This window comes from Eupeodes corollae, chromosome 3, assembly GCF_945859685.1.
Source record: "Eupeodes corollae chromosome 3, idEupCoro1.1, whole genome shotgun sequence".
Taxonomy (NCBI): domain Eukaryota; kingdom Metazoa; phylum Arthropoda; class Insecta; order Diptera; family Syrphidae; genus Eupeodes; species Eupeodes corollae.
The window spans coordinates 45009006-45294786 of record NC_079149.1 but is presented as its reverse complement, the minus strand read 5'-3'; the positions used below and the strand labels follow the sequence as shown (position 1 = coordinate 45294786).

The following is a 285781-nucleotide window of genomic DNA, read 5'->3' as shown; positions in this document are numbered from 1 at the left end:
CACCAGAAACGTCGTTTTTTCGATGATTGCGCTCTTGAAGTGCAATAACACAAACAAAATAATTTCCAGTGATGAGGCAATATTTTACTTTGGAAGCTACGTTAATAAGCTCAATTTTGGTATTGGGGCTTTAAATTAAAAAAAACAAGTTAAGTTACCTCCCCATTTCTGAACGTGTCTATATTTAGTGTGATTTTTGGGATTGCACTGTGATAATAAATTAAGCGGCGCATCCGTAAAGAACTAGGTGCACTTTTCATGACAAGAAGTAATCTTGGTGAATTTGTCAATTCCTCGCTAGAGACAGCACCTGTGAAAAAAATTCGGTTTTTACATCAGGCAAGGATTGAACCCAAGATTTCTGGCATGACCGTTTCACGCACTAACCACCACCTTGGCCATTGTACCTTACTTACGTACTTACTTACTTAAGGTGTCACTACAATCCTGTGTGTTCTAGGGCCTCACCCAACAATCTTCTTCGTCTAACTTAGCGTTAACTAGTTGTTTGAGGCCACTTTCCCCTTGTGCGTGCCACTTGATCCACGATCTGCTTCTACTGCGCTGTTCTGTTTGTGTGGATTCAAAGAGTTTCCGGGCCGGATTATTGGTTTCCATGCCCTATACGCGACCCAGCCATCTCCATCGTCGTTGGACTTTTATCCTTCTGGCTAAGTCTATGTCACTGTACCAGTCCGTTCCATTTTCTCCTCTAATCACCTTCTATGCATACGGGACCGTAGATCAAGCGAAAAACTTTTCTCTCGAACCGACCCAATGTGCTTTCATCGGCTCCCGCTAAGGTCCTATCTTAATTAACCGCTAAAACCACTTCTGCCGCCTCTGCATCAATACTCACAAAAGCCCCATTGATATCACGCTGAGTTCTTCTTAGCTTATGTGATTGTCATCAGCATATGCTAGTAATTTGACAGACTTTCAAAAGATAGTGCATCTAGTGTTGACTGCACTATTTTTTCAAGTACGATGTTAAAAAAATCACATGACAGCGCATCACCTTGTCTAAAACCTTTTTTGACATCGAAACTTTCTGTTAAGTTATTTGCAACCTTTATGGAGCAGCATGGATTCTCCATGGTCATACTTCATAAACAAAGGGATGCCAAAACTAGACATGGCCCTATACAGCTCGTCCCTGGAGATGCTGTCATATGTAGCCTTGAAAACGATGAAAAGATTTTGGGTGTCGATTTGGGGTTCATGGGTTTTTTCCAGGATCTGCCGTAATGTGAATATTTGATCGAATGTGGACTTTACTGGTCTAAAACCACATTGATAAGGATATATCAGGTTGTTGACGATAGGCTTTAGACGTTCACATAGTACGGCAGAGAAGATTTTATAGGCTATGTTAAGTAGACTGATTCCTATATAATTGGTGCAGTTTAGAGGGTCACCTTTTTTCAGAATCGGGCAAACAATACTGAGGTTCGATTCATCGGGCATGCTTTCTTCCGACCAAGTCTTACAGATAAGTTGGTGCATGCTCCTAACCAACTCATCTCCAGCTGCTTCAAAGAGCTCGATATTGAAGCCATCTGCTCCAGCGGCTTTGTTAGACTTCAGCTTAGATATGACAATTTTAACTTCGTCTTAGTCGGGAGGACGGGATTGTTCGCTTTCGTCATCTATGTTAAATATATCATCTTGCCTGATAGCGGAATTCGGTTCGTCGTCGCCTTTATACAGTCTGCAGAAGTGGTCCTTCCATATCCTCACACTGTGATGTTTCCACTTTCGTCTTTGCAGCCTTTGGTTCTAAGTGGATGTACCTGTGAATGTCATTTCACCTGTTCATAAAACTTTTGAACTTCATTCCTGCTTTTAAGCCTCTTAACATCTTCGACCGCACACTTCTCACGTCCTCTCTTTTTCTTCCCGAAAAGTCGGTGTTCCACTCGCCTCTTCTGCTCATAGAGCTCATGAGCAGCTCTCGTCCTTTGCGTGCCTGTTGTTTGGCTGCTTTTGTCTGCAATATGGTCAATCTGATTGACGGTTGATTGATCTGAAGAACTCCAAGTTCCTTTGTGGATATTGAGGTGTGGAAAAAGCATACTGGCTACCATGACTTTTTGCCCCGCAGCAAAATCTATGAGCCCGAAACCGTTATCGGAAGTTTTGTCGTGCAGGCTGTTTTTCTCGATTATTCCACCAAAGATGTCTTTCCTTCCTAGCTTGGCATTAAAATCGCCCAGGACAATTTTAATATCGTAACTACGACACTGCTCATATGTTTTGTCTTAGAGTTTGAAGAACATATCTTTGGTGTTGTCGTCTTAATCTCCTGTGAGGGCGTGCGCGCATCTCAGGCTAATGTTGCCGAACTTAGCCTTGATGCGTATGGTCATGAGAAGCTCATTGATGCACCTATAGCTCAAGGCTTCTTGCCTAAGTCTGGCTCCAATGACAAAGTCACCTCCAAATAAGCAATGTTTGCCCGGCCCTTCCCATCGTAATTCCTGGATGGCGGTGATGTCTGCTTTATAGTCTAAGGCCTCCGCTAATTCTTCGGCCGCACGTGGTCTGTTAAGGGACCTACTATTCCTCGTGCATATCCGAAGTTCATTGTCCTTACTTCGTTTGCGTAGGTTATCAACAGTAAATCCGTCCGTATCCGAGGCTTGTTGGTGCTTCGCAACTAGGAGGTTTTTACGTGGCCAGGAAGTCACCCCGACGGCACAACCCCCAACCTGGAGGGCCAGATCCTTAGTATAACTCCAAGGAAGGGGAGCCGGATAAACCGCTGCTTACGGGCCTGGGCTCCGAATATATCGAAGAAGCCCTATAAGGTCTTCACTAAGTAGTTCAACCTTCCATCTCAAGAATTCATCCACTGCCGTCTAGATAAGGAGAGGTGCCTTAGTGGAAACACCTCGCCTCCCTCTCTCGTTTGCTGCCCCCAACAACTTTCCACTGGGGTTGGAACCCAATCTCCAGTTGAGGTACAAGGCAACCGATGTTCACCATGGGGAAGTGAGAGTAGGAGTTGATAAACTGAGGTGGGTTTTAAGTGTCCTTTTGAATGCACTTGTCTACCATTTGAACATCTGTTAACCGTGACGAATATATGTATATCGTATTTTTTGTTATGAAATTAGTAAATGAAAAGTTTTGGTTTTGTGAGCTATTATAATATTTTATTTTCCAATTCTTGTTTCCGATTTTTCAGGTAGTAGATATGCAAAGCCTGAAACTTAGTCTTGGACTTTTAGACATGTTTCACTTTTTCTCATGACATTCATAGTTTCCGTCGACTTCAGTTAAAATACAGGATGTCCCACTCTGCTGGCCACAGAAAGAAAAAGGTAATTTTCTAGCTGTTTTTTATAATGAAAGCCCAATCACAGCAATATAAGATTCTGTTGAAATTTGGTTAAGTTGGTTAAAGATTATAAAACTTTAAATATAGTTTTATGTAGAAAAGAAAAAAAAACATGAAACTTTATTGTTTGTATTTCGATTAAAAATGACATCAAAAATCCATGGTCATTTATTGTGGCGAGTATTGTGTGACTTTTTTTAAAAGCAAATTTGTAAAATAACCTTTAATATTTAAGAAAAAATCCAAAACGCTGGCTGCTGTAACTTATATCAAAAGCTACATTAAAATCGTCCTTTATTTCAAACAATGCTCTTGTTTTAAATTTCAATGGACACATTTTTCCAGATAGATCAATTTTTAGGGCATGCAACTAATACTTACCCCAAGTAGAGACATAGTTAAAAAGATTACCAAAATTGAGATCAACGTTTTAGATTCATAGCTCTCTGATGTGTGAATATGATACAAAACCTGTAGTTATTGCGTGCGTCATTTGGTACAGAAAACCGGGACGAAATGACTCTCTGACTAATAGAGGCTAAACGGTGTTGTATAGATTTGCATTCTTCACATAAACCATTTTCGCAGCTCATTAGCAAAACTCGTGTATTAAAATTTTTCAAAAAAAAATTTAAACATTTCACGCATATCTTTTACACCATCACCACCATGGCCATTACCAGGAGAGAACACGACTTGGAATCAGAAGAGGTCTTTGGGAACACTCAAATCTCATTATCCCTCGCTATTATTATATCTATATAGCTACTGGTATTCCCCGTAATTGTGTCGAGGCAATTTGTACCCTTTGTTGTCTTCGTGATGCATAATCCGCGGATATGCATCCTACGAGCACCTTTTATACAGTAAAATGTTGAAGTATGACAAAAAGAAAAGTGTTGCACTGACATAACGCAACAATCGTTTATAAACTCTCTGCTGTTGTTGTTAGGACATATTTACGTGTCCAAAACTTAGCCTAAAATATCACATGCGCTTAATCATGGCGCTGCTTAAAAATGACCACCATACCATCAATTGTATAACTCTGAATGCTGGCTGCATCAATTCTTCTCTGTGATGCTGATGCTGCATCAGAGTCCGAGAGGTTGAATCCACGGAGCCTAAAAAATGCCTCATAACGTTAATTCCAAGCTATAGATCTCATTGCTACCAGTTAAGTATAACCTAGAGAGTCGAGCGTGGCTCGTTGAAATGGCCTCAATTACACGAGGAGTTCCTTTTGCTTTTGGGGCCTTTTTTTAGTGGATATATTGTTTTGTTGTTGCAGTTTATTTTTGTATTGTTGTAGTTGTTGGTGTTTGAACCCCTCGGGGGAGGACCTTTCTACCATTAACCACCATCACCATGCAACTTAGTATGACCCATGTGATACGAGATGTGATTCGAATGGACACAGGTACACAATACAATATACATGCGTTGCATTCGTGCTGTGTGGGACACACCTGTACAACGACTACGACGACGATGACGGTGCACGGCATAGGTTATAATTACTGCATCCATGTCTTTGCTACTTCATAAATTAGCATGCTACAGCTTTGTGAACATGAGAGTATAGTTGGTGGCTATAGCTAGTTTGGAACGCACAAAGCACAATATTGAAGGAGCCACGACACGATGCTAAAACTGATGCTGATGTTGCAGCATCGCACGAGGAGTGGCAAGCAAAATACATCTCTTCCAACGATGGATGCTGCAGCCACAGAAACTCCAAAACACCATCCAACAGTAGTATTTCTGAGTTATTCATTGCAGATTAACAGGCCGCTTCCTTGGAACTCGCTCGAATGTAGGATGGAAGTGGATCCATAATATTGAGAAGCAAAAAAAAAGTGCCCCTTAATGCCAGAGGCAAGTTTGTTCTGTTTCTTGTTCTGCACAAACAACTTTTGATCTTGCTGGGATGCTCTAGCTCATACCTACCTAGCCTATATGTATATGTTTATATGATGTCAGCCCCTCCTCGCGAAAAGAATCTTTCTTAAGGTAGCCGAAGCAAAATAGTCGCCTCAACGACGACGACGCATCTAAGTCGTCGCTCGGTCGGTCGGCTGCGTTGAAATGTGAATACCCCTTGTGGGGGATTGGAGATACATATGCAAAAGCGTGTTGCAACCCCCTTTTTTTGCAAACCAAAGTGATGGCTGCAGGGGTAACGTTGTTGTGGTCCGACTTTCTGGCACTGCACGCAAAGTAGGAATATAAATACCTTCCTTCATAAGCAGCGGCGGCCGGACTCGGCGGTGGTTGCGGTCGGTGGCAGCAACAGAGCATATCGGCGGCATTATGGTGATATTTATTTTATTATGAATTGTTGTGAGTTTTCTAGAAATCCATCTTTTTGTATTGTTCAAACGAAGTAATGTAGCTGAAACTGGATCTTTAGTTTTTAAATTAACATTGAAGAAGGAATTTTTCGATTCATAATTTGTTTATTAATTAAAATTATCAATATTGTTTATTTTTAAATTTGCATTTGAATCTCGGAGTATTTTCACGACTGTCACGTATTTTCCTGCGGTAATTTCTGTTAGAGTTAATGGATTAATGATTTTTCCATTAATATAATTGTTTAACTAATGAAAGCTTTTCCAATAAGAAGTTTCATTTAAAATAGTCCGATATTATTAAAATTCATAGTAAAATGGTGATCATTTTGGTGATATTAAGTTCAAAAATCGTTGTTTTTAAATATAATTTCATTGAATACCTTATGACAATTAGTATCTACAGAGATATTGTGAAACGAAAAGCTTCTACTTTTTCTATGGCGTTATGGAAGATAATGCTGAAAAATCGATTTAAAGTTTAAAGATCGAATTCGTCAATAAATATTAAAATTTATTTAATAAAATTATTTTTTTTTAAAGGTTAAGTGCTGAATTCGTTTTTCTTTGTAAAAAGCATTTCTTCCATTTTATAATGAAATAAAAACCCACTGATTTCGTTTAAATATCAACATTTAGTTGAAGGCATTAAAACACAAAATTAGGTATGTTTCAGTTGCTCAGAAAGAGTGACCTGTCTATTGAGCTCAAAATCACGTAAAATTTGTTTTTAGTGTGAAAGTATTTCTATTGGATAATCATTTATGCCTTGAGAAATGTTTAAATATTGCTTATAAAATCGGAGATAAGGAAGGTGGCAAAGTTCTCCTTTTCAGTTATTTTATAAAATAAAATAAAATCCAATACGTTAAAATATAGGTTCCCAAAAATAGCGTTAGCAATTTTGCTAATTTTTGGAAAGGACCCTATCTTTACTTAAGAAGACTTAAGAGTTTTCGACATTTTTTCTTTAAAATTCCTGAAATTGTTTCCATTCACAGAAACAAGTAATTGGTAAGAAATAATGGTTTTGAAAAAGAAGGGCCTACATTTTAGACGTTTTTAAGCAGATATGATAATATAATTGAATTGTTTGGCTTTTGAAACTGACACATAAGAGGCTCAAACAATTTTAACGTCATTGTCAAAAAACGATTGCCATGTTACTCGATTTTATTTACAGACATTTAAGTAATGAATTTGGTTCATGTTCTATGGTCCGATCTTTTGCTCATCAAATTCCCAAATCGTGTTATCAGCTGTTTTCATGTAGGTACACTGAACTGAATCAGTGGGTAATATTAATGAAAAAAGTCGTCAACAAGATGCAAAAATCATTAATTATAGTATAGTTAACCTTTTCAAATATAAGATGAGCAACAGTTTGTCACTACATTGATATTCCTATCTGATAAGTATCTGAATAAAATGTACCCAATAATTTGTCATCAAATTTGCAAACAAAATTTCCTCAAAATTGATAAATGAATTCATCAATATAATGGAGAATTTTAAATTTTATGAAATATTCATCAACATGATGAACATAATGTCTTCAATAATATGATTAACTTATTAATAGTAATACGATAAGTGCATTTGTCAATTCGATATTTTAACTTTTTTATTGGTTAAGCGAAATTTACAAAGCTGACAAAATTTTTAAGTCATTACATAGCACAGAAATATGCTATGCAATTGTATCTTACTACTGAAAAATAAGGATGGGGTTTTAAACAGCATGTACGTACGTATTAATACTAGAAGACCCGGCAGACTTCGTCCTGTCGTAAAGATTGGTAAAGTAGTAGTTTTGTTTCTATAAATTTTATAGTCGTGGCTTAACATTCTCCTGAACAGAACCGTCGCGGTCGCCCTGGTGACAGGGAGTTGTGAATAAAAAATAATTGAATGAAAGTTTTTAAAAGTAAGTAATCACTTTAATGTAAAACATGTGAATCATAATAATGATTAACAGAAATCAGTTTTATTATCAATGTAGTGCTTGTGATATACGATGTTTTTTGTTTGATTACTTGGCGCATAGACAAACAAATCTGATGGTTTTCCAACACGGTAACAGGCAATATACAATTGACCATGTGAGAAAAATTGTTTTTTTAGATTATTACCACAAACACTTAATGGTTGTCCCTGGGACTTGTTTATTGTCATATCAAAAGCAAGGCGCACTGGAAACTGTACTAGAACATCTTCCCCTTTATACTTTCTTTTGAGAATAGTTGCTTCTATCACGTTGAATGGTAATTTTTTTTATCGCTTACGGTGTACCGTTGCAAAGACGCGGTTGGTTGATATTTCGCAACACTATAACTATTCCAACCATTAATTGAAGATTGTGAGGTGGCAATCTTGGCAAATTCAGCGAGTTTAAAGATTCCGGTGGATAGTTGACTACATCATCTTGGTTAGTAGCCGATTCAACTGATTTATATATCCTCGGTTCGCCTGTTATTTGTTCTTGAATTTTGAAATTCAATTCATTTTCATCAATGTTTTTTTGCATCCAATATAGCTCGTTCGCTCAACCAATCATGGTTTCTGTAATTTCTGGAAATACGTTCTGAATAAGTTCGTCTTTTGATTGCGTTAACTGACAAAAACTTTGAGGAAAGTTAATGCAGCCAATCAACATGTCTATAGTAAACTTGCCGTTACCAATTACCAATGAGTTGCTTAGAGAATTTGTTTCCAGATTGTTCATTTTGCAACTCGACACGCATATTCTTGCTTAAATGAAGTACTTTGAAATGTTTCACGAATTGGAGGACTTTAGACATTCATTGATTTCATCAGCTGGCGTTGATCGTAAAATCACTGGAAAAGTTTGAAGAAAATCTCCTGCTAATAAAATCATTGCACCACCAAATCTGTTATTATTGCTTTGAAGATCTTTTAAGGTTCTGTCTAAAGACTTTTTTTATTGTACCATCGTACATTTATCCCAAAACATCAGTTCACATTGCTGCAAAACCTTTACCATTGTAGAGTTCTTCGAAATGTTAAAGGTTTGAGTTTCAGTGCTTTGCATATTCAATGGCAATTTTAGTGCTGAATGGGCTGTTCGACCACCTTCAAGCAAAGTTGATGCAATTCCCGATGAAGTGAGTGCAAGTGCAATTTTGTATTGTGACCGAATAGTTGCTAATAAAAAGTTTTTTTCTGAAACCAATGAGTACAATGGCTTTGGTGTTGGATCCAATGGTGTCAATTTGACTTTACCATTTGGGCAACACAATCCAAAAGCTTCGTTTTTGTATTTCAATGCCTTACAGTGTGAGCACACCGAGTTCATAGAACCAATAACAACACATCGGTAGTTACTGTAGTCAATTGACACATCGTAACTGAAAGCAGCTCGATTCAAATTTAAGCGATTATTAGTTGAATGTCGTGCTCACGCTTCATGTTCTTGTGCAGTATGATTAGATCGGTTATTAGCTTGTTTTGTAGCAGTTAGGGTTCTTTTACCTAAATTGCTTCTTCTTATAGGAGGCACAGCAAATATAAATTATTTTGTCACTAAACACTAAAAAAACAAACACTTACACTTTGCATAAAACACGATATACGGATTTGTTTCAGTCGTTTATCAGTTGATAAAAGCGAGCTCAGTAGATAAAGTAACAGAACTATTATTTTTTTTTATTTTGATATGACTTGAAGTCAAATTCTTTAAGCCGACTACGTTTAAGATAGAAAACATTTGTACGGGAAAAAGAAAAAGGCTGTTTTTATGTTCCTTTTTTCGGCAATTATTGGAATTTTTCTCGCCGTAAAAATCATCCTTGAACTTCAACCAACATTAAAAAAAAAAAGAAATGGCCAAATTGATAAAGGCGTTGTTGAGCTATGCGCTTACCAACACATTTTGCGAATCATTTTTATGCATAAGATATGTACCTATGAATTCAATTCAATACGTAAGTTAAGCCATAAATATGATGATTGATTTCATATCTATAACACATTTTATAAATTTGACGAAATAATACATCAATATGATGATTGTAATCGTCATTGTGATGAAAAACCACCAGAAACTTAGGTTCATTATATAGATGAAAAGTTTTGATGAACTTATTAAATTTAAAAAGTTGATGAAGGGAATTTTTTCTAAATCAGTTTTCTACATCAATAAAATGATTATTTTTATTTAATGAACGACATTTATCAATATGATGACGGTTATTTTGTTCGGTGTGAACTGTTAACTTCGAAGGTGTGATTTGGTAGATTTAATTTTTTTTCAGAATTCGTGAGAAACATTTCGGAACTCGTAAGAAAAATTTCGGAAACGTTTCAAGCACTTAAATGTCGAACTCATTCAAGCAAGCCCTGTGGTACAGCTCAAAACCATGAACAAGGTGGAATATTGAAGTCAGAAGATGCGAAACTTCATGTTCAATCGTTTAAAGCCTACCAATACTTTTTAATTAAAGTTTTTCATTTCCTCTTCGATTATATATGTTAGAATTAATTAAATAATTATACTAGGGTCCGCCATCTAGCGTTATTTTTTCAACTAGTGCTTATTTCGTGAATAGTTACACTTAGCTCATGTCGAATTTGACACATAATTAGTTGTATACTTCCGCTAAAGAATATGGTTGTGTATACGCTTGAACAACGCTGGGAACAACGCTTAGAGAAAATGCCAATTTTGCCAAAAAATCATCTTTTCAGATGAAGATCATTTTGATCTTGTCGGAAAAACCGCACGAATACATTGAAAAGCCGATATACCCAAAGTCACGAGTCACTGTTTGGTGCGGATTTTGGTAATGAGCAAGGAGTGGCCGTTACAATCAATGGCGATCGTTATCATTTGTTCAGAAAAATTGAAGAGGAGGATATTGGCAACATTTTGGTTTCAACAGAACGTCACTACGTGCCACAAGCCGAAGCTAAACTTAATGCTTTTATAGCATTTAAAAAAAAAAGTTATTTGGCGGACCCTATATTTAAACGTAGCTTCCCAGACCCTTAAGCCTCCCCACATGTGAACCCATAGATTTTTGTTTACTAAAATGGCCACGCGTTTTCCAAAATCAACCGTTTTTATGAAAAAAATCAAAGATTTATTTTTAAAACTTCTTTTAAGTTAATTTATTTTTGAATTTTTAAATGATAGGCTAGTGTTTCAAAATATGCCCAAATTATCAGTTTTACATGAATCCAAATGCTAATTCATGTATTTATATAATTTTGCATTTGCGTTATTCAAAAGTTTGTGATTTTAGAATCTAGAAAATAAGCCAATTTATAGTTTTCTTTGACTGCTTATATGAATGAACGTGATTGCAACGTCATTGTAAATAAATCCTACATTAAAGAGCGTCTTGTAATTTGCACGGGTTAATTGATTTTACTGATTTGATTAATACTTCCTTTAATGAAATCAATTTTCCAGGAGTCAACAATGCTTCCATATGTTTTTTAAGGAATTCAAGAGCTTTAATTTTATCCAAAATATTTATAAAAATACTTCAATAAGTATGTAAATGTTCTTTCCTTTATTAAAACTGTTGTTTTTTTTTCTTTTAGAGAGAACATATATTTTTGAATCCCAAAAAGGCGAAGAGTCCTTTAATGTTTCTAATTGCTCACATTTGATACTCATCCAATTATCATAATCGAAACACATTGCATTACGACTTCCTATTTTTCCAACTCACATTTCTTTAAATTGACTCAATGTTACTCCTAAACACCCACTCAATGTCGACTTTCTGTTTTGAAAGTCAGTTAAAGAAAATAAAAGGACTATAATTTAAGAGTATCCTTACCTTTTGCCTCGAAACGAAACTCAAAAATAAACAAAACATAGATAAATATATTTGTGTGTCTCCCATTGGCCGGCGGAGGCCGGCGGTGGCGTAATGCATGAAAATATTTTCTTTACTCGTACTTTTGCACCAAATATTTCCAAAGAAAGGTCAATCTCAAAGAACAACACAATCAGGTCATTACAAATTACCACCACCACCACATATCCTTGATAAAGGAAGGATAAACATTCGAATGAGCAAAAACCCTTCCTTATTTGCAAAAAAAAAGATTACTAATTCATCCCATTTCAGTCTCAAGGATATCCCAGCGTAAGTACATTACACCTGATCCTATTATCATGTCTCTGAGGACTGGCGCCACCATCGAAGGATTAAAGTCTATCTCAAAACAAAACAGAGCATAGAGCCTTTGCCTTTGTTAGAAAAAGGATCAACACAAAAAAAAAAGAATTTGCAAAGAGAAATAATTCCACACCAAAATAGGTGCTGCAGAGAGAGGTAGGCAACTTATGCTCAAAGTCGAAGCTGTATAGAAAGGTGAATAGGACAAAAAAAAGGAAGGAACTGAAACTGAAGGATCTTGCAGGTTGACAGGTTGTCAGAGTGGTGATGGTGATGGTGAATGGTGACTATCTGCTGTACATAGATGTCTTGCAACCTGCCAAACTGTTTTTTATACTGACATTTTTCTGACATGATGATCGTCATCATCATTATCATCCGTTATATATGTAGCTCGTACGTTTACTCGTATCTGTATACCTCCAAGGATGGACGTTCTTTGTGCTCGTCCATTAAAGCGCCACGGCTAGGATATCTTTTGCTTTGGGTTAACACCTTTTGCCATCGTAGTAATTAAAACGGACCAAGTTCCATAGCTGCGGGCTTAACTGATCTACCGAACGCATACAATATACGATCACTGCTGCCGCCGCCGCCGCCGCTGTGCGTCGTCGGTCACCATCCATATTGAGTTTCGCAATAAACGGTATCATTTCAGGTGCTGCTCCTTGTATAAATCGTAGCTGGGGGCGAACATAAGACGCGACTATCGGAGTCGGAGCTCGCACAGCACGTCTGCGTCTGTCGCATCACATCAGCGATCATGCCGTATGTCCATCTATAGCACGTGTGTTGTTTATGCTTGTTTTTTTTTTTGTTTTTTTTTTAATTAATACAGAAACGGAACAAAGAATTAGATCATCATCAGCTAGATTCCGTGTGGATTGGAATTTTATCGCAAAGCAATCAAAACCATTATGAAAATAGATAGATACCTTTGTATATGGAGGGACATCCTGAAGTTCGGAATAATATGTAAGAGTATCAAGGAGAGCGAAGATTTTTCTGCAGGGCGGACACTCTTCTTTAGCGGCAACCCTTTTTGTGTAGATATAGACATGGGCGGTTTGAGTAATTCGCCTCGAAGGATAATAAGTCCATGAGTTTCTATGGAAATCTACTTGATTCGGAGAATTTTTCATATAACCTCGATGCCGAAAAGGACTGTACTAAAGGGCATCTATGACGACTTAAGTCAGCGGTACTTCTTAGATCGGCTATAATAACATATTTAGGTTTATATAAAACTTTTTTCGATAGAGTGTATAGAAAAATAGGTGATTTATTTTACATTTTGAATACGGCTTTTTTAAAAAGATTCTGCCACACACGACTTATGTAACGGATTTTAATCATGTAAAGAAACATTGTTCAGAACAGCTCCAAAGTAAAGTTCACCACTTATGTTCATTTTGATTTTGGGGAGTACTCTACCTGAAATAAATTAGGAAATAAATCGATTTTTGGAATTGTTACTGATTTTTTCAAAAAGCTTTAAATACTTATTTTGTAGAAGGTACCCGTGGCATGATGGTTAGTGCGTTGGACTGTCATGCCAGAGGTCTTGGGTTTGAGCCCTGCCTATGTCATCTAAAGTTTTTTCACGTGTATTGCCTCTTGCGAGGAATTGACAAATTTTCCAAGAGTAATTCTTGTCATGAAAAGTGCTTTCTCAAATTTGCCGTTCGGATTCGGCTTAAAGCTGTAGGTCCCCTCCATCCCTGACAACAGTACTCGCACACAGGAATGGTTGAGAGTTGTAAGTCACTAGGCTACTCATTAAAAAAGGTTGGTTCCAAAAGTAATAAAGTAGAACAAAATTAATTAAGCTGAATGAACAAGCTATTTGGTCTTAAAGATGGCTTCAATGGAATTTCAAATCCGGTGAATTCAAGGGAAAATCTAAAAAAGTATACACAAATATTTGTTAAAGTTCTGTGGAAGCTTTGGAATAGCTTATGATATACCAACGATACAACTATTTCATAAAGGAGGTCAAAAATGTCGATGACTTTTTTAACATTTGTGGATCATTTGACATTGTCAATAATACTACTAATGTTTTCCTTCAAGTTCTTGAATTTTATTCTTCATGATTCGGGATTATAAGCGTATACTATAGACTTTACATATGCTCACAGAAAATAGTGTAAGTGGTGTTAAGTCGCACAGTCTTGAGGCCAATTCACGGTTGCGTAACGTTAAACTATGCGATTAACAAAACAATTACAATTGATTGGACCGTTTTTGAAGAAGTACGAACTAACTATTCCACTAATTCCTAATGGCTGAAACACAAACACGCTTCAGCTTCGGCTTTGCCTGACGTTAACGAGTTCAGCCATAGGAATTTAATATATGCTTTCACAATAAGGCTTTGACCTCACGTGCCGTTTGACAATCGTAAGGAAAAGAACGTAATGTTACGTAATGTATATCTCCAAACGTAAGCTCTAGTTAAAATTTGCTGAACATTTGCATTGTCTGATAGCTCAACAGCTGTAAAAAAATTTCAACAAACAAAAAAGTTTTGCTTTTGGAGGGATTTCCATTGTTTAAATGTCAAATTAAACTAAAAATAAATTACTTAACAACTTACAAAATGGCTGTCAGTTAATATAGTGCTGCCAACTTAAAGTTATACGTCTTTAAAAATAACGCAGTCGTTATGTAGAGATATTTAAAATGGCAAACAAAAGTCCAATTTTCTATAACTTTGGAGATAAAATTAGGCTGATTTTTACCAACGATATTGACTTTGTAGGATTTCAAAGTTCATTGGCTAGGATATGTAACTTTAGAAAAGAGCTCTATAAGATGTCTAAAATAGGTAAATACTTTATGCTACCATGTCATTAAACAATAAAATATTTTGCATAAGTTGTCAACCGCTATAGAAGAGGTAATTGTCAATTTAAAAAAAAAAGTTTCAATGATATGGCTAGAAATACCAACGTCAAATTTAGGAATTAATTCTAAACTTATTGTATATGGCATGTTATGGATTAGTTTGGACTTGAACAACTCCGTTGACTTTAATTTTGAATAATTCGCTTTTTGGGCAGTTCTAGATTTTAAAGCCGTCATATTTTGACAATTGACAAATAAAAGCTACGTCATTACTAAAAATTCAGTCCTAGTACGATAACTAAAGCACTTTTTGGCCTTGTCGTGAACAATCTTCTAGGCCGGCAATATTGAAACAGGAACACATACTCGTATTTGAGCTAAGACGATCTAGTGACATAGTGTGAGTTGCTCAAGGACAATTAAGATTATTTCTGGTCTAATCCGTAGTGTAAACTAAAACCCAGGATTACTGATTCTTTCTCGATCTTCAAACATACCACAAACGACATTTTCTTATAAAAACTTAGCCTTTGAGACTTTCAAAGTTTATTTAACACAATAATACAAACTAGCTCATCACCGTCAACGGCGAATCCTGCGGATTTTTAAAATTTAAATGGATCAAAATGATTTGAGTTTTCATCGAAAAATTATTTTCAACGATTAGGTGAATTTTCAATATGGAAACTTAGTAATAAACAGAATTCTGAGTATGTTCGTTGAAATATTTTTCAACTATGATGTGAACGAAGTCTAACCGAAACTGGCAGCGCTACGTGCTATCACAAGTTACGAAAAAATCGCCATTTCGAGAAAAAAATTTCAGCCAAAAAGGTGATAACAATAATTATGGCTCGACGTTCGTGATTTAACAACTTTAAAGTGAACTATCAAGCCACGCAAAAGATTAAGTCTATCAGTATATTGTTGATAAAGATCGTGTTGCTACTGGGGAGAATGCTTTTGTCAATGAAAGTGTTGCCAATTTTGCAGATGAAACTAAGTCTAATAAGAGTGCAGCTGGTAATGTCTAATCAAGTTAAAAATTCTTAATCTCAACGATAAAAAAAAACAGTTTTTGGGACCGTTGCTATTGTGGACGGTGAATTTACACTTCAGTCTGTACCTCGTCTACAATTTCTACATCTTTTGCGCTTGGATAGTAATGTGACAGAGAAAAATGTAATAGAATATGCCGCAACGAAGTTGAATATTGAAAAGAATGCCATGCGCTGTTTTAAGCTTATAAAAAAAGGAGTAGATTTATCTTTACTACGGTTTGTAAATTTTAAGCTAAGGATTCCCGTAAGCCACTTCGATGCTGCTTTGGACGCTTCAATCTGGCCTATAAACATGTCCAATTAAAGAAATTTGTAAATTTTCCGAAAATGGATGGCAACACAAAGATGAAATAGCTGATCTAAAGTTAAAAGCGAATTTATCTAAAATTCGAGTGTATTTTCAAAATACTGGTGGTTTAAGTACGAAAACTAACGAGCTTTTTCTATCATCATCTCTTCATGAGTTCGATAACATTATCATTGTTGAAACATGGCTGAATTCAAATTTTACATCGTGTGAGCTCTTTGATTCTTCGTACAATGTTTATAGTAAAGATCGTTCAACTAAGACAGGATGGGATCGAGAAGGTGGTGTTTTTATTGCGGTCCGAACAACTTTCAACAATACTCAACACAAATTAAAGAATGATGCAGATGATATTGAGCAGCTTTGTGTTTGTGTAAGCTCTAAAGATTCTGCTGAAATTAAAGATTTATTTTGTATTGATAGTTATATCCGCCCAACGAGCGGAGTAGATTTATATACCAAACATATTTCTAATGCTCAAGCAATAGTTAGTGAATTAACACATAACCAATTTTATTGATTACTTGGCGATTTCAACATTGGTGACCTCATGTGACCTATTTGCTCGATTCTTTCAAACTTCTTATGATTGTGATATTTTAACAAATATCAGCAGCTTGTATCCTGATATAACTCCCTTGATTGATTTTTAACCACAGAGTTTTTTAGAACAAGATGTTCTGGATAGCTTAAAAGAAATTGATGTGTCAAAAACACCTGGCTTTGATATGATTCCTCCTATTCTTTTGTCAAAGTGCTCGTATACACTTTGTGGTGCTCTAACCCTTATTTTTAATAAATCTTTTAACACTGGTGTTTTTTTTAATGAATGGAAAATATCTTATAAAGAACCCATTTATAAGAGTGGACTTAAGCATTTATTGAAGAACTATAGACCAATAACAAAACTTTATTTTGCTTTCAAGAATTTCTTGTCTCAAAAACAACATGGTTTTGTAAAGAGTACATCAACGTCGAAAACGGTGGACAAGTTGATGTCCTGTATACTGATTTTGTTAAAGCCTTTGACAGCGTGCATCATGGTCTTCTCCTATAAAAGCTTAAGATGTTAGAATTGAATTTTATATTTTTACAGTAGTTAGATTCATACCTTTCTGATAGAAAACAAGCTGTTAAAATAGATGATTATGTTTCAAATCATATAAATGTGGTGTCGGGTCTTCCACAATGCAGTCATTTGGGTCCAGTTCTTTTTATAATCTTTATAAATTATTTACCTTCTGTTTTTAAATTTTGTAACTGCTTGATGTACGCCGATGATGTGAAGGTTGTCACAGCAACATCTTCACTTGAAGATTGCTTATAAATGCAGTTGGATATAAAAAATGTTCTTAATTGGTGCAACTACAATCATCTTCAGCTGAATTACTCGAAGTGTAAAATTTTTAGTGTATCTAAGTCTTCTGAGGGTAATTGAAGCAAATGATCTTGGGGTGATTTTTGATTCAAAGATTGACTTTAGATCTTATGTTGACTTTTAGATTTCTTGAAGCGCAACTCCAATGATTTTAAGGATGCCTATACTTTGAATACCTTATTTATGTCTATGGTTTTACCTGTTTTAAAATGTTTTTGTATTGTCTGGTCTCCTTTTCATGAAAATAATATTTTGAAAATAGAAAGAGTTCAGAAAAGATTCACTCTTTATGCACTTCGAAAACTTAACTAAGTTGGGTCTTTACCAGATTATAAATCAAGGTGCGCTCTTATTGCCTTAAAAACGCTTAAATGTCAGAGACAATTCCAAAGTGTTTTGTTTATTAAGCATGTTGTTGACAGAAGAATAAATTCTTGTGATCTGCTTTCATTAATTCCATGATGAAATAAATAAATAAATAAATAATGTTTGATAATCCATTAAAGACCTTAAACGAAGAATTCCTGAAGCCATTTCAGCCTCAACTATATGCACATTAGTCATACAAATACTTCATGAAACGAATTTGGTGGTGCAACCTTAGTGGTTTCTATTTGGCTATTGTTTTCATAGAACTGAAAAACGCACAAAACCAGTGAAAGTTCCTGTTGTTGCTTTAAAAATGTAAACAAATATAACTTCTTTCTTTCAATGACATCCCAAAATTTAGCTAGAACATATTTTTATCTTACATTGTAAAGGAAAAAACTATGTTAATAATAAAGAATATCTATAACATATTTCAAGTTGACCGCTTTTGAGCTATGCAGGTCAGTAATATCTTCTTTATATGAATTCAAATAATTTGTAGCCTCTTTTTGGTCTGCATTTTAGAGTATGCTGCAGTGAGCTCCATCAGCATAGCGAAGAAATCATCCTGCCACTTCTTTTTTTTTTGTGGCATCCGCTATATACAGCTCTTTAACGAAAACGAAAGTTTAACACTTCTTCATATTCATCATATGACGACCGCGACCGGCCGACCGGACAAGGCAGAAATAATTGCGGAATCCATCTCCCAAGTGGACGCTGTTGATGCTAACGTTGTTGGACGGAGACGCAGGCTAAAACCAGTAGTTAATAACTTCTGCTTGCACTTGGTGCAATCTAATGAGAAGCTTACCTGGCTTGGCCTGGCCTGGCTTGGCATAACCTGGCCTGGCGTCACATTCGCACACTCTATATCTCTGCTGATGCCTCCTATATATATTGCAAGATGATGAACCAGGCCAGGGGGTTGCATATCTACGCAAATATCTATATAGGCATAACAGATAACGATGGCTGTGCTGTGAACAACATTGGTGTACTTTCTACACAGCAGCCAGTAACACCACATTCGCTTCCTCATTAGATGGTAACAAAAGGCAAAATAAAAAGCAAAGTAAAACAAAACAAATGTAGCTTACGAGTACCATGCTAATGCTGCCTTGGCTTTAAGATCAAGACACCGTGATATAGCTTTGCTATCTGGAAGTATCTTAAACCTACATGAGGCCATTTGGGGAAAATGTGTATAGCTACATCCCTCAGGCGACAATTTATTACAGTTTGTTGGTGATGTAGCTGCTGTTGTTGCTGTTTGCTGGTTGCTGTGTCTGTTGCTGTTTCGGTAACCGTCAGTCGCGTAGAGTAAGGCCGGTTCCGTTTCCTTTAGCGAGAGCGGGCTCCATAAAATCACCATCAAGATAAAATTTATGGAAAAATAAAATCACAAACCAGGTCTTGGCAGCTTTTCATGCAAAATTTATACAAAAAAACTCTAACAGAACAATCGAATGAAAAAAAAAAAACTAACAACAAATTTTGAACATTGCACTGCGGCGCGTGAGGTGGTAAAAGCGAGGTAAAACTTTTGCGGCATACTGAGCGGCGCAGCGACGGCGGCACGGCGGTGGCCAAAGGAGCGTTTTGTTATTGCTATTGCCGTTGGTGCAATTTTATTAATTTTCACATGCGGACGTAAGAAAAATAATGCCATCGGGATCTTGACTACGAATAGGTGCTGCTGTTGTTTGTTTTTTAAATGCATAGTTGGAATTGGATTCGCGTGATTTCAGTTTTTATTTCTTTACACGTTTTTTTGTTTTCTTTTTTGGAGCTCTCCTGAAAGAAGTGAATGCCATTTTTTTTTCCAAAAAAATATACAAATATGTATATGGAACATTTCTATATAGATTTCGGCAAAATTTTCTTCAAGGTTTTTCCCCTAATTAACTTTATTTTTTGTTTTGCATTCGTTGTTAATGACGCCAAATGGTCTTTGGTTTTTACTCCTCCTAAGGCTTCAATGTTAGTAGCTAAGTATTATGTACAAACAATGATGAATATCTATAAAATACTCTTTAACTCAAATGTTCTTTTATGGGAAATTATTTCAAAATTATGGATTTGAAATAGACTTTTAAAAAGTTTGCACATGTTGATTTGAAATAACACAATTGTAAGTTTGAAAATTGTATGCGAACAAAAAATAAAAATAACAATTTTGTTCAAATTGAATATTTTAAAACTTCTTATTCTTTAAAAATATTGAGTATTTCTAGATTTTTTCTGAAGCTATATTTTTGTTTGCCGAAACGTTTAACCATGATTACACTGATTTATATGGAGTGATGAAAATCTTCATGCGTATGTTACGAAACCGCATCACCATTTACAAAAACTGACTGTTTAGTGCGTTTTATAGGTTGGTGAAATAATTGTTCTATACCTCTATACTAAATTATGCTAGCCAGAACCTTGCAGTTAATGGTGACCGCTATAGAGCCATGATTATGCTAAAGGAGCTGTGATTTCAAGTTGGTGAATCATGTCCCACAGCTTACCAAGTTGATTTATTGACGGAGTTGTTTGGTAACTGCATACTTTTACTTTATGATCAATTAATTGGCCTTCACGATAGTGCGATTTAACTGTGCTTGACACATATAAGTGAGGATATGTGAAGCTGCAAATCCACACTGATAATCCCGATTGACCACTTCGATGACAATAAGCCGTGTTATTAACGATATTCGGCCACAAATGGAGCAGAAGGACAACATTCGACTTCCAGATTAGTGTTTACGCCAGAGCCAGTGGTGGTTTAATACCAGAAATCATTTTTAAAATATACTGCCAGAAGATTATCTTTCAAATAAAGTAAATTTCATGCCATTTAAAAAAAACGTATTTTTATTTAATATCATTTCAAGGTTTTATATCTCGAAAATAATAAATAACCTTCAGTTATGTGTGACCAATATTTGTATAAATTATCTTTTAACTTTAATTTTAATTTTATGATTTATTAATTAGTTTTTATAGACTATGTTTAACTAATAAATACTTATCAAATATCCTTCTTTTTGGTTTCAGTCGTTTTCTTTAAAGTATAAAAAGACAATTTGAAATATAATGACAAACCAAAAAAAAACAACTTTTTTTCGTTTGTATTTTTTATTAGCCTTGGAATGCAAAGTTTTCAAGTGTAGTTTCATAACAGATTTAAGTTTATGAATATTTACATTTATGTGCGTTACATATAAATAGTTCGACATTTTGTTCTGTTTTTATGTACCTACGCCTATTTATAATTTTCATCATTTTCAAGTTTGTGCATCAGCTCTTTTGTTTTAAATTTAAAATTATGAAATGTGGTTCAGTTCAATCAAACCATTTATTGATCAAAATAAATAGTGAAAACATTTTGATTAATTTTAACATGTTAGTCAAAATTATCATAAAAACAATTATTAAACACTAGTTAAAAAGTAAATTTGTTGGTCGAATTCATCTTTATTGAGTTTGTAGCATGAAATAGTTTTATATTTAATGAAATGCTGTTAATGAAGTTGTTTAATCTTTAAGTAGAAGATTTTGTTTAATCATAATAAAATTGTTCAGAGAAAATATTGTTCTTATGGTGCCTTAAAATTAAGTCAAGACTTAATTCACTTTTGAAAGTGTATTAAAGTCAATTTCCAACAGTTGGTCTTCTTAAAGAAATTGAAAAAAAAAATTTGTTTTATTTCACTTTCAACGGAAAATAATACCCTCAAACTCGCACCTATCCAGAATACAATATTGTGTGCCCAAGCAAGGGGGGGTTATATACCTCACCGTAAATATGAGTTGGTCTTATTTCTCAAATGCAATAGACCCAACTTCTGAAAATTGATCTTATATCACGCCTTTAATTCGCAGCAGAGCTTTGGGTAAGAGTGAACACGAATGATTTTAATATCGAATGAAAGTATTTAAGGGAAACTTCCAGATAGTTAAGATAACGTTACAAAATATAGTCTTTAGTTTTTTCTTCCAAATGAAATTTGAAAATTAATCGCAAATTTCAAAAACGAAATAAATTCCCAAAAAAGCATGAAAAAAGTCCAATTGAAAAAAAATCTCCAACTTCAAGAGTTGTCTTACAATTTTTTTTTCAATTCGCTTTTCAGTTTGCGAGAGGCTGAAGCTTTCAAAAATTGGCCTTATTGTACTTTAAAAAAGTCAAATAAATCTAATTTTCAAAAATTGGTCATGTAAAACTTCGATAAAGTTATTGTGATTTATAACACCAACTTATTTTTTTCGAAAGTTAAAGCACCCTTCATTACAGTGAATAAAACAATGAGGTAGATATGGTAGAGGCATGCTTCTTCCTTGCCCACCCCCCCTATATATGCCAATTAGGTTTTATTTTATTTTATAAATTTCCAAAAATGGGTAGTTACCCGTATTTCAAATTGAAAAATTACCTTTTCCCATAAAATTTGGTTCTTTCCTTAAAATGTTTTTCCTTGGCAGTTGTTTCGCAGAGCAGTTTGTTTATAATGCGTGAAAGCATATTGACATTGCATAAAATAAAAATGCCATGCAGCTAAGATAAGATTTTGAAATGTTGTATCGCTCAAAAACAAATGTAAACATTAAAATTTAATGTCATAAGGTCAAACATGGAACTGAAATAATAAGTCCCTGATCACAAAATTTTCTTTCGACGTATATATTTTTGTTGTACATTGTATACATAATGTCAGCCCTTGGGGGTTTGTTATTTGTTTACGATAGAAATGTCATATTTCCCAAGTTAAATGTCATTGGGTTTAAACTGTCATAATGCTCAAACTGTATATACACAAAAAGTCATAAAATTTCTTTAAGACACAAAGTTTCTCATTCTTATATTCTATTATATTTTCTATGGGAACTTAATCTCTATACATATATTTCCTTAAATTCCAGAACTTTCTCGATATTGCTTTTCGAAAATGATGGGGAAAATCAGTTTGTTCTTTTTTTTTGTTTGTCTGTCGAAAAGTAACTATTCAGTTGTTAACTATCTTCTTCCTCAAATTAATAAAACGCGGCTTTTATCTTATAGAAACGGGACACGATTTTACTCCACGGCATGTATTATTTTGCTATACTGGTCATTAAATTCAACATAGTTAGACAAAAAAAAAAAAACAATCTTCCAAACGGAAGTAAATGTATAAGGATATGTTAGCTACACAAGCTGTGATTATTATTGTAGCTGCATTGTGTAGTACCCTTATTCTTTAATTTCTATACCTGCCAATCAAATAGAAGTTATTATTTACCGGTTTTTATGTTCGCTCATTCAATGAACTTATAGGTATATTTTTTTCAATTAACTTCTTTACCTGTTGAATGTTCAAAGTGTGACAAGTAGCAGCTTCAAAATGACAATGTATACAAATTATTGTACATCCGTATGTTTAGAAGATTTTCAACTTCAACCTAGTATGTACATATGTATATTGTTTTTTTTTTACTTATAATTATTATTATATGTACATAGTTCTGTGATTTTTTGTAGCTTAGATTTTGACAGAAAATATATATTCCCTTTAGCCGATATTAAACTGAATATGTATTTGTTTATATTTACTTATACATAATATTTTGTTTGAATGATATTGATTTTGTTTGCACGTGAAGTTTTTTTTTTTTTGACGTCGTTGTACAGATTCGTATTCGCATGGCTCATTAAAAAGCAATTTGAGTCCTTGGTGTGGTGTCATTTGTGCGGCAGTGACCCCTTTTATACATCACATCGATTTGACACAATTCATTTGGGGTTGATTGATCACATTTTTGACAACATTTTGTTTTATTGATATTCTAGTTTATCAAAAATAAAATGTATATTGCGTGTTGTTTATTTTGTTTTATTAATGTGGTTTTTTTGTCAAGTACCCACAAAACAAGGAATCATTAAATGTAAAAATTCATAAGGCTGCTATTGTTTTGTCATCCTTAATATTTAATGTGATAGATCTTAAATTGGAAAATTTACTTAATTCTCCTTTGCAGGAAGGCTTTGTTATCGTGATATTTTGTGTGCTGTCAAATAAATTCAGATTTCGACAAGATTCAGAGATATTGCGAAGACTGGAAACTGAAAATAAATGCTCAGAGGTCGGAGACAATTCTGTTGGGACTCCGTTGGCTAGGGCCACGAGAGATACGGGCAAGAATTGGCGAAAGATGGTCATCTTTGATCTTCACGGGCAGCGATTTGCGAGGAAAAGTGTAGTGAAGTACCTCGGTATCTGGTAAGATCAATATTTATATTTCGACAGACATATAAGTGGTACTCTGACCAGGGCCAGAGGAGCCTTCGCTCTGACAAAAAGGTTGTTTTACAGCAGTCGGCTTGACCCCAGAGTGAAGGTAATTTGCTACATGGCCCTTATACGGCCGATGATCGTTTATGGTTGTTCTGTGTGGTTCAAGGTTGCCCTTCCTAAATGTAGAACTTTCGGGTGTTCGAGCGGCAGTGTTTACGACGCTGTACCGCCTTATATCGAACAGCCGAATCTACTTTCGTGCATTACTATTCCAACGAGGTCCTATACAATTCGGCTCGAACTAACACAAGTGACAATTTCGTGATAAATTGTTTGAGGTCACATTGCAAGAGCTATTTCTTCGACAAATTAATTTTCGTTCTATCCGAACGACGAGTATTTTGAGAGTGCACGCTTGAGTGGCTTCTTTCTACCAGAAGTATTCCTCTTTTTAGATAGATGCGATCTGATACAGGTAGATTGGCAGTTCCGCTAATCTACCACGTCAGAAGAAGAACCGTGGATAGGCGACTCCTGTACAATCGGGACGTCATGGCACAAGACGGAGCAGAGCTAGTTCCTTCAGTAGGGCAGTGTCCGAACGGGACCGAACTGATAGTGGCAAGCAGGAGAACCAGTTTTGGTGGCTTTAATCGGCACTTGATAGTAAGTAGTCAGGATGGGGTTTTAAGCTTTGGCCGGCTTACATCCTTGTTTTATAGTTTTAGGTTTTAGTTAAGCATTTCTAAAATTTTTACAAATTGGATGAATGAAATTAATTTGAAAGATATCAAAAACCGAACGGACTGTTGGATTTTTATAAAAAAAAACTACTGAATATCGAAAACAATATTTTCTGTGAAATAAAAATAGTTTGAAGACAATATTTTTAATTTTTAAAAAGCCATTGGAGCCGAAAGTAAATTTTTACCAAATTTTAGTATTGTTTTTTTTTTTTTTTTTTTTTTTGTAGAAAAACGTCAATTAGATTTTTCTCAAAATCAAATTGAATGTTGAAAACAATATTTTTTAAAGACAAAATTAATTTAAAACCACATCTTAAACTTTTGAACAGATATTTGAATGGAAGATCAATTTTTACCAATTTTTATTAATTTTTTTGTTAAAGTTTTTATTTGTTGTCTCCATCCCTGATAACAGTACTCGCACACAGGAATGGTTGAGAGTTGTAAGTCACTAGGCCCTGGTTCCCAAAGGACTGTTGCGCTACACAATTGTTTTTTATTTTTTGTAAGAAAACACTCAATTCGATTTTTCTTAAAATTTGTCCGAATGTTGAAAACGATATTTGTTCTAAGGAGGTATACAAATTAGTTGAAAGCCATAATCGCAAATTTCCGAAAAGATATTTGAGTCGAGATTTAATTTTTATCAACTTGGAGTAATGATTTTTTTAGGTTTGTATGTTTTATAAAAAAACTGTTAATTCGATTTTTCTCAAAATTTTACCAGATTTTAAAAACTTTATTTTTCGTTGCACAAAATTGTTTTGGAGATGAAATCATTTTTTCGAGGTGAACATTTTTTTCTTCAGTTTTTTTTTTTGATTTATAAAACCGTTAATATGATTTTTTTCCAAAAATATATTGGTTTGTATCACGCTACAATATATAAATAAATATAAAATATAAATATATAAAAATATTTGGGGCTAACCAAAATGTTAACTTTTTCAATGCTATGGTAAAAAAAAATGAACCTCTTAATTTTCTTGACAGGCCTTTTTGCAACTTTCTGCATTATTATCTGTAAAACAACATTTATTTAAAGTCAATATCTTTACGGGTTTTGAGCTATGAACGTTAAAAAAAAATCATATGGGAAGTTAAAAAAGAATATTGGAATAGCTGCTGTGTTGCAGAAGAGTTCAATTATAATCGGGAATTGCATAGAACTATGCACGATTTAAACGGCAATGATACACTTTGCGGTGGTGCTCTCTTACTTTTATCTGGTGATTTCTGCCAGTCCCTATCTGTTATACGCTCTACTTTCGCGGATGAAGTTAATGCATGTTTAAAACAATCATTCTTATCTTGAAACAATTCGATTACCCATAAACATGTGGGCAGGATTGCAAAATTATCAATCAGCACAATATTTCCCGAACTGCAACCAAATACGCAATTCTTTAAACTTACAGACAATTTCTGCACTGTTCTCTAGGAAAAACGTGAATTGATTTAGAACCTTTTTCGGATACACTGAGTAATTACTTGAATCGTAACTGGCTCAACCATCGTGCTGTTTTGGCAGCCAAAAATGATGAGATTAACTTCCAGATATAACAATTGTTACGTAGCGATCTGCTGTCTTTTAAATCAATCGATGATGTTGTTAAGGAAAATGATAGTGTACATCTTCCAATTGAGTTTTTAAATTCACAAGATATATGTACCTGGAATGACACCATATAATCTTCGAATTTGAATCCATCTCAATTATCCAACTATACACGTTTGGTCATCAAAAAGATCACCGGATATATTCCATAATGACCCATTTTAACTTTAAAGTTGAAAGGAAAAGTGTTCCTGTTACCCTAATACCGCAATGGCACCATCAGATTCTACCGTACCTTTCAAAAGGTAACAGTTTTCATTAATATAAATAAGTCTCAAGGCCAAACAATGTCTATTTGTGGTTAAGATTTGGAAAATCCATGTTACATAAAGTGTACGCAATTTTTGATCAACAATACAATTTTAAAATTTTGATTGTAACAATAAAATAATAATTCCACTGTAATAAAGTTTAAGAGTAGTCATGAAGATCGCCATGTTTTTTTTTTTAATAGCATAAATGTAAAAGGCATGTTGGTGCCCAGCCCATGTCTGGTGTTCTCCTCCTATTAACCTTTAACAGTTTACAACAATGTAATATGAAAACGTTAGCCACAGCAACGCGTGGCCGGGTCAGCTAGTTTATTTATAAATTGCGCTTGCAAAAAAACCATCAGGGTTGATTTACTAATTTAGTTTATTGATGACTTTTCACAATGGCACTATGTATTTTTGATATTGGTTTGGGAAACATTTTGTTTTGGTTTTGTTTAGTCAGGAGCTAATTTCACAATACAACTTTTCTTTCTTCCCGTAAAGAACTAAAACAATTTTATTGGCCATGATCCTTAATTAGGAGCATACCTGTTTCTTGTCGTTTGTGTTATTAATTTATTAATTCTAAAACAAATGCTAGAAATAATATTAAAAATAACTAGTAATTATTTTATAATTATTTATTTAACATTTTTATTAAAATGTACATATAGACATATAAAATTGAAAATTTCTTACTCTGTCCACGTATATAAATATTTACTAACATAAATGTATATAAATATAAACAAATTATTCAACAAACATGAAAACCAAAACAAAAAAACAGTTTAACAGCAACAATAACAACAGCCAACAAATAAATTTGCGATTTATTCATAAATCAAACCTGTCGAGGTGAACACTTTTAATTATTACCTGTCTGTCTATATGTCGCAGTTAAAAATTATAATTTATTGTCATAACAAAAATAACAAATTGTCAATCAAACAATGTAACTTAATAAAAAACAAATGCTCTCTCACACCTTTATAATAGTACATATATATGTGTAGATAATTTTAAAATTACATTTATGAACGAATGATAATATTAATTTGATTTATATTGTTAGGGAACATTTATCTATAAAAATTTTAAGGGAAATGAAGAATAGTTTATGCACATTGTAAATTTAGCTTTGTATAATTACTCTACATACGACATTCATTTCTAAAAAAATTGTTTAATGCGTTAATTTAAATGTTTCTTTTTAATTATATTTGTGTATAGACAAAGTTAAGTTGAATTTGTAATTTTAAATTGAGCGCTTTTCATAGTTTTGAAAACGTTTCATATAATTTCCTATCTGCTATATTCTTAAAATGGTGATGGGTTCAATCTCTGCCTGTGTCATCTTAAAGCTGTCTTTATGGGAATTGCCTCTTTCTTCGAGGAATTGACAAATCCTCAAAGAGTATATTCTTGACATAAAAATGCTTTCACACATAATTTTAAATTATATCTGAGAGTGTACAAATTTGGGATTTATGGTCAAAAAATTAGATTTGTACACAAAATTTGCAAATTAATGTTAATTAAAAACAGGGAAACGGTTTAAGCTGAAAATACAATCAATTAATCTTATAGAAAATAAATAAATCGAAAAACTTTAAATGAATATGTTTAAGGAAAAGTATACTCAGTGAACTTTGAAATAATTTAAATAAAACACAAAAAGGCTAAGATAAAACCCATACTGATAACTTCTTCTTAATGTCCTTACAACTTTTGCAAATGATTTTTCTGTAATCAACCAAATTGTGTTTTTAAGAACTTCGTGGAGTGGGCAACCTACAAAGTTTTTAGATAGTAATATTCGTCACATTAAATCAATTTAGTAGTACTTTTGGAAGAACTCTTTTTTTAAATATCTATGAGGTTTTCTAAAAACTCTGTGAAATCATAACATTAAATTCTTAACTGGTCTCAGTATATTTGAGTTAAAAATCACTTTTACCAGTTTTTAATATTTTGTAGAAGGTTTTCATGTTTTGAAGAAAAACCACAGCTGCTAAAATTTTAAAACATATAAAATACGTCATTATTGGCTTAAAAGATTAGAATAAAATAAATTGGGTGTCGCAACATTCCGTAGAAAACTAGGTCCTAGTGACTTACAACTCTCAACCATTCCTGTGTGCGAGTACTGTTGTCAGGGATAGAGGGGACCTACAGTTTTAAGCCGAATCCGAACGCCTGATTTAAGAAAGCACTTACCATGACAAGAATTACTCTTGGAGAATTTGTCTGTCGCTTTTGTTCGTGCGCACGGTATATAATTGTTTGTCGGCCACAACTTATAAATCAGTAAAGATGTCGAATTAAAATAATTTTGTTTTACAGATAATAACATTATAAGATACAGAAAAGAGTTTTAAAAAAATATATGAAGGTGTTTTTTACAACTTATACCAATTTAAAAAAAGGACGCTGGTCTTTCGATTTGTTCTGCTTAAAAGTTTGTAGGTTTTCGTGTTGGTTTAAAAAAGTTGGCAGTTTAATTATTTTTCATATAAATAAATAGTTTTGTTTGAAAATCTTCTTTTGTTAAATAGATTTTTAGTCGAAAACAAATGTTTGCCAATTTTAGTAGCATTTCTTAAATTTTTGCAAATTTCATGAATGAAATTAATTTGAGAGATATCAAGAACCGATATCGATAACTACTGAATATCGAAAACAATATTTTCTGTGAAATAAAAAAAGTTTGAAGACAATATTTTAAATTTTTGAAAAGCTATTTGAGTCCAAAGTAAATTTAGACCAAGTTTTAGTACCTATTGTTTTTTTTTAGGTTTTTATTTTTTGTAAGAAAGCTGTCAGTTAGATTTTTCTCAAAATTTTACTGAATGCTAAAAACAATATTTTTTAAAAGATAAAAGTATTTTAAAGCAACTATCTCAAAGTTTTGAAAGATAATTGAGCCAAAAATTAATTTTTGCCACCTTTTATAAATTTGTTTGTTTAGGTTTTTATTTTTTGTAAAAGAAACTGTCAATTCGATTTTTCTCAAAATTATCCCGAATGTTGAAAGCCATAATCTCAAAATTTTTCAAAAAATATTTGTGTCGAAGTTCAATTTTTACCAAATTTTGTTAAATTTTCTTTTAAGTTTTTATTTTTTGTAAACAGAACAGTGAATTCGATTTTTCTTAAAGTTTTACCGAATGTTGACAACAATATTTTTTAAAAGATAAAATGAGTTTAAAGCCAATATCTCAAAGTTTTGAACAAAATTACAAACTTTGAGTAATGGCTTTTTTGGTTTTTATTTTTTATAAAAAAAACTATTAAGTTGATCTTTTTCAAAATTTTACCAGGTATTGAAAACGTTATTTTCTCTGAACAAAATTGTTTTGAAGATGAAATCATTTTTTATTCGTAAAATTTTGAAAGACTTTTGTTTCAGTTCTTTGATTTATAAAAGAAAACAGTTAATTAGATATGATATTAAGGGTTAACCAAAATGTTCACCTTTTTTGTAAACTGCATGGTAAAAAAAGAACCCACGCAATTTTCTTGAGAGCCCTTTCTGCCTTTTTATCTGACAAAATGTATTTGAAGTCGACATCTCTTCTGGCTCTTGAGCTATGTACAGCAAAAAAAACGTCGCAAACGTATAGACGTACGAACGTAGGAACACACTCACGCATAGACAACTTTATAAAAATCTTTTATTTTGACTCTATAGACCTTGAAAAGTCGAGAAAGGTCAACATTTTCAATTCGAGAAATCGGACCTATTACAATAACTTTATATGGGAAGCTAAAAAAGTAAAAACGTGAAAAGTTTCTCCCAAAATACCTCTCAAACCAATACCGCTAGTGACCATAGTAAAATTGATATTATACATTGTGATATGACACCACATTTGTTCTTATTCGGAAAATAATTCAACTCGATATATATTTTATAACTAAAAAAAAAACGAACAAAAAATTATCACTTCGTATAATTTTGTTTTTCGAAGAATACCGTCTTTGAAATGTGATAATATTTTGTAGAAAAACAAAAGCCTAAAATGTAATTATAAGAGATTGTGAAAACTGATGTTTAACTCGAATATCTTCAGAATAAAAGAAAGTACTGATTTAAAAAACTATTTATTATACGCAAAATATTGTTATTCACATATAACATAATTTTATTAGAGATGGTTAGTTTATTAAATAAAAGGCTTCAAAAATGTTACTAAAACTTGGTAAAAATTGGTTTTGGGATCGTCAATAGGTAGGTACTCAGAAAATGCATAATATTTGGATTTATACTTTTAAGTATTTTTTTTTTAGAAAAATCCAACTGAACATTTTTTTAACAAAGCACGAAAACATCTAAAAACTTCAATAAAGAAAGAAAATAGTTCTCAAATTTGAATACAAGAAAATATTTATATTAATAATTTGTTAATCTTTTAGAACTGTCGACAGACGGACAGGGTTAGAAAGTTTTCATTGTTTTTTGCATCCTAGCCTCGTTTTTATTTATATTGAAATTATTGTGAAACTACACAATAGAAAAGAAATAATTTGTTTTGTGTACTTTTTATTAACATGAAAACCCCAGTCTTTTAGTTTTGTTTTGGTTTTTACTTATGCAAAATAATGAAGCTTTAAAAATAAAATGCACGACTGGGTCGCACGAACTTGCTCCTGTATGCTAAGAGTCTGTTTAAAAAGGTACTTATGTATATTTAGATTTAAAAATATACCTGTATGTAAGTTTGTCTTCAAAAATATAAATGCCATTATGTAAAATTGTACATAATGAAAACCATAGTACTCTCATGAGCCGAAACTTTTAGGGCGACCAGATGCAGAGTCGTTGGCGTGGCGTATCTAAAGTGGAGAAATTCAGCGGGAGCGAGAGAAAAATATTATTTCCATTCCCATAAGCAGCCAGCAGAATAAGGGAGATAATTAATTTTCGACCCAAAAAGTCTACACAATTTCCTTCATTCTATTTGAGTCTATCCTTGTATATATTTTCACATAAAGAGCTTCCATATGAAGGTTGATGAATTTGTTTTTGTTTTATTTATATCAATGCACTTTATATAAAAAATGGAAAAGTAAAACAAAATGGCTTAATATTGTATCTAATAAGGGGATGAAACAAACTTTTGCATTCTTACATCAGCTGTTTAGGATCTTTTACCGATATTTGTTTTTATTTACATTCATAAGTCTGCTTTTACTTCGGTACGATCTTTGTATATGAAAAATGGTTTCTATTATGTATAAAGCTACGATGCGTTCGATATAGATTCAACTTGTTCCTTCAAAGCTTTTTTCCTTAAGATAGCTTTATTGTAATTTCATATTAGAAGAACCAGGATGGAAAATAAATAAGATAAGAAAGAGGCAGACCATGATTGTTTAAATTGTAAAGCGATCGCCTATTGGTTGTGTAGTTAGGTAGCAGGTTGATGTCTAAAACAAATAAAGAATAGTTCATTGGTGTGCTTAGCTTTATGCAGATAGATAGATAAGGACATGTTTATGATGATAATGAAGGAATGTTATTGGTAGGTTGATGGTACTTACTACAATGCAATCACATTCCTTCTTTACTATAAGTTTTCAGCGCTAACATGGAGTTTTTACGTTCAGTTTATTTATTTTGTAAAAGTTTAAAAAAATAACAAGCATAGGAACAGGTACAAGAAATTGCTATTCATGTGTTGTTTAAGGTCAGGCTTTTGAGCGTTTTGGATTTTAGTTATGAAGTGACACGTAAGCAGTAGTTGTAGAAGTTGTACGTAATACCTTTATAAGTAGGTATAATGTGTATACGTTGAAAAAGTGATTCTAATAGGAAATACATATACACTTTCTGGCCCGTTTCTTAAACTTGTACTAAGTATTTATTCTTTTATATAGGCGAAGGAAAGTAAATCATGTGTGAAACAACCTTATTCGTAAATAATAATATTTTAAAATCACATATACAAAGTTACCAAGATATTACTTCTTGATAGATACTTTAAAATAGATTGTTGATTAAATATATCATATCCGATACAGTTGCGCTACATAGATGGCCATATCGATGGGTATTTACAATAATTTTAGTTATAAAAATACATAAATATGTACGAAATGCACTTATTTAGATAAAAGCTAGGAATGTAATTACAATTTTGATAAAATAATGCGCTCTTTGGGGCTCATCAGTTAAAATATTAAAAAAAAAACTATTTTAAGATTCAAAATTTCGCCCGAAAAAAAAGTTTGTCTTCAAAAATTTAAATGCCATTTTATAAATAAAAAAACATTTGATTTTTGAAATTTTTTTTTTGAAAATCGTTAGAGCGGTTTTTTTTTAAATTAATTTTTTATATATAAAATTTTTCAATTTAGTTCTTAAAATATTTTTGGTACGCAGTTGTTTAGAGATTGTTAATATACGCTAAAAGTTTGAATTTCGTAAAAAAATGTTGACCCGTTTTTGAGATATCGAATTTTGAAAAAATGAAATTCAATATTTTTTTAAAAATCCAAATAACAAAAAATTGCACTTTTGATAATCAAATATTGTTAAAGCAATATAAGAGCTTATTCAGAAAAAAAATTATTGAAATCGGTTTATAAGTTGCTGAGAAAATTAAAAAACAAAATAACGGTTCTATGAGCGGTACCTTTCCTGAGCAATACAAAAATTTGTTTTTCTTATTAAAAGCAGCCAAATCAAAAAATAAATTTTTAGAGAAAATTTAAAGAAAATCTATCGGTTTGTTTTTGAAAAAATTCAAATTTTCGTTTTTTGACCAAAAAAATTGTATGGTGGCCACTGTTAGTTTTGATCTTAAAAAAAAAATGAAAAAAACGCCTAACGCGAATCTGCTCAAAACCTTAACTTACAAGTTTGGACTCAATCGAAGCAATGGTTTAGGCTGTAGGAGCGTGGACATACAGACAAAACCGACCGGACGGAATCGCGGGACCCACTTTTTTCGACTTCTCTACCATCGTAATATCAAGTTTGATTAAAATCTCGAGTTCGAAATTTTGCACGAATGCAAAACTTGCCATATAGTTCCTATATGTCGCAAGTAAAAAGACAAAGCAAAACTATTTAAACCCTTTTTACGATTTGTTTTCATTGTTTTCAAAGCAAACCTATCCGTCAAATCGGATCGTAAATGTAAACTTTATTATTTACGATTTATTAAAAATTTAAAGCCATTTTAGTAAATAACTAAGTCAAAAAGATGGATTTCCTTAGACAATTGAAGTATTTTACTTGAGTTAAAACAAAATGGCTATACTTTAACTTTTATTTTCTTAAAATATTTAGTTTATAGGTCCGTTCCACAGATTTATGTTTGTTTGCTATTTTTTTCACCACCTATTTTTGTTTAAACTTGTTTATTTGTTTAATTTAAATAAAAACTAATTAGTATTTTATTAATCACAAAAGGAAATATTAAGTATTCTAGTAAAATGATAAGTTTAAAACAATACAAATAGAATTTTTTGTTTCGATATCTCGCAATAATTTATTCATATAGCATTGGCGGTTAGTGAGATATTTATTATTGAAATGTCCAAAATTAGTATAAAATTATCTTTTCCACATTTTCATAGTATTGTCTGTAAAACAAAATGTATTTAAAGTCTAAATCTCTTTTTATATATTGTAACGAAAAAGGTATACCAAACTTACTAAAGTATAAAAACGATACATCTCTCTTAAAATTCTCGGGAAATTTGAACGTCGAGAAAAGTGACATATCAATTCTCTTAAAATAATTTTCTATCTTAACTAAATACTCGTACTTATTACTTTAAATAATTTAAATACTTATGTTTTACAATAACAACAAATTTAAACATCGTATCTCATATAAAAGATAATACATCAGTTGCGAAATCAGCCATTACCTAACTGCATTTGGTCAAATTTTTTTAATAACAAATGTATCGAACCGATGGTAAAATTCAAGTATTTTATGCAACAATTAAAAGTTCACTCTGTTATGCTAATGAAGTGTATGGTTACGAAGTATGTAAAGACTTTGAAGTCATCCAGGGATATTTCTTCAAACGTGTATTTAAGGTCCCTTTAAACACACCTAACTATGCAATATATGTTAAGGAGATGTGATAATAGTTTTCAAAAAAAAGGTACTGATGATCGCACTTCAGCATTACACGTCGTTCAAAGATTGGCAAGAATAAAATATCATATCATAAAATCTTAATAAATAAACTAGCTTCTCTATTGGTATTCACTCTTCCCTACTAAAGTGGCTTGAATCATATTTAGCTGGTAGAATTCAAATAGTAAAAGTTGATAGTTGAATATATCTCGGTCCCATCTGGTGTTCCATAAGGAAGCCATTTGGGTCCATTATTATTCTTGTTATTTGTAAATGATATACATGATATTTTTCATAATTCAAACTGCCTTCTTTTCGCGGATGATCTCAAACTTTATCGTGAGATTTCTTGTCAAGCCGACTGTGTGCTTCTTTTGGAAGATCTGTTAAGGCTCGATAATTGGTGCAAGCTAAATCACGTACTGTTAAATGCCTCTAAATGTCAAGTCTTGTCGTGTTTCCGTAGTTCTTATTCCAGTGTTTGATTAATACTATCAACCATGTAAGTTTAGAGCGTGTAACAAGAAAGAAGAATCTAGGAGTAATCTTAGATACTAAACTTTCCTTCGTACCGCACTATGATTTTTTTTTATAATAAACACACACTCAAGGGGATATTACTACCCTTATTATGCAGATGCACAGTGTGAGCGCTAGGAAGAGGAGAGAGGGTTTAAAAGGAGATGTCGGTGCACATTGGTTTTGAATTCCTGAATATTGCAATGACTAGGAAAGACAGAGTGTGGTAAGGCATTCCACATTCACATAGTACGGCTAAGGAACGAATCTCTGTTTTTAACAGTACGACCGAAGTTGGGCTCGAGGGTATACTGATAAGCATTCCTAGAAGAGCGAGTATTACGGTTGAACTGTTTAAGGGGAGGAATGCATAACTGGCTATTTCACTAGAGCATAAGCCGTTAAAATAACGGTAAAAAAGGGTCAGACAAGAGACCTTACGACGATGTTCAAGCGAAGTAAATGAACTTATGATGATATTATCATCTATCAATTTAAATGCTCTACGTTCAATATTATCCAAGAGGCTTAAGTAAGTTGAAGGAGCACCAGCCCAGAGATGGGAGTTATACTCAAGCTGTGGACGTATGTAAGTCTAGTAGATAACAGCCAGATCAGAAGGGGTGAAATATTTCTTGCATCGCCTAAGAAAACCCAAACACCTTGCGGCATTTTTGGCGACATCGCGTATGTGATCATTCCATAAGAGGTGGTTGGTGACACACATACCGAGAATATCAAGGTGTTTAGTCTCATTGATGCAAGTGCCATCCATGGATAATGGCTATGGGGGTATATCTCGCTTTAACGATACAAGACAGCATTGTGTTTTCGAAGCATTAAATTCCACGCGGTTTTTTAATCCCCATTTAACAATGCTGTTTAGATCGGAATTTAATGAGCTTATCATATTTTGTCGTTGCAGTTCCACATCCGAAGAAGAGGGATGTGAGTCTGAAAACGAATATGAAAAACTAAGAGTACTATCGTCAGCGAAACAATGTATTGGATTAGATGTTGCAGACAGAAGATCATTAATAAAAATGAGAAAGAGTATTGGAGATAAAACAGAGCCCTGGGGCACACCAGCATTTATTTTGTGGTTTTCAGACTTGAATCCATCCAATACTACTTGTATTGAACGGTCCGAAAGGTAATTACTAATCCAATGAAGCATTGATTCATGAAAATCGAATGCACGCATTTTAGATAAGAGAGCCTGATGCCAAACCCTATCAAATGCTTTTGAAATATCAAGTGCAATAATCTTACTTTCTCCAAAACGATGTAAAGATTTGCTCCACTGTTCGGTGAGATGAACCATGAGATCACCAGTGGACCTATTGCTACGAAAGCCGTATTGCCGGTCATTAAGAAGCTTTATTTTTCAGTAATGTTTATAAGAGACATTGTAACTTTTCATATCAATTGTCCTCCTCTACGAAGACTAGTTAACTGTGTAAATGCACCCTCTACAACTACACGCTACCGGTTTCATTTGTATGAGCAGTTTCATCGTACAAATTATGGCAGGAATGAACCCATTACGCGTTGCACAAGAGAAGTGAATTTAATTTGCAATAGGATTGATTTTAATCTTGATGTTTCGAGAGAATCATTTAAAAAATATGTCTTAAATAATATTTAAACTGTAACATCCTAAAAAATGTTAAGACTTAATATTTTTTTTTTTTAAATCATTAAGTTTTATTTATTAAATGTAAATTATAAATAAAAAATCTAATATTAATTTATTTATATTAGTATATTTCCACCAACAATTATATTATATTCTGTAGGTATTAGTATTTAGTCTTTAAGATTGTAATCTGATTGATGAAATAAACTAAACTAAAGAATTGGCTGCGAAATATAATACGACACTGAATTAAATTGGTTCATGAAAGGATGAATTCTAGGACTGCATCTCAGCAATTGGCAACAAATATTTCAAAATTCTCTGAACCGTGCTAAATAATCCATGTCAAAAACGATATTTAGCAAACTGAATCACTTTTTAACGGAATCTAATTACTTTCGAAAAGAATTCACAGTTTAATATTCAAGTTCCGAACTGAAATATTAGAGATAAATTACCAACTTCATAGGGTTGATATAAATCATAATTGTAATCTTTGCAATCTTAATCAAATCGAAAACGTTTATCACTTCCTATCAAAATGTCCAATTCTCCAAGAAATTTGACGTTTATACTTTTGGAAAAGCTTTCTTGCTACAGAAGAGAGTTACTCAATTCTAAATGTTGAGTGTGGTTGGAAAGTTCTTATCCGGTTTGTTACTGAAGCTATCGCTTAAAGAAATACTTATATAAATCTCTTTTAGAATCAATCTTTTATTTTGTTTTAGCTAAATAAAATCCTTTCTTTCAGTTAATATTGAATCCCTTAATTTACCATTACTCTTTATCGATTAATTCATCAATCTTTTAAATTTAAATATACTAGTTTTTTTTTAATGCAACTTTTGCAATATATTTATATTAGTTTCTATTAGTTTTAATTAGATCTGATTAAAATAAAGTCTTAAACTCTAATGATATTTTGTTAAAATGTTAACTTGAAACATTATATGTAATGTTAAAATACTCTACACTTTTTTATTTTCAATTTCCTTGCTGAATACATTTTTTAATATAAAAGATTCACGAGCTTGGCTTAAAGCCGTCTGCCGATTTTATCTTAAATTATTACATTTACATTAACAAATTTACATACAATTTAATGTAATAATTTTAGATAGAATCGGCAGATGGCTTTAAGCCAAGCTCGTGAATCTTTAATATTTAAACATTTGTACTTTATATGCTGAAAAAATAAAGATAATAATAATAATACATACTCGTACTTATTAAACAAACATATTTAAAGCCGGCGCCGCCGCCGGGGCTAAGTTTTGTCATTGGTTCAGGAAAAACAAAAGTGGTAAATTTCAGTTTTAAACATGAACACGTAGAAATAAACCCATTTCAAAGCATATCCCAATATGTTGATCATTTTTGTATCTAAGGTAAGGCCAAAAGATACATTTAATTAAAAAAAAACCTTTGCTGAAAGGAACTTGTTATTTTCACTGCTAATGTTTTATCTATTTCCAAAATAGAAGTGACAACAAGCTAATAATAATTTACACCAAAATCAATGAATATTATTTCATCCCGTAAAATCCTATTCATCATTTTATGTGTACAAAAACTTTATAGAAATGCTTTGTTTTTATATTTGTTTTAAATTGTATATTGTTAGATAACTATTTTTATTTTGTTTATATAAAAACATTATTTGGCACACATTTGCAAGCGTTTTTCAAAAAAACAATTAAATATTTTATTATATGTTCTGCTAACTTGGTGTAAAAAGGGTGGGGATTTTAGTTGTAGGAAGATAGAAGACTCAATCACATGAATTTGCATTGAAAGGTGGATTAATTTTCACATGATTAAATTATAGGTATACAAACAATAAATAAACACTGTTTACCTATATGAACCTCCAAGCCACTAACCTACCTCTAAATAAAACTTTTATTAGCTGTCTTAACTTTTTAAAATTCAAGAAAAATAAATAAAACACCAACTAGTTACAGGTAAACTATATATGTACATGTACAGAGGTATATTTGTGTACAACTATGTGTAGTATCCTAGCTGTCACCTTCACCGATAAATAAAACTTTAATATAATCTTTAAGGGCACTGGACACGAAATGACAAAAGACACACGACAAGCTTTTCAAATTACGAGTATAATAAGAAGAAAAATAAAAACAGATATAACTAAGAAAATAATAAAAAGAAATAACGTTTAATAAAAAGGGAAAAATTCGGTTCTATAAAAAAGTCCGCTTCAGGTCCTTAAGGGTGAGTTGTTTTTGTCAATATAGTTGCTGGCATGGCAGACGCCGGAGAGTCTTTGTATTAAAGGTATACGGTTGGTACACACATCAGAGACTTTAATTCAGTTTTTTGTTTTTCTTGTTGTTGTTGTCTAAGAAACATTTTTTCAATTCAAAACACGAGAGCACCATTTGTCCATCAGAGAGTAAGTACCTTTGCATGGTATGGAGTTGCGCTTATTCTGCTGGAATATCCTACACTCTATAGTCGTACTTTGCACCAAAATAGACGCCATTTTTGTCTGCCTATGCGCTCAAAGGAGTTCCGCCGTCGTGGGTATAAAATGGGATAACTAAAAAGGCAATGAAAAATGTAATGGTATAGGAGGCAAGGTGTCTGATTGGAGAAAAACCGGTCTAAAGGGCCCAGCCAAAGGTGTTAAAGTGCGCAGCATCGTTCCAATAAGTGGGTGGTACGATGAAGATAAACGCCTTTGCTCCCCCATAATGATTGAGTGGCTAGAGACACCTGACAGTGGTGACAGAATTGTTGGTAACAGGTGCGTAAATATGATGGATGTACTAACTTTACTTAAAGGTGTAAGTAAGGGGGCTTTAATCTATAGACTTGCAAAATCAAAAGATCTTGACTTTAGTGATCCATTTGATGTTTTGATTTAATGTTGTCCAAAGAACGGATTCACCAATTAATGAAATTTACATAACTACAATAATTCTACGATAAAATTATACTAGAAAAATGCCCTAAAGGCCTAGAAACTTTTGTGAAGTATGGAATCCAAATAGTATCCGTATAACGATGTGTAAACGGTCCAGATGTCGGTAAATCTAACGACTATGCGTCATTTTAAGTTTAATGTGTAATATGCAATTCTTAATTCGTCCCACAACCCTTAAACCCAACCCAGGGTGCTGCATCACCCTGTACCATATTTGATTGATAATATTTGTGGAGGTTCTCAAATTCAAATATGTACTAAACGTGTTAAATAGAAGTTTTAATAAAAGTTTTCTGGTATTCTATTTTAATATTAATAAAAGTATATAAAATAAATGTTAAAATTATTATTAAATATTAGGTGGCGCAACAGTCCATGAAGAACCAGGGCCTAGTGATTAACAACTATCAACCATTCCTGGTGTGCGAGTAATGTTGTCAAGGATGGAAGGGACCTACAGTTTATATGCGGAATCCAAACAACTATAGTCTGTCCGATAAAAATTGGCAGTACAGGGAAGATAGGGATATCTGCATCTCGTTCGCACTCTTTTCCTACGCATAAGTACCTTTCTCAAAAAATCTCTTACAGGGTTGCCGTAATGCGCATTTTGAATTTGAAAAAGCTAAAAAAAATAACTGCAGGGTTACCATTCTTCTTTTTTACATTGAAATTTCATTTTGTTCATAATTATATATGAAAATGAAATAAAAATTATCTTTTTCCACACCACCAAGAGGTAAGATAAATGGCGCGTTTTTGAAGGGTATCCCAAGTAGGCCTAATCCCTTTTTGATAAAAAACAAAAAAAAAAAAAATGTATTCATAAATATTAAGATAACAAAAAAATAAAATAAATAAGCATAACAAAAATAAATAACAATTCATGTTTCATAATATTTACATATACATATATACATTTTAATCCGAAGAGTAGTTACTGCTGCTGCTCTCTTCATCTAAATTTATGATGAGGCTTTCCACAGCATCTATACTTCCTCAAATAAAATGGCTTTGATTTTTATAACTGCATTTTAACTGATTTCCAGAACTTTAAAAGAAATGCAAAAGTCAAAACACAACACGATAACACTCATCGTTAAGAACTTTTAAAAAAGCTCTCAAAGCAAAAGCTCCTCAACAGAAACCCATTGAAAAAGTAAGAAAAAAATACGAAATGAATTAAGAAATTGAAAAAGGCAACTCTGAATGTGTGTGATTTAATGAGGGTTGAAAAGCAGCAGAGAACGATCAGTGCATGCTCAAGTAAGTGCCAGGTAGGTCGTTGTGTGATCTACGTTGGATGCCATCGAAAATTCATGGGTGTTTTATTAAACTTTTTAAAGGAGTTTCCTTCAATTGGGTATGGTGTAGAAAATAGCGCGCCACTGATTTTTAAAAAGCTCTCCCATAAGGCCTGTACTGCCAATTTTTATCGGACAGATTATAATTTGACTAAGTACTTTTTCATGACAAGAATTAATCTTGGAGGATTTGTCAATTCCTCGCAAGAGGCAGTACCTACCCGTGAAAAATGTTAGGTGGCACAGGCAGGGATTGAACCCAAGATCTCTTGCATGACAGTCCAACGCACTAACCATCACGCTACGGGTACTTACAATTTGATAAAATACCTTGAAGTAAAAAACAGGGTGCAGTGGCACCCAGGGTAGGAAATGCCCACTCCAACTATGGGTAGGGTTCTAGGGTTAAGCTAACAGATAGTAGTCTGATGGAGTTTTAGTCACCTGGGGTGGAATCGGCAAATTGTTGATAGTCAAATTAACTATCACCGACTTTCCCGTCTGTGTAAGCTGATTCAATTCATTTCAATTCGATTGAACAATTTTAGAATTTAATTGTCACAATTCATTGTTGCTTTTTTGAAAATTAAAAATGATTTTTATAAAATATCTAAATAAAAGTAACAAATAACATTCTTTTCCTGTGTTTTTTCAAAAATACGTAAGCTTTGTTGGTCAAAAGAATGTGTTTTTGTTTCTAAAAAGGGTTAACTACTTCAACAAATTTCCATTCCGTTTTTGTAAGAGTCTGGCAGCTCTATTCAGAAACGACAAATTTGTATTAAAATGACTATCAAATTTGTCTAGTGCCAGCTCCTTAGGTATCAATTTGATTATCATCTTGCACAGATCAAATTCGGTTATTTTGACTGTCAACAATCAATACTCACCTAAGTCGATTCCACCCCTGATTCTTAGTTGATAATTTTGTTAATTTATTGTTATTGTGTCATTGTTTTTGCAATTGACAATTTCTTTATGAATTGAATAGGTACGTGTCATAAAAGGTTATAACGTACTGAAGATTGTCAAATAATTAAAGCTACCGTCCATTTTTTAAATATCTACCGAAATGTACACACATACGTGTATTGTTCCTATCGTCAGTACAACTGGCACTTAAAATTTGTTACTGCGTTTAATTGTTTCCTCTGATATATTAACTGTCTGATATTGAACCCTTTTCGTAAAATTATAATTAACATAAACCAAAAATTTAAACACTTTACTGCCTTTCCATACAACTACTAGCTAATTGAAGCCCAATGAATAAGCTAAGCGACAAAAATGCTTAAAAAACTCTTTGGATCTTAAGTTTAAATTTTGTCTGAGTTCCATTTTGTTCTCTCCACATTATTTAAAAAATCGAACCACATTTTATCAACACTACTGTACTCACTGCAATTGCATCCCAAACCACTGATTCTCTTCCAATAAATTGACCACTCCCATTTTGGTTCCTACATCTACCAATCTCTTTTTAAAACCCTCACTCAACACACTCTGTGCTATTCCCACTTCCAATAAAGCCACCCTCTCATCTATCAAAAGCATGCGCCATCGCAGCACCCCAGGCTAAACCAACCATCTCTGTCACCCGCACCAAATACACCGTATCGCCTGGAAAACCGGTTTATCTACCCATTTCCAACCACCATCACCATCCATCCACTCAAAACAAACACAACTGCTTTCAAGTAATATAAGTCTTTCTCGTTTCCTTTTTGGATCTCCTCTCGCAACAGTAAGTGGGCTGAACTTCTTTGTGTTCATACACAATCTTACCGTGGTGTGTGTAGTTGTCTAACTGGTCTTTTGACTATAACTGTGTGCAATACACAGCTTGTTTTCCAAGCCGCCAATTTTCAAATCGGCAAACGATCCCATAATCACCTCTTACCTAGTCGTTCACGCACTTTGTTCGTGGTTGGTCGCGCAGCGTTTTCGTCGTCGCCTGTTTCGCTGTCGTCGCACGTTCGAATTGAAGGAAAACAAAAAGAAAAAAACAAAACTAATCACAATTATTATCCGTCGCCTCGACACACGTTTCGTCGTCGTTGTCGTCTTTTTGCCGCAAAAATCGAACCCCAAGAATAAATCCAAAAAGGGTCTGTAATTTAAAATAATAATTCTCGAGCCCCTCTTGGTCTTCGAAATAAACAAAACAAAAATTATAATTTGATTATCTGAATATTAATTTTAATAACAATAATTTGGAGTAGCCCGTTGTCGTCGTCGTCGTTCGCCTTCGTAATTTTTTGATCAATCAAAGCCAAACCAACAATATTGTGCAACAACATTAACTGGACTGTTGTACAGGGACACATAAACACAATCAACGAACTTGGCGATGCACACGAACACAACAGTTTAAATTTAATTAGTGCCAGATGTAACTACACCGTTAATTGAATATTACCGTCGCGCGTTAAATCGTCCGTTTTGTGGGCTTTGTGAATCCGCTATACCCTTTGCGAAAAACAAACTTGACCAAAACATCATCCAATTAGTATCCTCTCTGTTGCTCCCATTTTATTTTTGTTTATTTTGGATTGCCTTCTATCTCTGTCTATCGTTGGTCTGCCATAATTTTTAAGGATTTACAGTTGTTTTATTCTGAAATTTTAATTGGTCGCACATTTTTGTGTCTCTTTTCAAATAAAAGATAAATATATTAATTTAAAGAAAAAAAACCGTAATTAAGAAAATTGTTGACAAAGGTTAAAGTGATAAAAAATACCCTCCTTCCTTTGAACGTGTTTTATAATTTAATAAATTTTAGAAAATATTTAAAGATTTTGTGATTCAAGTGTTTTATAAAATAAAAACAAGAAAATAAGCAAATTTTTTGACCCAAAGTCAAGAGTGTTAGAAAAAAAAGGATAATTAATTTTTTTGATCCTAGTTGGATTAATAAACAGCCGTCAAAATTCTTGATAAAGTGGCCTCAATAGGCGCCAACACGCTTAATTTTACGGATTTAGGGAGCCCCTACGAGGGGCCCCCTAGTACACCGCAATCGGGTATGGATGCACCCGACGCACCACATACCCCAAAATATATGGACGGGGGTACAACAACAGCCAACATACCGGGGAAATCGGCTTTTGTTGAGCTGCAACAACATGGGTGAGTTTTGTGTAATGTTATCAAAAGTGTGTTTACAATGAACCTTTAAATCGGTTTTGTTAGTAATTTTTATTATTGTCACATTGCTTTGTTAGTCCTTGAAGTTTAATAGTTCCTTATTTAAGTTATTGTGAATTATACAAAGTTTAAAGATTCACAGTCAACAAATACGAATTGATTTGTCACGAAATCGATCAAATTAGGCTCATTTCTGTTTATGAACTTATCCTTTTGAACGAAAGGCAAGTTGTTGTCAAGTTCTGGAACTGTTGACATTTTATGAGATACGAAAAATTAGTTTTTCTATCAGGCCTATTCTGCTATTTATCGGGGGGAATTTTACCTACTTGATTTTCACTTATTATTATTCTGCTATTTATTCGAAGTGAATCTGTGTATGTCGGTAACGTCGGTAATACTGCGCGGTATTCTTCTATTCACGTGAAAGCATTCATTCTATACAATTCAGATCCGGATTTTTCATTTGATGTCTGGTTTGTTAATTTTTGTAAGCAAAATGTAAGTGAAAACTAATTCATTGCTAAATTTAGAATATTCGTTTTATAAATAAAAGAATATTAACATTTTTAGGGGAAGGAAGACACTTTAACATTTCTCCGAAGCTCTCTGTTTGAGGATTCTCTTATTTCTCTGCTTACAATTGGAATAAAAAGTCCAATACTGCCCATTTCCAAAAATTACACAAATTATTCTGTTTAGGTGGATTGATTAACCTTCCGACCACAACACATTTAAAATATACATACACCACAACAGGGGTGGCATAACACCCCAGCCAGGAATAAATTTAAAAAAAACTTTAAAGGACAACATCTAATTTTTATTCAAACACAAAAATTCATTTACTTTATTTATTTACTTTATATAAATATTTTTACAAAAAAACTGTGAAAAGGAAAATGAAGCAAAATCAAAATTACAGTTCGAACAAAAATGCCTGGGGTGTTATAGCACCCCTGATGTGGTTGGAAGGTTAAACTTAATTTTTGTGTTAATCAAAACAATTTATCCAACATTCCCAAGATTTGTATATGAAAAGCTGTTTATTTGAATGTCAAATTGGTTTGGGATAATGTAGTTCAGCCGATGGATAGCAGAATGCAAAGGCAGTGTGAAAGGGAATCGAATGGGTGAATCGAATAGACGATCCCCGTGATTAGCAGAATAAGGCTGTATTTTGGTTCATGAAATCTTAAAGTATTTACGCTTGTTTTCTAAACAAGAACGATAAGTCTTGACGTCATTTTATCACATTTTACACTCTTTACTTATATTTCAAAAGAGCTTCTACAACCATTCATCTAAAATTGATTTCCTTAAGTCCTAAAATAAAACCAAATTCCGGAAATTGTGTGTTTTAAGCCTCAGTCAAAAAATGATTATAACGTCTATTTCTACATTTCTAGCCGAAGAAGCACTTTTCATTGTGAATCCGTCGTCGCCTTTGTACCGTTTTACTAATGTTTTAAATATTGGTGCTAATGTTGTTAGAAGTGATTTGTAGAGTTATTGATAGAAAACTAATGAGCGTGTTTATAAACACTGCGTAAACTTACAGTATCTCTAAAGACAAAGAAAAACGCATTATTTATCAAGCTTAGGGCATAGTTGAATAGAGATTGTTTTGGAGCCTACATATAAAGTATTTTATCGAACACAAATGCATTGTTCCTGTAACTTATTGGATTTTTTAAAGTAAAGGTTTATACAACGTTGAAAAAGGTCTTAATTAACGTTTATTCACCAGTTGAGAGGTTTTTTTTAGTGAATTCTAATAGTAGCTGGACAGAATTTAGAACAAAAATGATTTTGTAATATTAAATTTTACCATAGCTTAAATGCAGCGGAAAACACCAATTGCTTAACCGATTTTCGAATCAGCAAAAGCTCGTGTTACCTGCCAACTGAGTTTCAAAAATATTGCTCTTTTCTGAAACAGTAATATATACTTAGGAACAGTTTTAAAAATAGGTTTTGAAAATAGTTTGAAGGTTTAAAACATTTTTGAGTTATGCAATAACACTGAGCCCTATTCTGCTATTCACGTGGATCGTATGTCCGATTCACCCATTCGATTCCCTTTCACACTGCCTTTGCATCCTGCTATCCATCGGCTGAACTACATTATCCCAAACCAATTTGACATTCAAATTTTGATTCATACAAAAATTAAGTTTAATCAATCCAACTAAACAGAATAGTTTTGTGTAATTTCTTGAAATGGGCAGTATTGGACTATGTATTCCAATTGTAAGCAGAGAGAATCCTCAAACAGAGAGCTTCGGAGAAATGTTAAAAGGAGTCTTCCTTCCCCCAAAAATGTTAATATTCTTTTATTTATAATACGAATATTCTAAATTTAGCAATGAATTAGTTTTAACTTCCATTTTGCTTACAAAAATAAACAAACCGGAAATCAAATGAAAAATCCGCTGCATTTTATATGCGGATCTGAATGCATTCACGTGAATAGAAGAATACCGCGCAGTATTACCGACGTTACCGACGGCTGTGCCTTTTTAGTAAGACACGTAAATTTATATTAGAATAATAACTTTTATTTAATTTTATCTGAGACGTTTGTCTCGCAACGTGTCACAGCCAAAAAAGAAAGAAGGACAAATTATGGCGGGCAGCGATGGGTTTTGGTACACTTCGGATCAAAGAATCTTATTTGGTTTTTGTACAGTTAAAATAAATAAATCATTTCATTAATAAGTTATTGAACCGACATTAGTGGGTTTACACTCCTCCCGAACGAAAACGAATTTGCTTGTTTTCAAATCTTTTGGTACAAAAATGTATTTTTGGTTTCGGTTTCGACTTAAACACGGTCGAGTTTGTAAAATAGCTTGAGTGATTTCTCGAGCTGCCGACGAACTAGAAATTGGATTCAAAGGTTTAGGTTCGATCAGTTCAGCAGGCAAGCGTAAGTTTTATCCGTATAACAATTAAACTGGCGTTACATTAAGCCTAGTACATACTTGTGAACCATCTCGTGAACCCATACAAATTTCAGTTTTTGGTTCACCCGTGAACTTGCTCTTGAAGTTGAGTGGAGAACAAAGTGGAGAGTTTTCGTTCACGGGCAATTCACGTGCAAAATGTACGGGAACTGTTGGTGAAGCTTTGACATTTGGTTTCCGCATTTTACAACGTGTACTCACAAGTGTGTACCAGTGAGCAATGTCAAAAGTTCACTTTCTCCACTGGCGAACGTTTACTTCACGAGGAAGTATGTACTAGGCTTTAATGTCGTCAATTATCTTTGAACGAATGGAGAGAAGGGTCCAAGCAAAATTTGAATACCATTTTTGTTTATCTTCGTGAGTGCGTAGATATTCTTTGAGTTGGCGGTAAAAACCGTTCTACTAAACCATTTGCTTGGGAATGGTAAGTCGTTGTTCGTATTCGCTTTGTACCAAGCGTTTCGGAGATTTCCTTGAAGAGGCTTGACTCAAATTGGGTTCCCTGATCAGTTGTGATTGTTTGAGGGACTCCGAATCTGGAAACCCAGTTTTGTACAAAAGCGGTTACAACGCCAACGGTGGCAGCATTCATGTTTTTAAGCGGAAGGACGAAAAGCGGTCTTTGATAGTGAGCAAGTACGTGAAACCTTAAGATGAAGGTAAAAGACCAACCAAATCCATATATGAATATGTAAAAATCGGCCTTCAGGAACTGGAAAAATTCCATGTTTAGAAATTGTACGTCCGGAAATTCTAGATTTTTGACACGAGATACAAGATTTTGTTCATCTCTTTATATCACGTTTATCTTGGGTCAGAAGTATTTTTCAGTCACTATCCTACGCATTGATTTTGTACCAGGATGTGATAACTTATGATGGTTATCGAAAATTGTGCGTCGAAAAATTTCTGGGATAAATGGACGTGTTCTTCCGGAAGAAGTTTCGTACCACATTTCAGTGTCATAAATCGGAATTATCGTTTTCTTAAGCTTGAAAGATGGTTTTTGCTCTTTTAAAAGTGACTTCAACTCATCTTCATTTTCTTGTTCTTTGATAAGACTCGGAATACTAATTTTTTACAAATCTATTAATTCAATATATGATCGAGATAACGTATCGGCGACTATATCCTGAATTCCTTTCACATAACGGATGTCAGTTGTAAATTCTGGTATAAACTCTAAATGTCGCGTTTGGCGTGGTGACTTTTCCGTTTTTGAGCAAATTGCATTTGTAAGCAGTTTGTGATCGGTAGAGACGGTAAATTCTTTACCTTCCACGTAATACAGAAAATGTTTAACGTTTTTGAAAATTGCGAGCAGATCACGATCGAACGTTGAGAACTTGAAAAGCTTTTTTGCATGTTTCTTACTACAAAAAATTTGATTTTTTATTATTTTTCTTGTTTGTTTTTTCGATTTTTAGTGGTTCATAAGCGCTTTGGCTTTGTAGGCCAAGCTTGGTATGAATCGGTTGCAGAAGTTTATCATTCCGAGAAAACTCTGGAGTTTTTTAATAGAACTGGGCCTAGGGAATTCGTTTATTGCTTTTACTCGTTCTTGCGATGGAGTGATTCCGTATGCAGTCCAAGTGCACAAATAAAAATGAAAGATCACCTAAGACTTCGTTCATAAAACGTTTTAAAGTTTGCGCACCTTTGCGTACTCCGAAAGGCATTCGTACAAATTTGAAAAGCCCGAAAGGTGTTATGACCGCCGTTTTATGAACGTCCTCTTCTGCTACCGGTATTTGGTGATAACCGCGTACCAAATCGATTTTTGAAAAAAACCGATCAACCGTCAAGGTTATACACAGATTCACTTCGAATGAATAGCAGAATAAACATAACTTAGAGGAATCTATTTTTCAAACGTTGAAATGTTTTCGTCAATATATAAAAATAGTTAAAAATGTTGACTCCAAATTTTGTATATCTGAGATTTCAGAAGATCTTGTGGTAAATTATTTGAATTGAAACTTAACACTTATTTTTTCTTGCTATAAATAAAATTTATAAAATATTTTAAACTTTCCTGTAAAGTTGATTTCTGAGTTACCAAGTGTAATTTTATTCAAATCTTAAACAAGTTCTTTGCTTGCAAGTATCATACTAATATTATAAATGCGAAAGTAACTCTGATTGTCTGTCTGTTTCTCAATCACACCCAAACTGCTGAACCGATTTGCATGAAATTTGGTATGGAGATATTTTGATACCCGATAAAGGACATACGTTACTTTTTACCTCGGGAAAATGACGCATTCCCATGGAAAAATTCAGGTGGGCCGAGCGCTTTTACGTCTAAACTACTGAACAGATTTAAATGAAATTTGGTTAAGAGATAGTTTGAGCCTTAAAAAAGGACGTGAGTTACTTTTGACCTCGGAAAAACAACGCCTTCACATGTTAAAAAGTACTATCTGGGGAATCTAATCGCTTTCACTCCTAAATTACCAAAGATTTGAATGGTATTCGGATAAAATTGTTACGAAAAAGCACGCCGTTGTCAGATGCATTTAAATTCAGAGAAATCCAAATATTTTATTTGTCGTGTAAATTTATTTGTTTCTTAAAAACTTAATGATTTAGAACGTTATGGACACGGAGCAAGTAACATCATAACCCATAGAGTTTCTTAATTCTTTGGAATTATCAGGGGTACCTTCTCATAAGTTGAGATTGAAGGTTGGTGTTTCAGTCCTGTTAATGAGGAATCTTGAAGCACCATAGTTATGTAATGGTAAACGGCTACAGATTACTCACCTAGGACGAAAAACTATAAAAGCTATAATCAAGACTTGAATAGCAAAGGATATTTAAAATATTTAAATTCCTCGCATTCCGATAATTCCAACCGATTTGCCGTTTTAGTTTAAATGAGTGCAGTTTCCTCTGAAAGCCGTATTTGCAATAACAATAAATAAAGCTCAAACTGTTTTTCCCATGAACAATTATATGTAGCGTGCTCCTGAGTCTCAAACCCACAAAATCTTTACGGTATGCCCAAGGAAGGAAAAACAAAAAAACGTCGTATATAAAAATTATTGCAGTAACGTATCTTCTTCTTAAAATGTATTAACCTAACCTAGCCTATGACAATCACACTAGTTATGGCCCCATCCCATCTCGACACAGTTAAAACATTTATACACAAAAGTACAGCTCCGGGTTTTTCGCATACTACTATAGAAAAGAAACTATCTAATGCGGATGAACTCGAGGGTAAAAGCTAGTTTTTCATAATATTAAAAGAGGTCTTATTTTCAAAAGACTGAATATTGTTTGAAATTGTTAAATAAAATTGTTAAAACAAAAATGTATCCGTTCAAAAACTTTTTGTGGTCCTAAAACTCAAATTATTTTAATTCCTAAAACTGAAATATATTTAATTGAAATAAATCGTCGGTTTTAAAGGTAAAAAATCACTAAAAGCAAACAAAATTATAATGGTTTAAATAAATTGTTAAGTTTGATCAAAGATATATCGAAAAGTCTTCAAAATTCTTAGTTTAAATCTAAATCACTCAAAAATTTATTTTATCAGTGATTTTTTTTCTAAACCGACGGTTTTGTATCTTTTACATATTTTATTCTATACAAAATCTTCAAACTAATAGCGAAACACACCCAAGTGAAACACAGTTTGGGAAAAATATTGGAAAAATACGGTTTCAAAAAGTTGATAAATTTTCGGAAATTATTTTAAATCCATGTTAAATATTCTTCAAAGTACTTTGAATTATAAATTCATAAGTTTTCATTGTTAGTATCAGATTATTGAATGAAAGTATAAAAGTGTTATTTCAAAACAGTTTTGAAAAAGTTAAATCTCATGTATAATCATTTAAAAGATGTTTTTGAGTCTTGGATAAATATTTTATCTACACTAATATTATAAAAAGAAAAGATTTGTTTTTTTGTATGGAACGAATAAACTCAAAAAGTACTGGACCAATTTTAATAATTCTTTTTTTATTAGAAAGCTACATTTTCACTGACTGAGACTATAATTAATACTAGATTTATGTAGAAATCTTTAGAAATTGCTTTCAAAACCAACCGAAGGTGTGAAAAAATTAGCCATAAAATGTCTTTCATCGCATACGCTGCGAAGGGTATTAATGAAAGGACAACAAATGTTTGACAATATTATAGAATATATCAATATCTACAAAAAACTTCGCGAGACCATATGTCTAACTATTGTAGTTATGTCACTATAACTACATTTTTACATTCAACTAATTGATAGAAATGCCGATCAAAATCAGACCGTGTTATCCATACCATTTATAAAATTTTATCCAAATAAATAATTTTATATTCAAGAGTGTCTCAATACCTGATGATTACTTTTTGAATTATTGAAATCGGATATTTCATTTAAAAGATATCATGAAAGTAAAATAAAAATACATGCCGGCGGCGGCCACAAAGAAACGACTCAGTAAATGAGATAAACAAAATTATTATTGAAAAAGTACAAATAGATTTTAAATGTCACAAATCTGTTGACACCGTGTGCAACATCGAATATACAGTGCACTATCCACAGGATTTTTAAATTCCCTCAATCCTGCTGGTTCGCCACCTCAGGAACTAAAATTAAAAATAGGTACGCCTGTTATGATTTTAATAAATTTAAGCCCTCCCTCTATGTGTAATGTTACAAGACTATTGATCATTACGGGTCCCGCTGCCGGTCAGCTCTTACATGTTCCTCGGATTCCGATGATACCAACTGATTTGTCCATATCTTTTAAAAGGTTAGAGTTCCCTTTAAAGATATCCTTTTTCCCTAACAATAAATAAATCCCAAGGCCACACTTTCTCCATAGTTGCTATTGACTTAAGGAAAGAGTTCTTTCTCCACGCGCAATTGTATGTGGCACTTTCTCGAGTATTTTCTCCTGAAAATCAATATGTTTTGCTGCCACCTACAAACACTACAGCCAACATAGTGTACAGGAAGGCTTTAAGATAGGTAAGCATACAATTTGTTTCTAATCAAGTGATTCATTTTCGTTTTAATTACCATGCTTTTAACTTAAATATCTGTACCTATTTATGTCTACCCGTGCGAAGCCGGGACGGGCCGCTAGTAACTTATAATGTTAATTGATATTATCAAACGTTTCTAGACCATTTATAATTCATTTTACTTGCAAACAATAAGCAGTCTAAAATCCAAGCTGAGGTATTTATGTTTCATCTATGATTAAGAATATTGTGATTTAAAGTTGTTTACACATCGGATAAGGGCACTAAAGACTCCAATAGTAAAAACTAGAAATGTTTAACATCTATAAAACTCATAATTGAAAGGTCCCTTAACTAAAGAAATAATTTAAACCTTTCTGAAATGATTGTTTCTTGAAAATTCTGAATGGAATCAGTGGTGTAAATTTAAAATAACAATGTTGAAATTTTAAAAACTAAAAGTTGCAAAATTGAAATAGATTTGAACTGTCTATACTTTCTACTTGAATTCTAACTTTGTCCGACAGCAAAAATTTACAGAAATCTGCTAAAAAATTAACAGATTGACAACTAAAATATTTTGAATATCTTCTATAAAAGCTTACAGTTTTAACATTTTCGAAGTACAACAAAAATTAATTAACACAGGCTAGAAAAAAGGTGATTGTACTCTCTAAGGACTTTTGTGATGTCGGGTTTTTAAAAAATATTGACAAATTTCTTTTGTTCGGAAAATTGATACAACTTTGCGTGGAATATTATTTATTTATTCAGCTTAATACAAGATATACTTAACACTTGCTTAAGATTCATGGCTCTAAGGCCCACATAATAGTTTTTTAATGTACAAGAACTATTAGACTTAAAATTAAAAGCGGCGAGGAATTCGGATTCAAAAAAGGGAAAAAGTAAAGGGTATCTTTCAGATGGGATTTGGAAATGTTTGGAAAAGTCGAAGAGTAGCATAGCTGCGATGCAGTGACGAAGAGTTCTGGACATTGGTTCAAAGTGCCCATAATTAGTTCGATGATGAGGGATATAGAAGAGGGATACAGATCGCAGATTTCGAGGCTTGGTGTTAAGATAAATATCCATCAGGAGTGCTGGGGAATCTATATTGTCCATTAACAATTGGTGAGCAAATAATATATCAGCGTTTTTGCGTCTAATATATAAGGACTGCAAACCTATCTGTTTTAGTTTATCGGCATAAGGAGGCAAGTTGGATGTATCATCCCAAGGGAGGCCACGTAAGGCAAATCGAACGAAACGTCTTTGAGTGAATGGTTTTCATAACAGGGGCACCGTACTTGGCATGTATATTCAAGATGACTATAGGGAAATGCAAAGCACTTTAGTTTCCATATGGGTTGAAAAATTCTTTTGACCATCTCTTAATAAAACCGAGATATCTTTTAGCTTTATTAATAATTTGGTCAAAATGAGAATGGAAATTCAAGTGTTTGTCACTCATAATACCAAGATCGCTAATAGAATCATTAAGGAAGTAGTAAACACTATTAGATGGGATTTGTTGGCTCGAAAAGATCATTTGTTTACATTTAACTCTAGGAAATTGTGCATGCCCCAAAGAAAAAAGATATTAAGATCATTTTGTAAAAGTAAGGAATCAGATGAAGTAAACATTACGATATCTGAGTCTTTTCATTTAAGACAGACATCGTTAACAGATAAGACGAAGAGAAGGGGGCCAAAGTGACAACCTTGTGGGACTCCAGAAGTTGCTCGTATAGGACTGGAGACTGAGTTACGGAAAAAGACTCTATAAGTTCTATTCGCAAGATAGGAGCTTATCTTTCCAGTTTATAAATATAGATGGAAAGCCTAGGGCTCTTAGTTTGAGATAAATTATCTTATGGGATATTTTATCAAAGGCTTTCTGTAATCAGTGTATACAACATCAACTTATTTGCCATTCTCGGGACAAAACTTTGGATATAAATTTAATTAAGGTAGTCGTACTGGATCTACCTTTAAGAAAGCCATGTTGAGCGGGGGAGGATAAATGCTTGCAATGGAAATAAACGGAATCATAAACTCAGCTTTCAAAAAGTTTTGGAATGCAATAAAGTTTAGCAATAGGTCTATTATTGTTAATTTTGTTGTATTGCCTTGTTTTGAAACATATTATAGTACGTTCCCAATTCACACAAGTCCTCGATTTTCGTAACAGCTTCTTCAAAAAAATTGATTCCATAAGTGCAACTTATCTATGTGTTTTCCGGCAACTTCTATTGCTATTCTTCAGCCAATGGGCCAGAACTTTATAAATTTACAAAATTGCGCTTCAAAAAAAGTCTATTGGCGTTCTAAGTTAGATGTGAGGGATTAGAACTTGAATTAAAAATCAAGGCATGAAAACTTCGAAATGCAATTTGCCTTCTATCGAACACATGGAAGGAATTGCAGATTGATTCAATAAAAAAGTATTGGATTGTGTTGATGGCCTCTCATAATGATTGGGAAGATGAGCTACCTTTGAGCACAGTTCGTGCTACGACACTCAGTCGTAGAATCCATATCAACTCTCTTCCGAAAAATTTCTGTCAACGAAATCATTTACAATGAAGAAACGTTTGATTGGGTACGCGAAATCATTTACAACTATGAGGAAATCTACGAAGACAGTGAAACAGGTGAAATATCAAATGAAAGTGGGTCCGAAGTTGAGATTCCTGCTCAAAAAATAAGGGCTGAAACTGCAATACAAGCTTTCAGTACTACAATTCAATTCTAAGTTCAATTGCAATAAACCATCGGTCGACAAAAGAACAATTAACTTGAGTTGTCTTAGAATCTATAAGTGTTGATTTTCTGAATTTCAGTTTGCATCTCAAATTGAGCCTAAGAAGAAATTTACTCGGTTATTGCAACAACCTCGGTCATTGCAACCACCCTTGTTTTAATTAGTTTCGATAATCGAGAATGCACTGTATTTTTTTTCATCAGAAGTTATTCCGTTGCAACTGTTTTTCTAATAAAACCGTCCTGAAAAATTGCACAATTTTGTGTGAAAATTTGAAACATATTTTGAAATAAGATCCTACTGCATTCCTTAAAAGAATTTCATCAAAGATATTCAATTATAGATTTGCGTCATTCATGAATATTCCAGTACTTCAACTGAAGGTTGTCAAATGTCATTTAAAAATTGAACAAAATTGTTTTATAAAAAATGGTAAATTCTTGGACAAATTTTGACATGAAAACAATAATGAAACAATTAGCGGCAATGACAATCGTTGCATATTTTCCACTATTTTACATCCCTCGCAAAACTGTCAAGTTATTTTCATGCGTTTTGAATTGTTTTTAAAAGCCGCTGTCTACTTGTTTAATCACAAATTGTCATCCGCACGCATCTTAACAGTCAATTTGATTGAAACAGTTTTTTCTAAGTAATTTACTTTATTTTTAAAATTTATTATACGCCAGACGAAGATGAAGGATGAAGCTTAGAAAGGAGCATAAAAACCAAAATCGTTTCATTAATTATTCGATTATTGTTACATTGTGTCCCTGTGATGATTATAAGGTGGAATTTTTTTAATAGATTTCTTTAAGTTTTCTTTTTTATATTATTGATTTTAATTGTCAATTTGACATTTTTATGTTAACCAAGAACTGTTGGCTTACTTGTTCGTTCATCACAATTATAAGATACAAAAAAAAAGTTATACATAAAAGGCCTCCAGCTGCAAGTGTATAAAAGTCCTTGTTTTTTTATAGAACTCTCCTTATACCTGTATGTATACACCTACAAACATATATTTAACACTTTATATGCATAAGAGCCTATAAACCACAATAAAAAAGAAGACGTTAAACCTTCCTTCAAGTTTTTTTTTTTCTAAACTGCGAACGAAGGGCACCTGATGGTGTTTCCATAGGCTCTAGGATCTATAGGAGGTATATAGCCCCCTCTGGCTGAATAGTATACATAAAGAAATAACTCCTCGTATATGTCCTGTCCTATTCGACCGTATATTGCGCTGATTTCTCTTCAATCAGCCAGCCTCTCGCACCATAAATGGAAATTTAAAAGTGAAAATAATTTATTAACCCAAGGAACGAGACAAGTGAAATAAGTTATAAGCTCGATTTATAGACCTCATACGTGCTTCTTGGTATTTTATATCAGCATTTTATGTATCTATAGATATCCTAGATGTTGAATATACATACACATATGTTTCCAGGGCATAAAACATGAATAGAAAATAGAAAAAGGGTTGTTGAAAGTTGGACATTGGACATTTACAGTGCTGGATTATAAATTAAATCAAAGCAGGTGTCGTTTTTGGAACAGAAATTCCAAAGGGCGATTTTTAATAAAATACTTAAAATTTCATTTTTAATTGAAGATGAAAATGTTTACAATTTATTGTCAAGAATTTTAATTGACAATGTATAATTTTTTTTTCAACAAAGTGGAACTTAAGTGACTAAGTGCCTTACTTACAAGATATTCTGTGTGGCTTAAATAAATAAATAAAATTGGGAAAATGTCAATTTTAGAACCGTTTGGTTGCTTAGTTTATCCTTGAAAAAGCTTTTGATGAGAGCAATAGTGAAAACTCCTAGCCGTTTTATGAGGTTGATTGCTTCCTTCTTCTGTCCATCGATTTTCTTGAATAAAATTTATATAAGTAAACAAGGAGACAGAGAGAAATAAAGTTATAAAAAAAAATAAAAATCAACCAACAGCTTTTACGTGTTCTACCCTTAGTCGTGCTTCATATCTATAGAATAACCTTTGCTACATATTCCCACAATTCAAAGTGTTAAACTAGCATGTTTTCCTCCTCCTGTTCAGAAAATACTTTTTCGTTCTTCCTTTTCAATATAATGTAGATATGAACCTTAGAGTTCGACCGCGCACTAAAAGCGATAGCGATAGCGGATAGCGGATAGCGGATAGCCGACAGCGACAATGGCACGCAACCATTGACCAATATGTTTCCTTTTTTTTAGTTTTTGTTTTATCCACAATGGCCATCGCGGTATATACCTACCAATAATGTGATACAAGGATAACAAACATTTTAGTCCTAACACCAACAGAACAATTATTTAAATATATAAGTATGTGTGTACATAGGTAAGATATTATAACAGCAACAACAACACAAAAAAAGAAAGGAGCGTTTGCATTTGGTGACAAATACAAGTTTTTACAAATTTTTTCGTACCTAGGTGTGGTAGATTTTATATCTTCTTTTTTTTGTTTTAAAAAAAGGACATTTGTTTATTGCACTATGCATTAAAGCAATTTTAATTTTTTTTATTAATCGAATATGTTTTAAATTTAAGTGAAATGGAGACGTTACTTTGAAATTATATCTTATCTGAAGATCTGGAAAATATCCCTTTTGGTTCAGTTATGTCTCGAAAATTCTATTTTATTGTTAAAGTTTTCGAAACGAGTCGGACACATATTTAATTTAAAACAAAAACAACGTCCTGTTTCAAATCTTTATTTAAGTTATCACGTTCGTTGTATTTAGAAATAGCAGCATAGTACAGTGAGACATTGCCAAAAAACGATCCGCAGTAATCAAAAGTTGATACAATTAAATATTTGCCAGAATAATCTGCGGTGGAAACACCAAAAGGATTTATTAAACCTAACTTAATTATCTTCTCTATTGTTTTCTCTTGCAAAATAAGCCCAGTAAGTCCATTTTCATTAACAAAACTATATATCAACAGTAACAGATTGATTTTTTTTCCAATGGAAAACACATGATTCCAAATGCACAACTACTCATCGAACAAAGCCATCGACAAACAAATGCAATATCAATCGTACCAACATTTGAGAATGAAATCACATAAGATCCATTAGAGACTCGTATAAACGCAAACACCCATCCATAATAAGATTCTACTTTAACTTTTATCGGTAGTATTCATACTGCGGATATTGTTTTTGTTATTCGTGTAAAATCCTACTATACTATTGATAGATTTTCCAACAAAACACGGGTAGCATAAGCAGATTTAGACTCGCATCTCTTTTGGTAAGCGATCAAGTTAAAACCATCAATCTGCGATCCGCCGAATTTGTTCAAAATTAGTTAAAGGCTCGATATCAGATAAATAGAAAATTTGTTTTCAAAAATTTGCTTCCAAAAGGAAATGTTATCTTTTTTACAAATATTTTAACTAAAGAAGTTATATACTAAAGCAATTAATTTCAGCTAGCCATGGAAATTAACTAACCTTTTTGTAACTTTAGAACGAATGTTAGAACCTTTTTTAAGGCTTTTCAACTTCTTCAAATAAAGTGTCACACATTTGATTCACTTTTCATGACAAGAATTACTCTTGGAAAATTTGTCAATTCCTCGCAAGAGGTACTACTCAAATTTGTCGTTCGGATTCGGCTTAAAACTGTAGGTCCCCTCCATCCCTGACAACAGTACTCGCACACAGGAATGATTGAGAATTGTCAGTCACTAGGTCCGAGTTCTCAAACGGACTGTTGAGCCACCCAATTTATTTATTTCTTTATTTAAGGTTATTATGTTCATAGTCAGGATTTTAATAAAACAGATTTTCAAGCAAGGGGTTTGAAGACGAAGAATCAGGAGAACTAAAAATCACCAGAATTAATTAAAAGGACTAAATTGTACTTAAAATTAATCAAGCCTTTAAAGTATTTCTATCACATCAGTTTTTTTTTTAAATATGCTCGTTTAAAAATTGAAAAGTCAACTAAAAAGAGGGTTTTAAAGTTTATGTTAAAACTCAATATTAAGCTGTACGATGATTTTGCAAAGTCCAAATTTTTTTTTTCTGGAAATTCTCAGTTTTGGAATTGATTTTTAGTACTGATTTCGAACTTCAATTTTAAAAGTCTTCTCAAATTTCAAAAATACCCGTTTTTACTAATATTTTTATGTAGGGTTTTTCAATAAGAGCGGGTGAATGTTTTGTGTAGATATAGTGGAGTTTTCTGTGTGGCACGTAGTGCCGTCCTAGGTCCATATGGTCTAATTTAGGACATACGAAATTAGTTAGCGTTCGCTGTTAACGGTTTAACGTTAACGTTTTCAAAAAAGTACGGACCAAAATCTACACCAAACGGTAACTTTATAAGGATGCATTCTCACCTGGTGGACATCGCGAAGGTTGGTGTCGTCCCATATTCGGCAAGTTTGCTCTCGTCACTAAAGATGATTTTTCAGCCAAAATTAGAGTCTTCTTCCAAATGATTCGAAGCCCAGTCAGCTTACAAATGGCGTTGTCTCTGGTCATGAGCTTTGAGCTGCTGGATCGGTTGGATCTTGTACGGGTGTATTCTCAAGTCCCGACTGAAAATTCGCCAAGTTGAAGTCTGTGAAAGGCCGAGTTCTTGTGCCCGGCGAGGAATAGGCTTACTCGGAAAATAACTGGAAAATAATCAAACGATTTGACAAATGTCACCAAAAATGGACGCGATGGGCCGCCAAAACTACAAATTTAAAAACAATTTTTTTATTATGTAAATGTTACAGTACGGATTCGTTACAAAAACAGAAATTTATTTCAAACCGTTTTGCCTATTTCTGTCCAAATCCGTTGAACGTTGCTTAAAAATTTGTGTGAGACATGTTAAATCTAAAATCATATGTATATTTCTTGAAATACTACAAATATTTACACTAAATATTGAAAATAAGGAATTGTATTGAAAACAAAATACTTTATGAATTGAGAAAGACTTTGAAAAGTTATCTCCCAAAAATCTGACTTGATAGAATAATTTTCGGATTCGGATTCGAATAAAGGCCATCAAATCTCATCGGAAAAATGCAATTTAATTTTTAGGCACAAAATCTCTTTGACTAGTTATATATATTTGTAAATATGAAGATTGCTTTGATGTATTATAATTTTACCAGGCTCTAACCTAACAACCAGTTGCATCGACATTTTAGTTTTCATTTTAGTAAAATGTGCACTAAAAACTGTTTATTTTCTAAATTTTGAAATATTACACTTTTTTTAGATGTTAAAGCAATAAGTACTAAGTACTAAGTCGCATATAAAAACATTATTCTAACAAATTTATTGACAAAGATCAAGTACAAGTCTATCGTAAGTTACAATATGTAAAATATTCAATCAAAAAGCTTTAAAAGGAAATAGTATGAGTTTGCAAAGCCCATTTTAATATTGAAAACATATCTTTCCATTCTCTTTTTAAATTCGCTTTTTTAATCACGTAAGTAGGTAACTTGTTTTTGCTTCCGAGGGAATGTACCTTTTTACTTTGGTTATAATATTAAAGTTTCGGCTATAAGCGTTCGTCGGATGATTTGGATATTGGTTAAGTTCTTTTTGACTTTAAAATTTATATTAAACGAAAAAAAATGTATTTCTTAAAAGTCAAGAATTGAATAATTACAAAATGTCTTTTTTTTAATAACTAAGACCCTTTTCATTTATTAAAAAAAATAAATGTTCAAGATATATAAATGTGTAATTTAAATATTAAACAGGGCGTTAAGATATTTCGAAAATGATATTTTAAAAAAACTTACTATTGTACAAATGCAAAGAAAGACTTTTACAATTACAACAAGTTGATATAAATTTTGAAATGGAACAACTAATTGCTTGTAGTGTATTTTGATATTTTTCTATCTTGAAAACACTGGTCAATACATAACTTTTGCATATAACATAAGTGATTTAGTAAAAAATGATTCATTTTTTTGTTTGAAAATCGTTAGACCGGTTTTATTTAAATACATTTTTTTATATATACAAATTTTACATTTTTTCTTAAAAATATTTTTGTTATGCAGTTGTTTAGTGATTGAATAGAAATTAAGTCTATACGAATCATCATCATGAATATTATTTCGTTAGCATGTCTCCATTTTTCGTCTCTCACGGAATTAATTATAACAAATAAGTTGTCAAAACAAACAGAGTTTTCCGTAAACTATGCGAATTGTATTTTATTGAATATTAATTTACAATTTGTTTAAAAAACTTATTTTTTTATTATAATAAAAATATGAGATACTCGGAAAATATTATTTCAAGGGAAATGGTTTGTGTATTTGAATGAACTTATCGAATACACATCATGTTTTTGTCGGTAGGCTAGTTTCCATTTTCGTTGTATATACAAAGGCGCAATTCATCCCAAGACACAACTCATCGTAGGACAACTCATCCCGTAAAAAAACGCCTAACGCGAATCTGCTGAAAACCTTAACTTCCAAGGTTACCCAATGGTTTAGAATGTAGGAGCGTGGACAGACAGACAGAACGGACGAAAGGAATTGCGGGACCCACTTTTTTCGACTTCTCTACCATCGTAATATGATGTTTGATCAAAGTTTTGAGTTCGCAAGTAAAAAGACTATCAACAAAATTACAAAATATATTTTAAATATTCTGAAATCATTTTTAAATTTAATTTTGATTACTTTTTTTTCATTAAATTTTTGAATATATCGTCACAAAATTTATTAGACAGAGGATTAACTTACAACTGCTTATTGACTTTAAACAAACTACGCGACAAACTACAACTCTAAAGGCTCAAAATATTTGATTTAAACAAATATATTCCATTAATTTTAAACTTAAAGTGAGAAACAATTTAACAATTTTAACTCAACAACAAAATTTTACACTTAATTAATAAGTTAAAAACTAATGTAAACAAATTGTTTGTGTTTTTAGTTTTTCCAAAAAAGTTTAATGCTCTTGAAATTTTCAACAGACGGTTTGTTTAATTCTTTTCGAAGTCATTGTAACAATGACATTTATAAACTTTTTGAATTTGTTAATATAATTTAAAACAAAAAATATAATGGTCTTAATATCTCTAAAAAAAAGAGTAATGCAACTGTACGCTGGGCGTATACGCATTAAAAAAAACACTCCATCTAAACTTAAAAAGCAATCACCAATGTAATTGAATCATAATAAATTCGATTTAAATTTACATACGGTTCAACACGTTTAACGAAACATTGTATTTTAATTATAAAATTTTGCCTTCTAAAAAAAAAACAAAATATAAAAAGTGAGATATATTTTATGAGACAAGTGTTAAAATACTACATTTTCATTAGTTATGTAGTATATTCAAATTTGTTGGTATCTAATCTAGTTTTTTAAACATCACCCATTACAATGTAACACATATGAAAAATAAAATCAAATTAAAAAGTTTTAAATTATTATTTTATAAATATGTTTATTTTTTAATTACAGCTATGGTGCTATCCGAAGTGGTTATCAACACTTTGGACCCCAAGGTGGACAAGATTCCGGTTTTCCAAGTCCTCGTAGTGCTTTAGGTTATCCATTCCCGCCCATGCATCAAAATTCATATGCGTCAAGTTATCACTTAAGCAGTTATGCGCCACCCTGTTCAAGTCCGCCAAAAGATGGTAAGTTATATATACAACAAATTTAAATCTCCTACACCTACATTTTATACACTTAGAGAAAAAATATGAATATTGTTGTTGAGAAAATGAAATTGATACGAGTGTATAAATAATAATTTAAATAATAAGACAGAAAGAAAGATAGAATGGAGGGAATGGAGATTAAGTGAAAGATATTTTTAAGTATCTACTTGTACTTCGTGTGCAATCTGAAGTATTGCCACGAGCTTAATATTCTGAGTTTGATTACGTTTTTTTAGTTCGTATCAGAGTTACGAGTATTCATATAAATTTCAATTAAAATGAAATTTTAAATATATTCGCGCGTGATGAGAAAAAAAAACACTTTGTGATGTTAGGGAGTTGGTGGCAGTTTTAAAAAGTCTTAAGATAAAAATAATACCAAATGAAAATATAATCAATTATTTAACTATCTTTTTAATGAAGCCGTAAGTTAATAAGTAAAAATTGGTCGTATTTCTTATGTAATATTTTTGTATGTATTCTAACTTAAAACTATAAAATTTGCAATTTATTATTCCCTAAATAACATTAATAATTTCATTTAACTTGAGTTTTTTATTTGCCTCAAATTGAGTTCTTTTCATGTATTTTATATGAAAAATAAAAAAAAAAAATAATTGTCGACCTTAAAGCTGCCACCAGCACTCTATATGGCTTTGGTTCTGTACTACTTGTTGTGTACTTCTTGTTGAAAGATGCTCAAGTACGTACTTGCAGAAAAATCTCAACTTGTATTCATTCAAGTGTTATGTTAGTTTAATTTATGAACAACCAAAATACACAACAACTAAAAAAAAGAAAACAAAAAAAAAAAAACTTCAGACACGATCTAAACTGAGTTACAGTCTTAGGTGTATCTATAACCATTTGGATTAATCATTTATATACAAAAGTGACGGAAGTATCTTCGATGTATAGTTTCTGATGAAGTTCAAATATATGTACATCTGTCTAGTTTGTCTATCTCAAAACGTCAGTTGTTGTTTTGCTGTATTCCTTACCTTCTGTTAGAAATGAAGCTCTTTCCTGATGAACTTTGTACAGGTTGTAAATTTTTTTTTGTAATAACAATTGAGATGCTTTTAACCTTGAGGTGAAGAAAAAACTTGAACATAATATGTGAATGCTAACTTGTAACAGATATGAGCATATAAAATATGAAAAAGTTGAATGGGTAAGATATGTTTCGAAGTGTGGTGGGTAAATCTGCCTTTTAATATATGCAACATGATTCACTCGAACATTACACGTGACAGTTTAATAAACATACCAGAGATTAAAGTACACAGGCTTAGCATATCAATGATAAAACATGTTTTCCAAATCAATTGTTTTTGCAACTTAAAGGTTGTTTCCTGTTTATCTTTTCAATCAAAGTGAACCTAAAATTTCGGGTGTTTTTTTTTTCAACACAGAGCCGTTTCCAAAAACAAAATAAAAGCAATTGAACGGAATGGCTCAAATGTTTATTTCAAAAATACTATTTTCTATCTTTCTTCAAAAAACCTTTCTTTCATAATATGGGCCCTATAACTCAGTTTCAAAACCCCCAACATATCTGTCTAATTTTACACCACTTTTCCAAACTTACTAAGTCTTATTACGCAAAAAGTGCGTAGAATTTTGGCTTCAAAATCATCAATATTTGCTGAATTAAAAGCCTAGACCTGAAATTGTACATAACCTTACAAAAAATAGCGCAAAAGTGCAAAATAAGTCGAATGAAATGGCCAGGTCAGGTTGCTCCATTTTTTAGAACCATTTTAATTCCAAATGATTTGCAATGATTTGTAGCATAATAAAAAATCATAACACATTAGAATTCAGCTTTCTGTGCACTGTTGGCATCTTTTTCAAACTAAAAGAAAAATGGCTTCCTTTGTCATGTGAAGCCCTTTAAATTCTTGCTTGCAATACTTATAAATAATAAGAATCTGAAAAAGACAAATGACAAATAAGCTTTTCTTCATACTGGTTTAGCCGGAAATAAGCTTTATCACTTATACCTCACGAGTTGAGTTTTAAATTTTTCAAACGAACCTTAAATCTTAAACGATTAAACGCAAAGTTAATAGAGCTTATTAACTAAGTCTCGAAAAAAAGCAAAGCCTAGTGATTTAAAACTCTCAACCATTTCTTAATGCGAGTAATGTCAGGATATATGGGGAGATGCAAGACATTTTTTTATCGGTCTGATTTTGCTAGAATCTTCAAAACCTATATACGTCCGAAACTTGAATATAACTCTCATCTCTGGGCTAGTGCTCCAGTAACTTATTTAAACCTCTTGGACAGTATTGAAAGAAGACCTTTTAAATTGATTGGCGACATGAACATCAACAACTCAATTACGTCACTCGAACATTGTCGTAAAGTTTCTTGTCTCACTCTTTTTTACCGTTATTTTAACAGACTATACTCTTTTGAAATAGCCAGTTGCATTCCTCCCCTTAAATAATTTAATCGTAAAACCCCCGCTTCTAGGAATGCCCATCAGTTTACCCTTCAGCTCTTCCGCCCAACTTCGGCCGTACTATGAAATACAGAGACTCATTTCTTAGCCGCACTACGTGAATGCGAAATGCCTCGCCACGCTCTATCTTTCTCTGTCATTGCAATGTTCAGGAATTCAAAATCATTGTACTCGTACATCGACACCTCCTATATAACACTTCACTCTTTTCTTAATGCTCACACTGTGTCTTTGGCATATTAAAGGTATACAAAACCGTTTAAACGAGACCTACAGTTTTCTATGCAGAATCGGAACTGTTAATTTGAGTAGCACTTTTTATGACAAAAATTAGACTTGGAAGGTTTTTTAATTTCTCATAGACAATGATTGAACCCATACGCTAAGAATTAAAGTCTTTCGCACTAACCACCATGCCAGAAAACGTGGCCATTAGCAGTTAATTTCCGTCTCTGTAATATTTAACTTAAAGGACTATTCACATGAGAGTCAAAATCGAACAAAATTTAACGAATATTCGCCCATTGTGACATTTCCTTCACATGGCTTGTTTTTATTCTTCATAACAAATGCACAAAAAAGACGAGAATTACATTTTTGGATTAGAAATTTTATTCGGTGAAGTTTGGATCGTATATGGAACTTGAATTGAGTTTGACAGTTCGTAAAAATTCGCGACAAACATTTTCGTTTATCACTTTTAAGTGAATAGTCCTTAAAGCCTGCATATTGTCTTGTTTCTATCGGGAACTAATTTATGTGAAAAACTTAGAAATACTTTGATAAAACGTCTTCAAAACTTTCCTAGTTTGGAAGATTTTCCATAATGTTTATACACGTATAATGATATCGATTAAATCTAATGCTACTGGCCTGAACCAAATAGACGCTAAGTTCTTGAGACTACTGCTTCCATATGTACTGCACTATATAACCTACATATTTAAGAGCATATTGACTACTTCCAAGATTCCTTTAGAATGGAAGAAGGCAAAGATTATTCCCATACCTAAAAAGCAAATAGGTACTGCTACAGAATTTCGGTCAATTGCCATTCTTTCGTTTCTTTCGAAGGTGTTTGAAAAAACTATTTTGGGGCAGATCCAAAAATATCTTACAATCAACAACCTATGGGCTGCTCCACATCCGCCTTACTTTTTGTAACTGATGAAATAAGAATGGCAATGAGCAGTAATCATGTTACATTGCTAACACTGTAAGATCATTCAAAGGCTTTTGATACTGTGAAGCACTATATTCTTTGTAGAACGCTGTGAATTAACTTTGGGTTTTCTTTAGAGTCCTTGTTCTTTCTTATGTCAGCGGAAGGCAGCAATGCGTGGTGGCCAATAGATACTCGTCCACTTTCTCAATGTTTTGAGTGGAGTGCCACAGGGATCTGTCCTTGGACCAATCCTCTTCTCACTTTACATAAATGAGTTACCGCAAGTTGCTTAACATTGTTTAGTTCATCTTTATGCTGATGATGTGCAGCTCCTGATAAGTCTACCTTTAAGGGCTAAAAATGGTGCCGTAGCTTTAATGAACGAGAATCTGCTTCGCATTTCACAGTGGTCAAGAAAGAAAGATCTCCGCCCCAACCTTGTGAAATCAGTATTCAATCGCACTCTCACTTGGGATGACCACCTTAATAGTGCCATTAGTAAAGTCTATGGAAGTCTCCGCCTTCTTCAAATCACTCGAAATTTCATCCCGTTCAAAACTAAACTGCTATTTGCTAAGGCCCTTATACTTCCAATTGTGCTGTACGGGTGTGAACTTCACTGTATTCATATTGTATGCCTTTGGAACTCTCTGCTCATCGTTATGAGAAGAATAAGAAGCATAAGTAGATTTGAATTTTTTACTTTCCAACTATTTGGGAAATAATTGATGTTCAATTTCCTTTTCTTTATATAAATTTATGTAAATAGAAGTCTTAGGTATATAATTTGTATTCGAACTCTGAAATTATGGTAAGGGCTTGCAACACTTTATAAGACTCAATTCCTACCTTGTAAGCTATTTTTGAAATAAATGAATACAAATACAAATACATATATCATCCTTCATTTCATTTACCACTGGTATACGAGTAGTAAGAGGTACCATAGTAAATACCTGTCTTACGCGAAAGCACTCTCTACAATTCATGGTATTTCACAACAACATTCATTTTATTATATCTACTTTCATAAGTTTTACATTTCACACTTTTTCCCATTCATAACTTAAGCGCACTTCTTTAAACTCAAACAAAAATTTCATAAACCTGATGGCCTTCTGTGTGTGTGTGTGTGTACAAAAGTACAACTTCCTATAACTACTTTAAGGCAAATGCAATAACTCGCTGAAATAAAACCATCATTAAGTAAAGGTACAAATCTACAGCAAAAAGAAAACACATATCAACAATTCAAGTACAAAACCGGCAAAATAACATATGATTAGCACCTCATTTATAACAAAATTATAACAATTTAAAAATTGAATTGCTATACCTACTACTTACCTACACTCCCCCTCCCCCAACATCAATAACATTTACCTACGAGTATAGGCATAAATACAAACCCACAGGTATCCAATAGATACAATTCATTCATTCAACCATCAGGCAGGCAGGCTGGCGGCCCGCAACCGCAACACTCTCCATACCGCCCGATGATTATGCCTCGTCGTCGTCGTAATCTCTTGTCCATACCTACTCTCTACCGTTAAATAAAAAAAAAACACCACCAAGTAGTTTGTGTGAGCGCGGGTGTGATAATTAACAAAATTTATTGCATTCGATTTGTGTGTTTCAATTTGTTAGACAAGGAGCAACGGTAGGTAGGTAGGTAGATATACCGGCTTGCGCTTTGCGACTGGGCTTAGGCCTGGGTCTGTGCTTGAGCCTATGCCTCTCCCTCATCATCATCATATCGAGTTTTGTAGCTTAATTTAGCCCGAAGGTGGCATCCAATAAAGGCTGTAAAAAAAATTGCAATGGGTAGGCAAGGTATAGGTATATCGGTATGTGCTGTTTGTGGTATCGAACGGAGCAGCTGAATGCATATCAGGCATAGTCGTTGCGCATGTGCCTCAAGGTGGTCCACACAACATGTTGTTTAATACCCGCTATAAATAAAACTACGGAACTCAACTGAAGGCAGAGGGGTTAACCTTTTCACTCTTAAATAAAAAATTACCTTTAAATTCAAAAAGTTTTGTGTGGAAAAAAAAAAGGTCTACACTCCCAGGAGCTATCAGGAGATAGCAAACTTAAAACCGCCGACATCAGATCCATTCCAATCCATCGCCATCCATCCATCCAGGCTTCGAGTGTGTGTTTGTGGACGATTTCGCGCCAAAGCCTCACTCACGCACGCACACACATTGCCGACATAAAATTCATACAAAGTTTATTGCTACTGTGTAATTATTATTACGGTAATTACACTTTCGTTTGGCGTAATTAATTATTTACTAGCTTTTGATATGAAAAAATATTTTTCATTCGACACCGCTTGTCGCGTCGTCGGCTGCCTTAACGCATCCGCCATAAGAAGTAGACCTGAAGTGAGGGGGGCTTCGAAAGGGGGCTTCGAAAGGGGGTATATAAAGTGCATTGACTTTATATTTGTATAGAGTAAATACTTCTTTCTCTTTCTATCTTTGACTTATGGTATTTGTGGGTATACATATATATGCAGATTTTATATAGTTAACTTTTTCAAGTTTAATTTAAAATATATAGACGGGTTTATTTATTTAGTGCAGGTAAACCGAAACTTAAATTTAATTATTGTTTAAAGTTTTTATATTAGTTTGTATTTTTTGTGTGTTAAATGTTAGACAAAGAAGCAAATAGAATACATAATTTACATATAAATTGATTTTTTGTGTATAATTATTACTTAAAAAAGCGGTCATAGACTTTAAAAAGGTATACAATGTAATTCAAGTTTGAAGTTGTACCAAAAAATACAAAGTTGCAAAATTAAATCGACCGAATTATCCGGTATAATTTTTTTTTCGAGTAAAGCCATTTAGTAAAGCAACACGAAACAACTTGGATAATTTTAATATAAATTGGTCTTGAGATTTTATCTGTGTTTTTGAGACTTTTTAAGAACTCTGTCTAGTTATATCTCTTTATGTGGTATATGTAGAAATAATAACAATTATTAACTGTGTCAGTAATTTATGTTTCAAGTTGTGGATTCGAATTCTTTGACGAAAAAGCGGCTATATGAAGCAAATTTCTTAACTCAAAAAGTGCCAATTGATCACCACTGGGTTGTCATTTCCATTCCATTCCATTGAAAACTAGGGCCTAGTGACTTACAACTCTCAACCATTCTTTTGTTCCAGTACTGTTGTGAGGGAAAGAGGGGACCTACAGTTTAAAGCCGAATCCAAAAGACCAATTTGTGAAAGCATTTTTTCATGACAAGAATTACTCTTGGAGAATTTGTCAATTCCTCGCAATATTCAGTACCCGTGAAAAAACTTTAGTTGGCATAGGCAGGGTTTAAACCCAAGACCTCTCGCATGACAGTCTAACCTACCTACTAACATCCTAGTTAACACGTCATCTTTTTAAGGAAGAGTATCAACAAAACTGTGACGGTCGAGTCATTTTAAAAAAAAAATTAAACCAAGATAGTGCTTGGTGTTTGAATTTTGAAGATCCTTGAGTATATAAGGCAAATTTGTGGGTAGGAATATGGTTAACGGCCTTCAGTAAAGCTCGTACTATATACGGTATTAATAATCATCACCTGAATAGTGTATTTTTTTGGCTCAGCTAAGCAACTTTAATTATTACTTTAGCACTGTAGTTCTCTTCGTTATTTGTTCGCTCTACCATGTTTCAAATTGTTGTAAATTTGATAAATCCCTACTTCGTTCAATTTCTTAAGAACCGTTCAATTGAAAAATTTGTTAAATGGATTAAAGTGTACAAACTACAAATTTAATTCTGGGGCGTCTCAGGGCTCTGTTTTGCGTCCGACACTCTTTTTTATTTTTATTAGTGATCTCCTGTCTGCAACTCCCAATACAATTAATTGTGAAGATACTCTGACCTAAGATTTGTTACAAGATATTTGGATTTTCGGAAACGATTCTTCTTCAATTTACAAAACCGATATACGTAGAAAACATAAGTTTAACTGCACCTCCAGGCTGGTGCTCCAGAAACTTACTGCAGCTTCTTAGACAGTATTTGGATACTGGAGCTGAAAATAATAACATGCATTCAATTACGTCACTCGAAAATCGTGACAAGGTATTTTGTGTTAGACTTTTTTCCGTTATTTTCACGGGCAATGCTCCAGTGAATAGTCAGTAGTAGCATTTCTTCCTTTAAGTAGTTTACCCCTAATACTTGCGTTTCTTAGAATGCCAAATCAGTTTGCTTATGAGCTTCGACTAAGTTCTTTAGCTGCAAGAATGTGAAATACCTTCCCATGCTTTATCCTTCCATGTCATTGATTTTTTCAAAAATTTAAAACCAATTTACGCGGACATCTACTTCTTTAATGTGAAACTCTTTCTTTGGCATATAAATGGTATGTATAAATCTTTAAATGGTGCTTCCATTTTTAAGTTCTAAAACGAAGTAAATGTAATTTATTTTTAAAGTCTAAATCTACTGCTTTAAATGCACGCCTCGGATTCTTACGGCAGCACGGATCTGAATGGTCCAATTTTCAGTAACTCTTCAGCATAGATTGGGCAAAATTTTAATGATGGTCAATCTTATGTTCTCCTTTAGGGCATCTGTCCGATGTCGTTCATGTGCATAAGCCTGCAACTTCAAGAATACCCCACAGGATAAAGTCTAGCGGGGTCAAATCGAATGACCTTGGTGGCCAATTCACATCACCCCTGCAAGAATTAACATTACCCTTAAATCGTTAATGCAAGATGTCAATCGTGGCGTTTGCTGTGTGGCCGCCCCCCCAAACAGTAACTTTTTAAGGATGCAGTATGACCTGTTGAACCTCGCGTGGGTTGGTGTTGTCGCCTTGTCACTAAAGATGATTTTTCGGACAAAACTGGGGTCCTTTTCCAAACGATTCAAGGCCCAGTCAGCGGATACACTGTGTTGTATATGGTCATAAACTTTAAGCTCCTGGGTCAGTTGGATCTTGTACGGCCCCGTGCAAAATTTGACAAGTTGAAGTTTGCGAAAGGCCGAGTTCTTGTGCTCGGCGTGGAATAGACTGCCTCGGGTTCTGCTGTACATTTTTACGGACCGCGAAGATGTTCTCGGCTGATCTTGCATTCCTTACACGTACGGGTGCTGGCTGAATATTTATTAAACCGAACCGTGAAAATGGGCGCAATGCGCGCAATTTTTGCGTTAACGAAAACTTATTTCGACAATAAATTTGTATCATTTAAACGTGCTGTTCAATAGTTTTTTGCCATGATGATTTGGCATAAACAATTGAATAATAAACAAAAGATTCGACAGATGTTATCAAAACAAAATGTCCGCCACTGCGTACCAAATCCGCGCCAATTGAAACAAATTTCGTTTGTCAGTTTTGTTTTAAAAATTTTGAAGATTCAAAAAGAAAAATGATATTAAAAAATAAAAACCTTCAAAACATTCTACAATTCTTGTTGATTCAAATATCGTGAGAACAAAAAATTACATTCGATTTCGGGTCGATTTCCAGTTTCTTCCTTCTTTTTTCTTAGCCTACTGCAATGAATATTTTGCGTGAACACTTCCCCAAACGGCTTATCTCTCTTAGAGGCGATCTTTAGTGGCCAGCACGATCGCCAGATTTAGCCCCATATGATTTTTTCCTGTGGGGCTACCTTCAATCGTTGGAATACACTAATCGTTAAGGGACCCTTCGTCATCTTACAAATAATATTCGTGCTGCTATCGCTGACATAAGCACAGATATGCTGGAAAAAGTGGTAACCAATTCCAAATTCCTACTATCTCAGTGCATTGATGAGAACGGTGGCCTCCTTCGAGATGTCGTTTTTTAAACCAAATAAAATAAAACTTTAAATGTACTTCTATACGCAGAAAAAATAATTAAATCAATATTGCCAATACTTTTTGTGTTATGATTTTTTAAAATAAGGGAGTAACCACGCCCCACCCTTTATATGCTGGATGAAGAACATTTATTTCGGAATTACTATCAATCAAAAATAGGTTAATTTATGTCAATTTATTATTGTTTTTAATTTTATTTTGATGTGTCACATAAATAAATAAACAATTAATTTATTAATACTAATAGTGGTTTCTTTTAATTTTTCATATTTTATTGCAAATATAATTACCTACTATTTTTCTTATAGTTCAACACCATTAACTATAAAAGTCATAAAAGGTTGTAAGGTCTTAGTTTATTTCCATTGAAGAATTCCAATAAAATGAAATTAAAAAATTCCCAACAGGAAAAAAATTAACATTATATTGAAGTCATTAAAACTAAACTTATTTTTTACATTGTTATTATAATAGAATGCAGTCTGACTATTGCTTGCGATGTGTACCTTTCTATATAAAAGCTTTATGCCCCCATGTGCAGAAAAACAAAACCACAATCATTCATTTTTTATCAAACACAAAAAAGCAAAATGTTATTACTCCCTGCCCGGCCCGTATATCAAATGCTGAACAACAATAACACCAACAACAGATAAAAGTTTATAAAATAAAATTAATAAATTATTAGATAGATAGAATTTATTGTGTGACTCTGTGATGCACAAGCGTCACTTAAAACTGCTGCATCACGGACGAACATTTTTATTTATATTTTTTTAAAAGTGAATACACTGTATAAAGGTTTGTTTGCAATTAGTTTACAATGGGTAATTATAATTCAAAGGCGATTTTTGTTTATAAATATTTATTTTTTTACACATAGTTTCCTGGAAAATAATATTAAAACATTGATTTTGTTGAAGTTATTTTTTGTATGTGATTTTAAAAAAAATTTAACACAGTTTGATGAAATCAGTGATGATGACAAAGTTGATGTTGATCTAAATTTCCATTGTTAAACTATGAACAAAGTTTCATTGGGGAAAATGTTTTTCTTTTTATTTAAATTTTTTCATTTTTTATTGAATTAAGATTGACATATGAATGCCTGCGTTTTATTTTGCATCTCTTTTATATAAATACACAATGACTCGCCATCAGTTAGATAGTCACAGAATGTGTGTAATGTTAATGTGTTATGTGATTTGGATTTTAATTTTAATTTTCTCTTTATTATCATTTTAATTACAGATAAATGTGAAGATACAGGATTACGGGTGAATGGAAAAGGGAAAAAGATGCGAAAACCTAGAACAATTTATAGTTCGTTGCAATTACAACAATTAAATCGTCGGTTTCAACGGACGCAATATTTAGCACTGCCGGAACGTGCCGAATTAGCAGCTAGTTTAGGATTAACGCAAACACAAGTAAGTGTTAAATTATGATTAATAATTAATTATAATTTTATATTTAAAGAAATTTGTTTGATTAAGATTTATTGTATTTGTATTTAAATACAATGAAATTGGTTTCAAATTAGTTTGACAAATTTCATAGATGATGATGATTTATTTTCGTGTTAATGATCACTTTGAAATGTTTATATGAAACTGAAAATTAAATTATCTTGAAGAATTATAGTTTACATTTGCCTGCCTATTGGAAGTTCTCCCATTTTTAGCTGTCATCTGGATTAGCTAAAACGAAAATTGTTATAATTTCACTCCCAAAGTTTTGTAAGAGTTTTTGATATAAAATCATACATAAAATCCAACGTTCAGCTTGCCTATGTATAAGCGGATCGCTTCGCATGGCCCAGTCTGCGGCACTGGAGACCTTGCTCTACCTTACATCTCTTGACATATTTAGCAAACAAATAGCTGCAAGCTTTGCTATTCTCTTCAAAGCTTCGTCGCAGTGGACTAACAACAACAATGGTCACTCCGTAATTCTAAGATATTTAGAATCAATTCCAAAGCACGCAGACTACATCATCCCCTAACTGCAATTCGACAGAAACTTCCAGATTTCTATACTTCACAGATCTTTTTTGTAGGAGGATAGGACATTCTTGAAGGATGAGTCAATCCATTTTTACACAGATGGGTCTAAAACAAAAGAAGTTGTTGGTGGAGGTGTGTACTCTAAACGACTGAAATTAAGTCTCTTATTCCACCTTCCCAATCATTGTAGCGTGTTCCAGGCGGAAGTTTTGGCGATAAAGGAAGGCTTGTCCTGGCTCAAAGAAAACGTGATATCATCATCTAATATCCGTATTTTCCCTGATAGCCAGGCCGCTATCAAATCTCTGGACTCTGTCTCTACAAACTCTATAACAGTCCATTACTGTCGATCATCTCTAATGGAGATGGCGCAACAGTTTAATATTCACCTTTGCTGGGTGCCGGGCCATAGAGATATTCCAGGTAACTGTAAGTTAACGTTCTAAACGATCTAGACCATATCGGTATAATCAGCCTCTCACGTTTCGTAAGGGACTCAAGCTGGTTCCATTGAGCTTAGTAGGAAGCCTCAAGATTCATGTGGTATCACAATGGGCCATTAAACTGGCCTAAGTTTGTCCGTTTCCATCTTGGACAGCCACTATAACCTAACCTAACCTAAGTACATGCATATATTGACTTACTTTTTGAACTAACAAGGAAAATAAAAGTGCATAAACAACACACATATCGATTTCAGTTTGTAACCTTTTGACCTCTTTGCGGGTTATCTTCTGCTTAAATCATAATTCAACTGATATTCAATAAAATAACACTTGAAACTCTCGAGCCCCTTTATTTACCAACAAAATTCTTTCCTTTATTTGTATAATCGCATGAACTAACAAAAAATGTTGCTAGCGCACGTGTATTTACTAAAACCTACCCCTAAACACGTTTCAAGCAAACAAGAAACCAAACCCTTAAACCTCTTTGAGCAACATCAAAAACAGAGTAAAAGAGCTTTCTATCAACTTCCTTTCTGTTAATCGAATATAATAAATAAAATTGCAATGAATCATTCCGATTCATTGGATTGTTTCCCGGTTCGTTTGTTTAAACATACCACACTGCAAATTGAGGAAAAGGCTTGCTTGCGGCTTAGTTAATATACGAGTAAGTTGCAGAACACCGAATAAGGGTTGCTTAACTCTTTTTGTGAGACTCTTACCTGAAATAGAGACATTGCAACAAAGTTAAGGCGAATCGTTTTTTTTTCTTGTTTCTTCTTTAACACTTCAAAACACACTTAAACAAACAACAATAGAACTTAAAGGAATACAATAAAAGTTAAACGAAAAACAAAAAAATAAACAATTGTAAGCCTACAACACATTTTGCTATCCCGCTGTGAGTATGGCATAATTCAATTAGGAAACCCACGCCCACTATCAATAAATTTTAGAAACAAGACTCACAAACTACACTCATTCCATAAAAGAAAAAAGTATGCTGCAACGTCGTCGGTCGTTCACAACTACAACCAAACTTTTGAATATACAAACAGGGCTTGACTGTACGATCTGATGAGTGGCATGGCATTGCGCCACCATCAACGCGCGAAAAACAACCATAAGTGGTGGAAGTGGACCTGAAAATGAATGCAGCTCGTCGTCGTTGATGGTTCCATGACTATCAACAATAATTTGTTGAAGGCTTTATAAGTTCGAAACGAGACATTATTGGAAATGTTTTTAAGTACGTTGAGATTTGAGATTGAGCGGGGAATAAAAGAGAAAAAAGTGTTTTCTTTTTAAAGGAGAATGATGCAAAAAATTATAAAATTTTTTGGAAATTGATTTTTGTTTGAAATTTAGTGGCTTTTGAGACTCTGATGGACATAATAAGGCTTGATAGAGATTTGAGGACACATGAAATAAGTTAAATGTAAAATATTCAAGCTAATTTTAATTAAAATTCAGCCCAAAAGTAAAATAAAACAAAAATAAAACACAGTGGTACACTTGGGCGTATACGTAATTTTTTTTAAATTTTACTGAAATCTTGAAAAATGTTCGTATATTCTTGTTGGTGTTTTTTACTATGGCTTGCCACAGCACTAATTTTGTTTATTGATGACTTCATACAATATATAAGCTTTAGTATCGGAAGCCAGTGAATTGTTTGGATTTTTAAAACTATAATTCCGATATCGTGTTTTTATGCATTTAAATAAAACACAAGAAATTCCATGCGGAGTTACCAAAATATTTGGTTTTCGTAGCTCACTAGATCCTTAATATTTAAAAATAATTTTCGGTGTGTATCCCCTGCGACTGAACTTTTTGAGCACCATTCTTTCGAGTCTTTCGAATTTTGCATCAGTTTTTTAAGCCGTATTTCGAAAAAAGTACGCCGAATGTTGGCTTATCTATTTAAATGATCAATCGATTCTGCTTAATCGACAAAGGCAAGAAATTTGACGTATCCTACACAAAAATAGTTGACCAGTCTAAAATTACACACAAGATGTGGCTAATTCACAGCCCTATTTCTTGAGAAGTGATGGTTCCATGAGCTTTATGGAATTTTGCTGTTTTATTCAAGTTTTTTTTTTAAGAAAGACAAATCTCTCTTATCAACTTCAGTCTTGCACTCATTTTCTTTGTCAATGTCAACACAAAATAATGTAAAAATGAACGAATGAAGGAATTCGAAATTTTATAACGAATAATTCAATTGATTCGATTTGTTGATTGAATCAAATGAACAACTCGAATAACTAAAGATCTCATTCGTTAAAGATTACATTCTTTTAAAATCTTGTTTTTCTCGAAGATATTATTAAATTGTTTGCAAGTCTTTTAACTTTCTTTTTCATAACAAAACTAAGTCATTAAATTTAGTAAAAAAAATTACGATGTTTGATGCAGTACCTTATCGTTTGAAAAACAACTTTTCTACTTCAGAAATTACTTATTCCATTGCTACGGAGAATGTTCTGTTCTTTCCTTAGCTCATCTTTAAAACAAGATTTACTATAAAAACGGTTCAATGTCCCATCCAGGAACAACCTACATTCTTAACTTTATAGTAATTCGAAACTAACAATCTGTAGCCCATTCCACGGATGCATTCTTTAGTTTTCATCGTGTATCTTTCACAATATCAATTATATCATGGTATTACGATCAATTAGAGCAACTTCCTAATTGAATAATTACGGTTTCGTCAGGAAAATTATGCCATACGAACTTAAAAAAAAAGAAAAAAACAAAACAAACTCTGGAAAGATGTTGTTGAATGTGAGCATGAAGAATCCAATACAAGCTCTCAAGACACCATCACTATGACAAGGAATTTATAATCGGGTGCGAATCCGTGCGCATTCTGAAAAAGTCGAAACTGGAGCATAAAAATATAACATCAAGTGTTTATTAGTTTCTTAAAGTCAGATATACAAAAAATGGTTAGGACATGCGTTGAGTTGGTTGGTGGGGCGAGAGAGGGTGGAAGGAATGGAGGGAGCGTCTAAAGAGGATTCACACAGGCAGAATTCGTGGATTTTATCTTAAACTTCTTCTCTGCAGATGATTTTTTTTTTGGTTTTTGCCTTTTCAAGTATCTTCTTCTTCTGGGTTAAAGTTATAAGGCGGGCGGCATAGGTCAGAGAGAATATTTGTACATCTCACATCTATAGGCCTTGCTTCAAAAAGAATCTTTCGAAAAAAGTGGGCTGAAACCCAGTCGAAATTCCCTTTAAAAATGTTTGTTCTTTTTTTGTTTGGTATAAGCATCATATCTTTACTGAAGATATTGTAAGTTATTGTTGTTGTTGTTGGTTTTGGTGGTTTTGTTTACCTCCCTGGATGATTCCGATGGTCTTGATTTTTAACGGAGTTCGGCGCTCAGTTGATTTTCTTAATACTTCAGATCTCAGCATAAGTTTGACGTATGTGTAAGGTCATGGACTTGAAGAAAGTTTGTTTTGTTTTTTTGTTATAAAAGGGCACAGGCCAAAAAAGATAAATAAATAAAACTAACGAAATCCCAAAAATATAACAGAACAACCAGAAACAGATATACAAATTTAAAAAAAAAGTAGTACAAAGCAGGTACAAAACTTGAAGGTTTCAGGTGGGAATTTCGCGATAAACTTGAAGACAAAAAAGAACGAATACAAAATCCACTTCAAAAAATGATTCTTGAAGCTGATAGATACTCTCAACTTAACTTTATACCTATGCGATGATGAAATCCCCTCAAACAATTTTCTCGTTGGCATTAGCAACATATACAAGAGAAGATAAACAGACAGACAGATGGACAGACAAAAAGATACGTAATGAAACAAAACGAACGAACGAAGGAACAGTTTGAGGCGTTTACGCCAGACATTTCAGCTCAGTTATCAGTTGAAAAAGGAGGAAAATTGATATATGAAACCGAAAGGGTTTTTTTTATTTTTATTTTGCGTAATCCTTGTGAGTTAAGTTCAGAAGAAATTTAATGTTAAACTCCTTTTATTTCCTAGGAACAGAGTAAAAAAGCATTTGGCGGTGTAAGCATGGTGTGTTCTTCATCGTCTAGGATGATAGTTTGAGTTGGAATAGGAAGTCCTCCCAGAATTGAATTGATTTCTAATTAAAATGTTAACATTTGTTTTATTTTTGCTAAAAAAAATCATATTTATAAGTATAAAAGGTGTGACTAATTGTTCTTAAAATAAATGATCAAAGAAAACATAATTAGCAATTTATACTTAAAAGGCAGACCGAAATGAAAAAATCTCTATTTCGGAAGTAATTTGGTCTTCTAACTTGAGATTCGATAATCCTTTTGACCAAAGAACTGACAGTTCATGGTATTGTAAGACTATTGTTGAGAACATTGTGAAAATAAAGAATTAGGTTTGTCTCTTCATATCAAAAAACTGTGAAATGAAAAAAAAACTTTAAAATTTTGTCAACAAAAAATTGTAAATACCTTTAAAATAATTATACAACTATAAAAAACGATGTGTTTAACATTTGGCAACATTTTTAGAAAAATACAACCAAATATTGAAATTGTTATAACGTCTGGAATATCCCAAACGAAAATATCTTTTTTGATTGGATACTTTAAAAAAATGTTTGATTGACAGTCACTTACTAAAAAACTAAGTAAGTCAAGTTTTTTAGGGCTCCAATCATGGAATGTTATCAGTGTAAGTCGCATCTAGATTTCCATCAACTATATTTCCCAATTTTTTCTCATTTTCGAAAAATCAGTTACTTCGAGCAAAACGTCTTCTGCTTCCTTTTTTAATATTAAGTCGCGAATTTTATTTTTAAGCTCTTTTATAGGTAAAAGAAATATTTCTTTTAACTTCCGTTCGTATAGAAAAAGCTTTACCTTTCTGGTCTCAGTTTAGAACGCTTTCATTTCTAAAGAGCTCTGAATCTCATGGAATGGGTTGACAATGCATTTGCTTCATTAGCCATTTCCTCCATATTATCATAATATTGTGTTATGAGGACCATTTATTATTGGTAAAATGTAAGATTGAGCTTAATTATTCAACAGTAAATTTATATTTCAAAAAACTTGGAAAAATTGTCAGAATTTCAGAGTATTACGAATGACGAAAAGTCCCCTTCCATAAAACAAATGCAAACTTTAATAGTTATTAAGGTTTCATTTTTTGAAAGTGTTTGTATAATTTTATGACTTTTGCTAGACTTTGTAGATCATAAGATTAGCAGGTCAAAGAAAAAAATAACACGCTTTAAGCCAGAACAGAGGAGTACATACACTTCTTCACTTGCTCGAGCACAAAGTCGCAGAAAATCTTTCTAAAATCAAACATTGTCTAGTTATGTCATCGGACCTACAAAAAGCTTTTGATCGCGTCTCCATGATTCCCGTCCGTACACAAATATCACAATGGAGAGTCCCCTTTTGGATAGTCAAACTTATCACGTCCTTTATGACGTCAAGAACCTTCCGAGTTAATGTTGATGATTATAAGTCCACACTCTTTAAACTGAAAATGGAACTCATCAAGGATCTCCTCTCTTATAAGCAATTTACAACACCTACATATGTTGATTCCTTTTCGTTCAGGCTCAGAAGCATTAAAATCAACAAGAATCGAGGATCTTAGACTGGAAACTGGGTATCACTCTTTTCATAACTTTGGCGAAAGAAGTGCTATTAACTTAGCAAGCAAGGCTCTTGCCGATACAAAGCATCCCTTGTATAATATTACCAATGCAATTACTAATTCAGCAACAAATACACGAAAAAACTCGATACGACGATATGTTCCAAGCTCTTCACCAAGAGATGATCGTAAAGGTAAACCCTGATCACATCTTTTATAACGATAGTTTACACAAAGATGATTACTCTTCATCAAACCTCTTCGGTCTGGCAAAGACTACTACCTAACCTAGTGAAGCAGGCAGCTACATTTCTGAACTAGCAGCAATTCAAAGAGCTATTTCAATTGCGAAAACTTATTTGGGACGAATTATAATTATGACAGATAACCTTGGGATATTAAAAGGACTTAAAAATGAGATAAACCGATGCCCTACTCTGGAAGAATTAAGACGGAAAACATAGTACTAGCATGGGTACCATTGCATTCTGGTATCAAAGGCAATGAAATGGCTGATGGTGCAGCTAGAGATGCTACTAAATATCCACTTGTTATTGATTCTCCAAATTTCTATCAATTGACTCGATCAATCTATTTCAAATGATGGAACTTAAAGCTAATTGGAATAACTGCAATACTTTTCTGCGTACGCATAAGCCACATCATTATCACATTCCATATAAAAGTCAACTAACAAGGAAAAATTGCAAAAAGATACTCCGAATCAGGGTTGGAAAAACTATTTTTACGACCAAACACCTATTCAATAATGAGCTCCCAGAATTGTGTGCAGCCTGTCATGAAGTTCCATCAATTCATCACGAGTTTGAAGACTGTCCTTTATTACGGCAGATCGATCCTTCACTTGAAAGCAAACTCGTACTCAACAAATTATCTACCTTCCTTTGCCCAGCTGATAATAATACAATACAATGAATTTAAACTGCTTTAGATATTCACAATAAATTTAATGAAATCTAATGTAAACATTTCTGTTTTTAGCTATAAATTTTCACTTTAAAGTCATTACTTTCAACAATCACTTTGTTAAAGTTACTCTGTGATTACATTTTTCTAAAAGACGGAATCACTTTTGTTGCCCTGATGCCGTATTACAAAATGATTGGTAAATTTATTTGTAAATTATTTGATGAAATAAATAAATTCAAAAAAATATTTAATCTTAAAGAAAAAGAAGACACAATATGCGAAAAAATGATGTTTGAGGTTTTGCATTTTTCGGAACCACTAGAACTTCTAAACTTACTTAGTAAAAATTTTATAGTAAATCTCTTTATTTACATATTTAAGCATAAAAATGCTTGATCGCTAAACCTCAATAATAAAATTTCTTTAATGTAATAATTATTCCGAAGTAAAATGTCTTCAGGCTGCACTATTGGAAGCTATAGCGCTAGCAGATTTATTCCATCCAACCTTCTTATCCTTGAGAGCTTGTTTCTCATTCAAACAGTTTAAATGAAACTCAAAAAAATAAAAGTTCTCCGTATCAGGTTCCCATAATCCATTCAGTCATCCTTGACCCATATTTTTTTCTATTCTCATCATCAACAATCTCTTAATATCTGTTTGTATCTATTTTCATTTATAATAGCACCGTAAACGATTTGGTTGTCTGACTTTATCTTGACTCTTTGGCTTTATCTAGCGAATATCTTTTTATAAACTCTTTTCCATAAAGTATTTTTTCTTCGTATTTCTTACGTTCTTATATAGACAAGTTTATAGCGTAAGCTTACAATTATATCTGCATGAGGTTAAAGGTAATTAAATCCAATTAAATCCTCAATCTCTTCCCCTTCTGCCATTCTAACTTTTTGTATTCTTTGAATGCGTTTCTTTTCTTATATTTTACTCTGTTTTTTCTTATACACAAATATTTGCACTTAAAAACGGTTCTTATAATGTTATACTTTCGCAAGTTGCATGTGTCAATGGAATTATGGGTCAAACCAGCATAAAAATGTTTGTATACATATCTTTATAACTCTCATGAATCTATCTCAACAATCAAACTGAAATAAATCTGACAACTAGTATACTGATGATGATGGTGCACATAGTACACTCGTATCTATATACATATCTAGTATCTATAGATACTTTAAGAACAAGCGCGCACACAGGAACTCTGAATTAAGATGAATAATTTTATTCACATCATGATGCTGGTACTAGTGTGTTGGGGAACGTGGAAGATTACAACAACAACAACAACATTCAACATGATGTTGATGTACGACAAACGCAGCAGGCAGAGTGTAGGTAATACAGTTTATAGCTTATACCCGCTTCTGAACGTCTAATAAGTCAGCTGCTGTTCGAGTATAGGTATAAACGCATACAACAAACACACAAAACAGAAAACTTAATCTACGCAGATACTTTTGTGCGATGGAAACTTGTTAGTTACACTTGTTAACGTCATCTAATGAATTTATTTGACGCATATCAAAGCGTACGTGCACACTCACCGGATGCACTTTCAAATTGGTGCCGATTAATAGCCCCAATCGTATAATAAAACATACATACCTACAGACATATGTATTTACAATCAAATAAATGTATCTATTTAGATACTAGGAGTATGTGCTTTGGAATTATATAGATTTGCATCATGATGCACTAAAAAGTAGACTTCGAAACTAAAAGCTGATATGGAGAATCTGTAGAAGCTATACATTTACAAAAAAAGGAATGGCCTAAGGCCCGGCGTATATGATTGTAAACAGAATTGCCAGGTAAACATTCCATAATCCAGTCAAATTTGACACTTGATGTTATTCTTTTCGAATCCAGTGAAATATTTATTTGTCAATTAAAGAAAAGAACTATCTCAAAACCTACAACAACAAAACGAATTATACGCTAACAAACTGCTAAAAAAATTAACACAGGTACTAGATTCAAATGTCAATTTTACATTCAGTATCTGTCAGCTGTCAACTTTTGGGAGAGGATCTGTTTTGGTGCTGACAAATGGTTGTGTTCATTGATTGATGATTTTAGGTTGGTCTTACACTGAAAGTGAAATTTAAGTTGAATTTTAATATCTCTGTCAAAAAAGACTTATCCGTCAAAATGAAAACAGTCAAACTGGCAACTCTTTCTTAAAAAGTGCTGTAAAAATGGAGGTAAATGTTTGTACGTTTTTCCGTGTGAAACAAGTGCATATATAGGATCACTTCTTGAAATAAAAAAATGAAGAAATATAAAAAGATACAAAATTGTACCTGTTTGGTTGGTATCACTTCACTTAAAAATTGAACAAAAAGAAAGAAGTCTTGCAGAATCGAAACGTGATATCTAGAGAATCACAAATCAAAATTATTACGTCACTAGCATGATTGTTGCATAAAATAAGATAGATGGGAAGCAGGTTTCATTTTTTCTGTCGTTGCTTTTATTGATGTATCTAATTTTATAACACTGGAAAACTGTGTCGACTTTAAACATATCTACAACATAGATAGGTATGTACTGTACTTTGTGTGTGACCCCGACATGGGATTTATGATTTAAGTACGGTTTAGAGCGCGGTGTCTTTTATGATATTTTTTTCCCCATTTTATTTTTTAAATCGAGGAGAGGACTTTGAAAATTGTTCTGCTCTATGCATGGAAATTATACCATCAACACCATAAGTTGACATATCAGATCACACTGTTTGATAAAGCTTTAAGTTTATCTAAATGTGTATATCTTTAGCATGTTTTATATAATTTGACAATGAACTGAATTTGTTTAAACTTATGCATCAGGCACTATCTCTGTATAGACGTTTATATTATTTTATGCATGCAACACACAGATCGATCGATATTTAATTATTTTTAGCAAAAGTTAAACGTATAAAAGTGTCAAGATAATAACACTAGATAGTGTCAGGTAACTAAATATAAAACGTTATAAGCTATGAGTGTCAGTCAATCTATTTTTTTTGTATACAACAAAAACTAAAAAATAAAGTAACAACGCAAAAACTTGAATATAAATTCAAACAAGTTGTTGTGAAATAATATTTTAATTTTTCTTTTTTTTTTTAAATACCAGGGAATATACAATTATTATTTTATTACATACATAAGCTTCTTGCAATAAGAAAAATGTCAGATTAGATCAAACATAAGACAGATAAAAAATAAAAAAAAAGCTTAACAACAAGTTGAACTGCAACTGTCATAGATTTTGAAAACATGTTTACAGCGGGCATTTTGTGTTGCCAATAGGGTGGTTCTGTGATTCTAGAGCTTGTATCAGAAGTTCATAAGGCTGTTTTTAATTTTTAGTCAACTCATTGTTAAAACGTTTACTTTCCTTTTACTCATAAGATCGATGTGTAAAACTGGAAAACGTAAACAAGAAAAACATTGGAATTACGAATTTCTCAGCAACATTGATGGTATTCCAAATTGTTTTCTGGTGAAGGTATAGGTTATCAATGTCTATAAGCTCTGGATCTAAGAAAGCCTTCCCAATTAAAGCAGAAGATACAACAATTTGTCTGAAGTTGATAGATTATTTCTTAAGCCATGTCAAGACATTCAAATTTTATTGTGTATTGGTAATTCTTTTCAAACCTTATCCCACTTTCCTAATTTCTCGCAATATGTTTTAAATAATAGAGAAGTCACACTAATGGGCTTGACTATAAAATATCGAAATCTTACATAACACTTCAAAGTCTTCTTAAAAAGATCAGAACAACCCCATTTTTCCTTGTTTGGAACTTTTAAGAGGTTACATCTATCGGGCAAACATGTTAAAAATCTTTCAGTTAAAAATATCTTAATATGCACCTTTAACTTTTCGTTTTTTGTCATTTTTGTGAAATTTGGAGGTTCGTTATTTATTCATTTCATTTGTCAACCTAGAGCGAGGCCAACAAAAAAAAGGAAATGAGGTCTTATTGAACATTATGTAGTAACTGCTTAAAATATTTTTTTCGAGCCGAATACATTCAAAGGTGTAGCATAGGCTAGAGGTCTTTAATTCGATCCCTGCTTGGCCATTTAAAGTTTTTTTTCACGGGTACTGCCTTTTGAGAAGAATTGACAAATTCTCCAAGAGTAATAGGTGCCGTGAGATAAATACTAGTGACATTGAACCAAATCTTAGAATTTGGCCTTATGACATTTGTTGAAAGCCAAACTTCAACAATTGGCCTTGTATAGCTTTATAAAGTGACTTATGGTCAATTTGGTAAAAGGGTTCAGTAGCGTATCGAGACATGACGAAAATTTTCATTGCGGTTTCTCTTTTAAATAATTCCAAAACATCTTTAGCATGTGTGGGAATTTTAGGGAACGACCTGTTTCGAGTTCGCATGAGCTGCCGTCTTATTTTTTTGTAGTACCTGTGACATGATGGTTAGTGCGTTGGACTCTCATGTGAGAGGTGTTGGGTTTGATCCCTGCTTGTGCCACCTAATGTTTTATTCACGGGTACTGCCTCTTGCAAGGAATTGACGCATTCTCCAAGAGTAATTCTTGTCTTGAAAAAGTGCTTTCTCAAATTAGCCGTTCGGCTAGGTCCCCTCTATCCCTGCGATTAGTAGCACACAGGAATTGTTGAGAATTGTGAGTGAATAGGCCCTGGTTTTCTACGGACTTTTGCACCACCTAATTTATTTTTGACGTCTTACTTTTCCAATTGAACAATTTCCTCTTAATTTATATAATTGTTTAATATCAGGTATTATAACAGTTAGCCGCGTACTATTAAGCCTTCACAAAACTCATAATTATAGATCAAATCACTTCGAACATAAATTGTACGACTTTCTGGTACAAGGCAAGACCAACACAAAACTAGTAGCTTTGAACTTTCTTGGTTACATTTACTTACCATCTGCTGTTACTCTTATCATAAGATCGCTTTAGTCATTGAAAAAATATCAAAACAAATTGGTTTTTAAGTCGCAAACAAATGTGGCCTTATGACACTTTCTAAAAGCGACATAAGGCCAAACGTTGAAATTTGGTTTTATGACACTTGCCCTTATATCACGGCACTACAGTAATTCATATCATAAAAAGTACTTTCTCAAATAAGCCGTTCGGATTCGGCTTAAATTGTAGGTCCCCTTCATTTCTGACAACACTACTCGTACTTAGGAATGGTTAAGTGTCTTAAGTCACTAGGCTGAGGCTCTTTTTCTCAATGGACTGTTGTCTTTTTTTAAGTAAAAATGAGTTTATCCATTTTTTCTTATAATACTTATTAACTGCTACAAAAGAACGTAACTTATATTAAATTTTGGAAAAAAAACGCAATTCTTAAGTGAAAAAAATGCAAAATTTGCCTACAAAATTGTCACATAATTTTTAACAACAAATTAACGTAATGTTCAAAAAACTCTGATTAATTCGATACAAAATGTGTATTCAATGCAATGAAAAACGTCCAAGTTATAAGTCCGTCAAACTTGAAATAGGCATCATTGAGATAATCGCTTTTAAAATTTTGAGTAGTAGAAAAAACTAATGAGCAATTTTTCAAAACTATCAATACTTAAATGCGAAAACCGTGGGTTTTTACTGAGCATAATCTTTTAGCACAACAGTTTTGTGATCGTAGGGAATTACTTAAGATTCCATTTTCGATAAGCCTAGGGTGTCTTAGACCCTTAAATGAGTCTTTTTCTGAAAATCCAATCTGTCAGCAGTCTAAGGAAGTATTATTTCCAGAGTGGTATTTCACGCATTTTTAATATACACATAGTCCAAAAAGTCTCCGTACAACTGCTTTCTTTTTGTTGATTCTTAGATAAAACGTTAAGTATAACAATGTATTATGGCTGAATCACAAACACGCTTCAGCTTCGGCTTCGGCTTCGCCTGATGTTTACAAGTTCAGGCATAGGAATTCAAAATATGCTATCACAATGGAGCTTAGTAAAGCAATGGAAAAGAACGTAATGAAACGTAATGTGACTCCAAACAAAAGCTCTAGTTCAATTATCTGAACATTAGCTTTTTCTGACAGCCCAACAGCTGTACAAAAATGTGTACAAAAAATGTCATTCCGGAAATTTGCTCTTTGGAGGGATGAAATAATAACCTCGAAGCAGGCCCACCGTAACGCGAAGCCAAAGCTAAAGCGTGTTTGTGATTCAGCCATTAAAAACAAATATTTTGAAAATCACAATCGCACAATTTTTGAAAATTTGGTAAAAAGGTGAAGTTAGAAATGTTACCACTTTGGTTTTTTACATTAGCTCGTAGTACTTTTTTTTTCAAAAGGGGCATTAAAAATAGGCTGCTGTATGGACTTCTAAGCGTATGTAAGTCATTCCGGAACAATCCTTTAAAACGTTAAAACTCATTTCTTCTGCTGCACTTCTTCTTTTCCTTAAAACTCACTTTCTTCTGATTGGATTCGTTAACTTCTGTGGAATACTTTTTTTTATATACGGCACTATGTCGGTTCACTTTTGCACCACTTTTTTGAGCATATAATTAGACTTATTTGTCTTAGTAGTCCAAAGGTATCAAATCATTTTTAAAAAAAACTGATATTTTCATTTGGCAAGAAACAGAAATGTATGGTCATCAATTTGTAGCATTAACTTAAGATCGACTTAACGCAACATGCTTTTCTGGAAGAAAGTCTCTAATACTTCTTAGCTCATGGTTTACTATGCTATTAAACTCTTATACTCTTATTCTATATCACAAAATTGTACTTCCTTCCGATCTGAAATCTAGTTCCACATCACGTCTAACCTCATTTTATATTTTATAGTTTGTCACTATACTCATCAGATAGTTTGTTTAAATCACATTATACGTACACCGTACATGTCTCAGATTAACTATCTCTTCTTCCAGATAAATTAAATTAAAAAAAAACGCACATTTAAAATTAAAACTCCATCCAGATCCAGTTTATATAGCTTTGACCGACTTTGGACATCATCATTCTACCTAATTGTAATTCTTGTTTCTAGAATTTTTATTACTTCTTCCCGGTTTTGTATTTTCAATGCGCTGCTTACATTCTGATGGCTGATGATGAAATTTGTCTCAGCACACAGCATAGAATATAAAATATAATCTCAACCATGTCCACATCCGGTTTATATATTATTATTATTACCTTCCTTACACATATAAAGTTGCACATAGTTATAGGTATGAATAATAAAAAAAGAAGAAGAGTTCTATCCTAGCAAACAGGTCTTACAGGAAACTGTCATATTCCGAACTTATACACGCTCTATGATATGATGTGCATCGCAAGCTATAGAGCTATAAGTATCTATGGTTTGCGCAAACGTGTACGAAGGTATGAGAAAACACACAATCAGTTAAGAGACACATCAAAATCCATCGCACAGTAATATCATGATGTTGACATGATTTGATGCGTCTTCCTTGTTTCTGGCCTGGTTTAAGCTTTTTACAAACATATTGAAAGTAGATATGTACATAGGATCTACCTCCTCGATCATAATCAAAACCATCTTTCAAGATGATGATGACGGTGACGCCGATGACGCGGACCCAAACGACGCACGGACGGACGTACGAGTATATACGGATAGATTAACAACGAACAAAACCAGCGAGATATAAAACGTCGTCGACGCGTCGTGTCGGTCGTTCTTCGCCATAGCCATCGCTATTGCCATCGTTCAAATAAAAACCTATAACAACTTTATCTCTTTAACTGAGGGAAAATTGCATTTTCACTTGGAATATATATCGAAGGATGTGTTGAACACAAAAGATCAAGACCACAAGACTGATCGGTCTCCCATCCTACGCATCAATGAAGGCTTCGGAACCCCATGATGATGTTGATGATGATGCATACCTATAGAGATGATGATGCCCCATTGGGATAGCACCACTTTTTGTATTCGTGGGTATCTATAGACCCTGCCAAATGTTTACTCTCATAAAATATCTAAACTGGTAGCAGAATGTTAAGCACATTAAAATTCAACTAAAAACCACACAAAAGATGCATCAAAATAACAACCCCCCACCTGCATCCCCTTCGTCAGCCATCATCAGCATCCTAATCATCATATAGTTATCACAAGGTGGCGTTGGTAATAACAACTTTCCCGAGCACGAGGAGCACGCTCCTGCTCATGCTCCTGCACCTGATGAGAATTCTATATATCTGTTTCTGTACCTATACTCTGCATTGCTCCGTATGTGGCGGTCCTGATGCTCAGTCGTCGAGTTGACCATAAGCACAAGGCTATGCTATTAACAAACTATTTAAAGTTCATTTCTTTATCAGAGCCTCCTCATCCCCATCATAGTATGCTATTATGTGATGCCTCGAGAATCCTCGTCGTGTATATATACGGCTCACCTTATTGTCCGTCGCGTCGTCAATGGTATGGTTGCGCAGCTCCTCTGGAGTGTCGATGTCCGTGCGTCGTCAGTCGGTCGTTTGGTTTGGTAAAGAGATGTGAGATTTCTGTTACGCGATAATAACAATAATTATTATTTTATTATAAAAAACGAATATACACAGCAGCACACCCCCTCCTTCTTCTCATAAACGTATACAAACGTGAAGTCTCATCCATATTATCTCGATGTTAAAAATTTGTATACAAAGAAATTTTTTAAGCGCGGCACAGAATTTTTGTGGGCGAATCTTGAAAAGTCATATAAGCTGTTGCATGACGGTAGGTATGTTATAGATGTGACGGATGTACAGTGGAACAAAACCATACAAAAATTAAGTTAAAATTTTATGTCAAACAAAAAACTCATAATTTTCATGCACTTTGCGACTAATAACTCTCTTATTCTTATATTTTTTACGAACTATACATTCCTCGCCTCTTGAATAGGCGTTCTTTTTTGTATCCTCTATTCCTCCCAAACCAAGCAAGCTAGAGACTATTTTGTTTGTAAGTTAAACTTAATTAAATCTATCTATTCGATCGAAAGAAAGATTTAATCCTAAGGCTTTAAGTGTTAACAAAGTATTATCCACCAAAAACAAACGAGAATTTGTGCCACTTAAACAAGACGTTTTCATGAAAAACACATTTTATAGATGTCTGCTTCTTTTTATTACAAAAATAACATAAATTGTAGATAACTAGAGCCACCTTTCTGTTAGAAAACTTCAACCATCGGGATTGAAAGGGATTTATACAACCTAGCCAAATACATTTTTGAAATTGAGCTCCAAACTAACTTGATGACTTCGGTAATTTCGGGTGCACTCGAATATTGTTGTCCTGATTCATAAACTTGACGTGTCAACCATCCCCAAAACATTTTCGATGGTATTCAAATCTGAAAATAAGGCACTCAGCTTAAAAGGTCCACATTTTGGTTCTGTATATAAGTTTTACTACCAAGGTGAGCATTGGTGCATCGCCATGTTTATTAATCCACGACAGGGGTCCAAAAAGTGTACGAAAGTATGTAAGGCTTTTTCCAAAATACCTTTTTAAGACAACGCATTCGTTGTAGTTGACATAACTTGTAGTTCGCAGGTTCCATAATAAGAATTGGCCTCTCACATCATCATACCTCTATAAGAGCTATGTAGCCGGTCTAAATAATGCGTTTCTTTGCCAAGGTCATGAAAATAGTCAGGGCCTTCCAAATTACTTTTTATTCATCATAGAAGACCACTCGTTTTCACTCCGAAGTCAGGTCACATCTAACCGACAAAAACTGAAGTGTTACTCTTTTCGAACCGGGTTTAGAGGTGGTTTTAATTTATTTTTAGTCTTTTTACATGTTTAGATTTCGGAATAACACGACGCATAGTTGTAAGACTTACGTTAGCACCACATTTTTCCTTGATTTTTCCCAAAGAGTAGTGTGAAGTTGATGCCTTTCTTAAAATAAGTCGCCTTTCCGCATTATTAACCACGCTGTGTCTTCGGTATTTCATGTTTTTTTTCCATATTTACACTAATTACTTAAAATAGTGGATATAACTTGGCGGGCCCTCTCGAATTTTTTTAGCACTATTGGCAATAGATTACCCAGCGTCCTTGTAGGCTTTGATTCGTCCTCTTTTTGTCTCGGTTAACACTTTTCCGCAACCCATTTTTGGTTTTTCTCAAATCAAATAGTCGAAATTAACAAATAAGTTCGATCAACAAGGAATATGAGTCCTATTTAAGTCCAGAACTAGATATTTGTAAAAAAAGAAAGTAGAGTTGGACAAAAATATCGGGCACGATTTTCTTGTTATGACCAATTGCAAGTCAACTACACAGGCTGTCCTGTTGAAGTGGCGAAGAGTGTATACTCAAGTCTCATGCTATCATACTTCTACATTTGTACCCCTAAGAAATTACACTCTTATACTATAATACGCTCTTATAATTTCATACTCTTCTACATTCATGCTCTCAAATTATTAGTTCCAATATTCATATATTTTATTATTTCTATATTCAGGATTGTTTTGAAGTCGAAAATACCTTTGATTTCATATTTTTAAATTCTTATACTCGTAAAAACTCTTATACTATCGTCTTATACTCTCCTCAGTCAATTAGTTGATCAGAAGAAAAATGTTGCTGTGCTATAAGACACCAATAGAGGCTGAGATGCGACCTACACAACTTTCGGTCAATATTTCTAAAAAAATTACAAAATATTATTAACAACATTTTGAGTTAGATTAAAAATAGCTAAAAGTCAATATCGTTTTTTGTTCTCAAGAGCCTTGAACAGAAAATCATTTTTTTAAAGTTCATATTTGATTTGTTTCTTGCAAATAAGTTTCTAATTGAATTTTTCTAAAGAAAATCACTAATTTAACAAAATAGTCTGTTGGATTTTTCTTAAAATTGTACCAAATTTTAAAACCAATGTTTTTTTTTAAGATAAAATTAGATTAAAGTCACAGTTCTTTGATAAGTTCTGATAATATTCGAGTATTTTTCTAGGTTTTAGTCTTTGTAAAAAGAAAATCTTTTAATTACATTGTTTTCTCAAAATTTTATCAAATGTCGAAAACGTTACTTTATTAAGGATACAATTATTTTGGATATTAAACCATTTTCAGTTCACAAAATATTCGAGGTGACAAATATCTTTTGATTTAAAAAAAAACGGTTAATTGATATAAAATCTAATTAAAGTGGCTAGCATTATTATTTTGCAAGATATTTGACGAAAACTAAATTTTCCACTTCATGTTTTTGAATTGCTAAACATTTTAAAAAGTCCTTTCTGCAACTTTGCATGTAATTATTTTCAAAACAAGAATCAAGTCAATATCACTGCTGGTTTTTGAGCTATTTCCGGCGAAAAATGGTATCTCGCACGGACATCTCTCCATAAACTATTGGTTTCAATTTCTAGGACCTTAAAACGTCAAGAAATGTCAAAATTTTCAATTCGACAGACCGAAGTCTTAACAATAACTTCAAATGGAAAGTTAATAAACCCCTTTTACTATTCTTTAATTCTCATACACAGTAAAAGTGAATTTGTATTTGCATAAACAACATTTAAATGTTTTCCAAGATCTAAAAAATTGTTTTCCAATATCAAAACCCACCGCACAGAATCATGTCCCTGATGGCATTTGTTTCATTGTGTTTCGTATGCTCTCTGAATATTTGTGCGTATTTTTGTTTTGCATGGGTGTCTGTTTTTATTGCCCACGGTTCGTTTAGTTGTTGATATTCAAAAATTCGCATAACACCGACACCACCGCCGACGACCAAGAACGACGAGGATGACGATGTTGATGACGACGAAACCAATTCTTCTCTTCAAGGTACCAACCTTTTCAAGATCAAGCTGCGACCTATTGTACAATAAAGAAGTGTGCACCAGATTGCGTCGTCGTCGTCGGTTGTTGCGTTGCGAGTAAAGATTTCATGCATTTTTTAATATAAATAAAATTTTAAATAAAATAAAAAAAATATGTACATACGTGAATTCATAGGTCTCATTCTTTGCAAAAGTAGGCGTGGCAGTAAGACAGATAAAAAGGGGAAATCCGTAAGATCTTTTCAAGATCCACTAAGGCAACTCCACCGCCGCCACCGCACCACCGTGTTGAGAGTTTGGATTGTTCGGAGATGTATGGAGAATCGCTTTTTATTTATTAATACACAAAATTCAATAGGTCTCTTCCTTAAAGTTTAACAAAAAGGAACAAACAGGATTTATTTTTTTTATTTGTTCATAATTTTAACAATCAGATAACCGATTTTATGTATTAGTAGAGAGGTATTGAAAATGTTTACAAAACAAACGTGTTGAAAATGCAATGACTGGCGAGAGTATGGCTTGGATGGCGTGGCATGGTGTGGCGACCTTTTGCGAGAGTGGCGTGTATCTAAATACCCACAACTTACCTTACCTATGGCTTAACATGTTTTTTATTTTTATAATTTGTGTATTTAATGAAAATTTATTTTTTAATGTCATAGCGGCACAGCAACGCAACGCACCGAGGTGGGAAAATAAATAAAAGTTCTTAACGATCTAATTTAAATAAATGTCACAATGAATTAGTTTGATGTTTAATTGCTATTGGGGCAGGCTTATATGAATAGACACATTTATTTACAGTTTACATACTCGTATAAGGCAAAAGTGTCATATTTATGCGTTGTTAATGGCGTGTATCTAATACATATATCTTTTGTTATTTATTGAGATAGATTTATACGATTTATAACATTTTAAGTTGATGACCGACCGGTTTTAAATACGTTTTTCTTCTTAATGCAAATATATTAAGATTGACAATAATGTATAAAAAACTGTAGCGTTGATAATTTTCAGAATGTTTCTTTTTGGAACTTGACAAAACACAATCAAAGCAAGGTTCAATAACTTTTGAATGTTGACAAATCGATATACCTAGTAACCTCCTCTTCCCTCAAACTCAAACCAAACATCATTTTTACATCAGTCTTTAAAAATTGCTTATATCAATGAAAGCCATAGTCATTTTATTTATTTTTTGACTTTTTTGTACGTTCGTGCAGAAATATATAAACAACGATTAAGTAAATTGATAGTATTTAAAAATAAAAACTAAAAAATGTTATTTTATATGAAAAAAATGCAAAAATCCAAACAATTTATAACTTGAAATAAATGACCATTTGTATGAATATAAAATGTTGAAATAAAATGCACTTCATTTAATTTTGGGCTAGAAAAAAGGACAGCATAGAAATTGTGATTTTAATGACTTAATTTTTCTGTGATGCATTTCAAGGAAATTAAGGTATCAAATCTATGTATGATGGTGGCCATTAAAATATAAACGGATAAATTCAAAAATTAGTGTAGTTGTGATTTGATTTGATGAATAAAGTTAGCCTTTTATTTTTGGTCATAAATGTATATGAATGCATTTTTTGGCACAGGAAACGCGAACAGTGCATTCAATGTTAATGTGCAAATCTATTTTAGGTTAAAATTTCCTTTGACACGTTAAATAAAAGAATGCGATATAAGGCTATAGTCTTTGAAGTTTTTAGTCTTATAAACATCATTTATAATGATTTGTCAATTTTTAATTTTTTAATTTGAATTTTTAAAAACATTGGGATCATATTCGTGGCTAAAATCAAGAGTTCATAATTTCAACTTTCAATTGAAAGTTATTGTAATATGACAATGGAAATGTCTGTCTACCAGTTATTTCTCAAAAACTTGTAAAGATATCGACTTTAAATTAAATTTCTCTTAGTGATAATAACAAACACAAAATTTAGAATAGTTCAGTGGAAGATTTTTTATAATACCAATTAAAACAAAAAAAAAATAAAATTTCGGTTAACCTCAAGTATTTAGCAATAGGGAAAAAAATTAATTAATTTATTGAAAAATAAAGCTGAAAATAATTATTTTAATTTGTAAGATAGAAATATGGCATCATTTTTAAAACAATTTAATACTACATAGATTGACGTGGCCTATACCAATTCTTCCAATTATTGAAAAATGTTTAAAAGGTGATTGCCAACAGATTGTAAAGTTTTGTTAACAAATATTCATTGATTCCTAGAAGCCAGTATACGTTTTTCAGAAGGCTTAAAATACAGGAAAGTTACTTGGTGAGTTTGCGCTTTGTGTCAACGAAAGTTTAGATAAGAGACATCACGCATTAGTAATCTTCATGGGCTTCAGTAAGGCGTTTGACACATTAAATCACACACATCTTATTGAAGCTCTTAGAAGAATTGTAATTCGTAGCGCTATGGCTGATTGCCGGAAAGAATATCTGCAAAACTGAATTTGTTTTGTTAAAATTGAAGATGCTATGAGTGAAAAAAATGTGATGAGACATGGAGCTCCGCAGGGCTGTAAACTGGGTCCAATTTTGTTTGTCTTATACAATAACAAATTGCTACGACTCTTCAAACAGAGGATTTCCTTGGACTTTTGCTGATGATACTGCTATCGTTCGTCATAGTTTTCTTGATACGGTAACAAAGATAATTGAAGAAGAATTCAACGTGGCAGTTAGATGGTGTCACGACAAAAATTATGCATATCAAAAGTTTACAAGATTTATCAAGAGAATGATGAAGGCCCTTAAACGCAAAAAGAATGAATGGAATTAGTAAGCAACTACAAGTATTTGGAAGTAGTAATAGACAGTTAAGTATGGACCCAAAGAAAGGGATGTTTGCATTATCTCATCTAAAATACCACACTAACCACGATGTTTTAAAACAAGTGTATTGCTCATTGATGGAATCTAGAATATCAAATGGTATACTTGCTTGGGGTAAGGCAGCTAAAACCCACATTATCAAAATTCAAAAACTTCAAAATGCAGCTATAAACCATATAAACAACAACTATCGGCAAACTTATGACATACTTTTTAAGCCATTACAAGTTGAAGATATTTTTGAGATGATAACCATAATAAAATACTTTGATGCAACCGATTCAAAAAACCAATTCAACACCACCAAATCAACACCAGAAGTCGTGCACAAGGAATGTTACAGATACCAAGGAACTGCAACAACTACGGAAGACTTCAACAAATTGTACCAAGTATAATCAACAGACTACCAAGAGAAATTGCTATGACTCAAAGCTTTAAAAACGAAAAACAGAACTAAAAAATATTTCATTAATTGCACAAATTAAAATTTTATATATATTTTATTATAATTGATACTTATTTTTTTTGAATTTAAGTTTGAAAAAGCATTTTATATAAAATCGTAAACTTAGCTTACTTTTATTTTAATAAAATTGATAGATATTATTCTGCAGACAAGCTTCCGCTTAGAAGATGCTATTGTAAAAACCATATTCAGATACGTAAAATTTGGTGCAACTGTTAGAAAAATGCAATCCAAAGTTTATCCACAAAAATTACGCTAGAGAAAAAGAAATTATCTTCGAACTTATTTTAATTTTGTTGAAAAATCCGCACGAAACTACTCCAAAAACTTTGATATTTTTTGTCAATTTGAATATCTTGAAAAACGATAAAACGTGATTACTGATAAAATTAAAAAAAAAACAACGACTACAAAATTTTACTCGAATTCAATTAGATACCAAAAAACCAACTTTAACAGAAACGGTGTTGATAAATTTTCATCTCTTTTTTATTTAACAAAAATTAAGAAATTGAATTTCGTGTTTAAAACTTAATCCAGGGCTAACTTAACAAATTTAAATAGCTTCCGGAAACTTTTCTTTTCATATTTTACCTTGAAAGTTTTTTTTTTATCCTTCTTAACTTATCAACACACTATTCTTTATTAATAACCATTAGAACAGTGTTGCAATAAAAAAACACCGTTAAAATAGTTGCACGTTTTTTGAATAATTGTTGGACCAACAAAATTTGTCATTTGAATAGAAAGTGATCCTGCGTTTATTTCGGTATTTCTGATTTCGCAATATGTCAAAAAACCAGACAAACCTCGCAAATTTCAAGAATTTTTGTATATACAGTCAAACTTCCCTATAACAAACTTCTACATAACAAAGATCTCTTTATTACGAATTGATTTTGAGAACACATCTTTTTGGTTACTTTTTTGGTATGTTTTGATCTCCTTATAACGAATTTCCGTAAAGCGATTTTTTCCACAAATTTTGTTGCTGGAAACCCAAATCTACGTTTTTCGATTCCACATTATGTTGTTATCACCTTACATAGTCGCTCAAGGTGCTATGTTCTCTACTCTGTACATTTAAGTGCTGAGTAGTATGTAATGTAATGTTTCCACATAACGAATTTTTTCAAATAATTTTCTGTTAAAAACAACAGCAGCAAGATTTAAAATGCAAGCGAGAATATAATTAAAAATGTCTAGAAGTAGCATTTCTCGTGAGAAAAAGTTTTTGATAGTTAATAAAGTTGAAGAAGTTTTGACTTAAAAAACAGATATTGCTATTGACGTTTCTGAAGATGTAGAGTAACGTATCTCTCAATATATTAGACGATTTTGTTGAAAAATAAAATGGAAGAATTTTATCCAAAATAAAATCAGCGACTTATTTAAATACAAGTAAAAACAAAAAATGTTTGTATATCGAATTTTCTAGATAATGAAATAATTGTCTGGTCCCGTGCAAATTCGCTATATGGAAGTTTGACTGTACAATCATGCTTTACGCTTTTTGAATATTGTTTCTTTTTTTTGAATATTGTTGTTCAAAATTTAGCTAAAAAAAGCGAAAAATTAAACCTATAATTCTCAAATTGTAGTACCCGTGGCATCTTGTTAGTGCGTTGGAATGTTAAGCCAGAGTTCTTGGGTTCAATCCCTGGTTGTGCCATCTTAAGGTTCCTTCACGGGCACTGCCTCTTGCGAGGAATTGACAAATCCTATAAGAGTAATTCTTGTCATGAAAAGTGCTTTCTCAAATTATCTGTTCGGAATCGGCTTAAAATTGTAGATCCACTCCATTGCTGCCAACATTTTACTCGCAAACAAGAATGTTTGAGAGTTTGTAAGTCACTAGGCCCTAGTTCTCAGTGTCTTTTCTTTGGACGGAAAGTGTCCTTTCCTTGAATCCGGTATATTCAATATTTTTCTATGTCTTATGTCATTGGTCATATAAATTTTCCAAGTTTTCGTCATAATCCTGTAGGGCTTATTTTTCACCATAGGCATACACATTAGGATTTTAAGATAACTTTCAACTTAACTTAAGGTAAAATAAAAGCTTCTGATGTTTTAACAATTGTTGTTATATTACAAAGAGTAAAACATTGTATTCTAATGTTCAACTTTTTTCAGCTTAAATTTGATCACTTCTATAAACTTGTGCAGTGCTGTCATTTTCAATACTTAATTCGTGCTTCGGAAATACGAAACACTGTTTGTATCATAATATTTTTATTGTCACTGTTTTAAGATGTATAATAGTAGTTTTGAAATATTATATTAGTCAGGTCCTAGAACTTGTTTAGCTATTCAAAAAGGCTAATGAAGTTTGTAATTGTTCTTAAGGGTTATTTTAGTTGTACAAAATTGATAAATTGAATGCATATACTGCTAGAGGAAGACTAGGCTTCACTTTTTACTTAAGAATTTTCTCAAAAGTGTCTTCTCTCAGTATTTCGTTTTACATATTTTGTTATTGGCTTTGTACTCTTAAACAAAATTACTATAAAAAAAAAGTTCACAAAAATGGATCCAAAAGCTAATACCCGTGTTTTGTTGGGAAATCTATCCATAGTAAAGTAGGATTTTACAGGATTAACAAAAACAATATCTATAGTGAGAATAACACCGATAAAAGTTAGAGTAGAATCTCACTATGGATAGGTTTTTGACATTTATAAGAGCATCGAATGGATCTTATGTGATTTCGTTCTGAAATGTTGGTACGATTGATATTGCATTTGTATCTCGATGGCTGTGTTTGTTGAGTAGTTCTGCATTTGGAATCATGTGTGTTTTCCATTGCTGAAAAAAACGAATCTATTACTGTTGATATTATTTAGTATTGTTAGTGAAAATGGACTAAGTGGGCTTATTTTACAAGAAAAAACAATAGAATGCTTTGCTATGTTTCCAAAAAAGGTTTATCTCAGTTAAGAATAGATAAATCTGAACTTTACTATATATGAAATGCGAACAAAACGCACGTAATATCTTAAACTTTTTTTTAAATTTTAGTCCAAGTCAAAATCAGAAAAACGTATGTACTGTGCTGCCGCTCCCGCCAAAGCGTTGTTTTGCATTCACAACATAATTTACTCGTTTTTATTTTGTTCAATGCCATCAATTGCTATAAATTCGTGTAGGAGTAGCGAATAAGTATCTACATACAAGTATCTGTATGAGAATCATTTTTACGTTCGTCATGCATCCGTTCTCAGGTTCTCACGCGTAAATATAACTTTACCAAACCTCTTCACATGCGGTATTGTTTAAAAAAACAAGAAAAAAACATAATAACATGAAGTTTTAACCACTGAAGTAAAAAAAAAAAAAACAAAAACATATATAGACGTATACATAGTACCTCATATGTCTATTTCAAGCTAACACAATAAATATAATAACAATAATTTTGTTACCATTCTCATTCAACCGAAAAAAAACCAAAACTCACAACTTCGGTTATTCCATAGATATAAAACTTCAGAACAAACATATACTTTTTTTTTTAACAAGAAACAAAAAATAGATTTTCCATCAAAGTCACATCATCCTCATCGAAACAAAAGAAACACTCACAAAAAAAAAAATATTATCATGCGATGGAAAAACATGAATCGTTGTAAATTAAAATAAAACAAAATAAAAATTGTTTCCGCACTTGTCACACGAAACTGCACGCAATTGCTTCGCGCTGCGCTGTATTTTTCAATGTTAAACCTTCCCTTCTCAACATACGATTCTAAGCCAAAGAAAACAAAAAACTATCTAAAACTTCAAGGAGAACAACTTGAACATTTTTTGTTGCTTTTAAGAAATTGTCTTGTCCACCCTAGAGACACAATAGAAATAGAATAGAATACAAAACTCAACGGATGACTAAGTTCTTTTTATTTATCGTTCCGTCTAGCGATTGAAAAACATATAGGTAGCTGATGTGTATCTTTGTATCTAATAATTGTATCTGTGGTCAATTCAGAGCTTCTTCTTCTTCTTCGGGTGTTTAGGGACCCTTTTTTCTTCTTATTTTGGAGGAACCTATAGTCAATGTCAATGTGCCCCCTGTTGTTCGATACTGTGCCCTTTCCACAACAAAATATTATCCTATACCTTCAAATGAAGTGAGTTGACAAAATGTATCTAACATAATTTATAAAAATCTGTCACAGTTGCTTGAATCTGCATCAGTATCTATAAAAAGTATCTAACCGTCGTCATCTAACAAAAAAGGGGAGAATATGATTTCGGTGGTTTTAATATAAATTTTGTGTGACGATAAATATAAACAACCATCAACTATCGCAATCGTAAAGCAACAACTTGCTTTGCCCCGCCTCGCCTCACCTCGCACTAACCAAGCCACATTTAATTCCCAAACTAAATTGGGCAATTATATTAACCACGTTCTCATAATACGTTTTTAAAGATAATGATTGTAATTTTTGGTTATGCACGTTTTTATTATGTGTTTGATGGATGTTTTTTTGACTTTGTCTATTTATTTATTATTTGTAAAATAGGCAAAAGGTACTTTATAATATTTTTGGCTTAAATAGAAACAGAAACACAATAATAATAACAATAAAAGGCAAATTATTGTTTATATGACAAAAAGTCACAGCATTTCATTTCATTTGATTTGATTTCATAAAAGAGACATTCAACAGTGCGAATGAAGCTTCATTTCCATGCTTTTTACCATAAAGATAGTTTTATGGGAGATAGTTTATTTTTTAAAGGTTGTTTTTTTTTTTTTTGTTATTTTGTAATTTATGGACAGTTAAACACACTATACGGTTATGTGCACTTTCATTGTTGAAAACTTATGGTTTATATCTATGTGTATATAATTTAAGGTCTAATAGAGATGTTTAGAGATTAATGTTTTGGTTAGGCAAGTTTACCTGTTATTTAAATTTAGATACTTTTTTTATTGTACTTAGGTAAGGTATACTAATAATAAAGTGCATGTTTGAAAACATCATATTTTGGATGAAAGAATTTGTGTGTACACGAGAGTACTTAGTTATATTTATTTTTCTCGGTTGGATGCTTAACTTTAGAAAAAAATTATAACTTTTTTATAGAAAATGTTTGTTTAAAGTTTAATAAATTTGATAAAAAAAATTATAATAATTATGTATGTTTCAAAAGAAAATATTTTTTGATGACTATTCAATGGATGGATAATTTTAACTATTATTTAACATCCGTTAATGGTTTTTTTTTTGTTTTTTGATGGTGTTGTGTTCATCTTTGACAACTTGATTTTAGAGGACGTTAACAAATTAATTTGTTTAACTCAAAGAAAAAACAATGTTTGATGAAAAATTTGATAACGAACTTGCATAAAATAATATAAGTTTTTTTTTTTTTTAAACTTGCGTCAAATTTTAGACATTACATAAATGAAGATTTTTGATAACTTTGATAATGTCTTCGCTGTCATTAAAAGTTTCTTAGAGAGATTTTTTGTAATATGTCAAATTTTCATTAAGAGAATTTCGAAAACTATCCATTCAATAAATTATTGAAGTTTAATATTTTCGAGTTATTTGAGACGTGAAGTTAATTTAGTAGGTAGTATTTTTGTAAGGCTTGTATCTTTTTATAAACAAATTTACTCACTTTACTAGTTTTGTTGATGTATTTTTTTGTTAGCGAATTGCGCAAAGCTCTTCACTTTAACCAACTTTCTGCATCCTGTTTTCATATATTGACCTATTGCACTTAACAGGTGCGAACCTCTTGTTTTAAACAGCAGTTATTGCTATAGAGATTTTAAAAGCATTAATTATAAACTTCTAGAATATCACTTAAGATCGGTTGAATGGTCTCGAGTTTTCTTTATGGAGTCTGTCGACGACCAAGTTTCTTTTATTCACGTTCCCTACAAAATAAAAACTTTTATATGCAATGACCATTCTTGGTTCAACAACAAAACTAAAGTTTTAATAAACAAGCACAATCTATCTTACAAAGTCTGGAAACGTTTTAGACTCGACGAACTTCGTAAGGTCTATACTGACTTAAGACATAACGTTTCTATGCTTTTCGACTTAACCCTTCATTAGCCGGTCATAGACTTTATAAAAATTTAAAAAAAATTGGTGTTGGTAAGCACTTGAACAGTATTTCTACTATCATTGATGGTGATGAGCTGAATACAAATTTCACATCCCTATCATCATTTGAGTTCAAAGATAGCGCAAAATTTTCTGGAATTTTAGAATCCGACATTTTTTCTACAAGGGTCTTCAGCTTTTCAGCTATTGGCGATGAAGTTGTGCTTAAAAACTGTTGATCTATATATAAAACTTAAAAGCATCTGACGAAATCCATCCCGTGTTTGTGAAGGCAACTTTACCTATTACATTGAGATACTTAACACATCTTTTCAACACTAATCTCATGGCTGGAGTTTTTCCTACCGTCTGGAATCGTGTTAAAATTGTTCCTGTTCCAAAAACCCACATTGCCATATTTATTCAAAGTTTTTGAAAAAAATTATTAACACACAAATGCGGCAATATCTAAAATGTAACGACAGGGCACCCAATCAATGCGGTTTCCGTCCCAAAGTTGCACTACTGCCCTTATAAATGTGATCAAAGAAATAAGAGAAAGTTTAGATAAGAATTTCGTGTCTTTTCTCAATCTTTTGGATGTTTCCAAAGCCTTAAACATTTTCAACCAATGTTATGTAAGCATCAAATAAGGAGTGAGTTTCAATTTACGTCATCATCAGTGAGACTCATTTTGTCATATCTTAGTTCTAGATACCAAGCAGTAGTTGCTAACAACCAAACTGCAAGTTTTCTTCCGAAATACGAGGTGTTCCCCAAGGGTCTATTTTGGGACCATTACTTTTTATTATGAATGTTAATGAGCTCCTGTCTCTAAGCTTTAACTCATCCGTACATACACTGGGGTTGTTTGAAAAAAGTATTTGGCAGATAAACGAAGATCTTAATAAGATATTGCTCTGGTCTCGATAAAACGGACTTTGTTTAAATCCTACTTAGTCAATATGCTTAGTCATTTCCAAAGACCTTACTCAAAGAAAACCGTATTCATGACTGTTGACTAAGCCAAGAATCTTGGTGTAGTATTCAATAAGACACTCACTTCTACAAATTATATACAACTTATCATAGGTAGAGTGTACGGAGGCTTATGGACCACCCATAGAATCACGCATATAAAAACTAGAATGATACTTGTAAGCCGATCCTTATTCCGCTTATATTATTTGGGTGTGAACTATTTAGTGATTGCGATTCCAAGCACAGAAGGAAACTTAATGTTGTCTTTAATAGTGTGACCGGATATATTTTTGGACTACGGAAATATGCTCACATTTCCTCATATCCAAGATTAATATATGGTTTTTCTCCTAATAACTAATTCTCATTTAGGACCTTAATAATGCTCCACAATGTCATGCAAACACAAAAACCGACGTACATTTACAACAGAATCATTCATTCATTTCATGTTAACCAATTGTAAAACTGAAGCTTGTACTACCTCAAAAGATATTGTATCTTAGTATGCAAGACTAAATAATGGGTACAAATATAATTAAAAAAAAAAAAATTTTAATTTAAGTAAAATTTTGTACATGACAAAATTAGTTTTAAGTTCTATTTTACATTCGAGTTAAAAACTAATTTTTGAAAACATTAAGCAACATTTAAAGGTATTTTTTTTGTAAAAAAACGGTCAACTGAAATATTCCGAAAATCTTACCCAGTGATCAAAATCGTAGCAGTTCATAAAAATCAAAAATCCGTCAAATCAAAGTTGAAGTGAAGTCGAAAACATTGTGTTTTCGCGAGATATGTTTGGTCAGCCATAGTAAAAAAAACAAAGAAAACATTTTTTGTGAACGTAGTTGGATGTTATGATCGGAATACAAATTATTACAAGCCGATATCTTAACATATTCCAGAGATATGGCCGATGAAAATATCCCGAATGTTGGGAATAAGAGACACACGTCTTTCTAAAAACGATGGCTTCAATAACTTCTAATTGAAGGTTGAAAATACTGTAAATTCTAAATTTTAATCTATTCATATTTCAAAAGATGACTTTTTTATAAATATATCAAAGATATTTACGTTTTGTTCGATAAGGGATTCTAAATTTTGTACTATTTAATTAAAACTATTTAAATACCTATTCCAGTATGTCAAGAACTACAACTTGTTTGAATAATGTAAACAAATTGTATTTCCTGAATATGTTATAAGGAAAAGTATTGAAATTGTGAGTTTACAGATTTCAAAAGTTCAGAATAACTTATAATTGAGACGGAAATGAAGAATTCCTGAAAAATATGCCCATACTTCGTTTAAATATTTGGTTTTTATAATGATTTTTTTTAGAATATAATTTGTATTTCCAATTCACTTTAGTTCAAAACTGTATCTTAATTTTTTTTAAATTAATATAAAGTTTCTCAAATATACACTTGCTTTGGTTTTTAACTTCCCTTAGAAAGTTATTGTAATTGGTCCGACTTGTCGAATTGAAAATGTGGGTATTTCTAGACGTTTCAAGGGTCCTAGATTCTAAATAAAAGATTTGTAGTCTGTGCGTGCGTGTGTACCTACGTTCGGGAAGCTTTCTTGGTCGTCCATGTCTCAAAAACCATTACAGATATTGACTTCAAAAAAATGTTGGTATACAGACAATAATGCTAAAAGATGCAGGAAAGAAGCTCTAAAAAAATCAGAGGATGCTAAATTTTATTTTATCGTAAAATATTGTTCTTAACAAAAATCTAATCTGTATAAGAAATAAATACGTTGGTAATATTTAGTAACTCTTTTATTTTTTTTAAACCAAGAAAACAAGAACAACAATAAACTGTTAAGAAATAGTTTTTGACTCCAGTATTAGAAGACAAAAATCTAATTTGACTTCAAACTATTTATCTTATTTGATATTCTTTGAAAATATTAACTTCCCATAGGAAGTTATTGTAATGGGTCCGATTTGTCAAATTAAAAATTTTGACATTTCTCGACGTTTCAAGGTCCCTAGAGTCGAAATAAAAGATTTTTAGAAAGATGTCTGTGCGTGCGTGTGTACGTACGTTCGTACGTCCGTACGTTCGCGACGTTTTTTCGTCCTCCATAGCTCAAGAACCAGAAGAGATATCAACTTCAAATAAATTTTGTTATACAGATAATAAGGCAGAAAGATGCAGAAAGGGCTCTCAAGACAATTGCGTGGGTGGTTTTTTTACCATAGCAGTTTGAAAAAAAGGTGCAAATTTTGGTTAACCCTAAATATCTTACGAACCAAAAACGTTAGAGACTTGAATTAAATTTTATATAATATATTGTAACGTGATACCAAACAGGTATATTTTTTGAAAAAAATCAATATAACGGTTTCTTTTATATATCAATAAAACTGAAAAAAAAATTGTCACCTCCAAAATCTTACGACTGCAATATGATTTCATCTCTAAAACAATTTTGTGCAACGAAGAATAATGTTTTTGACATCTGGTAAAATTTTGAGAAAAATCTAATTAACAGTTTTTTTACAAAAAATTAAAAACCGAAAAAAAACTAACAAAAGTTGGTAAAAATTGGTTTTCGAATCAAATATCTTTTCAAAAATTTTAAATATGGGCTTCAATTTAATTTTACTTATAAGAAATATTGTTCTCAACATTCGATAAAATTTTGAAAAAAATCGAATTGACAGTTTTTTTTACAAAAAAAAAAAAACTCTAAAAAAAACAATACTAAAACTTGGTAAAAATTTACTTTCCTTTCGACTCAAATAGCTTTTCAAAAATTATAAATATTGGCTTCAAACTTATTTTATTTCACAGAAAATATTGTTTTGGATATTTAATAATTTTTATATAAAAATCCAACAGTCCGTTTGTTCATAAAAAATAAAATCTACAAAAAATAGTACGCAAATTTGGTAAAAATTGAACTTTAAAGCAAGACAAATCGACATACGGGATGGGAAGTTATCTGTGTGAGTTGCACCGCAGCCTCTTTTTTTACTTGACATTGATGTAAAAAGCCTTGAAAAAAATTGAAAACTGGCAATATTTTAAATTCAAATTTTAAATTTTTCAAAAATGTATTTTAGCTCTGAAAAAATACATTATCTTGAATGTGATGTCAGCTGTCAAATAAATGATTTTATTTTTTTCAAATTTTTGATGTTTTCCCCAAGTGATGACAGATTTCAAATCTTCATTTCCAAATGCTATTTTTTGTATTCAATCCTCTGGCTGATTTTTTTTTTTAAGAATCAACCTGTTCACATTAACTTATTATTTAATGAGTCTAGACAAATAAAGAAAAAAATACTATACTCGCCTAATTATCTGAATTCAAAACTTCCTCCCGAAAAAAAAACACAAATAGAAAAAAAATGTCTAAAACGATAGACAGATGTTGACGAATTAATTTAATGATGACAAAAATCTACAAAAACATTTCATTAATTCGATATTGTTAATTCGATGCACTGTCTTAATTAGATATTAGAAACCACGTCAAATGTGTGTATGTATTTGTTTGTAAACTAATTTCATTGTCAATGCCAAATATTGGCGTATTTACCATTTATTATCCCACTTGTATAAAAACAACACAAATTGGGAAGGGAATAAATTTCAACCCTTATTTATTGTATTTGTATCTCATGTTATCATTAAATTCTTTGAACATCGATCAAATTACGAATTTGGTTTGGTTTGGTTTTGTATTTTGCCTTTGTTTTCAAAATTTAGAGCTCTACAGGTTTTTTCTGTTGTTGTTCTACAATAGTGGAATAAATTTTAATTGGATGGAAAAGGATCAAATTTTAACCTTTGCTAAACCCACATACACACACAAACATGAATAGTAAATTTAACCCTATATCTTTGTGTGTGCATACATATGTTTAAAAACAGAATGAAAATGTGATGCCAGAGATACGACTTATGTTGCAGAGGCAGACACGCTTAACATTTACAAAATCTACTATGAAATAAGAGAGGACTTAATTTGTACACAATACATATATGAAAAAACAAGTTCTGGACTTTTATAGCTTTAATTTAAATTTTGTAAACAGGTTAAATATAGAAGTTGTTTCAAATAAGGGAAATAAACTATTGGAACACTTCCAGTAAAATAAAAGTATAGTTTATTAGAAATCAGAATTTATGTGTTTAAAAAACATGAAGTCTCATTTCTAAGCAAAATTTGTTCCTTAAAAAAAATGTAATTTGTAAACAAACAGAAAAGTGAATTTTAAATATGAGCGACATAAAAGTAAAAAGAAGCCGACTGAAGATAGTCCAATGTTAAAAAGGGAAATCAGCTGACTTTTTTTCAAATGATTGCCAATCCCACCATATCCTTTTCTTAACCAATTCGTTGAAGCTGACATACAGCTTCAACGATAACTTCATAAAGAAATGACTTCGAAAAATAACCTAAAGTCAGGAATCTTTTCTATCAAAATTTCGGTTATTTTTTGTGTGGGACTCAGGTTGGAAATAAACGCGAATTTGAGCTTCATCAAATATGATTTTCGATGAATGTCCAAATCATTTTAATGTATTTTAAGGATCCAATTAGTGTAGATGCCACGTTGCTTGTGATCGACTAGCTTAAGTTCTTTTTGTAAGGGAACATGAATAGCCTTAAGACTTTAGTTTATATACGGTATATTTTAATTTCTAATGTTGATGTCAGAAATTGTCAAACCTGAGTCTACTACTAGCTACAGCAAGATATAGCAGCAATAATCAAAGTTTTTTTTTTTTAACGAAGCGCTGTTTCGATTTTGCTTCACGACAAAGACTTAAAATTTGCTCACGCTTTGCGAACTGGTGACTTCTTTATGTAATGAATTTGGATGATTTTGAACGAAAGGGCCGGACTAAGAGCTCCAAAAGCTTCGGGGCAATAAAGGCGCGGAGGCTCTCTCGTCCTAAATTATTTTCAAAATAAAGTAAACCATTTTTTTTACTAGATTTTTTCGATAAAAAATAATATATTCTGAAACCAAGTAGATTCCTTAAGTATTGAAAAAACACATAAATATAAACGGAAAAAAGAATTATCTGAAATTTTAGGGTTAACAAACAAAAGCTTCGATAGACGGTTTTCGAAGCCTTTTTTATAATTTTCATTTTTGAAAATGAGCGCTCTCCAGTTTTGATGTTACCATCAAAACCAAATACATTCTCAAAGCAATTTCCAGGTTTGGAAATGAAGCTCTGAAATTTTGATTTTCGAGAGTTTGGTAGTAAAATAGTTCCGGTGATTGATCTGTTCCATAGACCTTTTCCTTTTTTTATGAGTCAATTAAAGACACAAATGGAACCAACTCATTACCAAGACTAGGCTCCAAATCAGCCGGATACACTTTGACCAATGCAAATTAAGCATCCATCTTCTCGATTCGTGATTCAGGAATCCAAATCTCGAAAGTACAGCTTGTAATCTTTCAATAAGAGAAACGAAGAGCTGGTCAATCACTGGGAAGAAGGCGGATCAAAATCAAATGGGGTGGCGCAACAGTCCGTTGTGAACCAGGGCCTAGTGACTTACAACTCTCAACCATTCCTGTGTGCGAGTACTGTTGTCAGGAATGGAATGGAAGGGACCTACAGTTTAATGCCGAATAAATCCGAACGGCTAGTTTGAGAAAGCACTTTTTCATGACAAGAATTACTCTTGAAGGATTAGTCAATTCCTCGCAAGAGGCAGTACCCGCGAAAATTATTTTTTTTTTTAATTAAGGTGGCGCAGGCAGGGATTGAACCCAAGACCCCTTGCATGACAGTCCAACGCACTAACCATCATGCCACGGGTACTACGGAAGAAGGCGGATACTTTGTATTTTTCCTTTGGAGACAGATTTGGATTCAACCTTACATTTCTCGTTCTGGTGCTGATGCGTGATTGTACACATTCATCAGCATGGGATATTTTTCTGGCTGCTTCCTCGTATTTATCAAAATCATTTTGTTTCGATTCCACGAATGATTTCAATGATGCCAGTGCCGATTCAAGAATCATTTTCGGGTCTTGCAATGTCTTGTTTGTAGTAGAAAGGCTCTAAGATATCGTTCTAAAATGTTGCAAACAAAGTGGTTTCGAGACCAGTCATATTCTGAAAAAGTTGCGTTACTTCATTCCCTACGATGTCGTTTTGCTCTTAATTGGAAGATAAGCTGGTTAAAGCTTCTTCGATTTCCGAATAGCCGTTGACTAAAGCTTTCGTAGCTTCAGCTTCAGACAAAACCAACGAGTGTCGCTGAGCTATTTCAAGACTACAAACTCTGGCCGCTTTTCTTCGCCGATAATTTCTCAATCAGAATTCGGTTCCGCTCTAAACTGGCTTTGATCGCAATTTTGAAGTTCTGTGGAACCTATTTTGCCCAATATTCGATCATTTAATTTGTTATATTAGCGGGCCAAAGACCGATGTCATTTTTGAGACCACAAACTCCTCCGAGGTTGCAGGCAAGTACCACCTCACTCAGCCATTAAGCAATTGGGGTACTCTCTCAAGATGGGTAGTGAATTGGAAGTGCTTCTTATCAGGGCGATTTGAGATTTTGATATTTCACTGATTGCCTGATTGATCAAAGATTTCTATTATTTAAGACTAATACAATTAAAAATCATGTATGTAAAAAAGTACTGTAGGCTGTAAAGGTAAAAGAGCAAAAAAAATACATATCAAAGGAAAATATGTTTTCTATTGTTTATTAGTTGGACTTTAAAACTAAAACTTTCCGAAGTTTCTATTGGGGGGCCCCCTTTTGTGGAGGCCCTGGGGCTTACGTCCTAGTTGCCCTCCTCTCAATCCGGCCCTGTTGAACGATGCGTTGTTGAAGTGTGTATTGTTCCATTATTCAGCAATGATTAGAAATTACTTGGTTTTTACTTGTGAAATGTCAAAATATAACAGATTTAAATGCGACAGCTGCTCAAATGACCCTTTAACTTACTTTGACATTCGTGTAGAAAAAAAACTACCCAGATAGCAATGTTTCATCAATACATTTCTCTCATAAAAGAAGCAGTTCTAGAAATAAGAACATTTTTGAATTTTTAGAAGTACAATTAATATTCACCTTAAAGAAATTTAAATTTTTCAAATGTTATTGATTTATATATTTTGGATGACTTCCTACTATTTTTATGCACATTTCTTCTTTAAAATCTGTCCAAAGCACATTCATACCTAAAATCGTATTATTTTGCAGTCCATTAATTTTGAACTTGAAGTATTTCGCAGCAAATAATAAAAATAAGTCTTAACTTTTCATTTTGAAATAAAATCTTTCCTCTTTTTCCCTCATAACTTACAACTCACAAAACTATCTCAACTATTCCACCTATGCTTGCAATATATACACGATCTACTTGAAATGCAAATATCTAGTAAATTTAGGTTTAAAAAAAAAACGAATAATAAATTGCATAAGGCAATGACAGCAGCGGCAGAGGCAGTGGCAGTGGCAGCAGCTACAGTAGCAACCTCTCTCTGGCTCATTACCAATCGTCGTATTATAACGAGAAACGCATTAAATTGTTCTATGGTAATTCGGTTTGCTTGCATAATAATAAAATTTTATTCAACGGGCAAACAAACTGACAGCGTGGCAGCTTCATACCGAAAACGAAAAAAGATACACAAACTAAATATCTATATGGGTTGTGCTCTCCGAACTGAAGTATGGTACTGAAAACTTAACAAAATTTTATGCAAAAACGAAGATTTATTACCTTGGCCCAGACCGCAAGGTACACGTACGACTATTCATTCACTTGTGGGCTTTTCTCTACCATACATACATATATATGAATTAATGAATGAAAATGTGTGCTAAGTCATATATAACGTTATACATCTATGAGAAGTACCATCTAGTTGTAAAATAGAGAATGGAAGGAGTCTTAAAAACAACCAACTTGTGAATACCTTTCGCATCAAGAACTATACAATTAACGGAAATAGCTTCTACTCTTCCGCGACTTCACGAAATTGACGTTTTTCTATTTTTTGGTATCTCTCTAAATAAGACACAAAAACCTATGGAAATTTTGACGAACCATAAACTATCCTAAAATTAATGGAAACAGAATTGGTATACTCAGATTTATGACTATTCTTTGCAAAGATGTAAGTTCAAGAAAAGTCAGTCGAGAAAATATATATGTAGATCATAAATCTGTTTAACAATCAACATAAACTCTGACAGCTGATGATTATTGAACTTGGGTCTATCCTGTTCAAAAAGGATTTAAAATATTATGATTGAAGTTATATAAGTGGCGCCCAACGCGAGATCCTTGTTGTTTGGTTGTGTCTTCTTCAGGAGGTGTTAACAACAAATTTGCAGCTTGTTTTGATGTCTTTCTTTGAGTAACCTATTATTGAGTTAACCAAGTTTTATGATTCACCATAAAGTTATCTCATGGGTTAAAGTTAAGATAGGAGAAACAAAAAATAAATAACAGCTCTGTGGTGGAACGTTGGCAATTACGATGGCCTTTTTGCAAGCCATCCTGTCCCATTCAATGTAAATTAATGGAAAATCTTTTTTTGTTGTTGTTGTTTTACTGTCTTGTCACTTATGTGGTTATAGTAATATTTTGTTGGCTTCAGCAACATTCAGCACCTTTAGCCGTTAGACATTAGGAGCAGCAGGTGCTTTTAATGTGTAAGTTGTTTTTGTTGAAAATCTCATGTCCGAGCTATGGGCAATAAATTGTAAATGTAAAATTAAAAGGCGGACAAAAAGATTTAAATTTATTTAAAAATACAAAAAAATACACACAAAAACAATATTTCTGCGTCTGATGGCATAAATCAAGTTCGCAATCATTTAGCCAAACAACTTTGTATCTATTCATGTGCGATTTGGTCGTTTAGGCTTATAGCAAAATGCGACACATGCGATTGGACTTTATTGGGATAAAACATTTTAAACAAATGGTTATTATTATTAATATAAAATAGATTATAGATTTATTTAAATGCGACAGTACTATTATTTGTGCAATAATAATTCACACAATTGTTTTGTTGCTAATAAATTTATATTAAGACAGTTATGATTATTGTGTGGCTTATAACAGGTGTTTAAAAATAAATATACTTAATAATAATTGGCAGGTTAAATATATGAATACAGCATTTACTTTGACTCGTTTATAGAGGTTCGGGTGTTAAGATTATGGTAATTTTTTGGTAACGACAGTCTTGACATGCATTATATTAAACGACACTAGAGGCGTTCATTTCGGATTAAAATGATTTGTGAGCCTTTTAAAAATTTTGTATTCATTCGAATATATTAATAAAATTGAAAACATTGAAATTTAGTTATTTGGTCTAATATGAAGTCTGAAAGGTGAGAGCACTGTTAAGGACTGATTTCTAAGAAATATTAATGCAAGTTATCAAGGAAAAAATAAAATATAAGAAGGTCTAGAAATTGACAAATTTTCCAAGAGTAAATCTTGTCATGAAAAGTACTTAATCAAATTAGCCGTTCGGATTCGGCTTACTGTAGGTCCCCTCCATCCCTGACAACAGTACTCGCACACAGGAATGGTTGAGAGTTGTTAGACACTAGGTCCTAGTTCTCAATGGACTGTTGCGCCACCCAATTGAATTTTTTTAGCACTGAATGCGTGGCTTTTCTAAGCATTCCGTAAAACTGATAGCAGTCTTCAGTAACAGAAGTTTCTTTTTTAATTTGAAAAAAGAGGCTGGAATGCGACCCAATCTGATAACTTTCCATCCCGTCTGCCGATTTGTCTTCCTAAAAAGTTTGTATTTTTTCGTTTTGGGTTAAAAAAGTTGTTAGTTGAATTATTCTTACAAACTTTAAAATTGTTTACAATATTTTTCATATAAAGAAATAGTTAAGTTTGAAAATCTAACTTAGTTAAATAGATTTTTAGTCAAAAATAAATTTTTACCAATTTTAGTCACATTTTTTATTTTTGTACAAATGAATAAAATGATTTTGAGAGATATCAAGAACCGCACATCAATTTTTACCAAATTTACGTTCTTTTTCTTGTAGATTCAATTTTATGAAAAAACGGACTGTTAGATTTTTATACAAAAAAGTACTGAATATCGAAAACAACATTTTCTGTGAAATAAAAAAAGTTTGAATACAATATTTATAATTTCTAAAAAGCTGTTTTAGTCGAAAGAAAATTTAGTATTTGTTTTTTTTTTTAGGTTTTTACTTTTTGTAAAAACAACTGTCAATTCGGTTTTTCTCAAATTTTTCCGAATGTTGACATTAATATTTTTTAAAAAATAACATTAGTTTAAAGCCAATATCTCAAATTTTTGAAAAGATATTTGTGTTGAAGATCAATTTTTACCAACTTTGAGTTTTAGTTTTGGTTTTCAATTTGAGTTTTTTTTTTAATTTTACCAGATGTTATTTTTCGTTGCTCAAATTTGGTTTGGAGATGAAATCAATTTTTATTCGTAAAATTTTCAAAGTGAACTTTTTTTCAGTATTTTTATTTATAAAAAAAACGTTAAGTAGATTTTTTCCAAAAATATACTGGTTTCTAATTACTTAACAATATATAATATATAATTTAATTCAAGTCTCTATCGTCATTGGTTCGTAAGATATTAAGGGTTTACCTAGATGTTCACCTTTTTTTAAACTGCTTTGGTAAAAAAACCACCCACACAATTTTCTTGAGAGCCATTTCTGCCTTATTATTTGTATAACCAAATTTATTTTAAGTCGATATCTCTTTTGGTTCTTGAATTATGGACGTCAAAAAAAAAAACGCTGCGAACGTGTTGATGCACGAACGTACGTCCACTCAAGCACAGACATCTTTCTAAAAATCATTTATTTCGACTCTAGAGACCTTGAAACGTGGAAAATTGTCAATATGTTCAATATGACAAATCGGACCCATTACAAGAAGTTCCAATGGGAAGTTAAGAAAGCTTCTTAACCTTACAAAAGCTGGATATACAACATTTAAAAAAAAACTGTATTTTTAAAAACATAATTAAAAAAAATAGCTATTCAAATAGAATTTGGAAAACCAATAGATTTATTTGGTTTAAGTGTTCTGAATGCCGATTGGTTTTCAAAACATCTTCAAATCATTTAACTGAAGTCAAGACAAACATTTTTTAAAATATAACGATGATGAAAATTGTTAGCATACTTTTTTTATCATTTTACTAGTTGACAATCGTCTTAAGTTTAGCCGTAAGTACAAACCTATTTCAAAATTGTAGTCCTATGCTCACTTATAGAACACTTAAAATATTTTTATTAAAAACGGTTTATCCGAAATGTCTGAACAATAATTCAGAATACTGAAGATTAGGTTCTAAAAAATGAATAAGCCATTTTGAAGTGTTAACTCTATTTGAATATTAAAAGTTTATTAAACTTTAGAATAGCTTGAAACGATCGTAATCATATTTTAAAATTATAGGAGCTTAAGAAAATGGCTTTGAGATTCAAATTCTACTACAATTTGGCTCTAAAAATCTTACGTTTTAAGATGAATTTTAAAACACTTAAGATTTCGATTGAAAGTGAACTGCTCAAAATTCTTTTATTGATTTTTGTTGCTGCTTTGCTAACGAATATTTTCCACAAAAGTTTGGTATGTACCAAATTTTATTATAGTTTCCTCCACAACGAATTTTGAAAATCTGTCTATAAAAAAAAATAGTAAATGAAATAAAATGCGCGTTTTTTAAAGTTAAGGGACATTTTTCGAATTATTTTTTTAGTATCACACCTCGGGGGGAAGGAGGGGTGATAAACTTCTTAAATTGAGCTGACTTAAAGGTAAATTAAACGTAAAAGTTTATCTTTATTCACGTCAAAAATGAAAATAAAACTATTTGTGCACTCAGGCGTATGCGTACTTTTTTATTTCAATGAAGTGTTGTTCCTTAATTTCTTTCAGTTTGGTCAATGTATGGCATCAACTAGATGAATGTACTAGAAGAGTTCATGTGTGTCCTTAGGCAGTAAGAAGTCAATATTTTGAAAAAATTAACATAATTATTACCTTAAAATTAATAAAACCGTTATGCGAACCAATAAAATTTAATTAAAGGATTTCCCACGGCCATTCTACCACCTCCCTTTCTCAAAGCTTCCTTCTTTCTAAGAATAATAAAGTCATTCATCATGAATATATTTAATATTATCATGTTTGCTTCTATGGACATGTGTACATACAAATTTTCATCATTCAAAAACTGTCAACCATTTAGAGTACCTCAAAGCATTCATCTTGTCTATATAGAAAAATGCTTCTAACCAAAATCAAACATTCAATCACAAATTGTCCCCGCACTATAAATCATATATGTATTCGTCTTGAGAAGAATGTCAACTATCTTTGAAGCCCATATTTTAAATGCATATCTTTGTTAACTATTAGAGTGCATTTAATTACTCACAAATAGATGAAGCGCATCGTCCGTCGTGGTCTTTAGACTTTTTATAGTCAATACATACATAACTCAGGTCGCTTCGTCGTGCGTCGTTCGACGTCATTGTGATTGTCGTCCGCGTCTGTCGCTGTTGTAGGTATGTTTGTATACCTCATCAAACCATCAATTCAAGAACACACATCTTATTATGTGTTTGTTGGGGCTGACCATCAGCATTGACATTCAGATAGATAGATCTTGAATTAGACGTTTTGTGAAGAAATCAACAAAATGTACAACAACAACAGAGAAGCCGTCCATAACCTGTCCATCATGTCGAATCACATTAAACCCGCACTTACAAAAATATAAAAAAGTACAAAATTAAATTACAAAATAATAATAAAAAAAAGAAGAAAACAGAAGTAAAGCGGTTCATGTCGTAGCTTTTCGTGCGTAGCGCGATTGCGATATACACGCAGATACACATGTAGCTTGTATCCGTTGTGTTTGTCCTCCTTCAGAAGCGGTAAAGGCAGCAGCAGCAACAGCAACAGCGTGGCATGATTTTGATTAACCTTTTTCGAATGTTTACATCAAGTTAAGTTAGTTTTGTGCTACTATAGATATTTTTGTTTTCTTTATTATTCTGCATTTTAGATAGAACTCAGATTGTACTTGTTTTTGAGGTTTGCGCTCATTTTTGTGTGTTTTTTTTTATATTTATTTGAACTGAACTGAACTGAATAAAAGGTAGGTTGGCTAAGCTTATTGCTGTGCGTCAGCGTTACACACGTCATCCATCATCATATGGGGGAAAATCATCATCATCAGGAAAACGCGAATAAATGAAAGGTATAGTAAGATGTGAAGTCTGAGTTCAGCAGGCGATTGTTGTCGTTTTGCCGGCGGCAGCAACAGCAGCGGTGGCGGTGGTGGCGGTAAATGACGGTGTCAGTGACGTTGGCATCACAAGAGTGCATTTCATTGTTGGCCATAAAAGCCGGCAACTGAACTTCAGCAATAAAATGTCTTTAATTCTTAGAATTTTTAGTTTCTGACTTGTTTTATTTGTTCCATTTCCTTTTTTATTTTGCGCTTTAATTTCAGTATTCTGTTTTAGAAGATAGATAATAAGATACACGTATATTGCATTATTTGCCACCAACCGTGAAAAGAAATAAGAACTGACCATAAATGGGGATTAATTATTCGAGATCTCTTTTATTTTACCAATTTTTAAATAAATTTAGTACTCAAATTTATGATAACCTAAATTGCCTGAGGTGTATCTGACGAATGGTAAGGCTAGGTAAGGTTAAAGTGACTGTCAAGGATGGAGTAGGACACACTTAGGCAAACATGAATCTTCAAACTATCTTCTAAGCTCTATAAAACCAGTTCGAGCCACTTACGAAAGGTGAAAGACTGATTATATTAAAATAATTGAGATCGTTCAAGTCCTCATAGAAGAATTTTCCTACGTAGGCATTGCGGTTTTGAGCTTGAACAGGGCATTCTGAAGAAACGTTTTCTCCTTGTCCTCATCCATACAGCTTCTGCAAAAGTCGTTTAAGAATTCACCGTAGCCATTTGGAGTGCTTAATTATTAGGCAGTGCCCGGTTATGACACCGATTATAGAGCTTAAAACCTAATGTAGGTCTGATGTTTGTCGAAACTTAATTGGTCAAGAAATGTATTGAGTTAGTAGCAAATAACAAAATGAAAGACAAACTATTGGACAGATAAATGTTAACTTATAGCAAATCTAAATTCACGAATCGATTATCAGGAAATGTCAATAATAAGATGTGACAATTTTCATTTCTTTCGTTCAATGTTTCTACTGCTCTTCTTACTCCATATTAACTCATCAAGCTACGCCGAGAAGATGTGATTTTAAAGGCTTAATATTAAAAATTTTATATTTACTAATAATTTGCCATTAATTAGTCTTCAATGAGTTCTGCCAATTTGAAGCCTGTCGTGAAATATTGTCTATGTTTTTTTTTAGTTGTTGACTAACTCCATGTCAACTTAGAAAACCACTCTCCAGGAAAACAAGAAGATACCTAACCCCATTTAAAGAAGATTGTTTTGCTTAGTTGATATCAAGTTAGCAAAGTAACATGGTCGATAGAACAAAACACGACCACTTAACGACTAATTAAGTGAAAATAGGTGAATGTTGATTAACTAAGTTGACGCACTTGTCTATCAAGGCACAGAACATTCAAAAACCTAATTGCTGCTAAAAAGAACAAGTTCGGCTTGTAGTTACACTGTGGACCCGGTCACTAGGTTTTGTAACCGGCACTTGAATTTTACTTTTTCTAATGTTTTTGATGGCCTTATTTAAAATCAGACATCAAAATCAATGGCCAGGTCACACGTCACAGGTTTTCGATCAATAACATTATAAAATTGGATAAATTTTAATTTCGATAGATAACTTTATAAAATTGGAAGACGCTTTATTAGGCTTTTTGAAGCAATTTACATTTATGAAGCGGTCTTTTTATTTAAGAACTCGTAATGATTTTCTAAATCAATAAATCCTTTAACATTCACCTCCAATACTTTCAGTATTTTTCATTTAGTTTTAAAAAAAATGTTTATTAGTTCTTAGCCTTAACCTATCCTATTCAAAATTTAAGAATCGCTGAAGAATTTATGCTAAGACGATTTTTAACAGACAAATATGCAAAACGGTACAAGAGACAGTATTTAATCTAATGTCGAACTCGTCTTCTGAACGAAATCATCACATCAAGTTTTTGAAAATATTATATTTTAAAAAATATAGAAATAATGTTGAAACAGGAATTTTTAAATTATATTATATTACTTAAAATCGTAACTTGAATCTGAAATCACTAAAAAGCAAAATAAATGTAAAACTTATTTTTCAAAACAATGAAACCATTCAAGATTTTGTGACAAGCTTGAAAAAACGAATGGAAAGATGCTTGAAGTAGGTCAACAAACTCGCAGATCTCTTCTTTCAGCCATGTAGAATAATACGTAAGATACACTTAAAGGTGCTAAACTAAAAAGAATAAGTCGGTTAGATAGTGGTCAGGTTTTAGTTGTTTTTCTCTGCGTTAGAAAAATGGATGAAAATTCAATTCAATTCAATTCAAGAAAGTTCATTTTCCTTCTTCACCTCTGATTTCCATTTCAAATTGTTTTTAATTCAATCATCAAAGGCTTTTGTTCGAACTCCTGCTTTAAGTCTGTGTTCCATTGAAAGCTATCAAAACGTTCATTTAATATCTCCTTCAGTCCCTTGCCTTTCAAATTATTGACGAATCCGATTTCCTTATATGATTGAAATTTTTATTTGTAAACCAATATTTCATCGAACAAACAATCATGGTTGTTAAAATGTCATAAATGTATATCTTCTACTTAATCTCTAAACGTCTTGTTTACATCGACTCTACTCTCTGACAGCACGCATCATTCAACATCAATTCCACATAATAATAATAATTATTGTGCTACTATTTGACTTTAACCAACCAAACGCCTTTATGGATCATAAGTTCACAAGCCTTATCCAATGAATCTTCATTAACACGTCAATTGATCTTTGATTAAACCCAATACCCTTCCCATCATCAACATCAACATCATAGCATTTTTATAGTCTTTGCTATTGATATTTTATAAATAATGGCCCCAAGAGAGTTCCATGTGGTCTATGGAATCCCCTTATTGAAATACCATCTCCAATCCAAAGAACAACACCACCACCGTTCGAGGCCGACAACGTAAAAGAAAAACGAGCAACACAATAAAAACAACCATCAGCTAGCAACAATTGTATTTCAGGGATTAATAGATGATCCCGTGTGTCTTCGTTGGTTCGGTCGGTCGGTCGTCGGTCGGTGGTCGGTCGGTCGTAGTCGTTAAGACTTACTCTTTTTGGTCTGGTCTTGGAGCAAAGATATTTAAACGCTGCTGCTGCAGATTGTATCTTTGCCATAGACTAGGTATTCAACTACTGACCAATCGACCGATAATTGTTGGCGATATCGGAAATTCTCAGTGTTGCAACTTGCAACTGATGGCAACACATTGTGTAGCTTACCTACGTAAAGAGTTAAGAAGTCTGCCGCATTCAAGCGGACTGTGATGGTAAATAGTTTGGCGTACGAATACGGGCGATCACGGAACGGACATGTACTTAGGCCGGCCAGTTCAACTTTACCTGGGGAGGGTCTGGAGTTTTTATTTTTCCGTGGAGCCTGTGGTGATGGTGGTGCCAACTTACAAATTGTGTACACATCATAAAAGTTGACTGGGTGCGAATGAGAAACGCATTCAGTGTTGCACGTTTGTTAAAGTGATGTAGGCTTTAAGATGGCTACAAAAGTTGGTGCGAGAGATGGAGGAAGGGATTCGTACCTGGTTTGGATAGAATCACATTGGATTGTTATGCGATGCGAGGGAAATGTTGGGATTTTCTCTAACATTTCTGTCCACTTGGATGATGGAAGTATTTTTGTTTTTGTTTTTACTTTTTGTATTTTCGTTTGTGCCTTTTTTGCTATTTATACATGTTTAGAGGCGACCATCAACATCACATCAGAAAGAGAGAAGGAGGGAGTTTTGGTGCCGCTTCATAACTTTCAAATACCTGTCAAGTGTTTTGATCAAAGCCGCACAAATCACACGTTTTGTGGGATATTGCATAGGAACTTGATGATGGTCAGACATCAGAAGATTCATAGAGATATACAGCAATAATAATTGCTTCAGGCATTTGGCACAGGTTTATATAGTTTTTTTTACTGAAGTTTCTTTACAAGATGTAACTTTCAAAAACGCAGTTATAGGTACTGTTTTGCAGGAGCTTTATAGGTTGGGAACCATCACCAACAAGTAGTGAGAAATCCTAAGGCTTTTTTCCTTTTCCTCGAGGGAGTTTCTTTTTTTTTTTTGTTTCCAGACAAATATTTTTGCGGTACATAGAGAAGTACCTATTGATTATTAGGTAATAAAATCGGTATTTAAAACTTGAGAAGCAAGTTGAAGGTGATTGTAGGAAGTGAACAATAAGATAATATGTAACTCTCGTAATCATATAGAATTTTGAATAAGGGATGTTTCTCTTAGGTGCGTGATCTAGTTAGTCGGAAATTTTTTGTCTGAGGGACATTGTTTTGCGACTTGGTACAATTCACATCCTCATATGTGGGTTATCATTGAGTTTCTGTTTACTGATTTAAATAAGTTTAAAAAAGATTAGTCGAGGGTTAAGCTAATGATAGTTTTTAAATTAGGGTTTTGACCTCGCAATATAATCTCCAGAAAAGTGGGATATTGGTAAAAAGTAAATTCTTTTTTAAAAAATGGAAAGGGATATAAAAGTTTTTCAGTCAGTTGTTAATCATAAACAACACTTGTAGAATTTTTCTAAATTAAATGTGGGATTTCTGATCTAAATTGGTGGGATATTGGGAAAAATAATTGTGTTTTATTAATTTTATCAACATTATTTTTTGTAGTACTATGTTAGTGTTTTGTTTTACCTAGAAAAAGCCCATTTGATTGAACAAATGTAAGTTTGTTAGATATTTTTAAAATAATAGCTTGATGTTCTGCCAAATATGTCCGCCAAAGTCCCACAAATTAGTTTCTGATTATTTTTTTTTATATTTAGAAGAAAACTACATACAAATTCTGTAAACGTTTATTATGTTTCTAATAAAGTCTAATTAAAGTGTTTAGCAATTCGTTTTAAATGGGATTTTTGCGAATATCCCATTTTATACAATTTTATCCCTTGTATCTATTTGCAATTAAAACTTTCTTAATTGCTAAATTTACCATATATTTATTCGATTTGTCATTTATTTTGCAAATAACCCATTTATTTTGCAAATATCCCATTTATTGTAATTTGATTTATTGTGTCGAACAATGGTTCGAATTTTAATTTACTGACCAAACTAAAACTTTTTTGCTTTTATTGAGTTAGTCCTAATACTGCGTTTTTATAATTCAGTTGAATAAATCCGATAACATACTTATTTTGCGAATATCCCACTTTTGAAGTTTAAGATAGTTTAAAATCTACTTGATCACGAAAACATCAATATGAATATCCCACTTTCCTAAGGTCAGAAAATAATATATTCATTTCACTGTTTCTGACTAATTTCAAAATCTATTTGTACTTTAAATACTCTATTAAAAAAACGAGCTCTTAAGCGGTCCCTAGACTATCAATATTATTGAACAATATATTGCATAATATTATTGACTGGTACCCCACACTAAACAATATTTCGCACAATAAATCATTTGAGAGTTCTTTATTTGTGCTTCAACATCATGCTCGATGATACGGATTATTGTTGTGTGGCAATTGCTCTTGCTATTTCATTAAAAAAAAAAGAAAATAACAAACGCAGATGGATGAAGGACTAGTACAAAAAACGAAACGTGTTTACTCATCAAAATTTATTAAATGAGCTGGCTTTGAGCGAACCCAATGATTTTAGACATTTAATTCAGGGAGATGTTTTCACTACGAAAATTCAAAACAAATGACAAAATATTGCGCAAACACATCCACAGACTATACAATAAATTTGGTTGCACAATAAATATCAAAAGGATTTTGATTTCGTACAATATATTGCACAACCCTTCAATATGAGCCCTAGACTCTCAATAATATTGTACAATATCAAAAATTGCACAATAATATTGATAGTCTAGGGACCACTTTAGTTCTTATTCAATTATCACATTATTTTAAGATTAAAGAAGTGACTAAATCCTATTTTTAGAAGTAGAACCCTGCTCAGAACTCTACTGATGTGAAGGCTCTTAGAACCGTGTTAGCATAGATAAAGCCACTAACTGTCCAAAAATCACTTTTGGCGTTTTCAAAACATTTCTGAAAAACCCGTTTTCATCGCACTGTCCTTGTGTTTGCATAACTGACTGACATTCTTAAGTTTATTTAATTCAGATTTGTTGTTCCTGTTTCTGAATCTTTCACTTGAAATTTCTGAAATGGAAATTTATTCCAAACTGAAGTTTCCCTGCATTGTTCTTCATGATCATCATCATCATTTCGTCGTAACTATAGCGTCGTCGTCGTTGCCTGTCGCTTGGTCGATTGCTTCACCTTGTGCCGGTCGGTCGGCCATTCGTCGCGCATCGCTAAATTGTCTTCTGATTTACGGTTTATATCAAAACAATCTTATTTATTTTTGTTTTGCATTTATTTGCCATATCTATAAGCTGACTCTGACTCGTGCTAGAAACTTTTATTGGATTTTCCGGAAAATCCCATCACAATACTTCCATAGAAAAAATAAAACAAACAAAAGCAATACAAATAGAGAGAAAAAACCGTTCGACCTTCAGAAAATGTGATGCACCATGAACACAAAAAAAAGCAAAACCTAAGCAACTTTAGAATTGAACCCAAAAGCGGATCTTGCCTCGTATAAAGCCAAGTATCAAAGGAGAAAACTAGAATTCACGCTTTTGGTTTCCGGTTTCTTCATTTTCGCACGCGAGTAGTCTCCAGAAGTCAGAACACACAGCAAGCATCAAAATAGCTTCTTCAATATTTTCTTTAAGCTGCAATGCAAAGATAGAGGTGTTGAAGGTGCGAAGGAAGGATGAATGATGAATAACTGCGAACCACCTCACCCATATCCGATATCCCATTGGCGATCGGTCAATTAATAGATGTAATATTTTCCTGTCTACCAGCAACCAACGGATGTCTCAATCGGTCGACATTATTTATTTTTCGTTTGGACATATTTTCTCACACTATGTACATAAGCCGGTTGGCCTACACTACGAAGAAGGTGAGAAGTGAGGTGACGTGATGTGATGTGATTGCCATTAGGTAGGTCGAACCGTCGCCATACTGATGCCTACCGGAAACCGATCCCGTTTGCGCCGAAAGAAGAAATCTGTTTCGCTGATGTTGCATGCTTTTTAATGAATGAGTGAATGGAAATAAACGACTTCAACTTAAACTACAAAATGTCCATTCCAGCAGTCAGTCTCAGTATCTATAGAGTGGATTGGGACTTGTGGCTAGCGATAGTGACTATAGGACAGCGTATTTAAAGTCAGCGATGAATTCATAGATTTCTCATTTCTGCGATAGCGATCGCATCAATTAGAAAACAATTTATGAATTTTTTAGCGAAATGTTGCAGTGATGCACATTCTGTGTCCGCTTTGATGTGACCGGCCAGATGGTGCTGCAAACCGCAGTGGCTCGTTGGTGGCAGCGGCAGAGCTCGACTCGGCTCGGCATGAAGGCACACTCACGCAATTCGTTCGATGCAACGATTACGGTGGCGCGACGACGCGGCAGCGGTGCGACAATGGCGGCAACATATAAGTACCTTAACTTCAAACTGCAATACCACAATAAATGATTCTCTGATTTTTGCCTGATTCATGGTTTCTGATTTCTGCGGAATAATTGTGCACTTATGCTGCCGCAAAGCACGAAGGAACCTTGAAATAAGTTTCAACTTAGAATCAGCAAAATGATATGATTCCTTCATATAGATACCCACAATTTAGCATTTTTAAAAGAGGTAAATTTATGTAACGTTTATAATGAAATTAATATGATTTTAAACTTATCAATAAACTACAATCACTGCTACGTTGGGTTGCAATTATAGATTATATTTGGCCATACAGACGAGTAACAGTCCCGCAGTGTATAGCCTCACATCCATATGTGTGGTTATTGGGGAAAGTATATTCTTGGTTTATGTATAACCGGGGAACCTCATGCATTAGTAATGCAATTGTCAAGGTAATGCACCTGCCGCTGTTGCAAACTATTTTATTTACTTCTCATGCGGCAATAAAAAATAATACATTTACGAATAAATTCAATGTAATGTACATTATGTAGTTGTTTTTTTTTTTTTGTATTCTCTGAATTTTTCATAAGTTTTGTGCTCTGTGGATTTTGTTTCATAACACACATATTCAGCTGGTAACACTATCGGTCAAAAAGTATGATCAACTTACCAATATTTTTTTAGACTTAAAAGGCAAAGTCTTGTTGATTTTAAAACTTTACCTTTTTACCTTTTTTAAAGGTCATATCTCAAAAATAACTCGATATGTATTTCGGTTTAAACATTATGACCTCAAACAAAATTGAAATTATAAATTAAAAAAAAACTTTACAAAAACATTTGTCAGCTCCAACAAATTATTATCAACAAATGGCACTCGCAATACTCACAGATAATTTTATGCTGATTCAACTAATTACTTAAAAAATTACTCAAAACATCAATTCAATTAGTCTTACGTTACGAATACTCTAGGAAAATACTTTTAGGAGATCAATCAGGGCGTATGAGTGATTTTTCTCTTGTATTTAAAAACGAATTCGTTTTGTAAAAATATTAGCTATCCCTATTTTGTATTTGGCAATCAAAAGAAGTTTCTTTACTTAAGTTTTCATTTGACTTATGAGAATTTTCAATACTCACCAATATTAAATTTTGTTCTAAATTAAACTAAAAAAATAATAACTTTTGGTTCATGTATTTCTACAGATCACTTTTTAAGTTTTTAAGTGTAATAAATTATGTTCCTGTTTCCATGACTGATTCTAAAATCAAACATACCTTTAAAATGTCCTGAATTTAAATTTGACCTTATAACTTTTTCAACAAGGCTTAAGTAATGTAAAGAATAAGTATCACTTCGTTTCCATAAATTCTCATTAGTTATGAGTCTTCATGCACTCAACAAAGTTTTGAACAACCTTGAATCTTATACTTACATGGTCTTGAAATAATGTGTCTAAAAGTTAATTTTTGTTGCTGATTTTGAATTTGAACAACGATTTCATCTGCACGCATATCTTAATTTAAAAAATTCAAGTTTTAAACATTATTTTTTTAATTTTTTTTTTTAATAAATTTGAAAATCTTGGTGTAATAACTTTGTTTGGAAAACTGATTCTTTTGTTTTTGAAGCACCGTTTAAGCATAATTGGTTCAGTGATTCAGTGTGGATTTTTTAAAAACTTTAGGATTTACTGAAAACATTTAAACTGAATATTGAAGAAGGAATCTTAGATTTTAAAAATCTTGATTATTTTATTTAAAGAATATTGCCTCAGGAAAACTAACTACTTGGTTCTGATAACGTAGGCCTCGAACGAGTTATGGGTAAGCATGGCTTAGGTCAACGTAACGAAAATGGTGATATGCGTGTCGACTTATGCAACGCTCGTCAACTTGTGATTTGGGGTTCTTTATTTTTGCACAAGACCTGCCACAAAATCACCTGGAAATCTCCTGATGGTCGAACCAAAAATCAAATTGATCCCTTTTTTATACAGTAGAAATGGAGGAAGTCACTGTTCGTAACAAAAGAAAGGCTGATGCAGGTAATGACCATCACTTGCTACTGGGTTTGCTTCGCTTACGAACAGCTGCTGTACAGCGTCAGTCAGAGAGTATAGCAAGGAGTCCAAGATTCAACAAAATTGATTTAAATGACCCTAATATGCGTCGTAATTTCGTCACCGCACTCGGCGACAAAGCATCGAACATTATCGGTAGATGCTTCGTGGGGCATAATTAATAGCGCTTGCATGGAAGCTGGAACAGAAACTGTACCCAGACAGACAAGAGCTAGAGATTCCTGGATATCCCAGACACCTGGGACAAAATCACATATCGAAGAACACTTAAAATAAGAATCCATTCAGAAAGTGATGCTCAGCGAAAATTGATTCTACGAAACGAGTATAGAGCATCTCATAAGACAGGGCAGAGGTGTGGGAGACGTGACAAGAAAACAAGGGTGGACAAACTTGCGGAACATGCCCCAGGAAGAGGAGACGCAAAGGTGCTGTATAAAATCACTAATTAAATTGTCATACAGCGTAGTACCACTAACACTAACCATCCCGTGTTACATTTGAACGGCAACCTTTAAGTGACGATAGAAGATCAGCTACAAAGATGGAAGGAGCTCTTTTGTGCGCTGCTTAATGATGACCGCAATGCAGAATTGAATCCAGTTCTTCTAGGGATATTGACACCCAACAAGTGCAGAAATAAGTAATGCGATACATCTTCTAAAGAAAAACAAAGCAGCTGGACATGATAGTATTCCCGCAGAATTCCTAAAAGCAGACCCTGAGGCAGCTTCCCGTATTTTGCTTAAACTCGTGCAGGCTTTCTGGGAGAGTGAAACTTACCTACGGGACTAGAAGGATGGAGTTATTGTAAAGTTACCAAGGAAAGGAAACCTTAAAAACTTTAAAAGCTATCGCAGTATCGCTCTTCTGTTTGTTTTTCCGAAGTTAATGGCAACTATTATTCTCGAGAGGATTAAGTCCAGGATCAAGTCTACCCTCAATAGGTACCAAGCGGGGTTTCGCATCGACCACATCAACACCTTGTGAATCATACTCGAACAATCATCTGAGTACCAATCACCGGTGTACCTAATGTTTGTAGATTATAAGAAGGTGTTTGATCGGGTCAATCGTGAATGCATCTGGGGATCGCTTATTGCGCGAGGAATCCCTGAGAAAATTGTCGCTGTTATCAAAGAACCGTCAACAACACAAGGTGTTTTGTGTTGAACAATGGACAGCTTTCCGACTCCTTTGATGTGCGTCAAGAAGTAAGACAAGAAGATGCCTTGTCAACAATTCTGTTTTTGCTGGCGATTGACGATGTGATGACTGCCATTATAGCTCTCGATGGCGGAACATACCTGGATGTTAACAGTAGATTAAACAAAGCCCGTAGTGTATTTGGATTCCTTTCTCAACTAGCAAAATATCGCTACGCGCCAAGTTGAAACTCTTCGAATCCAACGTAAAATCAGTGCTATTATATGCTTCTGAAACATGGAAATACTCTGCCAATATCTCGAGCAGACTACAAGCTTTCGTTAATCGTTTTCTGCGCTCTATTCATCATGCAACGGAAATGACGTTGGAAAGGCCATACACTGAGGAAACTTTACGACGATATAGCAAAACAATCTGTCCAATCTTCGGAAAAGTGTCACTTATAATTTTTTTTAAAATAAACTTAAAGTTTAAAAACACGACAAGTTTGTATAATTTTTAAATTCTGGTATATCCCAAAATTATACATAGGATCAAAAATTGAAGTTTAAAGTTATAAGACCTGCGTAAGCTTAGCGCTTTTAGCTTCTGTAATGAGTCCTCAAAAATTCTCCCTAGCCGACTGACTGTTTTTTGACACAACTGTACCTTTCATGCATTGCTTGCTACCACACATTCTGTTTTTGTACATATTTAATGAAGAACATTGTTTTTGTTGTTGGTATTGCACACATTCCACTTCACTTCAGTAAAGCAAAGCAAAAGAATATAATAAAAAACAAAAAACAAAAAAATATATTCAACATCCAAATTCATTGGAAAAAATTCATGGGAAAAACATTGAACTAATTTGTCCGATAATTTATGAAAATATCTTCGTATCTATGTATCTGCAACAAGTTCTATTGTACGCTATTACTGATGATGATGGAAATAGCACCCATTAACCGCAACACATTTTCCTCTCATTAGTTCTGCGGTTGTTAGATATATTATCGTGTAGTACTCCTCGTATAGAGTTTAAGTAATAACAATGTTCGTGAGTTGAGCTGAGCTGATGCCAATAATACTTTGGTTTGTAAAATATCTGTCCCCAGCTGCATCACATCACATCACATAACATAAAAGATGTTACAAGCAGCACGAGTCTGACACGGAATTCATAATCACCAGCGTTCGTCGTTGTCGTTGTCGTCGCTGATGTTCTCTATAGGTATTCTTGAATTGAGATATGGCTTAAGTATCTTGTCATACGAGTCCTCTAGCTTCTATCATATCAACATCAACCATCAACTCAGCTTAAAGATGTTACACTAAGCTTCTGCTAAGGCAAATATGGAATTAAAATATTTCATCCATGGCTCGATTGAGTAATCAGATCAGGATAGCGAAGATGCGATATCGGTGGTGTTCTGGAGATTGTTGTGATATGCCAATCAATCGATCATTTGTCGATTGTCACTCGCGTGGTAAGATTTATAAGACCAGAGATGCCAAAAATGAATCGTCTCATGTGGAGAACCACCATGAAAAGTGAGCACTTTATGTTCAGGTACAAGTACTCGACGTATACTTGTGCTGTGTGTGCCCTTTGAATGTTATACATATTACAAGGTTTGGTCACGTGTATCATGGAGTGGAGATGGAGAACCATAACTGGGAAGAACTTGCAACTCATCATATGAGGCACAAGTCCCCCCCAATAAGGATCATAAGGTTTCATGGCGAAATATTTCACGGTCTTCGCGGTCAACAAGTGGGAATTCTTGTATTCCAAAAAAACTAAAATTGAATTCTAAAAAATCCCAACCAGCAGGAGCAACTAAACACAACGCATTTCCGTCTCTGATGTGGTGCCTTGGAATATCCCAACTCGCAAAATAACATGCCGTCAGGGAAAGCCGAACCGAACCGCGGCCGTGACGATCGAGGATGAGTGGTCCTTGGCATATATTCCATAAATAATGAGAGGAGTTACCAAATCGATTCAAATTTAATATTGGCGCGCAATTAAAAACACATTCAATCGACAGGGAGATGGCAGTTGATGCGAGTGATTCCAATGACAGGAAGGTGCATCAGAGTCAGAGGGGCTGGTATCACAAGTATAAGAAGAAGACGACGAATTTCGCCATCAGGAGGTAGTTGATGAAATTGTTTCGCATTGAGCAGCAGAAGATACCAAAGATAGCGTTGTGCCATCAGAAGTGGAATGCCATGTGGTATGTATTCGTTTTGCTATAGAATGATGCGAAATACGTACGTATACAATTTATATGAGGCTCCAGTGAAAATGTTGACGACGACGATCGATGGCGAAGAGAAGGTCTCATATATGTACAGTATATAGACTTTGGAGGAACTCATCCCAGAGTTGACGAAGAAGCTACGACGAAATATGACAAGGATTTGGAAAATTTGCGAGAGGACATTTTTCGGCTGAAGATAAAACGCACCGAATAAAATGTTCCCTCCAGGCCGAAAGCTGAATGTTTACCCGCTAAGTCAAAAGATGGTGCTATAGATAAAAATGGCATGGGGGGTAGAAAGGTGAAGGCATATGGTGGTTCCATCAGAAGAATCACACCGATCGCAATATAACCTGTGAAACATTGATGAGTTGACGACGACGACGAGGAGGACGTCAATGGCAATGATAACAACAACAACAACAACAATGAAGATGACGACGAACGACGAACGGTGAGTGATGGTCATTCATCCGTCCAACACTGATCATTGTTTTCTGTGACGGAATAGGTTAAATTGTTTTGTTTTTGGTTTTCGGATGCGAGCGGTAAGTTCCATTGAAATGAGGAAATATTTGGATTTTCTGTTGCAAAGCTATGTAGCAAACATTCTCCACTTCCAAAGAAATAAAACAAAAGACTTGAAATTCACAAATACCTATAACAAAAGAAATTCAATATACCTACGTTATTCGAAAAAATACGAGAATACGGAGTATCAACTATAATGTTCCTTCCTTATCCTTATTTTAAGTTTTGTCAATTTATTTTTACTATAGAGCTTTAAGGTCCCTAAAGACTTTGTTTATTGCTGCATTTAAGCTTTATTGTTTTTGTGGACAGTTTATCTTTTTAAGTATCTAGGTTTTGGTACATAAATCTCCTTCTTTCGCAGTGACCTTCAAAAATTGAAGCTAATAAGTCCAGCCATTCAAACTCTTTTAAATTCTTCTACATTCCCTAAATTGAAGGTCTTAAATTAGTTGACTGGGCCCATAACTTTTTTTAATGTCATTCTTTGATATCTCAAAACATTCTTCAGCAAATCATTTCGACACTGATATGGAAATAGTCTTCCAGTAGGAAGTTACATTTTGAAAAGCCTGATATTTGAGAAAGTATCAGTTATGAAGCTGTCATCTATTGACATGTGATAACTCTAATCTAGACCAATTACTTAAAATGGAACGATACACACTTTAACAATGCATAGAAGTTGTTGATATTTGGATTAAAAGTTGGTGAAAATTTAGCAACTAAAGCTTTTTATCGGTCTGAATGATTGATTGACTAAATGTTATCTTTAGTGATTTGGAGTGTTTTTATATCGGAGTTTACATAAAAATGTAGAATTGATGCATTTAGTACTCGGCAAACTTAAGAATGATTATTGAAAACCATCCAACAACATCTCCATCCTCAACCTGTCAATATTCACGGTGGTTTTTGGGCTGGTGATGACCGTCTTTCGATTGAACCTTTTTTTATTCGAAAATGATTTTTTATGGTTGAATTGGAAAATATTGAACAAGACAAAGCAATGTCCTAAATTCGCAGTAGATACAAAATTATTAAAGAGAAAATTAGATGCCAAGGTATTGTAGCTCCAAGCTTCAAGGGGATACTACTACCCTTATTATGTAGACACAGTGTGAGCATTAGGAAAGGGAAGGGAAAGAGGGGTTGAATGGAGGTGTCGGTGCACATTGGTTTTGAATTCCTTAATATTGAAATGGCTGGGAAATAGAGAGTGTGGCAAAGCATTCCACATTCGCATAGTACGGCTAAAGAACGAACCTCTTTACTTGATACTACGACCGAAGTTGGGTCTAGAAGCACTAATATTACGATTAAACTGTTTAAGGGGAGGAATGCAACTGGCTATTTCTCTAGAGCATAAGCCATTAAAATAACCGTAAAAGATAATGATACAAGAAACATTTCGACGAAGGAAGTTATCGGTTAATGGCGAAATATCAAAATGACAATAGAATTCAACTCTTAAATAGAACAGTTTTCAAAAAGAACTTTTAAAACAAAATTTTTAAATATTTCCTTCATTAGCAGCACAAAAAAAGTCGTTATTAATTTTAGAAAATTAACCAAACCCGAAAAACATAAACTGCTCATACACTAATCCAACATAAAACTTTCAAAACTGACCCAGAATCTTGAGATATAAAATGTTACACAAAGTTCCTGCTGCTATAGAATTTCGGATTTATAATTCTTATCTGAAAAATCCAATCTTACAAAATACATCAAACTTGCACCTCAAATCAAACTCAGACAGATCTAACAAATCATTTAGCATTATTTACCGTTATTGATGTTGATGTTGTTTGATTGTTGTTGTTGTTGTCAAATATCAAAACTCATTTCAATGCACACTCAACAAAAGAAGGGATTTCAGTAGTAAATTATATGAACATAAATAACCGAAACAGGTGCGTGCACCTTCGGCAGCGCCACTGATTCAAAACACACAAGCGGTGCGGCGACGGCGCATAGTTAGCCAAAACTGTCAAAACTGTCATTTCATGTCATCGTCATTTAGACGTCATATAAGTTACCCTTCACCATTCATCCCACTGACACTCAACTCAGCAATAATATACGAGTATAGTCGTTCCTATAAATCGGACAAGACAACACAACACAAGACAAAATCACACAATGAATCTGACAAGTAAAACACAGCATCATAAATCAAATAAAAATGTATTTTTATTTTATTTTATTTTATTTGTTGTTATTGTTGTTCTTTTTTTTCCTGGTTTCTTATGGTGTACCAAGATATCTTGTATCTTTCATGTTATTTTGTTTTTGTTTCATAAATTTTATATGATTATGTTTATGTTTTTTGTTTTTTCGTTTATGAATAAATTACAAATAAATGCCTACCTGAATTGAGAGTTTGATTCATTGAATTGAAAGTCAATCCGAAAGATACTCTAGAAATCCAAAATACAAAAAAAAAACTATTCCGTACCAACGCAAAGTTAAGTTGAATCAAATCAAGAAAAAATAAACATCAAAACAAACACGTTTCGAAGCATGTGTACCAGGTTTAGGTTAACAGTGGCAATCAGTAACACAGTTGTCAGATATACCAGAATGATGCAAGTTGGAGATTTTTATCAAACTTTTATATGCAGCATGGATCACGTATCTTTTCTGATTCATTATTTGTATCTTTTATTTGTTGTTGTTGATTTTTTCCTTCTTGGCTTAGTTTGTCGGGAGATTGTATCTATCTTTGGGATCGTTTCGTTTCGCTTTGCTTTGCTTTGTAGGTAGATATGTGTTTCTGTATTTCGCGGTCAACACGATTAAGTTATTAAATATGTATATCTGCAGTGCTGTGCGTGGTTTGCACGATCCACCACTTCCTCCCCCACACAAATTTTGTTTTTTTTTTTTGCTTCAAAAACATTTGTTTCCCACGGCCCCCTGAGTGTGCTGCAGAAGTGAAATGTTACCATTTTTCTTGTAGCAATCTCGGCACCTTCTCACTTCACTTGCTGACATCTAGATCTGTCAGATTATCTTAGTGTCACCATTTGTTACATTGGCTCTGAGCAGTCAAAAAATGAGGCAACAAAATAGCACCTTTAAGTAAAACGAAGCAAACGAGTTATAATATGCAAATCTATCTATCACTATTTTATATGTAATGCCTCAACAAAAACCGTTGTCGTTCGTCGCATTGCGTTGCTTAGCGTCGTGTCGTTAGTCGTCGCGTCGGTTTGGTGAATTTGTGCACCACAAAGACATTTTTCATTTTCATATTTCTTATCTTGCGAATATGAAACTGACATCTAGGCTTTTGAGATTGTTGCAATCTCAATCGTTTGGCTGTTTTGCATATTGGCGCGTATCGCGTTTGTTGAATGTTGCACATTTTGCTGCACGATAATGCGTGGAAAGATCAGTTAATTATAAAGAAAAATTTGCATATCCAGCTTAGAGGTATGAAAAAGTTTGTCTTTTGATGCAAATTCAAATAAAATGATTTCGGATACATTCTGTCAACCGATCATAATTGCAAAAACAATGTAGGCAAACCAGGCCTAATAGGTAACATAGGTTTGGGCTTATAGTGTTGTATAAGATATTCCGTGTGGCAGTTTGTATATACGTAAGCTTAATTTATGGTGCGTTTATCATGTACAAAGTTATGTTTGGTGATGTTGTGTGTACGGATTGTGTCGTTGGGTAATTAAAATCGTGCGGCGAAGTGATTTTCACTTAGAGAAAAATCATTTATGTCACATTAATTATAATTTGAATGAATAAAGGAAACTCTTGAGGTAGAAAAAATAAACTTAAGTTCCTACTAAATGTCCGTAGCTGTGTGTGCCTGATTTGCATTTGACTAGGTATTCAAAAGCGGTGTTTTAAATATGACAAATTTGATGATCTTATAGATCAAATAAGGAAATATTGTGTTTAATAAGTTGAAACAAGTTCAGGTATCTAGGAATTCCCATGGTTATCAATGTAAAAGCACATACACTTTGTTGCAGGGGAAATCCTGATAGAGGGTTTCCCAATGAGGGGTTCAGTTTTGAAATTTCTGAAACGTCTTGTATTGATAACAAAATATTGAATTTGGCCTTATTTTTCATGTGATTTAAAATGAAGAAATTCTAAAGGTGTTAGATCACAAGATTTCGCTGGCAAATCAGGCCTTCCAAACGCTATCAATTGTTTTCTCAACGTCCACAAGGCACCCAACGATGACACGTTGGCGATTAAGAGCTGTGGTGATGTCGTGTTGAAGCTTCATCGAAGAATGCAGCGTGGAGTGTTTTTTCCGAAAAAAAATTGCATGTCAGGAAGTATACTGTTTTCACAGCGGAATTTTTTCAGTTTCCTTAATATAAGTTCCTCCAGGAGTTTGCTGATGTTGCTCAGGAGCGATACGGGTCTGTAGTTAGAAATGTTGTTCCGATCTCCATTCTTGGAACTGCCACGATCTTAGCAGTTCTCCATTTTTGGGGAAAATAGTCATTATTGAGGGAGTTGTTAAGACTATTGTCAGGAATACAAACACTGCTTGCAGGAGCCTCTTCAGGATGAAGTTAAAAACCGGCCCAATTGACTTCGTTGGTTTGCAGCAGTTTATTATTTCACATATTTCCTCTGAAGTGCTAAAGTATCGGATGTCAATTGGGTAATTTGCTAAGTTGGCTTCAATGAATACACTTCTTTCTGGAGTTGGAGCCAGAGTTTGTTGGATGGAATCTTCCATTTCGTCAATGAAAAGTGGGTTAGACGGATGTGGCATGACTTCCTGTAGTGGTTTATTCCTTTCTATAAGGAGGTTGATTTACTTGAAGACGTCTGGTCCTGGTTTTACTTCTCGCGATCTCGTTTTGAGAGGTTTGTCATTGTGGTGTCCAATAGAGTTCCTGAACATGATGTTAACAAATTCGAGTTCGGGTTTCAGTGTCCTGTATTCCCGATTCATTGTGTTGCGTTCCGCCTGGTGAATTCTCTGTAGACTTTTCCTCAACTTTTGTCGGTGCGATTACAACTTCTGTACATATTCCGGGAGATGTTGGTACCTATCTTTGGCTGTCATGGGCACCTTTCGGACGTCAAGAGCGCTGCCGATTGACGCTTCCAGAATTTCGACGGCACCATCGATTTCATTATTCTGGAGGTTTCAGTTGGCAGGAGGAAGTACCAAGTGTTGCTCAATGTGCCTCTGCATTCTCTGGACGTTGAGTTTTCTATAATTTATGAAGGCTGCTTGGGGTCTCGCTGTTGGGATGGCAAGCAGGCAAGCTGGTTGAGTTTTATCGAAAGCAGAACTGCTCCGTGGTCAGAGTCGTTGGGCACAGTTGAACAGGTGAAGTTGCGTATATCTGGAAGAATAATACAACCGATGCTGGTGATAAACTGAACCTGAAAAAAATTAGGACCTGAATCTTTTTGAATAAAACGGTGTAATTTGGTAGGTGAAATGCCTGTTTCCAATGATCAACAAAAAATTACAGTTTTCGTCAACATTATCAGCTACAGCAAAAATACCTCAGTTCTTCTCAAAAAACGCATATGTATACGATTTTCCATTAAGAACTAACTTGTTCCAAGATCCCAAACATTTTCCACATGTTTAACTCTTGGCGGTCCAAAAGGTGCCTTACGACTCTCAACTGTACCTTAGCTTTCCGATGATTGAATTCTTAGTTTTGACTATATTTTAGTCAGTATTAACAATTTTAATTTGTTGTTGAAGTGTGTAACGCTTAATATTTATAATGTTTTTATTTTCCAAATGTCAAAAGGTTACAGCCTTAAATGTAGCCTAATCTTGTGAACGTTTTGTTGTTTATTAATGTTAAACCTGCTCTATGAAATTTAATAGTTGAAAAGTAACCTTGATTATTTTGTAGTATTGTGTAGGAAAAAATAAGTTGGGGGTTCAAAAGCTTGAAATTTTTACTGGGTAGAAGAAGAAAAAGCAAATAAATTTGAAAATTTGAATTTTCCACAATTTTAATGTTATTTTCTAAACTGGTGAATTGGGATGATGAAATGAAACTCAATGTATTACCCCAAAGAAAACCAAACAAACTACAAGAGAAGGACCCAAATTTTCACTCTTTTTTTTTTAATTTCTTTGACAAATAGTAACACACACATAAAATAAAGTGCAAGTATAGTCTCAACCTCAATCTCGAAAGAAATGTCATAGAAGTTTTCCTTGAGTAAATTTCTGGGACACTTCAAAAACACAAAAAATGATCCTTCTCCAGTTCTCTTAAAAGAACAGCTTACAAATCTTATTATCCCAGCAAACGAGTGTAACTCAAGACGTGACATCACATTAAGGTATCTACGACATCGACATCACAAAAACAACTATAGGCTTTGTTGTCATTCATCCATGATCGGTTTTGGCCCCCAAATTGAATGAACAATTCTATGACATTTCGCTCGTCGCTCGTTGCGTCGTTCATCGGCCGCACCGGGTTGCGATATTTTATGCCTTTTTTTTTTTGTTTTTACTGTGAATGTTTAATCGACCGGAACTGAATACAGTTGTATGTCACTGTCGAGATCACAAACAGACAAAAATAATAATAATAATAAAATTACAGTAACAAACGTCAACGTGATGCTTTGATGAGCACGCATCATTGATTATGTTGCGTTTAACCCCCAGAGTCGTCGACTCGACTTTCGATTATAAAAGTGAAGTAAGAAATGTTTCAAAAAAAGGGTTAACAGGCAATAAATTAATTTACTTCAATTACAAATTGCTTTTTAACTGATCGTCAAAAAACCCAAGAGCACATCCATGATCCACGAGGAAAAACATTACCGACATTATAAAAACAACAACACTGCTGATCATATGAATAACTGTATATCAACACAAAAAAGTTCACTGGCAAACAGACTCGCGGGCATTCATTTAGGAACTGTCATTTGCGCGCAGGCGAACTATCTGTCAGTTTTGGTGCTCGGTCATATGTCATTTCGCTTGAGATCACCATGTCACCATGTTCCTGAGTGAGAATATCCTTCTAACCTACTTTTTCAAAAAATATGCATAAATATGTACGATTCGATCGTCCGGTCTTGTTCGGTCCGTCGTCGGTCGGTCAGTTGGTTTGTTGGTCGTTCCGCAAAACGGATTAACGAACGATTGCTAGACATTTTATGACACAAGTGACATTCGACTTGGACAACCGGCCTTCCTACGTGATATTTTATAGCGTATATATTAATACATATATTTTTATGAAGACTTTGTGACGTTGAGGTACGTTCGGTTTGGCGGTGCGACCGGCAGACAAGAAATATGAAATAAAAATGCATAAAAAAAGAGTCAAACTAATCGCAATTGATTGGTCTTTTATGCCAGGTGATCGCGCGATACACTGATCGCATATCAATGTCTCCACAGTCTCCATATCTCCGCACCGCCATCAGAGTTTAGTTCGGTTGTTTAGTAATGATGTGGTCGTCCGCTGTCCCCATCACTTCGCTATACCCTCATTCCAGTTTTATTACTACGACTTGGACCTGCTGTTAATCAATTTTTTCTAAGGTATAGATATGTACGATCATTTTGAGTATAGAGTATGTTGCAACATAAGCACAACAAGATCATTGACAACGTTTCGTGTTCTTTTTTTTTGTAAATACTTTTCGGTCCTCATATCTGCAACGGTATATATTTAATATACTGTTGTTGCAAGCTTAGGTAGATGGCGCCCCTATTCGCAATGTGCATATTAATTACAAAATTTATTTTATTTGATGTTTATTGTGTATGAAAAATAAAAGTACAAATATGTTTGGAGGAATTTTTTATTAAATTTTTGATAATCTTCAAAATTTTTAATGCATTTGGGGGCGCACGTTACGTTCGTGTACTAAGTTGATGTGGTAACATGTTTTTTGTTATCAATTTATGAAAATGACTTGCTAAATGAATTCAGTGGTGCTGATTAATTAGTTTTGACACTTGTGGTTCTGCACGCAAAAAATACCCATATGTCAGAATTTAAAAAGTGATGCCTGCTAGTTGAATTTTTACAGTTGGGATTAAGCAAAACGCTTACACCTTCTATATTTCTCAATTCTATCTTCAATGAAAAAAAGGTTAAACACCTTATAAATAACAGATTTTTGAGAATATCAAATTTAGAGTTTTGATTAGATGCGAAAAAGATGCTACCGAAATTCTTTCTTAAGATTTCGAGACCATACTCGACTATCAAGTAAAAATGGAACCTCATTCAACTTAAAGATCAAAAGTCAATGAACAATTTTTGTACAAGACAGACATTTTTATGTCAGGTTTCTCGTTCGATTTCTTCATTGATTTTGAAGAGAAAATGTGTTTTTTTTTTTAAATTTAAACTACATAATTTTAATACAATTATCAAAATGTTGACTGTAGGTATTATCTCACGAATTTCATGGCATTCAATGTTTATAAATCATTTCTCGCCTTCGAGGGACCGACCCAAATTATTACCTCTTTTTCAGACTTATATCATAAATGGTGTGACAAATGTTGGCATCTTAACGACGAGCTAAAAATCTGACGTAACCACCCAAAAAGAAGTTTAAAGTTGCCAATTTATATGAACAATATTATCGTTGCGTCATCTTTTCAGAACCATTCACCCTTTAAAAAACACGAATCTTCTGCTTGTTGGTTTCAGAAGTGATAGTTAATTTGGCACCATTTTAAATTTCAAACATATAAAGTCTTTGGAAAGTTAACCAAACCTTAGCGATTAATGAGGATTTATTTTAAAAACAAACAATTCTGAATGTGTCTCATCACCTTAACTGTTATAGAAGTTTAAAAAAACGTTTTAAGCTCTTAACTTAATAATACTTCTCTTCCGACTTTAACACTTAACCAATTTTAACTAGTAAGGTAACAATAAAAAGATTTTTCGCAGACTAAGTGAATTATATTTTTATTGAATAAACATTTATTATTTGTTAAAAAACTTTCATTTTATTAGAATATAAATTAGAAATACTGGGAAAATAATACATACAAAAAAATGGTTTGTGTATCTGAACGAAATAATCGAATGCACAAACCATTTATTTTCATGATTTAGATTCCCGGTATTTCATAGTTTTTGGGATGAGTCCTTTCAAATGTTATGAGCTGTCATAGGATGATTCTAACTTTAAGATGAACCGTAAGGAATGTATTAGTTGGCGCTGTTTCACGAACAACGGCAACAAAAACTCATTCCAACCCAAGAAAAATGTAACACTGCTAATTGAAGATTGTAACTCCTACTACCGAGTAGTACCCGTAGCATGATGGTTAGTGCGTTGGACTGTCATGCAAGGGGTCTTGGGTTCAATCCCTGCCTGTGCCACCTTAATTTAAAAAAATTAATTTTCGCGGGTACTGCCTCTTGCGAGGAATTGACAAATCCTTCAAGAGTAATTCTTGTCATGAAAAAGTGCTTTCTCAAACTAGCCGTTCGGATTCGGCCTTAAATTGTAGGTCCCTTCCATTCCTGACAACAGTACTCGCACACAGGAATGGTTGAGAGTTGTAAGTCACTAGGCCCTGGTTCACAACGGACTGTTGCGCCACCCCATTTGATTTTGATTTGAACTCCTACTACCGACCGACTCCAATCAACCTCCATCTATCGACCGACACTAATCAACCGCCATCTGCATACCCACCAATTAAAATAAGTGACACCAACACGCAGCCGAAATACAAAAACAAAATACATGCCATATTGTTGTTCGTCATAATAGAGTTCACATTTAGTTCCTGCAGAAGAATTGACTTATGGACCCAAAAAATCCGAAAAAAGAGAAAGCTTGCTCGCCTAAGTTTATTAAAGGTTTTGAGCTTTATATTAAGAAACGCAAGTTTTGCTTGATATTCCCCTTCTCTATTAAGAAAGAGTCAATGGACAATGGGCCGTTGCTTCATAGCGTACTGTGTAGTAACATAACAACAAACTATTGTGTTATTCCCCTTCACCCTTGCGGTGTCGACTTGCCGAATTATTGTGTTATTCCCCTTAACCCTTCCGGTTTAGATGGGCACTTGCTAAATTATTGTGTTATTCCCCTTCACCCTTCCGGTGTTGACGGGCACTTGCCGTATTATTAAATAATTCCCCTTCACCCTTCCGGTGTCGACGGGCACTTGCCGTAAGTAAGTAATTCCCCTTCACCCTTTCGGTGTTGATGGGTTTCTTGACCGTAGGATTTAGTTCGTAAAATAGGTATTATTATCTATAGGTATCCTATTGTTTAGTCTTAAGCCGCTTTATTGGATTAAAAAAAAAAATAAAATCTTAAGAAGGAAAATATAATTCTTTTTATTTGGAAAAGAGTAGTTTGGTCAACTCTCTATACTCGAGCTTACCTCAGCCTAAAGAAAAGAAGCATCACAAGATTAATATATGTTGCAGTTTTTGTTTGAGGTAAATTTAAATTATTTTTTAGCAACGGCCTAGTCACTGATAAAACTTCGGTTTCCATCTATCACCGAAATCGAGCATCAGAGATTGTTGTTAGGAGACAGATATGGGACCGTCTCGAAACCTACCGCGTGCTGTTGTCATGTGTTCTTTCTATCTGTTGTTCTTTCCCTTCTGTTTTTCTGTCCTGTATTAATGTCTTGTGTTGTCATCACCTTACATAGTGAGTAGTGTGAAATGTAATGTAATGTTATGTTTTAATGTTCCTCAACGTTTAGCAGATTTTTTCTTTGAATTTACTTACAAATTCCTCTATGCCAATTTTTTGGTTTTCAAAGCCTTACAATGTAATGTTTTCATGCTAGAGATTATTTTTTCTAACAATTAAAAACTATTCTTTTTACTTTATATAAAAGCAAGAAAAACTGAGACAAACTACAGAAAGATTTTTGTAATATAATTTGGTCGCGGGAGTTCCTGCACAAATGAGCTAATAATTTTTTAAATTTTGTATGTGTTAAAACTTTAGTTGTCTAAGCATAACGTTTTTGGAGGCACTTAACCTATGTTTATGTTTAAAGTTGAAAAATTGTGATATGCTTTTTTTGAACGTGATCTAGAAGTGAACATTTATAAACTTGTAAAGAATCAAATATTAAGTAAGTCAAATTGCCCTATTTCACCTAACAAATTCTCAGTTTTAATGCAAGTTCTCGTAGCTGTTAGTGGTAAGCTTGAGCTCAACATAATAAGCTTTTCAATGCCAAAACAATCATCACACTTACGTTGCGTACGTTTATTTTATCACCCTCGCACATAATTTGATCAATTTTATATCCGACACAAAAAGGAAATAAAATTAAAACAATTTATATATCCCCTCTGGCTCCACTATTGTTGCGTTGTACACGAGCATTATTTTAATAATTCTTTTAACAAAATAAATCTAACATCAATTTACCAGTTTAACCCACATCTATACCATTCGAATGATACTAGATTGAAGTAGTACCTCCATAAATTTGCTCTAAAAAGCAACAACAATAATAAAAAATCTCTTAGTTATTTATTTATATTCAATGCAATATAATATTAATTTCCTCTATAAATTAATTTCATAGAATTTTAACTGCGATCGAATGAATTGAAAAATGTGAATCTTATGAAATTATCCAAGGTCATTGAGACTGTCTTCTGATTTATCAAGAAAAAATACTTAAACTTATGAGTAAGACTCTCTGAGGGAAGGGACTTTTATCATTTTGTTTCTTTCTTATATAACTTTTTTCCGCATACCTACTTATAGAAGTAGTAAGACCTTTCAAGATCAAGAATTTAGATTAATCAAATCACAACTTAATCACTGCTCTAAATAACATGAGCAAATAATATCATCACAATTTTAATCGATGATTGATGGAACGACTTTTTCCTTTTTTATTTCGCTCGTATGATGTTATAATTTTTTCTTCTATCTATAAAATATGTAGTTTATATACATAAATGTAGACAGTATCTATCTGCATGATGATGTATGTGTATATCTTCACCATAGGTGTATAATAAAGTATCTCAAGGAAGGAACAAACTAAGATATTGCGATTGCGATGAATTTAAGTGAATGCCTGCATCTAGTTGAGCTGTGCGAGAACTTGTTAGATACTTTTTTTTCTGTATTTCTTCTAAGAGCACCAACTCGGAGAGTAAAGTCATGGATGGGAGTTATAAAAACTTGTGTTCCAAGCTTAGAATATTTATAAAGATACATAGATACATTGAATTCCTTACTGCAACAAGTATGTATTTAATGTGTGTATCGGGTATAGGAAAAGATTGGAAAGGGGTTTGCGCAAAGGAACTCATAAATATGTTAAATTGTATCTCGTCAAATGAGATTTTTATGCAATCAATCAAGTGAGTGCGATGAGGTGGGTTTTTTTCACAAACTTTTTATGAGATTTTTTTTTATTTCTATTTTAAGTTTGTGAAGAAAAAACCGATTGCTCTTATGGGAAGAACCTAGAAGACGACTTTTGTTTAAAACTCGAGACAGATTAGAGACGAAGAAAATGAATTTCATTAGATTTTGTTGTCAGCATTGTCATTATACAGTAGTCAATTCTCACTATACGACAATGACGCAAAGAATTCAATGTGACCAGGTTAAGAAGAAGCAGGAATCATATCAAGGAAAACAGGAAGGCCGATATATATCATCTTTAGACCTTTACTCGTGCAATGACAAAAAAAAACACAGCACCAGGAAGATGAGAAGCTTAGATGTTTTCTAGAAAATGTTCATACACATAATATACAAGTTGTATCTTTATCTTTTGATCGTTTGGCAGGGATTTTCAAATATATTTGTATTCCTTCGTCGATACACGTATTGCCGTTGTCACGTCTGGCTGTCAAAGTCAGATCATAGATGTTTTGGTTGGGATATTATGGCGCAAGAGTCGTGTCTACAAGTTGGACAAAAAAAATAGGTTTTTGCACTGTCAGACGAAATCTTAAAGCTTATAACACTCGCACGCCTGTCACTGTTTTTAACTTGACGTTGCTCGCATTGGCTCTGATTTGACTTGGCTTGGTCTGACTTGGCTTGGCTTGGCCTGACTTCAAAAGTATCTAAAGGTGTATAAGTAAATAGGAAAAAGTTGATTCCTTTATGCATTTTCAAAGCAGATTAACATAGATAGCTGATCGATCAAAGTCCCATGAGACCTGTTCGACATGACATTAGTGACAGACTTTCTATAAGCTACATTACGTTTGTTTTTTTTTCGTTATCTTTTTTTCATATGATTTTATTTGATTTGAATTAAGATAAAAAAAAAGGTTTAAAAATCTCAGCTCGATCACATGATGAATGAGAGAATGTTTTCTTTAGAAAAGTACGCAGCAGAAAAAAAGTTAAAAATAAATAAAAACAAAATTTTATTGTGATGCTTCCTTCTCAGGTATTTTTATAAATGGAAAATGTTATAAAACAATGTCAGCTCGAATACAATGCAAATTATTAATATTTTGTAAGTAGTTTTGTTTTCCTGTGAGATGAAAAAATAAAATAACAAAAAAAAAATCCCCCTGAAACTTAAATTTAGGTAAAAAAATTGTATCTTCTAAAAAAAAATATAAATTTCAAAGAGTCATCGTCAGAGTCATATACTCGTCACTTTTATACTTCCATATCTATATACCATCATCGTCGTCATCATAGAGTGCATATTTTTCGCTTGGTAGCTCTTGCGTAACGAACTTGTATTTATTTTATTATAGGCACATACAAAGTTGTTTTTAAAGGCACATAGTAAAAGTATGTGTACCTAGGTAGGTAAATGTACCAAGTATAGATATGTATATTTTAATTCAAACCGCTTTGCTATAAAAGCAAAAATACATATATATGTATCTATACATACGTTCTATACTTATAGGGAACAAAACAAAAATTAAATGACGTTTGTGGAAGTCTTTGATATATCTTTAAAGATTGCCTGTGGTATACCAACCTGATTTTTTGTACTTAAAAGTTGTAGTTTTTCTTCTTTTTTTTGATTTGCTGTGTTTTAAATACCATCAAAGTCTTGTTTCTTCATTAAAAGTGAGAATTGAAGCAAGAATAACTTTTACTTTCGCTTTCACTACACAAAAGTAAAATAAACGCAACAAACTTGAAGGTACATCAATTTATAACGGCCATTAACAGCCCTGTGCGTTAGTAAAGATTAATTGCTTTATTTTGATATTAATTTTATAGCTTATAAGACAAACGTACTAGATTCTTCATAAATGGAAAATCATTTTCACTTATTGAAAAGTTTTTTAAAAATATAAAAGTGAATTGTTTTGAGCTAAGTTCTGGAAACAATTACATATTTGGAAGCTCAAGGTTCACAAGCTTAATATTAATAATTTTGCAATTTTTCGCGTTTTATTGTTCTCTGATTTTATAAGAGTTTGTGCTAGAACAACATCATTCTACTAATTTATGTTTTTTTCGATGAATAAATTATTATATTGAAATTATAACTAAAAATGCAGAACAACTAAAATCAAGAAAGATACGTATACGCCCAAGTGTATGATCTTAAAATGACAATGATAGAGAGGTGGTTTGTAAGCGAACTACAAATTTAAGAAATATAGCCCCATCTACATTTGAGCTACATTCACTAAGAAAGCTTGTGGGTTTTAAAAATAATGTTATTCAGATGAAGGCAGTGGTTTCGTATACTTTGACGTAATTGTAATATTTTCCTTAACATAAACTTTGAAATGTTGACAAAATTTTGTCCAATTGAAACTTTCAGCATTCGGCTTCTTCTAGCAGTGCAGTTCAATGGACTTTGGATTCGGGTTTATCTGCATAAACACTGTCTTTCACGTGGATTCACAAAAAAATGTCCAGTGGTGTCAAATCGCATGATCTTGGTGCCCAGTTGATATCGGCACGATGAAAAATTACGCGGAAGGCAAATGTCTCCTGTAATAAACCCACATTTGTTCAAGTTGTGTGTTATGTGGCACCGTCTTGTTGAAACCACATATTCTCGAAGTCGTACTCTTCAATAGTGGGTAAAAAAAAGTCGGTTATCATATAATCATAACGCTTCGAATTGACGGTGACAGTCGTTCGTTTTCGAAGAAGTTAGTTCCAATCACAACCCCAGACTAAAGAGCGCACCGAACAGTGACTTTTTGTAGATGTAATGGCACCTCTTCAATTACTAGAGACCCCTATATATAACAATTTTGTTTATTAACATACCCACCGAGTGAGAAATTTGCTTCATTGTTGAAGAAAATTTTGTTCGAAAAATCACCATCCACCACCTGTTGTTCAAGCAGAAAATTGACGTATCTATGACGTTATAAATGGTGAGCTGGATTCAGCTGAACTGGATTTAATATGGATGTAGGTGTAGATCCAAATACAAAATACGACATAATGTGCCGTAAGACAGTCCTAATTTCTAGAAACAATAAGGAATCGACACATCTGAATCTTCGGAAACACTTTCACTTACAAAAGCGATATTTTCAGTATTACCAGCGAAGCGATGGTGCACAGGCCTTACAATATCTGTAAGAAACTCAGTCTCGTCAAAGTTTGCCAATTGCTTGCTTACTTGGACGTTTATATAAACAATTATCTCCTCTTAAAGCGTTGAACATTGTAAAGCGATACATATTCGTTAATGTTGAACTTTCTTATAAAAATCTAAATTGGTTTAACAACTTACTTTGACAGATGTCGAATTCCAGCCTTTTACTTTTGAAACCGCAAAATTAATAACAAGTTATTTATATTTATTTATTTTAATTTTGGCGTTGTTATGACACGTTGCACTGTACTGCTAGAACAAGATATGTCGTAGCTTACTCCGTTAGTGTGTAGGCTCACTGATGACTTCGGAATTTCAATAAAACCTTCTATTTTTTATGATTCATAATAAAATGCTCTCGGAATACAAATGCGTTTAGTTTGTCAAACCAGTTTTTCGTTTTATTTTCTTATATTATTGAAATTGTGCATTATTCTTCTTTCCAACGCCGCAAGATTCATTACCCAAACTCAAATGGAGATGGTACAAAGATTTTTAAAATCCTTTCCACCATATGCGCGTTATATTTTATTTTTAGTTTGAAATTGTATAAATCAAGACTTAAGAAAACTAATTTTAATTACTACAAATTTTACTATAGTAAGTAATTTTCTAAATACGTATTAAAATATTTTATTACAAAAAATCTACAATAAATAGTAGAAAACAATATTAGCACTATATCCTTTACATGAAAGTTTCCTTGAATAATTCGAACATTTCATTATTTAAAGTTTAAAGGCTTTAAATTAGAAGAACCTAGTTAACAATTGTGACTTTGAGAAATAACAAAGTCAGGGGAAACTTCTTGTAAAGCTTCGAACTTTGACTATACCATTTTTCAATACAATTGAAAGAATAAAACTTCTACAGAAATGAAATACTCACCTCCAAACGTGATCCCGAAAAAACTTGGAGGATAATAAATGAAATATTGGGTAGGAATGAAGCGTCTGTAGATGAAATTATACAATACAATCTTTGTAAACCGTCTAAAGTTTTTGACATTATTGAAGAACTTGCTGTATGTTTCTCAACACAAGCAACGAAGATTATACACATATGTAATGTTAAAACATCAAGACAGCCTTTCCAACAACTTTCTCATTCAATATTTGTAGAAGAAGCTGATGACATCAACAGAATTTTGACACAAGGGTTTGTTCGGAAAATGTTGAACACTTCAGTTATTCGTCCCATCTATAAAGGAGGAAAAAAAAGTGAAATTAGCAACTATAGAACAAATTTCAATCTTGTCCGCTGTTGAAAAATGCCTTGAAGAAGTTGTTGTTAGACGACGTGCGACTGCGATCCAATAAATATGGTTTTCGAAAAGGTTTAAGTATGGGAAGACTTCTTGGCGAATTATGTAATACTGTTAACAAGAGTCACAAAAAAAAGGGCATTTGACACGTTGAGTCACAATAAACTTTTAGCTGTCCTATACAGAAGTGGTTTTAGTTGAAGATTTAGAGTTAAGGTTGAAAGTTCATGGAGTAAAGAAAGAAGCTGCACACATGGTGTACCACAAGGGTCGAGATTAGGGCTGTTCCTTTTTATACTTTTTACGGACGCACTCTTACGGATTTTTAAGAAAAGCATAGCTTTTGCATATGCAGACGTTATAACTATTATTGTCAGACACATGTGTCTTGAAGCTGCGATTTCTACGATGCAACAGGAGTTTGATGATTTTACTCGATGGAGCAATGATTTTGGATTAGTCATCAACGCAACCAAAACGAAAATTATGCACATTCGTGCACCAAACAAACAAAAAGACAAAATTCAAATACTTTGTAACTTCAACCTCCTACAGATAAGCAAATGGTTCATGGGTAACACAACTATTATTGTTAAACTTTTGAAATATGATCAAATAAAAATCTAATCTTGCAGTTTAAGTACAAAATTTGTATGCTACGTTGAAGCGGCATCTTTTTAATTTTTAGTAATGGCGTTGTTTTCACTTAAATAGTGACACATGCCCAAAAACCTCGCTTTTTAAAATGAAACCTCTTGTTGGAAAAGTGTACAGTAACTTACTACAAAAATTTACTTGATTGCTTTCTAATCATGAAGTCTCACTTAAATACAACATTTAATTATAAAAAATCTATCAACTTATTAAAGTTCTAGAAGCAATAGATATATGCAATTTGATATAGTATTTTTTTAAACTTAACAAAAATTATTTAATTATTTTAATGGCGTCTTACTTTTGAATATTTCCTATAAGAATGAAGACATCATCTCAAAAAAAAAAAACAAAACAACAGTGGTTTAAAATTTCATTTCCAGGTAGATTAGTTTTTGTTTTACTTAGCAAAATTTTGCTATAACAAGAAAAAATAAAATAAAAACAATTACCCAAAGATAATAATCTATAATGTGACTCATAATAACCATCTTATCCCATCACATCGTCTATCTAATTTTTTGTATTTAGCTTAAGGCATCTACATACATTAGCTGTATTAGAGATTCAACCTTGAAAATGCATGTCTCTCATGCAAATATCATGAATGTCTATCAAAAATTTTATTTTTTGACATTTGAATAAAATTAAATTTTGCAAAATAAAATAAAAAATCACACAAAAATAAAAATTCCCCCAAAAAGATAAACAAAACAAAAATACTATCATGTCATCTATAATACCAAAAGCATGTGCCAGACAATCCCCAAAAGCCAAAACAAATTCAACTTTGACCTTTTAACCAAATCTACATACATATATCATTTAACTGTCAGATTCAACTCATTACTCACATTTATTTTTATGCATAGCTTACCTACCTACTATTAAAATCGAAAGTCAATAAAATCAAATAAAAACCACATTGAAAAGTAAAAGAAATATAAAATATATTTAAAATGCATTAAAAACAACAACAAATCCAAACGCAAGCGCCTACAATTTTGACTGATGATCTTCAATTTTTGATTTATAGGAAGAAATAAAATTCAAAAATATACATATACAAAATTTAAGTGCACTGTTAAGACGCAAAAACTTGCTCTTATAACGAGCTTCTAAAAATTCAGAAAATTAAATAAAAAAAGTAATTAATTTAGAAAATCCAGACCTTATGTATTTTTTCTGTTTCAAAAACATTTCTAAAGTTGTGTATAGATTTTTAAAGTTCATGTTAACGGGCATCAAAAACGCATAGCTTCTTCTCGAACTTTTTATTGTAAGATCGAATTGAGTATTTTTCAAGAACTCATATATGATGCCCCTATCTATTTCCTATAAAAAATAGCACAAACAATAAAACCGAAAGCCCAAATGATTAACGACTTCAAAAGGTGTAGAAACAATAACAATTAGGTATACTAAAATAATAAATGCGCGATTAATTTTTATTTTATACATATTTTGTTTTTATTCGAACAGAAAAAGAACCAAATAAATTTTAAAGTTGTTGTTGGATAATAAATTGATTGTTTTATTTCTTTTAAGATAAAAAATGCATTGTGTATACGAAAAGATACAGAAGTATAGTCGCAGTATCTTTGAGATATTAATGGGAATTCGGTTAAAAATTCATAAATTATTTTTCTTAACCAGGTACAGGGGATTAAGCTGAGTTAGTGAATATATGAAAGTAAATGTACCTCCAACGACGAACGTGTGGTGTCGGCCACAACGCATGGGGTTGTGGCAACTTTAAAATTGTTTACTTTACGTCTATGTGTCATAAAACAAAAACTTATAGCCTACTCTACTTAATATAACAATTTTATACTAGTTCCTTGATTAAGATCTTGAAAAAAAATAAGTTCGGCATTATAGACTGCATTTAAATTGGTATCTGTATTAAACATCGAGAGGTATAGAGCGCTCGTTTAAACTGGGGACGACCGAAACTAAAGCTATCTACCTACAATAAGAAACAATAGCTGCCGCATGCTGCTAAGTCTGTTCTAGTACCAGCCTAGTGCTCGAGCTACTATATAAAGTGACGACCTTCATTGCAAGAATAGTAGGTTTGAGTATATACTAAACTAAACAAAAAAACTAGGTATTTACTTGTACAGAGAAATATATACATATGTATCTATACCTTGTACATAGTTAGATACTCGTTCAAAGATACAGATACCAGTTCTCTGACTTTTGAATAGAATGATAGAGTGCTTCGCGTAACGAAAAAATTTCAAATGAATCCAAAGCTTTAGGTTAGATGTTTTTTTTCGTAGATATTTTTATTCATATACTTTATTATACAGGGGCTTGGGAACGGGGTAAAGAGTCTGTTCTTTATTTTTTGTATACGTATATATATTTGAGACAAACAACAAACTGAGTAAGCTACAGGTAAAGTTTACAAAAATAATATACAACAATATTGCAATTTCAATGGAGATAGACGATCAGAATAGATTGCGGCTGTGATGTGTGAAACATGGCAACCTTGTAACGTTTTATTTAGTTTTTTTTTTTCTATCTTGTTCGTCTTTGTATTTTCGCTGTGAATTTGTTTTTGTTTATAATTTTTGCAGTTTTATTTCATTAAGATACATTTAGTAAATTATCAATTTTGAATTTGACTAAAGATTTTCTTATTCTTTTTTGTATTTCAGGTGAAAATTTGGTTCCAAAATAGAAGATCAAAGTACAAAAAAATGATGAAAGCCGCACAAGGTCCTGGTGCTGGAAGTGGAATGCCATTAAGTAGTGGACAAAATCCTGGTTCTCATAGTCCAAATCAAAATATGCATAGTGGTAAGTTTTTAAGAAAATGTTAATACTAAACTTAGGGCATTTACCTAAGTAAGATATGATATAAAGGTTTTTCCAATAAGATGTTTTATTTTGAGTAGCCTGTTAAGTGGGCAGTTGTCACTTTTGAAGATGTCATCTTTTGAAATATTAAAACTATACAATCACTCAAAATGGGACGATAATTGCTTCGAAGAATTAGAATTGTTAAAATTACTTAAGATTACTTAATGCCAAACTAAATGGTAAAAGCTATAGTAAAAGTCCTTCGTAAATAACCTTCTCGACAAAAATGCAAAACTGTTATGAGGCCCATTTCCACCATGCTGCGTCAATAATCAGACCGTTTGCATTTTATATTTTGAAAATCCAAAGATACTTATTGAAAAGCCTCTTTACACTTAAAGTTTCAGTACTTTGCGTAGCTTTTGAGCTGCCGATGAAGGAATGATTAGCGATTTTTGTATGTTTAAAATTGGAAACTATTTACGTAGGTAAGGTTTATTTTCAACATAATCAACGAACCAATTTTTAATTAAAAAGAAAAGTTAGCTAACCGTGTTTTCGAAGTGATCACAATTGGCCACCAATTTCTTTGGAATTAACACCTTTAGATTTGTTTTCTTTGAAACTACTTTAAAAGTTAGTTCAATAATAATCCATCATAATCGATTAAAGGCTTTAACAAATCCGTTTCTGAAAATTATCGAGGGAATACAGCAGCAAATATGCAAATTGGTCATGGAAAATTTAATTAAAAAGAATAAAGTGCTGAATTCGAAGTATTGGCAGCCATTTTCATAACTTTGTTTTTCAATTTTAATGGCAGACACTTAAATAATTGTCGGTTGTTTTCTTACAAAAATTACCTCAATTTTTTCAATATAAAAATGAAACAACTTTTTGGAATGCCTTTTTTTAAATTTATATACTTTTCGAAAAATTAAAATATACTGGTTTATTATTTTTTAGTACAGAAGAATTATAATTTGAGAAATTATCATGCAATTCATTTTCGTTTCGATGAAATCTAAGGACTCCCTCCTTCATTGGATAATTATTACTTTTCGTTCAATAAAAGTTGTATTGGATGGATTCAAGTCTGAAAACCACAAAATAAATGCTGGTGTGCCACATGGCTCTGTTTTATCTCCAACACTATTTCTCATTTTTATTAATGATCTAATCCAATGCATTGTTTCGCTGGCGATAGTACTCTTAGCTTTTGATATTCGTATTCAGATTTACATCCCTCTTCTTCGGATATATAACTATAAAATAAATAAATTGGATGTAGCATACTGTGTGCGAGTACTGTTGTCAGGGATGAAGGGCACCTAAAGTTTTAAGCCGAATCCGAACGGCTAAAAAAAAAACTTAAAATGGCACAGGCAGGGATTTAACTCAAGACATCTAGCATGATAGTCCTACAAACTAACCATCACGCCACGGGTACTATTGACGTGGAACTACAACGACAAAATATGATAAACTCATTTAATTCCGACCTTAACAGCATTGTACAAATGGGGATTAAAACACAGCGTGGAATTTATTGCTTCGAAAACCCAAGGCTGTCTTGTATCGTTTAAGCGAATATACCCTCTTGCCATTATCCATGGATGGTACTTGCAACGAGGAGACTGAACCAATATTCTTTGTATTTGTATCACCAACCACCCTTTGTGGAACGATCACTTACGCCCTGTCACCAAAAATGCCGCAATAGGTTTTCTAAGGCGATACAAGAAGTCTTTCTTCCCCTCTGAGCTGGCTTTTAACAACAAGACTTTCATAAGTCCAAAGCTTGAGTTTAACTCCCATATCTGGGCGGGTGCTCCTGCAACTTACTTAAGCCTTTTGGACAGTATTGAACGTAGAGCATTTAGATTTATTGGTGCTAATACCATCATATAATCATTAACGTCGCTTTAACATCGAAATGTTTCTTGTTCAACCGTAATACTCTCGCTTCTAGGAACGCTCATCAATATACCCTCGAGTCCAACTTCGTTCGTACTGTCAAGTAAAGAGATTCGTTCTTTAGCCGTACTAAACGAATGTAGAATGCCTTGCCACGTTCTGTCTTTCTCAGCCATTGCAATATTCAGAAATTCAAAACCTAAATGGTTTTACTTACTAATCTTCTGTTGATGTTTTTATGTTAAATAGGCAGCGTGTGGCCGGCAAAGAAAAATGTAATGATTAAAATGTTTTAGAAAAGTAGAAAAGTAAGTTGCATCGTGGCTTACAAAATGGCGAATTACAAAATTGAGAAAGTTAAGTCTTAGATTTTTAATATAGTTTTTGTTTGTTGATTGAATGTTGGTACGAACAGATTATAGCTCTCTCTTACATTTGGTTGGAGTAACTACTTTCTTTTAGGGTGTGTACACATCCCTCTCAACACGGAATAAATCTGCTGTTTAAATTGCCTCAAAAGACCAAAACCAAAGTCATAATTTATCTTCATTTAATTAAATAAATTTTAACGTTATTAAGTGTTACAGTATTAATATATTTAATTTTGATTGTTTTTTTGCAGGCGGTAATAACGGCGGTGGATCGAATAGCGGGTCGCCATCTCATTACCTACCTCCTGGACATAGCCCGACACCATCAAGTACGCCTGTGTCCGAATTATCACCTGGTTAGTATTTTTACTTATTAAATATTTGTATATTTATTAAAAGAATCAAATTGTTATAAACACTTTTTTAAAAACTATTTCGAATGCAATATAATATTTTTCTATCAATTTTCTTTTTCAATTTTATTTTCAATAGAATTTCCTCCAACTGGTTTAAGTCCGCCCACGCAAGCACCCTGGGATCAAAAACCACATTGGATAGATCATAAACCTCCGCCGCAAATGGTGCCACAACCACCTCATCCAACGCACCAGCCAACGTATCATACCACACCGCAAATGGGTGGCTATTGGTATCAACCAGAAACAAATCCGTCGTTACTAACGTAGGTAAAACCTTGCAATATTTGTATCTAAATATAGATTTAAAATATAAAATAAAACTCCACAAAAAATGTAAACTTCTTCAAAGTTCGATATTTTATAGTTCTATTAATTTTTATAAAGGAGAAGATTGAGAATACCTTATTTAAAAGCTGTAAATACTTATAAGTAAAATCAAAATCATTATATTTTATTTTATATCCCTATTTTCTTTTCCTATTTTTATTTTTCATTTGTTTACTTTAATCAATTTCTATAGTTTTGATCCAGCGAATGGTAAGGCCAATCAACAACTGGATCGACTTGTAGAGGTCCCGTTCTGGGGTGGCGTACAAAGAACGTACCACTGACTTAGATGGCTGTCATCGTCGTGAATATAGTCAGAAGCGGTGGAATGAGTCGACGACAGCTATACCATATGGACTTGCAGATTATTCCTGTAAGTCCTTTTTTTTTTTGATCGAATAAAAACAAAAAAACTGATCAAAATTTCTTAAAATATCTTATTTTCATCTTGAATAATCTATATACTCAACTTTCTACGTAATCAAATATTTTCAACCAACTATCTTTCAAAACATCCAGTTTGACTTTTTTAACAATTAAAATTTGCATAAAAATGTGTCTTTTCAAAAAAACACAAGTACAGCATGGAGTTTTTCTTACTAATTTCAATGAAACTGTCTTGCCCACAAGACAAGTATCGGATCTTATCGCGCGAAGCCAATACGTTATAGGATTACCCGTGTTTTGTTTGAAAATCTATCAATAGTATAGCACGATTTTACCCGAATAACAAAAACAATATCCGCAGCATACATACTAGCGATAAAAGTAAAATTAGAATCTTACTACGTATGGGTTTTTGACATTTATACGAGTCTCGAATGGTTGGTACGATTGATATTGCATTTGTATCTCGATGGCTGTGTTCGTTGAGTAATTGTGCATTTGGTATCATGTGTGTTTTCCATTGGGGGAAAAAATCAATCTGTTACTGTTGACATTATTAAGTTTTGTTAATGAAAATGGACTAACTGGGCTTATTTTGGAAGAGAAAATTATAGAAAAGATAACGAAGTTTTGCTATGTTTCCACCAAATGTTTATCTTAGTTAAGATTAAATAAATCTCTTTGGTGTTTCCCAATCACAAGGAGATTTTATGCGTGAAGTGCAAGTGAGATATTTTAATTCGTTTTAAACAATGAAGAACTGAATAGTTCAGCACCACATTAAAATACGCTAACTACTCTATGTGCATTTTTTTTTAATTTCATTAAAACAAAACAATATTTTTTTGTAAACAAACATGCAAATAAACTGACCATGAAGCATTATCTGTAGAACCAACTCCTTCACACAGGTTTTTCTTCACAAATTTTGACTCCGATCCCCGACCGGAATCGAGTCGAATCAAGCCTATTTCAACTCGATTCAGGTATATAAAGAATTGAGTCAAGCTACAAGCCCGCCTCAACACCACGTGTTAATTTAGTAGTCTACGAACAAGCCCACTTTTTGAAGTTTATATTTTATGTCAAAGCTGCAATTGCTAAATGAACTTTTCTATAGAATCTCAATGTCCAGATGTTTTCTCACCATTTCTTCTTGAAAGTCGTTCAAATTTATCAGTTTTAGTTAGTTTTTTTTGCTGAAGTTAATTTTAAGTTTTGATTTTCATAAAACTTCCTTCTATTTGTGTTTTTTCTTAAATTATTATGACAGGTCTTCTTTCAGTTGTACCTATTTTTAAATACAAAAGTCTGGCAACTGCCGATGGGTTTCCTTGGGAATTTTCTACTATACTATTTATAGAATGCCAAAAAACGCGCGTATTTTGCTATTCTGAAGACATATGAAAAGAGAACGAGGAGAGACTAAATATTTGAACGATATTTGTCGAGACTCTCACCATTACTTTGGCGGTACGACACCTTTTCGAATTTATACTTCCAACTTACTGCTAGAATTTCTTACTTAATTATTTTTTTGAAGTGCATACGTTTGATTCCGGAACCACATTATTTCGCTGTCCACTTTCCCTCATCCTAAAATATAGTTGCAACTTTTGGGCTTTAGGAAATTTATTTAAAATTTGGTATGAGTCAAATTTTCTAATTCCCTAATAATTTGGAGATTATGGCTCCGATTTGAGATGACAGTTTATTTTTCTATTTCCTCTGAAAAGACTCGCAACGTTTCTGATAAACCTTCAAAATAGGATTTGGTGTTTTTTTTAGACACATTCAACCGTAACACATGAAAATAAGATTATGTGGGCCTTAAGCTAGCCCAACATTTTAACTTATCAATGAATTCCATTAATGTCGGCTAAGTGATTCCCCGGTGAAATACATGCATTCGATTGATTCAAAAAGCCGTGAGACGACACAAAACAAAATTATGGGATTGTTGAAGGTCTTGCTTTTTTATACAAAACAGAACACGGATATATCGACTAATTGATGTTTGTTGGCAAATGTGAGGATAAAAATGACCCACAAATGATCTTCTTCTAAAAAAAATGGTTATTCTGTCAAAAGTGGAATTTTCGGTTAACACAATGCAAAGGGTTTTTCAATAAGGACTTGACAACTTCAAATGGGCCATCGACTTCAATCCTTGAGTCAGTTTGATCTTGTGTAGATTGTAAACAAAAATCCTTATGCAAAATACAACATGATTTGGTGTGGATTCTTGAGAATGGCTTGATATTAACTGATTTAAATCCGTTGCTATGAACGCCTGAACAGCAGCGTTATTTTTACACTTCAACAACCTTTTTGCCGCTCTGTCACGGAAGCATCACACAACGAATTGTTGCAAAGAATTACGACCGAAAACTAGAGTTGAAAAAAAAACAAAGCGATAAAGTGACTTATTGTCCCGATATAATTCTTGCATTAGCATAATCTTGTTGTAGCCGTGGTTAGTGCGTGGACTGTCGTGCCAGAGGTCTTGGGTTTGATCCCTGCCTGTGCCATTTGAAGATTTTTTCACGGGTGCTGCCTCTTGCGAGGAAATGAAAAGTGCTCTCTCAAATTAGCCGTTCGGATTCGACTTAAAAACTATAGCTCCCCTCCATCCCTTACTTCAGTACTCGCACACAGGATTGGCTGAGAATGGTACGTCACTAGGCCGTAGTTCTAAACGGATTGTTGTGCAACCCAATTTATTTTATTTTATTAACGTAATCTTATAAGCGGTTGGCCTTAAATGATCATTGAAAATAAGCTGTGTTAGTTAGTTGAATCAAATCAGTTATGATAACATGTTAGGTTATATGTATAACTTAACCATTTGGTCACTTAAAACTAAAGAAAGTCTTAGTTACTGTGAACTTATCTAGCTTTAATATATTTTTGATTCCTAAAAAGACATTAAATTCTTCCTTTTCCTTTTTTCTTTTTTCTTACATCTTCTCCTTTATTAAATGTCGAACTTTTAAGACTTATTTTTCTACTCCAAAAAATAAAATAAAATTAGTCACACAATTATTAATTCATAACTTTTTTTTATTTCTTTCAGGGTATGGCCTGCCGTTTAACACCAAAACCGATCCTATTTACATAGATAAATCGTAAATTTACAAATTATAAAAATAAAAATAATAAAAAAAAAAGCAAACAAAAAAAACACCACAATATAATATAAGAAAAAGCAAAAACTGTAATTATTATTATTAATATTGATTATTTTCATAGAATTAAGTTAAATTCTAATGGAATCAAAAAAATTTAATATTAGTAGTTAAAAAATTAAAATAAAAAAAAAACAAACAATAATTAAAAAAAAATAAAACTTACAAACATTCCTTAAATACAATTTTCAAAATAATATTTGTTTTGTACCTATATATACATATATATTTTTTTCTTTTTTATTTTGTAATTTTAATTAGAGCCTTGTAATATATTGGAATAAAGTACATAATAATTTTAATGAACATTTATTATATAAACAAAAAAAAATAATGTAGTTAATAGATAAATCGTATGTATAAAATTGTAAAATCAAAACGAAAAATAAAAAAATAAAAACAATACAAAATTTTTAAAATCCAGGCTTTAAAATAAAAATAAAAATTTATTAAATTCAAATGTAAAAGAAGAACACAAATAAATACAGAAATGCCTTTTTCATGACTTCAAATTGAAAGTCCCTTCATTTTAATTCGAATTTTTGTCTCCATCCTCTAATCTTAGCCACAAAGAAAAATGAAATTATTTTATTATTATTTTTCTTATATATATTTGTTTTTGATATTGTGATACATTTAAATATAAAATCCATTTTAAAAACAATTTCAATCAGAATATTTGTAGATACATGATTATAATTTATGTTAATTTGTGCAATATATTGTGAATTTACAAATACCACAACCCCAGCAAAATTGATAATTGAGTATCATATTATTTTCTAAACTCACACAACAGCACCGTTTTGTACTTTTTGATAATATTTTTGTTTTTAATTCTAAAAATTATATAAAACAAATCATTTAATTAATGCAAAAGATAAATCAACAATCTAACAAAAAGCTGGACATATATACGAATGTAATACTTCAATGATGTAAATTTTTGTAAAAATAAAAATAAAAACAAAAAAAAAAAACAGAAATAAATCACATAATGTTTAAGTTTAATTATAAATATAATAAAAAAAATGGTATTTAGTTTTAAATTTAAGTTTTACAATTAATAATATAAAATAAAATTATATATAAATTAATTAAAATTGAATGTGTAAACTATTAATATTATTCAAAACAAAAGAATTGATAATAATGATAAAGATCTAAATTTAGTTATTTTTCATTTTTAAAGTAGGTAATTTTAAACCTTAAAAATAATAATAATTAAAAACAAACAAAACAAAAAAAAACAACAAAAATGTTTGTCGTATATTATGAATAAACGAAAAGAAACATGAAAAATATAAATTTTGAAAAGAATAAGTCGAGTGTTTTTATTTAACTCTTTGGAATTTCCAGCAAATGAAAAAATTTTGTTTGAGATATGAAATATAAAGTTGGTAATAATTTGTTTGAACAACATGAGATTGTTTTTAGCGCATTGGACATTTACATCAAAGAAACAAGATTGAATGTAAATTCCATACACAACGATTTAACAATATCCGAAGATATTAATTATTTTTTGTCTTCGAGTTCACTTTGGCGAAAAACGCAATATTTTTCCTATTAGACTAATAGGTTGGTAGTTTTAAAGTCTTGCTGCAAACTCATATTTACTAATCTTTTCTCGTAAGGTAGGTGTACATAATATCACAGGTACATTTCTTGACGTGGTCAACAAACGTTAAGTCCAACGAAGTAATGGCCGGGGTGTCGCACCATTAAGTTGGAACTTCATCTCTTCCAAACGATTTTTAATGGCATTAATACAACTGAAAAAACTACAACATAGTTCAACTGTACCGTTCGTTATCAACGCTAAAGTTGATAGCAGATTCAGGTTCAAAAACAAATAAGCCGACGAAAGCGTCTTCGGCATTTTATAAAAGAAATTTTTGCCAAATGTAATCTCTCACTCTAAAATCGATAATTCTGATCACTGATAGAAATAAGCTTTACTGTCGAGAAACAGTCTAAAAACAATCGTATTCGAAATTTCTCTCAAGAGCATTTTAAATTGAAGACTTGGCTGTTGAAATATCGAAATTGAACGCTAATTCGTTGTAAGGTTTTGGTCGAAATAAAAGATTTTTAGAAAGATGTCTGTGCGTGCGTGCGTGCGACGATTTTTTCGTCGTCCAAATCTCAAAAACCAGAAGAGATATCGACTTCAAATAATCGCAGTTATACAGCTAATAATGCAGAAAGGGTTCTCAAGAAAATTGCGTTGGTGTCTTTTTTACCATAGCAGTTGAAAAAAAGGTAAACATTTTGGTTAACCCTAAATATCTCACGAAACAATGAAGCTAGAGACTTGAATTAGAATTTATATAACATATGGTAGCGTGATACCACACAAACATAATTTTTTGAAAAAATCAAATCAACGGTCAAAAAAACTGAAAACAAAAATAAACTTTTACCTCGAAAATTTCACGAACAAAAAATGATTTTAACGTTTTTAAAATCTGGTAGAATTTTGAGAAAAATAGAACAGACATTTTTTTTTACAAAAAATAGAAACCTAAAAATATATTACTCAAAGTTGGTCAAAATTGAATTTCGACTCAAATATCTTTTCAAAAATGTTAGATTATGGCTTCCAATTAATTTTTACTTATAAGAAATATTGTTTTCAACATTTTGAAAAAATTTGAGAAAAGTTGAAATGATAGTTTTTTTTCCACAAAAAATAAAACCTAAACAAAAAAATTAATAAAAGTTATTAAAAATTGATTTTCGACTCAAATATTATTTTAAAAATTTAAGATTATGTCTTCCAATTAATTTAAACTTATAAAAAATATTGTTTTCAACATTTTTAACAGATTTGAGAATAATCGAACTGATAGTTTTCTTACAACAAATAAAAACCTAAATAAGAAAATTAATAAAAGTTGGAAAAAATTGATTTTCGGCTCAAATATCTTTTCGAAACTTCGAGACATTGGCTTTAAACTACTTTTATCTTTTAAAAAATATTGTTGTCAAAATTCAGTAAAATTTTGAGGAAAATCTAATTGACAGTTTTTTTACAAAAAATAAAAAACAATACTAAAACTTGGTATAAATTTGCAGGCTTTTCAAAAATTAAAAACATTTTCTTCACACTTTTTTTATTTTACAGCAAATATTGTTTTCGATATTCAGTAGTTTTTTTTTTATAAAAATCCCACAGTCCGTTTTTTTCATAAGAAATAAAATCTTCAAGAAATAGTGCGCAAATTTGGTAAAAATTGTTGTTCTGTTCTTGATATCTCTCAAATAATTTGATTAATCCTATTTGTTAACATTTAAAAAATGTTACTAAAATTGGTAAAAATTGTTTTCGACTAAAAATCTATTTAACAAAACTAGATTTTCAAACTAAACTATTTCTTTATATGAAAAATATTGTTGGTACTTTTAAAATTTTAAAGAATAAGTAGAATGACAATTTTTTTAACCCAACACGACAATCGACAGACGGGATGGGAAGTTATCAGTGTGGGTTGCATCCCATCCTCTTTTTTTTAAGGTAGTGAAGGGTGCATCCTGTTTAAAGGCTTCATTGCTATCAACGATAAATTTGGTAAGGACAAGGTCACTAATATTTTAAAACCCAGAGCTCGAGGAAGCTTTTGGTTTGCATATGTTGGTAGAGCTACAAATACCTTTCTTTCCATGTGTATCCCGATGGAGTTAAAAATAATTTTGAAAATAATATATTTTTTAGCCAAGGGGTTAGCCCACGATGTTTTCAAAAACTGAACATAATTTTTTTCGAGATTTACGCCTTTTTATATCTTTCAAGGCTGTGAATGCTGAATCTTGTCTCAAAGCTTCGTTGCGAAAATATCGTCGAAATTCCTTAGCTTTACATTATTACTAATATTTCGGAATACATGAGAGCGGGTTTTTGAAAAAACTATTCTCTAGGTGTATTTTATAGGCAAAATACAAAATCACAAGAAAACATACTGAGCAAACTCCAAATAATCAAAACTTAATTTCAAATATGACGGAACTCAAAAATAGAGTATTATATTTCTTGAATCTTTCTTATTTTTTACCTAAAAGTGCTTTCAAAATGAGCCCTTTCTTAATATCCAAAAAAGGTTGAAATAAAACGAGGAAATTGACATTGGGCAAAGCCGCGTATACATCTTTAGATGCGCAGGCATTCTAAAAAAAATACCATGATTATTGTCACCATGTTTGATTTTAAGAAAAACAAATCAGAATATTCCCGTAAGAAACTTTTTGCTCATTAAGTCAGCACCTTTAGCTGAGCCCAACGCGAACCAAAACTCTCTTTTCTTTTTTCTTCTACAAGCAATCTGACGATCAACTCCATAAAAGCCCATCATGGCAACCAGACACTGCAGCGGCAAAAATACTTTGCATTTTGGAGCATCAACATCAGAATCAGTAGTACAGCATCTCCAGCATCATCAAGACGGAACCAAATCTCAAAGGCAGCATGGATTGGGGTTGATATCCAATTTGACGAAACAATTCGAAAAACATTGACAGAGATAAACTGTCCCTGCAACAGCGCTCGGTTCTAGTTCCACACGTTTTACACTTTTATAACATCTTTCTGACCCGTCCATAACTTGAAGGGACAAAGCAAGGAAGACGGAAGGGCGGAAGGACTAACAATCTTCGACTTCTGTATCATCATGTTGAGGGCTGCCCCAGCAAGCTTACAAGATACTTATCGTGCTAAAAAAGATACACTCTCAGATACGCCATCAACAGAAGAGATAGTCAAGTATCAAACAAAACAAAGTTAAAATAATAAAAAAAAAACAAATCGATTTCTCAACAAATTTGGAATGCCATCGCTTTTAGAAGAAGCCGCGCTTGCGCTCATCATCAAAAGTCGAAATCGGGTTGGCTCGGTTAAGTTTGTTGCACACGGCATGGCATTGCCATGGAAACGATGTCACCATCAGCCAAGCATCATCAGGGGAACATATCAACCAAAAGCAAAACGCGAATCCTAATTCCAGTGTTACCGGATTTTGTCACCATGGCTACCGCTACCGTAGACACACGAGTTACGAGAAAAGAACAGAACGGAAAGCAAAGCTGTAGCAGAGCAACACGAAGCGCGCACGCGCGTTTGCTTCGCGTGCATCCGCACTCCACTCAAAGCCCACAAACAATAACAATGGAACATTTGTCTTGGATCAGCGACAGGGTGACAATGACCGCTTACGCCGCCGCTGCTCCGCCGCTTGAATGATAGTTGTTTGCTATATCTAGTGAGATGCTTTAGCCGGGAAATATTTTTGTTGGTTGCTTTTAAACAATTGCATTGCAAACTGTAACAACACTACTTTAAGTTGCATGCACTGGCACTGCCAATGGAGCTGGGAGAAGGGGCAAGCAACTAGGAGACGCAATTCCGACGCAAAGCGACGACGCGACGCGACGACGAGAGGACCCATTGATGTTGGATCTCTTGGATATGGGAAGGAGGAATTGCGAAATTCCCAGTGCAATTCTTTTGATGAAATTCCTTCAAATTCCATCGACTGGCTTGCGGGCCTTTGGCGGAATCAAATACGTAACGTGGTTTGTATAGCTTGCTTTCAAGGTTTTTGCACTTGAAAAATAAACGTGAACTATTTGTACTTGCATTTTATATGAAGCACCAGACATTGTTTCTATTTATTTGATTTACACTTAAGACTCTGGCTTGGCTTTGATGTTTTCCATGGTTAAATGTTGAAATTGAAATGGTTTTGCACTGCTGCCAGAGGCGTCTAGATACATACCATCATCGGTTAAACGGTTAAAGAAAAGCTAAGCTTGTTTTTCTCACAAGCATCATCGACTCTTGAGATTTAAAATTGTAAAAAAAAACTGTACAATGTGTTCGCATGTGCATACGGTGCTTAAAACTTTTTTAAAGTCTTTAGGCACTGTTGGTTGGCAAAATCATAATGGTGGCATGTTGCAAGTGTTTGAAGAATGAACAATTCACAACAATCACAGTGATAGAAAAAATTAAGAGATTTTGCTTTTGACCAAAGTTATTCTTGCGTATCAGTCAAAATATTGTAGTTTAAGGCTTTGCTCATACTTTCCAACAAGATAGAAATAATTCCAGAAAATCACGACGTTTGAGCATATGTCTAGTCTAGGGGATCATTGTGACTATACTAGAAGGACCCTGCATGGTCATCTTATAAATTTGGGGAGGTACAAGAGATTGAGAAATTCAACCTTTGAAATTCTATTAATCTCTACGTTTTAACAGAAATGTTGAATGTGACATTTTTATTGTCTTTTTTCATTTGTCTTTCAAACTGCATTCCTCCCCTTAAACAGTTCAACGTAATGCTCACGCTTCTAAAAATGCTCATCAGTATACCCGCGAGCAAAACTTCGGTCAAACTGTTAAGTACAGAGATTCGTTCTTTAGCCGTACTACGCGAATGTGGAATGCCGTACCACACACTGTTTCTCCCAGCCATTGCAATATTCAGGAATTCAAACACAATGTGCACCGACACCTCCTTTCAACCTCTTTCTTCTCATCCTTGAGCTCACACTGTGTACACATAATAAGGGTAGTAATACCCCTTTAAGTGTGCGCTAATTATAAAAAAGGTTTAAAATTTTGTTTTAACCAATTTTTTCATGATAAATCACATTTAAGCTGGAGGCAATTGGCTTTCCTTCTCTATTCATTACATGTATTTCTTGTTGTCTTTAAAACAGATGATATGAAATTAAATTTACAAACCCTTCCTTTGCTAAATCATGAGTTCCGCAAGTGAGTCATTTAGGACCACTTTTCTTTCTCTTAGCTACCAAAATTAATTGTATTTTTGTATTGTATTTATTAATTCATTTCGGAAGTTTTGCTTACAAATATAATTTAAGTAGAAGACGTTGAAGATTAACATAACATTTATCTCAATTAATGAATATTAACAGGTACCTCCGAGGCAAAATATAATAACCCAGTTAATATTAGAAGGTAAGTGATTTTAGTAGTTACTTGAAAAATAACAACAAAATATATATATAATGAAGAACAAAAACATAGTGATCTTTCGAACAACCATAGTTTTCTACGTAACCCTTGCCTTAAAGGAGACAAGCGGATTGATTTTATTTTTATAAGAGCCTACCCAACAGGTAATTACATACTGAATTTTAGAGTGAAGAACACCAAAGTAGATCATAACAAGTATTTTTATCGAGCAGTATAAACCAAGTGTACAAAATTGTCTAGAGCAACCTAGTAAATCATTTTTTAACGATAATGTATGTTCGGACCAATTCATTTTACTATCAAATATGACACCAAGTTCAAAGGTATTTACAAATTCTACCTGAAAGCAATGCGTTGAAGGCCCCCTAGAGACAAAACTATAAGATTCATTAACACTGAATTTAAATGTTTGGCAATCTGAGGAATAATAAAATATATCGCAATCAACTAAGTTAGAAGGTCCTGACAGACAAAAATACATTAGTTTTGTTTTATTACTTAGTACTATTTTATTAACTACAAACCATCGTCTTAAGATATCCTAGTCTAAATTATTGTCAGAAATAAAGTTAACCAGAGAACTGCAACCATATGAAAAGGCCTTATCATCAGCGAATGCTGTAATTTTGCCTTTGAAATTCTTATTGAAAATAGAATTAAAAAAAATCAGAAAAAGCAAGGGACCCAAAGCCGAACCTTGGGGAACACCAATACTAATTTCACACAAACTACTTAAACTACCATTTATTTTCAGTAATTGCTTTCTATTGGATAAATAAGAATCTAGCCAATTATAAATAAATCCACTCATTCCTGCATTCTTTTAATTTTCTCAAGAAAATATTATATTATTAACCGAATTCCGCTGTCAGTCAGGATGATCCATTTAAGATAGGCAACGAAACTCAACAAACGTGTCATCCCGACTTAGAGGAAGTAAACAGTGCCATATCTAAACTCAAGTCTTACAAAAACGCTGGAGCAGATATCTTGAATGCAAAGCTTTTCAAAGCAGGTGGAGGTAATTTTGTTAGGAGCATGCACTAACTTATCTGTAAGATATAATCGGAAGAAAGAAAGATCGATAAATAGAACCTCAGTATTGTTTGCCCTATTCTGAAAAAAAGAAGACCCTCTAAACTGCACAAACTATAGAGGCACCAGTCTACTTAACATCACTAGCAAAATCTTCTCTGCCTATTACGGCAGACCCTTCATCAAAAACCTGGTAGGTCCTCATCAGTTTGGTTTCAGACCAGGAAAGTCCACAGTCGATCAAATATTCATATCCTGTCAAGAACCCAGGATGTATCAAATTGACACCCACCATCTTTTAATCGATTTCAAGGCCGCATATGACAGCATCTAAAAGGACTAGCTTTAAAGATTCCTGTCTAGTTTTGGTATCCCTGCCAAACTCGTCGTCATGGTCCGGATGACCATGGAGAATTTGCGCTGCTAAATAAAGGTTGGAAACGATGTCAAAAGGCTTTAGACAAGTATATGCGCTCTCATGCGATTTGTTTTTAATATGAATGAATATTGCAGAGCTCCCTCGTTAACACTAAAGGCACTATTTTTAAAAAGTCTGTCCAATTACTAGCATATCACGTGAGGTCAATGGGGCTTTTGTAAGTATTGGGGCAGAGGCATTCAAAATGGGTTAATAAGGGCAACACAAAGTACATACTGTCATCAAGAAAGAACCTACAACAAAAACTTTTAGACCAAAAGGTAGTAGTTGCATAAAGCCTGTAAGATATTTTTAAGTTTCTGATATTTACGCTAGTTTTTTTTAAAAATTAGTCTTGCTTTAAGAAAGTTTTAAGATTTTGGTAAAATAAATAAAATAAAAAATAAAAAATAAGAAAAAAGAATTAGCATCTACCACGTCTCTGTTAAGGACTTCCTCTACCAGAGCTCCACTATAAGCGCATAAAACAACATCAGTGTTGAGATCAAACGAATAAATATTACTCTTGCTACCGCTGTTTCTTGGGTCTAAGAAAGCAATTGAGTAGCAGAGCCCCCTCCCGAGGGAGCAAAGTGTCGCTATATACGACTCTCATCATCCCCGTCCTGCTATACGGTGCAGATGAATGGACTATGACAAAAGAGCATGAAAGCACGTTGGTTCGTTTTGAGAGAAAAGTTTTTCACGTGATCTACAGTCCCGTACGCATAGAAGGTGAGTGGAGGAGACAATGATGGTACGAAGAGCTGTACGGATTGTACAGCGAGATAGACTTAGCCAGAAGGGTGAAAGTCCAACGACTGACAAACCAATGCTCCGTCCCGGAAAGTCTTCCAATCCACACCCACAGAACAGTTCAGTAGATAAAAATCGTGGAAGTGAAAAGTGACCTCACATAACTTGGAGCGCGAAACTGGAGACATCTAGCTAAGGACTGAGCTAGATGGAGAATTTTGTTCGTTGAGGCCCTAGTTTACACAGGAATGTAGCGCCACCTTAAGTAAGGCCAACTTAATATTAAAATTTGTTGAACCCTGGTCTAATGAATTGCAGGATCCTTATACTACTCTCGTTCTATATAAAACTTAAGACCAACTCTACCTTGAGTATACGCACCTTAGCAATGAACCCCTTTTTACAAGATCCAAAAGAATAGGTTAGAATCTAGGGCCTGATTATGAGGTTCGTGGCTGATCGTTTTGCTAGCGAGTTTGCCATTTTGCATTTATTGCTTTAAATTTTACCTTATTCGTTTAGAATTCGACCAATTGGCGAATTCGAAGGCGAATTTGAAATGTCTTAATGTTTGTTGGCGAGTTGAAATCCGAAAGCTTTTTTTTGGTGGATTCACATACGAAAGAGTGTTTATTATTATTCACTGTTTGATTTCGTGGATTCTTTCTTGAAAAATTGTATTAGTTTTATTTTAATTTTCTTATAATTTATCCACAATTCAATCAAAACAAAACAAAATTTGTGGAAAGCAGTCAAATCACTGGAATATAGGAAGAAAAAGTCAAACCAAAATATAAAATGACTGGAATATAGGAAGAACTATTTTCTCTTGGTCGCGAGTTCGTTTATAAGAAAAGACGACGCGAGTCAAATTTGTAAGGTCGAATTTAAATCGATCCGCCGCGGACTAATAGCTAGTTATTGTTATTATTTCAATAACACCATATAATAAAACTTTTTAACAACTGAAACACCAGTGGATATCTTTGATTTTAACTTTATTACACTTTAAATATTAATTTGAGTTTTTTTAGGTTGGGAGCTTTGTAGCATCCAGCACACAAGACTGACGAAAATATTCTAAGAATTAAATTAATGATTATAAAGTTTTCACAAGGAAGGAATAGCAAGGAGGGAACCAAAAACATTCTGATTTAGGATGCGTTCAGAATTTTCGAGATCGGAAGCGTTCATTAATTGAAATTGTTGGATACCCACCGCTATCAAGAATATGAACACAGCTTATATAGCTGTCACTTGTTAAACAGGTGGCGTAAACAATCTGTAAACTATGGATTCTGTAAAAGGCTCTCTCTTGTTTTAGCAGCCATCGAATAAAGTTCACATATTGATATTATACGGGTGTCTTTTTCTTTTTTTTTGCTTTTGGCATACACAACAGAAATTAAATAATGGTCGCGTTCGTTAATTGAAAATAAGAATGGTCGCGTTCAAACAAGCAACTTATATATGATGCGATGCAACTTTGTTAACGCGATTGAGTATTAGGTGAATAAATTAATATCCACTACAGATTTCATAATCATTACCCTGTCCAACGCAACTAAAAATGTTCGCATTAAGTGGACCATGGACTGATCCTTACAACCTTTTTTATGAACATCCGATAAAGCTTATTTAAAAACAAAATTAGCTACTAAAATGTCCTGTATTTATTAATTCATTTTGGTAGGTTTACAATGCTTACAATTACAATTTAAAGAGAAGACGTTGAAGATAAACATAAAATTAATCTCAATTAATACAAATTAACTAAGACAAAATTATATTATATAAAAAAAATTGAGAATAATTTAAAACAAAAATTATCAGTTAAGTGATTTTAGTAGTTACTTGAAAAATAACAACAAAATATATAATAAAGAATAAAAACATAGTGATCTTCCGAATAATCATAGGTTTCTATGCAACCCTTGTCTAAAAAGGAAGATTTTTTTACTCCAGAAATAAATTTATAAATATAAATTTATCACAAAGAAAGGTTAATAATGATGCTGTATTTATTTATCAACTCGGAATTCATTCGTATTTAATTATGTTATATTCTACGTTATTGTATTTTTAAAGTACATTATGTTATTTTTGTTTGTCTTATTTCTTACTAACTAATAACGCTTACCCAAAGATCTAATTGTGCACAAATATCTTAACAGAATTATATGACTACTGATTCCACGGAGGTGAAAAGGCCCTGTTCGCAGTTGACTTGGAATTTAAAATCTGATAATTAGAATACGCTGTCCGATCGATTTATTTTGCCTTTGTTTTCTTACCTCCACCAATTGTTTGATAATGCTCGATTTCTCAAATATGTTAAACTAATTAAAAATGAGCTTTTTCAACAAGAAACTGGGATATAAAATGGCAGTTGTCGTTTGCGTACAATCGTTTACAGTTTCCATCAGTTTCAATTTAATTTTTTTTAAAAATGTCCTCTATTTTCAAGTGGCTCCTGGAAGACTAAAAAAAACGACGTAGACTTATTTTGTTGATCCCTCAAGGACTGCTTTGAATTTCATAAATTTATAACAGATTATGTCCTTTGTTCACCCATTAACCGCCCCCTTATATGCAACCGTACTTTATTATTCAATTTTGAATAACCTATGGCAACATGTCACACAATTGAAACTAACACCTTTATTTTTCGATGCTGCCGCTAGCCTCACTTCTCCTTACGGAAGCCCTACTAATATAACAATTGCACCATTAATTTAAAATTGCAACTGCCACGCGTCCAAATTTGAGCGCTCAAACTTGAAACATAATACCTACCGCTTTATAGGCTTGCGATTTACGTTTTATCAACACCATCACTCGCCAATCAAATCGCGTCGTTTCACTTTTTAATGTGTTTGACTTTTGTTCAACTTCCATAATCCATCCAGAAGGTTCTCATTAAAAATTACCCTCCGTCGCGTTAGTCTGACTGACGTCGCGACTCCTCCGTTTGGATTGCCAAATGAGGCGCACAAGAATAAGCAACTGCTGCCTACGACAAACAAAACCAAGTTAAAAAAAATATGTCAATTTGAGCAAATTAGTAGTTTCAAATTACATAAGGCATGAGACGCGTGCTCCTGCCCCAATTTATATACCTACCAGTGTACATATGTAGTTACCTTTACCTAAAAAGAATAAGGACCAGGACTGTGTTTTTTTTACTAATTTAATTTACCCTCTGAGGACCTTTCACTCGTGTATATTTTGACTGAAAAAGAAACAAAAAATTAAACGATACGAAGAGATTTTTAGGCTACAAATCGGATCGAGTAACCTTATTGATTTATACAATCCAGCAAATGTCGAGTTGAGTAAAGGATGCTTGCGAGATGGCGAAGGTGACGTTTGCTTGATCATAAATCTTAGCATCCATCCGATGACACCACATAAAAGGGAAACCCCAAGCGAAGACTTGTCAACAAATTAATTCATTTTTAACACTAGATTTTGACATATCTCTCAGAATTTATATCACTCCAGATCAAGATCGGGCTCGAAGTGTAGAGATGGAGAACGAGATCAAGATCAAGATCGGGATCGTAGTATGTTGAATGCGCTGCATCCCTCAAGACAATGCCCATATAAATCTATGGATTGTATATGTGAATGTTCCGAATGGTTTAAGCTTTGTTTTTTTTTTTGAGTCTGTTGGACAATATGCATCAGGTATCAGGTAGGAACCAGGTTGAAGGAGAATCCAGGAATTCTTCTTATTCAGTCGGACGAAACTATATAAACGTAGGTCGTACCTTTAAAAGACTCCTTTTGATGGCCGATATGTTAGTTTGTATACGAGTATGAAGAAGGAGTGAATTGAAATGCACAGTAGCCGATCGGGGACCGATTTTAATTTGTCGTTTTTGCCTTTATCTCTGACGACTGATCTTGATGTTTTATTTTCGTCATTCGTTCGAGCTGCAGATAATCGAATTTGGTAACAAGGATTTCGCTTATATGAGATGAAATCAAGAACTTTATGTTATTTCTGAACTTCACCTTTCCAGGATTGGCAGAATGTTTATGTGGACTAGATATGATATGATCAGAATTTTACTGGTTTCTTTTTGGTGAGGAAAATTTGAAGAAAAACTGAAAACGCTTAAAAATTTGACAACAAGATAGACAAGGCTAGGTTTAAAGGGGCGATGTATCAGCATCTCATTTATATTTCTGTGGACCTTTTGTGATTCCGAAATTTCATCAGGAATTGGTTTGCCTCATTCAACTGTTCTGATCCTTGAGTTGCAATAGTGGTCAAAAATTATTTTCCATTACTAAAATTCATACCATACCTACTTGCTTCAACAATGCTTTAAAATGTTTAAAATTTACTACAAAAATGCTGAAATATTTTTCAATAAGATTTCTGAAAGCTAGATTACTTTTAGTTCGTCGTAGAACACCTTCTCGATAATATTATGTTTAAAAAAGAAGCCACATGCATCATTCAAAAAAACTGAGAATGATAATATGTTGTCAAAAAACCATGTTTTTCGATTTTGCGACGACCTTTTGAATCAAGCATTCCACAAACGACATTACACCGTATTCAGCATAAAGAGTTAAGTTTTAAGGCTTCATAATTTCAAATTATGGAGTACAAGCAGAACTGCCGAACCTGCTGATACTCGGTAAATCAATAATATAATGTGGGAACGGCTCTCCATCCTCAACAATTCAGTCATTTGGTAAGCAGGTTTTTTTGCCATATTTGTAATTGGACGTTATTTATTCGAAAATAAGACTGGTCCAACTGTTACAATAAACTGATCCTGCTATCGAGCTATGAATAATTATTTTTTATGGTCGAAATAGGATAAGGCTTCTTTTAATAAGACGCTGCTACATGTCACATAAGCAATGAAATAATCGAAATTTAGCAATTACTTAGATCCCGGGCCTATTTCATTCGTAAAGTTCCTGCTACAGGGCCTCTTCTTTAGCTCTCTCCAACTCTTCTCCAGGCGCGGCGTCCTGAATCTTTTTCTACATCGCTTGTCGCGCCATGCACCCGTTGCTTTTTCAAAGAGCTCATATTGACTGATACTTATTTTTTCTTATAATAGAGTCTATGTATTGGAGAGACGGTTGGGCCAGAAAATCCTCAAGATGTTGCGCGAATTCTTTCTCGTGACAGTATCTGACGGATGCTCGAATTCAACATTGAAAAATATCCATGTTTTGGATAGCATTCTAAAAGCAGTGTTTGCTTTTCTGGTGAGGATGTTTACAGCATGTTAACTTTCACCATTCGTATAGGGAAAACATTCCCAAGATATTGGAAATCTTCGACCACCTATACTGGGTGTTCAAAGATATTGACTTGGATTAATAAAGAAGTTCGAAATCTCATCTTTTAATTCTGTGATGAGCAGGAACAGTATTGGTGAGAGTATACAGCCTTGCCTGACTTCACTATTAATATCAAATTCTTCTAAGAAGCTTCCTTTATGCAGAACGTGACACTTGGATCCATCATTTGTAAGGCTTTGATAGTAGACTTTAATTTAGTTGCCAAACAATTCTTGATTGACACTATCGAATGCCTTCTTGAATCGATAGACAACAGGTTAATTGATGATCGAAGAGTGAAAAAAAAGTTTTCTGGCCGTGTCATTTCTTGAAGAGGGATGTATATCCATAAGCTATTCAAGACAATAATTAATTATTTTGTGACAACGAAGACATATAGTCGCAAATTTCCGAGTTGGTCATGGAATATTTTATCAATAGGATTATGTTTGGAAAAGTAGCATGAAACCTCTAATTGGAAAACACATAATATATTTCTTCTTTTGGTGAATTCTTTCGTTAAGAAGTTTATTCTACAGAGTCTTGTCTTTTTAACGTATATAGGTTAAGCTTTCTAACACTTGTATCAAAAATCTTTTTTGGACTTTAAAAAACAATTAAAAGAAAGAATAACGAAAATGTTAAGTAAAGAAGTTAAAGTTCCAACATTGTCACCCATTTGGGAATAATGCAATCGAACTCAAGCAACGCACCTGAAAACGCAGATGCTCCATTTTGATCAGGTCGTCAACGACACGTCGTTCATCATTCCTGATGTGTGCTGCGGTGGCGGTCGGTGGTGTAGATCGTTGTTCTTGTGTCTCAGTTTTTTTCATCTTCATCGCGATGTCCATCCGTCGTCGTCGTTCGTCCTCGTCATCGTCGCTTGTCTCGATGTGATAAAGGGATGCTTTAAAAAGTTTTGCTTAAAAAATATATTTATATGTTCTTTTTCGCGGGTTTAACAATTTCGAAGGTAAGGTATAGATATACACATGTATGTACATCAGGTATACAATGCAAGAAGACGATATCGGAAAGTAAAGTCACATATGGAATTTGGCCTTTTTACAAGAACGAATTCCGGACTCCTTGCGGGAATCCTTTTGGTATTGTCACCGATGAATTGCGGAATCACCACAGCCACCAGCCAGTGTGCATACACTTTATGCGGTGAAAAGGTTTTTATTTTTTGGATCTCACGGCCAACAGCCACTCGCTAGTCGCTGGTGGAGGTTTATATAGCTACCAATGTATGTTGAAGTCGTCTTCTCCATCAAAGACCTGAATATAAGAAGATATTTTTCTCCGAAAATATTTCGTGAATGTTATACAGTAGCTGATGTATCCAGTAAAGATACACTCTGTTAAGCTTTGTTCAAGGATTGGATATTGTTCAGCGTAATAATATTAGCCTGGACATATCGGGAGCATAAAATGGGTAAACGAAAAACAAAGCAAAGGGCGCACAGCATCACACAATTGAAACTAAACAAGGTGCTCCTGGAAATCGAATTCGAATTCATTTTGTCTTATGTCAACAATTTCAGGAAAGTAGTATTTTTATTTTTATTCTTCGTCTGCGTCTTTTGATTCTTTGGATGCACTAAACATTATATTTGGCATATGGAACACTTCGGAATGGTCGTCAAAGAACGTGACAATTGAAGTGAGCACTATTGCCAATGAAACTGCATATCTAGTGAATCTAGTCTCTTGCCTCTGCCATTTCTCAACGGGCCTTACTTTAAAAGGAATTTTTGAAATACAAGATGAAAAGTTGTTGTTAATTTCATTTTCACTTATTTAATTTTGTACTCATAAAGAGTTGCTTACCTTCAAAACTTGAAACACCTTTTATACTCGAAAGAAGATTCTAGCAGTGTCTTGGATCGAATTGCATTCATTCCGGAAACATCTGAAGAGTCCAGTGATGGAATTGCACTTCACGTATGATGCCATTCCATATCCAAATCAACATCCACATAAGAAGCAGAAGCATCAAAAAGCGCATCAGCATCTTTCAGCTCTCATATTTCTGACTGCTTATTTGTCAGGGAAAGGATTATAACACTTTCAAGAACAAGAACACTCTTATGATTCTTGGATAAAAGATGTATGGTTTGACGACAATGCTTGATGGCCACTCAATGCCAACTCCATTAGAGGACTCTTCCAACAACAACAAATTCATAATTCACTCGCAAAACAGAAACAGACCCAGCAGGAGACATGGCAAAATGTGTTCCATATAAAACGCGCAACCAAATATGTAGGTATCATCTTCTTCCCGGACGATTAGTGCTCTATACCGATTCGTGTAGTCTCGTTTTCGAGAAGGATAAGTGGGCACAGCATCCCCATACACTTCGAACATATAGGTTTTTATGATGCGTACTTCACACATCAGTGGCTTTTCAAAGCGTAAATTAAAATCCACACAAAGTGCGCATTAGGTTTTTGGAACTGTAGATTTCTTCCGCCTGACAGGAGTCGCAGAATATATAAGAGTCTATAGGGATGGTTGGTTATGGTTACGAAATACATTTTATAGAACATACCTACTAATGGAATTGTGACTAGGTACTGTTATGAAGAGCATCAACAGCTTCCAGCAAAACAAGGGAGTGAGTAATTATTGCATATGAGCACACAATAGAGCCGGAAGGATGCGCCCGAATTGGAATCTTCAATGGCATTTAGATTGAAATAGGCGTTGAAAGTAGATAGAATGGATTTTCTTTGTAAGAAGAAGTTAGGAACTATAGAAAAAGAGGAAATGTACGGCTAAGTTATCTATGACAAACCTAAAGATTTTATAAGTACAAACTTACTTTTGAATATTAAGCTTAAAAGGTTTTAATTTAAACTCAAAAATGATTACTGGGGTTCGTTTTGCTTTTATTGGCCTGCTATGTCTTGTTTATATATGTATTCTCTTAAATACAAATTTTGAAGAAAGACATTTTTAGTTAACCAACTTCTATTGCATAGAAAATCGTTTAAAAATTGGAATTATTCCAGAAGAAGTACAGAGTTCAATATTAATTGTTTAAAGATTACGAAAGTAAAACATAAAAAAAGGTTGGGATACGACCCAGATTGATAACTTCCCATCCCGTCTGTTTGTTTGTTTGCAGGTTTTCGTATTTTGTTAAAAAAGTTGTACGTTAAATTATTCTTAAACATTTAAAAAATAAACAGACAATATTTTGCATATAATGAAATAGTTTGATTTCAAAATTTATTTTTGCTAACGAGATTTTTAGTCGAAAACCAATTTTAAGCCATTTTTTTAGTATTAATTGAAATACTATTTATTTCTTATATTAGCAAATACAAAAAAGAATGACATTTATTTGAAGCCCATATCTTCTATTATTTACGAGATATCGGGAAGCGAACATACAATTTTACCAATTCGATGTACTGTCTTTTTGTAGATTTTAATTTTGTATGAAACAAAAAACGGACTGTTGGATTCTTATTAAAAAATTTCTAAATATCGAAAAACAATCCTTTCTGTGAGATAAATAAGTTTGAAGCCAGTATTTTTAATTTTTGGAAAGCTTAAAGTAACTTTTTAAAAAGTTTGATTAATTTTGTTTAAGTTTTTATCTGTAAAATTTCAATTTTTCTCAAAACTTCACTAAATCTTGAATCTTTTATTAGCGTTAATTTATCTTTTTTTACAAAATGGCAATTCCACAATTTACACAGATATGGTTTCGAAACCTTACTGATGTTAATAATATGTTTGAAAAAATAAATTTAAAAAAACGTGATGAAATATAATTGGAAGGAAAAGTAAATCTGTTTAAATTAAGGTGGGAACGAGAGTAGAGATGGTAGTTTATCTAATTAAATTATTTGCAATATACATTTATTTCACAGATTTTGTAACAAATTTAATAACGAAATAAATAAATAGAAATAATGCTAACAATTGTATATAAATATCACACTACAACAATGTTTTTAATAATAGTAAAATCAGTCTTTTCATTTTGATAGAAGTAAATAAGTAAATGAATAAATAAATAAATAAAAAAGAGGATGGGATGCGACCCACACTGATAACATCCCATCCCGTCTGTCGATTTGTCTGGCTTAAAAGTTTGTCTATATGTAGTCGTTTCAATTTTTACCAAATTTGCGTACTATTTTTTGTACATTTCATTTTTTATGAAAAAACGGACTGTTGGATTTTTATATAAAAATTATTGAATATCAAAAACAATATTTTCTGTGAAATAAAATAAGTTTGAAGCCAATAGCTATTTGTAATTTTTGAAAAGCTATTTGAGTCGAAAGTAAATTTTTACCAGGTTTTAGTATTGTTTTTTTTTTTTTTCAAAATGTTGAAAACAATATTTCTTATAAGATGAAATAAGTTTGAAGCCTAAATTTGAAGTTTTTAAAAAGATATTTGAATCGATATTCAATGTTTACCAACTTTGAGTAATGTTTTTTTTAGATTTTTATAAAAAAAACTGTCAATTCGGTTTTTTTCAAAATTTTACCAGATGTCAAAAACATTATTCTTTGTTGCACAAAATTGTTTTGAAGATGAAATCATATTTAAGTCGTAAAATTTTGGATACTGCACGATATGCATTTTGGTTTGACCTCCTATTTTCATAATAAGCCTAAATAACCTTAACGCGTTGCTCGATTGTATCTTTCCATAGTGTAAATTGAGTTAGTGTGAAATTGAGATATGTCAATTTAAATGCAGTAAAAAAGCTGACATGACTTGGTGGGGTTCACTTTCAACACCAGCCCTTAAAATGTAACCACCTTTTATGTACATAAAATGTTATTCAAAATGTTTCGTAATTGACTTAAGCAAACACTACGCCTTACGTTAACATTTGAACATTTTATAGTTTCATTTTATTTTCATAAATTAAAACCTATTTTTCATTTAAAATTGGTCTGGGAGTTCTTTGCCGTAAATTATAGCTTCGAAGCCTTACTATTTGTTTACATTAAAAATAACGGGTGTTTTTTCATTGATTTTAAACTAATTTGGCAATTCATTTGTTTTTGTAATTGGTGTTTTTGTGTAATATCACTCGGTTTCGTTTTTCATTTCATAATGAATTGACTTACTTCTGCACAAAGTTCAAACGTCTTTCAAATTTATGGCACAATTTAAAAAAAAAAGTATTGATTTTATACAAAAATATCTGTTTGTTTAATATCAAAATGAAATTTCTTATTGGAAAATCCCATAATTGCCATTTGGAACTATTTTCTCTTTATCGTGGCAAAATTTCAGATGAAACAACAAAATAATTCTCTAAAACTTTTCTTTATAAAATAATCTAATAATTACAGCTTCCTTTATTCCCTGTCCGTATTACAACAACAATTTTATATAGCTGCAAAAAGTGTCAAAGTGAAATTTGCCACTTTGTAACCACCACATGCACTTAAACTGTACCTTTTTGTAACCCCAAAATCACTGACAAAAGATCGACCTGGGTAATTATGATATTTTCATATTTGATTATGCCCAGAGTCTACCATTTAAGCATTTGGTTGACAAAACAGCTTATATCAAACAACATATATAAGAACCCTCTCAATAATACCAAATCATAAACTCAATAATAACACTTATCACAGACTTTAACAATGAGTAAACATGTTGATTCCATTATTCCATGTGACATGAGCAAAAAATAAAAGGACAAAAACCATCAACTTACCCTGACCCTATACATAGTGGTGAGTGTATATTTTGTCCATTATGGAATATTTATAGGAAATGACATTTTTACACATCCTTGAAAAGGTTCAACACAAAACATAACCTTTAGTGCTTGCTAATCTCCTTAATCCGGTAGAAATATGTTTACACATTCGATCTCCCATTGTCCTAGGTCACTCCTCGATATCCTTCGGGAGAGTATAGTGAAGTGAGTGCTTGTGTTGTTTGATACATAATGTAGGCATGGGAAAATAAGATTTATTCAAAACCAAAGATAAAAAGAGGATTTAAGGATTTCGTATGTGTTCATATGACAACGATGATGACGAGGATGCTGCTTATAAGTGTAAATTTGTTTTATCTAAAGTGTTCAATTTTCTTTTTGTCATATTTTATTCAAAAGAGGATTAGAAAATGTATACTTTTTTTGTTGCTGTTTTTAAAGACACAAGGACACTATATGAATAGGTACTCTAATGGGAGTGTCTTACAATAGGGCTGAGGGAGTTGTGATGATTTGGGCGGAACAATGCTCTTATCCCAGCAGGCGAAACAAATGCATTTCCACTTTGGTTCATTTTAAAAGAACCATGCTAAATTCTTTTAAGGATTTAAAAATATTTGTGGTAGAAACATGTTGAGGTTTTTTTTGTTGTTTAATCCTTAAAACCAAAATGCGCAATTTTATCCAATTTTTTGAACACTCTTCACAAGTTTTAAGATTAATAATAACTATTGTAGTTTGAACAAAAATGCATTAATGAAAAATTATTCAAGTATCAGGGTGAAGCCTGCAATTTTTGATTATATTAAAAATAAACCATTGTTCTTAAAAGTTGCAATACTTAAACTGCAGTTCAATGATGGATTGATGGGATTGGAAACTTTCCTATTTTTGGGTTATTTGAAAATTAAAATATTACGAATTGCGAAAAATTGAACCTCTTTAGGTAATAGTAGTTAAAATTAAGTAAAACTGTTTCAATATAAAAAAATATGACGACAGGTTGTGTAGTCTAGTCTCAAATGCAATAACCGGTTCGAGTTCCTTCCAACAATTTTCTCCACCATCCAGTTGCGCACCCCAAAGCTCCGGGAGCCCCGATCTACGCCATTCTTCCAACGCATGTATGACCACCCATAAATCGTTCCGGGCAAGCTCTTCTGTGCTCATGCGTGCTAGTTGCCTAGTTCAACGGAGTCTTACTTACTTACTTACTTAAGGTGGTGCTACAGTCCTGCGTGAACTAGGTCCTCACCCAACAAACAAAGTATCAGTATCAGCTCGTCAATGTAGATGCTGTCATATGCTGTCAACTAATCTTTAGCTACTTAAAGAGCTCGGCATTCAAGCCACCACTCCAGCGGCTTTGGTAGACTTCAGCTTAGATATAGCAATCTTTACTTCGTCTATGTCGGGAGGACGGGATTGTTGGCTTTCGTCGTCTATGTTGAATGGATCATCCTGCCTGATCATGGATCATTTGCTTCTGAGAATTCGGTGTTCCTCTCGGCTCTTCTGCTCATAGAGGTCATGAGGAGCTTTCGTCCTTTTATGGTGTCCATATTTCCACTAATCACAATTTTATGGAGTCAACCGCAAGGTTTATCATTGTGGTTATATCAGCTTCGCAGTAAATTTCGTATAACTCATTCATTATAACTCCTGCGGAAGTGCCTTTCATTATATATGGGGCCAACTATTCCCCGTAAGATTTTTCTCTCGAACTCTTATATAGGTTAAGGTGTTTTCGACTGATTAACCTGGGCTTGGATCCATAAGAGGGTACTGGTAGCTCCAAAGTCTTCTACAGCGGTAGTTTGAAATGTATGGTGATTTTGATAGTCCATTATGTTGAGTTTGAGCAGATTATCGCGTGTTTTTTCTTCGATCTTATTAACGGCCGCTACTATTGACCCATGGTAAATGATTGGACGAACCACTTCAATTTCGCTTGCCTAAGGATGAAAATTTGATCAGTTATTGACTTGCGTAGTCTGAAATCTAATTGATATTTTCCGATTATGGTTTCCGTGTTTCCGGTCTTGTAGGATAGAGGAAATATCTTCTAGGTTCTACATTTCATTCAACAAAGTTATACCCATATAATTGCTGCTAGGTTTGAGATTATATACATACATATAAATATTTTAAAGGGTTTGGCTTATGACATCATTCAAATGCCCGCCTCGGCTTCTTACAGTGGCACAGATCAGAGTGATCCAATTTTCAATGACTTTTCAGCATAGATCCGGCTAAATTTTACCGAGGGCTTGTGTTATTTGTACCTTTAGGGCATCGTCGATTGTGGTTTCAAGAAGCCCCAGGGGAAAAAGTCTATTGGGGTCAAATGACATCACCCTTGCGAGACATAACCTAACCCTAAAATAGTTCATGCACAATGTCAATCTTGGCAATTCCACGGTCCTGCTGGATCCAAGTGTCGTCTAGATCCATATGGTCCGATTTGGGCCATCATTGCTATTACGCTGTTTGAGCTTCTGGGTCAGTTGGATCCTGTACGGGTGTTGGCAATAGTGTTACTGAATCGGTTGTCTCAAATTTGGCCACCAAACGTTAAAAAATCGACTGTGAAGAACCACCACGTCTACTTTAAAATGGTCGCAATGCGCACACCGTTTGCGATAACCAACACTCATTTTGATAATAAAGTTTTATTATTTGAACGTGCTGTTCAATTGTGTAACTTGCCATGATGATTTGGCATAAGCAACTGGATACTAAGCAAAAGATTTGACAGATGTCACCAAAACAAAATGGAGGCCACGGAACGCCAAAATTTACCGGCTTCAATTGTAAAACCCTTAACTTTACGCCAATCTTCTGGCACCTCTTCTTGTTCTCATTGGGTATGATGAATTTGTGTTAAGCTAATGTAAATTCTACTGCATGTGGTTCATTAGTTCTACTTATCTTCTATAGGCACAAAGTTCTAGTGGTTTTGGAGAGATAAGATTTAAAATATTTCTTAAACTCATTATTATTTGACTAAAACTATATTCAAAAGCAAACTACTTAACCTGGGTGTATAGGAAGACACAGAAGACTCCTGTGGCAAGAGCTGTGTCGCTGGGTCAAGTAAATTGATTCATCAACTCACCGCTTAACAATTAATTTGATTTGTTTTCATCATCAGGGTCAAAAGAATTGACCCTGATTTTGAGTATATCAACGAGCAGACCATCGTACCAGAGATTGTCTGTTTTCTTATTTATCCACAAAGTCAAACTTTATCGCGTCAACTTATGCAATACAACAATAATTGGAGTCTGCTATTTATCAAAAGGAGGGTGGCTTGAGATCAGTTTATGGGTTAAATATATTGCTCCTTCTTTTCTATCTGCTGTGCAACGAGTATTGCGTCGCGTCGAGTCGATTAATGAATCTTTAGAGTATGTCGCATTGCTATAAATTTAGACAAACTTTCTTCTATGGTGGGATTTGATTCCAAGTAAAAAGATAAAACTATCAGAAAAATTAAGGAATGTCTATCTAAATTTTTGTAGTTTAGAAGCTAACAATAATTTTTGTTTATAGTTGATACAACAGTTGATGGATTATAATATGTTGGTTTTGTATAAAACATTTATTATTTCAATATACTGTTTTGCTTATATTTTTTAGGAGGAAATGCTGACTTCAATGTTAACCGAGTAAGGGGTGTTCGGTGCTTGTTAATTGACAGTAATTGATGCAACATATTCAGTTTAATTCGATTCGTTTAAGACCTTTTGTTCCGCACAAGCTTTAATATTAATGCATGGCACTTTTGTTTGTTTGTTTGTTTAAGATAAGAGAATACTCTTGTCTTTAAAGAACGTCGTGGTTTACCTGATAATTTAACTATCAAGCACAGTGAGACTAGGAGTAAATTTTTTTAGATTTGTATCTGTTCTTAAACTCTGGAGTGCTGGAACATTTCTAAACTATTCACTAGTGTAAGAAATCCCAATACCTGTAGGTTCTTCATTGTTTACTTGTGTCGAGAACTCAAAATCGATCGGCATAATTAGTTAGAAACTTTTCAGTTAATTTTCAGTAAAAATTAATATTGAAAATTAACATTAACAGCTAGGTTCTATAATTCACTTTTACTCGAAATTTAATTCAAATTGATTCAAAATATAAATTGGACTTCTAAAGCTCACTTTTTTGGATATAGTTCTAATTTTTTACGAACTCAAAAAGAAGTGAATTTTCGTATTCCACATATTTTTCGATATTTACGATTTTCAAGTGATTTGAATTCGACCACATCAAGTTAGTGTGATTTGAATTCGAGAAGAATAAACAGTAATAGCTTCACTTAAAGAAAATGAACCACGACTGTCAAATTATCATTACATAAATCCTTTTTTAAAAGAATTAAAGTAAACATAATGTTTGGAATTTTTGCTTTCCACAACTAATTGACAATAAATAATTGTCAACTTATTTCGTACTTAGTTTTAACAAAACCAAAAGTATGGTGCTGACTTGACTTTTTTTTTTTAAATCGTCGAACTACAAATTTGTTTTTCCACAACTAATTTACAACAAATATGCTACAATTTACTGCATACTCAGTTTTTAAATTTCGAAAAATGTAGTGCTAACTTGACAGTCGTAAATAAACTTTAAGTTGATTCTTAAGAAATTACAGCTTCTATTTCCTATTTGAGAGAAGTTACAAAGCATTAAGAAAAAACAAAGTTCTTTTAAAAATCATACTTCAATACCTCAGTCTTTTCCTACCCATATTTATTTATGATTTTATTTATTTCATCAGCAAATACATGTAAAAAACACTAATGATTTATATTTATTTTATTAAAAGCACAGACAAAATATAAACATAAGAAATTATACAAATTTTGACAATAAACAAAATTATTTATTGACTGATTTGCTAGATTTTAAATTCACTTGAAGACTTGAAGTGATTTTGAAATTATGAACTCGATCGAATGATAGAACCCTGAAAACCAATTCACTAGATTTTCGATTCAGGTTTGGAATTCATTTTACTTGACTTTGGGAACCTAGCTGTAAATTTCTTTTTTCTTTTGTCGAAAATGATTTTTGACTATTTAAATATTCGATATTTTCCGTTTTATTAATTAGAACTTAAAAATACAAACTTATTTCAATTGATTTTTCAAAAGTTTATAAAAAAAATATGACAACGTTAAGCTAGTAACGTTTTGCAACAAGAGGTTTATTTTGATATTAAAAACAATACGTACATATATTTTTAAAGAAATCAAGTGCTTAGTATCGAAATGAGTGTTGCCATTAACAGTAGGTTTAGGAGTCGAACCACACTGATAACTTCCCATTTCGTCTGCCGATTTGTCTTTCTTAAAAGGTTTGTAGGTTTTCATATTTTGTTCAAAAAGCTCCTAGTTGAATTATTCTAAAAAATTAAAAATTGCCATCTGGATTATGATGAAATAGTTTGATTTCAAAATCTATTTTTGTGAACGAGATTTTTAGTCGTTAATCGATTTTTACCAATTTAATTAGCATTTCTTAAAAGCTTTAACTTTTTGTTAAATAAATACAAATTAGATGAATAAATTTAATTTAAAGTCAATATCCACTATTTTTCACGAGATATCGAGAACGGAACATCAATTTTTACCAATTTTGGGTAATATTTTTTGTAGATTCTAATTTTGTACGAAAAAGCTGACTGTTAGATTTTCATACAAAAATTACTATATTTTGAAAATAATATTTTTGAAAAGATATTTATGTCGAAAATCACCTTTTATTAACTTTTAGTAAAATTTTTTAAGGTTTTTAATTTTTTGCAAAAAAAACTCTTAATTCGATTTTTCTGAAGATTGACAACAATATTTTTTAAAGAATAAAATAAGTTTAAAGCGAATGTCTGAAAGTTTTGAAAAGGTATTTGAGTCGAAAATAAATGTTTACTAACTTTACTAACTTTTATTAATGTTTTTTTTGTTTTTTTTTATGAAAAAACTGTTAATTACATTTTTGTCAAAATGTTACCGAATGTCGAAAACAATATTTCTTATAAAATAACATAAGTTAAAAGTCATAATCTTAAATGTTTGAATACATATTTGAGTCGAAATTCAATTTTTACCAACTTTGAGCAATGCTGTTTTTATTTTTTATTTTTTATTTATTGAAAAAAAACAGTCAATTCGATTTTTATCAAAATTTTACCAGATGTTAAAAGCGTTATTCTTCATAAAATTGTTTTGGACATAAAATGTTTTTTTTTTCAAGGTGACAAATTTTTGTTTCAGTTTTTTTCATTTATAAAAAACCTTTAGTTGGATTCGTTTCCAAAAATATATTTGTTAGGTATCAAAAAAATACTCACGCAATTTTATTGAGAGCCCTTTCTGCATCCCTCTGCACTATTACCTGTATAACAACATTTATTTGAAGTCAATATCTCTTCTGGTGCTTGAACTATAAACGACGAAAAAACGTGGCGAACGTGCGGACGTACGGACGTCTTTCTGAAAATATTTTATTTCGACTCTAGGGACCTTGAAATGTTGATAAATGTCGAAATTTTCAATTTGGCAAATCGGACAAATTATAATAACTTCGCACGAAATGTTAAAAATTAAAAGGTTCATTATTAAAAAACTTGTAGACAGTTTATTAAACCTATTTACATTTTTGGTTTGATAAAAAAAACGCCTTATGCGATTCTGCTCGAAATCTTTATTTTCAAGTTTGAACTCCATTAACCAGTGGTTTAAACTGTAGTAACAAGGACAAAAAGAAAGGTAGACGAACAGAGTTTCAGGGCCCACTTCCGACAATAAAACATAGTTAATCTTGGCTTAGTTTATTTACCGTTACAGTTGAGCCGCCGCCGCTCCGCGCCGCGCCGTGGCGACCGACGACGCACGGTTTGATTTTGTAGCTAGGTAAAATTATACCGAAAGCCGAAGAACCTTCTCAAGCTTTAACACTTGGGGATGAAGATGCTTTTCCACAATCATTCCCAACTGCGAAAAGTCAGATAATTAACATAGCATCCGATGCAAAAATAGGCCTTATAACTGAATAACTGACGGTACGATAGCAATTATATATATTCTGATGCATTTAAGTGGGAAACGACCGAACTTGAAAAGCCTTAAAACTGAGTCTTTACGAAAAAAAAAATTTGAACAGTTTACTGCAACAATACTTAACGTTTTTCTTGAGCAATATTTCACATAGACCTAAAATGTATTTAATTTTACGAACCGTGACTGCAAATTATTCAAAGTTCATTTAAAAATATGTAAATCCTTCAATTTTTAGTGATGTCGTTATTTTAGTTCTCAAATGTCAAAATATGACAGGTTTAAAATGGCTTCAAATAAAAATTCTTATTGGAAAACCCATGACTTATAATCTTCGGTACTTATGTTCAATTTTATATAAACTAAAGCTGCAACGTAAAGTTTCCACATTCACTTTAAAGACTAAAGATAACATCAGCCTTCCCCCTCCTAGCCTATAAACAATAATATTATTTGCCTGTGAATTTATTTCCATAAAAAGAATCAAATCCCCAAAGTTATGATTAAGTTAATTTTTTCCGACGTATATACGCAATACACAGAATGTCTTTGTTAAACCAAGATTAATAAATGGAATTGCGCAAACTTTCCCATAGGGAGCACGGAGCAACAAGCCACTCCACAAAGCATACAGCTTAGAGTGCGGTTTTTATATATTGTTCGCCGCCGGGGCTATGCTGCTGCTTTTACTTGTGTCCCTTGTCCCAAAACAGAAGTACAATTTTGGAAGCGTGTGGCAGATAATTCCCCAACAACACACAATTGGCATTTACACAAGAAAACAGATTTCTCTCGACAAACGATCTTACAGATATAGGAAAGTCAAAGCCATTTCAACTACAATAACAACAAAAACATAACAGCAACAACTTCAAACACCAAACACCGAGTCTGGATTCAAGCCTTTACTTTCAAGCATACGGCATGCACCTGAGTTGACAACTAAATAACGAACCCAAACCACCAGAGATAGATTGCAGCGCTCTATTTTGAGGTCGCCTGCTCTCCTCCCAGGGGACCACCATCACAGCAAGATATCTCTAAGCACAACAACTGGACTTGGCAAACGATTCGGCTACAACAACTACAGCAGAAGCAGAAGCAAAGACAACCAATTCAATCCAATGAACCGGCAGCATCAGCAGACCGGACGCACAGCAGCAGCATCACAGTGGCACATGTGTCCCAAAAGGATTCGCCGAAGGTGTCAATGCGACACCGTTGCTGTTAGATCCAACAAAATGTCCTTCGAATTATACATGAGTTTGGAAAGTTTCCGCATTTCATCATGTTGTTGTGGTTTGTGGCAGAATCGGAATTGAAATTGGAATTGGAATGAGAGGCTTGGTTCAGCTTCAACTTCAGCAGCGGCTCCAGCTCCGGAAAATTGTATTAAAATTCCACTGACACTGGACATAAATAAAACATTAAACAAAGCAATTGCGCAAGTGGCAACCAACCTCAAGCTGCAGTTGTAGTTAAGGCATATAGAGGTATGCTTCGTCGGATATGCTCAGCTCAGCTTATAGCAAATTCAATAATATGGAAGCCAACAGAAATTGTAGCGATTTAGATGGCGCTGGCTAGCTGCACTAAACCGCGCTCTATAGCTCACTTGGAAAAACGATCTAGAATATCATGAATTTCTTCATCGCTCTGTTTTATATGTTTGTACAGAAAAAATGTCAGAGCAGAGCCTAGATACGAGCTTTTAGCTGTTTTGTTGCTCTTGTGTCTTGAATCTTTGGAGGCTACATCACATCTTTGTAGTACGTATTATCATCAGGAATGGAAGCTGATGCTGTGAATAGGAGATTAATGGTTCACCCTAACGCACAATGAAAATTGTTTTGTTTGTCGATTGTTGGTTGGTTTGGTAATTGATGAAAGTACAAGAGTTATCGGTTATGTGCGGTGATTCATTGCTCATTGCTATTTAGAAAAACGTAAATCAGGGATAGTTTAGGAATTAAGAATGCAGCCTAAGCTTTCTAATAAATGCAGAGCACTCCACATGGGGGATTTTAAATGACTCGACAAAAAGAATGAAATGAAATGTTATTGGAATTTATTGTGTGTTGGTGACAATTCTAGGGTTCAAAGAAATCAAATGACTGTTTAAAGAACTTCGTAGGTTTTTTCCATTATGCGGAAAATTATTTCAACCTTTCGATACGATCTTTATTACCTACATTATTTCTAAGGTCAATAATCATCAACCAATACTCGAAATTTGTTCACTGTTAAACAATATTTAAAATCTTAGAGCCTAGTAGTAAATTTGTCATTGTTAACATCAATTTAATCTATTATCATAGGCACCTATAGAATTTTTTCCGAGACGTTCTACAAAATAGTTTAATAAAGTGTTAAAGTTAAAATAAATTTGTTTATAAGAGATGGCAAAATTAAATAATACTAAGATAACTATGTTATGCGGGAAATCTTCATAGGAAAACCATTTGTAAGAGGTTAGAGGACTACATCGATTGTGATGCTCTTAATAGAAAATTCACCACCTCAACTCTGTCAATGGATGTAACTTCAGCTATTGATTCTTTTATAAACAGCTACTTTAACTTTATTGAAATACAAGAGGAACCTAAGCAGATACAAAAAACCTAACAATCAACAACCTGCAAAGTTCCTGTCAATCTGGTTTTCGACCAAAGCGGAGCTGCAAATCAGCCTTACTTTTCGTGGCTAATTAAATAAGAATCGCAATGGACAGTGATTATATGACACTGCTAACGCTTTTAGACTTTTCAAAGTCCTTTGGCAATGTTAGACATCCAATTCTGCGTAAAAAGCTGAAAAGAAGTTTAGGTTTTTCCTTAGAATCTTGTAAGCTATTCATTTGTATCTTATAGGAATACAACAATACGTGGTAAAAAAGTGAACGTTCTTCTTCCTTTCTCAATGTTTTAGGTGGAGTGCCTAAGGAATCTATCCTCGGGCCAATCCTCTTCTCACTATATGTAACCGAGCTTCCACATGTTGTTAAAAATTCTCTGATTCAACTTTATGCTGATGATGTACAGCTACTTAAAATTCAACCCTTTGTAGCAAAAAATGATGCCGTAGATTTAATGAATGAGGACCTGCTCCTCATTTTACAATGGTTCAAAAAGAGCTATCTTTGCTTAAATCCTCTTAAATTAACAGCTCTTCCGATCCATCGCAAAACCTTTGATTTTTTGGTCCCAAATCCCCAACTATCTGAAATTTAGGGATAATTTTCAATAGACCTTTACATGGAACGACCACCTTAATAGTGTCATTGGAAAAGACTATTGTAGTCTTCGTGCTCTTCAGTTAACTCAGTAGATAAATACAAAAGTACAAATAAACATATTCGACCAGTTCGACTTATTAAAACGCCTAACGGTTTTTTTCGATCCCGCTTTATTTTCAATTTAAATAAATAAATAAACTAGGTGGTGCAACAGTCCGTTAAGAATTAGGGCCTAATGACTTACAACTATAAAACATTTCTGTGCGCAGGTTATTTTGTCAGGGACAAAGGGGACCTACAGTCTTAAGACGAATCCGAACAGCTAATAAATTTAAGTAAGCACTTTTCACGACAAGAATTATTCTTGAACTTTAGATGACGAAGTCATGGATCTAACCTAAGACCTCTCGCATGTCAGTCCAATGCACTAACCATCATGTCATGGCTACCAGATAAATTTAAATATTTAACGCGTTTGCGGCTTTCATTTAATCCTCTGAAAAGTTAAATTTGGGTTGATGGCAAAAACCCCTATATTTCTGCATTAGAATATATATATAGAATACCGCAAAAGTATCTGGCAACATATTCTAAAAAATGGACAAAAATAACACAAGATTTTTTACACTGGTAAGCAAATTGTCGGAATTTCTTGTCTACAGGATGTGTACAAGTTGAGAAAGTTTGTATTATTCGTGGGGCTAAAAATTAATTTCGACAAAACAAAAATCATCAGCCTCGAAACCCGACCATCCTCTTAAATAAATATTTCCTTGCAACCAATGGGAAAAGTGGAGAGCTTTCAATACCTTGAAAATATCGTCTCCATCGAAGGCGGAACGAAACAAGGCGTCATCTGCCACATCGGGAAAGGAAAAGCGGCGTTCGGTATGCTGTCGAATATTAGGAGGAATCACTCTATCAGCTTAAAAACAAATCTACGACTGTTTCAAATGAGGTCCTTCATAGAAGGACAGGTTAGGAACCTATAGTCTCTGTTAAATGAAGCCGTAAGTGGAAATCGATTGGGCATATGCTTCGGAAAGGTAACGACTACATTTCAGGCCAAGCAATCCGCTTATACAAGAAGGAAAAAGAGATGATGGACCAAGAAGCGCATTGCGCAGGACAGTTGAGGAGGAATCAGTCTCAATGGGCAAGAGTTTAGTTAACTTAAGTTTATTCATCAAACAGAGATTACATAGATAGATAGATAGATCTTTATTGTAACTGAAATTCTTATAATTTAAACCTAGATTGCACAATTTACAGAGATATGGTGTCTTACATTCTACCTTACTACTGAAAATATTATAACAAGCATTCAATTAATATCACAGATTTATTACATTTTGAAGGAAAAGTTACTAAAAAAAACCTTCATTAGATATTAGAATTTTATCATAGGAAGAGAGAAGTGGGGAGCAGAAAACTGTCTTAAGATGTTGTTTAGATTTTATCACAGAAAAAAAGTATATCAATAAATAAGAATGAATAAATTAATAATAAATTAAAGAATAAACATATAAATAAATAAATAAATAAATAAATACATAAATAAGTACAAAAAATAAATAAATAAATCAACAAGTGAATAACAAATAATTAAATACAAGCGAGAAAATAAATAAATTAATGAAAAAAATGGACAATAAGTAATAAATTAATAAATAAATAAATAAATAAATAAATAAGGAAATAAATAAATAAAAATAAATAAATAAATAAATATAAATAAATAAATAAATAAATAAATGAAAAAAATAATTAAACACGAATAAACAATTTTAATAAATAATGAACAAGTGAACAAATAAATACAGAGATTAATAAATAAATATTTTAATAAATTAAAAACCATTAATTAATTTACCTAAACAAATAAATAAATAACAAGAAACAAATAGAGAAAACAAAATCAGTATATTAATAAATAATAATTAATTAGATAAATGTAACATTCATTTATTAATAAATAAATCAAAAGAAAACAAAAATTTACTAACACCTTAAGCAGCTAAGTTTGAGATTAAATTGTTACCCGAACAATTACACGGTAAAATATAACGGTCTTGTAACTTCGAAATTCTTACAGGAACCTTATCAATATTTGCTATTCTATGAAGCTCTTTTGTAGAAAAGTACCAGGGCAGATTAAGCATAATTTTTAATATTTTATTTTGCATTATTTGTAATTTTTGTATATGAGTTTTGGCACATTTTCCCCAGACAGGGGAACCATAGAAAATTATACTTTGGAAAATGGACTTAAATATCATTAGTTTGTTTTCTGCACTCATCTTAGACTTGCGATTTATAAAAGGATAAAGTGTTTTTATCACAATATTCAGCTTATTTAATGTTTGCTGAATGTGCAAGTTAAACGTCAATGTTTTATCCAGGTGTACCCCAAGATACTTAGCACTTGACTTCCACTCAATTTGCTCTCCGTTCAATTGAAGGTTATTGTATGGCAGTAAACAAGGTTTCCTTTTTTTCGTAAAAAAAAGAGCCTGTGTCTTTGATGCATTTATTTTTATTTTCCAATTATTGAAATAAATCTGAATAGTATTCAGAGCAGATTGCAAGTTGGTTTCAATGCAAAAACCAGTTGAATCTGATGAATAAACGCAAGTGTCATCAGCAAATATTGCAGTTTCACAATTTTGAAGTTTAGGGAAATCGTAAGTATATATGTTATATAAAAATGGGCCTAGAACTGACCCTTGGGGTACACCTGTAGTGATATTGTTCTCTTCAGTGTACCAGTTGTTCACACAGACTTTAAATGTTCGGTTTGACAGAAATGACAAAATAATTTTTACAATATACAAGGGAAATCTCAAGGTAACGAGCTTATGAATCAAGCCCTCATGCCAGACAGTGTCAAACGCTTTTTCCACATCAAGAAGTACCATTCCTGTGCTCTTTCCTGAAGACAAGTTATTTTTTACAAACTTTGTTATTCTGTCAATTTGGTTAGTTGTACTATGATACTTTCTAAAGCCAAATTGTTCTGGTGGCAAGATATCAAATTGATCTACATGCAAAACGAGTTTGTTTTTTATAAGTTTTTCTAAACATTTGCTTAATGAGCACAACAAACTAATTGGTCTATAACTAGAAGGATCACTAAAACTTTTTCCTGGCTTATGGATAGGAATGACTTTGGCTGTTTTCCACTCTGTAGGGAAGTAACATAGAGACATACTTGGTTTCACTAACACAGTGAGTTATAGTTTCATTAACTACGTAATTAACCATATGGTAACTAATGTGGAATTAATCATAATCTCTAAGTTGACGAGAAGGTATATTAATTAAAGAAAGAAGGTAAGGACAGTTGATATGATGCGACAGAATATCACGAATAAATAAAACAGACATGATTTTACGTCGATTTTCAAGTGAACTTAAACCGATAAGTTTGCATCTCGTAGCATATGAATTAATTTCAATATTTCATCCAAGTTTCCATACAACAAACCTAACTCATTTGGACTCTTTCAATTTTTAATGAATGAATTCTTTCGCATTGTTTCCAAACCACACAACAATAGTGTAAAGGAGATCTCACGTATGCACAATAAAGAGATTCAATATTATAGGAGTCTGAAAGTCTGATGAATTTCTTATAATAAACCCAGCATGGAGTTAAATTTGTCAGCAATATATTCAACATGTTTGAAAAAATTGAGTTTGATTTCAAAAATAACACCAAGATCTTTCATTGAATCTCTCAAGAACACTACTGCCAATTTTATATTCGAAGAAAGTAGGATAGTAAGAACGATAGAATGAAAAACATTGATAACTGATTTTTCTTGCACCATTCAATAAGCATGTTAAGGTCATCTTGCAAGTGGAGGCAATCATCAGTTTGTTTTAAGCATGTAGAAAACTTAAGATCATCAGCAAACAAAAGTCTAAGAGAATTATGAAAAATATCTGGCATTTCATTAATAAAAATAAGAAAAAGTAAGGGTCTCAGGTGACAACCTTGAGGGACTCCTGAGTTGGAGGGAGCTAAAACAAATCTCCGGGAACTGCACACGATGGCGCGTAGGCGTAGTAGAGGCCCTAAGTAAGCAAATCATCATTTGAACAAGTTTCTCATCTTTTCGTGAATGGCTGAAATTATTTTAAATAAATTTCAAAAATGTTTCAGTCCACTAAAGTATTTTGTAAATATAAATCTGTTGAAGTGGTTTAAATACTAAACTCTTGTTTTGATGCCCACAACTTAAAGATATGATAGTACCCTACCCTCATTTATCATCTATTGTATTATTCTGTTAGTCATATGTCCGCTCTCAAATGTTTTAATTTTGTACCACACATTAATTTTGCCAAATCCATAGATTCTAATCAAAGCAACTTTGTGTCATGATGCGGACTAACAATTGATTTAATTATTCTAAGCACCATTGTGGATATCATGAGGGTGGATCAAACTATGTACACAAATTTAACATAGTATCAACATGACATATAGAATATACCTACAATACAACCAGCATCCAGGCTTCAAACAAAAACAAAACCAGGTCCAAAGTCAATCGGCAATGCCATCGCACAACATCTTAATGCCCATCATCATCGCCCTCGTATAATAACATCATGCTCGTGAAGCTACTTGTGGACTCTTGAACGTTAGATAAAACATAGAGTAATTCGTACGTACTATGTAAGTTCTAACTTCTGATTCTGATGCTTATGTTCTAAGGCCGCTATAACACTAATAGTATAACACTTTATTGATGATAGTGATGCTGTTCGCTGTTTAACAACAACATCAACATCAGCTTGTCATGAAGATGACCCTTTCATATTATATGTATGGTATCTATATATTTTTAAAAGCTGTTGAAACGCCTCACGATCTACTGGTGCTTTGCGTGCCACGATCGAAAATTTAAAATGCGAATTAACGTCATCGGGTTTATAGTTGCCAAACTCAAGAGAATTGTACAAATCGTGCGTCGACCTATTATTATTATTTTACTCAAAATTAACCGTTAAGGCTTATTTTTTGCCGCCTCTTCCTCAATACTCACAAAAGTCCCATTGACATCACGCTGAGTTCTTCCGATTATATCAATGTCATCAGCATTTGCTAGTAATTGGACAGACTTTTGAAAAATAGTGTTGACGTGTGAGCTCTGCACTATTCTTTCAAGTACGATGTTAAAAAAATCGAATGACAGCGCACCACCTATTGAACTTCAAGAGAGGTTACTTGTAACTCGGTCGGAGAAGGATTAAGCGATCTCTTGCGATTGTAGCGGTTTGGTGTTGTACCTTCCCCCAGAATCTCCCTTTTTTGCCTTGGGACTGGAAACCCGAAGCGCTTCTATTCCTATAATGAACTAGTGGTCCGAGTCGATGTTAGCTCCTCGGAAAGTTCAGACATCCATGATACTGGAAGCGTGTCTGAAGTCGTAATATGGTTAATCTGGTTGACGGTAGATTGTTCCTTTGTGGATGTTGAGGTGTGGAAAACGCGAACTGGCTTCCATGCAGCAAAATCTATGAACCTGAATCCGTTGTGGGAAGTGTTGTCGTTCAGGCGGTTTTCCCCTATTATTCCACGAAAAGATGTCTTCCCTTCCTAGCTTGGCATTAAAATCACCCAGGTATGCAATGTCCGGTGATGACACTGTTTATCGAAATTAGAAGCTATTCGCTAGAAATATCATGCACCTTGAGCGCTTTAGATCTAGAGAAGGCCAAATATTTCTCGTTGCCTGAGAGGTTATGATATTATACCCTATGAAGTTGGTTTTCTTTATAGCGCCTTGTGTTAGAAAAAGCGTAGCGATTGGTATGCCAGCATTAGTCAAACGTAGTAGAATGGGTAATACTGTAGCATTTTTGGCGAGTTTATCTGCTTCTTTATTTCTTAAAATGTATGTATGGCCCGGGACACATAAAAGGTGAATGTTAAACTCCGGTACCATTTTCAGATGATCGACAGTTTGGGATGTTAAAGAGTTTGTGGAGACAAAATCCAAAGATCTTATGGCAGCTTGGCTGTTTTAGGAAATTTGGATATCTACTTTTCCCAAACCAGGACAAGACTTTTTTTTGGCGCCATTAGCTCTGCGTGGAATACGCTACAGTGGTTATGGGACATAAATTAGTAAAGGAATTTACGATTTCTTAAAAATTTTATTTCAGGAACAACTTATGCGATGGAGATCACTTTGCATTATGGAAACAATTTTAGACATGAAAATCCCTCTTATGTGTCAATTTTTAATTTGTCACTCTTACTCGTTTGAATCATAGATAAAAGTTAAATGTCTAAAATTTTAAGAGAATAAGTTAAATGTTAAAAGCATTTTAATAAGCTAATAAAGTTAAAATAAAGAGTCTTTTAAAAGATCTTACTAAACCTTTGAACGTCACCATGGACAGCTATTACTTTGAGGTAGTTAAGGACTTTGTCTACCTAGGCACCCCTATAAACTCAGACAACGACACCAGCGCTGAAATCAAACGAAGAATAACTCTTGCAAATCGCTGCTTCTTTGGACTTAGAAGGCAATTGAGAAGTAAAGTCCTCTCTCGAGCATCTATAAAGTCACCATCTATTAGACACTCATCATCCCGGTTCTCATGTATGGCGCTGAGGCCTAGACCCTGTCAAAGAGAGATGAGAGCGTCTTAGGATGCTTCGAGAGAAAAATTCTTCGGGTGATTTTTGGTCCCGTACGCATTGATGGAGAATGGAGGAGAAGATATAACGACGAACTGTACGGGCTGTACAGCGACACTGACCTAGTTAACAGAATTAAAGTCCAACGGCTAAGATGGCTAGGTCATGTAGAGCGGATGGACATCAACGCTCCAGCTTGGAAGATCTTCGAATCCAATCCCATGGGATGGCGCAGTAGAGGGAGACCGCGACTAAGGTGGCGCACCTAGGTGGGAGAGTACCTTAACCAACTTGGCGTGCGAAACTGGGACAGCTAGCTAGGGACCGAGCTGGCTGGAGACGCGTGTTGGTTGAGGCCTAGGTCCGTCCCGGACTGTAGCGCCACCTTAAGTAAGAAAGTAAGTAACTAAACCTTTGATCACATAATGACTTCTTTAACTTTTAATTGCTAATTCCATATGACTTTATGGTTTTAACATTTCAAGTAAGTAGACCATGTTCCCTTCATTGAGGCTTGTCTGTTTTTTTTTTGTGTAACTGTAACTGACGCGCGTTATAAATAAAAAGGCATTAGTATTTTACTAGTAAGCAGAACCTAAAACAGCAAAGTTTTAATTCAATTAGTGACTGCATTAAGAAAATTGAAGCCCAATTGGCTGGGCTGGATTTTAACTTTCGATATACAAAATGTAAAATCTTTTTTGGAACACGACTTAAAGCCAATTTTAAATTTGACTCAATTTGGAGATCAGTAAGTTATCTTATTGCAGTCTTTTAACTTACTTAAATTTGTAAATTCCTTATTAAATGCTAAACCTTTAAGGTTCCACTCTTTAAATGATACTTCTGACGTTTCGTACGATTCCATAGTTGGCAACATTGTTCATATCACCCCCGCTGTTGCAGCTTCAAACTTATAACAGATTTGTGTGCCCGGTGCGGTGCGTTCGTCTGTCCTGTTTTTGGTTATCGTTGTTCGTCGTTTCGTCGCAGTATATAGTAAATCCACTGCCATCAGATAGATAGATAAATATAATATTCATAAGTAAGTTAAGTGTTTAAGAGGAAGAAGAAATTAAGTTCAATTTGAGTCAATCACTGCTCTGAATCTGAGTTCAACTTTGACAGTGCATTTGACAGACGGAATAATGATTAAACAAAAATTAAACACAACACGACACTCAATGTTACTCTCCTGTTAAATGTTAAACTTAAAAAAGAAACAAAAACGTATCTTAAAAAGTAGTAATGAATAAATCTATAAGAATCAAAGTCGATCAACTAATGTCATGCGGTGTTTATTAGAGAAATGCAATTAATCTAACCTTTAGCGATGAGATTCTGTATTTCTGAGGTGGGTATACATTCTTAATTGTTATTATACGACTCGACTCATAGAAGTTCCGCGTTCTGTGCTTTGAATTTTTATATTTTTTTGTATAAAAAGAATCACCCCAGCAATGATCTTATAACTATAAGATTCGATTAGACGTTTTCTTGTCTTGAAGATAGATAGGTTTGTACGAGAATATACGATGATGGAGTGAAGTAGGTAGGTAGTGATCATTAATTTGCTTTTATAGATTGATGAAGTTAACCTTAATAGTAGCAGGTTGGGCTTCTGTTGGCACCTTGTTGCTGTGACTAATTTGATTGCAAAAGTTGCTTTGATTTGTTATAAATTAATTCGTTTGCACCGAATTGATTAGGAAAACTCAGCTGGAGATCCAGCAATAACGCAACGCAACTAAATAACTATAACCGTGATTGAAATTCTTTTAAAACTGGATTTTTTATATAGTTTAGTAATTAAAGTTTTATATATAGATTAGACCAAGAGTTATGTTAGTTTAATTAAGATCAAAAAAACACACAATTCAATATAGTTTTAAAAGCAATCATATTCAAATTGTATAGTATAGTACAGTGAGTGTTTTGAGTTAAAATGACAGGTAACTTAGTAAAAGTTTATATTTGAATCGATTAAAGTGAATTAAAATGCCATATCATACTTATATGTTTATATAATTTAAAATACAAAATAACTTTGTAGCTTAAAGTCTATCAGACATACTTGTAAATGCGTAACAGGTGGGATATCAAAGTTTAATCCATCTGGTTTTTGAAATGATTATTTTATTTCATTCTATTCTACCTTTTTAGGTTAAGAAGTTTTTGCTGCTGTCCCCTGTTTTTTGTGAAAAGTAGAGTTGTTAACGTTTTAAATACCTAAACCAAAAGTGATTGTTTTTGTTAAAAATAAATTGTCAATATCAAAACCACTATCGAGAACCTATGTTATCTACAGACAGAACCAATTTAATGTGTTGCTTTCTTTCAGTCTACAATCGGCTCTGAAAAATGTTTTCGTTATATGTCCTTAGTTATTATGAAGTTTTGTCCACAGTGCTCAAAAATGTGCCTATGAAATTAACTTGCTAAAATAGATATTCTTTAAGATTAAATAAACTGATAATTGCCTTTTATTACAAATATTTACTTGTTACTTAGGGTGGCGCTACAGTCCTGTGTGAACTAGGGCCTCACCCAACAAAACTTCTCCATCTAGCTCGGTCCCTAGCTAGATGTCTCCAGTTTCGGGCTCCAAGTTGGGTGAGGTCAATTTCCACTTGTGCGAGCCACTTGATCCGCGGTCTTTCTCTACTGCGCTGTCCTGTGGGTGAGATTCGAAGACTTTCCGAGCCGGAACATTGGTTTCTATGCGCTCTACGTGACCCAGCCATCTAAGTCGTTGGACTTTTACCCTCTTGGCTAAGTCTACGTCACTGTACAGCCCGTACAGCTCGTCGTTCCATCTTCTCCTCCATTCCCCTTTGATGCATACGGCGCCGTAGATCACACGAAGAACTTTTCTCTCGAAGCGACCTAAGGTGCTTTCATCCGCTTTTGTCATGGTCCATGCTTCTGCACCGTATAGCAGGACGGGGATGATAAGGGTCTTATATAGCAACACTTTGGTCCCTCGAGAGAGGATTTTACCACTCAATTATTTTCTGCGTTTACAGCGGAGCCTAGGTAGATGAAGTCCTTGACTACCTCAAAGTTACGTCTGTCGATTGTGACGTTTTGACCAAGACGTCGGTGTTGTATGTCCTTTCTTGATGACAGCATGTACTTTGTTTTGCCCTCATTAACCGTTAAACCCATTATTGCCGCCTCTGCCTCAATACTCACAAAAGCCCCATTGACATCACGCTGAGTTCTTCCAATTATGTCAATGTCATCAGCATATGCTAGTAATTGGATAGACTTTTGAAAGATAGTGCCTCTAGTGTTGACGTGTGAGCTCTGCACTATTCTTTCAAGCACGATGTTAAAAAAAATCACATGACAGCGCATCACCTTGTCTAAAACCCTTTTTTGGCATCGAAAGGTTCTGTTAAGTTGTTTCCAACCTTTATGGAGCAGCGTGAATTCTCCATGGTCATCCTGCATAAACGGACGAGTTTGGCAGAGATGCCAAAACTAGACATGGCTCTATACAGCTCGTCCCTGTATATGCTGTCATATGCGGCCTTTAAATCGATGAAAAGATGGTGGGTGTCGATTTGGTGTTTTTGGGTTTTTTCCAGGATCTGCCGTAATGTGAATATTTGATCAACTGTGGACTTTCCTGATCTAAAACCACACTGATAAGGATCCATCAGGTTATTGACGATGGGCTTTAGAAGTTCACATATTACGGCAGAGAAGATTTTATAGGCGATGTTAAGTAGACTTATTAATCTATAGTTGGTGCAGTTTCAGGATCGGGCTGAGGTTTCATTCATCGGTCATGCTTTCTTCCGACCATATCTTACATATAAGTTGGTGCATGCTCCTAACCAACTTTTCTCCAGCTGCTTTAAAGAGCTCGGCATTCAAGAAATTCGCTCCGGTGGCTTTTTTAGATTTCAGCTTAGATATTTCAATCTTTACTTCGTCTAAGTCGGGAGGACGAGATTGTTGGCTTTCGACGTCTATGTTGAATAGATCATCCTGCCTGACAGCGGAATTCAGTTCGTCGTCGCAGTCTGCAGACTGTATAACGGCCTATTACAAATAGGCATCCGAATGTGTATAAAAAGTGACAAATTAAACGAAGCAAACTATATTAAACGAATCTATTAATTGATATCGCCAACTATGGAATGGACACTTCGATTATTTGCTTTTATAGGATTAATGGTACATAAGCACAAACTCGTCTTCCATCAGGAAGTTACTAACATAACCTTATTTCTGAAAAAAAAAATAAGTGAAGCACATGTAATGCTGAAAACTAAGCCTACTATTTGTATCTCGTTCTTAAGTGTTTTGATGTTAACCAAGAACCGAACTGTTACCTTGTCAAACCTATACCTATCTTAACTATCTAGCTCTTTGAAGGGGTTTGCTCTAGACCTATGTATGTATGCAATCACAGTTTTCTGCAAATATTATAATTTAAAACAAGACAATTAAAGCTCAAAAACCATACGAAAATAAGAATCTGGGTTGCGACCCACATTGATAACTCCCCATCCCGTCTGTCGGTTTGTCTTGCTCAATAGTTTGTAGGTTTTCGTGTTGGATTAAAAAAGTTTTTAGTTCAATTATTCTTCAAAATTTTAAAATTACCAACAATATTTTTCATATAAAGAAATAGTTTAGTTTGAAAGTCTAGTTTTGTTTAATATATTTTAAGTCGAAAACAAATTTTTACCAAGTTTAGCATTTCTTAAAGTTTTACAAATTGGATGAATGAAATTAATTTGAGAGATATCAAGAACCGAACATCAGTTTTTAACAAACTGTGCCTACTATTTCTTGTAGATTTTATTTTTTTATGAAAAAACGGATTGTTGGATTTTTATAAAAAAACTACTGAATATCGAAATCAATATTTTCTGTAAAATAAAAAAGTTTTAAAACAATATTTTTAATTTTTGAAAAGCTATTTGAGTCGAAAGCAAATTTTTACCAAGGTTAAGTATTAGGTTTATATTTCTAGTAAAAAAACTGTTGACAACAATATTATTTAAACGATAAAAGTAGTTTAAAGCCAATATCTTAAAGTTTTGAAAAGATATTTGAATCGAAATTTAAATTTTACCAAGTTTTAGTAATGCTTTTTTAAGTTTTTTATTTTTTGTAAACTGTCAATTAGATTTTACTCAAAACTTTAGCAGATGACAGAAACATCATTCTTCGTTGCACAAAATTTTTTTTTTTTTTTTTTAGTTTTTTGATTTATAAAAAACCGTTCGTTGGATTTTTTTCCAAAATATATTTGTTTGGTATCACGTAACAATAAAAAAAAATTTAAATCAAGTCTCCAGCGTCATTGGTTCGTAAGACATTTAGGTTAAACCAAAATTTTCAGCTTTTTTTTAAACTGCTATGGTAAAAAAAAACACCCAAGCAAGTTTTTGGGAGCCATTTCTGCATCTTTCTGCATTATTATCTGTGTAACGAAATTTGTTTGAAGTCGATATTTCTATTGGGTCTTGAGCTATGGACGGCGAAAAAAACGTTTATTGAACATAATCAGAAAACCTGTAGTACCAGTGGCATGATGGTTAGTGCGTTGGACTGTCATTCCAGAGGTCTTGGGTTCGATCCTTACCTGTCTTTTCATGAGTACTGCCTCTTGCGAGGAATTGACAAATTCTCCAAGAGTAACACTTGTCATGAAAAAGTTCTTTCTCAAATTAGCCGTTCGGATTCGGCATATAAACTGTAGGTCCCCTCTATTCCTGACAGCATTACTCGCACACGGGAATGGTTGAGAGTTGTAACTCACTAGGCCCTAGTTCTTAACGGATTGTTGCTCCATCCATTTTTTTTTAAATCAGAAAATCAAATTTCATTATCGTGATGAATAAATTATGAAAGTGAAAAGGAAATAAAAGCGGTCAGTAAATTATTTTCTATTCGATTAAATTTGTGCATTATCGGAGTTTATTTAAACGGTTTAAACTGTATTCCTGAACCAACCTTAAATAAATTATGATTGTGTTCCAGGCAGAACGGAGCGATAATAAATGTTTTTGCTTATTGCGTTTGAAAACAGTATAAGTTTTATATTTACGTATTCCAACATAATTTTATTTTCTTGCGACAAATGTATAGAAAGTTTTACATACAAAATTTGAACTCGGAGCTTCAACTTGGAAATTAATTTAAAGTAGATTCGCTTAAGGCATTTTTTTTTTCATTTTATTTCAATACCAATAGTCACCACATATATTTTCTTATAGTTCAATTTTTCTCTAAAACCGCAAGATAAAGTTTTAACACATCTTTTTTCTCAACTCAAACATATATTTTTGCATTGCTCCAGAAAGTTACTCCCCATAGAACTTTTGTATTGTTTCCAAATAATCTCACCTTCTAATTAGCCGATTAAATTTTTCTTTCTGAACAAGTATTTTTATTGGCTAAATAATTTATGATTAAAAATATAAAACATTTCTTTAACGAAATTCAAAATCGTCTTTATAAGCACTTAATAAAAGAATACCAAAACAATTTTAGAGACAAAATTGAAAGACTCTTTGTAAACAAAGTAAAGTTTGTTAAACCCATTTTATTTACATACATATGTTGTTTTCAATCTGTTACTCAAATCAAACCTAAATCGAACATTTTCTTTACTTCACAGCTTATTGCGTGAAATCCAGTAAAATATTTAGCAAATTTAAACGTATACCTGGCTTTTGCCATAAGATCTCGAGTGTAGCTTCGTATGTTACGCAAGGTCAATGTTTTTTTACGTTTACCTCCATTTCTATATCTCAAATGATGTTTCAAAATTTTGAAGCCTATTATTTGTTAAAATGCATTTCCAAAAAATGTTGTCTACACCGTTTGAGGTATAGATTTGTTTTAACTGTACTTGTTAATAATATTAAAATTGTTGTTTACAACACATAATTGAAGTTTATTCCATGAAAAACAAATTTGACAAACTAAAATTTTTGTATTATGTTTTTTTTTTTGGAAAATTGTCTATCTATAAATTTAATTTTTAAAAAATTTAAAATTACTAAATATTTAAAAAAAAGTAGTTAAAAGTTGATATGTAAATCATAAATATTTAAATTTGTTTTCTTAGTACTCTTTATTTTTTAGAATTTTTTTTTTAAATTTACCACAAGTAGATATTGGAGCTGAAAAATAATGTCATCAATTTTTTGATTTAGAACTATAAGTTCCAGAAATATTTTTAAACAGTCAACATTTTTGGGATCATTTTAATGTTATTAGAATTTTTCAAGTGATAAAACCTTGTAGCGGAGTTTTTAATTCCAATATCGTCCATACTTGAAAACTGCTATTGTAGCATTAAAATTTTTCATCGGATCGTTCCGATGAGAAATTCCAGATGTAAATGAATCAAATATGACGTTAAAGGTGTTTCTCTTCAAAATATATTTCTTCATCTGTTTCCATTTGCTCTCCGGCTCATATATTTTCTCCAAAATGTCTCTTTTATTGCCGTTTTCTGTTCAATGGGAAAGATTCTGGAACATCACCCAATCCAGCAACTGCTTTGCATTCAGATAAAATTTGATCCCAACCGTTCCGAATAATGTTTAATTCGCAGATCAAGCTATCGAGATTTTGAATTTCAATGTCAATAGTCATGTTTTTGGTTTGAAGAATGATAATTCTTTCATTTAAAGCACTAAGGACTTTGTACCAAATCTAAGTTCTATCAGGATGCATTTATTTTAAAACTCCATTTACATCTCTTCGAGCTTCAGCAGTCAAATTATTATCACTTAAGGCTTCTAATGATGTTCTAAGGTTTTGCAGATAATTTGCAAATGGTTTCACTGCCTCAATTCTAGCTGACCATTTTGTATCGGAAAGTTTATGAAGGGTTCCGGAAACATTTTTCTAAAGAATTTCCGTACGTTAGGCACTGCTGCTACACAAGTTGAAACACTTTTGAACAACACCAAAAATTGTGATTGGGCAGTACAACATTTAGCTATAAACACAATTTGAAGTGATCTTATATTCTTCAAATCTTCAGTAAACAACTTATTCAAAATATTAATTAATTAATATTACGGAAACCACAGTTTAAACTGAATCAAAAATTTCGTTTCCAGCAGAAAAAAAAATAGGAGAAAAGAAACTTTATAAAATCAGAAACCGAACAAAATATTTGGGTTTTGTTTTAAGTTTCCGGGCCTCTATTTTGACATTACAAATTTTCAAAATAAATTAAATTTGAAATTTACGTTAAAATAAATAAAAAAAACCGAAACAATTTAGTAAAACTTTCTTTCAATAGTTCAGAGTTGTCCAATTTTTCATAAAATATTATCAAGAGTAAGCCAATAATAATCGGGGGCCCAGAGCGGCAAGCTTGTGACTGATAGATTGGTAGATAACATGCAAATAATTGGGAATAGGTATGTTGATAATGATATAGAATATATTAAAAAAAAAAACACTCTTCCTCATTGCTTTCAATTTTCTGACTCCTGAAATCACTGGCCCGGGGTTCCCCCATTTTCCCTTCCCTCTCGACGAAGCTGCATGTCGCGTTTGTCAATATTAATGAAAAAGGGCCTAGATTGAACTCATTTGTATACGGTATCAAGACTAAACAGGCATTTTCTTATTTTGAGTGCACCAAGGGGGAGTGGGTCAAAATGCTGTATTTTAAAATACTGTATCTCATAACACTGAATAGTAGGTATTGTAGTTTGGGGCAATTGTTTGGGCAATAGTTGATTATGTTAAGAACAATTCATGTCAAAATGTGAGATAGATACAAACAATTAAGAAGAAGAAAATGAGAAAGAATGATTTTATTAATTCAAAGACTTTATTGAAAAATTATCATGGTGTTGTCTTTTGTATCCTTACAAAATAAAAATCGCATTTTGAAATAAAGAATTTTGAAATACAGAATTATAAGATACAGTTTTTTGATTTTAAAGCATTCTATATGTGTACTGTACAGTATTTTGAAATACAGTATTTTAAGATAAAGTATTTTAAATATAGTACTATGATCCATACAGTGTTTTGACCCCAATTCGCACCGAGGCTATGCTAGAAAATGAATGATAAAGTCTCTTCGCATGGCTAACTTCAAATTTTGAAATGTAACATTTTTTCCTAGCCCTTTTGCTTAAAAATCTTCCAATATTCAGATTCAGCAAAGATTCAATTTATATTCAATTAAAAACATCAAAGTACATATTATGTATACATAATGTCAACCAACATTTTTAACATCTTTTATAGCTTTTTTTTCATTCGAGTACATCTACCTACGCTAGGTATGCAGGTATACCTGCATAAACTCTAAATCCTTCATGTTTGACATGTTCTGCACCTCCACCGCCGCACCACCGTCGTCCATACCACAACCGACAGAACTCAGTTGTTGAAAATTTAGTTTTTTTTTTCTTTTATCTAGAATTCAAGTGCACGCGATCAAAACACGACTACCGACCCCATCAGCAAACTAAACTCCACCGACCGCCATACATATGTTTGTATGTAAAATGTATCTATACATCGAATCAGCCAACAAAAACAAAAAATTATTCAAAACACGCAAAACTACCAAACAAAAACCACAAAAAGTGGCCGCAAGTTATTCCCCGAATGAAACCAAAACTTCGAACAACAACAAAAACAACAACAATCACTTTGGTGGTGATGGGTTTGTTGGAAAATGGCATTTTGCGTGCACACGTTTTCCAAACCACATCACTAACTTACCACACCGAGCCCAACTCAGGGTATTCCTTTCCTACATAAAATAGAGGCAACCATTGCGTGTTTTAGTTTGCGTATATTTTGCAAAAAAATAAAATAAAATGGAAAACAATTATTTTCTAACCGCAACAGTTCAAATCTATGCACAACCATCTGCCTATGGGACTATGAGTTTTGATTCAAAAACCCGCCTAAAAGAATTCAAGAGGTAGGGTCCGTCCTACCATAAGAGTCCATGTCCAGTCCATGTCCATTTCGATCAACAACAGTGCCAAAGTCAGTCCAGTCCGCCAGTCCAACACCAAAATCAAACGTATGCACCATTAACTTCTCGTTTCAACGTTTTCCAGATTGGAGTTAGACTAATTCCCATTCCCAGTTCAAGGCAAAAGTTTTACTTTCCATCCGTTCAATCTCTATGGTGTCCAAATTATCAAAACATAATTAGGATAATCATTGATTTCGCATGGAGTCGATGTCGATGTCGGGCCACAGACCAGGCCAGTCCAAGTCAGGCTTTATCATCATCATAGTTCCGTTTTTTGAACAAAACCACAATTAAGTGCGGTGAAAGGAGAACATCCAGCAACACACACCACTCAAAGTCAGAGAATCAAAAATGAGTTCCGAACGGAAAACGAAAGTGGTCAATGGGCGGGCTATGTAGCTGGATGGATGATGGAAAGTCCATAGGCTAGGCACCTTCACTTTATGTATTTAAAATACCTTTGTATAGAGGTTTTCTTTTTTTTGGAAATGATGAAGTTAATTACGAAAAAAAAAAATAAACTTAATTTTATTTTGTAAGGAATTTTATTTGTTTCACCTTGATGGATATGTATGTGAAAGGATGTTGTAGAATTTCGAGAACATGGTGAAGAAAGGATACGATTTACAAATTTATATAATTAGGCTTTTAGAAGTTTACAAAAAACTAACGGTGAAGCGCTAATTTAGGTCTGTTTAAGAGGATACGTTATTTTAGCAGGTGAATATAGTTCTATAAATGATCTTCTCAAAAAGGAAAGATATATAGAGCATTTTATTTCGTATTCTTTATTTGATAGCGCTGGAATTAGACACCGGTCAAACTTTACAAGTGTCATACTATTTGTCGAATGTTTGCCTTTTACGATTATAAATCGCCTAACAATAGAACGACTATAGTCAAAATTGTTGTGCCTAAATGTTGAAGCGTTACTGATGTAAGGCCTGCCCATTTTCGTTAAGCATAATTGAAAATATCGCTACTGCATTCAATGCCAAGTATTGCTGAAGATTCGAACATATCGATTTAACGGGGCTAGCAGCAAGTTTTCAAAAAATTTCAAAGTGCCCAACAAATAAATGATTTACCACCATATCAACAGGCTTCTCCTTTACTTAAACTTTTCAATTTCTTTGCTATTCTTTTAATTGTTACATCTAATAAAAAAAATTGCGAAATATTCCATTTTTCGATTTCGTCAAAATCGCAAAAAGTATAATATTTTGCTGAAAATTGCATGTCTATCCGTTCTTAATTGAGTAAGTTACGGGCATTTTACAGTATACGGTATGAGGTTTAAGGATAAGAGTGGATTGACTTCAAAATTTTACTACGTATAGTTAAATGTAGTTTTCTAATACCTGAAGATTTTACCGAATGGATGTACTTTACTTTGGTGAATTTTACAATGCTGGGTCCGAAATAGACAAGCGTAATTGATGGACGTAGATGAACATGGCCTGGACACTCCTGAGTGCCGCATCTAATCTAATACTCGTGAAAAATGATCAAAGAATTTTTCAAAATTTGAGAAATCTTAGAAATAAGTAAACCAATCTACTGATCTTTTTTTAAAAATTGAAAGGAGGCATATGTTTTTTTTTTTGGAAAAATCATAGCAACATCTATTAAAGCTTGATATTTATTTATTTATAATTCATTAAATACTTACGTTAACAATTCTTAATATAAACTTAAAATTTAAAAACTTAAACTATACTGTTGAAAAATATCAATTTGCAATTTATAGTTTTTATATTATCATTTGGTTCAATACAAGATTGAAATTTATTATGGTTTTCTATGAATTGATTTAAGGGGCTACGTACATCATAGTTTGAACTGCTAAAATTAGTATTAAATGGTTTCTGGAGTTCTTGAACGACTTAAACTAAAGTTTAAACTACCAAGAACTGATGGTGATGAAATTTGTCCGTTTATTTTTCCAACAATAAAACAAAACTGCAAGTACATCCTATGATTTGTCAGAGAAGGAAGATTATGGGAGAAAGTCTCTGTGAATAAGGCGGTAATGTATGAATATCATGAAACCACGGAAGGAATCGTAGACAAAAATCTTTTCTGAATGGCTTCAATTCTTGTGTCGTGTACGGCGGCGTAGTAAGGTGACCATACTGTACAAGCATATTCCAGGACTGGTCTCACAAATGAAACAAAAAGTAATTTTAAAACATACGGATCACGGAAATCACGGCCAAAACTCTTAATAAAACCCAGAACTCTATTTCCTTTTTTAATTATGAAGTTAATATGTTCATTGAATGTTAGTTTAGGATCTAAGACAACACCTAAGTCAGAAAATACATATACTCTACTTAAAGTACAAGAATCAAACATGTAACTAAAAACGATTGGAACTTTTTTGCGTGTAAAACTCATTGTTTTACATTTGTCAACATTTAAAACAAGACGATTATTATTGCACCATTCCCTGAACAATATTAAGTCTTCTTGCAAGAGAAAACAGTCAGATTTAAAGTTAAGTTTATGAAATAGTCGTTAAAATCTAGCTGTGATAGTTTTAAAAGTAATGTTGGAAAACAAATTAACCAACACGACGCTTGGCGTTGGAAAAAGCAAGAACAAACAATTTTTCAGTACCATAATACTCGTGTTTTGTTGGAAAATCTATTTATAGTATAGTAGAATTTTACACGAATAACAAAAAAAAACCATACAAGTTAGAGTAGAATTTTACTATGGATGGGTTTTTGACATTTATACGAGTCTCGAATGAATCTTATGTGATTTCGTTCTCAAATGATGGTACAATTGATATTTTATTTGTATCTCGATGGCTGTGTTCGTTGAGTAGTAGTGCATTTGGAATTATGTATGTATTTTCCATTGAGGTAAAAAATCAATATGTTACTGTTGATATTATTTAGGTTTATTAATAAAAATGGACTAACTGGGCTTATTTACAAGAGACAACAATAGAAAATATAATTTAGTTTTTCTATGTTTTCAGCAAAGGTTTATCTCAGTAAAGATTAAATAAATCTTTTTGATGTTTCCACCGCAAAAAAGATAAAATGATTAAGTTTGACAGTACTTTCCAAAATGCAAATGGTGTTTCGATGTTTCTTATGGGTTACAAGTGAGATAGTTTGATACGTGTTAAAAAATGGAGAACTGAATAGGTCAGCACCATATAAGAATATGCTACCAACTCCATGTCCATTTTTTATGTTTTGTTCACAAACATGCAAATAAACAAACCATAATGCATTATCTGTTAAACCAACTCCTCAACACAGGTTTTTCTTCTTAAATTTTGACTCGACTCCGATCTCCGATATTAATCGAGTCAAATCAAGCTCATTTTAACTCGAGGGAGGTGTATAAAGAATTGAGGCGATTTTCAAGCTCGCTTCAATACCACATCTTAATGTAGTAGTCTACGAACAAATCCCCTTTTTAAAGCAATGGTTAAATGAACTTTTTTTGTAGAATCTCAATTTCCAGATGTTTTCTAACCATTTCTTTTTGAAAATTGTCCATGTTATTTGTTTTATTTATTTTTTTGTTGCTAGGGTTATTTTCACATTTGATTTTCACAAAGCTTTCTTCAATTTGTGTGTTTTTTTTGTTTTTATTCTGACAGATCTTCTTTCAGCTGTACCAATTTTTAAATATACAAAAATATAGCTACTGCGTATCGTTTTGCTGGAAATTTCTCACTGTTCTATATATGAAATACCAATAAGAAAATCATCTTCAATTGCCAAGGTTATCGTTTGGATAGGAGTAGCGGTGTGAGGCGTTATCATTCCTTATTTTTCGAAGAACCGGTTTACGGAAAATGCTGCTAATAGCTGTTAAAAGAGTTTGTGCAGCCGAAATTGGGTCGAAGAAGGAAACTTAGACGTTCCTGGTTCCAGCAAGACAGTTTAACTTGACATACCCCTGCCGAAACCATTGTTGCTTACGCAAAAGTTTTAGAAACCAATTAAATTCGAGTATCGCAGAAATCGTGGGGTATTTGTTTTAGCCTGATTTATCAGTGTGCAACTTTTTATATTGGTTTAATTGAAGTCTAGAGTCTAAGAGGTGAAAGCTTAAATTCGACATCATTCTACCAACATTTAAACGGTTTTCTACAAAAATCTTGTGTTTAATTTGCAAAATAAATGTAAACACATATGATTTATGTCCCCTTTCGATTTGGGAACAAAAATTATAGGTATTTAATTACACAGAATTTAAAAAAAAAAGTAAGATTTAATTCGTTTCTAAAATTTCAAGTTGAAAAATGAATTTTTCAAAAATTATTGTTTAAAATTTTTTAAATCACAGTTTTGTGCTGTTTATGGGTTGGGGACATCATAGGACCGCACTTCTTCAAAGATGATGCGAAAAGTAACTGTGAATGGTGAGAACTACCGTAAAATGATATCCAACTTTTGTTTGCCCAAATGCAAGAGCTAGACTATTTTTTGTGGGGCTATGTTAAAGCTCATGTCTATACAGACAACTCCTCCTCAATTGACTCATTGGAAGACCACATTGAAGCATTTATTCGGGAGATACCCTTATTTGAAGATTTTACTGAGTGGTTTAATTTTGTGTTCAATGAATTATGTGTTTCACTTTTGTCCAATGCAATACAAGTAATTGGAGTATGCTGAGGCCAAAATAGTCAAGCGTAAGTGATGGACGCAGATAAAAATCGCCTGAATACTCTTAAGTACCGCCCTTAATCTAATGATAGTGAAGCAAGATCATCGTGATTACAGAAACATATAGGAATTTGAGGGCAGCTACTTGTGCAGTGCTAGTGCTACGGATTTTTACTTATGGACTACAAACAATGAGCTTGACTGCAAAAACACTGACCAGCTTAAGATAATGTCAGACCAAAATGGAAAGGAAAATTCTAAACATACTACCAAGTCAAAGTCAAAACGAAATGATGATATTCGCAATAGAATCGAAATTATTGACGTAATAAATAGAACAAGAAATGGAGCTGTTATTTCCCAGCTCTATTTTTTTATGGAAAAAAATTACAACGAATTGGAGACCAGATAACAAGAGACCAGCAGGACGACCCGATAAAAGATATAGTGAGGGTCTATTATAAATAAGCACAAATTGGTACAACGAAGCCAAAAATAGAGACACATGGGTTAGCCTTTGGGAGGCTTATGCCTATAACTTACATTATTAAATTTTAAAATTGTAACTAAATATTTTATTTCTAAAGTCAATACAATTTAAGATTTGTAACTGCATTTTTTTAATAGTTTAAGTTGTTAACTTTTAACAATAATAAAATAAAATAAATAAATAAGTGGCGCAACAGTCCATGAAGAACCAGTGCCTAGTGACTTACACTGTCAACCATTCCTGTGTGCGAGTAATCTTATCAGAGATAGAAAGTTTTAAAAATAAAGATACCTTTTTCTTTAATGTAATCAACAGACTGAGGCAGTCAAATGTGGTGTAAATAAACAAAATCTAAGCTTTCAAGAGAATCATCTTCCTTGGTCGACGCTTACCGTTTGGATAGGAGTGGTGCCTCAGATGTTAAAAAAAGTTTGTACAGGTCGAAGGAGAAAACTAAGACGCAGTTGCTTACAGCAATATGGTTAAAAGTAACATACCGCCTCAAAAACTATAAATTTTGTACCCAAATGTTTAGCAACCATTTAATTTCGGGTATCGCAGAAATCCATATGCGCAAGCCTAATCTGTCACTGTTGGACTTTTTTCTAAAGGTTTTATTTAAAGTTCAAATATGTGTCCAAACTAAAGCTTCAATTCGACAACATTCTGCCAAAATTTTAACTGTTGTCTGTGAAAATGTTGGTTACATTTGACTCAATGTATAAAAAATCACGGCCATCATCCAAATTTAGTTGTTTTCAAGCTCATTCAATTTTGAGAACAAAAATTATACCAAACAGTAAACACATTATAATAAAAATACAATTTTGAAACATTCTAGTTCGAGTTTTTTTGTTTGAAATTTTAAGTTTAAAAATTAACTTTTTTAAAACTATTTACTAAAACAATTTTTAACTTCTCATAGGAAGGTATTGTAATGGGTCCGATTTGTCAAATCGAAAATTTTGACATTTCTCGACATTTCAATAGAATCGAAATAAAAGATTTCTAAAAAGATGTCTGTGCGTGCGTGTGTTCCTACGTTCGCGATGTTTTTTTCGTCGTCCATAGCTCAAGAACCAGAAGTGATATCGATTTCAAATACATTTTTTTATACATATAATAATGCAGAAAAATGCAGAAGAGGCTCTCAAATAAATTGTGAGGGAGTGTTTTTTTAACATAGGAGTTTAAAAAAAAAGGTGAACATTTTGGTTAACCCTAAATATCTCACCATACAAAAACGCTAGAGAATTAATTTAAATTTGAATTAATATATTGTAATGTGATATACAAACGAGTATATTTTTTGAGAAAAATCCGATTAACGGTTTTTTTCTAAGTCAAAAAAAAACTGAAAAAAACAAATTGTCACCTCGAAAATTTTACGAATAAAAAATGATTTTATATCCGAAAGAATTTTGTGCAACCAAAAATAACGTTTTTAACATCTGATAAAATTTTAAGGAAAATCAAATGGACAGTTTTTTTTATAAAAAATATAAACCTAAAAAAATATTAACAAAAGTTGGTAAACATTTATTTTCTGCTCAAATATCTTTTCAAAACTTTGAGACATTACCCTAAAACTTACTTTTTTGTTTTGAAAAATATTGTTGCCAACATGCATCACAATTTTGAAAAAAATCAAAATGTAAGTTTTTTACATAAAAATAAAAACCTTAAAACAAATTGTAAGAAATTGACTTTCAACTGAAATATCTTTTCAAGACTTTAAGATATATGCTTCGAATTAATTTTATCATTTAAAAAATGTTGTTGTCAACATTCAGTAAAATTTTGAGAAAAATCGATTGACAGTTTTTTTACAAAAGAATAAAAAATAAAAAAAAAATTATAAAAGTTGGTAAAAATTGATTTTTGTTTCAAATATCTTTTCAAGACTTTCAGATATTGGCTTTAAACTAATTTTTTAATATAAGCAATATTAATTTCAATATTGGATACAATTTTGATAAAAATTGAATTGACAGTTTTTTTTACAAAAATATAATAAAACAATACTAAAACTTGGTCAAAATTTACTTTTCACTCAAATATATTTTCATATTTTAAAAATATTGGCCTCAAACTTATATTATCTCTCATTTTCGACATTTAATAATTTTTATAAGAATCGAACAGTTTGGTTTTTCATAAAAAAAATAAAATGTACTCAAATTCGGTAAAGATTTATGTTCGGTTCTCGATATCTCGTGAACAACAGAAGATATTGACTTCAAATTAATTTCGTTTTCGTTTGTTTAAGTAAGGAATTAAAGCTTTTAATCAATGACACTAAAATTGGTAAAAAGTGGCATTGGACTAAAAATCTCGTTAACTAAAAAATATTTTCGAAATCAAACTATTTCATTGCATGCAAAATATTATTGGTAATTTCTAAACTTTCAATATTAATTCAACTGAGGACTTTTTTAACAAAGCACCAAAACCTACAAACCTTTTACGCAAGACAAATCGACAGACAGGATGGGAAGATTAGGATTAGAAACGAGGTTCTGGCTTTTCAAAATACTTAGGCAATTTTGTCTGTATTAAGTATATTTTTTTAAAGTTGCCCCTCCCACCTCAGTGGTGTGCTGGAATTGGGTAATAGAAAATAACATTTTTTTCTTTCCTTAACTCAACTTGGTCGCTCTTGATTTTTAGTGCACCTTATACAAACTATCATGAATTTCTTACAAAAAAACCTGCAATTACATCATTTCCTAAAAAAAAGTACAGCCGCTTACTACATATAACTGTACTGCTACTAAGAATTATTAAATATGAGACACAATTTCTTAAGTACCAAAGAGCAAGGATATATTTTTATCCTAAGTCAATAAGCGCAGAGATCGGTCTTTCTAAATATTGTCAATCCCTTACACTTCTTTAAGTACTTAAAATACATTTCTAGTACAGATGAACTTGTTCAGCGACCGAAAGTAGGTTGCGAAGTACTCAGTACTCAATACTTACATATTTATTTGAATGAAAACAATGACTCAATTATTTAGTTGCTCTAAGTATCTTTCTCACCCTTCTGCGAACTCCCACACCCACATGCAACTATCTTCGTCATCTTTAACTTAAAATAACTTGACTGATGGTCATCAAAATCATTGACCATGAGAAGTATATACGATACGCAGAGATTGGACCTTTTATATATTAATGTCTTTTCTGTCTGATGTCTATTTCTATAAAGTTTATGCATAGAGCTGTCAGTTTTGTGGCTACTACTTCTGTGTGGCAATGCTATTGTGTCGGGCGACAAGCGGCTTGTTTTGTATATCTACTTTTAGACCTACTATACCTTACCTATCTCATATTTATTAAACCTCAAACGACCAGTCTGCATCACCCGCCGCCGCTTAAGGGGTGGCACTCAACTAGACGTATAATTTTAGCCGCTGTCGACCGGGTCAACCTTGTCATTAGTGGTCATTAAGTTTGATCTCGTTGTTGTGAGTTGTTTCGTTTCGTTTTGTTTCCCTTTTTGCTGTTGGTACTGTTTTATGTTTCATAGTCTTTTTTTTATTTCGGTTTCCTTTGTTTTATGTTTTTGTCCTAAAAACATACTTCCTCTTTTATATACCAACGAATATATATATAAATATTTCAGATACACCTTCAATAGGTACTTTGTGATGAAGTTGTGGTTGGTCGGAGCGGTGCGGTGTTTGTTAAAGGACCTTTTGTGACAGGCACAATAATGTGAAGGTGAATGGACTTTTGATGTTCACATCAGAATTATTGATCCGTAATTAGGGTTTACGCTTTAGAGGTTTTTCGGTTCAATTCAAAACCTTTAAAAAGCAAGGAAAACGAAATGTTAGCCTTTTTCGGATTGAACATATGTAACTTCAGGTACTTAAGGCGAAGTTCAATCTAAATTTTTGCCTATAGCTCAAGATTTAAAAACAGATACATTTTATGTTTACAAGAATGAAATATCTGTTGAGTGTAATATTTAACTGTACTTTAAAATGGCATTTGCACTGCCTTTCAATTCTTCACTCACTATTCATAAATTCGGTCATATCTCGAAGATTTTGAATACAAGGCTATTTTCAAAAACCATTACGATCGATGATTTTACATGACAACACAAAAAAGGGCCCAATGTCAAAAATCTCACTATTTCCTTTTTTTCTGGTATACCACGTGGTTCCCAATTAGGTCCTCTACTTGTTTTTAAGTTTATTTAAAGCGTAATTCATTTAGTGTATACTTTTAAGTTACTTCAGTTAACGCTCCTAAATCCGTTTTGCTTGTGCTATGTGTACTGAAAAAGGTGCTATTTGTAATCTCACCCATTGATCGTTTCAGCTGTTTGTCGACCATATCGGAAAACGATCTATCTTCAAGCAGTTGCGCATACCAAGAATTAAGTCTTCCCTGATGGCAACATTCACTTAACCCATTCTTTGTACGCGTGCAAGTCTCTCCTATTCCCTCTTTTTTTACCCATAACGGAAACTTTAACATATTTTCGAGTATCAACAAAAAACACACCTTTTTGAAGACAATAATTCGAAACTATATTTCCACTCCGCCTCCTAGCTTAGATCAAATAATTTTGAGAAAAGAAGAAAAAGAATGAATAAATTCAAATATACAACACCTTTGCAATTCAAATCTTTTTAAGGTAGGAAAGTTATAGGTATGTAAAAAAATATCTATGGCAAAGGATACAGAGTGTTTTTTGAATGTTTTTGTTCTTGAATCTTGAATCTCCAGAACAGCGCTCTGATGCTTATGGTGAACATTGAACATTGCGCAATAACCATTGTTCGCAATCTCATCTTAGACGGAAGGCGGAATTCCTCTTTCTATACTTTTTCCTACAACAACGACGACGACGACGTGTCCTGTGAAAGGTGCACTGTTGGCAGAACAGAAGACAAACACAACACAACATAACGCAACTGAACACAAAAAAAAATGGAAATAAAAGTCCTCTTTGTCCTTTGGCAATGTTCTTCTGAAGATGTAACACAAGAAGGTCCGGAAATCTTTAAAAAACTACGACCACACCCACTTTTGGTGCGACAATTGTTAAACAGAACAGTGTACTAAACTTTATACAAAAAAAAAATAAAAAATAGGTTGGTACTCTACGAAGCAAAAGGTGACGAGAAATCCTCTGTGCACAGCGCAAAGCATCAGAACATCAGACCATCAGGAGCTCAGTTCAGATCCTTGTGTGTTGCTCTTGCGAATAGAAGAGGAACTCGTTTGATTTTTTTCCTTTTTTCGAAATCCTGGGTGCTTCTTGAATCGGCAGCAAAGGACGTTGAATGGCATTTTATTCTTTTGTTACTCAAATAGCGATTATATTGTTATAAGGGTGCTCCGGGCAAAGCACAAGTATTGCAAAGGATTACTTTGTTTACCGCGAGTCCTCGCTGAAGCCTGAACCTATTCACCTATAGGAGTACATATATTGTTAAACCTTTATCTCAATTGTTTCTTGTCATCGTCATCGTCGTCGAGTGGCATGATGGAGTGAGTGTGTGTTCGCTATACTCGTATAAGCTTGTGCGACGCGCCACAAATCATTGGTAACGCACACATTATTTTCTTGATGATATATCAATTAGGATAAGTAAATTACTGTTTGGCAATTCTTGAGTCTTGAATCTTGACTTGAACAGCTGCAATTATGAGGTGTCAATGTTAAAAAAATCAATTGCTATTTCTTGTACACAATAATCAAGTATAGACACACAAAAAAATCACACCTGCAATCAAAAAAAAATGTACACAATAGAACTTGAGGAACCAATTTATTCTCCTATAAGGAGTGAAAGCAGACAAGCAAAGACCACACATGACTTTGAAATGAAAAAAATTACCATACACTCAAGATTTAAGCGAGTTAAAGAGCTACCGCAAAAGAACATGTCTAATCTTAATCGCCATTTTAAATTCCTTTATGAGTGTATTAATACCATAATTTAATTATTGTTTTGGCCGGGACTGTCAAATCTATTCAGGTTGGTTTGTTAACTTTCCATCAAAATTCCAAATTCAAACAAACCAAAGGTCTGTCAAAACGCACTTAAAATTGGAGCAAGATTCTAAACTTTGGGGAATTATTGAATTATTATTATTGGTTAATCTTTGCGGTAAGTAAGAACTTTGTCTACGTATGGTCTTAAGCTGCCTAATTGACGTTTTCTATATGTTCATCATCTTCTGCAGAAAATCTGAAATTAATCCTTTCATTTCTGCAGGGTTTCAATAGAATAACCAAAAAGCAAAATATTTTAATTAAGGGAAACGGTACAAATTACTGTTCTAAAGAAATGTATTGCAAATCACTTAATCATGGATTAAAGTATACCAAAATGATGTTTAAACAAAACACTTTATTTCATAATACTGAGCTTCCGAAATTTATTCCATAAATTATTATTGAATCCTCACAATGTATGTTTATGACATTTCTGTATTTAACTATACGTAGATAAAAAAAGCAGCAATTAAAGTAGTTTTTTATTTTTGAAAACCCATAACGAATGGTGTATCAGTCACATAGAAGAGGGCCTGGATTTAGAGGTCCAGAGGCCTCGAGGCAAAATAGAAGCGGAGGACCCCTCGCGCCAAATTATTTTTTTTAAATAAAGTAAACCATTTTTTTTCACTCGATTTCTTCAATAAATAATTGATTGTGAAACCAAGTAGATTCTTTTAGTAACACATATAAATATAAACGGAAAAAAGAATTAATTAAAATTAAATTAAACGGAACCTTTCGAGCTTTTTTCGACGAAAAATCGTTGATGATATCTTTGATATCTATTTTTCGGAGTAAATCGCTTTCAATACTAGAAAGCTGCCATAATTTTCATTTTTGAAAATAAGCGCTCTCCGGTGCAATTTGTTACCACCAGAACCAAATACATTCTCAATGCAATTTTAAGGTTTGGAAATGTAGCTCCGAAATTTTGATTGTCGAGAATTTGGTAGTAAAATATTTCAGGCGATTGATCTGTTCCATAGTCCTTTTCCTTCTTCTGTGACACAAATTGAACCAACTCATTACCAAGACTAAACACTTTCACCAATACCTCTGCTGTAGCGTGCAAACTTTCAAGATCCATCTTCTCGATTTGATTCATAAATCCAAATCTCGAACGGACAGCTTCCACCCTGTATAAAAAATGACAAATTTGTACTAAAAAACATTAAATGGCTGCAGCAAGTATCATAACTGCTTATCCATTTTTCGGTTTCAAAAAAATAGGGTTGGAATTTGACGTTCGCTAAACTAAGTCTGACAGCACATTAAGTCGTATTTTGTATTAAGATATACCATTACATCCAGCTCACACAACAACTGAAGCCAGGTGTCTACATATCTGATGTTTTTTATGTTTATCATCTTAGAAATCAAAGCAATCCTTTTTTCCCCAATTTTTAACAAACAGAATCAAAAAGAGAAACATTTTTATTAAGGAAAGCGGCTTAAAGTATTGTTTTTGCTTAATCAAAATTCTTTATGGTACTATTTATTATTTCTTAAGGTGGGCACTTTTCGGGTACAGCCTCGTTGTTTCACAAAAGTTGTTTTAACTTAATGCTGTTAACAAAAACTTATTCTGCCAACAAAATTTAAAATTGTTTACAGTTTACAGCTGCTTGGTTTTGAAGTTGTTCTGCGATTCAAGGTTAAACTCGAAGTAAAAAAATAATAACCCTTTTCTTTATATGAAGAGTATATGCATAGAATTGGAACTTAACTTAAATATACAGCTAGGTTCCCAAAATCGAGTAAAAAGAATTGGAAATCTATATTGAAATTCGAGTGAAGTTGTTTTTTCGAGTTCTACTATTCGATCGATTTCAGAACTGTTCGTTCCCTCATTTACAAAATAGAAGCTGCAACTTCTTACGAACCAAGTGCATTACATAAAGAACTTGATATTTCAAGCTATCACTTCATACCCCTTATTTTCAAATAATTGAACTAAACATTTTTTTTTATCACATATAACTTAAAACAATTAACTGCATACTCAGTTTTTTTTTTAAATTTTAAAAAATGTAGTATACAAACTTGACATTCAAAGATATTTCAAAGAAGTGTTTGATGAATCAAACACACTAAGCTATTCTTGCTATTTTTCTTTAGTTTTAATAAATAAACATACTTATTTGTCATACCCTTTCTGTGATCTTTTTAACAGGCCGTTAAAAAGTTATCTCAAAAGCTCAATTACAAATCCAGCGCACAAAAAAGTGCCTAAAAATTATGAACTAACGACCAATTGTTAAGTTACCTATAATACCTAAACTGTTTGAGTCAATTGTAAGATGAATCCTTTCCTTTTATTACCCGTGTTTTGTTGGAAAATCCATCAATAGTATAGTAGGATTTTACATGAATAACAAAAACAATATCCGCAGTATGAATACTACCGATAGAAGTTAAATTAGGATCTTACTACCTATGGGTTTTTGACCTTTATACGAGTCTCGAATGGATCTTATGTGATTTCGTTCTCAAATGTTGGTACCATTCATATTTTATTAGTATCTCAAGGGCTGTGTTCGTTGAGTAGTTGTGCATTTGGGATTATGTATGTGTTTTCCAAATCAAACAAATCAATCTGTTACTGTTGATATTATTTAGTTTTGTTAATGAAAATGAACTTTGCTTATTTTGCAAAAGAAAACAATAGAAAAGATGTTTCCACCAAAGGTTTATCTCAGCTTAGATTAAATAAATCTTTTTGGTGTTTGTGTGGTGAGTACAAGAAGATTTAAAAATGATTAAGTTCGACAGCACTTTCTGAAATGCGAATGGTATTTCGATGTTTCTTACGAAGTGAAAGTGAGATAGTTTTATTCGTACTAAACAATGAAGAACTGAATAGTTCTAATTTGATTAAAACAAAACTATATTTTTTGTACACAAACATGCAAATAAACAGACTATAATGCATTATCTGTAAAACCAACTACTCCACACAGGTTTTTCTTTAGAAATTTTGACTCGACTCCGATCGCCGACCGGAATCAAGTCGAACCAAGCTCATATCAACTTGATTCAGGTACATAAAGAATTGTGGAGAGCTTTAAGCTTGCTTCAACACCAAATGTTTCTGTAGTAGTCTACGAACAAACCCCCCCTTCTTGAAGTTTATATTTTATGTCAAAGCTGCAACCTTTAAATGGACTTTTTTTTAGAATCTCAATTTCCAGATGTTTTCTTACCATTTCTTCTTGGAAATTGTCCATTTTATTAGTTTTAGTTTTTTTGCTAAGGTGGTTCATACTGCGGATATTGTTTTTGTTATTCGTGTAAAATCCTACTATACTATTGATAGATGTTCCAACAAAACACGGGTATTATAAATTTAACAATTTATAAGGATAAGTTCTTATTAGTTTGTACTTTAATTTTAATAGTTCGAGTATAATATATAAAGAATATAATCTTAAGCAAACCAAACTATGATACTTGTTTACCTCTTAATCAATTTATTCAATATTAAATAAATTTTATTTTCTTACATGTTCACTAAATGACAATTAAGAATATGAAATTTTTAGTAATGTTTTATTAAATCTCAAATTAAATTTAAAAGCTAAGTATCTTTTTATATATATTCATATAGCTAAGTATCTTTTTCGTATATTCATAAGCATTGCTTACGTTAACATTTTCAAATAAGGAATTGGAATAAATTCCTTCAGAAAGCGTCCGAAAAAGAGCGCAGGATTGCATACATTCTGATTGTGATCAATTAAAAGATCAAATTCCTATGCACTAAACTTCTATTTGTAGTTTTAATGTTTATTTTAAAAGACTAGCTCCTTTTTGCGTCTTGGTAAATAAATAAAAATACTATCATTGATAAATAATAATAAAAAATTACACAAAAAAAATTGAGAATTTATATTTCGTAAATCAAAAAAAAATGCTTTGTTCTAATAAAATCATTAAATGAACAACATTTTTATTTACCTATTATACACTTTTCCATTTAAATATTAAAATTGTTTTCGAAGTTTATTTTACTTAAATTAAAAGGAATACGAAAAAAACCTTTCAAATTATATACATTTCCACCATTTTAATAAATTTCCCCAAACATATTATTACCTAAAAGTACACATAGTCTCTGATTCATGCTAACCGATAAAAATAAATTAAAACAAAAGTTTTCCGAACCGCCTATCCATTAATCGAAATGAAATACCTTCATACAAAACAAAATCGAAAAAAAAATAAGTTGTTTTATTAACGCCAATGATAAACAAAAAGAGATTTCCTCCATTAAATTAATCAGAAATCACTTCATCAATGCCCGTTGTATAAATTGTTCAATATGCTTTGCTTCTGTGTGTCGAGTCGATGGCCTCTTTTCCGTTCGCTATATACCAAACCAATCCATTCCAATAAAATGAAAATTACCACCTTATTGCTTATAGCTTTCATATAAACGTGTCCTCAACACGCTCCGAATGCGACAATCATTCCTTCATGTGGATGGATGGTGGCGGTGGCCCAGTGATGGAAGCCGAAGCTAAAGCTAAATAAATGTACGTAATCGATTTCCGTCATTAACACCAATAGAGTTGTCAAACGTCAAATGACGAGTGGCCATTAAAAGTCCACCATCTTGCCACCATCGAGCGCAACAACTTCAATTTAGACAAGTGCAGGTGGATGTTCAAAAAAAACAAACGTTTTTCTATATTAAATTTGTAGGGAATTGAAGATAAGCGGAACGTGCGATGTGATTGCTTTGGTCTATTAATCATCAGTCCTCCGTCAGACTCTTTTCTAACTCTAGAGTCTATACAACCACCCGCTTCACCCCACGTGCCGCGTCGTTGTAACGTCACACATATGTCAGGAGATAGGATAAGGATGCATTTTTGTAGCTTGTTGAGTGGTGCGGCTGCCGACGGCTACGCGCTTTTTTTTCATTGGAAAAGTTAATGAATTAAAAATCGCATTCGAGCGGTAATCAGGAAACGTGGAGCAATTTTGTCGCAGATCAATCGGCTTATGAAAAAAAAACTTTATTGTATTGATGCACATCTTGGCTGATAAAAGATGAAGTCACGGCCGTATTTATTACACCCAATAACCTAGTTGAATTTTTTCTTATATTAATCTAACAAGGGGTTATAGCTACCCCCTAAATATTCTTACACAATAAGACATATTAGGAGTATTGAAGAAGACTTAGTGAGAAAGATTTCTGAACGTTTAACAAGCTTTTTGTAAATTAGCTCTTACTTGAGCTGTAAAATACGTTCATAAATTAAAAAGACTTTAAACTTAAGCGACAAAATGCGGATTAAAAAAATGAGTGTGCGGAACTATCGTGTGGATGTGGAATAGTTTTATTTCATTTCATTTTCTTTTCCTTTTTCTTCTTAATTTTAAATTTTAAATAAAATATGGCCGGATGGGAGGGAAGTTTGAAACTCATACCAATTCAGTTCACAATAGTGCAATCTTTTAACTGATATAATTATGTATTTGAATTTAAAGTTAAATTCAATATTTAAGATTTTAATTTTGTTAAAATTCATTTTAAAGGTTCGTATTAACGAAACAATTTCAAAATTATATTTTGTGTCTACGGCCTTATTAAGTCAAGTCAAATCTTATGAACTTATTTAAGCTCAAAAGTACATGTCCCAGTACAGGGACTTTAACTTTTCAAGTACAAGGGAGTCTTAATATTCTGAAACATGTAAACATTTTTTAAGACCGACAAAATATTTCATTTTGAAGATTTTGGGGAAATCGATTTTCACGTGTTTTAAATTATTTGTAACTTATGGGACAAAAAAAGAATATCTCAAAAAATCAGTGGTATAACAAAAGGCTGACTCATTTAAAAATATTTTAAAAAAATCATTTGCCAAGTAGGTATAAAATGTCAAACACTTTAGATGACAAACATACATTTTGTAAACTTCGTAAAGAATTCATGGTTCTCAGCAAATTCTTGCTCACTTACTTACTAACTTTAGTTGGACCTACAGCACATTGTGCTCCTGGGCCTCAAGTAATAACTTTCGCCAGCTTACTCGATCTCTAGCTTGCTGCCTCCAGTTTGGACTACCAAGTTGACTTTTGTCGGCCTCAACTCCAACGGAGATGAGGCCTGCCTCAGCATCTTGTTCCCTCAGGATTGGAGTTGAATACCTTACGGGCTGGAGCCCTAGCCATCTTAAGGGTTGTACACGCAGTTTTTTGACCAGTTGCAAGTCGCTGTACAGTCGTATAGCTCCTGATTAAATCTTCTCCGCCAGATGTTACTTTGCCTGCTGACAAAAACCGGACCATAGATCGTACGCAGAACCTTCCTCTCGAAGATACCAAGAGATCCTTCATCCGCCGGGAGAGGGTCCATGCTTCTGCAAAATACAGGAAGACTGGGATGATTAAAGTTTTGTACAGTGTCTCTTTGGTACTTCGCGAAAGGACCTTATTCCTCAACTGCTTACTTAGGCGCAAGAAACAGCGATGTGCAAAATCTTGCACAGGAATTATATTTCGAATATTGAGCTGAATTTGAAAAGTAATCCAAAACGATTCTGCTGTTTTAATAATTCTAAAAGGAAATCAATTGGCATTCGAACTATACTATACGATTTTAGGGGGGATAAATCTACTGACATTTTTAAAACTCTTGATGTTTTTGCTCAATTTTTTGAATCAGTTTACACAACTTTACAAGGAAACTTGGATTTTCTTTCGGATATTACCCCTAAAGTAGATATTGGCTCAATACACTTAGAATTTTCTGATATATTAAATCGTCTTCAGAATCTTAAACCCAATCACATTCCTGGTGTCGATAGCATTCCTGCTCTTGTCTTAAAAAAAACTGTAGTTCTGTTTGTTTTCCATTGCAAATTATATTCAACTTATCTTTACCGTCCGGAATATTTTTGGACGAATTGAAATCTTCTTTTTTGATCCTAATTTATAAGTCTGGTTCGAAAAATAATATTGAAACTGTTGATTGTATTTGACCAATTCTTTGAACTAATTTTATTGATTGTGTTGAAAATAAGCTCTTTTGGTCTTTTTGGTTTGGGAATGCAAATAAAAACAAAAAACAAAAGAAAACCTTTTAAGGTCGAATATGCGGAAACACATCGCGTTTTCCTAATTTTTATTGGTAGATCTATCTTAAATAGACAATAAATCAAAATAGCAATTAAAACATTTCTTGAATTACTTAAAGGCCCTAAAATGATTAAATGAGACCCTGTGAATTAGACTTGGCGCTATATACATTATTATGTCTTCAGCTTTTGATATGATGGGGGCCAATGAAACCAATTTGTAACCTAAATCAGGTTTTATCTATCTATTGGCATATACAATACGTAACAACTATTTACCTTACCTATGCTCTTGCATTAGCTTGGCTTGGCACATACCTACCTTTCAACTATTCTGAACGGATATGGAAAATTAAGTTTTGAAATGTACTTCTACCTATATAGAGTATATAGAAACAAATGAACGGGTTTTCCAAAGCACCACCATGTTTTATTACATACCAATAAATGTATCTACGAGTAGAATACATTAATATCTACATATAAGTTTATCGACGAAGATATACAAAAAGTATCTACCATAAGAGTTGGAGGTAAAGTTGGAAAAGTGCCACCTGATTTGACCGAATGTCCTCTGATTTATTCATAAATCCAAATGAAAGGGGTGCCCTCTGTGTTATTCTAAACCTCTTATAAATGTAACACGAGGTGTTTGGTTTCTCAAGACAAGCTAATACGTATATCCTTAAAAGTATATATTTTTCCAAGAAATATAGGTACGGTAGGTACCTCTCTATATGAGTTGTTTATCGACTTTGATCCTCACATTTTTTCAAGTGATAGTCATAGAAATTGGAAAATATTTCGAGAATTGTAATTTAACATTATTCGGAAATAATTGCAATCACATATTACATCGTTTGTCGTCGTCGTCGTCGAAGTTGTCGTCGGGGATGTAAGGTTTTATTGGAAATTGATAATTAGGTATTGTGGATACAATGGAATGGAATCTTTTGTAAGCTTTTTTAATATGGCAAATAAGAGAGTGACACAAGTAGTGTAGTGTATCTGGTTATCTAACTTCGATTGATGTTATAGCCAAAGACACACGTCTCACAATTGGTGGTGGTGGTCGCCGCCGCCGTCGTGAAAAGTCAATTAAATGGACTTGGATTGATGGTGTGGAAGTGGTTTTAGAAGGGGTAGGTATCTGCATATATACATACTCACATGTGTACCATACTATAATTACTGTTTTGGAAAGTTATTTTAATTTTATTTCCTGACTTACTTATCCGTGGGGTTTAATCATGAACTTGTCCATATAATGAGAGAAGTATAATGACTATAGTTGAGACACTATAATGATATGATAGGATGGCCAAGGTGAAAATACAAATTATTTTTTTTTCAAGTAATATAATTTTTTGTTTCTTGTCTTGACTTTTATTTTTCTATACCTTCTTGAAGAGTTTGTTAATGTCATCAACGGCAGCGTAAGTATAAATAAGACATTGATGGAAATGTAAATTGAATTTTATAGATTAAGTTATAGATATTGATTGAAGGGTGCTCATTAAAACTATATAAACATAATATACAGTCACAGCTAAGTAAAGTCATTTTATTCGTAAATTGCTTTTTGAAAGCAACAACATGATTTGGTGACAGTAAATTTCTATCTACAAAGCAATTTAAATCAAAACTTTTGGATAAAGTATGTAGTAGTATATACAAATTTTCTGAAGGAATTTCCGTTAGTTTACTTATGTTCTAATTTTAAGTCTTCAACAACTCCTTATAGGAAATTATGTTAAAGAAATGTGTTAAAATAATTAAATTCAAAATCAACAATCAAGGCAGCACAATCACAAGTTACAAAAAAAAACGGATGTGCAACTTACCCCAATAATCATTACCACTTAAAAGTTACAGCTGATATTTTTTTAAAAAAAGTTAAATTTTGAATTAAGGAATAATAAGTGTAATAAGCAAGAATGCTGATCGACAAAATAACGTTTTTTCTGTCACACAAACATAACAATACCCGTGTTTTGTTGGAAAATCTAATAATGCCGTAGGATTTAACACGAATAACAAAAACAATATCCGCAGTACGATTACTAACGGTAAAAGTTAAATTATGGTTTTTTGACATTTATACGAGTCTCGAATGGATCTTATGTGATTTCGTTCTCAAATGTTGGTACGATTGATATTACATTTGTATCTCGATGGCTGTGTTCCTTGAGTAGTTGTGCATTTGGATTCATGCGTTTTCCATTGGGGAAACAAATCAATCTGTTACTATTGATATTATTTAGTTTTGTTATTGACAATGGACTCACAATAGAAAAGATAATTAAGTTTTGCTATGTCTCCACCAAAGGTTTATCTCAGTTAAGATTAAATAAATCTATTTGGTGTTTCCACCGCAAAAGAAGATTTAAAATTGATTAAGTTTGACAGCACTTTCCAAAATAAAAATGGAGTTTCAATGTTTCTTATGAAGTGCATATGAGATAGTTTGATTTGTTTTAAACAATGAAGAACTGAATAGTTCAGCACCATATACAAATGTGCAATTTTTAATTTCTGTATTTGATTAAAACAAAACTATATTTTTGTACACAAACATGCAAATAAACAGACCATAATGCATTATCTGTAGAACCAACTTCTCCACATAGGTTTTTCTTCACAAATTTTGACTCGACTTCGATCCACGACCAGAATCAAATCGAATCAAGCTCATGTGAACTCGATTCAGGTATATAAGAATCGAGGCGAGCTACAAGCTTGCTCCAACACCACATGTTAATGTAGTAGTCTACGAACACACTCAATTCTTAAAGTTTTTATTTTATATCAAAGCTGCAATTGTTGAATTGGAAATTGACCATTTTATGAGTTTTAGTTAGTTTTTATTTGTTGAAGTTAATTTTAACTGTTGATTTTCACAAAACTTTCTCCTATTAGTGTTTTTTTTTTAAATTATTACTCTGACAGGTCTTCTTTCAGTTGTACCAATTGTTAAATACATCGGCTACTGCCTATGAGTTTTCTTGAGAATTTTCTACTATACTCTATATAGAATGCCAAAAAAAACACGGGTACTAACAACGATTAAGTTGTCCTGAATTCAAATCTCGTCATCAGGTTCTTAAAATACGAAACTTTAGGGACAACCAAAAAGAGGATTTTTAGAAGACGTTTGCATTACTTATTAGTCTCTACTTGCCTCTATACGTAGTAGTGCCATAAGTTCTGTTACAAGTATTAAACACCCTAAGATAAGAATTATATAATATTTTCTATTCATTGTTGTTTCCTTTATTTCCTCACAATATAAGTTAAAATAAGAAAATAGTTTTACGTTTTCCGTTGATAGTTTTGACACTGCATTCATTAACTCCATCTTTTGAGTTTAAGAATTCCTGTAAGAAATCTTCAAAGCACGTTCTCAAATTTTGACCACAAAAAACAAACTAAGGGATACAAATATGGACTTCCAGGGAGCCAATTTATGGAGTCGAGGTATTAAAATATAATTTGTTGAGCTTCGATAGTTCCTTATGTGTAGATGCTCTCAATCGGTAATGAAATGGATCTGGAGAATATATATAATTCTGTGGACATAATCTTTCTCTTCCGAAGTGGTTTTAATGGTATTTGTTCTCGAACTGCTTTCATAAGCGTTCAAATGAGGGCAACTCGAGTTCAACTTCTTTTTGGGCTAGTTATCATCTTTTCAAGATTTAAAAAAATTGGAGAAGAATCCAATTCTTAGAAATATTGCGGTTCCAAGTGGATTTTTGAAACGAGAAAATTTCGCCAAAACTCGTTCTTTAGCTTTTATTGGCAAATTTTGCTATTCTAATTTCTTTAGCGCCTCATTTATGGTAACAGTAGCGAAACTGAAACAAAATTTACATTAATTGTGTTCTTAATAATGTAAATATTTAGAAAAATAAGGTAACCAATTTATATCAAAAGATGTTTTGGCCAACATGGTCTTGTAGTTTTGTAGCAGAATTTATGACACGACTACGTTTATAAAGTTTGAAGCGAAACCTTGAATTGAATGCTTTAAAATTTTTGAAAGATAGGATTTGAAGTAAATTTTTAGTGCTTCTTCTTTTCTTTCTAACTATGAAATTAAAAAAAAATGTAATATATTTCAAAAACTTGATTTAATAGAATTGCCTAAGCGAGTGATTCAATACGAAAACAAAACTTACTTTTAAACCGTTTTGCCTTTTTTTTTGGAAATTCGTTTAAGTCTAGCGTTACTTTCAGATTTTTAAAAGATAGATGAAGCTTACAAACTTGTGAAGATTTTGCGAACAATACTATAAATATTTTAAATGAAGAAATGGACTATAGATTTAAAAAACCATAAAGAATTTAGATAGCCTTAAAAACCTTTATACCAGTATATATGTTTGTTTTTTTTTTTTAAATTGAAAAAGTAATGTCTCAAAAACCATGCCTCATAATTTTGAAGTCGTATTTAATTTAAGGCCATCAGAACTCATTAGATAAGTTTGTTTGTCGACCAGTGTAATTTAGGATGAAACTGTTTTCTGCCACGGTATTCAAGACCTTTCCAGAAATGTTTTTGTATTTTTTGTTTTGTTTTTTTTTTTGAAAAAGTGTGGCATGTACTTATAATAGAATTAATAATGAATGAAAGTTCGCTCTCACGCCAGAAATTTTTTCCCAGGATTTTCGAGTACAAAAATAATGTTCACTAGTTTTCTTTAAAGGTTCTATTATTTTGTGCAAATCAGTCAGTTGAATATTTTTCTGAATTCTATTAATTGTTAAGAATATAAAATTTTATAAATTTAAAATCAAAATATGAAAAAAGGATAGCTGTAGAGAAATCAGTATACTCAACATCGCTTACAATATCTGTCCTAATATTTGAACGTCTAAACCCCATCGTCAACAACCTGATAAGCCCTTATCTGTGTAGTCTTAGACCAGGAAAGTACACAGTCGATTAAATATTCACATTACGGTAATCCATAAAAACCCAAGAAAATCAAATCGACAATCACCATTTTCTCATCTATTTGAAGGCCGCATATGACAGCATTAACAAGGACGGGCTGTATAGAGCCATGTATAGTTTTGGCATCCCTGCCAAACTCGTCCGCTTATGCAGAATGACCATTGAGAATTTACGCTGCTCCATAAAAGTTGGAAACTACTTAACAGAACCTTTCGATGTCAAAAAAGGTTTTATACAAGTTTATGCGAAGTCGTGCGATTTTTTTAACATCGTACTTAAAAAAATTGTGCAGAGCTCCCACGTCAACACTAGAGGCACTATCTTTCAAAAGTGTGTCCATTTACCGACATATACTAATGACATTGAAATAACCGGAAGAACTCATCGTGTTGTCAATGGGGCTTTTGCCAGCATTTAGGCAGAGGCAGCAAAAAAGGGTTTAATGATTTTGAGGGTAAGACAAATTACACGCTGTGATCAAGTAAGGCGTACATCACCGACGTCTCGGTCAAAACATCACCATCGACAAATGGGAGATCCTCTCGTGATTTACGGTTCCGTATGCATAGATGGGGAGTGGGAGATAAAATGCAACGACGAGCTGTACGGACTGTACAGTGACGTACACTCAGCCGAAAGGGTAAAAGTGCATGGCTGGGTCATGTAGAGCTCACGGAAACCAATGTTCCGGCCAGAAAAGTCTTCGAATCCACACCCAGTCTACATCAGGTGGCGTACTGGAGACATCTAGCTAAGGACCGAGCTAAATGGACAAGTTTGTTGGGTGAGGCCCTAGTTCACACAGGACGTTAGCGCCACCTTAAGTAAGTAAGTAAGCTTTCCCTTCTACAATTAAAACGTATTTCTCGTTCCCCTAGGAATGCCCATCAGTGTACACTTTAACCTAATTAAGGCCGTCTTGTTAGCCGCACTACACGAATAAGAAAAAATGTTATATCTTCATGTTATTTTTGGATTCAAATAACAGTTTACTTTTATTATTGAGTATTTTGTAATTTTTTAGCAAATTTTGTCTAAGACGATGAATAATAGAAGTTCTTTTCGGCTTATACTTCATTCTTTTCATAATTCTTAATATGAATATAATAATAATTTCACAACCCAGCTCAAATTTAAAGTGTCCAAGAATAAAAACAAATTAAAGTAAAAAAAAAAGTAGTTGTTAGTTCGGGTCTTATCAAAATTTCAAAATGTCGCATAAAATTGCAGGCTGCCATAATTCAAAGAGAGTTTTGCAAGCCACCAGGCCATGGTTATGCTTTTAAGGTACAAATGATCATTGGATTATTTCTCAATGAGTGAATGACTTCCTCTAAAAGTTCAAACACCTTTATCCGTTGGTTCATAAGATATCGTTTATCTTAGCTTGATGGGATATTTTCTTTGAAATTTTCACCTGTTCTCTGTCTTTCTAATCCTAAAAAAAAGCAATCTGTTTCACATTACATGCAATCTTCTTCTGATATAACTTCAGATGCAACCAGTTTCTTATACGATAAAGCTTAATATGACTTCCGTTCAATGTTCCAAAGCCATCATTTGGTGAAAAACCCATCAAAGCCATCACATCCATTTGTACCTTGTCCAACATCTTGTAAACTCGATTACACCATGCTTGTGATGCTTATCTATCTATCCTACAGGACGCACCATCATATCGGTTGGTAGACATGTCCATGATGTACATATATTCCTAACCATCACCACACATCACCTCATCTCATCATCGTCATGATTGTCGTCGTACTCCATAAAATATGCAAATCTGCACGTAAACTGTGATCCACTTTACCCCACCCAGATTTGCTGTGGCATGCAATTTTCATAAATTTCCCATTCAGGAGAAGACGAAGAAGAAAAAAATATCCAAAAGGTTATATCAAAGGTTTTTCCATCATGGAGCACCTCGCCGCCTCTCATCTTTGCTCTCAGCTCTGAGCTCTGTTGTTGGATGTTGGAATTGGTGGTCGGTCGTTGGGTGCTAGTGCTTGATGTATAGAAGTGGATGCCAGCTCAAGCCTTTCGTTCTTACGGGACCAACCGATTTGCATGTGTTCCTTTATGGTATCAAAGTGAAGAGAAGTCGCCCCAATCCGTCGAGTGGAAAAGGCGGCCAGAAAAAACGGCACAAAGTATAAAAAGTTAAAAAAAAAAAAAAATAAGCAACAAAAACCAGGAACAACTCCAACGCAGCCATATTTAATAACAGTGCTTTGGTTGCTTTTACATACCTAAGCGTAGCCAACACTTGACGATAAGAGGAGCGGTTGGTTGGCTGGATATGTGGCTATGGCTGTGACTATGGATATATCTTGCGTTTTTGCATTATACGGTCGCTTTTGGGTCTCGAGCGGTCGGTGTTTCTTTATGGTTATCGTCGTTTTTGTTTTTTCTTCTTTTTCTCTCGTCTTCATCCAATATGGCGAAAATGCAAGGAACTTATGTGTGGGGGAGCCAACCAAAAGACCCCGAACACATAATCTGGACAAAATATCTATCGCAGCACAGCCAACGCACAAAGTAATTTATCCAGGATCGTTGTTAATTATTTTTCGATAATTAAGGCGCCAAGAATAACTATTTAGAAAACTGTTATAAATATAATGAAATCAGAGATGGGTTTTATTACACCATCACTTTTTAGATCTGGCTTACCTTATATCAACCAAATATGTTTCCAACCTAGATAAGAAAAACTGAAGATTATTTTTGAAAAAAAATTAAAACTACGGTAAATAATGCTATAATATGAAAGTGAGTGTTTCCGTAGTAACCGTGGCATGTTGGTAAATCCTTAGGGCTGTCATGCTTGAGGTCTTGGGTTCAACTACTGCCTGTGCCCCATAAAGATGTTTTTTTCAAGTGTATTGTTGCTCCACCTAATGTATTTTCGTGCAGTTTTTTTGGTCATAGTCATTCAAAATGAATGGGAAGAATTTAAAGAAATAAGTCAAAAACTAAAGAACTCAAGTAAATTAAATTTGGTTTATAACAATGACTTTATGAACAGAAACACTTATTTGGTACAATCCTTTAAACTCTTCTTTTATCATTTTGATTAAAAAGTAGCAACTGAAAATGGGATTGAATTCTAGAACCGTTTTTTTTTTAATTATAAACATATCGCTTATTATTACAATGCTACAAAAAACAATATAACTCCCTTAATGAAATAGAGTGTACAATATTTTTTGTGATCCCATCTTTCCCCAATACAAACAAACTGGATGGTTTTCCCGCTCGAGAGGACGCCAAGTATAGTTGTCAATGTGAAAAACATGAAATGCTCAAATCTTAGCAGCAGACAGGCTTCGTTTGGCCTTGAGGCTTATTGATAGTCATTGGGAATGCCAATTGAAGGGTTTTTAATTGAATTGATAAATCTGTGGTTATTGGCAAATTCGCGGTAATAATATATACTCACCTCGGAAATTGCCATTTGGAATTTTGGCTTCGATAACATTTATCTTTAATTTTTTAATTACTAATCGAGTGCCGTTGCACAACCGTGGTAGGTTTAAATTACGAAGCAACATTACAGGAGATCTAACCTTCAGTTCTAAATTATGCGGTGGCATGCCTGGTAAATCCAATGAGTTCTCAGTTGGATAATTAACAGCTTCAGTAGCATCACAAACTGTATCAATAGATTTTTCTCCTGGTAAAAAATGTTGCATCGTGAGATTTAATCCGTTGACATTCACACTTTTTGCTGCCAAAATTGCATACATTTTTTTTCAGCTGTACTTTAAGCAGTTAAAATACTGAATGAACTGTTCTGCCTCCATCCAATAAAGTTTCCGCAATCTCAGAAGGTGCAACAGCCACTGCGATGCCATTGTTGGATCGAATTTGAGCAAGAATTATCGAAATGACTAATGTAAGTTGGCAATGATAAAGCAAAGATCCTCAATAGCAATCAATGCTTCATTGTACATAGCGTCAATGAATTCTATAGTTAGATCGTTGCACCGTCTACCATTATGCAATTAAACCATAGCACTTAGGAATATAAAAAATAGATAAAAACCTATTCTCAGATCTACCGAATGTATATTCAAAATTTTATTGAAATTGGTTAAGCCGTTTCGGAATAGTATGTCAACTAACACTGTGACAGGAGAATTTTATATATTAGATAATTATTTCGAAATTCGATACCTGGAAAACTTTTCATCATTTGTTACGAAAATCCAATGTAAAACGTATAATAATTAGCTCTTAATTTCGAATTGAACAATTTTATAAATAAAAAATCGATTTAAAAAAATCTATGTAAATATTTTCAAATGAAATTAGGAAGAATAACGGATTTCTGAGAAATAAAATCCCATTTAAATTCTTGAAAAACACGAAATATTTTTTGAACAGACCCTTTGGAGACATATTCAAAGCAAAGTTCGTGCGACCCAGTTCTGCATTTAATTAAATTTTAATCAAAAAACGAAAAAGCATGGTTTCTCCTTTATTTAAAAATATAAAGTTTACGTTGCAAAATTTAATTTTTTTATAGTAGTATATGTTTATTTATATATGTTCAGCCACCAACATAAGTAATAGGATTAAATAGACTTTTTAACTTTCCATAGGAAGTTATTGTAATGGGTCCGATTTGTCGAATTGAAATTGTTGACATTTCTGGACATTTCCAGGTCCCAAGGTCCCTAGAATGCAAATAAAAGATTTTTAAAGATGTCCGATGACAGAATTTGGAATCAATTATCTTTTTAAAAATTATGGCGTCCAACATATTTTATCTCACAAGAAATATTGTTTTAAACATTCGGTAGAATTTTGAGAAAGATCGAATAGACAGCTTTTTTTATAAAAATCTAACAGTCATTTGTTTTTTCAAACAAATTTAAATTTTAAAAAATAGTACGCCAAATAGGTAAAAATCGATGTTCGGTTCTTGATATCTCATGAATAATAGAAAAAATTGTCTTTAAATTAATTTCATTCATCCATTTTTTATTTGTTTATATAACAAATAAAAACTTTTAAGAAAAGCTACTAAAATTGATAAAAATTGGTTTTCGAATAAAAATCTCGTTAACCAAAGTAGATTTTGAAATCACTCTTTTTAAATATGCAAAATATTGTTGGTAATTTAAAATTGTTTACAATAATTTTAACAAAAATATAAAAATCTTTTAAGCAAGACAAATCGACAGACAGGATGGGAAGTTATCAGTGTGCCAACCTCTTTTTGAATTTTTGGTGATTCTTATTGCAAAAAATAACACAGAAACTTATTTCTGTTTTTATTTTACATGATTTTTTGTTGTTTTTTTTTCACTTGAATATAATTCAAAAGCCATAACACATAAAAATACGAACAAAATATGGCACAATTTCGACATAATTTGACTCACATTTTTTCTTTTGCTTCCATAGTTATAAGTTGCATTTATTTATTTCCTAAAAAAGTCAACAATTTGTACTTTGTTAAATATCATAGAAATTATAACAGTATTTTTAGAAAGGAAAATGTATTGAAAAGGCTTGTAGATGATTTAATTTCGTCAACATTTGTTATTTAGCGAATGATTAATTAAATTAACTTTTTGTCCTCTCTTTTTAGAAACGTGTTGTCAATTTATAAACAAAAGTTTCTTTTTTTATTTTTGTTAGGGATGTTTAAGTTTTATAAGAATAAGTTTTCAAACAGACAATTATTATTTTATTTTTAACGAAATCTGACTAATTTTGTAAAAATTATGGTACTTAATTCTTTTATTTTAAAATAAATAAATAAGTTTCCAATAAACACTATCATTTTTTTTTTCATTTTATACGTACTTCAAAAAATAGTTAGTAAACTGCAATCCGTATATAAAGGGTGATTTTATAAAAGCCATAGAAAAGTTTTTCAAGAAAAACATATAAAATTTAATTTAATGTTTTAAGATTATTTTATGCAAATTTTGACCTTTACTCTTTCCAACATTTCGGCCGTTGTCTCATGACTTAATGCTTCAATGTTGTCTTACAATGCGTCAATTGAAGAGGGCTTGTCTGTATAGACATGAGCTTTAACATATCCCCACAAAATCTAAAGCCGTAAAATCGCACGATCTAGGTGGTCAATTTATCGGTCCTAAATGTGAACCGAATTCACCTCTCAATAACTCCATTGTTACGCGTGCTGTGTGGCATGTGGCACTGTCTTTTTGAAAACACATGTCACGCAAGTCAAGTTCTTGCATTTTGGGCAAAAAAAAAAAGTTTTATCTCACGGTAGCTCTCACTATTAACAGTTACGTTACGATTCGCATAATCTTTGAAGAAGTACGGCCCAATGATGCCACCAGCCAATAAACTAAAATAAATTGTGACTTTTTCTGAATGCATTGGTATCTCTTGCAATGCTTCTGGCTGATATTCACTCCAAAATCGACAATTGTCGCTGAACACAATTTTTCGGTAAAAAAGTGGATCTACGGCTAACTTTTCAAGAGCCCCATTCACCAAAAATTTTACGTTGCAGAAGGTCGTTCGGCTTTAATTCTTGCTCCAGCTGTGAATGTAATCACACCAAAATACTTCCGAAACGCTGCGAACGGCAACGATTCGATAGTTGATAGCCATCATTAACACGATATTTTCTTTAGTTCACACTCTTCGTTAGCGTGATGGTGGTTTAATGTCCAACAGTGTAAATTTGTTGCGAAATTTAGTCACAATAGCCCGAATAGCTTCTCAGGGGGTAAATTAAACCACCATAAAATGGAAGAAGCGCGAGATGAACTTTTTTAACAGAGCACGCATTTTGATGATAAAATTCAATAATTTGCAAGCGTTGTTCGATTGTAAGATGACTCATGGTTAAATTATATAAATTGAAGATGTTTGACAGTAAAACAAAACACGAAACGCGCGTCAGCTATTTAAACCAGTATTGCCAAAAAGATAATAGCTAAAAAATCACTCTTTTTAAACGTATTCATTTTTTTTTAATTTTTTTTTTGTAATGAAGGAAAAAATTATAACTTTGTTAATTCATTCATTTTAAAATTCAATATGTAGGCAATCTAAAATGAATCGTCTAAGATCTGTAACATTAACCAATAGGTAAATTCCTAAATTCATCAAAATGTATAAATATATCTTTTTTCTTGTTGGCTTAAACCAGACATTAGTTTTTACATTTTTTTACTATTTTTTAAATTTTTGGTTAAACAAATGTTAGTTAGGATTTTCGTCATTAAAGAAACTTAGTTTAATCGAAATCAATGCATTCGTTTTTGAGAAAGTAGCAACCAAAATGCTTTGTTGAGTACAGCGTCAAATATGCGAAAGGTACTATGAAGACGTTTTTTTAATCTCTCCACCATATGACGTTGCCTCCAAATAATTTAAATTCTAAAATAAAGTTTTCTTAAATCGTCGTTGCAAAATAATACCTTTAACTTCGTTATTAACGCACATTATGTCTTTAAATATATAAAATCTTTAAACTAAATGTTTTACATAATGTATTCCTCAAACGACATTTAATGTAAAATCATTATGAGACCTCGCATCCGGGATTTTTGTAATGGTGTTAAACTAACAAGGTTTTTAAAAACATAGAAAACGATAAATGTATCTCATTTTTGTAACTATTCTTAATTGTAGCTTTGAAAAAGAATTTAACATTGATATAAGAAACGTATGTTTTCTTATTGTCCCTTGCCTTGTCGGACACTTGATTTTTAAATTTATATTGTAAGAAACTTACACACGGTAAGTCAAAATATAAAACAACTATATTCCAAATAGTGTATAGATATTTCTTAATAGTGTAGTGCTAACTAGACCAGATGTCAAAATCTAACTTTTGTTTTCTTAAGTTAAAAGCAGTATTTTATAATTTATAAAATGATAATTGCCAAACAGGAACTTTTTAAATACTTCAATATATTATTGCTTTAGAAATGGTTCTTAAGAAACGGGTACTAAATTTTGTAATTCTGGTTAATTTTACAAAGTATTGGGTAATTTATCACTTACATTTTAATTTAAATATTTTCTAAATCATTGAGTATTGTTCATTTCTATTTTTATTTTATTTGATAAATAACTGATCAATCTCTTGCAAGCAATGCTCGAGAACTTGGAAATATTGATAAAGTGATTGAAAAGTTATACTTAAATAACCGATGATTGGTACTTGATACCAGTAAAAGGTCCGTAATCGTAATTTTAGGTAAATTTCTGAATAAAAATAAGAATGTATTTTAAGTCTTGATTAAAATTAATTGCCATATCAAAAATAAGTTTAAATTTAAAATACCTCAAAATTAATTATTAATACTTTCAGCAATATGAACTAAAACTAGTTCCTTAAAGTTGTTAAGTTCAGCCCTGTACTAGTATTCATCACTCCAGCCTTTGGTCTTACGAGAATACCTTAGCAGGGTGCTGGTTTATTTAATAATTTTTGTTTTCTTATTTTTCTGTTTTCGTGTGCGGCATATCTACATAAAGTATCTTTTATATATATTCGAACAGGTACACAATTTAAGGCCCGTTTGCTGTTGCATGATAAAAAATTCATATCGTTGCCATTGGATTGGATTGGGTGCCGGTGGCCCCATGTATATTTAATATATGGGGGCATGTTGCATGCATCAGAGAGACCTTAGAGCGCCGGCCGGGAAGGTATTTCATTTTTTTTTAACTTAAGAAGAAAGAACAACAACATCATGTTGTCATGCATATGTACAGAGCGTAGGTTGAACGTACATACACATATCTATCTACACACAGTAAGAAAGAGTTGAATCGTGTACGAAGCACAAACATACAACCTGCAACGTATCGAAATGACATGCATCCAGAAAAACGAAAAACTATATACTTGTAGGTATAAGTTTTCAGTATAAGCAGAAATGAAGTATCCAAGTGCGGTTGCCTTATAAATATGTTGGCTATAGAATATTTGCCGATAGCAGGAGGCGTCATCGAAGCTTAAAAAAAAAAATAAAATCGAAACAAAAAAATTACGTTCAAAATGGGAATTTAAAATGGTTTTTTATTCGGTCTTGAGGTTTTCTGGTTATTCGGGATCCTTTAATAACAAAAAGAACATACGTTTTTATATCCCTCCACAGTCCACATATAGCTTGCAGAAGTTCTTGTTTTTGTTCGGCCAAAATAAGCTATAGAGCAGAAAGAGAAATGGCGTTCGTCATATTTTTGCTTCGTTTCAGAAACATGGTATATTTTATGGATCTATAGTGAAGCAGAAACCTAAACCCATAGACGAGAATTGTTTAATTATTATTCACTTTATTCACATTTGGCCTGGTGAATATTTTGATTAAAAGCCAGATATTTTTTATAAATTTATAAACATTGCAAGTAGGGTTCAAAGCTGTAAGCTTATTTTTTGTCACTGCAAAGTTCGACATTTTGTGTTAATTTTATTGAAGAAGCAACTTTTTTTATTTGGAACTCTTTGAAATAAAGAGATACTAGCATTTTCCTAGCAGGAAGTATTGCCTTTTATAAAATGTTAAGCGTATTTTAATTTCTGGTCAAAAATTATAAGCACTTGTAGTTTTAGCAATTTTTGTACTTTAAAACTAAAAAATTTTACCTCCTCACCTGGTTTTTTTTTAAAAATTACAAAAGAAAAGCGTTGTACAGCTGGGTCCTACATTTCTATATCACTCAAAATGAAATCCCTTCAAAATGTAATTTGGAGTTCTGAAAATCACTTTTATCTTAAGGGTGATTTTTTAACTATTATATTTTTGGCAACACCACTGTTTAACTAGCTGACACCCGTTTTGTCTTTTGTTTTACTGTCAAAAATCGTCAGTTTGGTCTACATTTAATCATAATTCAAATCGCAAATTATTGGATTTTATAATCAAAATGCGTGCTCTGTTAAGAAAGTTCATCGCGCGCTTCTTCCATTTTATGGACAGTTTAATCGACCCACTGAAGCCGCTATTCGGGCAATTGTGACTAAATTTCGCACCAAATTTACATTGTTGGACAGTTAACCACCAACACGCTTACATAGAGTGTGAACTGAAGAAAATATCGTAGCTGTATCGGCCAGTGTTAATGATAACCATTAATTATCGAATCGTCACCGTTCGCAGCAATTGCACCTCTGTTACTCAACAACGTGGAAGCCTTTCCAAATACAGCTGGTGCAAAAATTGAAGCAGAATGACCTACTGCAACGTACAACTTTTTTGTGAATGGGCTCTTGGAAAGTTGGCCGAAGATTCACTTTCTTACCGAAAAGTTGTGTTCAGCGACGAAGCTCATTTTTTTTCTCAATGGGTACGTAAATAAGCCGAATAATCGATTTTGGGGTGAATATCAGCCGGAAGCATTTCAACAGCTTCCAATACATGCAAAAAAGGTCACAGTTTGGTGCGGTTTATAGGCAAGTGGCATAATTGGACCGTACTTCTTCAAAGATGATGCGAATCGCAACGTAACTGTGAATAGTGAGCGCTACCGTGACATGATATCCAACATTTTTTTGTTGGATATCAAAATGCAAGAGCTTGACTTACATGTCATGTGGTTTTAACAAGACGGTGCCAAATGGCACACAGCACGCGCAACAATGGAGTTATTGAGATGTGAGTTTGGTGAACAATTGGTCACCTAGATCGTGCGATCTAACGCCTTTAGACAATTTTTTGTGGAGCTATGTTAAAGCTCATGTCTATACAGACAAGCCCCCTTGAATTGACGCATTTCGAGACAGCATTAAAGCATTTATTCTGAGATACCGTCCGAAATGTTGGAAAGAGTATTCCAAAATTGGATTAAGCGCATGGACCATTTGAGGCTCAGTCATGGTTAACATTTGCATTAAATAATCTTCAAGCATTAAATTATATGGACCGTACTATCGATTCAAATAAAAATTTTATTCATTATTCTGAATAGTATGTGTTCTTTTTAAAAAACTTTTCTATAGCTTTTAAAAAATCACCATTTACATTGATTTCTCTTTATTACGAAGATAAAATGAAGTGAATTTCAGAGTTCAACATTTTTATTTTAAAGATTTTCAAGTTATTTTAATTTGATTAGATTACGTCAGTGTGGGTTTGGTTTCCACAAGAGGAAATTGTTTCGAAACAAAAGTGATTTTAAATATAAAAATGGCTAATTTATTTTTCAAAAAGACTGGATTTTTTCAAAGTTGCACTTCCTGCTTCATATTTCACTAAGCAGACAAAACACTAAAAATGATTTTGTAGAACTACAAATGTTGTCCCAATACTATTTCAAGACACTTTCTGATTCCGCTTAGAGCAGAATCAGGCTTAAATCTGTAGGAAACGGTATTGCACATCAACAACAAAGAAAAAGACTAATATTTTATAAGTAGGGTACTAGACATGGACCAAGTCATTTGCTTCTTAATTCACTTTTGAAAATAAAGCGTGGGTGCATGTTAAGGGCCAATGTTCATTTTGAATAAAACACAAATTATTTAGCAAATTATTGTTATTTATTTTGATTTTGATAATATTGGTATTAAGTTCAATTACGTATGGAGTACAATATTGGTACAAGGCCGCTTCGACCTCTATGTCGTTAGTGTGCCGAATTATCTCATCCTAAAGCTCTCGAATTAATGCTGCCTTTTTGATGTTAACCTTTTCTTTCAAACAACAACTAAGAAAGAAGTCCAAATGTGTCAAATAAAATAATCTTGGCGACAAATTGACATTGCCAGCATGTTAAAAAAAAAACAAGGTCATTGAATTTGAATCAAACTTGTCTGGTAAAAAGAGTCATTGTTTTGTTAGCTGATAAGTGGCACCGTCCTGTTGAAACCACATATCGCCACATCTTCTAATTCGGGCCAAAAAAGTCTCTCACGATAGTAAACACCATTCACAGTAACGGCCGGATGATGCCGCTAGTCCATAAACAGCACCGAAGACCAAAAACAGTCACTCTTTGTGGGTGCATATTGGTTTTTTGACAATAACTCTTGGATTATTATTCAAACAAATGGGGCAGTTCTGCTCATTGACAAATCCACTCGAGGTGAAAATCTGTCTCATCACAGAAGATGCTTTTCTTCAAAAATTGATCGTCCACTGATTTAAATGGTCAAGAAGCTTTAGTTCTTGAATCAATTGCACCTTGTAAGGGTGTTAACGCAAGTATTTATGTAAAATGTTCATCATCAACGAGCGTGACATGTGCATTTGTTGGGCACGACGACGAGTTGAGATGGACGTTGCTCTACTGTGTATCTTTCCAAGGTTCAAATTGAATTAGTCCGAAATGGAGAAATGTCAAATGAAATGCAGAAAAAAGCTTGACGTTTGTGTGTGGTTCACATTCGACATTAACCCTGAAAATTTAACCACCCTTTATGTTGTCAGCATCATTTTCAGAAGTCTCAATTGGATTTGGTTAAAATTATTTTAGTACACAAAAATAAAAAGGAACATAGTAGAATTGGCCTTAATTGTTTAACTTAAACATTTGGTAACGAATTCAGAACTGCAAAGAATGCACTAATAACGTTTTTAACAAAATTAACTAAATATTAGACAATCATTTTATATATTGTTATATTTTTGTACTTACTTTTGATCACATTTTAAGTATACTAAAGTATTTATTTTCTTTTTTAAACATTCCAAATTTTTGTCTTAAACTTGAATTTTGAAAACCTTTGGGACGTATAAAACTACTGATCCATTTACTGTTAAGTATACAAAATTTCTTGGATTTTGAAAAAAATGTTAAATTTCTTTTATTGTTTTAAAGGCCTTGAATCCACAGAGTTACTTAATTCTTAAAAAATAATTAAATTAATGAATACATGCATCTATAAATCAGTTTACATTAATACATATATATCACAGGTAAAAAAAAAATACAAAAAAATAGAATTTTCAATTTCGATTACTAACTTCACTAACCAAATTGTTCTCAGCAAGATCAAGTCGATCAAAGAATTTTGTTGTTAGTTTAATTATTCTATCTTCAATCAATTAGACATTCGCCTTTACATGGAGATCTAAGGTGGAATGATGCCAGGGTATATTGAGCATCATTTTTAAAACTTTATTTTGAGCAATTTATAGTTTTTTTATATGAGTTTTAGCTGCGCTTTTCTATACTGGACAACCGTACAAAAGAATTGCCTGAAATATAACCTTACAAATTATCATTTTATTCTCGACTGAAAGTAAAGACTTCCTATTAATAAAAGGAAACAGCAGTTTTGTTGCTATCTTGACTTTTTTTAGTGATTGTGAAATATGGTGATTGAATGTTAATTTAGAATCAAGGAAGATACCAAGATATTTCACTTGGTTGTCCCAAGAAACCACTCTACCTAAAATTTGCAAATTATTGCTTGGGAGATAACAAGCTTTTCTTTTTCTTGTGCTGCTTTACAGGATGGTAATTTGGGAAAGTCAGAGGTATACAGGTTATACAAGGTCGGTCCAAGGACAGATCCTTGAGGGACACCAAAATCAAAATGTATTATTTCCGAGACACTACTATTTACATGTACCATAAAACATCTATTTGAAAGGAAACTTTGAACAATTTTACACAGATAAGGTGAAAAGTTGAGGGAAATCATTTTATAAATAATACCATTGTGCCTAACGGAGTCGAACGCTTTTTCGATGTCTAACAATATCATTCGAGTAGACATACCTTGGGAGCGATTGCTTTTAATTAAGTTACTTATACGAAGCACTTGATGAGATGTACTGTGGTATCTCCTGAAACCAAATTGTTCATTTGGATATAAGTTGTTATCAGTTATTGTTTTAGCAATTTTGTTTTTAATTATTTTCTCATATATTTTGCTGATATTGCTGAGTAAACTGATTGGTCTATAACTTTCAGTTTGCCGGCTTTGAGAATTGGTATTACCTTTCCTTATTTCCCAAGTAGTAGGAATGTATTGTATATATAAGCAAGCATTTATGACGAATGTAGGGAAGAATATTTCGATTTTAGGCAACATTTTTAAATATAGATTTTTAACTTGATCGAGTCCACTAGATTTTCTTGTTTTAAGTATGTGAACAACTGCAGCTACTTCTTCTTGAGTTGCTAACATATTTTGTGGTGTGTCAAAAAATCATCTGGTTTAAGTTTTGAATAGTTGTATCTACCATAAGATCTGTTGAAACATCGCGTAGGTGTTGTGTTTTATATTATGTTTCAAAAAGATTTTGGACAACGGCTACCACATCTGGCACGAATAAATTTCTGCAGTAATTGGGCCGTGCGTCAGCAATAATGCAACAAATATTCTCTTTTAAGGCGTTAACAGTTTTGGACTAATCTGCTTAGACAATTGACTTTACGTTAACAAAAAAAATAGTCAAGTTGTATTTTTGCATGACCTTAAAGGTCACGCCATAGATCGCCACTACACGCGAGATAATACGCTCCTAAAAAGTTTCCTTGAATGAATTGTTTAATTGTCTGAACGACATGAAACACTAGACTATTATTTTGATATTAAATATACGGTTTTAAATCGTATTTCATGAATCAATCTATTTATTATAAAATGAAAAACAGTTCTGAGCAAAAATCAAGTAATAGCCATCAAAAAGACCCATACCGAAAAAAGTATATTGCCAGATTGAAAAGATACGGTGTTTTTTAGTGTTTCCTTAAAAGGCGACTTTTTCTTATTTAAGGTATATTTAGTTATTAAAATTCTGTTAAATGTTGAGCGTATATTTTCCATATGTACCAAAATTAAGCAAGACTCTTGAATTCATCGTTCCTATGTGTCATTACTTCTGCGTTCGTGTTTCATTGATGTGTTTCAAACAACGTTATAAGTTTTTCAATAATTCTAAAATTTGTAGATTTCATAGATGAAAAATTTTAGTTTCAATTTGTTATGAGACATTTCAAATATATTTTTAAACTTGAATACATTTTTCCAACGCAAACAGTTTACAAAAGCAATAAAGTTGCAATCGCGTTCCTAGAAAAATTTAGTCAACAAATTGAACCGGAAATACACCAAGCCGTATAATTCCTTAGCACAACCTGATTGATCTTTTCCGATAGAATCTGTATAAAACTCACTTTTAACACCACCAGAGCAGCAAAATATAATCAATTTTGTTAAGAGTATGACGTGAGTAAAGTCATTCCGATTTGCCAAACCCCGCCCGTTGCCGTCGTTCCCTTGGTCATTTAGTGCACCTCACTGTATTGTCATGCCTCCACCCCCCTCCCCCATCTTCAGTGCCAGAGCACCTTTACGTGTGTATATTTGCCTGTTTAAAAAAAATACATATACGGCATCCAATTTAAGATATTAGATTCCATGAAACTCAGCAATTTCATGACCGCACCGCAAACGTATAATTTTCGCACATTTCTATGGAAATGCAATGATGTCGGATAAAGAAATGTTGCACCCCGATGGATGAACTGCTGTGCCAGCCTGCCAAGCTAATAAGTGCACGTTGCACCTCTGTATAACACTCTGCTCTATAAAGCTCACCCTATACATATAGGAAGATCTATCTCTATGTTCATGACACACAAGTTGCTTGAGCGAGCTATATGTGTTTTCAATTAGTATTACCGTGCTCTGGCCCTCTGCTACTGCAGTTTGCTTTTCCGTCACGTCAAAGTGATTCATTCCATCATTCCCATCAGGGCATAATATGTTGTTAAGCCCGATAGCTGTTGTTGTTGTTTATATAAAGTCCAAGATCAGGTGGCCTCTCGCAAGGCTTTGCCTACGAGTATAGTGAGAAAAACTATTTAATCGGATGGCTGGACTTGATAACACCCTTTGAGCTGACGAAGTCGGACGCTCCCGAGCCTGACACTGCCGACTTTATACTGCTGTATAATATAATGCAAATACGTTATTATTATTTGTCTACTCGCACAGAGCTATACAAGCTCTCAGGGTTGAGGTTGGAGTCAGGGTATATTTTTAAATTTAATTAAAAATATTGCAAACCTGCTATAAACCACAATCAGCGTGTATAATAGATTGAGAAAAACGATTAAAGCCACTATAGGTACTCGTATGGACTTAGCGTCACCCATCGCCATGAGATGACCAACCCCATCATGGCAGGTTACAAAGAAAAGACCTTCTCCTGTATAGGTACATAGGTATGGTATAGGTAAGATATCCTCCGAAGAGCTCCATCACATAATGGACCGCCACGCGCATGATCCTTGGCAGGTATAGGTATATTCTTCATCCCCCCAAAAGTCCAAAGCCGCACAAAGCAGTCATGCGAGAACAAGGAACGTGAATGAAATAATATCATGATGGCGTTCGTCAACTATTCATGAACTGACGCAGAAGGTGGTCGTGTGATGGTGGTGCTGTGCTGAGTGTTGACTGCTGTTGGTGACTATGGCACTGGCGACGAAGATGACGACGACGCTACGGTGAGGTTTTGACGTAAAGAAATGAACAGGAAAAAAACAATCTATATACTTATGTACTTTTGCATGTACCTTGCTTAGGGAGCAAGCATCACGTAAGACTTTTCCATCATATCTATACAGATGAAAGTGGAGTAAGAAGTTGGCAACTGGTTTCTGGTTCATTATGGATTCAACTTTTTTATTTCAGCTTGCTTATTTTTTCCATTGCAGCATCAACGTGACTGGAGAGATTGATTTTTACCCGTCAATCCAAAACCATTATGTGGTGATTGTCCATGTTGATGATGATGTCTTCATATATTGGTCTGTGTATTTAGATATAACGAATGTTTTGTATCTTTCACTTTTATAGGATAAAAGTTTCAATTAAACTTTAATATAAAATTTAACCAGTTGTTTACATAAAAATGATTGGAGTATTATATAGCAGTATGTTTGTAGAAATGGTCTTTCTTTTTGACATTCAATTGTTCAAGAACTTCATATCTACAGATTCAGGAAAAAAAAAACTCTGTGTTTGTGAAATTAATTTCCTCAACTTAATCTCAAGCCAAAGTTATGATTTTTTTTCAACATTAGGATTGATTGGTATAAAAAAAATGGCTGCCACAGCTTTGGTTGCAGCAAGTTACATATTGTTATTATTATTGATGCAGAAATTTGGGTAGACCGGGTCTGTAGAATATGTGAAAACATCAGTGTATGCTCGTACAGCTCGTATTGGTGAATAATTGCAACTCGCCCGCTCGTTGATAACGAAAATTATGCATCAAGACTGTCATTTACACGCTTAGAAGATGCCTCTTGAATATTTAAAGCGTCGTCAATGGTCAGAATGTTGGCAAGAAATGGAAACAGTAGATGACCAAATTTTGCAGAAAACCATCTTCAGTGATGAGACTTATTTAACCTCAGTGGATTCGTCAATTAGCAGAACTGCCGCATTTGGGTGACAAATAATCCAAGTTTGACTCTTTTTGGTGTTTGATGGGGTTTATGGACTGGCGGTTTAGATATGGCGATATGCACTGTCTTCCGACTTCTAAAATATCTTTCTGGGAAGAATTTTGTAAAACTCAACCGTCAACACTAGTGGCACAACCTTCCAATGCTCCATCCAATTACCCGGATATGCAGATGATATAGACATAATTGGAAGATTAAAGCGTGATGTCAGTGGAGCGTTTTTTATATTTCCGACGGAAGCGAAGAAGATGGGTTTAGGTTAAGTGATCAATGAAGGCAAGACCAAGTATGTGCTGTCATCAAAAAAGGACGTTGAACAACGACGTCTTGAACAAAGCGTCACCATGAACAGCTATAACTTTGAGGTAGTTACGGACTAAGGACGTTCTCTGCGCCAACTACAGCCTTTTCAACATCGCTTACAAGATCTTGTCTAGCGTATTATGTGAACGCTTGAAGCCATTTACTGACGAACTAATTTGCCCTTACTATTGTGGCTTTAGGCCTGGAAATTCTACCATCCACCAAATTTTCACTCTACGCCAAATCCTGGAAAAGACCCAAGAACATAACATCGACACATAAAATCTTTTAATCGATTTTAAAGCAGCTTATGACAGTGTAGACAAGAACGAACTATGCCGTGCAATGTTGAGTTTCGGTATCCCTACCAAACTGGTACGACTTATCAGGATGACGCTGGAAAATGATCGTTGCAGAGTCAAAATTGGAAGAGACTCGATCGAAACCTTCGTAACCATCAGAGGACTTCTACAAGGCGATGCGCTGTCATATTCCTGCTTCAATACTGTTCTTAAAAGAGTTGGGCGCAACACCAATTCCAATACAAGTGGCACCATTTTTCAAAAATCCAAACAATATCTTTTATATGCAGATGACATCGACATTAGGGAAGAACGAAACGAGCAGTGACGGGTCAAAATGTGACATTTGGTCAAAATGTGACAGTTCACAGGTTATGTTTATCAAGGCACTACTGTTAATTCATGCGAATGACATCAGCGCGGAGATCTAACGCAGAATTACCCTTGCTAATCGCTGTTTCTTTGGCCTAAGTAAGCAGTTGAGAAATAAGGCCCTATCGCGCGTACCAAAGAGACACTGTACATAACTTTAAGCATCTTAGTCCAACTGTATGCTGCAGAAGCACGGACCTTTCCCAGGCGGATAAAGGATCTTTTGGCGGATAAAGGATCTCGAAGCTCCAACGAGAAGCAGAGGCAGGCCTCATCTCCGGTGGAGTGATCAAGTTGAGGCCAACGCACGTCGAATGATATTCGAAACTGAAGGCAGCAAGCTAGAGATCGAGTAAACTGGCGAAAGTTATTACTTGAGGCCCATGAGCACAATGCGCTGAAGCACCAACTAACGAAAAAAAAAAGAAGAAGAAGCTAAGGACTTTGTCTACCTAGGCACCGCTATAAACTCAGACAACGACATCGCTGCTTCTTTGGACTTATAAGGCAATTGAGTAGTAAAGTCCTCTCTGGAGCATCTTAAATCACCATCTATACGACACTCATTATTCCGGTTTTCATTTACGGCGGCGAGTCCTGGACCTCGTCAAAGAAAGATTAGAGTGTCTTAGGATGCTTCTAGAGACAAATTTTTTGGGTGATTTTTAGGTCCCATCTGCTTACATGGAGAATGAAGGAGAAGATATAACAACGAACTTTTCTTGCCGACCAGTGACATTGACCTGGTTAACAGAACTAAAGTCCAACGACTTAGATGACTGGGTCATGTAGAGCGAATGGACATCAACGCTTTAGCCCGGAAGGTCTTCGAATGCATTCCCGAGGGACGGCGCAGTAGAAGACCTCAAGAAGAACGCAGAGGGTAAAGACTTTAACTAACTTGGCGTGCGAAGTTGGAGACAGCTAGCTAGGGACCGAGCTATCTGGAGAAACATTTTGGTTGAGGCCCATGTCCGCCTTGGACTGTAGAGCCACCATAAGTATGTAAGTTGGATTGTATTAATAGTAAACTTTCTTGAGAAGACTCATTTTGACCTCTCGTGCCACTTCATAGTTGTTTTTAATTAAAATAATGAAATGTAAAAATGTGTCAAATCAAAGAAGTCTAATATTTACACTGTCATGTGATGAAATCTAGAACACTATTATATTAAATACCAACAAATTTGTGTTTAGAATGACAGCAATCTTGATGACATTTCTCAATGAGATCTTAGCCTCACTTTATCTTTCGCAGCTATACATCTACTCTATAAGCTCAATTGCATTCCTTTTGACACAAGAAGTCAATTCAATTATAAATTCACCTGCATTGCATCCCAATCATCAGTCCAGCGGACGTGTGGTAGCGTCTAAGCATCACATAATGTTACCCTTCACCATCGTGTGTATATGATCAGCAGCAGAACATCCTTTCGCCAGTTGAAGTCATTTCCTGGCATCTTCAAGTTCGAACTATCATCACCTTCAGCTTCAAGGTGTATCAACATTCCATGCAGTGTAGTATAAGAGTACTTGGCAACTCTCGCGTCCGCAACTAATAAAGATGAAATGTTGAACTGGACATCATCGCTATACGCTCCATAGCGAGCAGTTCAATTAAAAGCGAAATGATGATAGGTTCGATGCGTTTCCACCTATTAAAGCATTGCAATCGATTGGAATAGGATCTGCATCTTTTGATGATGATGGAGATGGAGCATAGCTAATCATTTTATCCCTCAGTATAAGAACCCCATCGCCATCGCCATTGCCATCCTCATCATCATCGTCGTCGTTGTCGTCACCTCTTGATGCACCTGAATCCAGAGTGTTGCGCGCACCAAGCTCGGATCTGAAGAACATAAGATGAATTTGAAATCCTCAGAAACCTGAAGTGAACGCGCCAATTAAATCGAAGGTAAATGGCTTGACATGGAAATGTTTAATCAAATACGTGACTTGATTTCTCCTCGAGGAGATTGGATTGGTGCCAGAGGATCCAGAGATGGGAGGTTGATGCCTTCATATTCCGAACCATTTCAAGATGCTCTCGACACGTTGCAGGGCTTGATTGATTTTCCTTCTTTTTTTGTTGTTTTTGTTTTTCTACCATCAAGAGCTAAGACACCACACGCAAACCGTTCAAGGGATGATGCCCTTTCCAAAAACCAAAAAAAAAAATGAAAAACCAGGATTCCTTTGCATATACATAGATGGGCGACTATTGCCTCCCCCTCTGTGCCACAATACACCAACGAGACATGTTTTTTGCCTTTAAATTCAAAATGGCGCATCGACTTTCATCTATTTATACCCTGGGATTTATTCAGAGCAAAAGGAGCATTTGACGCATATATATTCATGACTCTAGAAATTGAATGTCGATTTATCGATAGAGTGACTATCTATAGATGATGGAGCGCGTTCGTTCTACTTCTACCGCTGATGCTGCAAAGGCGTGGCAAAATTACAGGGTGGCAAAAGTGAACCTCAATCGAAAGAATCTTTATATCATAATGAATAACTCAAGATATATGGCATACCTGGAGGTAAAAAGTTGGTAATCATATGACGCTAAAAGAGGAGTATGTATATAGCTGCCATATACGTGTATACTCGTAGGTACACATTTATTTTAATAACATCACTTGCAAAAGAAGCGATTGATTTTGATGACAACTATTGATTTTTGTCTAGGAACCTTTATAAAGCTATTCTCCAATACAAAGGGGGCTACTATGCCTTAAATAAAATTAATAACATTTTGTTGTCACCTGCTTTCATTACAATTTTTCTGCAATTAAATATCTTGACTTGAAAGTAGTTTCACTTATAGTTTTAAATTATGTATTGTTTTCAATGTAGCTTAAACTTTTTGTCTTACCTATAAAATTATAGCAAATTGAAATACTGGGAATCGATTAAAGCTTTGGTGGAGTTAATATAAGCAAACTAATTTTAAAATGTCCAATTCAGACCAATTAAGTGCATAATTGTTCATAATTATGTACAAAAATATAAATTTTGAATGAAAACTTAAATGAACCACAAAAAAGTACGTATACGCCCGAGTGCACTATTCTTGTTTACCTAAAAATAATTTATATTTTTTTTCTATAATTTTATTTAGTTATAAAAGAGAAATATTAAAACAGAAAGATTATTGTTAAAAACTGATTTTAACTAACATACAAGCTACGCACAAAGTACAGTATTGATATTGTTACTTGTTTGACGACTCTGGTTATACTCGCAGTCGAGCAACGGAGGAGCGTGATCGAGACATGAATATGCAGATTTCAAGCTTAAGTCCTGAGAATTTCCAGAAAAGCTTAATCAAATGTAGACTCAAGTATATTTTGAGTAGAAATTAATTTGATTGAAAAAAAAGAGAAATTTAATTTTGTATGTTTCAAATGTATTTTCTTTCCTTAATATTTTAATCCTGTTTAGTTAAGACTTAATTCAAAATATGTATCAAGATTGTATCTTTCATAAGGTTTTTGACGATTTAAGTTTAAAGTGTAATTTAAATTTGATTTAAAAGTGCTCTGTAAAATAAATTTTTTAAAAAAAGATTTTTAAAGCATGTTTTTTGAATAGCAAGAAATTTCGAAAAACCATTGGCTTTTGAGATAAATCTTAACATTGGAATGGACATTTTTAACTTTCCATAGGAAGTTATTTCAATGAGTCCGATTTGTCGAATTGAAAATTTTTACATTTCTCGACTTTTCAAGATCCCTAGAGTCGAAATAAAAGATTTTTAGGAAGATGTATGTGCGTGCGTGTGTACGCCCGTACGTTGGCGACGTTTTTTCGTCGTACATAGCGCAGGAACCAGAAGAGATATCGACTTCAAATAAATTTTGTTATACAAATAATAATGCAAAAAGATGCAGAAAGGGCTCTCAAGAAAATTGCGTGATTGTTTTTCTTACCATAGCAGTTTAAAAAAAAAGTGAAAATTTTGTTTTTTTTTTATATATAAAATAAACTTAACAAAAAATGATTTGTCACTTCGAAAATTGTATGAATAAAAATGATTTTATCTTCAAAATAATTTTGTGCAATGAAAAATAACGTTTTTTAAATCTGGTAAAATTTTTAAAAAATTCTTATAGACAGTTTTTTTTATAAAAAGTAAAAACCTAAGGAAAACATTGCTCAAAGTTGGTAAAAATTGAATTTTTAACTCAAATATCTTCTCAAATTTTTGAGATTATGGCTTCAAACTTATTTTATATAAGAAATATTGTTTTCAAAATGTGGTACAATTTTGAGAAAAATCGAATCAACAGTTTTTTTTGCAAAAAGTAAAAACCTAACAAACATTTATAAATGTTCGTAAAAATTGATTTTCGACGCAAACAAATTTTCAAATCTTTGAAACATTCACTTTAAACTAATTTAATTTTGTTTTAAATATTGTTGTCAACATTCAGAAAAATAAAATTGACAGTTTTCTTACAAAAATTTAAAAACCTTAAAATAAACATTGTTAACAATTGATTTTCGACTTAAATATCTTTACAAAAATTAAAAATGTTAGCTTCAAACTAATTTTATTTGATACGAATTATTGTTTTAAACATTCAATTTTGAGAAAAATCGAATTGTCAGTTTTAACAAAAATAAATACGTAAAACAACAAAAATTGATTTTCGACACAAATATCTTTTCAAAACTTTGAGATATATGCTTCAAATAAATTTTATTTTTTAAAAAAATATTGTTTTCAACGTTTTGTATAAAAATCATAAAAAATTAAAATCTACAAAAATAGTACGCAAAATTGGTAAAAATTGATGTTGTTTCGATATGTCGTGAATAATAGAAAACATTGTTTTTAATTTAATTGTATTCATCCAATATATTTGTGTATTTAAGAAATAAAAACTTTTAAGAAATGCTTCTAAAATTGGTAAAAATCGGTTAACGACTCGTTCGCAAAATTAGATTTTGAAATCAAACTATTTCAACCTATCCGAAATATGGTTGTTAATTTTAAAATTTTTTAGAATGATTTGTTTGATAACTTTTTCAACACGCAAACCTACAAACTTTTAAGCAAATCAAATCGACAGACGGAATGTAAAGTTATCTGTGTGATCGCATCCCAGCCTCTTTTTTTGTTTTGTTTTTATATTTCGTGGTAGACCCATTTGTTTTGTAAGAATGTTTGTTGACTTTTGAAGGTTTGACTGACAAAATAAGGATTTTCGACAAGTCGTCTTCTAACTTCAATTTAAAGTTGCAGGTTTTCTCCCCACAGGCGAAATTTTTTCTGAAAACTTTAAAATGATTTAAAGATTGGAGTTGCAGTAAGCAACTTTTCCTTAGATCCCAAAGTATACAACATAACTTGTTCAATTTTAAGTTGTTACTATTTGAGTGGAATTTTGACAGCTAATATCAAGAGTTTCATTTTTATAATAGTAAAATGAATACATATCACAATCCTTCAAACTAAGAGGAAAGGAAAGGTATAACAGTTAGAAAATTTAGTTTTATATAGTTTCAATATCAAAAATGAGTAGCACTTCCTTTCCCACAAAATTCCTAAAATCTCATCAAGAAAAATAAATTAATAAAATAAATTAAGCAAAATATCAGGTTGCACTGTTGGCAACTAAAAGAATTGCAATTCCCACATTGAGACATCTTTTTGCATAATAATCACTTTTAATTTTGAAATTTTTGAAACCAGCGAATAAAGTTCAGTTTTAACATTACTCTCAACTTAAACGGTTGTTTTATTATCATATATTTCACTGCCAAATATTTTATTTTCATCTTTTTCTAAAGAAACCAATTTTGGGCTGCCAGAAATAAGGCCAGGTTTTCTTTTGGAAAAAAAACACCAAAAATGTTTTTATAATTAAAATTTTTAGATGAACTAGTTTCTTTTTTTGAAAAAAAAACAACCAATAATTTTGCAAATTCAACGCTATCTAAAAAAATAAATGTATGTTGTGTAATTCTTCGGGCACAATTCCAGGTGCCGTTGCTGACAATTTACTGGTTAGTTGGCAACAATTCTTTATTTTATTTGGTGTTGTTGAAGTTAGTAACCTTTAACGTGTTAAAAGATTTGTATATACCAATAGAAAATTATGTTAAAACACAAAATACAGGCATTATAAAATTGAAAATTAAAAAATCAATCTTTCATTTACTTTTCGGTTCAGACAAATATAAACAACAAAACGATATTTACTCTTACGACATGGTTAATTTTATTAATTTATTAAATTTCAAAATTGTTCGGAAATGTTGAATCGATGTTTGACAGTGCATCCCTTTGGTAAGAAATAAAAAGTATATACTGATCGATCGGAAATCACACAAAGATTTTTTTTTTGAGAAAAAAGTGTAATTCCGCATTTATTTTACGCTAAAAATGTATTTTTCTATTTACCGGACATTTTCCTGAATAGCTGATACTTTTATGCTCAAAAGTGAAACGAATCACTCCACTGATTTGTGTTCCAATTTCACATAATTCCAGTGACAGATTTCTGTCAGTCATAATTTGTGAGTGGATTTCAAGGCAGAAATTTTTAAGAATAGCTATAAAAGACCTGTCAAAAAAATTTCAATGTTTGTTTAAAATAATAAAAACCAATGATAGCTATAACTAGTGCCTTAAAATAAATACAATTACACCGATTAAAATTTTAATACATTGAAAGTTTTTAATTATTTACATAACATTTTTAAAATTCAAAATTTTCAAACATTTTGTTTTTAAATAAATGCGTAATATAAACAAACGGAATGTTAGAATTCATTTCTTCTAGATATCAGATATAAGAAATGCTTATTTAAGTGTTTTATAAAATAAATCTACAAAATAAATAGAAACTAGAATGAATTTACTTTGTTGCTTATTATTTGTAAAGTGACTATGAAGACTCCTTTCAAACTAGTCATAGCTCGACACTTATTACAAATACTGAAAAATTTCCCCACTTAGCCCACATTAATCAAGGGACCTTTTATACTGCTGCGAAAATGACTTAGTCCGCCACAAAAATAAACAACAAAAACAGATCTTTTTTTCTGAACTCATCAGAAACAACGTTGCTGCAAAGTGTCAATTGAAGGAGAACGGCCGATTAGTTCAGATAGAAAGGGACACATGTTTAATGCAAAGAAAACGACTACAGGGTTCAAAAGGGAATTTTCGTGGAGACTTCGGAATGCATAAAAGGCGCGCAGCTAGCACTCCAGCGTAACATTAATCCTACAAACTAATATCACAATTTATCCATTAAAAATATACCTCTCGGGAACTAGAGGCTTTGAAATAAAATTTATTTTCAAGCTACAAATAGTTTTATTTATTTTCAAGGGTTCTTTCTTTCCTCGATACTACAGTACTTAATTTTTGCTACAATACTTAATACAATTTTAAAACCTGACGAATACCTGAATCCTGGTTCTGAAGGCTTTCCTTTATTCATCATTAAAAACTGTGCGAAACATCTTCCACACCCATTGTTTATTCTATTTCCCTAGTCTTTTAAAAATGTTCTCATATTCTGCTTTTATGGAAATATTCCTTTTTCTAACCAAGCCGGAAAAATATTTTACCAAAGCATTTGATACATTAAGCCATAAAGTACTTTTATGGAAATTAGAGCAAATCGGGCTACATGACAAATTAATTGAACATTATAGAGTTGTCTTCAAAAGGGACCATTTTAAATCGTTTATTGTTAGTTCTGGTGTACCTCAAGGTAGACACCATGGTCCGTTGTTATTTTTTTTGTTTAAAAATGACCTTTCCTCTATGCTATTTTGTTTATTTTGAAACATCTCGGTGTGTCTGGTTCATCTGCTACACAACACCCATTATGACGTCTGTTTGACAGCATAACTTCACTGACATTAGTGACAACTCCAAAATCCAAGCCACCGAAAATATTTTGCAATTCTGCTTCTCCACTTTTATTTTGGTATTTCAGAATGTTGTTTTTGGTTAAATAAAACGTTTTATCACGAATTGTGAGTGTATTATTCTTAATAGAAATTTTTTCAGCTGGATTGCATACTTTAATCACTTTTCGTCTTTTCGATAACCAAGAAGGATGCGGTGTTTCAGTTGAGATTGCCTGCTCCGATCTTGCCGTATAAAAGCGCCTGTGCCTTCTAATTCATTTGCGTTTTTTAGCATTTTTGTTGCGTATTGGTTAGATCCCGTGTTGAGTTTCAGTTTTATAATATTATTGTTTTCATTGAGTTCAACAGCTAGCGACATTTGCAGTGTTTTGTTGCCCAGCATAAGTTATGCCTTCAATCTTTGCCTGTGGATCATTGGTGCGTTTTGGGATGAAAAATATCAGATTCTTTCCACGTATTTCACGGCTTTGTAATACAAGTTCATCTTCTAGAACAAAAACGTATTTCAAAATCGCGAAGTTGCTTGCATAAATCTTGATTTTGCCGCAGATGAACTATTCCTGGTTCAGTTTGCAGAGGTCATCTTTAATTGCCAGATAAGCTATAGCAATTTGAAAGAGAGCTTTCGACAATAGCCTTGATTTGTTGGAAATCGGATTCTTTCATAGACATTTTTTGGGTTACTTTAAAAATTTTGGAAGATCTGTTAATATTTGATGAAGTATTTGGTATTTTTTCTGGTGAAGTTTGACAAATTTTTCTCTTGTTGTCGGTCATGTGACACGGTAATCAAATCAAATGGGGTGGCGCAACAGTCCGTTGTGAACCAGGGCCTAGTGACTTACATCTCTCAACCATTCCTGTGTGCGAGTACTGTTGTCAGGAATGGAAGGGACCTACAATTTTGGGCCGAATCCGAACGGCTAGTTTTGAGGAAGCACTTTTTCATGACAAGAATTACTCTTGAAGGATTTGTCAATTCCTCGCAAGAAGCAGTACCCGCGAAAATTATTTTTTTAAATTAAGGTAGCACAGGCAGGGATTGAACCCAGACCCTTTGCATGACAGTCCAACGCACTAACCATCATGCAACGGGTACTACACAGTGACACGGTAATCAGTTTAAGTAATTAAAATTTCGACTTAAACACTATTGTTACCTGGTATTTTAATTTTGTACGGGTAGTTAAAAGAAGACTTCGACTGGCTGCACTTAAAACTGAAAATTTTACAGAGCGATATGAAAGCTGAACTTTTATTTTAACAGTTCACTTGTCATCCGTCGAACAGGTAATTTCTTAAAGGTTTGCGAATCCTTACAAGATGACCTACATAATTTGACTTTGAGAATGGTGCACTACAAATCGTTTAATGTTAAATATTGACAAGTGCATACAATGTTTTACTGGACTATCAATACGTATACGAGCATGAAAAAACTCTATTACTTCTCAAATCTATTTATAATTTTGAACTCAAAGTTAATTACTGATCATATTTACTACTTTTAAACAAAGCTAATAGAACTCTAGGTTTTAAAAAAAGGTTAGGAAGGGAAATCCAAGATCATTTGTAAAATCAGTCCTTTTTTTTTTTTTTCTTTATTTCATTATTCTTATCTTACAAACTTTGTGCTTATATAATAATATAACAAATTCAAAAATATAGAAAGAATAACTAGTGACATTTGTATTTGAAAATAAAATAGTGTTAATGTCACATCATTGAAAATTACCTTCAAAATGTGGGGTGTACAACAATTTATTACCAATTTAAAATACAAAATTAAATAAAAGGCAAAGAATTTTATTAATGAGCAGAAGGCTTAGAACAAAAAAGGAAAAAAAGTATTAAATCTATACTTGATAATGTGCATAAGAATATACATAAATGAAAAACATAATTAAGTGATATACAGCAGCAGAGTTTTGATTTCACGGTGATTGAAATCTAGAAGCCAACTTTTTATTCTATTTAAGAAAATAGTTAGAGATCTAATAAACCGAAAGTTCATAGGTAGACGATTGAACAATTTAAATGATACAACGGAGAAAAAGTTTCTGAAATGTGTAGTTCGAAATGATGGTGTGAGAACAGAATTAACCGAATTGCTACGCAAATACCTAGTGCCAGAAATTGGACTCTGCATATAACCACCTCTCAAGAAAAATATTTTTAAGACTTTGAAATAATATAAGTGTTTTAGTGGCAGAATTCCTAATGTCCTAAACAGAACCATAGAATGAGCCAAACGATTTGCTCTGAGTATTTTTCTTATAGCGCACTTTTGTAAAACAAGGAGTGGTTGGAGAATTGTATCGTAAGCACCCCCCCAACAACTCAATCCATACTGTAATCTTGATTGAAATATTCCATAATAAACCATTCTAAGTGTTTTACTGTCACAGAAATTTCTGAGTCGAAAAAAACTACGAATACAATAACGTAAATATTTTTTTAGATTTGAAACATGTTCGAGCCATCTCATATTATTATCAATAGTTATACCCAAGTATTTAAACTCTGATACTATTTCAATTTTAAAGCAATTAATGTCACAAGTTGCATGTTCATTAAACATTTTATCAGGTGCATCAGAAGTACACAAACAACTCAACAAGTTTTGCCTGATACAGTTGTTGGCATGAAAATAAATTTCGCCACCAGAGCTTTCCGGACTACTATGGCTCAAGAACATTAGTTTTGTTTTCCTGCTCACAAATAATTTGTGTTCAGAAAACCAAATTCGAAGAAGATGAACATCGTGATTGATTTCAGCACTAAGGTTTAAAGCACTATCTGAACGGTAAACAATCCCAAGGTCATCAGCAAAGGCTGTAACCTTACCTTTAAACAGTTGATTAAAAAGAGAGTTAATGTAAATTAGGAACAATATAGGCCCCAGGACTGAACCTTGGGGCACACCTTGATTTATAATCTTTGAGTTACTAAGTATATCTCCGACTTTAACTTTTTGATTTCTATCCTTTAGGTAAGACTTAAACCAATCATAAATAAAACCCCGGAAACCTACGCAATACAATTTTTCTAATAGGACACTATGGTTTACCATGTCAAACGCCTTGGTTATGTCCACAAAAAGGCCAGCACCGATTTTTTTGTCATCCAACGCCTTATATATGGAAGAACAGAATTCCAAAAGGGCATCTTCAGTAGAAAGCCCCTCTCTAAACCCAAACTGAGCTGGACTTAAAAACTTTATTTTTGTTAGGTAGCCCATTACCCTACACTTAATTGCTTTTTCAAAAATTTTAGAAATTGAAGACAATAGCGAAATAGGTCTATAATTATTTTTGTCAGATTTACTACCCTTTTTGAAAAGAGGTATTACATAAGCACACTTTAATTTGTCAGGAAAATTACCAGTGAGAATACTCAAGTTAAAAATGTGTGCTAGTATATCTACAATATTTAGTGCTATTTTTTTAAGTGTAAGATTTGAGATACCATCACAACCGCAGGAATGGGAATTATCCAACGAATTTATAATTTTATAAAGCTCAAGGCCAGAAATCTGTTCAAAGAAAAAACTTACATTACTCATACTGTCTGCCATTAGTTGAGTCCTTGTACAATGCCTACAATGTTGGAGATACTCATTCTCATGGGATATTTGACCGACCGTAGAAAAGAAATCATTGAATACATTCGATATAATTGTAGGATCATCAATAACAACACTTTTATTTCTAAGAATTATAGATTTAGGAGAACTTTGAGACTTGCCATCAATGATACTACTTATTGCTTTCCATTCTTTTCTAGGATCACCGAGAGCTCCGTGTACTTTGGAGTAATAGTATCTTTCTCTAGCCAACCTTATATCTTTATTAACTGTTTTACTTAATATTTTGAAACGTCTTTTAAGTTGATGATTAAGTGGATGTTTACTACATTTTTTTCCTAATTGATTTTTTAATCTAATTTTCTTTAGTAAAATGCGATCAATCCAAGGCTTGAGCTTTACTTCAGACTTTGTCAGTACAAAATTATGGCTAAACTTTCGTATGTGCTTAAGGGCATGTCGCATGCAAAAAAATTGATTGGTGCTTTGCGCTTAGCTTTGTAGCGTTCACATTTTTTTAAATATTTAAACGAAATAAACGGGTTTTGATTGAAAATATATTGGGCTAAATTTGTATAAAGGAATACAAAATTTAAAAAAATTGTTTGTTCCTTAACAGCACTAGAATCACTAAAAAATCATTAAATTCAGGTAGTTACTTGCGAAAATCAATGGGGCAGTGTGTAAAATATAATTTTTTATTCTTTTTATATTTTTTTCCAAAAAACAATAAATTTTTATAAATAGTATCGATTTTCTTTTTTTTTTAATTTATTTATTTATTCCAAGAAAAATTGTAAAAAACTATGAAAAATAGGGCAAATTTGCATTGTGGCATAGGTGCAATATTTGATAAAACTTCCAAAGTATAACAGCTAGCTAAGTCAATTTAAGTTTTTTTCAAATTCTAAATATATGTTCAGATATTTGCTTTTAAATTTAAAAAAAAAAAAATAGTTATAGTAACTTTTTTAGACAAAAAATAAAAAATGCATTCTTTTTTTTCCAATATTTTTTGCGAATTCATGGGGCGAGCTGATTTTTATTTTTTTAGTTTTAATTTTTTTTTTAAAAAAAAGGACCATATATATTACTCTTACTATCGATTTTGAAAAAAAAAAATATTTGTCGCAACATAATTAAAAATGCATTTCAATATAACAACATTTGTGGTGCAATTGTGAGGGATTGGGAGCTTATATAATTGCAAAATATTTTTTTTATTTTTTTTTGGCATTTTGTTTATTCTATTTAAAAAAGTAAAAAGTTCTTGCGTCTACTGTTTATTTAATTTAATTTTTATAAAAGAGGTCTATTTTGCATTTTTTAACAACAAATTTCTTTGTAAACGCACACAATGAAGTTTCCAGTTCCCAAGAATGCCACTGCATCTCAGCGCTCAAGAAGAGAATTCTTTGCAAAAGAATTTCGCCCGCCCATCCTCTCTCAGATTTTTTTTTGTTGTTGGTCTCATGGCTCATTTAGTTTTTGTATTCTTTGTTTTGCTTGCGGTATACAATAACAGAAAATACAACAAAAAAAAGACTTTTCTTAGAAATATTTTTTTTTTCTAGTACGTGGTATGATGTAAGGTCATGGACTCGTGATTTGGGTGTTACGTAGTCAATCGTATACGCAGAATTTGATTTTTGGTTCAACTTTCGGCAAGTTTTGTGGTTGCACATTGTAGTGTAGGTATAAAAAAGGGTAAAGAGGTATTGTAGGTATCGTGAATTCGCTGTCATATATTTTGTTTTCTTGATTTTTTTTGCGTACTATCACTCCTGGGTATTGCATTTTTTTAACTTCCCATACGAAGTTATTATAATGGGTCCGATTTGTCAAATTGAAAATGTTGACATTTTTCTTTCGCGACGTTTTTTTCGTCTTCCATAGCTCAAGAACCAGAAGAGATATCGACTTCAAATAAATTTTGCTCTACAGATAATAAGGCAGAAAGATGCAGAAAGGGCTCTCAAGAAAATTGCGTAGGTGTTTTTTTTTACCATAGCAGTTTAAAAAAAAGGTGAAAATTTTGGATAACCCTAAATATCTTACGAACCAAAAACGCTAGAGACTTGAATTAAATTTTATATAATATATTGTAACGTGATATCAACCAAGTATATTTTTGAAAAAAATCCATTTAACGGTTTTTTTATAAATCAAAAAACTGAAAAAAAAAATGTGTCACCTACCAAATTTTACGACTAAAATATGATTTCATCTCCAAAACAATTTTGTGCAACGAAAAATAATGTTTTTGAAATTTGATAAAATTTTGAGAAAACTCGAATTGACAGTTTTTTTATAAAAAATAAAAACCTAAACAAAAATTAATAAAAGTTGGTAAAAATTGACTTTCGACTCAAATATCTTTTCAAAACTTTGAGATATTGGCTTTAATTACTTTTATCTTTAAAAAAATATTGTTGTCAACATTTAATAAAATTTTGAGAAAAATCGAATTGACAGTTTGTTTACAAAAAATTAAAAACCGAAAAAAATTAACAAAAATTGGTAAAAATTGAATATCGATTCAAATATCTTTTCAAGAAGTTGAAATTCAGGCATCAAACTTTTTTTATCTTATAAGAAATATTGTTATCAACAATGTTGAGAAAATTGAATTGACAGTTTTTTTTATACAAAATAAAAATCTAAAAAACTTTACTCAAAGTTGGTAAAAATTGAATATCGATTCAAAACTCTTTTCATTTCATTTTTATATAAAAATCCAACAGTCCGTTTTTTCATAAAAAATAAAATCTACAAAAAATAGTACGCAAATTTGGTCAAAATTGATACGAGTACATATAGACAAACTTTTAAGCAAGACAAATTGACAGACGGGATGGGAAGTTATAAGTGTGGGTCACATCCCAGCCTCTTTTTTGAAATAGTTTGACAGGATTGTGCACACTGATAACTTCCCATCACGTCTGTCGATTTGTCTTGCTTAAAAGTTTGTCTATCAATTTTTAGCAAATTTGCGTTTTATTTTTTGTAGATTTTATTTTTATGAAAAAACGGACTGTTGGATTTTTATATAAAAATCACTAAATATCGAAAACAATATTTTCTGTGAAATAAAAAAAGGTTTGAAGCCAATATTTTTAATTTTTGAAAAGCTATTTGAGTCGAAAGTAAATGTTTACCAAGTTTTAGTATTGTTTTTTTTTAGAGTTTTATTTTTTGTAAAAAAACTGTCAATGAGATTTTCTTCAAATTTCTATCAAATGTTGAAAACAATATTTCATATAAGATAAAATTAGTTTGAAGCCAATATTTCAAATTTTTGAAAAGATATTTGAGGTGAAAATCAATTTTTACCAACTTTTGTTAAATTTTTTTTAGGTTTTTAATTTTTTGTACAAAAACTGTCAATTTGATTTTGTTCAAAATTTGACTGAATGTTCAAAATAATATTTCTTATAAGATAAAATTAGTTTGAAACCTAAATTTCAAATTTTTGAAAAGATATTTGAGTCGAAAGTCAATTTTTACCAACTTTTATTAATTTTTGTTTAGGTTTTTATTTTTTGTAAAAAAACTGTCAATTCGAGTTATCTCAAAATTTTATCAAATTTCAAAAACATTATTTTTCGTTGCACAAAATTGTTTTGGAGATGAAATCATATTTTAGTCGTAAAATTTGGTAGGTGACACATTTTTTTTTCAGTTTTTTGATTTATAAAAAAACCGTTAAATGGATTTTTTTCAAAAATATACTTGGTTGATATCACGTTACAATATATTATATAAAATTTAATTCAAGTCTCTAGCGTTTTTGGTTCGTAAGATATTTAGGGTTATCCAAAATTTTCACCTTTTTTTTAAACTGCTATGGTAAAAAAAAACACCTACGCAATTTTCTTGAGAGCCCTTTCTGCAGCTTTCTGCCTTATTATCTGTATAACAAAATTTATTTGAAGTCAATATCTCTTCTGGTTCTTGAGCTATGGACGACGAAAAAAACGTCGCGAAAGTACGGACGTACGAACGTACGTACACACGCACGCACAGACATGTTTCTAAAAACCTTTTATTTTGATTCTAGGGACCTTGAAACCTCGAGAAATGTCAAAATTTTCAAGTTGACAAATCGGACCCATTACAATAATTTCCAATGGGAAGTAAAAGAATATAAATATAAAATAGGTATTTTCAATAATTAGAAAATTTCGACCAAAAAAAGAAATTCAAGAAAAAAACATCTCCTTCGATAGCAAAATACCCACTTGCTTTATAAAATTCGAACCATATGCAAAAGACAACAACAAATCTACCTAACTAGACATACCAAAAAAAACCGGTTTATCATGCAACGTTGTTGTATTTCTTATTTCTTTGATTGGCTGCTTGTGCGGAAATATATCCCTCGCTCTGAGAGACAAAAAAGATCAAGAGGCAAATATAGAGTAATTGGAAATTCAAATTTTGAATTTGATAATGAAGAGAGTAACGATCTTTCACTAATACATTCAAATTCATTTACATGAGTTCTGAGTTCGCTTCTGCGGGAGACATACCCTTAAGTAATAATGACAAAAATAGATCATACGCTATAGAAGCATTATCTTCTTCATAGATTTCTTTCCAATTTTCAAAACGTAATGCATTGTTAAGTAAGTCAAATCTAATTTTAGTAACACAAGGTGACAAATTATACTTCCCAGTGTTTTGAGTTATTAGTTTTTCGATCAAGATACCTGTCATGCAATGATCGGTTATGTCAAGATTAAGGTTAATTCCAGCACACTGGTCTAAAGAAATTTTTGTAAAACGACCAAGAACATGGTCAAGACAGGAGTTGGAGATTGGTCTTGTGATTCCATTTACGAATGAATTAAGACCATGCTCAGCTGTTAAGGCAAGATAACAGTCAGATGTAGTTCCTGGATTCAAAATGTCGATATTAAAGTCACCCAATATTATTAAATTACCCGCTTTTTCATTGCTTAAGAACATTGAGAATTCATCCAAAAACACTTGAATATCATGAGCGTGTAGTCTATAAACACACACAAATTTAAAATTTTCATTGCGGATTTTGCAAAACAATTCAATCACATCTGCACTCACAAAATTAACACAATTTATTTTATAATCTTCATAATTCAAAGAATCACGAACAAAAACTCCCACTCCACCTGCAGCATATGTTTCATTTGTGTTGGCACACAAATTGTAACCAGGAATATAATAATCATCTATTTCACATTCAAAAATCCAAATCTCAGACAAAAATATAAAATCTGGTAATCTAACAAGAGCATCCAGATAACACACCAATAAATCAAAGTTCTGCCTTAAACTACGTATGTTCTGATGCACAACAAAAAATGAATTGCCTTCATTGGTATTACAATTAAAAACTCTATCGCTAATGCTTATTATAGTTTTAGAGGTTGGATTGTTGCTTAAAAGATCAAAATAATTATTCAAATCAAACATAGTTTATATGAAAAATTTTAAACGAAAGACATTTAGTCTTCCAGCTTTGTGAAATCATCAAAACATCTTATGACAACAACCTTACCTTTATCAATCTTTCTCATTAAAATTTGCGAGTTTTGAAACCATAAATACTTATATTTTTTCTCATCTTTCTTTTTTTTTGCCTCCATAAACAGATGACGGTTGTAGCCAGTAAGACAGTCGTTGATGTAAATATTGTCTTCGGTTCCCTCACTAAATAAGGAAGAGTTTAATTTCTTCTTAGCAGCTCTCTTACACTTCATCACCTTCTGTTTTGCTTCTAGAGAAGAGAATTGAACGCAAATAATATCGTTGAACTCTTTTTTGTTTTTTCTGGATTTTTCGGAAGCTGGGCCAGTGTTTGCATTGTTCAACCAGACTCTTTTCACATAGCAATTTTGGACATCAGTAGAAGGTACAGATATATCCAGAGCATCAGTGAATATTTTCTGCACACACTCTCCAACATTTTGGTTGTTGACATCAGGTACTCCTACGATCTCAACGAAATTTTCAACGATCTTCTGCTCTCTCCAGTTGATTGTGTTTTCAAGAGATATGATTTTCGATTGAAGCTCTTTATTTTTCTCTTCCAGCTGATTGATTGTGCTGAGAAAATCGCAGTTAATTTTTTTTATGCATATAATTTCTTCGTAAAGCATTTGCAGCGTAACTGATGTGCCGGTTGAACCACATTTTTTTTGCGATGATGACGTATCGATTTCTACATTTTGTTGGGCTATTTTAGAATTTTTTGTAGCCGGTGTTGTTGGATTTGGTCTTAAGTTCTGAAGACTTTGATGTTGTAATGATTTTCGTCGAAGAGCATTACACTTATCACAACGATAACTTGAGTTCTGAGCTTTCATCTGCTCCAGTTCAGACAAATCAAGATTAACACATGAGCAATGAAAAACTGATTTACAATCACCACAAGTGACTTTAGATTTATGGTTAACTATTTTTGTATTGCACTGCGAGCACAGCATTTTATATGCTAAAGAAAATTGACGTTTATTAACAAAAAGTTTGCACCCCACAAGACTCAGAGTTTGCACGTCCGTTCTCTGTTCTCTGTCACAGCCAGACGACCAATCAATCCTTGAATACGGTTGTATAATTTCGGCTCTTTGTTGCTTCAGTCATATTCAAAGACTTGAAGATGTCTAAAGAAGATTCAAAAGGGTTTACTATGTGTTTTCAACCATGGTCACACAAAGATGCTTTACCTTTTTATTTAAAAGGCTAAAACTAAAAGGTCTTCCATCCCTAAGTAATCACAGAAAGTATTTGTAACTTAGCTTAATTGTTGGAAAACGAAGTAGGCCCATTTTATCTTCATCAGCCAAAATAATTTGACAAATCGTATGAAGATTTGAACAAATCTTAGCCAATCAAACTATGGTTCTAACATCTAACATAATATCAAACCGATTGTTTCAAAATCATTACTTAAATTCTTAACTTTGTGTTTCGTATTTTTATTAGTAATGTTTAACGTATCCACATACATTGAAATGTATAAAATACATAATTGTTTATTTAGTTATAAGTTTTGTTTGTTAACTTAGCGTAAGTATTCAACTCAAGTTTCATTTAAGTTATAAGGATAAATTTAATTTAACCTCCATTCCAATTACTGATACTTAAAACTTATCTAAGCTTATGAGATAGCTATAACTGAGCCAATCGTTTGAAAAAAAAACTCTTCTCTTATTTGTTGCTTTCACTTTCCTTGCCTTTGTTTTTACCTACATAATTAATTCGATTATAGTGAAAAATAAGGGGCTTGACAATTCTACGTGAACAATTTAAGAAGCCTTAAGTTGTTATAAATAACTTAAAAGTAACTAGAAATTAAAGCAATTAAGTTGACACCCTTCTATTGCTAGTGACGATTGGTAAAAAAGTCAACCCATTAGCGATTTTGTGCCTAAAGCTTTAAGTTTTAGGACCAGCCACAGTTTGTGTTAGGATCCACAAAGCATAAAGGTAATTTTATTGTATTTTTTTAGTACCCGTGAAAAATTCACAACAATTAATATTTATGCTCGTTAACTATAATATTAGATTAATTTTGTTTGTTTTGCAATGTTGTGACTTAATGTCATTAAGCGTGAAATGTTATCCGCATATATGAAGGTCGACCACCCTATTATATGTTTACAATACCATCCCTGAGTGTATGCGTTATTCCTACGTTATATTATAATCATCATCATCATCATCATCAATTCACGCGAATAAAGAACCAAGAGTGACATAAGGGTTACAAAACAATCCAAATTTCCTTTCAAGTGTTTCATCTATAAGGAAAGGCAATACCTCTATATCTACCTATAGTACCTATGTTTTTCAGACTATATATATTTTATAGGTACGTACGTAAACGTAATCTAAGGGTAGAAATGGCAAGGACGGATGATGGAATTGATGCTCAAGACTAGCTAAGACAAAAGGTGTAACTCATTCCATCCCCTAATTGAGCATAATTACAGAGAGGCAATAGTATTTTTCATCGTTTTCATTCTCTTCACTTCTTTACTTCCACCTCTTATCCCAATTCATCTCTGCATGTGTACAAGTATATTTATAAGGGAAACATATGAAGGTACACTCTGCATCCCTTTGGAAAACAATGACAACACCACCGACCACAATCGTCCGTCGTGACGTCGACGTCGCGGTCGTCGTCGTTGTCGTCCTAGGCCGTCACCCACCAGTGTTCTTCGTCGTCGTCATCATCATGTTCCTGTTCGAGTTGTGAGGATGAATTGTTGGAATGTGAAAAATGTTTTGTTTATTGTTGAACAATAGCAGCCAGCAAGTGGGGAAACAATGAATTAAACAGCGGAGCACCCAGTCGACCAAACCAAGAAACCAAGCAATCATTACCACCACACCGGCTCCGGCACCATCTACATATATATATACAGAACTGCCATTTACCATCATCTTTTGTGTATAAATGTGATGCGGTCCTGGAGCTGCAATGGGCCGGGCCAACTTACCAATGAGAGAGAGGAAGTGTGTCAAGTGCAATAGCATTGTTTTCTCAAAAACGAGAAAATTGTTCTTCTTTTTGTTTCTTAACATTTTTTCTTTGTTTTTCTACTGTACCCATTTTACATTGTTTTCCACTTCTGTGAGCAGTTTAAAGAAATTCAAGTGTCTGCGATGATGCGTTTTTGGAATGAGGAGTTAGAACAATGCTTTCGTTCACGTTCACATCAAGTGCCTCGGGACTCGGGAGTCATATGGAGAAACAATGAAATTCCGGATATCCGGATACAGAAACGGTCCTTGGACAGCCAAAATAGTGAAGAAGTGGTATTTTTGTTTTGGTTTGTTTTATTTGTTGTATTTTGCAATAAATAAGGACCTAGATTTTATATATATAGCCACTGTAAGTCTTTCTTTCGTTTGTTTTGACTTAAGGCGGAAATTTGTTGGTCGACTTACTTTTCTTTAGGGTTTGGTTTGTTTTATTAGGATTATCGTATATAAAAAAGGACTTGTGGTTTTATTTTGTCTAACCCGATGAATGCCAACATTTTAGCATTGAAGGTTATAGTAAATACTTGTAAATAAATAAAAATATCAAGTAACGAAAAAATTCTATAAGCTGAAAATAAGACCAAAAACTGACAAACAAAAATTACGTGTACGCCATAGTGCACGAAAAATTTATGAAATTATGACATATTAAAATTAAAAACTATTCGACAAGGACCCTAACTTGCTTAAGTTTGTTCTTCCGTACGTCTGAAGATTTATTCAAACAGTGGATTTTAACATAAAAATGTGCCGAAAAGATTTTTTAAAATAACGTAATGTGTTTCTTTAATAATAAATTGGTTTCGCGCATATACCTTAGGTACAAATAATAATAAATTGAATTTAATTCAATTTTATTCAAAGCAAAACCATAACACAAATCCTAAAATGCCATAAAGCCCAAAATTAGTCACAATACATGCCATAAAGTCTAAAAACAGAAACGTCTTCAAAATATCACTAAGAAAACGTCAAAAAGCCCAAAATGACTGATCACCAATACCAACTTTCAATGTAGTAACACTTAAATTTAGATGCGCCATAACTGTATGTGTATTAAGGTGTTTTGCATTTAAAAATTTGGATTTAAATACACTCTGCATACACATAACCTAGGTACGAATCCTAAGGAGGAGACACCATGCCCCTAAATTTCATTTCATTTCAAATTGTAAATTGGCCATATTTTGCTTTCTGAAAAAGAAATGAAGTTAAACATAACACGTTATCCATTTTGGGGTTTCAAAAGTAAGGAGTTGGAATTCGACATCCGTCAAACAAAGCTGTCTGAATGGCTTAGTTATCGTACAACGTTTACAAATTGTTTAAACCTACTTCAAAAATGGTAATTCTGGAACAGGCACATATCGTGCTTTAAGAGAAGATTATGGTTTACGAAATTGTGCAAGTAAGCTACCAATTGGCAAAATTGTGAAGAAATTTGAAGTTTAATTCGGTCGTACTACTGAAAATATTGGCAAAGACTCGAATATGTCGATTCCTCGTCGTTCTTGGGAATTAGGACTATCTTACAGCACATGGCGTGTTTTGTATTTCAATCTACATCTACATCTATATAACAACTCAAGCCAGCTGACCATTCAGAACTTCGTAGATACGTCAAATGGGTGCTTGAACAAGAGGTGGTGGACTGTGATTTTTCGCACAAAATGTTCTCAGGGACGAAGCACATTTCTCACTAGGTAAAATGGCGTACTTGGGGTTTAGAGAATCCTCAAGTAGTTGAAAAAAAGCCATTACATCCACAAAAAGTCACTGTTTTGTAAGTCACTGTTGTTCTTCGAAAACGACGATGGAACGACTGTCACCGTCAATTCGTATGCGTTATGGTCATATGATAACCGCCTGTTTTTTGGCTGAGAAACCGCCCAACACGTGTTAAAAATTCAATGTGAATATCAAACTTCAAACTTTATAATAAAAATAAAATATAATGAAAAAAAATATTTTATATGTGTTTTATTTACGTTTACTTTTGAATCCGCAAAATGGATAACACTGTATGTAGTATCCTTACAATCTTGTTATCATGAACAGAGCAAATCTCAAATCGAAATTTTTGTATGATTTTTTAATTTTTCGGATGGATACGATTATCGAAATAATGTTTGACGGAATCGATTTTATGTTCCAAGAAATTAAGTTTTCGTAGTGATTTTTAAAAAATGACTTAGTAGAAAAATGTAGAAGAAAAATCAAAGATCGAGAAGAAGGTTTTTGAAAAATAAACTAGCCAAGTTTCTGGGCGCTATACCTTTTTTCCAGTACAAATTAAGGCGCTTTCCGACCTCAGTTTTTGGGATTAAAAAGTGTCAACAAATATTGCTTGTTATAGATATGAAACTTTTCAACTTTCAGTTTTACAGGAGATTTCTGAGGTATGCCACTCAAAAAGCACAAGAAGAAACAATTTTGTATTTATTTTCTAAATAATAGTTTTGCTCTAAATATTAAAAAATAACAAAATGTTCCTTAGATTTGTTTAATGTATTCAAATAAAATATTAAAATTGTTCGAACCTCCTACCATTCCATAATTACGAACTTACAATTCCTTTCCAAGCCAATAATACCTGCTGACCGCAAAAACGAGTGTTTCTTTTACTATACAACGTCATCCATTTAGAATCCTTATCAGGTCGTCACACAAAATAAACAGAAGCAGCCTTAAATAAAATATAGAAACCGTGTTACCGCACCACACAATCAAGTCTATTCAATTTGTTGAATCCTTCGACTTCAAATCACAACAATCAGCTCTAATTTCGTGCTTCACTGTTTCTTCAGCTCTCGTCCCATCCTCTTCAGATAGCAGTTCCTGTGCGTTAACATCGTCGTCGTAGTTGACGTTGACTCATTGTCGCCATGGTTATAGCCCCTGGGCTATGCCACAATTTCCTAACCCAACACCAATGTCCTGCTGATGCGTAAGGTTTATATTATATATCAAAGCAGATCCCAATGCCGCCGCCGCCGGCAGCGCCGCGTTATCCATCGTCAGCGTCACCTAAAACTTGACATAGTGTCAATTCGTTGGCATTCAAGTTGAATCATATCAGTTCGTTGATTTTGAATAGATGATGCAGAGGCAGCTAAATTTTGTCACTTCACAGAATCAACACAAAAGCCATCAAAGGAATACAGAACATATCAGCTCCCGGTCCCGCTTTATATTATACAAGTACACTGGCTCTTTCTATTGTGCTCCATAGCTTATAGAGTCCTATAATCCTGCGATCAACTAAAAGATTCTCCCGCATTGATGACGTTCGACAACAGCTCAGCGATTGCCGCGTGATTTTTGTCAACGTGTGTCGATTTTTTCTTCCAAATAGAAACGACGACGACTAATTCCACATTCATTGAGTCCGTTTCTAGTGAAAATATATTGTGGCCTGGTCATGCAAAGAAGTAGGAAGAACATTCTATGACTCCAGGAATCTGTCCATTCAACTGAACGTGAACACAGCTTGTTTTCCAGTTGAGCGATTAGGGAATGTTTAATGGGATTTTTATGATTTCGTAATGAGATTACGATTGTCTAGCTATGTGAAGGGTCATTTCCGCTTTCTGCACTTCACCAACCGATGACCTACGACTGATGTGACTTTGAGACAGAGTACAGAGGATTTCATAGTTCTCCAATGAGAGAAAAATTGCATTTCATGTTTCAGTTTTGCATCATCCTCAATAAAGAAATAGCATCCCTTCGAAGTCTCTCTTTTTTTTTAAGAGCACGTGCCTGCCCCTGAAGATTACACGTTTCATTGCATCCTCAATTGAATGCCATTGTCAATTAATTAAGCCTTTTTACTGTTCATATTGCATGGGAACAAAAAAGGATACTCGACACAATGTTGCACATAATAAAGGTACACGTATGAATTGAAAAGACAGTGAAAAAAGGATTTCTATAAGGCATCACGATATGGTCGTTAGGAGTCTTCAACGACTACAACCGACGACGACGACGAAGACGACATCGCCAATGATAAAGAAGTCTCTTTGATTTGAAGGCGATGGATTGTGTGTATAGTTGTATGGTGGCGTTTTTCATCGGAACGATTTTCACAAGCCCCTTTCATTAGACACGGGACCTCTGGGATCATTATGCGGCATGGCCATTGATTGTGGGTTATGTGTAACATGGTTTTCTTTTTCCCCGTAATCATCTCATCCACCCCGCGCCTCGTAGCTTCTGATGTATACGTATATACGAGTATGAGAATATCCTGTGTGTCTGTGATGTGATGTATACTCGCCCCTTTTTTTATCCCGCTGTGATGTTTTGATTGCCCTATGACATTAATGTCCTATTCAACATTTGTATCTTAGGTTTATACATTTTATTGATGTTATCCTTTTGTTTGTCTAGTGGCTGTTGATTGAGAGATGGACTTTGTAAAGGGGCTCAATTTCTCAAGCTTAACCTAAATGGGACATAAGTTTTTAACATTTTTTTTTGAATGGATGTGATTAGAAGCCAAATGTATAATGTTTGGTTTCCAAGCAAAGATTGAGCTACCCTTGCAGTTGCGGTTGGTTTAAGGATAACTTCCCATAGGAAGTTATTTTATTAGGTCCGATTTATCGAATTGAAAATGTTGGCATTTCTAGACGTTGTAAGGTCCCTAGATTCTAAATAAAAGAATTTAGAGAGATGTCTGTGAGTGCATGTTTACTAACGTTTGTACGTTAGAGAAGCATTTTTTGTAGTCCATATCTCAAGAAGCAGTAGAAATATCGACTTCAAATACATTTTGCAATACAGATAATAATGCTAAAAAGACTCTCGAAATTGAGCGGGTGGTTTATTTACCATAGCATTTAAAAAATTTTGGTAAACCCTCAATATCTCACGAACTTATAACGCTAGCGACTTTTTTTGTTAACAATACAGGGTTATCCATTTTGCGGTTTCAAAAGTAAACGTAAATAAAACTCAGTTAAACATTTTGTTCATGATATTTCTTTTTTGTTCTAAAGTTTAAACACGAACATGATTAGTGCAATGCAATGCAAGCATCAATTCCACTTTTTGACACTTATTGGGTGGTATCTCATCCATAACTTGACGAATGCTGCCTTTCACTTAGCCCCACAAATAAAAATTCCAGCGGTGTAAAATCGCATGATCTTGGTGGCTAGTTGATATCGCCACGCCAGGAAATGTCGCTTGCAATGAAGCCATATTCGCTTGAGTTGTGTGGCATATGGTTTCAACTGTCTTGTTGAAACCACATATTCTCCAAGTCGTATTCTCCAATAGCGGGCAAAAAAAAGTCGGTCATCGCATGACCATAACGTTCCGAATTGACGGTGCCAGTCGTTACATCGTGGAAGAAGTAAGGTCAATCACACCTGCAGACCAAAGAGCGCACCAAACAGTGACTTTTTGTGGATGTAATGGCCTCTCTTTAATCACTTGAGATTTCTCAGAACTCAAAATATAACAATTTTGTTTATTAACATACCCACCGAGTGAGAAATGTACTTCGTCGCTGCAGACCGTTCCTGAGTACGACGAGGAATCGACACATTCGGGCCTTCGGCAACACTTTTACTTACAGAAGCGATATTTTCAGTGGTAAGAGCGAAACGATGATGTACAAGCCTTACAATAATTGTAACCAATTCAGTACCTTCAAATTTCTTCACAATTTAGCCAACTGCTTGGGTAGTTGGACGATCACGTAAACCTTCTTCTCTTAAAGCACAATATGTGGCTGCGGAAAAATCACAATTTTGTAGAAAGTTTTAACAATTTTTATGCGTTGTGCGATAATTAAGCGATCCATTTTCGTAAATGTCAGACTTTCAACTAAAAACAAAATTGGTGTAACACCTTAGTTTGAAAGATGACGAATTCCAGCCCTATACTTTTTAAACCGAAAAATGGATAATCTGTTAGAACGAATACATCTTTGCACAATTGACTGTCTGCTAGAATGAGAATTACGACCGAAATTGTAAATTAACGCTCTTTAAGCTGCGGTTGTCTACTCCAAATTTCGGTAAAGAAAATTTAATAATCTACGTGTACTTCACTATGATGAAGATGTTATATTTACCGAACAAATTGACACTTACAGTTGTATGATTAGTGAAAGTCAAGCCCCTGATACATTAAAAACTTTAGATCAAAAAATCACATTTGTTCCAAATATTTAGCGCAAATAATATTACAAGATGCTAAGATGCAATCAGAGAAGCCGCCTCTGATGTGCTTGGTTTCAAACAGCCACCAACAAGGAACCCCTGATTTGATGAGGAATGAAGCAGGCAAATGCAGCCAAACAACAGACACGCAAAGTGGCGCTGCATAAAAGGACAAGAGCTGCTCGTGAGCTCTATGAGCAGAAGAGGCGAGAGGAACGCTGACTTCTCAGAAGGAAAAAGAGAGAGCATGAGAAGCGTGCGGTCGGAGATGTTGAGAGGTATAATAGCAGGAATGAGGTTCGAAAGTTTTATGAACAGGTGAAACTAAATTCACAGGTAGGTACATAAACCTAGAACCGAAGGCTGCAAAGACGAAAGTGGAAACATCATAGTGGAACCGCAGTCAATGCTGAGGATATGGAAGGACCACTTCTGCAGACTGTATAACTAAGACGAAGAACTGAAGGCAGGATGATCCATTCAATATAGACGACGAAAGCCAACAATCCCGTCCTCCCGACTTAGACGAAGTAAAGATTGCCATATCTAAGTTGAAGTCTAATAAAGCCGCTGGAGCAGATGGCTTGAATGCCGAGCTCTTTAAAGCAGCTGGAGATAAGTTGGTTAGGAGCATGCACCAACTTATCTGTAAGATATGGTCGGAAGAAAGCATGCCCGATGAATGGAACCTCAGTATTGTTTGCCCGATCCTGAAAAAAGGAGACCCTCTAAACTGCACCAACTATAGAGGAATAAGTCTACTTAACATCGCCTATAAAATCTTCTCTGCCGTAATATGTGAACGTCTAAAGCCCATCGTCAACAACCTGATAGGTCCTTATCAGTGTGGTTTTAGGCCAGGAAAGTCCACAGTTGATCAAATATTCACATTACGGCAGGTCCTGGAAAAAAACTCAAGAACACCAAATCGACACACACCATCTTTCCATCGATTTCAAGGCCGCTTATGACAGCATCTACAGGGACGAGCTGTATAGAGCAATGTCTAGTTTTGGCATCCCTGCCAAACTCGTCCGTTTGTGCAGGATGACCATGGAGAATTCACGCTAAAGGTTGGAAACAACTTAACAGAACCTATCGATGTCAAAAAAGGTTTTAGACAAGGTGATGCGCTGTCATGCGATTTTTTTAACATCGTGCTTGAAAGAATAGTGCAGAGCTCACACGTCAACACTAGAGGCACTATCTTTCAAAAGCCTGTCCAATTACTGTTATATGCTGATGACATTGACATAATCGGAAGAACTCAGCGTGATGTCAATAAGGATTTTGTGAGTATTTAGGCAGAGGTGGCAATTGGTTTAACGGTTAATGAGGGCAAAACAAAGTACATGCTGTCGTCTAGAAAGGACATACAACACCGACGTTTTGGTCAAAACGTCATAATCGACAGACGTAACTTTGAGGTAGTCAAGGACTTCGTCTACCAAGGCTCCGCTGTAAACGCAGAAAACAACACCAGCGCTGAAATCAAACTCAGAATAACTCTTGCTAACCGCTGTTTCTTTGGACTAAGAAAGCAATTGAGTGGTAAAGTCCTCTCTCGAGGGACCAAAGTGTTGCTATATAGGACCCTTATCATCCCCGTCCTGCTATACGGTGCAGAAGCATTGACCATGACAAAAGGGGATGAAAGCACCTTGGGTTGCTTCGAGAGAAAAGTTCTTCGTGTGATCTACGGTCCCGTATGCATCGAAGGGGAGTGGAGGAGAATATGGAACGATGAACTGTACGGGCTGTAGAGCGACGTAGACTTAGCCAGAAGAGTAAAAGTCCAACGACTAAGATGGCTGGGTCACGTAGAGCGCATGGAAACCAATGCTCCGGCCCGGAAAGTCTTCGAATCCACACCCACAGGACAGCGCAGTAGAGGAAGACCGCGAATCAGGTGGCGCGCACAATTGGAAGGTGACCTCACCCAACTTGGAGCGCGAAACTGGAGACATGTAGCTAGGGACCGAGCTAGAAGGAGAAGTTTGTTGGGTGAGGCCCTAGTTCATACAGGACTGTAGCGCCACCTTAAGTAAGTAAGTAATATTACAATGAAGACAAATTCTCGTATTTCGTATAAATCGGGCAAAACTTAATTTGACTGTTTTGAAGGGGTTTGTTTTTATGACATTTCATGATTTTATCTCGCTCAGAACATGAAGCTTCAAGCATTAAATATAATGTTAATTATTCTTACTGTCCCTTAATCTAGGTTTTCAAAACTTTTTAAGTAACGGTGTCATCTTAACAGATGTAAGAAAATGACAAAACGCAAGTAATTTGTAGATTTTGATAAAATGTTGGTAATTTGTACACACATATGTGAGTTGTTTTTAAAATTTGTATTTCAAATTATGCTTAAAAAATTCATGCTGTAAAATTAGAAAACATACAACAAAATTTTATAAATAATTTTGGGCTACTACAAATAAATGATTTATGCATAACAAACAAGCCTTATCAATTTTTAAAGTATGACTAGAATTCCTCCATTTTAAGAATTATATTTAGTCTCAACCAAACAGCCCTTCTGAAAAACATGAGAAAAAAAAATACCACCAAACATAATGGAGTTTTAACCCATGTCTTAGGGTATACAGGAGTATCTTATGTAAGCATACTATCTCTTTACCTCATTTGCCACGATTCAACCGCAATTCTATTTGGCAGTGGACTCAACTTTATAGTTCCATCAGTTCAACTCATTTATCATTACCGAACATCTCACATAAATAAGGGATGAACTACCCTTATTTTATCCTTACATTATGTCAAGTTATACTCTCCATCATACATATAATTCTTACTTCCTAGTTTTATACAAAAGTCTAATACACACATAATATATGTATATAGCTACTTAAGGACTAAGGTATACATATATAGAAATAATAGTAGTTAAGTTACATAAAATGTGAAGTCCCTTCTTTGCTTGACTGACTTCCGTGGGGATAGGATCTGCCATTAAATTAATTGCGAGAAAATGGAAAACTTCTTGGCAACACACAAGCTGGCACAGACATTTTCTTTACTTTATGTTTTTTGGTTTTCATTTTCTATCCGTCTTTAGTTTTTCCTTGAATTTTCCCTAGGATGCCTTTGTGGTGCCATATCCAATCCATGTTGTTCGAGTATGGATATATACAGACTTGTGCACACGAGTTCTTATATGCGACATATCCTTCTTCCTTTGTCAAATATTCATAAGAAACTTTCCTTCTTCTGGTGGTTTGAAAAAGAAAATGCCTTATGGTGAGTGTTTTGGGGAAATGGATTTTTCTTATTGAAGTGGGTGGAGTGTGGGCTTACTTAGTACTTTTATAGTGGTAATGGTAAACTGGATGGTTGGTTGGCCAACATGCTTACCATGCTGAATTGGTTGAGAACTAAATTGGAAAGAAGTTGTCAGCTTAAAGTTTCCCTGCCTCATAAGGTTGTGTTTTTTTTTTGACGAACTTTTTCCAAACAAAAAATTTTGGAAAAACTTTCTTCAGTTGGGTTGGAATTCTGATTTTAGAAAAAAAAAAATACTAGTAGTGGTTTCTCTTGTCGAACTAAAAACAATCGGTCATTAAAGTTAAAAATAGCCAGAAACTTTCATTTTAATACTAACGAAATCGAAGCATAATTTAAACAAGTATTGAACTTTCATGGTTTACTGCTGCCTTGCCGCAATCTTATTGGAAACTATGACTTCAGCAAGTATTATGACTGAAAATCTCCTGCAATCCATAAGTCAAGTGGATGACTTTTGCTAGTTCAGACTTTATCAAAGCCGTCACACATTTGAAATATTCAACGCGTCTAGCGTTGTTACAAAATATTACATCACTTTATTTCGACAACTCTAAGAATTAGTACCAATCCACTTGCCAAGAATATTTCATAATAAGTTGAAGTTTCTTGTAATCACGAAGTGATTGGTAAACCTCAACCATAAACAAAAAAGTGATTTGACAAAATTTTCTAAACAAGAATATATTTTTCTTTTTTTAAATTAAAGCAGACGAGAAACTATTGATATTTTTTTAATATTGTTAAATATTTCAAAAAAGATTTGTTTTGAAAATGAAATTTACAAAAGTATCATCCTCGTTCAGCAAAGGTCGATTTATTTTAAATTTATATCCTTGTTGTCTTAATAAAATAGTGTTTAAAATGTATCAGGTATTTAACATTTATTTAAGTACCTCTAAAAGTCTTTCCTTCTTCAACTTGTATTATGAACAGTTTGCTAAATGATATTCAAGATTTGGTAGTAGTGAACTACACCCAGATCAGGAACACCAAGTTGACATGTTTTTTTTTATTTTGGCCAAATTGTCAAGTATTCCAAAAATGAATCCACACATGTATAATGATAAATAATTGTGAGGTACCCAGATTTATGAAAGAACCGAAAATCTGGGCCCTATTTCATAATAATTGACACACTTATCTGACAAATTTGTGTTTCCTAAAATTTTGACAGGTAAAAATTTTGTCAAAAAAAACAATGACAACATTTCGACATATACTGACGCATCTGTCGTGACAATTTTGTCATTGTCGTGGAGTTTTATTGTATAATCTTGAAATGTGCTATGATCAAGAAACGATGAGATATGAAACCTTTGCATTAATTGTTTAAAAAATAGGTGCATAAAAACAGAATAAAAATTGAAAATTTTTAAATGAACAACATTCGCAAAAAAAAGTGTTTTAAAAATGTTTAATTAAATTGTAGGCCGCGCCATCGACGAATAAACGGAGACCCAACATCATCATCACATTTACTTGAGTTGACATGATCCTCGTAGAATTCTGTAAGTATGCGACGACAAACTTCATCAAGATAATTTCGAAGGCCTTTAACTAAATGTTGGAAACGGGAAATATACCAACACAGTTTAAAAAAACCATCATATATCCTATACACAAAAAAGGTAATTTAGCCGATCCAACAAATTATCGAGGAATATATAGTTTCTGAACTCATCATGTAAGTTATTCACTAAACTTCTAAATTTTCGAATGACAAATTGGATCGAAGGCCATAAATTGATTAAGGAGTGTCAAGCCGGATTTCGTAGTGGTTATGCAACCGTAGATAATATCTTTATACTGCAAAATATTTCGGGTATATTTTGTCGAACAAAACAACAAATTAATCGCCTTTTTTGTTAATTTCAAGGCTGTATATTGTAAAATATAAAGTATTTCAAGCTGTATCTGAGTCTGTGATGTTGTATGCAGGGGTACTATCAGTACGAAACCGCTGAGAAACTGCTAAAGTACTACGTTAAAAAATGTTTCAATCTGCCATATACAACGCCAAACATAATAAATATAGAAACAGGACTACCACCACTTTTTATTAAAACTTTAAAACTGCATGTTGAATTTGTAGCGAAAGTTCTAGAAATGCCAGATGAAAGACTTCCAAAAATAATTGCTAGAAAGACAATTGAAAGAAGAACTCTTAGGTTTAAAAAACTAGAGGAGCTTGCAACGTACTGCGGAATAGAATTCAATATCGTGAATGAAAATGGAAGGCACTGCACAGATGTTTCCAAAACCTTATTTCAAAAGTATATGAACAATACAGAGCTGACTGTATAAGCCTGTAACTTTTGCAACCCATCGGAGAGAGAAGATGTTATGCATTTCATTGATGCCCTATTTTGAAAGAAATACGAAGAAGTTATCTTGGAAGTAACACTTTATCGGAAGAAGAAGTCTTAGGACATCTCAACTGTGAAAACAATTTAAAGCAACTTTTTTATTTTTATAAATAAGCTATGAGCTATCGGAATCAAAACAAATTTGTATTTTTTTACCACAATTATTTTTTTTATACATAATGTTCTAACAAATAGAAACAAACTTAAAACTAAATGCTTATTTTAATGTCAAATATTTAAATTGTAACTTTTGTTTCAATTCATAAAAGAATTATCAATTTGTCGAAAAATTCCTGAAAATTGTGGAAAATACTTGAAAATTTCTTTATGAAACGAAAAGATGTCAATTTGTTTTGTTATTTATTTATCATCAATTAGAGATTAAAGTAACTCTTACAGCGTTCCATTTAAGTTTATAAATAATAATTCTTGTAAATTTTTTTTGAATTTGTTCAATTCTAATAGAATGAGTTTTGTAAAACGGATTTAATACCACACAGCAGTATTCCAGAACTGATCTAACATAAGCAATGTAAGGCGTTTTTAAGGTATAGCGATCAGTTAGAGTTGGCCTTATTAACTATGAATTCTAAATGTTAAGCGAAGTTGAATTTAGAGTCAAAAATGACTCCCAGATCTTTTTGGTTGAGACTCTATCTAGAACTTTGTTCTCAATATGATAATCAAATCCAAAAGGAGACGAACGGCGGGAAAATGAAAAACATTGACATTAGAGATGTTGAGGTTTATTTTTTTGATTTTACACCAAGTTGATAAGCTTTGAAGATCTTCTTTAAGAAGCACACTGTCAACCGGATCCTTAACACATCTCAGAAATTTGAGATCATCTGCAAACATCAAGGAAAAGGAATATAAGAGAAAATCAATTAGATCATTTATGAATATATGAAACGAAAGTGGTCCAAGATGGCTACCTTGGGGAACACCCGAGGAAACATCTATCAATACGGACTTATTGAATGCGTCCTGTAAGATATGAACGCAACAAATTTAACAAGTTAGAATGTACACATAGTATTTCCAGTTTATGAATCAACATTTTATGGTGAACCCTGTCAAATGCTTTGCCAAAATCGAATAAATATTACATCGACTTGAAATCCTTTTTTTAGATTGTTTAAAACCAAGTAGAATAAAATTGTAAGATTTGTAAAAGTTGATCTCCCGGATACAAATCCGTGTTGAAATGGGGATAAAGTCTCTTAAAATGAAAACGAAAGCTTCTCGCAAACAATTTTTTGTTTTGGTATCACGGATAACTTGCAAATCGGGAGATAGTTGGATATATCCTGTTTTGGACCACTTTTATGGATAGGAGTTATAAAAGATGTTTTCCATTCGGAAAGAAGTACACCATTCTCAAGTGATCTGTTAAAAATAAAACATAGTATTCGAGACAGGGAAGGCGCACAATTCTTTAAAATAATGGAAGGAATTTCGTCTGGACCAGCATTCTTACCGTCATTCATGCTGGATAAAACTTTCTCAACCTCAGTTATGTTAAAACTTAACTGAATAATATTAACCGTATTATTAGATGGTGCCAAAGAGAAAGCATTATTGTTATTTGAAACAAAATAATTAGATTTGAAAAATTTTGCAAAATTATTGCAAATGTTAGGTAGGTCAGTGTACAAATACTCCATACACTTTGGAATTCCATTATTATTTTTAATAAAAGTCCAAAAATACTTGGTATTGTTTTTGAATTTAGATTCCATTGAACAAATATAGTTTTTATAAAGAAATTTATTTAACAAGTTGAAGCTCTTTTCAAGAGCAATGCATTTAACTTTTAAATTGGCATCAGACGAAGAAACCCGCAACAGTTTATAAACTGTGTTCTTTTTATTTTTCAAATTTATGAGTCTTTTGTTGTACCATGGTGGCTTAGAGTTATTTTTAATTTGCGATTTAGGAAAAAAAATGACAATTGCTTCCATTGATGAATCAAAATTATTATCAAAAAATGTTATGTATCTTCCTACAATTCTAAAAAATTGTCAAATTATTTATGGAACAGAATTTGAAAATTGTGAGGTTGCGAAGTTGTAAATTAACAAATTTTTACCAATCGCCATTGTCGATGCTTATGAAATATGCCCCTGATGTAGGGTGGGGTATAGCCAGCTTTGGGTTAACTATAAAATGAACCCCAAATCCGTAAAGTCCAAAACTAATTGATTTTAAGTTATTTCCTAGAGGGTTTTTTTCAGTCAAAAATTACCTGCAAATTCTGCAATTTTACTTTTTGGACGAATTTTTCGGAAACGAGAACTAGCAGAACCTTTTGGTTTGCAGTTGTGAATACCTTTCTTTTGATGTGTCTTTTGATTGGATGGGGAATAGTTTTGAAAGTACTACTTTTTTCGGGAAGGGATTAGCTCACGATTTGCTCGAAAACTGAAATTGTTTTTGAGATTTATGTATCAATTGAAATGTGTGTCACCTCTCTGTATTATAGTGAAAACATTTTTTAATCACTCCAAGATTATCAATTAAGAAAAAAACAATATTGCGTCAAATGGTGGCTTCTGAATAATCAACCATTTGCTATTAATTCAGAACAACTAGCGTACCTTCCGAAAAATAGTCGAAAGGTGTCAAATATAACGAAAAAGTTCGTTTTTTGAGATGACTTGGTCACCAAACTTTTGAAAAAAAAAAGTGATGGTTGCACGGGCTGTATACCATGTTGCATTGCGCAGCACTATCTTTTTGCAATGACATGGTAAAGAAAACGGCAAAGGATCATCTGTTCGATTGCAGCAACGATGTCTCCTTCAATAGTCAAGGTACGGAATCTATTTGAATGATAATTTAAAAAAAAGTGAATTCATGAACTGATCCTTATTTCATATTAGCTGCTGTGATGGACAATGATTCGCCGTCGCGTCGTCTACGACTCGTAGACTTGATGATATATGCTCACGAACATGAGTTTTTGATATAAATGTTCACGATTTGTAATCGTTGTTTTGGTGCCAGCATCGGATTATCTAATGGGGACAACTTTGAATTTAATGGGAACACATTCTTTCAGTAATCATCGATCTAATCATTGTTAATTTATTCAGTAATCTCAACATTTTCATCTTGGTAAAGCCTACGAATGAGCAACGTTTTCAGAATTCAAAGTCCTTCACTGTAACTCTAATTACTTTAACTTTAATTTTCGAGGTGCCAAAAATGTCGCTGTCGCTCAAGCATTCATAGCAAACCAACGAACGAACGAATAAGGCATCACTCAGGCCACATTGTGTTTTTTTGTGAAAGGGTCTATTATAAGACTAATGAATTTAAGCCGATTTTCTGATTGGGCAAGTTGTCAAGTCCTTTTGAAAAAACAATATTTATGGGTTGATTTTTCAAACTTCAACCGATAAAACATAAGAATTTACGAATTCCCCAGATATAACGAGATGATGACTATGGCTGACCAATAATTACTAATTGAGGAACTAAATCATATGATTTTTTTAAATACAACTCAAAACCTTCCCACAGACTTTGTCTTCATCAATATGCCCCTTTTTATTATTTTTTTAAAATATAATCTTTGGAAATATAAAATTTATTTTTCCAACTTAAAAAAATATCTTAAAACTTATGAAATAATATTTTCTATAACAAATTATGGCTAAGTATTATTAGTTGTTAATTATTTAACGTTAAACTGACATTTCCAATTGGTTTAAAGTTCTCCCTTATTCTCGCTTTATGTATCCTATGCGTTCTCTTGAATGATTTTGAAATCGAATTTATCCTCTTCCTTAACGGAAATGCCTTTCGATGTTCTTCCATATTCCGTCCTTCGGATGTACGCAACGCACTGCACCCCTCCGCATCCGCATGTCCTCTAATTTCTATCTCTTCCCATCAAATGAAGGTAATTACAATAATTATTCTCATCGAATGAACAAATGGCCTTGCAGATGAATTCAATTCCGTATAGCTATACGTAAATAGACTTTATATATTCCTAGACAAAGGGCGTGTCACAAACCCCCTCTTGAGTTCTCATCAAATGTGACTTTTGTCTGACACTAATTACGTTTCCAAAATTCGTCTATAATAATTCATTCAAATATTCCTGCATGTATACAGATAGGAGAGACTATAACCGCCACTGCCAACTCCAGCACCGCCACGGCCGTCCGTCCGTCGTTGTTGAAGCACGAATATATGTAGAAAGGAACAGGATACATCCAAATAAACTCTTAGGCTTCTCTGTTTGTGTGATCTGCACAAATTTGGGCAAATGACCTATCAATTTTATTGGACATAACCAAGCAGTCTATGCCATCACATCACAGGTCAGTCTCCTGATGGTACATTATTCTATGGAGCTACGCTCAGTTGACCAAGTTAATTACTGGTTAGAGAGCGGTTAAGCAATAAGGATGGCACTGTCTTCAATTATCGGATCCCTTGATGGTTGTTGCATTAGGAGCAGAACCTGACCAAGAAGCTACTCCAACTCCAATGATGCATCCGAGCCAAGTCGAGCCAAAGAATTTTGTTTAAGAAGTGGAATGTCTTGTTCCACAACTAATTGAGTCTGTCGTATTTATTGGATTGAATTGGATTGGATAATGATTTTTGAAGCGCAGATGTGAATTTATGAAAATAGAGACATCTAAGGGGTTAACCGATTTGGCACCTTTTTACGAAGAAAATGTCCGCCATTCCTAAATAGTTGGATTATAAAGGAAACACATATTATAGCAGGTGGCTCTATATTATTATACAGGTAAAGCTGATGATGGGATGTTGCGGTGTTTGGAGCGACTATAACTTTCTTTGGAATTTCGCTGATTTTTTTCACTTTGGACGCGGCTTCCATTGGAGCTTCTGTCCTTTGACTCTGTGTCATTCGTCAGGCCAAGCGCGTTCGTAACCAAAGGAACACCGGTGGAATTCTTGTCATACTCGTATAGTATAGTGGACAGTGACGGATCCCTTTGATGTCACACCGCACCAGCCAACGCGCAGCTCAGCAGCGGCCTGTCAAAAGCTGAAGGCTGTTAAACTGGTCACTCTTTCTCTCTGATGTGAGGAAATGATGCGGGACAATACATAGAGAGGGGGTGGGGTTAGGAATGTTGTGGCTGTATATTCTTGGCCCCAACGCAACGCACTGAGTCGTCTTCTCCGCACTCAACACAACAAATATTTCTCCATTTCCGATCACGGCTTAGAGGTAAAAAAAACGACCATGCAATCTACCCATCATGACGATGCCTTGGACAACTATACGACCGAAACAACGCGATGACGACCGGCGACGACGGTAACTATGAAGACGACGCACTGATGGATTAAGAAAAGGAAAAAGGAAATTCCCACATTTTCCCTAGCCAATTCACAAGGCTCTCAGTCTCTGGATGAGATCCGATGGTGGCTTTTGCTTAGGTGAATTTATGCGAAAATCCCAATCCCGATTACACACCGCAGCGACACGAAGCGTTGGGCCTATTCACTGTTTCATGTTGTTTGTGTCCTCTATCACTCACACCCAGACAGATGGACGGACAGATTGAATTAGTAGATGGACGGCAGATGGATAGACGCCAATTTATGTGCGCAGATGACTTTTCCAAAGAAATCAAAAGGAACAAAAATTTCTGGATTTCCCTGCGCTTTTCCCAAAGCGCAGCGCACATTTCACTGATGAGATGATGTGACTTTGGGTTTCATGTGCACTGAGCTGAGCTCATGATGAAATTTACCTCTCTCTCTTAGAGTTGACAAGCACTTCACTATACAACAATATAGCGACCAATTGAAGCCCCTTGACGGTGCTGTTGCCCACACGACTGACATCAGGGATCATGAATTGAGTAAATCAATGGGACAAGGTGAGCTTGCCATCATTTTGTGAAGCGGATTTGCCAGGAGGTTTTACAAAGAAGAGAAAACGAAGAAAAAAAATCTTTTGGTATGCTAAATATTTTCCTTGAGATCCGTGAAGAAATGGAGTGCTTTTTTGTACATTTTTGAGATCAATGAACCAGATCGATGGAATGGAGGTTTTTTGATGACTTTTTTTTAGACTTAGAATCACATTAAACTGTTTTTGATCGTGGGTTTCTAAGATTTTATAAAATAAAAGTTACGAAGACATGTTTCAAAATCAAAATTTAGCTGATAGAATTATAGTTTGAAGCCTGAAAATGTGTCATAGTAGCACTTCCATTGCAGTACCGAAAGAAGTTTTGAACAAACCTACATCATTTACATTATTTGACAGTTCAACTGAAGTAAAGTGAAAATTTTATTAGAATTTGTCTTTTTTTATTGCCTTCAACTTTTTATTTGCCCTTTGCCCTTTTAATTCTTGAAAAAAAAATAGATTTTAAGACCAGTTTAAACCAAAGCAAATGAAATCTATCAATAGCGCACGCAGATTGACAAATAAACAAAACTATTTTGACAAAAACAAACAGTCCCACTCTCAGAAGCCACCAACTGCTGGAATTAAAATTATTTACTTGGTATTCAATCTGGCAATACTCTATTTGGAGTTGTTTTTTTTTGACAATTGTCAATTAATTTATAGTTAGTTGAGTTTGCTATTTCATAACGAATGTAGACTTATTTCTAAACAATGTTTTAAAACTGTGAACATTTATTACCAACAAAATAGTTCGGTTCTCACGACGAAACGTAACAATCAATTTGTTCAAGGAAACTTTTGATGAGTCGTAGGGGACAAGACCTCCCCTGGGAGATAATTTGTTTGTTGGTTTGTTTTCCGAAGGAATTTCCTTTAATTCAAAACTAATCGCATTGAGGTAATGGACATTTCCCCCATTATATTTTGAATTATTAATTTTTTGTATATGAAAACAAAATTTGGATTTCACTTCTGTAAACTTTGTTGCTAAAAGTACCAATTTTAACTGAAGACTGGACCAAGAACATGATATAAATCGGATATTCTGCCCTATTCCAAAAACAGTGCACAAATTCATCAAAAAGAGCAACCATTTAGGTTCTTAAGAAGAAACCTTGAATAGGAAAATTTCAATTTTAAAATATGTATTTTTTTTTAAAAACATTCTCTAAATTTTGTATTCTTAATTTGGTTTCTTTCTACAAGAAAAACATATTTTGGTATTGCTCCAGAAGGGTACTCTTCAGAAAACCTTAATTTTTCTTAAGGTTTTTGAAGAAATCAAATTGTTGAAGATTTTTAATGATCAAAAATGTTAACTCGATAACGAAGTTTAAGAAAGAATCTCTACAAGTTTAAATGTAAAATGTATATCTATAAGCACTTTATTTAATGCTTTTTTTATAATTCACAAGCACTCAAGTGGTTATTTTATTAGTACCCTCTTTACGTTTAAACACAGTGCGAACGTTAGGAAAATAGTGAAAGATTTAAAAGGAGATACCGGTGCACATTGGTCTTAAAGTTCTGAACACTAAAATGGGAGGGAAAAACAGAGTTGGCCAAAGCATTCCATATTCTCGATGTGCGATTTAAGAAAGAATATCTAAACTTGACAGTACGTCCGAAATTTAGCTCGAGGATAAACTGATGAGCATTCATGGAAGTGCGAGTATTACTGCTGAATTGTTTGAGGGGGGGGGGCTAATTTGACAGAACATTGTTTGTAAAAATATCGATAAAACAACGAAAGGCATGAAACATTGCGGTGGTGTTCTAGCAATGTAAGTGTTTCGATTATAGTTCTATCACCTATCATTTTTAAAGCCCTTTTTTGAATTTTATCCAAGAGATTTAAACTTGTTTTAGGGGCACCTGCCCACATATGTGAATTATATTCAAGCTTTGGACGGATGAAAGCTTTGTAGATTATAGCTAGATCAGAAGGGGTGGCAAATTTCTTG

The 285781-nt window shown here is 33.1% G+C and overlaps 2 protein-coding genes across 5 annotated transcripts; one reads left to right on the top strand and one right to left on the bottom strand.

The window, feature by feature from the left end:
- Positions 1-43115: 43115 nt before the first annotated feature.
- LOC129952911 (homeotic protein distal-less) lies at positions 43116-157663 on the top strand. 4 transcript variants are annotated; one of them, XR_008782414.1, is made up of 8 exons: positions 43116-44353; positions 62575-62753; positions 73517-73695; positions 150461-150602; positions 153145-153249; positions 153386-153575; positions 153833-154012; positions 157103-157663. XR_008782414.1 is itself a non-coding variant. In XM_056065881.1 (7 exons), exons 1-7 carry the CDS (start codon positions 44250-44252, stop codon positions 157119-157121), a joined length of 918 nt encoding a protein of 305 aa, XP_055921856.1. In that variant the 5' UTR covers positions 43116-44249; the 3' UTR covers positions 157122-157663. The 4 variants fall into 4 exon arrangements, 3 of the variants coding, with proteins under 3 accessions (XP_055921856.1, XP_055921857.1, XP_055921858.1); XM_056065881.1 differs by lacking the exon at positions 153833-154012; XM_056065882.1 differs by lacking the exon at positions 153833-154012 and having other exon boundaries at positions 153386-153579.
- A 105402-nt stretch (positions 157664-263065) lies between these two features.
- Positions 263066-263945, bottom strand: LOC129952507 (uncharacterized). The gene is made up of 2 exons (XM_056065115.1): positions 263253-263945; positions 263066-263199 (listed from the first exon to the last, which is right to left on the bottom strand). The coding sequence occupies exons 1-2, from the start codon at positions 263853-263855 to the stop codon at positions 263197-263199; spliced, it is 606 nt and encodes a 201-aa protein (XP_055921090.1). The 5' UTR covers positions 263856-263945; the 3' UTR covers positions 263066-263196.
- Positions 263946-285781: the final 21836 nt, after the last annotated feature.

What these genes read in the sequence shown, in the direction of transcription:
- LOC129952911 (XM_056065881.1), top strand. Translation starts at nt 44,250, where the DNA reads ATGGATGCACCCGACGCACCACATACCCCAAAATATATGGACGGGGGT. An exon ending in GTTGAGCTGCAACAACATGG is followed by an intron (nt 44,354 to 62,574) that starts GTGAGTTTTGTG and finishes TTTTAATTACAG; the next exon opens with CTATGGTGCTATCCGAAGTG. An exon ending in TAGGATTAACGCAAACACAA is followed by an intron (nt 73,696 to 150,460) that starts GTAAGTGTTAAA and finishes TTTGTATTTCAG; the next exon opens with GTGAAAATTTGGTTCCAAAA.
- LOC129952507 (XM_056065115.1), bottom strand. Translation starts at nt 263,855, where the DNA reads ATGAAAGCTCAGAACTCAAGTTATCGTTGTGATAAGTGTAATGCTCTT.